The sequence below is a fragment of the Chiloscyllium punctatum genome, chromosome 46, assembly GCF_047496795.1.
Source record: "Chiloscyllium punctatum isolate Juve2018m chromosome 46, sChiPun1.3, whole genome shotgun sequence".
NCBI classification, from domain to species: Eukaryota; Metazoa; Chordata; class Chondrichthyes; order Orectolobiformes; family Hemiscylliidae; genus Chiloscyllium; species Chiloscyllium punctatum.
Window position 1 is genome coordinate 47,919,406 of NC_092784.1, and position 218,851 is coordinate 48,138,256.

Here is a 218,851-nt window from a genome sequence, read left to right on the forward strand (position 1 = left end):
TGTGCAAACTCCACACAAACAGTCGCCTGAGGCGGGAATTGAACCCGGGTCTGTGGCGCTGTGATATTAATTGCTATTGGATATTCTATTCGTGTATTTTGTTATTCTTTCTATTCTTGGCTAATCTTAGATAATATTAAATGTTCTTACAGATGCTTAGAAATACATCAAAGTTGATTTCATAAGATTTGATGTTACCTCTGTTGATGTATTTTGGCACAATATACTTATCCACTTAAAGGTGGTTATTTCATACATTTTGTTTATAAAATTAGTAAATCATCTCAATTAAGTTTTCTGTTACAACTGAAACAAATCCTAAATGCCATATGGTCCTTAAGCTAGAAAGGAAATATTCAGAAAAAAGAAATCACAGATCCTCAAAATATCTGAGATGTGTAGATCATAGCTAAGACTTAGTAAAATAAGCAGGCAATTTGGAAAAAGTTAACAAACTCAGGCAGCTTCCTCCATGTGGATGATTATGTGAATCCAATAGACCCCAAAATAAATGTTTTCAGGATTGACTGGCTCAAGCTCATCAGAGAAATAGTCATGATTTATCTTAGCTTTAAATAAGACCTAAGAGTTATAAATCCCTCCAACATACTTTTGAAGCAAAGCCCCAGATAGTGAAAAAAAACCAAATAATCAATATATATTACACAGCCAGACAATCGCAACATGAAGAAGTCTTCCTTACCTCTAACCTAATTCCTTCATACAAGACAGCTCAGCAAAGCAAATAACATAAATGCACAACCTTCCTAAGCTCATGGCCACAAGCTGATATGCCTTCACCATCTCTTTGAAAACTTTCAGCACAAGGAATAGAGGGAGAATCAGCTATTTGAATACAGAACTGGCTCAAAGATAGGTGGTGCTGGAGGGTTGCCTTTCAGACTGGAGGCCTGTGACCAGTGGTGTGCCATGAGGATTGGTGCTGAGTCCACTACTTTTCTCATTTATAAAAATGATTTGGATATGAATGTAGGAGATATGGTTAGTAAGATTGCAGAAGACACCAAAATTGGAGGCATAGTGGACAGTGAAAAAGGTTACTTCAGAGTAGAATGGGATCTTGATCAGATGCGCCAATGGGATGAGGAATGGGAAATGGAGTTTAAGTAGATAAATGTGAGGTGCTGCTTTTGGAAAGGCAAATCAGGGCCAGACTTCTAAACTTAACGGTAACGTCCAAGGGAGTGTTGCAGAACAAAGAGACCTTGGAGTGCAGGTTCATAGTTCCTTGAAAGTGGAGTTGCAGCTAGATAAGGTAGTGAAGAAGGTGTTTGGTATGCTTTCCTATATTGGTCAGAGCATTGAGTATAGGAGTTGGGAGATCATGTTGCGGCTGAATAGAACATTGGTTAGGCCACTTTTGGAATAGTGCACACAATTGTGGTCTCCCTGCTATAGGAAGGATTTTGTTAAACTTGAAAGGGTTCAGAAAAGATTGACAAGGATGTTGCCAGAGATGGAGGGTTTGAGCTTGAGGGAGAGACTAAATAGACTGGGGCTATTTTCCCTGGAGCGTTGGGAGCCTGAGGGGTGATCTTATAGAGGATTACAAAATCATGAGGGACATCGATAGGGTAAATAGACAAGTCTTTTCCCGGAGATGGGAGAGTCCAAAATTAGAGGGCATTGGTTTAAAGTGAGAGGGGAAAGATATAAAAGAGACATAAGAGGCAACATTTTCACAGAGGGTGGTGAGTGTATGGAATGAACTGCGAGAAGAAGTGGTGGAGGCTGGTTCAATTAGAACATTTAAAAGGCATCTGGAAGGATATATGAATAGGAAGGGTTTGGAGGACAATGGGCCAAATGCTGGCAAAACGGAATAGATTAACTTTGGATATCTGGTCAGCACAAATGAGTTGGACTGAAGGGTCTGTTTCTGTGCGGTATATCTCTATGACTTTAAGGAGAAAATTAGCTGTCAAGTGAAAGGAAGATCAATGCTTAAAATCCTGTGTTGTCTTTTAATCTTTCTCCACAAGGATTACATTTTTACAGAAAGAACTTAGTGCTCATGGATTAAACAAGTTGGCATTTTCAATGTGTGTGGTTTTCATTCTTTTCCAACTTTTAAAAAATATTGCTAAATAGATTTCTTTTAAATCACGGAGGAGACTTTCTTTTAAACTTTACTAAAGAGATTTTTTAAGTTACAGAGGTGAGTTTTTCTAAAATTACACGCACAGAAGAGAATTCTTTAACATCGCTAAAGACTTTTTTAAAATCTCGGAGCAGAGCTTTTTTAAATGGAGTCATGTTTACGGACTTTTAGACAGGCCCACACGTAAATGGCTCTGGAATGAGTTTTTTTTAATATCAGAAGATTGAAAGCTGTCTGCTGGACCACTTTAGGAGGAGTCTTTTTTAAAATTTAATTGTTCAACTAAGTGGTTGATTTTATTTAAGATTTATATGTTTGTTTTTTTTGTATGTTTAATATTAATTCTTTTGGGTAAGGAAAGGCATTTTATTTTATATTAGATTAGATTAGATTAGATTACCTACAGTGTGGAAACAGGCCCTTCGGCCCAACAAGTCCACACCGCCCCGCCGAAGCGTAACCCACCCATACCCCTACATCTACATCTACCCCTTACCTAACACTACGGGCAATTTTTAGCATGGCCAATTCACCTGACCTGCACATCTTTGGACTGTGGGAGGAAACCGGAGCACCCGGAGGAAACCCACGCAGACACGGGGAGAACGTGCAAACTCCACACAGTCAGTCGCCTGAGGCAGGAATTGAACCCGGGTCTCCGGCGCTGTGAGGCAGCAGTGCTAACCACTGTGCCACCGTGCCGCCCACCTTGCCACCGTGCCGCCCACCTGCCACCGTGCCGCCCACCGTTTTTAGGCTTAAATATATTGCCGTTTTTAGGCTTAAAGTCATTGAGATATACAATTCTGAAAGATTTATAAGCATTTGAAGAGGCAAGGAATGATTAGGGATAGTCAGCATGGTTTTGTGTGAGGGAAATCATGTGTCACAAGCTTTATTGAGTTTTTTGAGGAAATCGCCAAGAAGATCAATAAGGGCAGAACAGTAGACATTATTTACTTGGACTTTAAGAAAGCCTTTGACAAGGTTCCGTGTGATAATCAGTTCTTAAAGTTAGATCATATGGGATTCAGAGTGAGTTTGCCAATTGGATACAAAAATTGGTTGAATGGCTGGAGACAAAGAGTGACAATGAGGGGTAGTTTTTTGGACTGGAGGCCTGTAACCAGTGGCGTTCCACAGGGATTGGTGCTGGATTTGCTTTTGTTTGTCAAATAGACAAATAATTGGTGGTATAGTGGACAATGAAGAAGGTTATCTAAGAATACAGAGAGATCTTGATCAATTCGGTCAATGGAAAGGAGAATGGCAGATGGAGTTTAATTTAGATAAATGCAAGGCATTTTGGTGAAACAAACAAGGCCAGGACTTACACAATTAAAAGGTGGGCCTTGGGCAGTGTTGTAGAACAGAGAAACCTAAGTGTTCAGGTACATAATTATTTGAAATTTGCTTTACATATACATAGGGTGGTTAAGAAGGCATTTAGCACATTTGCCTTCATTGTTCAGATGTTTGAATAAAGGAGTTGGGACGTTGTGTTGAGGTAGTACAAAATGTTGGTGAGGCCTCATTCGGTATACTGCGTCCAGTTCTGATCACTCTACATGAATAAGAAATGCTTGGAGGGATATGGTCCAAGTGCAGGCAATTTAATTTAGGATTTTGTTTGGCATGGACTGTTTGGACAGAAGGATCTATTTCTGTGCTGTGTGACTCTATAACTGCAAGTTGGATTGGGATTGGGGATGGTGGTGGGCTGATTGAAGATACCAGCTTGACTTCAGTCATAGCCATTTTTTTGTTTAGTATATTTGAATTTATGTCATATTAATCAAATCATTATAAAAGTAAGGAAAGCTGTAATGGAAAGTGCAATGCTTTGAAAGTGAATTTTCAGTCCAAAATGGACATTTTCTGCTCATTTTCCTTTCAATTTATAATTGGAATGCTTTTTTTTATTTGTACACACTGTGTCCAAATGCAATGTTGTAATATTTTGTTATTGAACAAATGATTGTAGATGGACCAGGTTTTACTGGCCTGATTATGCCTTTTCTTTCCATTCACGTACTTTTGAGTCAGAACCCATGCTTTCCAAGTCCCACTCTACTGACTGAGTCTTAACGATACCAGTGTCCAAGTATAAAGACCAGAGAAGCCGAATTTGTTCTCCTTAGATGTGGACCAATAGATGTAGAATTTTATAATTATTAAGGGTATAACTCTGGTAAATAAAGATACAATATTTCCAGCGACTAAATGGTTGATAATGATAAGATATCAATTTAATGTGATTGGCAGAAGAACTAGAATTAATGAGAACATAGATATTTTCATATAGTGAGTGGTTAGGAGTTAGAACACATGGACTGATGGAAGATTTTGGATATATATACAATAATAGCCTTCAGAAAGAATTGTATACACACTTGAAAGTAAAGGAGGTATATTGGAAACAGTAGGGCAGTGGAACTAACTGGATTGTTCTTCAAAACAAGGTGCCAAGTGGCCTCCTCATATGTTTTATTATGCTAAAGCCTCCTGTGAAGCATCTTGGGCATCTGTATTTCAGATGAAATATTAAGCTGAATCCCTTTCTACTGTTGTAGATGGATATAAATGAGACGATGGCACTCTTGTAAAGAATAGGGTGTTACCTCATTCCTGATAGAACATAGAAGAGTAGAGCACAGAACAGGCCCTTTGGTCCATGATGTTGTGCCGACGTTTAATCTTAATGTAAAATATAATAACTTAACCTCTCAACTCACTGCTATCAACGTGTATGTCCAGCAGTCGCTTAAATGTCCCCAATGACTCTGCTTCCACTACTACAGCTGGCAACGCATTCCATGCATTCATAACTCTCTGCATAAACAACCTACCTTTATACCTTCCTCCTTATATCTTCAAACTATGACTCCTCGTACCAGTCAATCCTGCCCTGGGGAAAAGTCTCTGGCTATTGATTCTATCTATTCCACTCATTATCTTGTATACCTCGATCAGGTCTGCTCTCTTCCTCCTTCCCTCCAGAGAAAAAAGTCCTAGCTTATTCAACCTTTCCTCATAAGGCAAGCCCTCCAGTCAAGGCAGCATCCTGGTAAACCTTCTTTGCACCTTCTCCAAAGCCCCTGTATCCTTCCTATAGTAGGGCGACCAGAACTGGACACAATATTCCAAGTGTGGTCTCACCAGGGACTTGTAGAGCTGTAGCAAAACCTTGCAGCTCTTAAATGCAATCCCCCGTTAATGAAAGCCAAAACACCATATGCTTTCTTAATAACCCTATTCACTTGGGTGGCAACTTTGAGGGATCTATGTACTTGCACACCCAGATCCCTCTGTTCCTCCACACTGCCAAGAATCCTGTCTTTAATCCTATATTCAGCATTCGAGTTCCAAAATGCATCACTTCGCATTTATCCAGGTTGAACTCCATCTGCCATTTCTCATCCCAGCTCTGCATCCTGTCTATGTTGTGGTGCAGCCTGCAGTAGCCCTCTGTACTATCAACGACACCTCCAACCTTTGTGTCATCTGAAAATTTACTGGCCCACTCCTCAACCTCTTCATCCAAGTCATTTATAAAAACTACAAAGAGCAGAGGCCCAAGAACAGAGCCCTGCGGGACCCCACTCAACACTGACCTCCAGGCAGAATGCTTTCCATCTACAACCACTCTGCCTTCTGTCAGCCAGCCAATTCTGAATCTAGATAGCCAAATCTCCCTGTATCCCATACTTCTTGACTTTATGAATGAACCTACCATGGGAAATCTTATCAAATGTCTTGCTGAATTCCATATACACCACACCCACTGCTCAACCTTCGTCTACCTGTCTTGACACCTCCTCGAAGAACTCAGTAAGATTTGTGAGGCATAACCTGCCCCTCACAAGGCCATGCTGACTGCCTTTAATCACACTATGCTTTGCCAAATAGTCATAAATCCTATCCCTCAGAATTATTTCCAAAACTTTGCTGACCACAGACGTAAGGCTGACTGGTCTGTAATTGCCAGGGATTTCCCTATTACCCTTCTTGAAAAGAGGAACAACATTCGCCTCCTTCCAATCCTCCGGTATGACTCCCGTGGAGAGTGAGAAGGCAAATATCATTGCCAGCAGCTTAGCAACCCCCTTTCTCGCTTTCCGAAGCAGCCATGGATAAATCTGGTCTGGCCCTGGGGCTTATCAATCTTAATGTTTTCCAAAATTTCCAGCACATCAACTTCATCAATCTTGATCTGGTTAAGACTGTATCCCAGCTCCTCAAAGTTTTCATTCACAACAAGTTCCCTTTCCTTGATGAAAACTGAAGCAAAAGACTCATTTAGGGCTTCCCCTATCTACTCAGACTCCATGCACAAGTTTCCTCCGCTATCTCTGATCATTCCTACCTTCTCCCTGATTATTCTCATATTCCTCACATATGAGTAAAATGTCTTTGGGCTTTTGCCTGAAACGTCGATTCTCCTGCTCTTCGATGCTGCCTGACCTGCTGTGCTTTTCCAGCACCCCACACCCGAATCTAATCTCCAATATCTGCAGTCCTCACTTTCGCCTGTTAGTTCAAATATCCGAACAAATACTTCTCCCTGAATCAGTACTACTATGAAACAGTCTATTTGCCATTATCACATGAACAAATTAATATGGAATTTTATTCATGACAACAGTAGCTATAATTTAAAAGTACATAATTGATGGTTGATACGTGCTCGAAAATGGGTTCCAAGACTGCTACAAATATCCAATATTGTCAAATTGCTACATGCACTTGTCAGAAAATAGCTATTGAAATCTGCTACAAAGTGACTGGGTGTAAGAATTTAAAAAGTCATATATCTGTCCAAATTGGTACCGTAATCTTTGCTGATTGCCTTTCACTTGATTGCATTTAATTGCTGTGAACTTTGATGCAAAAGCAAATAACGGGGACGTTAGAAATCTAAAATAAGTATAGAAATTGCTGGATAAACTCAGGAAGCCTTGCAGGAGACAGACAAATAGAATTATCAATAATCTATCTTCAGAAGTCGAAAACATAGCAAGGAACAAGTTTGGGAGTGGGGAAAGGGGTCACATGAAAGCAAAGAAGGATTCAGAATGACTTTGGAATCTAAGAGCTGTTGAAGGTCACGATCCTTGACACTTGACAGGAAAGAAGAACTTTTTTTTAAAATCCCAGATGGCGAACATATAAGATGAAACTGTAGACTAGTACAAATCTTAAATGAATTGTTTCTTCTGAAGAAGGTGCTTGAGAATGCGTATATGGACAGGGAGATGAACTCAAAAGTATCAAGATCATTCGTTTGTAGAATGCTAAATATCACAGAAATAACTGCAATCATGGTGTTCTGAATTATGCAGGGTCTTCTTGTTCTAACAAAATCAGCAGAATGTCTGATGGTTCTCATAGTTTTGGATGTGCAATACTTGCTTATTCCTATAAGACCATACGAGCAGAAATTAGACCATCTGGCCCATCGTGTTTTCTCCACCATTTGATAATGGCTGATAGATTTTTCAACCCCATTTTCCTGCTTTCTCCCCATAACTTTTGATCCCCTTGATAATCAAGAACTTATCTATCTCTACCTTAAATATACTCAATGACTTGACACCCACAGCCCTCTGTGGCAATAAATTCCACAGATTCACCACTCTCTAGCTATAGAAGTTTCTTCTTATCTCCTTTCTAACGGGTCTTCTCTTTAGTCTAAGGCTGTGCCCTTGGGTCCTCATCTCTCCTGCCAATGGAAACATCCTCCCAATGTTCATGCTGTCCAGGTTGTTCAGTATTCTGTAAGTTGCAATCAGATTCCTGCTTATTGTTCTGAATACCATCGAGTATAGTGAGATTTTCTATCATGATCTGCTTAGAATCAGCTGATATTGAGTTTCTGCAGCTCCAACCAATGTGATCACTTTTATGGATATAGTCTATGCCAATGTTGTGTTTAGGAAGTAAGCAAGTAGTAATCAGACATCAGTTCTACTGCTAACATGGTCTACTAATGAAGAGCCTTTCACCAGCTATTTCCTAGTGAGTTGAGAACATAAGGAAGGAATAAGCCATCAAGCTGTGAGAAACAGAACTCACTCACAAATCAATCAGCCTGAGACAAAGCCTTGGAAACAAGAACAATTTATTACAGCCTTGCAAGTACTGGACACTTCTGCAATCAAGCAGAAATGCGCACGAAAACAGAGCCTGTTAGCATTCTTATTCAGTTTACAAGTTGCGGAATCACCTCTCCCTTTTCCCATCCTATCATAAGCCAATTACCTCACTTGTTTTTTCTCTAGTTATTTTCTTATCTGGCTATCCTGCTGTCCTTGTCTGCATTCTTTGTTCCTTGTTTGTTACAGCTTGTTCTTTTATCCAGTTTCTCTTATCATACTATAAGCTTTATTGTGAAATGCCCCTGCTGCTTCTTTTTGTGGTCAACTACAACACCTGAAAGTTATTTCCTAGCTTAAAACTATTTTCTTTAAAAGACCCTCTATATTCATTAAACTCTTAACCTTAAGTATGCTACATGCTACAAGAATTCTGTGACTGTTTGTATAATGTTCCCCTTCCCTTCCCCCACTACACCCCCTCCCCCACCTGCAAAAACAACATTTCTAATCTCCCACAAAGCCAGTTCCATTCATCCTGTAATTCCTGTGCTTGTTGACTTACATTGACTTCTCATTAAGCAATGCTTCAATTTTAAAATTCTTATGTTGGTTTTCATATTGCTCCATGGCTTTGCAACTCTTTTGTCACTATAATCTCTTCCATCCTTACAACTTCACTTTGGTAAGAGTAACAAAAAGATGGGGTACTGGGCTAATGGTCGGATACTTGGTAGTGTGGAAGAGCAGAGGGATCTTGGTGTCCATGTACACAGATCTCTGAAAGTTGCCACCCAGGTAAATAGTGCAGTGAAGAAGGCATATGGCGTACTGGCTTTTATTGGTAGAGGAATTGAGTTCCGGAGTCCTGAGGTCATGCTGCAGTTGTATAAGACTCTGGTGCGGCCGCATCTGGAATATTGTGTGCAGTTTTGGTCGCCATACTATAGGAAGGATGTGGAGGCACTGGAATGGGTGCAGAGGAGGTTTACCAGGATGTTGCCTGGTTTGGTAGGAAGATCCTATGAGGAAAGGCTGAGGCACTTGGGGTTGTTTTCATTGGAGAAAAGAAGGTTTAGGGGTGACTTGATAGAGGTGTACAAGATGATTAGGGGGTTAGATAGGGTTGACAGTGAGAACCTTTTTCCACGTATGGAGTCAGCTATTACAAGGGGGCATAGCTTTAAATTAAGGGGGGGTAGATATAGGACTGATGTTAGGGGTAGGTTCTTCACTCAGCGAGTCGTAAGTTCATGGAATGCCCTGCCAGTAGCAGTGGTGGACTCTCCCTCTTTATGGGTATTTAAGCGGGCATTGGATAGGTATATGGAGGATAGTGGGTTAGCGTAGGTTAGGTGGGCTTTGATCGGCGCAACATCGAGGGCCGAAGGGCCTGTACTGCGCTGTATTCTTCTATGTTCTATGTTTTATATTTGCATCCATCCAAATCTGACGTCATGTGCTACATCAATTTTAATTGCTTCACCATAAGCAGCCATGACTTCAATTACGAGTGCTCTAAAGTCTGACTTTTCATCCTTTACTCACTTATTATAACTTTTCTGTTATATCCTGTTTGGTCATCTGCCCTAACATTTCCTTATGTGGTGTGGTGTCAAATTTTGTTTGATAATGGTCCATAGGATGTTTTACAATGTTAAAGTTATTTCATAAATATATTGTTGTTGTAAAGGAGGAGAAATGGATAGTTTAGATTGAGGTGGCTCCAACTCGAAAAGTCTGTTGAATGAAGTATGGAACCAGAAGGAGAATTTCCAAACAAAAACTAAGGCATACAAAGTGGATCCTACAGCTGAGGGCTACAAGTCTAAAAGGGATACTGATTATAAAAGTAAATCAGAATCAAATACAAGAATAAACAATAAGTGCTTCTGCTGGTATTTAAAAAGAGTACCTAATACCACCCTTGGAGGATGTATCATGATGTTGTGGCTTTAAGAAGTGTATTTTGTCCTTTTCAAAAAAAAAGACAGGTTTTAAGGCAGAGGTGGCGAGCAATCTCTGAAAAGATAAATAACTGGTGAAGCCTTGGGTGTTTTTTTTAAAGCTGGAACAATAGCAGCAGCCTGAATGGGTGTGGTCAATCTCTCACCCACAGGACCAGGAGTTTTAGGGTTTTTTTAGGCTTTTATTAGCAGAGCTGCTGGGTTGTGAAAAGCTGCCACATCTCTCTTTGCTACACCTGAAAGCTGGAGTTCTCACTCTCTCAGAATTGTCTTTTGATGTTCTTTCCTCTTAGATTGGAGACTGCATATAAGACAATCTGTGTTTCAAATTTGCCTTTGGCATGGGTGTGTTTATGGGATATTGCTATATTGGAACAGTTAACTAGTAATAGTTAATGTACCTATTGTTCTGGTAAGTTTTCCAATAGAATTAAGTTATTCCAATTCCTTCTCTCTTTTGCTGTATTTTACAGCAGTGGGGTTGCTCATCCACAATGTTCAGTACCATTGGGAACTCCTCAAGTACTGGAGCAGTCCATGTTCAAATGCAACAAGGTCTGGTCACTATCCAGGCTTGGGCTGACAATCAGCAAATAACATTCATGCCACACAAATGCTGGCAGTCACCCTTTCTAATAAGACAATCTAACCACCACCCCTTGACATTCAATGGTGTTAGTGGAGAAAGTGAGGACTGCAGATGCTGGAGATCAGAGCTGAAAATGTGTTGCTGGAAAAGCGCAACAGGTCAGGCAGCATCCAAGGAACAGGAGAATCGACGTTTCGGGCATAAGCCCTTCTTCAGGAAGCCTGAAGAAGGGCTTATGCCCGAAATGTCAATTCTCCTGTTCCTTGGATGCTGCCTGACCTGCTGCGCTTTTCCAGCAACACATTTTCAGCTCATTCAATGGTGTTACTATTGCTGAGTCCACCACTATCAACATTCCTGGAGTTACCATTGCCAGAAACTCACAGGACTCACTATATAAACACAGTGGCCCCAAGAGCACTTAAGAGGCTGCAGTGTATGAAGAACAAGTCAGGACTGTGATGGATCACTTCCATTTGCCTGGATGGGTGCAACTCCAACAAAACACAGGAAGCTTGACACCATCCAGGATAAAGTAACCCACTTGATTGTGATCACATCTACAAATACCCACTCCCTCCATCACTGACACTCCGTAGCAGCAGTGTGCACTGTCTACAAGATGCGCTGCAGAAATGCAACAAACCCACAACCACTTCAATTTAGAAGGATAAGGGCAGCAGCTACATGGGAGCACCACTACTTGCAAGTTCCCCTCCAAGTCACTCACCATCCTGACTTGGAGATATATTGTCTTTCCTTCAGTGTCACTGAGTCAAAATTCTGAATTCCCTCCCTAAGTGTATTGTTAGTCAACCTACAGCATGTGCACTGCAGCAGTTCTAGAAGGCAGCCACCTCCACCTTCTCAAGGGCAACTAGGAAAGGACAATAAATGCTTGCCCAACCAGCATTGCCCAAATCCCCTTAGTGAATTAAAAAAAGGGACTGCTGGCAGACAATCCACCAAGACATGATGGTCTACATCCAAGGTTTTTAAAGCAAGTGGCTGCAGAGATAGTGGAGGTATTAATCAAACTATTTCACAACTCACTAGATTGCAGGAGGGTTTCAGTGAATTAGAAAAACAGAAAATATGAGGCCACTTTTCAAGAAGAGAGGAAAACTGAAAGCAGGAAACAATAGGCCAGTTAGCCTAACATTTGTCATTGGAAGTGCTAGAGTCCATTTTTAAGGAAGAAATAGCTGACCATCGAGAAAGGTTTAAGACGATCAAGCAGTCAAATGGTTTTATGAAAGAAAAATCATTTTTGGCAAATTTGCTAAGTTCTTTGAGGCTATTAACAAGCAGATTTGATAAAAGACAGCCAGTTGATGTAGTGTACAGTATTTGGACTTCCAGACGCCATTTGATAAGGTGCCACATTAAAAGTTATTGCACAAGATAGGAGCTCACGGTTTTGTGGGTAATATATTAGCATGGATCAAGGATTGATTAACACAGAATATAGTGATTGTAATGAGGTCAGCCAGGTGGACCTCATTGAATATGAGTTCTGTGATTGGGGGCTGTTAATCTGACCCAATCAGGGAGCCCTGGCTGACAGATAAAAGGCATGTCTGACATTCTAACAGCTGGCTCTAAGGGAACTGGACTGATGTCAAGGACTTTCCATGTGTTAATAGAGGGTGACCTGCTGACAGGATACTAGCCTCTGTGATGTTATTTTCACAGAGGCGATGGCAAGTCAAGATTAATAGGTCTTGTTCGGGTTGGAAAGACCAAAAGTAATAGAATGCCAGAAAGATCAGTCCTTTGGCCTCAATTATTGACTTTGGGGAGTGGGTAAAATGCAGTATATCCATATCTGCTGATGGTACAAAAATAGGTGAGAAGGCATGTTGTGATGATGGAATAAGAAGTTGAAAGAGCATATAGATAGATTCAGTGAGTGGTCAATACTTAGCAGATGAGGTTTAATGTAAGAAATGTGAGGCTATGCACTTTGGTCAAAAGGCAGACTATTTTTAAAAGAAGTTGCCAAAGAAGTGCAGCAGAGGGGTCTGGGTATTTGTGTTCATGAAACACAAAACTTTAGCATGCAGATGCAACAAGTAATTAAGAAGGCAAATGTAATTTGGGCTTTTATTGTTGGGGTTGGAGTTTAAATTTAGTTAAGTCTTGTGAAAAGCATAAAAAATAGCAACAGCTGGTCCCAAAGTTGCTGAATATTTTGTCTGATTCTAAGAGAAAGTGAGGACTGTAGATGCTGGAGATCAGAATTGAGAGTCTGGTGCTGGAAAAGCACAGCAGGTCAGGCAGCATCCAAGGAGCGGGAGAATTGACATTTCGGGGATTCCAGCACCACACTCTTGACATCTTGCCTGATTCTATCATTTCTTGCCATGCCCTGCATCACTCAGATCCATATCTTCCCAAATATAATTTCCAAACGTGTCCCCTTATTGTGCTTGATAAAAAAGCTCGTGTTTGTAAAAATGTCATCAAAGCTCCTGAACTTGGGAAAGAAAACATTTTCAGCCAACGTCTCTAATCCTGAATGCTTTTCCTTGACCCTGCTGGGACTGCTTATTGTACAAATGCCAGAATTTAGGACCCTTATAAATTTGAAGTGCTTGCCAGTGATCCTTGTTTAGATCACGTGATGCATAGCCACTTAGATGAGGCAACGGAAGCAGCAGGTGGATGTGGAGCTGTGGCATGTTGGGTCTTTTGGGAGACAGCAAATACAGCTTATAAAATGTAAGGTCCATAAGGAGGCTACTTGGCCCACTGTGATAGTGACAACAATGAAAAAGCTAGCATTTGGTCCACATCCCTGCAGATTATGGCACTTCAAGTGTATATCCATGTATTTTCAAAATACATAGGGCATCTGGTGCCCTAGTCATTGTTAGCATTTGTTAAAATATTTTCCTTAATACTCTGCCTCAGAAAAAAAGCCTCTGTTTATGAAATGCTTTTCTCACACCACTTCTGAGCTGAACTTAAACCCTTCACCCAATTCATTGTCAAAGTCTGCTTAGTTGCTTTACATGTTTATATTTGCTCTGTCCCAATCACAAAAATTGAAACAATAATCCTGTTTTTGTCACTTATTTCTGTAATGCATCCAGACTTCATGACCTGCATTTCACCCTGCACTAAGATCCTGCTCACCAGTTGCCTTTCCCTTACCAAATTACACTGATTTCTATTTTCTCCAAGGCATGAATTTCAAAATCTTCTTGTACTTCATGAGGTTAGCAGAACAGCTGCACTGGAAAATTAATGCTATTTCGAGGACTATATGCTAGAAATGATCTCAGACATTTAATATTTCCATGTCATTGATTATTAACAATAACTGAGTATTGACTTAATTCTCTTACCCTATTTATTTCTTCTGAAACAGCTCACTGCTAAGATTAACTTGGAGGAAAAATATTAAATAATGGAAAATAAAAAAGGAATCAAGCAAAGGGATTAACAAAAAACATTTATTTGTTTACTCTAACTGTTTAATATATTTTTAAAAAGTGATACCGGTTGGGAAACTGAAAAAGAAGTAATGATAGAACACCTGATCACCATGGTTTCAATAATTACAATTCTGCATTTAGCTTCAGAAGCTTCCGTAACCGTGGTTTCAGTAATTGTTTACATTAGCAATAAACAGGAACTTTGAAAGTGAGAACCAATGTAACTCAAATAAAATATTGGCATTGCTTCAGGCAAGAAAGAAGAATTTAATCTGTGAATAGTGTAACGCATGAACAGAATATGTGTTGCAAAAGAAAATTTCTGCACATTCACAAGAATAGTGAACAAGTGAAATGAATTGCTACGAAGAGCAATAAGCATACATAAGAGGAAAATGGAGTGGGTTCCTGAATGAAGAGAGAGTAGAGGGGACAGTCATGAATATTAGTAAATATGACGAGAGAAATGACTGTTTGGAACAGAAGTCAAGAATTTACACATATTAACTGGGTGGGCTGAATAGCCTTTCATTTCTCTTGCTTGTACGTCAGCTTCTTTAAAGATTCTTTTACTTTATAGAGGTAGGTGTCTGCATTGAATCCATTAAAATATTCACTTGAAATATTTATTCATCATCATGGAGGTTCTTCCATTCATTTTTTTTTGCCTTCCGTATTTGAAGATTCCACCTCTTTTCATACATTCTTTTTTACATCGCTGTTGAGTAGCTTTACCTCACTGCATTAATATTGAGTGTGTTGGAAAGCCATTTGAGTTCTTTAATTTACACAAGTACTGAGGTTTACTGAATACAATGCAAAAAGTGAACCTTTTATCTGATCATTGTCCCTATACCTAGGAGTGGGGAGATGAACAAAGCATTTTCAAAACTTCTACTTGAATTCATTTCAGAGATTGAACTAAATTTTACCCTTCTAAATGACTCAGATCGCGCTTGATATGCTTTTGCTACCACACAAAAGTTGTTCAAAGTTGTCAAGGATGGTGTCTCAGCCTGTTTGGCCACATTTAAAATGGCACTTGAATGAATAATCCATAAATGGAGCATGTAATGTCTAGGCTTTTAAAAAATATTTATGGGAACCTGGAAAACAAAAAAAATTGCAGGCTTTTGAGGATCAGCAGTACGTAGTCCAATTTGATAATAATTTTAAAGAGCCCTCAAAGGGATGATGGGCCACACGACTTCTCCCTGTGAATGGTGAGCACCATACAACATCATCTCGGCTTGATGTAGATGCAGTTTTAACTAGAGTATTATTACAGTCAGGGTATCCTGCAGTAGGCTTCTTCAAGAATGATTAGAGGTTTCTCAATCACTGACCCTGCAGAGCAAATATTGATGTCGAATGCAGAATTTGAGAGAGAAAAGCACTTAACTCAAAAGCTTAAATGCCAGATTTGATATTTTAGCACTGATCTCCATATGTTTTCCCCAAATACAAAATCTGAACTATCATACATTCTATCCTCATATCTGTGCTACCATATTTTTCATAGTCAGAAATTGCAAATTAATAATAAGTCCCAAGATTCATTTTTGTTCATCACTTGTCATTCCATGTCCTCGTATATTCTTGTTAAATTAATTTAAGGCATATCTCAGCAGCAAAGACCAAAAAGTACTGAAAAGTCCAAATTTTCAGATCTATGGAATTCGAAATGGTTTAAATATTTTCATGAATTCATGATACAGAAATACAGTACTCAAGCAGAAAAGAATGCAATAGAAGAAAAAAGTATGAGCCTTGAATGAGTGGGTGCATTCCTAGTCAGGAGATTGTGAGTTCAAGTCCCATTACAGAGAGCCAACCACCAAAAATCTAGGCCCACATTCAGTGCAGTACAAAGGGAGTGCTGAGTTGTTCTTTAAGACAGATATAAAATATCACTCGATACTTTTCAAAGTAGAGTTTCATCTTCTCAGTTTCCTGGCCTTCATTTATCATCAAAAACATTTTTTTGGTTATTGCTGTGTTACCACATAGCGCCAGCGATTCGGGTTCGATTCCAGCATTGGGTGACTGTACACATTCTTCCAGTATCTGTGTGGGTTTTCTCTGGGTGCTCTGGTTTCCTCCAACAGTTCAAAGGTGTGCAGGTTAGGTGAATCTGCTATGCTAAATTGTCCATAGTGTTCAGGAATGTGTAGGTTAGGTGCATTAGTTGGGATGAAAGTCGGGTAGGGGAATGGGTCTGGGTGGGTTACTCTTCGACTTGTTGGGCCGAACAGGCTATTTCCACATTGTAGGGATTCTAATTGGCTGGTGGATGTCCTACAGGAGCTGTTATACTTCATTAGAGTTGAGTTTCAGTTGCAAGAGGGGTTAGCGAAATGGAAGGCCCTACTTTTAAGCAAAAAAAAATCAAGCAAAAAAACAGAAATTGGAGTGGAGAATTCAGTTCTGATTTGAAGGATCGTTGGATCCGAAGCATTAACTCTGCTTTCTCTCCACATATGCTGTCAGACCTGCTGAGTTTATCCAGCAATTTCTGCTTTTGTTGGAGGTTATACTTTACCTGGTCTTCAACAGTTAATGGGCCCATCAAGGGTCAAGAGGGGGCGGGTCCCATCGGTTTTCATTGACAGCTGGTACGCACGGTGCGTCTGACGTCACGCAGAGGCCGAAAAGGTTGTGTGGAACCGGGACGCCGCGCGCGCACACAAACACAGGTAAAAAAAATTACACAAACAAACAAACAAGAACTGAGAAAGCGATCAAAATCGAAAGCTGGGTCTTTAGCAGAGCACTACGCAGTTGGGGTTTTCTCACGGTGGGAGGTGGAAGGAGGTGAAGCCAAAACAGGGTCAAACCTTGGCGAAAAGGCGCAAGTGGAGAGAGGGAAAAAATACACAAGAGTTGTGGAGCGGCCTATTGAGGCCTGTGTGTTCGGAGAAAGGCGCGGCGACCTTCGCTGTTGGGGCCGACCGTTGTTCAGTAATCGGACAATCGGGGATGGTAGGCCGAATTCCGGCCTGGTGTGGATTTCGAAAGTGGCTTGCTGGGAGGGCGGAAAAAATTTGGGGCGGGGGGAGGGGAAGGGGGGGGCTTGAAAATTTGCGGCGGTCGAAGGCTCTATCGTCACGTGCTGTGTGCCAACCAGTGACGGCGCGAGGGCTATGTCACGTGATACGGACTCTGCCAATCCCACTCCGTCATGGCGGAGGGAGGAGGAGGAGGAGGAGGCGGCGACGGCGACGAGTTGCCCCGTTACCCATTTTCTGTTGCCTCCCGCCTCTTTCCTTTTTTCGTCCCTCCTCCTTTCCCCGACCGCGAAGCACCTTTTAGAAAATTTCCCACCGTTGCGAGCTTCCCTTCCGTGGGGTCTGCTCTTCGACGCCACAGTTTTTTTCAAAAAAAAAGACATCCTATGACTCGCACACTCAGGTGGCGGACCAATGGCGGGTCAGATTTGAAATCACGTGGCAGGCACAGTCCAATGGAATGGTGCGGCGGGATGTCACGTGCCCCTCTCGGCGAATGGGACCGGTCAAGATGGCGGGCGCTATATAAGGTGTTGTCGAGGGGGTGGGGGTTCTGCCATCTGGGGAACGGAGACTTCGGTTCAAGGGGAGTCGCTTCGTATTGGATTTAAAGCGCCGGCTGTGGGTGGGGGGAGGATTCAAGGGGTCGTTAAGGGCTAAGCGGCGTTTTGGAGAGAGAAAAACCGACCGGGAGCGAGAGGCAAAGTTTCGACGGGGAGGGGGTGCTGTGTGTGAGAAGGTAGGAGAAGTGGAAAGCTACTCACACACTCACCCTCCCTCCTCCCCTCGCATCCTCAAAAGGGCGCCGGTTGCTACTTCCAGGAGATTAGGGTGGATTTTTAAACGGCAAGATGGAGCGCGAGAGCGGTGCCTCGGCAGGCTCGGCTACACGGTGAGTGTCGTGGCTGGGCCAAGGCTACTCAGCTGTAGTGGTCCAGGTGGGGTTGGGAAGAGTATGATAAGAAAGGAGAGTCAGAATTCAAGGGGGAAGCTTAGAGGTGAGGTGGGACAAATGGAAAAAGCAGGAGGGAGAGGCCCGATTGTGGGGAAGGTAGTGGGTGCGAATCAGCTTTTATTGTTGTCAGCGCAGAGCGGGAAACTGCTTCCTGACGCCATTTTGTGTGAGAGAGGCCCAGAACCGGGGCGCACTCGGAGCTCGGCGCCACTTTCACATCTGTTTGTGTGTGTATATAGTGTGTGTGTGTGTAGCGGAAGAGCAACGTCTGCTCTCCCAAGGACCCACATTGCCATTGTGGCCAAACATCATTTTCAAGCAGTGTGGCCCGTTTTCAATCCACCCACAAGGAATGCGGTGTCTGCCTGTTAGAGAGGTACTCTATCTCTTAGTTCCCCCCGCCCCCCAGCTTTGCATTTGCCTCCATCCGCTTCCTGTGCCCAGTTGTAATGGTTACAGGACTGAAGTGCCGTTAGATTCGCAGAAAGCAAATGTATTTCTGAAAGTCGCTGTTTTAAAACGTGCGGTTCGGATAGAAACGTCGCTCGGACCGCGTAAGCGGTGGCGTCGGAATTAAATATGCTTAAGATATTTTGATATCTTCCCCTTCATAAGAGTCAATTTTAAGTTGTCCATCCGTGTGAGGTAGTTGCTACTATTTGTTTACTTAGAATATAGCTTCATATGCCGATCAGTTCCTGATGCATAAATGAATGTGTATAGAGTTGTGATTCCTTTTAAGTTGTATATATGCAGCGGCGTTAGGAACCTTGTTTTCTTTGGTCGTTGTGTAGTTGCAGGTTTTGGCGTTATGGAATACGTAGTTGCTCCATTTCCACTGATTGGAGCGATGCTAATATTACAATTACAGGAACCAGAGGAGATCATTCATACACTGTAGCCTGTGCATGGCTGCATCAGAATTTTGTTCGGCACAAATAAATCTCCAGGTCTGGTTGGGACAAGCAGATTTTTTGTTTTGTGCAGTGTCTTTTTGATTACATTTCATAGATTATAAAATCTGTTTTGAAACTGATGCATCTAATTCTTTTGTCACTAAACATCTTGCACTCACTAGGAATTTGCTCGTCTGATCCAAAGTGGGTGACTTCGGACTTTCCCTGTGCTTTTGCTCACTTGTACAGTTATTTTTGTCTGATTTCTTATATTCTGCTCATATCTGCAAGTTGGTATGTCAAAGTTGTTCATCTAATTCTAGCGCATATAAGCAAAGGTGAGGTGCTTGTCCATATCTTGGGGTAAATCTCTAGTCATATTTAGCCAGTCAGAAAACTCTTTATCCTTTGTCTTGGTCTTATACCTCCATCTAATTAACAACTCTTGTCTCTGTTAACTTCATTTTTCTATGATATTTTATTTACAAATCTCTTGTAGAATCCTAACCGATTGCTTTCTGGAATTCCACAGCAACAGATTCTTTGACCCTCCCTTATTAATGTTCAAGGAATTTTGAACTTGGGTGATTACCCCTCACCTTAACTTCTGGGTGGATAAATGATTTACCAATATAAACCTGGTTAATATAAAGTTATCTTATTGATCTTGAGTACGTAAACCAAAAGCACTTTTTGGGGGTAATGCATTTTGTTTGAAGAATGCTTGTTATGATAACCTCAGTATTGCTGTTCTTCAATCTTACATTTGCTGTGCCAGTGATTAGCTTGGTCAAGGGTTATTTTTATGTAACCGGATGCCAATATGAAAAACGCTGTTTTGTGATTTAATATTGATCTTATTTGAATTAATTATGCTATATCTAGTGTACATTATCATTAGAAATGTGGTTGTTTTGTGGCTTAATATTTTCCAGTGAATTTAATATAATTTATAGCTAAACGCAAGACCTTAATGTGCATAAATGGATAATTAGATTACGTTGTTTATTTTATGCCAGCTTATAAATTGCCATAATGTTGAACTTTGTCTGCGTTAATGTAAAGTTTTAGCTTTGTTTCTAAGTGTCTGCTATTTGCTTTTAGCAAATGGACCATTTTGATGCATTTGGAAGTTATGCAATAAGGGAACTGTGGTCCTCTGAAAAACCTAGTTGTGGTCTTGGAGGCCAATTTATAATGAATCTATAAAAATTATGTCCTGTTGCTATTGTTTTGTGAAGTACATTCTTGACCTGTTAAATCCGTATCTGCGGAAAACGTCACTGCTTTGTGTGCTTATGGATTCAAGTTGCAGTTCTCTTGCTTTTTTAAAGCCAATTTGAGGTGCTTTTACCATGCAAAATAAGAAAATAGTATGCACTTGCAAAATAATCAGTGTGGTAGATAAGATGAACTTTATATTTCATCTATGTAAATTTGATTTGCTCGTCACAGTAACTTAGTGTCCTGATTGCCCCAGGGATGATGTTTTCCTTGTTTGCTTCATTATAATTCAGTGATGAGAAGCTAAAAGCATGCGGGAGAACTTCGCTGCCATTGGGACTAATTTATTGACCAGTACAAATTTTGCTATATCAAGTATTTGGATTGTGACCTTTTCAAAATAAGTCAGTCAAAGCATGAGGTGATGAGGAACTGCTTTCTGAAAACCGATGCAGTCAATTTGAAGGTTACTTCACTGTATGCTTTTGATAATTCCTGCAAAGGAAGCATTAACTTTTAAGATGGCAGATTTCAAACAGGAATTCCTAGGGAAGTATTTTTTTAAATGGAAGTTGAACAGCTTGTGGGATTTGGTGAAAGTGTCTCTTCATAATCTGTGGGAAACCTGCCAATATTGGTTTCTTTGAATACCATGAATAGATTGCACCGATTTAAATTCTGTCTTCCTCCTTCCCCTGTTTCCCCCCCCCCCCCCCCCCCTCTTCCATGGACATGACTTTTTTAATAGGATGTTATTTCCTTGTATGCTGCTGCATTTCTACTTTTGGAGAATGTGAAATCCATGTGAATATTACCACAAACTCCTTCCCTCCCTTTAGTAGCTGTACGAGGTCGAATCATATTATTTGCAAACTTGCTTCTGTGTTTGACCTGGAGATGAGTTTCCAAACCCAACCATGTCAACAATGTGGCTGCCCTGCAAAATGCGTCCTGTCTTAGTGCAACTTCTAAGACACTTATCCATGCCCTTGTCTTCTTTAGGTTCCACTACTCCAATTCAGTCCTGATGGCCTTCTGCTTTCTTGCCTCCAAATCATTAAGTTCATTCCAAATCTGCTTTGTTATTTCAGTCTAAAGTTCAGTTCACATTTCACTGCTGTGCTCCCTGATCAATGCTGGCTCCTGATTAAGAACCTCAATAAGAATGGTAATTTAAGTGTTATATACTTTCTGAAAATAAGGAATATCTTGGAATAGTGTGATTTTGAATGTACTGCATGGATTCAAGGCAACATCATGCAATGTTCTGTGCAAATAGTTACATGTAGTTTGAAATGGGCGTCTAGATTGTGAAAATAATACGATGCAGAGAACGCAAACTGAAGTAGAGAAATTTTAGCTTTGCAACCTAACAACTTCACTGAACAATATGGTAAACTGCAGATAAAAGTCACTAAAAAGAAAGTGAATTTGCTGACCTTGTCGACTTGAGAGCTGGTGGGGTGGCTTAATGAGCATATGGTGTCATTAAAACTTATTGGTGGTGATTTAGTTGTACCTTCTGCACTTCTAATGTGTTTATTAGTTTGTGTTGATCTAATGAATTTAGTCTTTGAATTATTTGGTCTAGACAGTTAACAATTTGTCATTATCACCATGCTAAATTGAATGGCCTTCAGACTGAGTTGTGGTGTTGAAACTGAGCATCCATAATTCATCAGAATTATTTACAATTACAATCTGTAACTTCATGGACTGACATTCCTTTGTTCTACCATTGCAAACAAGCTGAGAAATAATTCCAGTTTCAATGAAGAAAGCGGGGGAGCGTGCCAGGGGAAGCAATAGGCATGCCAGAAAAAACTTTCTTCGGGTGAAACTAACTGCAAAAATGTGGAAGCAAAATGCAGTCGGCAGGGCTAAATGATCTCCACCAGATCAGTCTTTTCTCATCTAGTCATGACTGGCGTGGACAATTCAGTATCTTGGAGGAGTAATCTCCAGAGATCCCCAGGGTTGAGAATATGGAAGTCCAATACATCAGTGCAATAGCCAGCATTGATGTATATGTATTCAGTGGCTGATCCATCTCAACTGCCTGTTGTCCAGAGTGACATGCCGGTTTTCAACGAATTTGGCTCATTTCTTCATAACCTGAAATAGTTGAAAATATTGGATATTGTAATGGCTGAGATTTAGCAATATTTTGGCAATGACATTAACTGATGCCAAGTACCAACACTGGCATCTACCTAAAAATCTTGGAAACCTGTCGAAGTCTGTCCTCTGCACAAATGACAAATCCAACACTTAAATTACTGACTGATCAGTCAAATCATCAGCTAATTGATCAAAAGAGCTATCCAGTTTTGTCGAACAGTACTTGAAAAGGAGTATCCTGCTCTCTAATATTCAGGTTCAGTTCTGTCAGTGCTCCTGACCTCCTTACAGCCTTAGTCACATGGACAAAAGAACTAAATTCTAGAGATGAGGTAGGAGTGAGTTCAAATGGCACCTTGATGTCAAGATCAGAATACGCTATGAAGGAACTCTAACAAATCTGGACTTCATAAACATTTGGGCAAAGCTCTTCACTCATTGGAGTTGTACTAGTGCAAAAAAAGTGAGTTGTGGTTGTCTGAGGTCATTCATCTCAGTCCAAGGGCATCATTGCAGGCGTTCTTCAGTTTAGTCTCCTAGCTGCAACGATCTAAAACTACTTCATCAGCTTCTCTTTGTGAGGTCAGAAGTGAGAATGTGTTTGCTGATTGAGATGCTGAAGCAGTCAGTGTGCACAAATTCAGGACAGCATTCAAGTGAGGGCTGCTGAGTGAGTAACGTTGTCTGGTACTTATCGTTAGGTTCATTTTCTTGAGATTCTTACACACTTGATGCAACTGCAATATGCCAACTTCTGTGAACAGCTAAAATTTATTAAAACATGTACAAGGTTTGGAGGAACCCTTAACTCGGTGTCGTGATGGTAATAAAGCCGTGACGTGATCTCTGAACAAAGGGGCCAGTTTTTCCTTTATACAAAATTTTTTTCATCAGTTAGTAATGCCCAAAAGACAACCCTCAACCACTCCCCCATAGTCATGTGCCACTCAGAACAATGCAGTGACATGACTATTTCCAGAAAGAATGTAATTCAGATCATTCCTTAAAGGCAAGATCTGATGTAAATCACTTATTTTTAAATGGTGGGCCATAATCAGAATTTTAATTTCAATGTTCTTAGTCATCTGCTATTCAGAATCAATACGTAAATTTTTTTACTTAGTACCTGCAAATCAGAGAAACTTACTACCCTACCCACAGGGCATCCAATTTCTTACAGGTCAGCAGAGCAAATTAACCCCTTAACATTCTCACTTGAGGTGGGAATACCCATATTGAATGAGCCGTTAAACTCTGTATCAACTGTGTGATTTCCAGATATTCTTCCCCCCCCCCCCCCCCCCCCCAACCAACCAACCAACCGAAAAAAAACGTGCAGCATTCCATGCAATGACTGTACGAAAGACTATAGGGCATACAGGCAGACAACTAGCAATCTGCATCCATGAACACCAGCTAGCCATTAAACTCCACAGCCAGCTGTCCCTAGTAGCTGTACACAGATGACAAGGACCACAGATTCAGCTGGGACAACACTGCGATAATTGGACAAGCTAAACAGGACAGCCAGAGAATTTCTACAAGCATGGCACTCAGCCATAGAATGCATCAGCAAGACTGAGACCCAATATACTGGCTACTACGACAAACAACCAGAAACAGCAAAATGGAACCAAATAAATTTTAGAAGGCACAGTACAGCAGTGCTTCACAGGAGGCTCCAAAGCACTGAAGATATCGTCCAGACAGGGGAAGAAATATCTGCAAATCAATATCCCAGCTCGGTGAGCAGACGCACAACCATGACAACCGGCACCCGAGCTACAAATCTTTATACAAACCTCGAAGAATACAATGAAGATAAGAGAATGGGTAGATGTCTTGCCTGTTTAATGTTCGGGAGAAAGGAATGGTGCAGGTCTCTGAAGGATTGGGTACGTTCCGCTTTGCTGATTTTTACATATGAAGGCTTCAGTGTTAATCCTTGTATATGTCTCGTTAAATGTTATACAAATTATTTGGTTATTTTGCAGCTTGAGAATCTTTGGTGTTTTTTTTAAATCAGCTGGCATTTTTGCACACCATATCCTGTACTGTGCAAAAAGGAAGAGTGTACTGTGCAGGCTCTTTCCTCTGTAGATTTTCTAGATGGAATTTTGATGCAATGCAAAGCTTATGAATGAGTCTGTGGGGAATGTAGGTGGATGTGCAGTTGATAAATGCAACAGTTTAATGACAAGTGGAGAAGCGCAAAGTAGCGACAGTGATTTTGAGGTGGATAGATCTAGGTTTTTGTGAATATTCTTTTCTTTTTTATTTTGATGTTGAAAGTGAGTATTTTTTCTGTTTACTGATTCCATGTATTGTTAATTTATGTGGTTGTGGCAAAGTCTGTGCTGCATAGGGCATTGTTAATTGTTGACTGACTGGGGTTGAATGCTGCCATAATTGAAAAGTCTATATTGTTTGACGTCTGGATTGTCACTTTAGAGCCAAGAGTTGTATCTCTGGAGATGTCAGTCTGTGGCTGTGAAGGGCTTTAATGAATTTACTTTGAATGCTTGACAATCCCTCTGAATGCCTAAAATGAAGCTGATAGGACAACTCTCTTTTTATCGGAAAATAAATTTTTCCGGGTTCCTTCACAACTTAATTTTAGTGGTAATGAGACACTAAAGAGTTAATTTGCTTTACTGACCTGCAAAAAATTGAATGCCCTGGGGGTAACGTGGTGTGTATTTTCCCTATAGGTGGAATGTGGGAGGTTTACATGGCCATTTCCTTGCCATTCAGGGATAACTTTGATTTTTCATCCCCTATTCAGAAATCAGTAGTAACATTATAGTTGGAATTTGACTACTCCCCTAAACAAAGGAACCTTGATTATCCAAATGTTCTTTATCAGGACAAGACATCAAGGTCCTGATACTTGGCTAAATTGTGTTATCCAGCATTCAGTTATCTGAACAAAATATTCCCTGCCTGTGTCATTTGGATAATTGAGGTTCCTCTGTAGTTGCAAATCCGTGTGTTTTTTTTAGTAACAGGTTTGACCATTTAAGGGATGATTTGTATTGTATCTTGAGTGGCTTATTACTGTGAGGGAGTGACTGGGGGTTTTCTTGTGGGCATTATAACTGTGATTTAAAGATTTTCTATAAAAGAAGGACTGTTTTCTTCAATAAGCTTTTGTCACCGCCCCATTACCCCTGCGATGTTTGTTAAAAGTTTCTCCAAAGCTTGTACTGGACTGTGCTTAATAAATTTAGTTGCTTGTTCACAGAACTTGGTGTGTTGCAATTGCATCAAGTGTGTAAAAACCTCAAAAATAACTTAACATTCTGGTTTTGATACTTTGCAGATCCTTGATCCAATTTGTATTGCATGTTGAACCATTCTTGGTAGAATTTTATGGCTGATGTCTAGGTTATTTGTTCACTATCTCTTAACTAGTAACCTCTACAACAAAGATATGTGTTAGATGTCAGTTGAAGATAACATATTAGATTCTTGAAGCAGGGTGTACATAACGTCAAGAGAATTATACCATTCCCCACTGTTTGGTTTTCACTTTTATTTAAGACCACATTCAGTAAAGTCTGAGGTTTGCAGGATTTGCAAGTGTTCATTTTGTAATGGTTTATTAAACCAGCCTATCTTGAGCAATATGATTCATATGTTACGATGGAATTGATCATGGTCTTAAATAAACTTTTACAGGCCAAATTTGCAATGCTGTTCTTTATTAAAAAGTGTAATATAACAATTTTTTTTTTGCTAAGACAATGCATTTTATGTACATAGATTTTAGTAAGGCATTTGATAAGGTTCCCCATAGTAGGCTTATGTGGAAAGTCAGGAGGCATGGGATAGAGGGAGATTTGGCCAGTTGGATAGAAAACTGGCTAACTGGTCGCAGTCAGATTGGTGGTAGATGGTAAATATTCAGCCTGGAGCCTAGTTACAAGTGGAGTTCCGCAGGGACCCTGAACTGATCCTCTGCTGTTTGTAATTTTTATTAATGACTTGGAAGAGGGAGTCGAAGGGTGGGTCAGTAAATTTGCTGACGATACGAAGATTGGTGGAGTTGTGGATAGTGAGGAGGGCTGTTGTCGGCTGCAAAGGGACTTAGATATGATGCAAAGCTGGGCTGAGGAGTGGCAGATGGAGCTCAACCCTGTCAAGTGTGAGGTTGTCCATTTTGGAAGGACAAATAAGAATGCGGAATACAGGGTTAACAATAGGGTTCTTAGTAAGGTGGAGGAGCAGAGGGATCTTGGGGTCTATGTTCATAACTCTTTGAAAGTTGCCACTCAGGTGGATAGAGCTTGTAAGAAGGCTTATGGTGTATTAGTGTCCATTAGCAGAGGGATTGAATTCAAGAGTCGTGAGGTGATGTTGCAGCTGTACAGGACCTTGGTTAGGCTACATTTGGAGTACTGTGTGCAGTTCTGGTCGCCTCACTTTAGGAAAGATGTGAAAGCTTTAGAGAGGGTGCAGAGAAGATTTACCAGGAAGTTGCCTGGAATGGAGAATAGGTCGTACGAGGATAGGTTGAGAGTGCTAGGCCTTTTCTCATTGGAACGGCGAAGGATGAGGGGTGACTTGATAGAGGTTTATAAGATGATCAGAGGAATAGATAGAGTAGACAGTCAGAAACTTTTTCCCTGGGTACAACAGAGTGTTACAAGGGGACATAAATTTAAGATGAAGGGTGGAAGATATAGGGGGGATGTTAGATGTTCTTTGCCACACCCACAGGCAACGCATTCCATGTCCCCACCACACTCCTGGGTAGAGTCAGAATCATTGGTGACCTTTAAGCGGCAATTGGGTAGGTACATGGATGAGTGCTTAAGCTAGGACAAATGTTCGGCACAACATCGTGGGCCGAAGGGCCTGTTCTGTGCTGTATTGTTCTACGTTCTATTTGACATGAATCCCTGCACAAAAGTGTCAATGTAAATGTTTGTAAATAAAATGAGGGGAAACATTGCAAGGTGTTTTCTTGCGCAGCATTGAAAAATGTTTCATGTTCTTTCAGTGAATTTTGTAGCTCCATGTTGTTCCATTCCCCACTTTTTTGACAAAAACAGCAGTATCTTCCCTTTCTTAATTTTTGCTGCTAATTTTAAATACTATTGTCTTTCCAGTGATGTTATGTTCCAGGCAGCACTCTTTTTGATTCTGAACTGTTTCTGATCCCATGTTTTCCATTGCAAGGACTGCCACCTCTGAAACGTCAGTTCAGTGTTCAAAATACTTAGCTGTATTTTGTCCTTGAAACCCTTCACTATGCAAAATGTCAAAGTTAGGTGACAATATTCAGTTTTGTATTAAGTTACATTCTCCTTGAGTTTGCTGTCTGAAAGTGGGTCCTTGAGGTTGTTTGCCAAGCTATGAAGAAGTAGCAGATTTTATTTACTTACAGGGCAGGGATGCATGTTTGACTTTTCGGGAATAGGGATCAGACTCCTGCATTTGATGTCAACAGAGCTAATCAGATCCCCTTTAACTTAAATTCTTCAGCCATTATGTGTGGTTGGGGCAGAACCTGAGTAATTGCTCTTTCAATCACAGATTCTGTCTGTTCTACTTTTTGATTTCTTAAGGTACAAAATCTGCCATTAGAAGTACTAAGGGAGGGATGGGACATAGTTTGGAGTTTGAGGACTAGTTATCGTGAAAGATAAGGCAGTCCTGGGACCAGGAAACAAGGAGCAGAAAAAAATGTGAGATGGCCAGAAACTCTGTAATGAGGTCACATTAGCCAGTTGTATTGAGAATCTCTTCAATGGTAGCAAATGAGTGAGATGAGGTTCATCCTATTGTTAATTTCCCTGTAATCCTGTGGTAATGGTTGGGGAGCCTGTTGAATATTTTTGGAAATTGAGAACAGTATTTGGTGATGAGGGACACGGCTTTTTTTTTTGTGTAGCTGTTAAGATGCATTTAATCTGCAGGTAGAAATTTGACCGATTACTTGTCGGCCGGTTTCACTCCTCAATCAAAGCAAAGCACTTGGAGACAGTAGTTTTACCTCCTTGATCTCTTCTGGGCTCTCGAGGGATAGAGAGCAGTCGCCAATGAACACAGAGACACAGCAGTTCCACAATGACCTATATAGTCATTTTACAAGGAGGAGCATCCAGATAAGGCAACATTCATATGGATGTGGTGACCATTACAATCAGTGAGTGTCAATAATACAGATTAAGTAATTTGCTGTTACACAATGAATAACTGGCTTCACATAATGAATAATTTTCACCTTGTTAAACTGACCTTGCGTACTGAATGCTTCCAATATTGTTAAATGGCTGTGGATAATGAATGCTTTTCTACCTTGTTAACCCATTACCCCTTGCCTCTAGCACCCCATTGTTAACTGTAAGTTCTTATCTGATCTGAATCTTGCTCAGCTGAACCTCTTGTTTTATTAAACTCAAACTTAACTGTTGCCCTGCCTGCTCATACCCTATACACATTCTCAGTAGCCCTGGTGTCTTGACTTAAGGTTTCCAGACATTTTGATCTGCTTTACAAACTATGAAAAGCACTTGATGTGAGCTGAGTCCAGGGATTGTGATGAAGTTTGATTGTTAACATGTGAAAGATGAAATACATTAACTTCTTTGGCCTTTGAAATAGTGATTAAGAAAAACCAGAAATAAATCATTTTTTTTTTGGTCCTACAGTGAGTGAAAGAGTAGCCCCATAAAATCAAGTAACCCATGACCAAATTATTATATTTCAAAAAAAGCCTGTGGTGGTGAGCTTACTTTGCTATTTGAATGTCTTGTAATTTGTATACTAATTTAGAGTTTTGTTCACTCATGACTCATCTTCTCTGACATTTACTCCCGTAATATATAGTAACAGAAGAGAGCCATTCAGCCTATCATGTCTGCTGTGCCATTCAGTGAGACCAAGGCTGATCTGATGATCTTCGACTCCTGCTCTCTCTCGATTTATCCTTTACTGATTTGCCAATCTCTGCCTAGTCCTGATTGCAACTTGATTTTACTTTTTGTGTATGTAAGAGCTTCCTAGCTTGATTTAATTTACTTCGCCTTTGATCTGTAAACTCGCACCTCCTCCTCCACCCATGCATGAATTGTTCTAATTTATCTCTGCTGTTCCCTAATTTTCATATTCCATAGTTAGGTTTCTTCTGTAAATCTTTGTCCTCTTGAAATTCCCCTGAAAGATTATCTTAATGACCATTATTTTGTGTACACGGTCTAAAATTCATCACTAATTTTAACTACTTTGTTGGGAAGCAGCATTGGTTTTTGCTGAAGAGAATTTCAGGCTTTTTTAATTGGGACTTCTACACTGATTTAATTATTTTATACTTACCTGTGCAGTTGTGTATGGGCACCAATTTAAAATGGTTTTGTCAATAGTTTGCCCAAATGCTCATTGAAATGAGGGAGATGAGTTGTCCAAGATATCATATTGGCCTGCTTCATATGCATTTTTGCAATCTGTTGGTGAGAGACACAAGCAGAGGCACTGGTGACTGAATATGTTACTTTGTTCATAATTCTGGGACTTTTAATTGGTTTTATACTCTCCATTTATAATTGTGTATTTGTTCTACTGAGAATAAACTTCAGTTGTGTTCTTTGTTGCCAATAGGTTTCTGCTCGTTTGGAGCGCTTATTTTGCATTTAAATCTTTCACGGTTCTGTCTATGTGGGCTCGTTGCTCACCTGTGGAGCAATCTGTGGATAAACCTGTTTTCCTTTTTGATTGACCCATTGCGGGTAGACATTGTTCTGGTATAATGAGAGTTTTGTCACTGCAAATTGGTTATAACGTGATTGACACATTGTGGATGCTGTTTGGATATTACAAACTTTCTACTGAATGGATATAGTGATGTTATTATAGTGCAAGGTTGCAAAGGAACACATACTAGAATACCCTGTACATTCAATTCAAATACTTCAACATCAAAAAGCCCTACAAATGTATGGCTGGAAAAGCCTTTGTTTCGATTGGCTGTATCCACTATTGCTCTGGAACTCATCTCAAATGTGGACAGTCACATATATATGTAGTCTTATCAATATACTTCAGTTTCTTCCTTTATTTGTACTTTCTGTCAAAGTGAATAGTGTGGTATTAGTTGCTCTTAGAATCATTTGATCTTGGTTAGTTGAGAAGGGGTTAAATTCAATCATTAATTGATCTTGCACCTTTTGAGACTCTTTTACTGTACTCTAAGCAGTGAATACTCTTAATTTTTTGTGACCTCAATATTTAAAATGGATGAAACTCTTGCTTTTATTTTGTATCATGTTTTACTTATGAAATGTTATCAGACTAGTTTCCAGATGCTAAGACTCAAATCCCACCAAGGCATCTGGTAGAAATATGACTATAATGAAGAATGTGGAATTGAATGCTAGTCTTGCACAGTGGCCATGAAACCGTTGCTTATAAAAGCCATCTAGTTCACTAAAACCTCCTTTTTGAAGGAAAGGGCACCTGCCATCACCTTGGTCTTGTCTCAGAATTGTGAATGACTCTTAACTACTCTGAGTTGGTCTACAAGCTGTTCACTTACTATAAAGAAGAATTCCATTGGCACTTCAGCCGGTACTTTCTAAACTGACAATAGCAGATAAATGGGAACACGACCTGCAGGTTCCACTCCAAGGTATGCACCACCCTTACTTGTAACTAACTCGCAATTCCTTCAGTAGTGGTGGGTAAACATTTGTCAAGACAATAGGTATAGGAGCAGAATTTAATTTGCTCCGCAATTTGGTGATAGTTGATATATTTCTTAACTCCATTCTCTTGTCACCTTCCTGTAAGCCTTTGCCCCTTGCCAGTCAAGAACTTGTCTATCTCTTTCTTAATGACTTGGCCTCCAGCTCCCTCTGGAAAGACATTTCTCATCTTGGTTCGAAATGTTTGCCCCTTTACTGTGAGGCTGTGCTCTTGGGTCCTAATCTGTCCTGTTAGTGGCAACATCTGTGTCCACCCCGTCCAGGCCCTCCCCATATTCTGTGTTTCAGTCAGATATCTCCCCCAATTCTAAACTCCCATCAAGCATAGATAGAGAATGCTCAAATGACCCGCCCTCCTTCACCTTCTCAAGGACAATGAGAGCTAAATGCTGGCTCAACCAGGAATGTCTGCATTCAAAGTTTTTGTTCGAGATTTCATGCTTTTCCAGTGTACTGTTATTATATTGGTATTTATTCGTTGGATTTGTGCGTCATTGCAAGGTTAGCATTTTGCCCATTCCTAATTGGTCTGGAGAAGATAGTGAGTTACCGCATTCCCTGGGGTGTGGGAATATCCAAAGGCCTGCTAGGGTGGAGAGTTACAAGGCTTTGACTTTGACACAACAGTGAGGGATCAGTGATTGTAGATTCAAGACTGGTTAGTGAGCGTTGGGAAAATTTCAAGGTGATGTTCCCATGCTTCTACCCTCGTCCTCCCTGGTAGTGCAGATCATGTCTTTGAGTCGCTGAGCTATACAGACCTTTGGGCCCAACTCATCTATGCTGACTAGTTTTTCCAAACTTAATCCCATATCCCCACATCCCCATATCCCTCTAAACTCTTCCTATTCATATGCCTATCCAGATGCCTGTTTAATGTTGTAATAGCACTAGCCTCTGTTAGGTTATTTTTGGAGATTCTTATGCACTTGATGCAACTGTAATATGCCAACTTCTGTGAACAGCCAAAATTTATTAAGTACAAACTTTCTGGAGGATCACTGAACACACTTGGCAGTGCTTGCGGAGCATGTCAAGCAAGGCTCTCTGAACAAGGGAACAGTCCTCCTTTTTGATACAGAATTTTACATCACCACCAGTAATGCCCAGAAAACAACCCCTCCATAGTCACATGCCACTTCAAAGCAATGTAGTGATTTGATGATTTTTCAGAAATAGTAGTTATTTCTTCAAGCAGTGTGGGCTAGGTTGTCACATTCTGTCTGGAAAACAAACCCCCCTACCCGAAGACATCTAATTTCTTAGACGTCAGCAGAACAAATTAACCCTTTAACATCTGACTTCCATTGCTTCCTCTCGCAGTTCATTCCATTCTCCCACCACCCTCTATGAAAAAGTTGCCCCTTAGATCCCTTTTAAATCTTTCCCCTCTCACCTTTAAACCTATGCCCTCTTGTTTTGGACAACTCCTCTCCTCTTCTCCCTCCCCCCCTCCCCCCCCCAAAAAAAACCATGCCCCTCCGATTTTATAAATCTCTATAAGGTCATCCTTCAGTCTTGACACTCCAGGGAAAACAGCCCCACTCTGTTCAGTTTTTCCCTATAATGCCAATCTGGCAACATCCTTGTAAATCCTCTCTCAACCCTTTACAAGGTTCACAACATCCAAAGGGACTAGAATTACACACACTATTCCACAAGTGGCCGAGCCAATAAACTGTACAGCCACGACATGACCTCACAACTTCCTGCTCCTCGGATGCTGCCTGAACTGCTGTGCTCTTCTAGTACCACTCTAATCTAGAATCTGGTTTCCAGCATCTGCAGCCCTTGTTTTTACCATACTCAATGCACTGATCAATAAAGGCAAGCATGACAAACACGTTCTTTTCACTCTCCTAGAAACCTGTGAATCCACTCTCAAAAAACTATGAACCTGCACTCCAAGGTCACTTCAGCAGTACTCCCCAGGACCTTAGCATTGAGTGTATACTCCTGCCCTCTTGTATAAGGAGGTATGGTGTGCACACTGATCTTGTCAGTCTCTGTTCATCAGGTGCTAATCAAGTTGGCTGCTTTGATATCAATAGTGTTGAGATTCGTCTGAAAATAACTAAAATCTAAACTTTACCTTTTTAGAAAGAAATATAGAAATTAAGCATTCCTTGCACAAAGTAAGGTAGTATGAAGAGTGTTATCGTGGAATTTTAAATTGTATGTTGAATTTGTTGAAGTGCTGTCCATCAGAAGACGTTTGAGGCAAAGTCATTGTCTATTTAAAACAGGTATGTAGGCTCTTGATAAGGGCTTCAAGGGTCGTGGGAAAAGAATGGTTGAATAGTAGAGATGAGGTGCTGAATGGTCTTAATTCTCCTATGCCTTTGAAAAGATGGCGCAATATACATAGTGAAATGCCAATTGCAATAGGTAGAGAGTGCTTTTAAAAACCAAGCTGTGCAGTCCAGTGTAATATTTCTAAGACTCATTGTGATAAAATGAAATTGTGCAATGTTGAATTCATCAGCAATTTTGTTCAGAAATCTTTGTAATACTCTTTTAAACAGTGTGAAATTAATTTGCTGTAAGTAGAACAGTGGCTTCAAATGTTGTGTGTTTGGTTAGAAATGACAAAGTATTAATCAATCTATACCAGAACTATAAACTTGACGTTGCTCTAGCCTTAATTTCTCACCCTTTTTTTACTTGATAAATGTCTGTGCATGTGGCCTTGACCAGGCTGATGCTTCTCCTACTCTGATGTCTGCTGCATGGAGATTGAACCTGGGACCACCATAACTCCTTTCTTATTATTTGTTACTACATGTTGCGTCTTTGCAGGATAATTTGGAAAATGTTTTGATTCAGTTGTGTTCACACTCGGTGAAATAGATGTTGATCACTCCAGGGTATCAGCACGTGACTTGTGCACGTACTGTATTTACTCGTGTGATAGTCAATCTAGTGTAAAGGTCGACCACCTATTTTCACCAAAAAAATCTGGAATTTTCCATTTATCTCATGTAAATGTCGACCCTAGTTCTTCACAGATAATGGGAGTCAGTGTGCCGGTCAAGGTTTCCAATCTGCTGGTCATCATGCTCTGTTCTGGGTCTTCCAGGCTGCCGACTGTTGCTCTGTGTGACTATAATTCATTGTTTTTTTTTATTTGCTTAGAGACCAGTAGTCAAAAAAATTCGACTATTACACTCGTATATACGATAATTCTGAAGGAATGTTGTCGTGCTCCCAGCAGTGTTCTAGATCACAATAAGCAGAAGTCTCTCTGCCAACATGTCATTCAGGTGGATGGAAAAAAATGTATACGCTGTAGAGCAGGGAGTTTTCACTTGCCATTTAATCAACACTTGTTCCTCCAACGCCAAAACAAATTAACTGGCTACTTATTTAGTCACTTTAATTATAGGACCTTGTTCTGGAAGCATTTGTTCTTTTCAGTAAAGAAGTTGTGATCCTATAAAATCTATTATGAAATGTTTGGGATGCCCTGAGGGAATGGCCGTTTGTTGTTATTTCTCGACTAATTTTAAACAGGAAGAGCTGTCGAGGCTGGTATACTGGCATGTTTATTTTTGGTAGACTTCATTTTAAGTGGTACAGACCAAGATTTATGCTGATACTGTGCAATGTTGGTAATGTGGAATGTGTTAATCTGGTTGCATTCCTGCATTTAAGTAATCTACATTTGAAAGTTTTTTTTTTGTTAATGTAAAATGTAGGTAGGCTGTTGGCAGATCAAAAATGACTTCCACAACATCGAAAGTGAATTAAACGTGCTAATGATGAGTGCAAGAATATGAATTGCTGCTACAGTCAGACTCATCTGTTCTTTGTTCCCATCACCCAATATCTGGATTTGTCCTTCGACAAAAGTCCTGTTTGCTGAGAAGTTAACTCTGAAAGTCAGTGTTCAATGCATTGGTGGTGGTAGTTTTTGTAAATCACCTGAGTATAACTAAAATATTCCCCGCCATTTTATGTCATCACATGATTGTGAATATGGCATTTGAAATGTGCTGGCTTTGAAAATCCATAGTTAACAATAGAAAATTGTATGTTATGGTAATATGTATGGTTGATTTTTCTAGTGTTGCATCTAGCATGTTCTAATGCAATTTTAATGTCGACATTAACATTTGTGTAGCTTGCAACCTTTGTTCTATATTTTGCTCCAGCATTATTTCTTTATTTCTGTACATTGAGAAACAAGATGTATCACATGAAAATGTCTGAAATACTTTTAATAGGTGAAGACTTCATTTTCTAATGGCATAAATTCAAGTTCAGAACAGTACAATTTGGAAAATAAGTGTACAAGTTGCATGGTTGAAATGTGGTGTTGTTCTGTAGATACTAGCATGTTCTGGACTGGATTGTGTCCCTGACAGACTTTATTACACGTTCATGACTATAGCTGCACATTAGTGTTCATTTTGTATACGTGGAGTCAAGTCTCTGGTGCTTTCATACCCGACTGCTGATCAGGATAAATTCTTTAAAAGAAAAGACAGGTGGTTGTTTTCAAACTGATTAAATATTCTTTTAATATTTATTCTGGAAGTTAGCTTTGGGGAGAGGGAACGCCAGTAAACTGTTAATGCTAAACAGCGGAATGCATAATTTTTTTGAAATTAGGTGAGAGCATTTAATGTGTTTTTCAGAATGTAAATTTGAAACTACTTGATATTGTGGATGTTAGAAGCTATAAATAGTTAAGACTCTAATATACTTCTAGATATTCAATCATAAACAGGTAATTTGACTTGGTATCCTGTAAGTAAAAAGCCTGAAGACTCTGTTTATAAATTCCTTTATCATTTTCAGTCATACATCCCATCTAATCATTCAATGAAAGCTATACACTCAACTGTTGAATTGGAAGTGAATTCTGCACTCTTGACTCTGGAGCTTCCTCTCCGTCTAAAATGTTCTTTCCGGTGCCTTTATCCTATAGTTAGTATATTCTAAACATTGCTGCAATTTCTCCTGAGTTATCTATAATTGTACTATGACACTAGCCACAAATTCCCTCCCCTTCGCTGCTCCATTGTCAGCATAAATGGCTACGCTGCTTGTTACTAGTCAGCAAGAGAAAATAATACTTGGTTAAATGTGTGGTAAGTGGGTTAGGTGTTTTGGCTCAATCCTTGTTGGTGAAGTATGCTATTGCAATAATGAGTATTTTTGGGTATCTCTTTGTACAATGCCAAATTTTTCTGACAGATTTTAAATACACACTTCTGTTTTGATGGTATATTATATATTTGACTTGAATTCTGTTCGCTTTCCATTTAAAGTCCTTTCAATCTTGCAACTTCAATGTTATTTTTGTCTGGATCTTGGAGCATGGAACAATATTTTAACAAAATTGAATGTAATCTGTAGATGTAAGTATTACGTTTGGGATTAGAATGAGTTGCTGCTAATGAAATAACTATATCTTAACGTTGCAAAATTAAACTGTGGCTCTCAGAAAAAAACCAAGCTTGTTCCTGCATAGATAACTCTTTTCTGAATTAATGGGCATCTGATATTGTTAGGTTCTTTTTTCCTTGAGGTTCTTTTACACAATTGATGCAACTGGAACATGTCAACTTCTGTGAACCAGCAAAGAGATCCATAACACACTTCACAATGCCTGTGAAGCCAGGTCACGGAATCTCTCAGAACAAAGTAACAGTCCTTCCTTTATATAAAATCTTTACATCACAGTCAGTAATGCCTACAGGAGAAATCCCAGCCATCCCCCCCCACAGTCACGTGCCACTCGAGGCAGAATGCAGTGACCTGACCATCTCCAGAAACGATATAATGTATCCCTTTTAATGGTCAGATCTGTTGTGAATCATTTTTTAAAATTATGGGGAGTAGTCAAAATTCCAACTGCAATGTTCTTATTGATTGTGATTAGGAGGGTGGTGCAGTTCTTTTATTCTGAATAACTAGGAATTGCCTCTGAATGCCAAGAGTTGGGAATATAAATTCCTTACAACTACCTGTAAGTTAGAGGCATCCCATCCTCACCTTAGGACATCCAATCTCCGGCAGGTCAGCAGAGCAAATTAACCCTTTAATATCTCACTGTGATTGTTAGGTTGTACACTTACACACTTGGTGCAACAGTAATATGTCAACTTCTGTGAACAGCCAAAATTTATTAAGCAAGTACAAGCTTTTAGAGGATCACTTAACATTCTTTGCAGTGCTTGCGAAGTGTGTCAGGAAAAGCTCTCTGAACAAAGGGACCAGTTTTTCCTTTATACAAGATGTTACATCACCATCAGTAATGCCCAGAAGACAACCCCCACCCACTTCCCCCATTGTCACATGCCAATGAAGACACAATGTAGTGGTTTGATTATTTCCATAAACAGTGCGATTAAATCGCATCTAAATAACAGGAGATGGCTAGTAGGTTTTTTACCTTCTCCCTGCAAGACCCTGTCCCTGGGACATCAAATTTCTTGTAGGTCAGCAGAACAAATTAACCCTTTAACACCTTGCCATTACAGCATTTAAGAAGCACCTGGATGGGTGTATGAATAGGAGGGGTTTGTCCACATTTTGTACCCTTGCCATCCTGGCCCCACATCCTCATAAAGAGGATTTTGTGGGGTTGACAGGGCTCTTTCTGCCATTCTTTCCCTTTTTGAGGTCAATGCCAGGTGTGCTGTGTTTTAAATCAGCTGTTAATCTAGTTCACATTATTTACTGATGTAAAGTACTTCCTCCAACTATTGTTCATCGTGGAGTTCTGATGTATCAACCGAGGGAGGATGGTACTTGGTTCCATACCTGAAGCCACAAGACTTTGTGGGGTCCAGAGTAAGCGTCGAAGACTCCAAGGGCAACTTTTTCCCGACTGCCACTGCGCTGCCACCTCTATTGGATTTGTCCTGCCTGTGGGACAGGGCATATCCAGAGGTGGTGATGGTGGCATCTGGGACATTGTTAGGTATGATTCCGTGAGTATGACTGACAGTCAATATGTTGCTTGACTAGTCTGAGAGACAGCTCTCCCTATTTTGGCACTGGCCCTGTGTGGAAGATTTTATGGGGTTGGCGGGTCTGTTCTGCCATTGTCTTTCCTGTTGGGTAGATCAATGTCAGTAAGCCTGTGTGTTGTAAATCAGCTGTCATTGTAGTTCAAATTACTTACTGTTATGAAATACTTTGAAATGGTTTTCAAATATTGTGAGATGGGTCTTTGTTACAAATTACATTACTGCATGTCACACATTCAGGAAGTTGGTGGTTTTGTCATTTCAGTACAGTCTCTCAGCTTCTACTTTCACCTTTTTTCTTTTGTTTTTCATGAGCATAACATGATTTTAAAAGTCTGGCAGTTTTCCAAACTGTTAGAAAACCAAGCAGTCATTTTGGCATGATGAGCTACAACTCAAGTAGTTACATGGAACTGTGCAACTACTTGAATGTAGTGAGTTAAATTATTTTGTTAATCTGGTAGTATTGTAGTTTCTGAAACTAGCAGCTCCAGAGCTTAGTCTAAATGCTGTGTACTAATTTGGCCTCAACCGGTTTTCCCAACGTTTCTTTTTGGTGAATTAGTTATAAATCTTTCAGGAAGTGGGAACAATAATATCTTGGTCTCATTATCAGCTTCAGTTCTGTTTGCAGTTAAGTGTGAATCTCTTTGTGTGTGTTTATCTTTAATGGAGCTCCAAGAATATTAAAAAAAAACACCTCCTGCCTAACTCTGATATTAGAGTTAATTTCCTAGTTATTCAAAAGTCAATTTACATTGTCATCTCCTACTATTTACATTTTCATCTCCTATTCAGAAATCAGTAAGAACATTACAATTGGAATTTTGAATACTCCTTTTAGTTAATAAAAACTATTCACAACAGATTTGACCATTATTAAGGGATGATTTACATTTTATTGTTTCTGGAACTGTGGTCATTACGTTGTCTTGAGAGGCATGTCTCTGTGGGGGAATGGCCGAGGGTTGTCTTGTGGATGTTACTGACTATGGTGTAACTCTTGTACCATATAAAGGAAGGACTGTTTCCTTTGTTCAGGAAGATCTTTTGACACTATTCCACAAGCCCTGCAAAGTGTTAAGTTTCTCCAAAGCTTGTACTGTACTGTGCCTTTATTAATTTTGGTTGTGAACAGAAGTTGGCATGTTGCAGTTGCAATAAGTATGTAAGAATCATAAGAAAAAGAACATAACTGACGAGGTAACTGAGGTAGTGATGATATATATGCTCACTATTTAGTAGTGAGCTTGACTTTATCAATGTTCACCTGCCAAACTTTAAAATAATGTGTAGTTTTCGGTTTCATTTGGTTGGTAAACCTTTCAGTGGACTTGATGGAACTGCAGCAAGTGAACCTCTGAACAAAGTTTTATTAAGCAAGCACAAGCTTTCTGGAGGAACCCTTAAAATGCTTCACAGGGCTTGCGGAGCAGTGTCAAAGATCTCTTTGAACAAAGGGACAGTTCTTCCTTTGTACAGTACAAGAGTTCCACATTAGTCAGTAACGCCCACAAGACAACCCCTTGACATTCCCTCACAGTCACATGCCACTCAGGACACAATGTAGTGATCACATCATTTCCAGAAACCGTGTAATGTAAATCATCCTTTAATGGCCAGATCTGCTGTGAATCTTTTTAACTGCAGGGAGTAGTCAGAATTTTAATTACAATGTTCTTAATGGTTTCTGAATAAGGGAAGGATATGATTCTTTTACTCTGGATAACTAGGAAATGGCCTTGTGAATGGCTCGAGATGGGAATGTAAATTCCTTACGTTCTATCTGTAAGACAGAAACATACCACCCTACCCTCTGGATATTTAATTTCCTGCAGGTCAGTAGACCGAATTAACCCTTTAATATCTCATTCCTTTATCCTACCATGATAACCATTTGAGATGGTGGATGAGAAAGGCGATACCAGCTTATTCAAAGAATCTTCGAACCAGTGCTTAAGCAAGTAATAGACACACAACGTACAATGATAACAACAAAGGGTACTAGCTTAGAATCCCCAGAATGCTCCAACCTGGGCAAAAAGTGCTCATCAGTAAAGTTCTTAAATCCACAGTCCTTCGTGACCATTCCACCCCCTCCCAAGTTGAGGGGGTGGAGTGGAGTTATCAGAATTACCTAAAATATCCTTCACTAAAGTCCAACCTGAAAACAAAATCCAGTCTGTCTTTGCTTACCACTCCATTGAGAAATCTGAATTCTTGGATATATGTTTAACAAAACTGGCGAGCCTTCGATCCTTGTGGAGGTGCTTCAGATGGAGGATATCAACGCATCTGAGTGTGAAGTGCTGCAGCAGCAGGGTAGGTGAACATAGCATTCTTTGCTTCTGATCTGCTGTTAAATGTAATAAAGCCAACTGGCTGTTGTGAAGTTAGCTTGATCAGCAAGCCTTCATATCCCTTAAAAGATCAAAAGACAAGGTAAGGCTCAACTGGTTGAATGCCCTTGCAATATGAAGGGGGCCAATGAAATCTTAAAAAGAATTGACCCCTAAACGTTAAGTTCTAAAATTCTCTAAAATCCTAACTAAATATCAAAATTATAATGCACTCTTTTTGTAAACACTCTGCATTTTTAAAAAAAAGCAAAGAACTTATGATTCTGACAGCCAACCCGTGCAAATGCGTAAGATACCTCTGATTCCGTAACCGCAGAGTCCTAGGGGATTGAGGGGTTGATTGAGTGAGTGGTAGGTTAAGGAGAGAGGTAAAGGCAAATGCGGTGGCTCAGTGGCTGGTACTGTTACCTCACAGACCAGGTTCTCGGGTTCGATTCCAGTCTTGTGCGACTGTCTGTGGAGTTTGCACGTTCTCCCTGTGTCTGAGTGGGTTTCCTCTGGGTGCTCTTGGTTTCGTCCCACAGTCCAAAGATGTGCAGGTTAGGTGAATGGACCATGCTAAGTTGCCCATAGTGGTAGGTGCATTAATCAGAGAGAAATTGGTCTGGGTGGGTTAATCTTTGGAGGATTGGTGTGGAACTTGGTGGGCCAACTTCTGTGAAGAACCAAAGTTTTATTAAGCGAATAAAAGCTTTCTGGAGGAACTCTTAATACACTTCTCAGGGCTTGCAGAGCTGTGTCATAGATCTCTGAACAAAAGCACTTCTTCCTTCATACAGTACCAGAGTGTCTCATTACAGTCGGCAACACCCACAAGACAACCCCCTGCCATTCCCACGCAGTTACATGCCACTCAAGACACAATGTAGTAATCTCTCAATTTCCAGAAACAATGTGGTGTAAACCATCCCTTAATGGCCAGATCTCTTGTGAATCGTTTTTTTTACTGCAAGGAGTATCTGAATTTTAATTGCACTGTTCTTAGTGATTTCTGAATTGGGGAATGATTATAATTCTTTTCCTCTAACTAGGAAATGGCCATACAGATGAATCTGGCAAGGGATGGAAATGTAAATTCCTTACATTTGACCTGTAAGACAGACGTCCCACCCTAGCCTTGGGACATCCAATTACCTGCAGGTCAGCAGAGCAAATTAACCCTTTAATATCTCACCGATCTGTCTTTGTTGACCATGCCTGATGCTGAGTTCTGTACAGTTCAGCCAGTGAAGAGTTTTACCCCCATTCCAATTGTTAAGTAGTCTTGGCAAACTGAGCAATACTGAGCCAGGGTTGTAGTCAGTCTGAAATACCTTGGTTTGACATGTACATCTGTACATTGAGATGTAGCTAGTAGTGAGGAAGGTTATCTTGCACTGGACGCGTGGCATGTTCAGGATCCTTATCCTTTCAATTTAGTGTACTTGCATATTGTAATATGTGGAGTGAATCAAATTGTCTGAAGACTGACACCTTTTTGGAAACTTTGTACCTTGACAGTTCTCTGAGAGGATGGTCACAAATACTTGTGCGCTCCATGTGTTCTAATCGACTTGTTCACAGATGTAATCATATAGCAGGTTTGCACTTTAACGTGAGGTAGGGACACTGCGTTGGCTGCTCTTGTATTTTTACACTTATGTCAACATTGAGGATGATTATGTTCATGGAGCAGCTACTGCCTCCTGTTATTTAATTGTCCACCACCATTCAGGACTGGATGTGGCTGGACTGCCAAGCTGAGTTGATAGTTGATTGTGGGATGGCTTATATTCTAAACTGCTTAAATTATGTAATGTGCTGCCTTCATTTCATAATTATGTTGTCACCTCTTCTCTCATGTGTTTGATGTCACTGAGTACAGTCCATTCGTACTGATTGAGCTTGCGTTTTGATGCCAGGCCCTATGTTGTGGTGGAATATGATTTTGCTGTTCTGAATCTGTTGTATTTTGGTAGTACAACTCAATAATGAAAAATATCAGTGTGAAGATGCATCTTGATTCTCACCCCACTGATATAAATCATCTACAGCACTGTGCATGCACATAGTTTCTCTTGTACAAGTTCAAGCCATTTAAAATACAAGTATCACTTGAATAAGTCATTGTTTTAGTCATTAAGATGTGGCTCCTACTGGCCAGTTTTATGTTGTCCATCCCAAATTGCCATTAAAGGTGCTGATGAGATGCTGCCTTGAATTGCTGTGGATCTTTGGGACAACTTTGTACAACTGCATAAGTTGCCAGGCCATTTCAGGAGCGGAGAATCATCCACATTGCTATTGCTCTAGTGTGAAGAGATGCTTGCTTGTCCTGAATGTTTCGTGAGGCAAATAGGTTTGACTCATGCTCCAGGAGCTTAATTATCAGACTACTTCAGATTTACCAAACCTATTTAATTAATTGAATTCAGTTTGACAGTTGTAGCTGTGAGATTGAACTTATTTCCGAATTATTAATTAAGGCATCTGGATTACTTGCCCTATAGCATAACTAAAGATGGTTGACACTTTGATTCAATCTGTACATTGTTGCCTAAGCTGAGTATTTCAAGTATTGTCTGTTTTTGCATCATGTTCCTAATATAGCATCTATCTTGTCAAACTTAATCTGCCCCAATATGGATAGCGTCACTGACTTTGAGTCCTTCATATTTGAGGGTGCATGTCGAATTTACTTTCTCTTTAACAGCCAGAAATGTGAGATACAAATATTGAACAGCAGAAAATGCATTTCAGTTGACGAAATGATTTTGATTTTGTAGCAAGTTGGTGATTTTTGTACCTCCAATGTCTTGTGGATCTGCCTGCGAGTGAACAATGCTAATGTACTTTGCCCTGAAGGGATTTACTGTTACACTGCACGTAGAAACAAATTAAGTCATGTTAAAAGTCATCTATCTTGACTGACTTGTGTGCATGTATATCCAGCTCCCTCTGCTCCTACACACGTTTGTATGTGTTCTTTCTGCCAGTCATACAAATGTTCGTCATCTCCCATTTATTTGCCCATTCCATTTTGCCTGTATCCTTTTATGAAGTTTCACCCCCCTCTTGCTCTGAATTTATACTTGGAAATTGTCCCCAACATGCTAAGATCTAGATCATGAAGGGAAGGCCCTCCTTGGAAAACCCAATTACAAACCTTCCTCCAGTCTTAAAAAGTATCCTTTTGACTGTTTCATATCCTTCAGCCAATTTTGTAACCATATCAATACTATTCCTCCTTATTTCCAAGCTAAACGTTCCTCAAGTCGTTTTGTGTCACTGTATTAAATGCCTTTTTGAAATCTGTTTGCTACATCATTTGTATAATACCCTTATCAAGCATCTTACCTCTTGGAGAAATATCCAAGTTAATTGAACCAGCATTTCTCTTAATGCTGGTCTTTCGTAATCAATTCACATTTTTCCATCTGAATATTAATTTGAATGATTTTCTGAAAGCTTCCCACCACCAAAATTAAACTGACTGGTCTGCAGTTGTTGGGCTTTATCCTGAAAAAGGATATAATGTTTTTCACACTACTTGAGCCACCACTTTTGTCAAAGGAAGACAGATTATGGCTGGTGCCCTGGAAATATCTTACATGCAGCTCATCTGTCAAATACCAGTAATAGCCTATCTGTTACTGCTATTGTCAAACCTAAACCCTGCTCGTGAGTTTTCTCCTCTATTACAATGGCTTAAGTAGCATCCACTTTGGTAACACTAGATCGCTTGTCTCATCCTTTTATTGGCCCTACTTTCTTTACCACCTCTTTTACTATTTGTGGCAGATCCTTGTCAAGTATTGGCAAAATAAATGCAAGTGTGCAAACAATTTAAAACTCAAAATAAGCATTGATTGCCAATAAGTACTTGTCAATGCACAAGAAAGATAACTGAATAAATGCCATGAATATACAAAGTTTAGTATTAATGAAATTGCATCCAAGTTTCAATAATGTATTGTACTTGTTTAGTCTGAAGATCACTGATTATCTTTACGAGGTACTTAGTCCGAGGGCAAAGGAGAACCTGAATTGTTGGCCAAGAGAATTACTGTCCGCAGTGGTGCTGAGCTGTCCCACAACAGTTATTTCAATAAAGACCAATACATTTGAAACCAAATCTTGCACCCAAAAAAAGAATCTTGAAGGAAAAAAATCCTCTTTGCATTTCACACGGACCTCGCCTTGCTTCCGGATGGCAGCTGAAGTATGTTTTTGAGCAATGCTGACAAAAGCTTTGCTCTTCTCATGTAGACTTTTAAGCTGTTTTAGCGCACTGAAATTGTACCTATTTGTTATTACTAAAATTAGTTCTAAAACACTTGATGCTAACACAGAACACTGAGGCACGAATTCCTAAGTTGGCAAAAGCACTCCAGTGCTACTAGTCAGTGGTTTGAGGGTATGTAGTATGCTTTTGAGTATTGGTAGGCCAGGAAAACCCTGGTGTACGAGAGCTGCAAAATTATATTCACTTTTAGGCTCTTCTGGAAGAAACAGTCTTAAATAACAGTGAAGTGAATCAACTTATGTATTTCATCCATTGATTTTCAAACTTTTAGTATGTTTATGATGCATAATATGTTATAGGAAATGCACTACTTTTATTGGTGCATGTCATCTCATGCTGTAAGAGTTTACAGTGCTGAAGATGGACATCGAACTTTGGAGCAGGAGTAGGTCATTTGTCCCTTCAAGCCTACTACACCATTCAATAAGGTCATGGTTGACATGATTTTGGTCTTGCTTCACTTTTCTGTCTGAACCCAGATGTTTTGTTGATGTCTGAAAATTCGGGAATTACAAACTGATGGGAGTTTTAATGTTAATCTTATTGTTTACACTGCTTCATTGCAGTTGAAATCAGGTGAGAGATGGTGTCAGCGCAAATTGAGAAAACTGAAAGCAGCAGGTTGTTAGGTTCGCAATTTGCAAACAGTTAAAGTTTATTAAAGCTTGTACAGGCTAGGTGACCCCCTTTGACTCTATTCGCAGGTGCGCGAAGTCGAGTCAGTTTGAAGCACTGAACAAAGAACACGTCCCCGTTAGACCGGTCAGTTGGCCATGCTTTCAGATATTCTGGCTGCTCCCCCACAGTCACATGCCATTCAAGACAGCCCCCAGTTACTCAGTCATAAGTTACTCCAATTCTGGATTAGTGGTGCTGGAAGGGCACAGCAGTTCAGGCAGCATCCAAGGAGCTTTGAAATCGCCGTTTCGGGCAAAAGCCCTTAATTTATTCCTCATGAAGGGCTTTTGCCCGAAACGTCGATTTTGAAGCTCCTTGGATGCTGCCAGAATCTGGTTTCCAGCATCAGCAGTCATTGTTTTTACCCCTTTATAAGTTACCCCAAGTCCAATGGCAGGATGAGATCGTCCTCAGTGATTTATTCAAGTGTTCATGCCCTAATCCTGGGTAATCGTTATGCAGGTGACTTCCTGACTCAAGTGATTTCCCCAAGACCATGCAGGTACTGCATAATGAGCTTCAGGGGATGGCCAGAAAGCATTTCTGGATGGCAGAGATTGAATTATAGCTTATCTTGACAACAGCCGGGAAGTAATAGCAAATGACTATCTAAATGAAGTGTAAATTACAATGGATGGTCATCCACTTTCTTTCTTTCATGATTGTTTGACCCTGTCCAAAGTGCAATTTTCCCCTTTTAATATTACATTAAATGGGAATATCTCTCTAGTAATGTTAAAAGATTAATGCCCAAAATGACAGTGGAAAACAATTGCCAGTTAGTTTATCACCATGACCTTTTCTACTTCAGCTTATTCTTCAGTGCTGCAGTTGAGAGATTTTGGCTTTCATGTTTTGAGTCTGTTAGCACAAATGTGCTTTCCTGAAACCTTACTCATGTCATGGCTCAATGCTTTACTCTATGATCCACTGTTTTGAGGGCTTTGAATTGCACATTTTAAGAAAACTAATTTATTAAACTGCTTTACCCTTCCATTTTCTTTTCTCTTCTGAAGCTGAAATGTTTTTACAGATGTTGGCTACCTCTGGCATTCTGTTGGCAGACATTTCCTCTATTGACCTCATACACACACCTGCTTTCTATCAAGAACTGTTGGATAAGCAGCTGGGAGTTGGTAACTCTGGCTGTGTATTTATTTTTGTACCGTAACCCATGGATGTTAAAAGTCAAAGCACTTCCGGTTGTCTGTTTTAGAACAGTGAACTCAGTGTAGACCTGTGATCATCCTAGCAGATACAGTACTGAATGAAAGTAGACATCAGCATAAATACCACCCTTCCCTGGCTGTTTTCAGTTCCGAAGGGTCACTGGCCTCCACGTTAGCTCCTGTTTCCCTCTGCACATGCTGAGTTGCTCCAATTTGTTTTTGTTTCTATTCAGATCTTTGTTTTATAGTTTATTTTCTTTTCGTGGTGAATTAACTGCTGCATCTATTCAACGTATGCCCAACTTGAAGTTCCCCTTTCTCTAGAAGTATTTCTGTTCTATTCTATCTTTGTTGTTATCATTACTTTTATTCTCCCTCCTAGTATTTTAATAAGGTATTTGCAAAAACTTGCTTACGTCACAGCGTCTCATTCCTTTGGCTCAGACTTAGCCACATGGATTCCAACTGGATTCTCCTCTTTTTGTTTCAAATCATTCAATCACAGGAAGGTCCGTGATGTGCACTGCTTTTCAGATGGCTGTTCTTGCCACATTCTGAGATCCACACTCCGTATCATTTGTCATATATGTCGGTTCCATTTTATTCTTTTGCTCATTTTTCTTTTGAAAAGGAACTGTCTGCCTTTCAGACTTGAGGAATGCAGGCTTCAGCTGCTCAGAGGTACCGGAATCCTGTGGAACCTTCCCCTTCCTTTTTCTTAATTCCATCCCTTCTCCTAATCTATCTCTTTGTCAGCTATTTATGATACTGCTCTCTGCCAAATATGCTGTGCTCAACAAAGGACATGGTGTTCTAATTTTTGTGCAAGGCATGACATTGTATTCTTTCATTTCCTTCATCTCTATGCCCTTTTAATTGGACAAGAGTCCTCTCCTTGTCCCATACACTGCTTCACCTGTCTGAATGCTCTCCCTGACCCTGGACCTCACTGTCTAGCCTCTTGGCTGCACTTGACCTGCTCATTTAGACAGTTGAAGTGCTCACAGTTGCCTCAATCTTTCTGCACACCATGCCTGTTGTTAACTCCCTATGAACTGACTGCATGCTATGCCCTCCTGATCAAACATGCCAAAATGGATGATGCTGTTACTTGGCATCATGACCTTGTTGAGGTTGAGTGCCAGGTCTCTAGTGGCACCTTTTGCTTCCCCAGTCTGTAACCATTGGAGCAGGTTTAAGCCATTCAGCCCATTGATTCTTGATGCCCCACCACTAGATCATGGTTGATATGTCAAGCGGATTCTCTTGCCTTCTCTCTGCAACCTTCGATCCAGTTGCTAATCAAGAAACTACCCATTTCTCTCTCGGAATGCAAGTGCTCCACAAAAATGCATTTATCCATAAAAGTGACCCCCAAGCTTCCAGTTGTTTGCTGCTTCACGCCGACATATTTGTTGCAGGCCTACTGCAGTGCTTTGGTGAGGTTTGACACACAAGCTGGAGCAATGACAACCATTACTTGTCTACCTTTTATGGCCTTCAAGTCTCCATGCGGAGCATGAACACCGCCTTTAGAATGCTTCCTGAACCCAAAGCCTGAACTGTTTTCTCCATACTTGCTGCTAGACCTGCTGGGTTATCTCAAGTTTACTATTGTTTGTTTTAGATTTCCAATAGCTGTAGTTCGTTCTTTTATATTTTCAGTGCATAGTGCCTTACCAGCTAAGCCTATAACAAGCTTCAAGTGAACATGGTCTAATTATAGAGTCATGGAGGTGTACAGCATGGAAACTGACCCTTCGGTCCAACGTGTCCATGCTGAGCAGATATCCCAACTTAATCTAGTAATACCTGCCAGCATCTGGCCCATGTCCCTCCAAACCCTTCCTATTCATATACCCATCCATATGCCTTTTAAATGTCGCAATTGTACTATCCTCCACCACTACTTCTGGCAGTTCATTCCATACACTTGCCACCCTCTGTGGAAAAAGTTGCCCCTTGGGTCACTTTTATAGCTTTCCCCTCTCACCCTAAGCCTTATACCCTCTAGTTCTGGACTCTTTTCCCACCCCAGGGAAAAGACTTTGTCTATTTATCCTATCCATGCCCCTCATGATTTTCTAAACCTGATTCTTCAAGTTGTCTTCCCACAATTCTCACTGTTCACTTTGAAATTGTGTTGTTCACAAAAACTGACAAATATGCATTTTAAAGTGTATGTTCTAGGCAACCAATGTTTAGAAATCCATGTTGCTGGACTTAAAACTGAAGTGGGGATGGTTTTTAATCCTGTGGCTTAAATATATGCTAAATAAACTTGATTGCAGTGAGTGGGTTTGTGGTTTACTTCTAATATTGTCTAGTATTCTTAGAGAAATGGAAGAATAACTACTTTATTATAGTTGAGTATGTCTTGGAAATGGAGAAAGTGAGGAGAGCTGATTCTGGAGATCAGAGTTGACCAGTGTGGTGCTGGAAAAGCCCAATAGATTAGGCAGCATCTGAGGAGCAGGAGAGTTGATGTTTCGGACATACTTTCTCATGAAGGGCTTATGTCCGAAACGTCGAAATGTCTTGGAAATTAATTTGTTTGCTTAAATGATATCTTTTAAAAGAATTAGTTACTTTACTTTCTGCTTATTAGAGGGTGATGTGTACTTAGTTTTATGTATGCAGGGGACCACCGAATATGAATCAGTGGTGAAACTGTAATCAGACACAGTTGATCTTAATCTTCCCATATGTTCGACTGCACATAACTTGAGCTTTAGTGTCACAAATGTCCATGTCCCTAGTTCTGACTCATTCCTTAAGTCTTGCATTTTAATTTTTTGATTTTCAGTTTCCTTCCATTTTCTCTTGAAGGTATTGACTGTCAAGAGTGCACAGTTCACTTAACAGTAGATTTCCAACCAGCCATTCTGTTGAGTCGAAGCATCAGTAGAGGTCAATGCAAGAAAATTGAACCACAGAATCCAAGAGTTGGTACCATGAAAAGGAAGCTATTTTGGCTATTTGCCTGCTCTGGCTGTTTAAGCATTTTGACTTGGTGCCTGTAACTGTTCACATTGAGAGATGTGTAAAGGAACAGAGGGTAGATACAGGTAAAATATTTCACTTGGTTGTTGAATCTTGAACCCTAGGGACGTCATTTAAGAGATGAAAGAGGGTGGTAAATCTGGGGGTATAAAGGGTGGGTGGGTAAAGGCAGTTGAGAGTTTGATCCACCGTGATTGTATTGAATGGCAGAGCAAGCTTAATGGCCTATTCCTATGAAAATAATCATCCAGCACCCTGTTGAGTGCCACAATTAAACCTGCATCCAGCACACTTCAAGATAAGTACATTTTGATTTGGAAGCTTTCTCAATTTGCATTTACCTTTGCAAAGCACTCTTAATGTGTATTTTTGTTCCCAATCCTACCTACCATTCTCATAAAGCTGTTCCCCTCAACTCCTGGGTGTAGCAGGCTTCCCCTAGGTAGTTAGAAGATATCTCTAGCAGATTTAGTTGTTTTGAGAGAAAGTTACCAGATGTACGTTCAGTTATATAAATATTTTCTTTTCTGAAATAAGAATAGAAAATGTCATATACTCCTGTCAGGCAGTATCTGCAGAGAGAAAGAAAGGATGATTACTGTAGGTTAATTTTTGTTTGAACTTGAAATATTAGCCATGTTACAGTTTTACAGCAAGTGTAGAGATAAGAACATGTGGGATGGATCAAAAAGCATAGGGAATCATAAAGCTGGATGCTACTGTAAGGATCCCAAGGTGCCTTATGTTGAGGAAAGTGGCTTGAGCCCTGAGTAGAATAAAAACAAACCCCTGATTATTGTGGTGTTCCTCAGTTTGGTGCAAGGGCAAGAAGAGAAACTTTGAATAATGTCAAGAAAAGGAATCTCTTACATAGAAATAAAAGTGAGTGAGTTTTGGCAAGATGTTTAGGTTTAAAATGTATTTATAGAGTAGTGGTGGTTGTGCTTTAAATAATTATACAGTTGAGATGTTTTGTTTCAAATCTCTTGTGATTTCATGACTTAGTTATTTTTCTTGTTTCTTGTTGGGAGCTTGAATTGAGTTAAAGATGTTAAGGGGGGGATTGATAAAAGTAGATTAATGAAATATATTTCCTTGTGGGTCAATCTAGAGTGAGTGATCATTAGTTTTAGGATAAGTGGTAGCACACCTAAAGCAGATGAAACATTCCTGCTCAAAGGACTGTGAATCTGGAATTCTGTGAAAACGCCAGAATTCAACAGATGTTAAACGTTCAGTTAATTGAAGGAAAGTGATTTTTACTTAATCGGTTAAACGGCTATTGTTAGTTTCTTTTTCTTGAAATTCTTAGACACTTTATGCAACTGCAATACGCCAACTTCTGCGAACATGCAAAGTTTATGAAGCAAGCTTTGGGGGGACTTTTTTTGTTAATATATTTATTAACAAGAAATATCAAGTTCTTGGAAATAAAACCAGTATAATAAAGTGCAAATTACAATAAATTGTCTACTAACTATCAACCTACTCTTATGATTAAAAAACAAAATCTAACACTGCAAACAACACCTATAAATAAATGGCTAATAAAACAAAAAAACACGCAAAAAATAAAATAGCAATGATCGGCGCAAACTCCCAAATAAAAGAATGGGTGCATTGTGTGTGTATATATACCAGTATTAAGTCAGAAGTCCCCCTCCAGCGCTCAGCAAACCGAACCATCCTGGTTAAACAAATGCCCTAGCTAAAATAGCAGACAAATCTGTATCCAAATAACTCAAAAAATAAACACCTGCCATATCTTAGAAAAAAATGTCTGTTGTGTGGTCTACCATGTTTGGGAAAAAAAAATCCAAGGGAATGTGCTCCATAATTAATTTCTGCCATACTAGCAAACCCAGCGGGTTCTCAGACTGTTCTTCAGTGCACAGTAAGTAAGGATATTAAATTGTCTCTTCCATTGCCTGTCTAAAGATAAATTTGGGAGACCTCCGAGGAGAGTTATTGGGTCTACCTTGACTTGGGTCCTTAATACCCTCCCTATCTCTCCCGCCACAGTGCTCGAATAAACACTGAGCATGTGCCATGTCCAGAAATGATGGGTAAGAGTACTTACACACACATTTTACATTTGGGGCACATTGAAGATGCCCTTTTTAAAACTTCTCCAGCTAGTCTGGTGCCAGCTGAACCCTGTGCAGAACTTTAAACTGCATAGCATGTCCTATTAATAGATTAAGATCTTTTGCACATTCTCCCGTATGTCCTTCCATGTTTCAGAAGAGATCTCCACTCTGAGCTCTTGCTCCCAGACCTCACATAACTGGTTAATATCCTACCAGTCTCTGTCACCCAGCAGGCAGTAGAGGGCACTAACAGAGGGTGCTTGTGGAACATTGGAACAACCTCTGTATCAGGCTTATAGGGCTTAGTGAGAAGCGTAGTTTTCTTCTGGATGAAATCCCTAACCTGAAGGAAAGGAAAAGATCTCTAGGCAGCCCGTGTTTGTGACACAGTTGATCAAAATACATCATAACCTCTCCTCCTCCAAACAACATCCCAAACTGGAAACCCCTCTTGCTGCACACAGTTTGAACCCTGAGTCCCTCATTCCTGGTTGGGACCCCAGCATACCAACTATGGGTGTAAGTGGCGAATAAGCACCTGTCACTCTGACGCATCACCCTCCATGCCTTAACCGTACTAATAGCAATGGTGTTCCGGCAGTGGTGCATAACTGTCCTCATCTTATCTATGAACAACAGGTTAATGAGATGGCACCTTTCCTGGGAGGCTTTGATATCTAGCCATATTGAGTCCTGATTGTTACCTGTCTAGTCGTGCACACAGGACAGCAGGGAACTAAATTGATACCTCCTGATGTCTGGGAAATCAACACCTCCCCATCCTTGAGCCAACCACAATTTAGTAAGTTTGTGGGGTGGCCCACAATGCATGCCAAACTAACTAAACCAACCCACAAATTTCTGCAGCATTAACCTGGGAAACATTCCTTGAGGTTCCCAAAGGATTAGCCTTGGATTATTCAAAGTTGAATTTATATCCTGAAATAGCCCAAAATGAATTGATACATTGTATCAGTTGTGGTACGGAGGTCATCGGGTCCAATTTAAAAAAAACTGAAGGACATAATCTTGTGTAACATCAATCCCACTTCAGGACCAGTTGTGTGGATGTTCTGATGAATGACCACTGACAGTGGCTCCATCACCACTACCCCAATCAATCCTAAAGTTCCCAGACTTTACCCCGTTGGTGATGACCGTAGCTCGAGGGTGGCGAGACAAATCATCCTCCCGTTTTTTTCCCCCCCCCCCCCTTTCCCCTTTCCTCCTTCCCTCCCCCCAATACATATAGGAGTGATTGTACACCTCCAACATTGGCCCTGACAGAATCCCTATGAACTCCTTATAAAACTTTACCCCCTCTGAAGTTGTCTAGCTGCCTCCTGTATTTCCTGGGCATTAAGGAGAGAGGTCAGTTCCAAGGTTACCCCTGGGAAGTTTAGATTCTTTAAAAAACAAGGCTTCCATTTTAATCCACTTGTCCTCCTAACCTTCATACTGATACAATTCAGAATAAAAACTCCAAAAAGCCTCATTAATCCTTTTGGCATCCTTGTAAGGACCTCTACACTGTCTCTAATTGTAGTAATGGATTGGGGAGCACGCTTTTTCCTAGCCAGATGAGCTAAACACTTCCCTGGCCTATCCCCATACTCAAACAGCCTTTGTCTAGTAAAAGCAAGTTCGTTCTTTGCGATTTGTGTAAATATTTTATTCAAGGCAGCCCAGAGGGCTGTGATCCGCTGAAGCTTAGTCACCTAAGCTCTGCAAAATGTGCCGCCTCGGCAGTTTTCACCCGCATTTCCAGTAGGTACTTTCCCCCTTCTGTCATTTCTGGCTCATTGAATAGGAAATAGCAAATCCCCTAGCAAAACCCTTAGCAGTCTGCCATAGCATAGACTGACTACTAGCCGTGCCTGAGTTGATGGTCAAGAATTCCTGAGACTCCTTCAAGAAGTACTCGACAAATTTGGAAAACTTAGAGAAAGGGATCCAGACGTCTATACCGCAAACCTCGATCCTCACTCTTGGTCTTCACTTCCAGATGTACTGCCACGTGATCAGTTAGCTGTGTTCCCAATTTTACAACCCATATTCTAGCCGAGAATGATTGAGGGAGCCCAATCTGTGTGAGACATTTTGAGTTTGAAAAAAAAGTGAGGTAGGGTGAAGACTCCTCCAAATATCCACCTGCCCCAACTCTCTGCATAAGTCAGTCATCTACTTGGCCTGCAAAGAAATAGTTGGAGGCCCACTAGGCATCTTGCCCACTGTTGGATCCAAAAGGCAATTGAAATCCCCCCCAAATAATAATGTGTTGTGTTCCAAAGGCACTCCACTTAGAAAAGGTACCAACCAAAAATTTGAGGGGATGTGCCGGAGGACAGTAGACATTTAAAATGCCATACTACTCCCCATGTATCACAAACCAAACCAGCCTTAGGAATCACAAACCATCCTTGCACATCTTTCACCTGCTCTAATAACGTGAGTAGAAGATTTTTCTGGTTAAGTACTGTCACTCCCCTAGTTTTAGTGGTAAAGGATGAAAAGAATACCTGGTCATAACCCCCCCCCCCTGTTGTAGGTTTCAGGTGTTCTCCATTATCAAAATGGACTTCCTGTAACAGAGCGATATCAACCCTTTCCCTCTTCAAGCTGGAAAGCACCTTTTTCCTTTTAACAGGCGAATGACTTCCCTTGATGTTAAAAGGTGCACCATTTAACAAGATACTTAGCCATAGCCCTTTTCAGAGATCCTTGAACCCCTGGGAGGCAGAACCCTGTTTACAATGCGCCGGCACAAGTGAGTCGCAAAAACTACTCTAAAATAATTACAAACAACTACTGCACCAAAGAACTACAAGGAAAACCAGCTATAAAACCTTGAACAGGAGACCCCCGTCCATATGGGGTATTCACCCTACCCATCCCCTCCACATTAATTCCTGAGAGTCTGTCTGGTCCCCAGACTTTCAAGAGGATCTGCTGCTGTGGACTCTGGTGTACCTGCTGCTGAAGGGGAGGATCTTCGTGGCTGTCTGCTTGTTCCTTTTCCCACTCCCAAATATTAACGAATGTGTTCTGTAAGGTTTTGAACTCCTCCAAATAAGTTGGCCAGGGATGGCAAAAAAACACCAATATGCCTTGGCTGTTGGGCAGAGCCGTCCACAGCAGTTCTACAGAATTGCCGCCATCTTGCTGAGTCCCTTGGAGGACCCTTAACACCTGAGACATGGTACATTGGGGAAACTGAGCAAAGGCTGTGGCAGCGGATGAATAGGCACCGCACAATAATCAATGGACAGGAGTGTTCCCTCCCAGTTGGGGAACACTTCAGTGGTCCAGGACATTTGACCTCGGACCTTTTGGGTGACCATCCCCCAAGGTGGACTTTGGGACAGGCAGCAGCGAAAAGTGGCCGAGCAGAGGCTGATAGCTAAGTTCCATACCATAGGGAAGGCCTCAACTGGGACCTGGGTTCATGTCACGCTACAGGTGACCACCATTGCACTATATATGCGCACAGACACACCTGCACACGCGCGCACATGCACACCCCCTTACGGACGCGCACACTGTCATGCATCCTCTGAGAGTTAGACCACTCTACATTCACGTGTGCATTCAACCACCCCCCCCCCCCACTCCAGATAAACACACTCACATGCACCCCCTCACAGACGTAAGACACTGTATATACACATGCACACTCAACCACCCAACCCAGACAGGCGCGCACAGACCCACATGCGTGCACCCACACAGACACATACGTTTGTGGGGTGAATTTGTACTTGCAGAGTTAGATTGTACTTTGATTCATGCAGTTTTTGAGCAATCTAAACATCATGGCAGATTCAGAGAACACGGGGCTAACACCTTCAACATATTGTCTAGCTAACACCAATTGTTACAGTTAACCTGAGAATGCAACTTTTATTTTAAAAAAAATTTGTGATTTACATATGGAAGAAGTGAAACTATCATGGTGTTCGAACAGATGCAAGACTCACCAGAAGGTATTTTTCAATGTATAATTTCAGTTACATCACGCTGTAAACTTTTGCTATAAATTCTGTGCCTTACAATTGTGTCCTCCACAACCACCTGATGAAAGAGTGGCACTCCGAAAGCTAGTGTGCTTCCAATTCACCCTGTTGGACTATAACTTGGAGTTGTGATTTTTAACTGTTTCTAGTTTTGTTTGAATATTGGGAATTGGTCTTTTTTTTAAGACTGCTTGTTGAGAAAAATTGCAGTGTCCTTAACTTTTTAAGACCTGCCAGTTGCTCTTTCTGAATGTGATTTTTCAGCATATTTGTAGGACTTTCATCTTGGATTGCTTTTAATTTTGGTAACATTGACATGGTTATTTATTGGAAATGTATTATAGACACGTCCTTTTGGGCTTTTTTATTGAGTCATGAATGTTAGTTTGCTTAGATACCTTTTCAATAATGTATTCAGTGCTTTCAAAGCCTTTAATTTGTACTAAATGTGACCCAGTACTGTTTTAGGTGGAAATGCCAATATTGCAGTGTAAGAGATTTGTGTAATTTGGATGCAGTGCAAGAATGCTTGCCTTCATGCACAACTTTTGTTGTCTTTAAGTTATTGCAGAAATATAACTACACTCAGTTGAGTGTAACTAAGAAGATAGGCATGTAATTTTTTTGAGTGGGTGATCTTTTGGGTTATAGAAGTTACTGAATTTTCGGTTTGTGGTTCATTGATTTTGTTGTTGAATCTGCAACTCACTTTAAACTTGACTGTTAACTTGGACATACTGCATCGGGATTGTTAGCTCTATATGATTGGCTGCTTGTGATTGAGATTCATTTTTATCTTTTTCATTAGTGTATCTTAGAGATTTATCCCATGTATGTTACACAAATTGTATTATGCTTGCAGAGGATACTCAATGAATAAATGCTTTACTTATGTAGCGCCAGTCATTGTGTTGATTTATGTTATGCTTTTCCTCTGCCACCGTAATAAATACCATATTCTGAGATTCTGTTTTAAGCACTCTTCACAATGGAGGAGTAACTTGAGCCATAATTTGTGAAAATGCTCGACTATAATGGAGCTGGTGAAGTTTTATTTATTGTCACTTTGGAATCTTGTTCATTTTAAGTTTGTTTTCAATTATATATGGTTGCTGTTAATCAGAAGTTTTAATATGTACTCTGATCTGGTAGGAAAGTTTTTTTTGTTTGAAAGGCAGAGGTGAATTAGTTCATTTAGGAGACTCCAGTGGAACAGACAAATTGTTATTGTAACAGAACTAGGCACAGAGTTTAACTAGATTAACTGACTAGATATTACATATTTATAGGGATACCTTTATTGTTCCAAGGTATATTTTGGTTGCAGGGGAGAAGGTGAAGAGGAGTGGACGACAGCTATTTGGGGTTTCCTCTTCCTTAACTTGCTTAAACAAAAGCATTCACTTAACTGTAGAAATAGACATCCCCTTCATCTGCTGTAAAAATGTGAATAGTTTGAAATTTGGAATGTAAACTGAAAGTTATGCTACAGCTCAAAATGGGCAAATGCAATTCTAGTTAGTCCCCATTCACTGTAATGAAAGGAAATAATGTGCAATTTGTCGCAGATGTGAGATCAGGATGCGTATGTTAGAAGTGGTGTAGTGGTGATGTCCCTACCCCTGGACTGGGAGCACCAGGTTCAAACCCCACCTTTCTAGAAGTGTAATAACATCTCTGAGCAGGTTTATGAGAAAAGTGGTCAACTTTAGAAAAAGAACCTTAAACTTATCTTAATATTGAAGGCAAAGAAGTTCTAAGACAAGGTGAGTTGGTAATATTATTTTAAATCATAGAACCGTTGCGATCCAGAGGAAACTTTTCAATTAGAGATGGGAGGATGTGGCTAAGGTATAAATGAATATTTTGCATTTGCCTTCACAAACAGTTGATAGATCACATTTTTTAAAAAGTGGGAAGAGGAATAATAGCAGATGTAGATAGCAAATCAACTTGTTGCCCTGTTTTCCTCCCTCAGTCGAGGCAAAACGCTCAGACCAGTTCATCTTTATTCTGGGCCCTGGAGGAAGAGAGAATGATAGCCTTTGTGCACAGAGATCTGAGTTCTCTGTCTTCTCTGGAACAACAGTTTCTCAATGAACTATTTCACAGGGAGGACCATCCAGAGAAGGCAACGTACATATTAATCTATTGCAATAGCAGAGACCAATACCTTTACTGTTATACAATGAATGTTCTTAACCTTGTTTTTTTTATTTCAAAAATATACTTTATTCATAAATGATTTGATGGTCTGTACATTGGATCATGCCATACATATGTCCATATTTACAAACACAGATTCGACTTTATTCTTGTCCTTTACAATCCTGTGCATTTTTTCAATCTTGTATATATACATATATTTGGCTGAGGCATCAGCAGAGCCCAAAAAAAACGTCTGTATGGGCCCCCTGTTCTTCTTTCGGCAGGCCGATCTTACACGGTGGTCTTTCCCCACCGTGCCTTGGCGACAGCTGCCCCAAGCTTCAGCGCGTCCCTCAACACGTAGTCTTGGACCTTGGAATGTGCCAGTCTGCAACACTTGGTCGGGGTCAACTCCTTCAGCTGGAAGATCAACAGGTTTCGGACCGCCCAGAGAGCGTCCTTCACCGAGTTGATGATCCTCCAGGCGCAGTTAATGTTCGTCTCGGTGTGAGTCCCAGGGAACAGGCCGTAGAGCACGGAGTCCCGCGTCACGGCGCTGCTCGGGACGAACCTCGACAAGCACCACTGCATTCCTCTCCAGACTTCCTCTGCATAGGCACATTCCAGAAGGAGGTGTGTGACAGTCTCGTCCCCCCCGCAGCCACTTCGAGGGCAGCGTGCGGTGCGGCAGAGAGTCCGGGCGTGCATAAAGGATCTCACAGGCAGAGCCCTTCTCACCACCAGCCAAGCCACGTCTTGGTGCTTGTTGGAAAGTTCTGGCGATGAGGCATTCTGCCAAATGGCTTTGACAGTCTGCTCAGGGAACCGCTCGATAGGATCCGCCCTCTCCTTTTCCCGAAGGGTCTCAAGGACGCTACGTGCTGACCACTTCCTGATGGACTTGTGGTCAAAGGTGTTTTTCCTCATAAATTTCTCCACGAAGGACAGGTGATACGGAACGGTCCAACTACTCGGAGCGTTCCGCGGCAGCGAGGCCAGGCCCATCCTTCGCAACACCGGGGACAGGTAGAACCTCAGTACGTAGTGACACTTGGTGTTTGCGTACCGGGGATCCACGCACAGCTTGATGCAGCCACACACAAAGGTGGCTATCAGGGAGGTCCTAGATGACGGAACACGAGAGAGGCTGGACCAGCCGCTATCTCTGGATGAACTGACCAAGGCCCTCGAGTCCTTCGAAAAGAATAAAACTCCCGGAAGTGACGGCTTACCGGTCGAGGTTTATTCCGCTCTTTGGGACTTGATCGGCCAGGACCTGCTGGAGGTGTATGTCAGTATGCTCCGGGCAGGTACCATGAGTGACTCCATGAGGAAAGGCATCATCACCCTCGTCTACAAGCGGAAGGGGGAGAGGGAGGAAATTAGAAATTGGAGACCGATCTCACTGTTAAATGCAGACTACAAAATCCTGTCGAAGGTCATCGCCAACCGGGTCAGGTCTGCTCTGGGATCGGTGATCCACCCGGACCAAACCTGTGCTGTACCGGGCAGGAAGATCTCTGAGAGTCTCGCACTCCTCAGGGATACGATCGCCTACGTGCAGGACAGGGGGGTGGACACCTGCCTCATCAGCCTGGACCAGGAGAAAGCCTTTGACAGGATATCGCATACATATATGAGGGATGTCCTCTCCAAAATGGGCTTTGGGGAGGGAATCGGAAATTGGATCAGACTGCTCTACACCAACATTGTCAGTGCAGTCTCAATCAATGGGTGGGAATCAGATAGCTTCCCTGTAAGATCTGGAGTCAGGCAGGGATGCCCCCTCTCACCCGCCTTGTTTGTGTGTTGCATAGAGCCATTTGCCGAATCCATCAGGAAGGATGCGAGCCTGAGAGGGGTGACTATTCCTGGCAGCGGGGGCCTGCAGGTTAAGGCCTCCCTGTACATGGATGACGTCGCTGTTTTCTGCTCGGATCCGCTGTCCGTGCACAGACTCGTGTGCATCTGCGACCAGTTCGAACGGGCCTCGGGGGCCAAGGTAAACCGAGGCAAGAGCGAGGCTATGCTCTTCGGGAACTGGGCCGACCAATCCTCTATCCCCTTCACCGTCAGGACTGACCACCTGAAGGTGCTGGGTATTTGGTTCGGGGGGGCTGGGGCGTGCGCCAAGACCTGGGAGGAGCGGATCAGGAAGATGAGACAGAAACTAGGCAGATGGGGGCAACGGTCGCTCTCCATCGCGGGAAAAAACCTGGTCATCAGGTGTGAGGTACTCTCAGTATTGCTATATGTGGCACAGGTCTGGCCTATCCCCAGGACCTGTGCCGCCGCAGTCACCCGGGCCATCTTCCAATTCATTTGGAGATCAAAGATGGACCGGGTCCGAAGAGACTCTATGTACAAAGACCGGTGCAATGGGGGAAAAAACACGCCCAATGCCACCCTCACCATGAATGTTCTTAACCTTGTTAACTTAACTCTTTCCCTGCCTGCTTATACTCTATATACATCGCCTAAAAAGAGCGCAAAGTTTGACAGTCTCCTTGCCTGGATGAGTGCAGTTTTAGTTGCTGAAAGAAGTAAACTAGAAATTAAGTCTTTCAGTGTTGCTGTTAAGTTCTTTTTCTTGAGACTTTACACACTGATTGGCTGTTCAAAGTTGATTGCAACCTATGTAAATCCAATGTATAATGTAAATCCTCCCATAATGGTCAAATCTGTTGTGAATCACTTTTTTTTAAACTATAAGGGGTAGTTAAAATTCCAACTGCAATATTATTGATTTTGAACAGAATGATGATGCAAATTGCTCTAAGTGGCAAGGGGTGATAATCTAAATTCACTGTGACTAGGAATGGCAAGAAATGAGAATGTAAATTCCTTACAATCTACCTGTAAGAGAGAGAGACATCCCACCCCAGCCTCTGCACATCCAATTTCCTGCAGGTCAGCAGAATAAATTAACCCTTTAATATCTCATTGCAACCCATCACAAATTGTCACCCTCAATATATTATAAATAATGTTATACCGTTAGCCCACGGTCCTCCATGGATAAACTAGGAAGGTACATGGCCAGTCATTCTAACATAATTTGTGGGTGTTGGAACCATTTGTTGTTTAACGTCATTGTGGAGCAGGCGAAGGGTGGTGACAAACTCTTTGGACCTCTGTCAAGCAGGGCTGTCGTCATCTCAATACTTTTAAATCTACTCCCTTCAATCATTCACCTCACCGCTGATGCGCTCCCCTGTTTTGAGTGGAAATAACTTAAAGAACCAGTGGAAAAGTATTGAACCTCCACTGCTTTCAAGTTTGAAACTCCAGTTACTCCAACCAGTGTCAATGAACTGCAGTATGTGGATGATGCTTGCGTATGTGCAGTCTCGGAGGATGTAGCCCAGACCATTGTCACCCCCTTTACAAAGGCATATGAGGTCTCACCCTGAACATCTGGAAGATGAAGGTCTCCAGCCTGGCCTGGCATTGTAGAGCTGAGTGCTGAATGTCAATGTCCATGGGAATGCCTCAGAATGTTGACCACTTCCAATATTTGGAGTGGTATGTCAGCCAAAGGACCTACTGATGGAGATCCAGCATCAGGTCCTGTGTGTTAGTGCAGCTTTCGACCACCTGAGGAGAGTGTTTGAGGACAACATTAGATCCAATTAGATCCAATCCAAGCTCATGGTTTACAGAACTGTGCTGAATCTCTTCTCCTAATAATCTCTTGAGACAGTAGACACCTCAAGGCGCTGAAACAGCACCACAAATTGTTTGTTTGAGATCATGCAGATCCATGAGGACATCCACCTGACATCCCCAGCTACAATGGGCTAGGCACATTGTGCGCATGACAGTTTTAGGTTCTTTTTTTCCTGGAGTTCTTAAACACTTGATGTAACTGCAATACACCAGCTTCTGTGAACAAGCAACACAATGTATTAAACGCAGAACAGTATGGGCTTTCTGGAGGAACCTTTAACACACCTCAGAGCTTATGGGCTCGTGGCAAAAAGCACTCTTTGAACAAAGGAAACATTCTGCGCCAACTGGTTTTCAAACTAGAATTCTCTTTTTAAAGAGCTAGATGTGAGAATGTGTGTAACATATGAGCAGTTAGGAAAAGAGTAAAGTTTTTGGTTTGCGTGACAAAGGCTCAGCTGGCATGTATTTGACCAGATAAGAATTTGTAGTAAACAGTTGAGGGGTTGGAGGCAAGGGTAGGGTGGTTTAACGAGGTGAAGAACATCTATTGTGTAATGCCAGTTGGCTTAATCTTTACAGTACTGGATTAGTGGTGCTGGAAGAGCACAGCAGTTCAGGCAGCATCCAACGAGCTGCTCGTAAGTGACTATATAATTAAACATCTGTTTGAGAGAAGACCTTGTACATGGGAATAAAAATGGAGGTAGAGCTATGCTGTATCCGAGTGTTTGCTTCGACTGATGTAGAAACTGGATGACAATTGTAGACGAGAGGCCTTCTGAGCTGCTTGTTTTTAAATTCTGTACTGTACTTAAGCTGACTTCCTGGTTTGGTTTCAGCTTCCTAATAAGAGGGGGGACTGTTTTGGCCTTTAGTGTGGTTTACCCAAGTATTAGGGAGAACAAAAGCTGTTTGAAGTTTGAACTTGGTCTCATTTTTTTGTGAATGCAGGTTTTTAGATATTTCTGTCCCCATTTCATTGTCTTTTGGGTTGAAGTCTCAGGATTCCATCACTTAGTGATTTTTTGAATAGTGCACTGGAGTTTGAAACTTTAAATGTTGATAGCTGGGACTTCATTATGCAGGCACTGGAATAGGAGCCAGGTTCTTCAACTCTGTCAACACTGTTGATTGAAAAAATCTGTGTGTCAGTCAGTATGAAAAATCTACAGATCATTCAGGGGGTTCATAGCAGATACATGGTGGGTGACCCTACTCTCTATCAGGGTGTCTCTTCAGTTATTTGCTATGTAAAATTTTAATATTTGCAAGATAAAGTCCCAATAATCATTAACTGTGGGTTTTTACTTGAAACCTCCATTTGCTCAGGAGTTAGAATCTGTAACTGAACTATTCCTTATTTCTGAAAAAGCGGCATTTGTTCTGATGCCTCTGTATTTGTGGATACTGTTCTGTGCAGTACAGAGGAACGTCGGTCATCCAAAGGACACAGGAGGGTAGTATTTTGCTCATTTAATTGAATTCTGGATAACATAGTTAAGCCAAACATCAGGATCTTGCTGGATAATTCTATATTTGGATAATCGAATGCTGGATAATTGAGGTTCTTCTGTAGAGAAGTAAAGTGTTTTTTTTAAGAAACCTGGCATGTGAGGCTTCAGTTGAGTACCTGATTTCTTAAGCTGTATATTTAACAAACATACAGGATAATGGCTTATCCCTCCTTAAATGAAGGAAGAACTATATGAAAGTTGGCTCCGATATGTGGATTTGGTTTCTGTATGCTGTGCTGACTTGTAATAAAACCAATTGTGTTGTTGGTTGTATCGATTATTTGTCTTTTATTGTTGCAATGTGGATCTGAACCACCGCATTGGTGAAACACACACTTAATGGGGCGAAAAAATAAGCCTAAACTGGGCTGAATGGCCTGTTTGTTACTTAAAATGCTGTCTATGCTGATTTGTTTTTAATTTGGGAATCGTCTAATTGGTTTGGAAAGGTTCTGGCTATCTGTAAGAAGTTGGCCAAGAATGAGAACCAACTTTGTATAGCTTCAGTAATTAAGCTTTCCTTTTAGTATACTCCAATTGCTGGTGTAACATGAGCCATGTATCTGGTATGGAATCTGTTGACCACTTGCACTATTTGAAGAGGAGGGAGGTATCCCAGTTCCCTTTTTCTCAAACAATGTGAAATGACCAACAGGCCTTTCAATCTAGCTTTTTGTTCAGTAATCTGGAAACTTTGAGACCTGCAGTAGTATACAAATCCAAGTTTCTTCCTTTTGTGAAATATGCTAAAAAATAAGTGACATTCTTGCTACTGAATGCAAGTTCATAGTTCCTTGAAAGTGGAGTCATAGGGTAGTGAAGGCATTTGGTATGCTTTCTTTTATCGGTCAGAGCATTAAGTATAGAAATTGGGAGGTGATGTTGAGGCTGTACAGGCCATTGGTTAGGCCACTTTGGGAATATTGTGTCTCATTCTGGTTTCTCTCCTATCTGAAGGTTGTTGTGAAACTTGATGTACAGCAAAGATGTACAAGGATGTTACCAGGGTGGGAGGGTTTGAACAATAAGGAGAGGCTGAATTAGTTAGAGCTGTTTTTCCTGGACTGTCAGATTCTAGTTGAGAATGTGTACAGGGTATAAGCAGGTAGGGAAAGAGTTGATTTCTGAGTTTAGTGAAATGAGGCTCAGCTGAGCAAGACTCAACAGATAAGAACTTGCAGTTAACAATGGGGAGCTGGAGGCCAGGGTAATAGGTTAATACGGTGGAAAAGCATTCATTATGTAGAGCCATTTAACAATATTGGAAGTATTCAATATATAAGGTCAGCTTAACAAGGTGAAAAGCGTTCATTATGTGAAGCCAGTTAAGGTAAAGAACATTCATTGTGTAACAGCAGATGGCTTAATCTTTGCTATTGACACTCATTGATTGTAATGGTCACCCAATCAGTAAGTATGTTGCTTTATCTGGATGGTTCTCCCTGTGAAATGAATAAATAATTCATTAAGAAACTGCTGTTCTAAAGAAGGCATTGAACTCCTGTTTCTGCACATGGGTAATCATTCCCTCTCCCTCTAGAACCCTGAATAAAGATGGAGATTAAAATTATACTGTCTGAGTGTTTTGCTTTGACTGAGGGATGGGGTAGAGAAGAAAGGGATGATTGGGTGACCTTTATAGACATTTCATAAAATCATGAGGGGCATTGTTAGGATAAATAGACAAGGTCTTTTCCATGGGCTGGGAGAGTCCAGAGCTAGAGGGCAAACTTCTAGGGTGAGGCAGAGAAAGATATAAAGGGACAGAAGGGACAACTTTTTTCATGCAAAGGGAAGTGCATGTATGGAATGAGCTGCCAAAGGAAATGGAGGAGGCTGGTACATTTGCAACATTAATGTGGCATCTGGATGGGTATATGAATGGAAGGGTTTAGAGGGATATTGCCCAAGTGCTGACAAATGGGGCTAGATTAGGTGAGGATATCTGTTGGTATGGACCAGTTGCACTGAAGGGTCTCTTTCTGTACTGTACATCTCTATGACTCTACTGAAGATGTAAAGGAAGCTGAAGCTAATATCTCTTTAGTTTGGAAAGGAGCAAGCTGTAAATCATAAGGATGGCTGAGAGTGACTGCTTCTAAAGTTAAAGTTTGTGTCTTATTCAACAGCAGAGGGTACAAGTACTTTTGTGACGGAGTCAAGAACACCTGAAGAGAATAAAACAAATTTTGTTTTGCTTCCTGTGGAACTGAACCTCTACAGTTTTCTAGACTAGTGTTCCATATTTACCAAAACAGCTATGTACATATTCATCTTAAGTCTCAGTTGCATTCAGTAACTGTAGCATCAAGCCAAAAAAAGCTCTGAACTGATTACAGGCAAGTGCATGATTTGATAAGTTTTTGACTATTTCCCTTTTTTATGTTGTGAGCAAGGAGGAATATGCTATCTTGCCTCACTTAGCATGACAGCAGTGTTGAGGCAGAGAACTCTGCATGGTTAGAGTGTGCCCTGATTCAGGTACTCAAGCTGAGCACTAATGTTTTCCCACAAACGTTCTCGGTCTCTCCAATGTATGGTAAATTTCTTTAAACATTCTTACTGTGAGATAAGTGGTCTATCTATTTTAAGTAATGTGAATTGTTTGCAGAATGCAAATTAACCTGGGCATTCAAACTTATTGAGAAACACTATGTTTTTAACCTCTCCACGTGTCAGAGTACAGAAATTAAACTATGCAATAATTAGTCCAAATAATTTTAAGCAATGTTATCTTTTGCATCACTCTCCATATTAGATTGCTTTCTTCAAAGAATAATGCTCAGAATCGGCTTTGTTGCGTTGGACCTTTGCCAGGCAATTAATTGAGACGGCTGTTATGAGCAGCTTTCACCCCGAGTAGCAGCTGTTGAATTGAGTACATTGGGAATGGAGATTGAGGAAACAAATATCCTGTTCACCAATTGCCCTACTGACATATATAATGTGATCTGTGCCAACAAATGCTCTTATTGAGATTGGTGAGGGTGAGGTTGGGGGGATGGGTGGGAGAAAGAAGAATCTCTTTACCTTCGGTGAAGATTTTATTTGCAGTCTTGAAAATGTAACTAGGATTGTAAATGTGGGATTATTGTATGCACGCGCATGTTGCATATTTAGTGTTATAGTCCTGAAATGGGAAATGCTGTTAAGCGCATGAACTATAAAGCATTTAAAATACAGGCCATTTGGCACAATAGATATAACCTGTAATTTATGCTTTTACACCTTTTTTCCCTTGTGCTACATCTCTGCTACAACACACATGGGAGAGAGAAAAGAATCCTCCATATGCCATAATAAGAAGTGGGCTCTTTTTAGTGTATCTTGTAACAGCCTACAAGAGGAATGGCTTAAAGGCAAAATGTTCCCTCAAGCAACTGTCCTCACATTCTTCGTTAACCCTTATTCTCTCCCTTCCTGCCGTCAGGTTCATACACCACTGAAGAAGTCTGAGAAAATGATTTGTACTACTTTTCTAACACTTTAGGTTTAAGTATTTTTAAACCTTATGTTCCTCACCTGCGTTCCTCTTTCAATAGTATGTCGCACAATAGAAAACTTTTGACCAAGTGTCTGGCTCTGTTTTGAGAGCTATTGCATTAAGCTTTTTATTTTTAGTCCAGTGCACCAAAAACATGCTAATCCCTCCCTCCCTCCCTTAGTTTTATTTTGAATGTAGTGCAAGTGTACACCTGATTGCATTTTTACATTCAATGGAATTGTTCTTTTTAATTTTCCCATAACCTTCCTTGATTAGTAGATGAGAAGGATGAAACTGATGACCAACCATGTTGTCTGACATTATTTGTAACAATTTACACAATACATCATCACAAAACTTAAGATCTCCTGGGATCTCTACAGTGCAGAAAAGAGCCATTTGCTCCATCTGGTCTACACTGACCCTCCGAAGACCATTCGCCCAGGTTCTACACTATCTCCATACTTGGCTAATCTACCTACCTACCTACACGTCTCTAAACATTACGGATAATTTTAGAATGGCCAGTCCAACTACCCTGTATGTGTTTGAACTATGGGAGGAAAGCAGAGCACAAACTCACTCAAACACGGTGAGGACTTGTAAACTCCACTGGTCGTCTCCCTATCAGAAGAATGTTGTGAAATTTGAAAGGGCTCAGAAGATGTACAAGGACGTTGCCAGGTTTGGAGGACTTGAGCTATAGGGAGAGGCTGAAGAGGCTGGGGCAGTTTTCCCTGGAGCATCGGAACCTTTTATAGAAGTTTATAAAATCATGAGGGGCACGGATTGGGTAAATAGGCAAGGTATTTTCTCTAGGGTAGGGGAATCCAGAATGAGAGGACATAGGTTTATCGTGAGAAGGGAAAGATATGAAAGAGACCTAAGGGGCAACATTTTCACGCAGAGGGTGGTAAATGTATGGAATGAGCTGCTAGAGGAAGTGGTGGAGGCTGGTACAATTACATCATACAAAATAGATTGTAATAGGTATATGAATTAGGAACAATGTTTTTAACACTAAAAAACTTTTTTTAATATGCAAGAGATTTTGACAGTTACTTTTGTGGGTGGTTGAAACAACAAAGCAGGATGGAACTAATGTGGTGAATTTGCTTCAGCCCATGTGTTGTCTTTTGTTTCGAGTAAAGACCTTCCCACCCACAGCTGCTCTCCCCCTCCATGCAAGCACCTTGTCAGCCTAATTAGGGTAGGTCCTCTGTGATTAAGCCACAGCTGGAATGTGATTAATATTCAGATTTAACCAAACTACATCCCTCTTTTGAGTAGCATGTTTTAATGAGCCGGATGTTTTATGTAGATAAAGCTCCCTTTTTTTTGACTGCCTATTTGTCAATCAACCTGTGTAAACAAAGCAAGATATTCACATGACTAAGTCAGTAGTGTAATTGGTGCACTTGTTACTGTTGTATAATCCTTTTAACTTCTTTTACCAAGTCTATTAGATTATTGGTTTTACTGTATAAATGATTGTGGTCAGTTGTAACTGAAAACCGTTAACTAGAGAGTTTTTAAATGAATGATTTGTGCTGGTATTTCAATGAGCACTTGTTTAAAATTGCAATTGTTATATTTAATCAGTTCTGTTTGAATGCAAAAACTGTTTTAATGTTACAATCCAAAAGCAGATAAGAGTAACTGAGTTGATGAATATTGAAACATAATATGTTACAGTATGAACAATACTCATGATACCAGGTTAGTAATCCAGTGGCAGTGACAAATTAATCCAGCGAAAATGAATTCACATCCCACCATGGCAATTTAAGTATTCTTAAATAATGAGGTCTTGAAATAAAAAGCTAGATTGATTTAACTACAGCCATAACTTTCAGACTGTTGTAGTCAATTATTTTATGAAGAAAACTTGCTGAACTAGCTTGGCTTGCATGTACCAATAGGCCCAGACCAAAATGGTTGTTGAAAACATCCCTTAATTATCTTTAGTGACATTCCAAAGAAGAGAATGCATTGAAAACTATCCCAAATCTAAAAGTGCATGGTGTTCCTTTGGGACATCTGTTTGAATCATGTTTGAGTTACCGAAGCTTTGATTTGTCATTGTGCTGAGCTTTAAAGAAATTGAATCGTGTGGGGAAAAAAGTATGCAACACTTCAATTTGTGTAAGTGGATCTCCTATCATGTTGTCCCATTTGACCTCAATTGATGACGTGCACTTCTGAGTCAGTGGATTTGAGTCCTACTTAAGGAGAACAGGTAATTGAGACTCACTTGTTAGAGATAATTGTTGAAAAACAGTTATGGCGCAACACAGGCCTACAATGTGGTATGATTTGTCAATGGGGACAGGGATCCTGAGTGAAAATGAACTTGACAGTTCCTTGCTGTCTATTTTCTTGTTCTGCAGCATCATCTTGCCCTCCCTGGTTACCCTTTGACTTTAACTGCATAGTGCTTTAATAGCTTCAGCCGTCCCATTTCCGTTGGACACAGTACCATGCAAGCTTCTCCTTAATTTCTGACCCCTTACTCCATCACCATTTTTCTACTCTGCCTCTTCACACTATACTTCACCATTATGACCTGCAAGAAATGAGATGTCCCAAGGCTAGGGTGGGATGCCTCTGACTTGCAGGTAGATTTTAAAGGAGTTTACATTATCGTCTCCCATTATTCAGGCTTTCTCCAGCATTCTGCATGCTATTTCATTGTGTTGTCACGGGCCAGTTATGTAAATATTCTGGCTGTAAGAGATGGTCAGAAGCTGGGGATTCTGCAGTGAGTAAGTTTTTACTTTTGACTCCCTTAGTCTGCCATCCAGAATGCACAGCTGTGCTCCGATGCAGTGCATTTGTTTGGATGGAAGTCTGATCATATTGAATAAGCTTGATACTATCCAGGATTCAGCAGTATACTTGCTTAGTATCTGTTAGTTCATTTTTCAGAGATTCTTGTACACTTGATGCAACTGCAATGCGCCAGCTTCTGTGAGCAGCCACTGCATTTTATTAAGCAAATACAGTACAAACTTTGGAGAAACTCTTAACACTCTCTCTTTGCCATGCTTGCGAAGTGTGTCAAGAGGTCTCCCTGAACAAAAGAATTGGTTCTTCCTTTAAATAAAATCTTTACAGCACAGCAGTAATACACACAAGACAATCCCACAGCCAGTCCCTCACAGTCACATGCCACTCAAGGCACCATGCAGTGGCCTCATCATTTCCAGAAACAATGTTATGTAAATCATTCCTTAATGGTCAAATCTGTTGCAAATCTTTTTTTATGTAAATATAGGATGCGGTCAAAACTTTAATTGCAGTGTTCTAACTGATTGTGATTAGGTGATGATGCAAATGGCTCTGAATGGCAAGGAAATGGCCATGTAAATGGCTCTGAATAATGGGAGATGATAATGTAAACTCCTTTAAAATCTATCTGCAAGTCCGAGGCATCCCACCCTAGCCTTGGGACATCTGAATTCTTGCAGGTCAGCAGAACAAGTTAACTTTTTAATATCACAGGTCCCATCCACCACCTTCAACATTCAGTTGTCCCCACAACTCCATGATGAACTGCAGCAACTGAGGTCCTCCAGCATTTTCAGCAGCTGACGGCACTGACATATGTACATGTGTCTATCCCAGCCCCTCACCATCATGACCAGTATCACTGCCAATTCATTCCCCCTGCTACCTGGACCGCTAGGATTTGTGCACAGCAGAAATTTCCACATACAAGTTCATGCATCACTTGTCGATCAATCCGAACACAACTGCAAGGCAGACCTGCCGCTTCATGGGAGCGTTGATGTTGATTTAGTACCACAGCAAACTTTGCCAGTTTATCAAGAATAGCAGTCAAAAAGAAAAATACCTCAAATGACAGATTTATCGTATATTTGGGATTTACCGTGACCTGTATAAGTGTTGTAGATCAGAGACCAAGGCTTCAAGTACATATTCTTTGAAATTTGCATTATGTGTAGACAGGGTAGATTAGGTGGTGTTTAGCATGTTTGCAGTCACCGCTTCTCTTTTGAAGATAGGTGTTGGGAAGTCATGTTGAGGCTGTGAAGGATATTGGTCAAGCCTCTTATGGTGTAATATACTGTTCTGATTGCCCTCCTAGGAAAGAGAGGAAATCAGAGGGTTAAGACAGATTTACCAAGATGTTGCGGGGAATGGTGTTTGGAGTTACAAAAATCTGCTAAATCGTAATGTTAAAAGATTTAAATGGGAATATCTCTCAAGACATTAAAGGGTTCAACTGCACTCTTTGGGGATGACAATCCTACAAGAATGCAGGTGACTCATTTTGTTTAATAGTCATATTCTACTACTCTCCTGTTATTGGCAAGTTAAACTATCATTCAATCACTTTCATTCAGAAATACTTTCTGGCCAGAGGTATGTTGCACCTGCATTGTCGTGGGGCATCACTGAGTCAGGAAATTGTCTGCATAACTATTCCCCCAGGATTAGGGCATTAGCATTTGCATTATCTCCACGGATGATCTCATCCTGCCATTGTATCTGAGGTAACTTGTGACTGAGTAACAGAGGGTTGTCTTGAATGGCATGTGACTGGGGGTGTGTGGATAGAAGTATCTGTGAGCATGACCAAATGACCTGTATAAAGGGGATGTGTTTTCTTTGTTCAGGGCCTTACTTTGACTCGATCTCTCACACCGAGGGGGTCAAAAGGGGTCACCTAGCTTGTACAAGCTTTTATAAAGATTAACTGTTTGCAGAAGTTGATTTGTGTGAATTGTCTTGTGTGCAAAACCTCAGGAAAAGAACCTGATAAGATAACCTGGGACTTTTTTTCACTAGAGCAAAGGAAGTTGAAGGATGACCTTTGAGGTTTATAAAATCATGAGGGACAGAGTTAAGGTGAATGTTAAGGGTGTTTTTCCTAAGGTGATGGAGTTCAAAACTACGGGGCATAGTTTTAAGATGAGATGAATAAGATTTTTAAAAAGACATGCGTGGTAATGTCTTTACGCATTGGTTTACATTTGAAATGATCTGCCAAAGGAAGTGGTGGATGCAGGTACAGCTAGAACATTTTAAAAGACATTTGGGGAAGTGCATGAATAGGAAGGTTTGGAGGGATATGGGCCAAACACAGGCAGGTGGGACTAGTTCAGTTTGAGTGTGGTCATTTTGGACCTGTTGGATTGAAGGGTCTGTTTCCCTGTTGGGAACTTTTTTCTTCTTTTCTTGAGATTCTTACACACTTGATGTAACTGCAATACATGAATGTCTGTGAACAAGAACCAACTTTTATTTAGCAAATACAGTACAAACTGTGGAGAAACTCTGAATGCTCTTTGACATGTGTGCGATGCGTGTCAAGGTCTCCCTGCACAGTAGAAGAGTTGCACCTTAGTCAGTAAAGCCCACAAGACCACTCCCAGTCATTCCTGCGCAGTCACATGCCACTCAAGTGGTTACATCATTTTCAGAAACCGTACAATGTAAATCATCCCTTAATGGTCAGATCTGTTGTGAATTGTTTTTATAAACTTTGGGGAGTATTCAAAACTCCCAGTTGTAATGTTCTTATTGATATTTGAATGGGGGATGAAAATGTAAATAGTAGGAGATGACAATGCAAATTTGCTTTTGAATAATGCAGAAATGGCCTTGCAAATGGCTTTGAATGCCAATAGATGGGAATGTACACTCCTTACATTCTACCTGTAGAAAAGAGACATCCCACCCTGGCCTGGGGGCATCTAATTTCCTGCGGGTCAGCAGAGCAAATTAACTCCTTTAATATCTCAGAATGACTCTGAATCTCTGTGTCTGAGTAGTTGTTTGAGGGTGAGAGAGAGAAGGCTGTCTGCCCGTAAGTCTTATTTAAGGCAGTGTTGCATTGTTATTTGTGATGTAAGTGTTATGTATGCCACTGCATTACATTGCTGTGACTTAATGTGTCTTTAAACATTGATCATGTGGACCTCTTCATAACTGTAATATTTGGATCATATGGTACACTCCTGGTCCTATAGGTACTGTTCCTTCATAGTCTCTGGGTCAAAATTCTGGAACCGGCTTCCTGAAAGTGCTGTGGTGCCTTGCTACCATGGACTGCAAATGGGTGACCCACCACCACTTTAAGGGTAATATGGTTAGTTGGTGTTTCCCTAATCGGTACATTCCATGTCTTTTAAACAAATAAAAATGTGTAAAGTCCAGTTAGAAGTCTCCAATCATTCCTCTGATTATCTAACCTGTCGGAGCCTCTAGCTTCATTCTTATCGGTCAGTTTGGTACTTGGTACATTGAGGTCATTCACAACGTCTTTGAAAGCAGAAATCATGTGTGCAGAAACTGACCTCTTCAGACTTCATTTATTGGTCTCCCCCAAAAAAAGCTGAATTAAAGAGTCTGTCAAAGCAGTATTTTAAGATTTGGTTTGATTTTTCAAAGTCTGAGGTTCTAGTTAATTGTCAATATGGTTAACCATTAGTGTTATAATGTATAAAATGTCTGATTTGGTTTATTGTTGTTACATAAAGCCAAGTACAATGAAACGTTATATGTGAGCAGTACAGATAGATCATAGGGTGCTTAGAACCAGGCATAAATGTTATGGCTGTACAGGAAGTGCACAAAGCAAGGTTAATGTTATTTGAAATTGGGTCCAACCAACAGTCTTAACAGCAGGGACGAAGTTGTTGTTCAATCTCTTGGTTTGTGTTCAAGCTTCTGTATCATCTGTCTGACAAGGTTGCGAGAGGGCATTACTTGAGGTAGGAGAGGTCTGTGGAACCTTTCCATAGCAATGAGAAGTGTAAATTAAGCCCCATGAATGGGAGGTTAGCTTCCATGATGGTCTGGGCTGTGCGCACAACTTTGTGTAGTTTGCTATGGTCCTGGACATTGCAGTTGTCATACCATGATGTTATGCACCTGAATAGGATGCTTTCTGTGGTGCATCTGCAAAAGTATCTGTGAAATCAGTATCGTGAATGTAATGTTTTAAATGCATCAGTGGGAAAAGCTATTGCTTCATCATTGAATAACTATTTTCCCTCAAAGGAAATAGTCTTAACTTTACTTAGCAAGTTGTGTGGGATGGTTTGGAAGATGATGGCAACTCTAAATCAGATGTTGCTGGGTTTGAAGGTACAGATTCTTGACGCTTTTGAACTTGCAGTCCCCCAAGTAGTGGGAGAGTTGCTATTGATCGCAATACCTTCACATTTTAGGGGTGGGGACCTCTGATGTTATTCCAGATCCAGTTGAGGCAGCTCCAAGCGTCCTCCGATTGTTTTCAGAGGTTTGACGGGGTGGCAGATGTATTGCTAATAGTCTTCAATTGAGGAAGCTGTGTTGGATGAGACAGTTACTACATCATGTTCTTGTCTGCTTTTCTAGGCACTCTAATTAGATATTTGAGCTTTGGATGTTAAATATTGCTTTCTCCACGAGATTTGTTTGTCCATCTTGTTTTCCCCCACCATGTTTCCTGTTTAAGCTTGTTTGGTCACTATACCGAGGTACTTCACATCAATCTATTTCATCGGTAAATTGAGATTCAGCAACTGTATCGTTAAAGCTTGCAAAAGGAAATTGCATTTCATTCACAGCAATATTTCTGTTGTGCATATGCTAGGTTCTTTTTCCTGAGATTCTTAACACACTTATTGCAACTGCAATATGCCAACTTCTGTTAACAACAACCAAATTTTAAGTACAGTACAGTACAAGCTGTGGAGAAACTCTTAGCATTCTTTGTCAGGCTTGTGAAGTGTGTTAAGAGGTCTCTGAACAAAGGAACAGCCCTTTTATACAAAATCTTTAGCATTAAAGTCAGTAATGCCCACAAGACAACCCCTAGTCACTGACCCCACCCACCCCCCAAACACTCACATGCCAGTCATGACAATGCAATGACCATATCGTCTCCAGGAACGATATAATGTAAATTATCCTTTTAATGGTCAAATCTGTTGCAAATTGTTTTTAACTACAGGGAGTAGACAAAATTCCAACTGTAATGTTCTTCATTTTGAGCAGAATGATGATGCAAATGTAAATTATCTGAGTAATAGGAGATGGCCAGGTAAATGGCTCTGAATGGTAGGGAATGGGAATGTAAATTCCTTACAATCTACCTTTAAGTCAGAGGCATTCTATCCTAGCCTTAGGGTATCCAATTTCCTGCAGGTCAGCAGGGCACTAACTCTTGAATATTCCACACAACCCTGACTCAAACTGTAACTATTTTTGTTTTGTAGCCCTGGTATTATGAATCCTAAGTTTACTTGGCAGTCAATTCACGACTGTCTTGACTTCAAGGATTGGAGACCGAAAAATGGCATTTTTAACATTCCCATTTTGCTGTTAACTCAGGTTATTCCATGGTGACAAAGGGCAGAGAATCTCAGCTATTTCTGATTCCAATCTCAGACTAGACCTCAGTATATCTTTGAGATTATACTGACAGGTGTCCAGAAGACTTTAAAGGAGTCATGCTGGCCATACTGTTGTGCTTTCTAATTATTTTGGATGGTAACCTCCTTTTGAGGCTGGGAAATTTCATCTAAGAATTGAAAAAATGGGGCGAATTACAATAGAGGTGAAACATATAACTCAGTCAAAATACCTGCCTCAGCTCATGACCCCGAACTTTCAGCTTGTAAACCCCACTTGGGCTCCCACACTTTGGCAAGCACTGCCATTCTGTATAAAATGTGTTTTGTATAGTTGTATAATTATTTAAACCTAATTTATTTTCGATAAACTTAAGTTATCTTTTGTCTTACATCCTCTTTTGTCAATAAACAATAGTATGTTATGAATTCTCAGGAATTATGTATTTATATTGTATTTCTCTCAAGCAGGGGAAAGAAGGTAATTGAGGATGAAAAATTATAGGATTTTCATGTGGTGTTCAGAGAAATTGACCTAGTTAGAGTTTAGTGCATCATTTGAAGTTTAAAGTGGAGTTCATGAAACTGAAGGTTTAATGCTGCCAAGCAAGATTTAAGCATCAGATCAAGGCCAAAATATGATCATGTACTTGTGTCATGATCCCTTGCATCCCAAGCCAGGACAAGACCAAACAAAAAATGTCAAATGATGTACAATCTAGAAATCTTTAAGTCTGTAAATTTATCAGAGAGAGGCTATGTAATCTGGATGAGAAAATCCACCAAATGAGCAATGATTAAATTTAGTACTTCAGTGATTGAGAAATTGAAAGATGCAATGCAAGTAGAAATTCTAGTTTGGATAAACTAATACGGTTAACTTTCTTCTGCACTGAGCGCTTTATTTATCTGTTTGTAATATATCTCTCCCCAATCACGCTGTGTGTAAATGAGCCATAGCATACGAGGGACTGTTGATACCTCTGACTTCACTTTAGCACTCCTGTCTTGATTTAATCCGTCATCAATTTTCAGACAATCATGCTTGGAAAATTCACTCCTTTTTCCAGCCTGACCTTTCCTGTTTTTTTCCTGCTGTTGTGCCTTCTCTTATTTGTAAAACATGCAGATATAGCTTCTAGGTTGAGGTATAATTGCTAAAATTTAAAGTTATAGAGACATCTCGTTTGAAAGATGAGTAAGCAGTCTTATTTCAAGCTAGACCTATGTTTTATGCCAGTTAAGTGAGCAAACACTGAAACATGGGTAACCCCTATCTGTGTCCTGATAGGAATGATGTAACAACAGCTAACTTAATGGGGATAACTTTTTCAAGGAATATTCCCAGTCAAAGCAGTGTTTTGAAGGCGAAGGATGAACAAAAGAAGAACTTTAACCATTTTAGGTTAAATGAGAGGTAATTAATTAGTGTTCAGGGACATGCTAAGTGTGACATGTTGCTGTAGAGATAGCTTGTCTGCAACATGTTTCACCTAGCTTGTGTGTTTGTTTCTCTGATACAGGCAGCAAGAGAACTTCCAGCAGGGTCAGCTTGGAAGGCGCTGGGAAGGCAGTAGTGTAACTGGCACTAGTCAAAGCAAAGATGTGGAGGCTGTTGGGAACTAGCTGTGTTCCTAAGTTGCAGTCATGAAGGGGGAGTGGTATTTAGGACTCATGCTTGGAACTCTAGTCTTGTGCAAAAATAATTTAAATTAGTTCTGTTTGGCAAAGGAAGTGGAAGGGTTCAGAATTGGAACGTGAAATCATTGGAGAAGAAACAACTCTAAGTTCAACGCAGAAAATGGGGGAGATACTAAATGAGTTATTTTGCATCAGAATTTACTGTGGATAGGGATATGGTAGATATACACTGTAGGGAAATAGATGGTGACATCTTGCAAAATGTCCAGATTACAGAGAAGGAAGTGCTTGATGTCTTGAAACGGTTAAGGGTGGATAAATCCCCAGGACCAGATCAAGTGTACCTTAGAACTCTGGCAAGCTAGAGAAGTGATTGCTGGACCTCTTGCTGAGATATATGTATCATCGATAGTCACAGGTGAGGTGCTGGAAGACTGGAGGTTGGCTAACGTGGTGACACTGTTTAAGAAGGGTGGCAAGGACAAGCCAGGGAACTATAGACCAGTGAGCCTGACCTCGGTGGTGGGCAAGTTGTTGGGGGGATTCCTGAGGGACAGGATGTACATGTATTTGGAAAGGCAAGGACTGATTAGGGATAGTCAACATGGCTTTGTGCATGGGAACTCATGTCTCTTAAACTTGATTGACTGTTTTGAAGAAGGAACAGAGGATTAATGAGGGCAGAGCTGTAGATGTATATGGACTTCAGTAAGGCGTTCGACAAGGTTCCCCATGGGAGACTGGTTAGCAAGGTTAGATCTCATGGAGTACAGGGAGAACTAGCCATTTGGATACAGAACTGGCTCAAAGGTAGAAGACAGAGGGTGGTGGTGGAGGGTTGTTTTTCAGACTGAGACCTGTGACCAGTGGAGTGCCACCAGGATCGGTGCTGGGCCCTCCTACTTTTTGTCATTTACATAAATGATTTGGATGTGAGCTTAAGAAGTACAGTTAGTAAGTTTGCAGATGACACCAAAATTGGAGATGTAGCGGATAGCGAAGAGGGTTACCTCAGATTACAATCCGATGGGCCAGTGGGCTGAGAAGTGACAGATGAAGTTTAATTCTGATGAATGCAAGGTGTTGCATTTTGGGAAAGTAAATCTTAGCAGGACATATACACTTAATGGTAAGGTCCGAGGGAGTGTTACTGAACAAAGAGACCTTGGAGTGCAGGTTCATAGCTCCTTGAAAGTGGAGTCACAGGTAGATAGGATAGTGAAGAAGGTATTTGGTATGCTTTCCTTTATTGGTCAGGGTATTGAGTACAGGAGTTGGGAGGTCATGTTGCGGCTGTACAGGACATTGATTAGGCCACTGTTGGAATTCTGGTCTCCTTCCTATCGGAAAGATGTTGTAAAACTTGAAAGGATTCAGAAATGGTTTACAAGGATGTTGCCAGGGTTGGAGGATTTGAGCTATAGGGAGAGGCTGAACAGGTTGGGGCTGTTTTCCCTGGAGCATTGGAGGCTGAGGGGTGACCTGGTAGAGGTTTACAAAATTGAGGAGCATGGATAGGGTCTCTTCCTTGGGGTGGGGCAGTCCAGAACTAGAGGGCATAGGTTTAGGGTGAGAGGTGAAAGATATGAGACACCAACAGGGCAACTTCTTATCTCACATGGTGATACGTGTATTGAATGAGCTGCCAGAGGAAGTGGTGGAGGCTGGTACCATTGCAACATTTTAAGAGGCATTTGGATGGGTATATGAATAGGAAGGGTTTGGAGGGATATGGGCCGGTTTCTGGCAGGTGGGACTAGATTGGGTTGGGATATCTGGTCGGCATGGATGGGTTGGACCGAAGGGTCTGTTTCCGTGCTGTACATCTCTCTTACACTCAGTGCCAGACAGGTTCTACTCAGTTTCCAAAGTGAATTCTTTACACTGTGGCAGCCCTTTTGATTGAACTGTGAAGGAAGTCTCAAAATTGTTTAATGTACTGTAGAAGTCATTGCTGGAAATAAGTGCAGTATTAAGTGTTTTGATTTAATAGGGTTGATTAGTGTCAATGAAATGTAATTTCAGTTTAGAAATTTAATTATACAGTAGAAATTTTTCAATGTGTAATCTTGTGCATTTTTTGCTGTTGAGTTTGACTTTCCTTTTTAAAGTCTCCCTTGAGCGGAAGTATGCTTCAAAGACTTTTCTAGAAAACTATTAAATCTGTGTGAAAATGCAGATTTCTCAAATACTTGATGAAATGTAATACTGTCAGAACAAGGTTTGCTTCACTGCTGGAGGTGGGGGATCAGGAAATGTCAAGATCTACCACCTCTGCTGTTTTAAGGCTTGGTGGTTTTGGTATACTGTAATTTGATACCTTAATATGCTTAAGGTTAACATACATGGTAAGGTCACATAGGATTCAGGTAATTTATTACCTTGGATAGAGGATTGGCTAACAAAGCAGGTTGGTAAATGTGAGTGAATGAGGTGCTGTAGGATTTCGTTCTCTGGTTCTGACTTTTTACAACCTATATTAATTTATGTCAGGAATAGAAAGTAGCCAAATTTGCATATGGCACGAAAGTAGCTGGGAAAGTCTGTTGCAACGAAGGAATATTATTCCAAATGGGTCAGGGTAGCTGAATGGACCAAAATTTGGCAAATAGGTTTAAAGTTGATGTGAGGTTATCCATTTTCGGTTGAAGTGTAGGCAACTTATCTAGAGAAGACTTGTAGTGCTTTGGTGTGGCGGTGTCCTTACTATTTTCCTCTGTTAAGAGTGTATGTGGAAAATAAGGCAAATGGATTTTGGCACTTATTGCTAAAGTATAAAAGTGAGGAAGTGTTGCTGCAACTGGTACAAAGTATTTGTGAGACTGCACATGGAGTATTGTATGCAGGTTTTGCCTCCTTCATTGAGGGATATTGATGCATTGGAGTTCGTACAGAGGAGATTCATTAGATTGACTTGAAAAGTAAGGGTTTGTATTTTGGAGAGAACAGTTTCGACTGAAACGCTGTGGAGTTGAGGAGAACGAGAGAAGATCTAATCGAGGGATATAAGGTTCTAAAGGTGATCAACAAAGTAGACATAATTTTCCTGGTGGGGAAAACTAGAATGAAAGGTCATAGTTTAAGGATAATGAATAGTGGATTTAAAATAGCTCAGACATTACTTCTGAGTGGCATGAATCTATGGAATTTGCAACCCCAGAGTGCAATGGAACAATGGAGTAAATTTGAGTAGGCAGCGTGATTGAGGACTCTGGGTCTGTACTTGGATATCAGTAGGATGAGGGGAGGACCTGATAGAAACTTATTATCAAGGGAGGCCTTGATTTACAATTGCCAATGAGATGATCATTCCACTGATAAGAGAGATGAATACCCGAGGGCACAGTATCAGAGAGAAAGGACAATCCTTTAGGACTGAGCTAGATGGTGAATCTGTGGAACTCATTGCTGAAGAGAGCTGTAGAGACCAAGTAATTGACTGTATTTAAGACTGGGCCTTGATTAGTAGGGCGAGCAAGGGTTATGGAGTGAAGGCAGAAGAATAAGGTTGACAAACGCATTAGCCAAGATCTATTGATAGAATAGACATAGTGGCTGAATGGACTAATTGTGTTACTATATCCTATGATCGTAACTTACAATGTTAGGAGTGAGGCATTTTTTTATTAGTACTGGTTTGAAGGGTTATGGAGAGCTGGCAGGAAAGTGGAGTTGAGACAGAGTTCAGGTCCACCATGATCTCAAATTGAGCAGGTTGAGGGGGTTGAATATTGTACTTCTGCTAATTAAATTCTTTTGTTCTTAACTGTCTGAGAAGATACGTATAATTTGAAATCTGCTTTTTGTAAGAGAGAGTTTATTCTTGTGTTTTTCCACTGTTTGTTGTTTTCACCTCAAACCTGTCTGTCTTGATATTAATTATGGTATAATCTATAATATTTGCTATTTCATTTCCCTTATGAGCAGTTCCTTGAACTGAGAATTTGATTCTCCTTCAAAGGAGAAAATATTCTTCTTTCTGAATCAAACTCCTAATTTTCTGAATGTAGGGACCTTGAACTTTGTTCTGAAATCAAAACTATACCAATGGCTGGAAAGGCACAGCTGGTCAGACAGCATCAGAGCAGCAGGAAAGTTGACATTTTTAGTTTGGGACCCTTTGGGACAGTTGTGCCTTCCCAGTTGCATGTTTTATTGACTCTGACTTCCAGCACCTGCAGCCCTTACTACAGGTTGTTCTGTAACATGGTGTGTTCTTGTGCAATCCCTGTTGTTGAAGAATTGCGCTTCAGAAGCAGTATCTGGATTAGTGGTGCTGGAAGAGCACAGCAGTTCAGGCAACATCCAACGAGCAGCGAAATCGACGTTTCGGGCAAAAGCCCTTCAGGAATAAAGGCAGTGAGCCTGAAGCGTGGAGAGAGAAGCTAGAGGAGGGTGGGGGTGGGGAGAGAGTAGCATAGAGTACAATGGGTGAGTGGGGGAGGGGATGAAGGCGATAGGTCAAGGATGAGAGGGTGGAGTGGATAGGTGGAAAAGAAGATAGGCAGGTCGGACAAGTCAAGGAGACAGTTACTGAGCTGGAAGTTTGAAACTAGGATGAGGTGGGGGAAGGGGAAATGAGGAAGCTGTTGAAGTCCACATTGCCCTGGGGTTGAAGTGTTCCGAGGCGGAAGATGAGGCGTTCTTCCTCCCAGGCATCTGGTGGTGAGGGAGCGGCGGTGAAGGAGGCCCAGGACCTCCATGTCCTCGGCAGAGTGGGAGGGGGAGTTGAAATGTTGGGCCACGGGGCGGTTTGGTTGATTGGTGCGGGTGTCTCGGAGATGTTCCCTAAAGCGCTCTGCTCGGAGGCGCCCAGTCTCCCCAATGTAGAGGAGACCACATCGGGAGCAACGGATACAATAAATGATATTAGTGGATGTGCAGGTGAAACTTTGGATGTGGAAGGCTCCTTTAGGGCCTTGGATAGAGGTGAGGGAGGAGGTGTGGGCGCAGGTTTTACAGTTCCTGCGGTGGCATGGGAAAGTGCCAGAATGGGAGGGTGGGTCATAGGGGGGTGTGGACCTGACCAGGTAGTCACGGAGGGAACGGTCTTTGCGGAAGGCGGAAAGGGGTGGGGAGGAAAATATATCCCTGGTGGTGGGGTCTTTTTGGAGGTGGGGTGCTCACCTTCCACCCTACAAACCTTCGCATCAACCAAATCATCCACCGACATTTCCGAAACAGCAGGCTTCAGAAGCAGTGTTTAGTGTTGGCGATGCAATCGTTTTACAGCCAACGCACGTTTTAAAAGTTCGCACTTTAGAAAGTGTGTCTAATTCATCAATTGTGTTAAAATGAATTAAAGTTTTGGAACATGTTATAGCAATGACCTGTATCTCTAAACTAATGGCTAATTTCTGAACTGATGGTTATAAACTTGACAAAAACATTCCTACCTATTTACATCATTAGGAGTCCGGTGAAGCACTTAATGTGTTTTGTTGGAATTGATAAAATAATGGGTCATTTCTAAGGGAATTTCTGCCTTGATATTTTTTAAAAATAAATCTTTATAAGCATTTCTGTTAGACTGAGTGTAGACTGAAGGATTAGCGCTTAGCAAAGCTATTCTGGGCAGGAGTGAAAGGAACAAGGTGGTCATTATGGGGGACTTTAACTTGCCCAACATTGATTGGAAATGCTTAATTCTAGTATGTCGGATGGATCAGTTTTTGTCTCTTGTGTGCAGGAGAATTTCCTGACACAGTATGTTGAAGGGCTCACAAGGGGTGAGGCCACATTGGATCTGGTAGTTGGTAATGAACCAAGGCCAGGTGTTTGATTTAGTGGTAGGTGAGCACTTTGGAGAGTGACCATAAATCAGTTGCATTTAATTAAGCAATGGAAAGGGATAGGTACACACCGCAGGGCAAGAGATATAGATGGATGGGGGAAGGGCAATTTATAATGCGATTTAGGCAAGACTTTGGAGGCATAGTATGGGGTAACAAAATGCAGGGGATGGGGACAATTGAAACATGGAGCTGGTTTAAGGAACAGATATTGCTATCCTTATAGGTATGCCCCTATCAGGGAGGAAGTGATAAAGTAAGGCAACTGTGGTTTACTAAAGAAATTGTATCGCTTGTTAAAAGGAAAAGGGAGGCTTATGTGACATTGAAATGCGATGGTTCAGATGAGGCATTGGAGAGTTAGATTAGCAAGGAAGAATTTAAAAAGAGAGTTAAGAGGAGCAAGGATGGGACGTGAGCAGTCTTCAGGCAGAGTAAAGGAGAATCTTTAAGCTTTCTATAGGTAGGTGAGGAATAAAAGGATGATTAGGGTAGGAATAGGGCCAGTCAAAGAGAGAAGCAGAAAATTGTGTGTGGACTCTGTGGAGATCAGAGAGGTGCTGAATGAAAATTTCTCACTCAAAAAAAATATTGTTGAGGAGAAGACTGAGATACAGGTTATTGGACTTGAAAAGATTGAGGTTGGTAAGGAGGAGGTATTACCAATTCTAGAATATGTGAAAGTAGATAAATCCCATCCAGCCTAGTGGACTTATGAAGATTTTCTGGGAAGCTAGGGAGGAGATGGTGGAGCCTTTGGCCTTGATCTTTGCGTGTCATCCTCTACAAGTTTAGTACCAGAGGATTTGAGGATTGCAAATGTGCTCTTGTTCAAGAAGGGCAACAGAGATGAACCAGGTAATTACAGACCAGTGAGCCTTGCGTCTATTGCAGGAAAAGGTTTGGAAAGGATTATAAATGGGAGGATTTATTATCATCTCGCAAGCAACAATTTGATTTCAGATAGTCAACATGGTTTTGTCAAGAGCAGGTCATGTCTCTGAAACCTCCAGGTTTTTTAAGAAAGTGACCAAGCATGTAGATGAGGGTAGGGCATTTGATGTGGTGTACATGGACTTCAGTCAAGCCTTGGAGGTTCCACCTGATGGGCTGTTGTAGAAAATGCGGAGGCATGGGATTGAGGGTGATTAGGCAATTTGGATTGGAAACTGTAAGAAGGCAGTGAATGGTGGTTGATGGGAAAATATTCAACCTGGAGTCCAGTTACTAGTGGTGAACCACAGGATCTGTTTTGGGACCACTTGTTTGTCATTTTTATAAATGACTTGGGTGCAGGCATAGGTGGAAGGGTAAGTAAGTTTGCAGATGACATTTAAAGTCGGTGGACTGATGAACAGTGTGGAAGAATGTTGCAGGGGGACTTGGATAAACTGCAGAATTGGGCTGAGAGGTGGAAAATGGAAATCAATGCAGGTAAATGTGAGGTGATTCACTTAGGAAAGAATAACAGGTAGGCAGAATACTGGGTCAATGGAAAGATTCTTCGTAATGTGGATGTGCAGAGGGATCTTCGTGTCCATGTACATAGATCCCTGAAAGTTGCCATCCAGGTTGATAGTGCTGTTAAGAAGGCATACGATATGTTAGGCTTTATTGGAGGGATTGAGTTCGGGAGCAGTGATGTTATGCTGCAACTGTATAAAACTCTGGTGCGGCCGCTCTTGGAACATTGTGTACAGTTCCAGTTGCCCCATGAGTGAAAGGATCTGGAAGCTTTGGAAAAGGTGCAGAGGAGGTCTACCAGGATGTTGCCTGGTCTGGAAGGAAGGTCTTATGAGGAAAGGCTGAGGGACTTGCGTCTGTTCTCGTTGGAGAGAAGAAGGCATAGAGGGGATTTAATAGACACATACAAGATGATCAGAGGATTAGATAGGGTGGACAAGGAGGGTCTTTTTCCGAGGATCATGACCTCCGCTTGTACAAGGGGCATAGCTGCAAATGGAGGGGTGATGGATTTTAAGACCGATGTCAGAGGCAGGTTCTTTACTCAGGGGTAAGAGTGTGGAATGCCCTGCTTGCCAATCATGTTGACTCAGCCACATTAGGGGCATTTAAACAGCCCTTCGATAAGCATTTGGATGATTGATGGGATAGTGTAAGGCTTAGATTAGTTCATAGGTCAGTACAACATCAACAGCTGAAGGCCTTTTCTGCATTGTTTTGTTCTATGAAGTGGTGAGACAACCAATGAGAGGGTAAAGCATATTTGATCTCATCCTCACCAATCTGCCTGATGCAGTTGGTATCTGTCCATGGCCTTAGCAATAGGGTCACTTTGTGGAAAAGAAATCCTGCCGTCACAATATATTCTCAGAACTTTGCGTTGTTATTGCTATCACTGTTAAATGGGGCAGACTTCAAACAGATCCAGCAAATTCATATTGAGCATGCATGACGTACTGTGGGCCTTGAGCCAAGTTGTACTCCAATACAATCTGCGACCTCATGATCTGGCATGTCTCCCATTTGACCATTTTCATCAAGCCAAGGGATCAATCCTAGCTCAATAGTGAGAGAGGGTATACGAGGAGCAGCACAAGACATACCTAAAAATGAGGTATTAACCTGATGAAGCTACACAGCAGGACTATTTGCATGCCAAACAGCCAAATCAGCAAATGATAGACCTAACTGATCCCACATCCAACAGATCAGAACTTAAGATCTGCAGCCTTAACGCATCCAGTTGTGGCGAGTGAACAATTAAACAACTTGGTGGAGGAGGGCCCTCAGCAAATATATCCATCCTCTATAATGGAGGAGACCAACACATCATTGTAAATATAGCAACCTTACCTTTTGTAACAATATTCAGCCAGATGTGCTGAGTATATGGTCCATTTTTGTCTTGTCCCCAGCATAACAATTTGATTTGCTCAGTGATATTTTAAAAAAAAACTGGAAGACACTGGAGTACAGTTCTGCTATAATGCGCTGCTTTAATGCGGATTGGCTTTAATGTGATTCAAGATTTTAGACTTTATTTGTAGACCGCGAACTTTCCTTTCCTATATTGGCTATACTGCAATTCCGGCCTCATTAAATAGCCTTGAGAGATTTTCTTGATACGAGATCACACTGTTAGGTTGTTTTTGTTGATATTCTTACACACTTGATGCAATTGCAATATGGCATGTGAACAGCCAAAATTTATTAATGAAGTACAAGCTTTTTGGAGGGATCCTTAATACACTTCGTAGGGATCATGGAGCCGTGTCAAGAGTTCTCTGAACAACAGGACCATTTTTTCCTTTGTACAAGATGTTATATCATCATCAGTAATGTCTACAGGACAATACCCAGCCACACTCCCATTGTCACATGCGACTCAACGCAATGTAGTGACTTGATTTCCAGAAACAGTGTGATGTAGATCATTCCTTAATGGCAAGATCTGGTGTATATCATTTTTTTAAAACTGCAGGGTGTAGACAGAATTTTAACTGCAACATTCTTCGTCGTTTTGAATAGGAGATGTCACCCTACCCCCCCAGGACATCCAATTTCTTGAAGGTCAGCAGAGCATATTAATCCTTTAACATCTCAGCACGAGAACAGAACTTCTGTTATATCAGAACTGACTGTGTTGTAAAGGCTATGGGTCCAGATATTATTCTGGTCATTATACTGAAGATTTGTGCTCCAGAGCTTGTCATAACCTTGAGGCTGTGCAGAGCAGCTCTCAACACTGACAACTAACCGACCATGTGGAAAGTTGGCTACATTTATCTTGTTTTGTTTGTACAAGATGTATCCAACCTAGCTGACTACCACCCTATGTTCTTGATTATCAGTAAGGTCATGGTGTCATCAAGAACTCCTGTCCAGCAATAACCTGTTCGCTGACGCCAGGCTTTGGTTCCACTCGTTCGAGACCTCATTTCATCCTTAGTTCAAATATTCCATAAGTGAGGAGTGATTGCCTTTGACCTGAAAGCTGCATTTATTGAATCATGTCATGCAGCACAGAAACAGGCCTTTGGTCCAAATTGTTCTTGGTGACCAATTTTCCCAAATTAAACTAGTTCCATTTGCCTGAATTTGTCCCATATCCTTGTAAGCCTTTCTTATTCATGTGCCTGTTCAACTGTGTTCTAAATGTTGTAAATGTATCTGCGTTTACTGCTTCCTCTGGCAGTTAATCCACAAATGAACCACTCTGTGTGGAAAAGGTTGCGCCTCTGGTCCCTTTTTTAACTTTTTTTTCCCCCCTCACCTTTAATATATCCTCTAGTTTTGAACTCATCTGAGGGAAAAGACCATTGATATTCACCATATCTCAGCCCCTCATGTTTCTAATAGACCTCTACAAAGTCACCCTCAACCATCTCAGCTCTAGTGAAAAGATGCCAGCCTATCTAGCCTTTCCCTGGACTACAATCCTCCAGTCCCAGTAACATCCTTGTAAATATTTTCTACACCCTCTCCAAGTTGTTAATAATCTTCCTAAAGCAAGGTGACCAGAACTTTACACAGCGGTTAGGGGCATTCAGCCGCTGATCGTCTGGTGACTATCTTCCAAGGCAGACTTCGGGACACTCATCAATGCAGAGTAGGCAAGCAGAAGGCTGATAGCCAAGTTAGGAACACACGAGGATGGCCTCAACTAGGACCTTGGGTTCATGTCACACAGTAGGTGACCCCACTACACCATACACGCGCGCACACCATCTCCTGCACATGGTGTCACGCCCACTCTCACCCATGTGCGTGCAGCAGGAGAATTGCGTTTCGGGCAGCATCCTGAAGAAGGGCTCATGCCCGAAACGTTGATTGTCCTGCTTTTGGATGCTGCCTGACCTGCTGCACTTTTCAAGCAACACATTTTCAGCACTGATCTTTTGTTATAAATTCTGTCTTATGATTCTCTTCCAAAACTACCTGATGAAGGAGCAGTGCTCCGAAAGCTGGTGCCTCTAAATAAACCTGTTGGACTATAACCTGATGTGATTTTTAACTCCTATCGATGAGCCCAGTGTACTTGTGCATTTAAGTGTGCAGCCACACAGGAGTGTGGCATACTATTCTATAATAAATAATCCCTGTGCATCAGAGAAATTAACACGTAGCAATGGTTACTGGCTTTTGGGCACAGCTAGTTGCAACCTTAGTCGAGAAACAGTTTTTGATGTAGCCAGTGTCTGCAGATGTTTTTATTGAATCTTTGCTAAAGTTCAGTCTTGTAATAGCACTCCCAATAGCATTTCAGGTGTTGAGATGAAATTTGGGCAATTTTGGGAAAGCAGGGTCATGAAGTCATTTTTGACAGACGCTGTACAAAGCGTGAAGAGTTAAGTTGGAAGAAGTGAGGTGATTACTTCAGTTGTAGCTTAAGTTAACATTCAAATGGTGAAGGTGGTTTATTTATTTTGAATCTCACTTCAGTAATGATGCAGACTCATTTGAAAGTTTACCCCTGAGTATTAAATCTGAGTTGCTAGATGGGGTATTAAGTATAAGTACTGCTGCATGGGGTTTCAAGAGGCTCTAATTCCACCCTCTCTCATTCCAGGTTACCAGGCGAGGTCTACAATGGGATCAATGGTATGTCAAGTGAAAGTGGTCCAGGGAAGAGATTAAGAAAATTATCAGCGATGGGGGATGGCCTAGAAAGTACACAAATGTCTTCAACACAGTCACAAGCTCAACCCCAACAACCAAGTAATGTTATCGGCAATCCACCCCCTCCTGAAACTTCCAACCCTAACCGATCCAAACGGTTGACGAACCAACTGCAGTTTCTCTCAAAAGTGCTCTTGAAGACAATATGGAAACATCAGTTTGCATGGCCTTTCCAACAGCCTGTGGATGCTGTGAAACTAAATCTGCCAGTAAGTTGTTTGTTTTTCCTTTGAATAAACAGTTTTGCTTTTATTGCTTTGTAGGCCTACCTTGTCCTGTCTTCATGGGAAAACCATGTTGTTCAGTTACTAACATGTCTGCAGGTATTGGAAACCCTGCTATATTATTGCCTGTTAATTAGGGATTTCTGGGAGTAACTTCATTTGTTCCTGCTGTTGGGATTGAGGGCAATCAGACTAGAATTAAACATACTATATTAAGTGTCAGTCTAACTTAGAAATATTTGCCTTTAAAGCAAAAGGCAAGGGTTCACGTTTCACTCCAGAAACTTGTAATATTTGAAGAACTGTTTTCTCAGTGTCCTTTTGATTGGTGTATTCTGTTGATTTGCTATTTGTGGGACCTTGTTGTGATAGTATGCTGAATTTGTCTCCAGAACAAAAATTGTGCAATACACAATTAATTTAATAGGAGGAAGTGAGAACTGCTGGAGATCATGCCTGAAACATTGACTCTTCTGTTCCTCGAATGCTACCTGACTTGTGCTTTTCCAGCCCCACAGTTTTTGACTCTAATAGAATTTAATAGTCTGAGTGATATACAAAGGCAGTTTCTTCATATTTTATGGAGCTCATTCAACCACATGATAACTCATTTTGGGACCCTGCTTTTAACAAAAAGGTGAAATTTTTCTGTAATTTACATTTTGAAGTCTAAATTACTTGTTGAGGTACGCAGTGATTACCTCCGATAGATGTCATATGTTGCATTGCGTTCATGCCTGTGTTCAAGTTCAGTGTGATCTACCAGGTACTAAGCTCCCAAGTTCAAAATACTGACAGTGCAAATAGTGAAATTCAAAAACGAGTGTCAGCTGAATTATTTTGTGGCATATCTGGTTGTATATGGAAACTCCATAGTGGAGAAGCTCTGAACAGTTTGTTGCACATTTGTGGCGGGGTTAGCTGCAAAATAGGCATTTACAAGAACATAATCGGAGATTGATTTCCAGCTGCTGAGAATCCACTTTTTACTAAAGGTGGTGTGGAGGTCTTGGTGTGAATGTTTCGTGCACTGTCATTGGTCCTTTGTCTCCAGGTGTCTTTTTAAACTAATTGGTTGAATTTAAACTGTTGTGAACTACCTGATCGGATTCCAAACTAGTTGTTTGTATGGGAACAGAATTAGATAATTGACCCCGTAGATTGTCTCATCAACACATATTCAATATAGTCAGTCAAGGTAAATAGCTTGCATATCTGTCTGGCCTGATCTAATTTGGTTAAGAATTCTGCAAGTTGCTATTTAAATTTCATTCTCAGCATGCTATTCAGTTGCCAATTTTGCTTTGTCCCAAAAGAGCTGGTATTTTGAGACATTTGACTGAGTGAATGGCAGCACGGTAACTCAGTGGTTAGCACTACTGCCTCACAGCACCAGGGACCCTGGGTTTGGTTTCAGCCACAAGTGATTGTCCTTGTGGAGTTTGCTTATTCTCCAGTGTCTGTGTGGATTTCCTCCACAATCCAGATATGTGCAGGTCAGGTGAATTGGCCATGCTAAATTGTCCATAGTGTTCAGGATGTGTAGGCTGGGTGCATTCGTCAGGGGAATGTAATAGGGTAGGGCAATGAATCTGGGTGGGATACACTTCGAAGTTTTGGTGTGGACTTGTTGGGCCAAATGGCCTGCTTCCACACTGTAGGGATTCTATCTGTTCTATGAACAGCCTTTTTATTGCCTCTAATGCCAGCATATCCTTCTTTAGATAAGGTGGCTAAAACTATTGACAGTATTTCATCTATGGTCTGATGAGTGCCTTGTATTGTTTTAGCAAGTCCTTCCTACATTGTTTCTTTTCAAATAAAGACCAAGATTCCATTTGCATTCTTTATTGTTACAAAACGGAGGTTGACCCTTGTCTGATAATTAAAACTGAAGCACCCAGAGAGGCGCATCTTGCTTTTGTAATCTGATAAGTGTGGCAAGTGGGAGAACTTGCCTCACTCCCCTGCAATCTGTCGTAAAGGAAATGAAATGCTTACACTCACTCTACAATTAACAAGTAACAATTTATTTACCTAACTCCAACAGTGAGCAAATTAACAGAATTCCTAACGAACTGAACAATTACTCCCTAACTATTCCCTAACTAAATTAAATTCTGTTGGTATGGTGTTTCAGTAGCAGGTTCCACATAGATCCAGTTAATAAGAACAGTGAATTTAAATGTAGTCTGTCAAAGGTCACAGTGGATCCTCCTGAACTTTGTATCATCTTCTGTCATCTTCCTGTCTAAAATGCAGCCTTAGTTATTTTCTGGTGTCAAAAATATTCGCTGATTATGCCATGTACCTTTGCAGGTAGATGCTGCTTTTTTTTCCTTAGTGCTGGAAAGTTCTTCATCTTGAATTGGCAGTTGACTGTTCCTTCTCTGTCCAATTGCTCCTTTGTTATATACCCCCATGAGACATCAAATTCTTATGATTGGTTTCAAGTTGTCAACACCAGATTTGAATTTCATTGGTCCTTTGTCTCCAGGTGTCTTTTTAAACCAATTGGTTGGATTTAAACTTGTCTGGGTAAAAATGCTGTGAACTGAATGGCTTTTTGGTACAGTGTGTCAATTGGAGCACTTGCAACTGCTGCCCACAGGCATTCATTTTCAAAACTTTAAGCATAAAAAGCACTTAAAGGAATGATGCAGTGCTTTCTTTCTTTCATTTTACAATTTTGCCCTTTTTAACACAGCAATTCATGACACCTATTATCTACAAAACTTTATGCTAGCTTCTTGTGACTCATACATGAGAGCTCCCAAATTTGTTCCTCAGCTGTCTGCACTCTTCCCTTAAAAAGGGAGGGAATTTTTTTGTTCTTACATTTTCTTATGTTATCCATGCTAAAAACTACCTCCAAAACCCCTTAAGTAGCTTAATGTATGGTACCTTTTGAAAATCGAAATATGATTCATCTGTTGCTTCCTGTATATTCTGCTTGTTGCTTTCTCAAAGTATTCTATTGAATCTGTCAGGCATGTTTCTCCTTCACAAAGCTGTGCTGACTTATCTTGCAGTTGTACAGCTAGGTGAGGCTGCACTTGGAGTAATGTGTTCAGTTTTGATCACCTTGCTATCTGAAGGATGTTATTCAACTGGAAGGAGTGCAGAAGAAATTTACAAGGATGTTGGCTGGACTCTAGGTCTGAGTTATAGGGAGAGGTTGGACAAGCTAGGACTTTTCTCTTTCGAGTGTAGTAGACTGAAGGGGGTCCTTTTGAGTGTAAGATCATGAAACACATGGATAGGGTGAATACACTCTATCTTCTTCCCAGGGTTGGGAAATCCAGGACGAGAGCATTAGTTTGAGCTTAGGGAAAGAATAAAAGACCTGAGAGGTAACTTTTTTGAGGGTGGTATGCATATGGAAAGAGCTGGCAATGGAAGTGCCACTTGATTATTTAGTAATTTTGTCACCCTATTAGAGTCTTCTGCTATGAAAACTGATGCAAAGTATTTAACTCATTCACTATTTCCTGGTTTTCCAGTGTTATTTCCTCAACCTCATTCTCTAAGGGGCCTGTGTTCATTTTGACTTCTCTATTCCTGATATTACTTAAAACCTCAAAAATAAATCCCAATTGTCTGGTTTACTGCCAATCTTTGCCACACTATGTATTTTTTCTTTCAATTTAATATCTTTAACGTCCCTGGTTAACCATGATTGTCTCATCCCCTTCCCAGAATCATCCTCCCTTTCTGCAATATGACTTTGATTGTAACAATTAGAAGATCATACCTGTTAACCTGTATGTATACCATTAATTAACATGTAAGGCCATTTTCTTTGTACGCCGTTTGAAGAATTTAGGATGAACAAATTTTTAAAATTCCACTCAGAAGATACTAATGTTGAGTTTATAATTAAATTCAATTTCTCACTTGAGTTTGGTGCTGTTTAGGGACCAGAGTTTAACAAAAAGGTTTAATCTGAAATTTCCAGACCAGGATAGTTTAGAAAACTTCTGACTTATAAAAACTGAAAACACAGGTATTTAGATGTTTGAAGGCTGTATCGGCAGGTTTGCTAAAGATCTAGTGAACTATCTTCACAGACCAAATAAGCTGTCAGAGTGCTAAAGAATTGAGATACTAGGCTAATTTCCTGGATTTGGATATCTATGGCAGAGAGTATTTTTTTAATGAGCTGGTGTGGGCATCACTGGCTGGCCAGCATTTGTTGCCCATCCCTAGTTGGCTTAGAACCGGTGGTGGTGAGCTGCCTCCTTGAACTGCTAGAGTCTATGTGCTGTAGGTTGATCCACAATGCCTTTGGGGAGGGAACTTCCATAATTTTTAACAATGATTTATGTCCAAGTCAGGATGGTGAGTGGCTTGGAGGAGAACTTGAAGGTGTTGGTATTCCCATGTATTTGCTGCAGGTGTCCTTCGAGATGGAAGTGGTCATGGATTTGGGAGGTGCTGTCTGAAAATCTTTTCAGTTCCTACAGTGCACCTTGCAGATAGTACACATTGGTGTTACTGAGCGTCAGTGTTGAAGGCAGTGGATGTGGTACCAGTGAAGCAGGCTACTTTGTCCTGGATAGTGTCAAGCTTAGAGTGTTGTTGGATTTGCACTCATGTAGACAAGTGGGGAGCATTCCATCACACTCTTGATTTCTGCCTTGTCGATGGACAGGCTTTGGGCAGTCAGGAAGTGAGTTACTCATCACAGTATTCTATGTCTCTGTCCTATTCGTGGTGTTGTCCTTGTCACCTGTATGGCTGTTCAGGACAACTGGTCGTGGGTGTGGATTGCTAGTTATCTGTATGTTCTCTATTGTGTTTTGTGCCGTCTTTGCATGAAATCTTGTAAATTACATTATTCTTGCACATGATCCACATCCATGAACAAACTAGCTACAACCACTGTCCTGAGTAGCCATACATACAGATGAGAAGGACCACAAATTTGACTGGGACAACACTATGATCATAGGACAAGATAAACAGAAAACTGCAGAGAATTTCTAGAAGCATGGCCCTCATCCATGGACTCCCATCAACAAACACACAGACTCTGCCTAGTGTACTGGCCACTACAGCGAACAATTGTAAGCAGCAGGAATTGAATCAAGTAAGCTTTCAGAAGAGACAATGCAACAGTGCTTCACAGGAGGCTGCAAAGCACTGAAGATGTCACTGAGACAGGGGAAGAAACATCTGCAAATCAACTTTCCAGCTCAGTGACCATATCCACAACTATGGCAATTGGCACCGGAACGACAAATGTGTATGTAAACCTTGAGTAAGTCTTTGGTACTGTTGCCAGAATGTTGTCAGAACCCGTAGCCTTTGCAGTACCCATTGTATCCAACTATTTCTTGATACTACAAGGGATGAATCGAATTGGCTGAAGACTAGTATCTATAATGCTGGGGACTATTGGAGGAGGCTGAAATGAATAATCCAAATGGTACTTCTAGCTGAATATTGCTCATGCTTCAGCTTTATACTTTGTTTGGATGTGTTGGGCAGTTCCATCTCTGAGGATATTTGTGGAGCTGCCTCCTGCAGTGAGTTGTTTAATTGTCCACTATTTGGATGTGGCAGGACTGCAGGATTTAGATCTGATCTGGTTGTTGTGGGATTGCTTAGTTCTGTCTGTCACTTGCTGCATATGCTGTTTGGCATACAAGTAGTCCTGTTTGACTTTACCAGGCTGGCACCTCATTTTTAGCTACGACTGGTGCTGCTCCTGGCAAGTCTTTCTGCGCACTCCATTGAACCAGGGTTCACCTCCTTGCTTAATGGTAATGGTTGAGTGGGGGATATGCCAGGCTATGAGATTACAGATTGTGCTGGGCTACAATTCTGCTATCGATGTCCCACAGCACCCCGTGAATGCCCGATCATGAGTTGCTAGATCGGTTTGAAGTCTGTCCCATTCAGAACAGTGATAGTGCCATGCAACGTGCTGCAGGTTACTCCCAATGTGAAGATGAGGTTTTGTCTCCACAAGGGTTGTGTGCTGGTCACTCTTAACTAATACTACAATGGACAAATGCATCTGCAGCTGACAGGTTGGTAAGGATGAGGTCAAGTATGTTTTTCCACTTGTGGTGAGGGAAAAAACCTACAGGTCCAGTTCTAGCAGTTATATAGGACCAGTAGTAGTGTTGCTGAGCCACTCTTGGTGGACATTAAAGTCCCTCACCCAAGTTTAAGGGGTAGGCCATTTAGGACAGAGATGAAGAGAAACTTCTTTACCCAGAAAGTGGTAGGTGTGTGGAATGCGGTGCCCCAGAAGGCAGCCGAGGCCCAGTCTCTGGATTTGTTTAAGAAAAAGTTGGGTAGAGCTCTCAAGGATAGTGGAATCAAGGGTTATGGAAATAAGGCAGGAACAGGATACTGATTGAGGATGATCAGCCATGATTATAATGAATGGTGGTGCAGGCTTGAAGGGCAGTATGGCCTACTCCTGCACCTATTGTCTATTTACATTCTGTGCCTTTGCCATCCTCCGTGCTTCTAAATGTTCAACATGGAGTACCGATTCACCAGCTGAAGAAGGACAATATATGGTAATCGGGAGGTTTCCTTGCCCACATTTAACCTGAAGGCATGAGACTTCGTGGAGTCCAGAGTCAATGTTGAGGACTCCCAGGGCAACTCCATTCTGACTATGTGCCACTGTACTACTACCTCTGCTGTGTGTCTCCTGCCAGTGGGACAGGACATATCCAGTGATGGTGGTGTCTGGGACATTGTCTGTAAGGTTTAATTCCATAACCATAACTATGTTGCTTGAATTGTCTGAGACGACTCTTCCAATTTTGGCAGTAGCCCCTCGGTGTTAGTAAGGAAGACTTTGAAGGTTTGACAGGGCTGTTTTTGCTGTTGTCTTTTTCTAGTACCTAGGTCGGTGTCAGGTGATCTGTCCAGTTTCATTTTTTTTAGACTTTGTAGCGATTTGTACATCTGAATGGCTTGTCAGGCCATTTCAGAGAGCAAGTCAAAGTCAACCACATTGCTGTGGGTCTGCAGTCACATGTAGGCCAGACCAGGTGAGGACAGCAGATTTCCATCCCTGAAGGACGTTTTTCCAACAATCAGCCATGATTTCATGGTCATCGGTTGATTCTTAATTCCAGGTTTCTTCATTGAATTCGCAATCTGCTATCTCCCATGGAAGGATTCGAACTGCGGTCAAAGAACAAAGAAAATTCCAGCACAGATATGGGCCCATTGGCCCTCCATGCTTACGCCCATCCAGATCCCCTCTTACCCTGTCGCCTATTTTGAGGATCTGTATCTGTCTGCTCCCTGCCCATTCATGTATCTGTCAAGATGCATCTTAAATGCCTGTGTCTACCACCACCGCTGGCAACGTGTTCCAGGCACCCACCACCCTTTGCATAAAGAACTTTCCATGCATATCTCCCCTAAACTCCTCTTCTCTTCCCCCCCCCCCCCCCCCACTTTGAAGTCGTGATTGAGTCCCCCACTCTGCGATAAAGCTGCTTTCTATCCACCTTGTTTATGCTCCTCATGATTTTGCACACCTCGATCAGGTCCCCCCTCAACCTCAGTCTTTCTAATGAAAATAATCTTAATCTACTCAACCTCTCTTCGTAGCTAGCATCCTCCATACCAGGCAACATCCTGGTGAACCTCCACTTCACCTTCTCCAAACGGTGGCTCAATGGACAGCACTGCTGCCTCACAGCGCCAGAGATCCAGGTTCAATTCCCCCTTTGGGCAAGTGTTTGTGTGGAGTTTGCACGTTCTCCCCATGTCTGTGTGGGTTTCCTCCTTTTGGTAACGTGACAATCAGAATTGTACCGAGTATTCCAAATGTGACTGAACTGAAGTCTTATATAAGTGTAAGATGACCTGCCAAATCTTATACTGAATACCCCCTCTGATCATGGAAAATGTACTCCTTGACCACACTATCGACCTGCGTTGCCACCTTCAGGGTACAATGGATCTGAAACCCAGATCTCTCTCTACATCCGTTTTCCTCAGGGCTTTTCCATTTACTGTATAGTTCATTCTTGAATTGGATCTTGCAAAATGCATCACTTCACCTTTGCCCGGATTGAACTCCATCTGCAATTTCTCTGCCCAACTTCCCAGTCTATTTATATTCTGCTGTATTCTGACAGTCCTCTTCACTATCTGCTACTCCACCAATTTTAGTGTCATCTGCAAACTCACTAATCAGACCACCTATTATCTTCCTCCAAATCATTTATATCAAACAACAGTGGTCCCAGTATGGATCCTTGTGGAACACCACTGGTCATAGTTCTCCTTTTTGAGGAAGTCCCTTCCATTACTAATGTCTTCTGTTGCTGAGCCAGTTTTCTATCTATTTAGCTAGTACACCCTGGACCCCATGCGACTTCACCTCCATCAACCTACCATGGGGAACCTTATCAAGGGCCTTACTGAACTTTAGTTTATGGCTTAATAGTCTAGCGATTAATACCATAAGGCCATCACCTTCCCTTTGGTGGCTGAGAATAATCAACCCAGTGGTGAAAGATGGCGCCTAAAGATTGGTGACTTCATTGGTTGGGGCAGATGTAGGTGTTGGAGGACAGATGATGAGCTGGTTGAAGACTGATGGATTATCTTTAAGCTGAACCTTTCTGTATTTAAAACTGTTCAAAATTGTACTGGATTATGGAGACAGTGGAAAATGTTTTCACTATACTTTACGGTTTTTCTTATTGAAATGCACATGGCAATAAAACTAATCATTCGTTTGTATTGGAGGCAGTCATTGCCTGACACTTGTGTAGTATGAATGTTTACTTACCATTTACCAGCCCAAGCCTGAATGTTGTCTAGATCTTGTTACATTTGAACATTGACTGCTTTAGTATCTGAAATGTTGTGAATGGTGTTGATCTCAGCACGTTTGGCGGTATTTGTGAAGCAAAAGCAGAGTTGATGTTTCTCATCCAGTGACCCTTTTTTCGAACTAAACATCAAGCCTTTCCTGTCGCAATGTCACCCCTCTACTCTGAACTTTCAGACACAGTAGCTCAATAAAGGTTTTGAGGTTGCACTATATATCTGTTTAGTTGAGGGAAGTGTACCAACTGGCGAAGTGATGGACAAACTAGTTTTGTCCTTAATGAATGTGAGGCTGGAAAGGCTAGATTTGCTAGATTTTCTAAGAAGGCTATTGACTATCGTTGAACTGCTGCAGATGTAGAGTTAATGGTCTTTGCATAATGGTATTTAGTAAGGAATTAAAGTTGGTTCAAAGATGTGGAAGGACTGATGTTTATGGTCAACTAGATTTTCATGCTCTTGATCCTTGAAATAACCTTGATTATAAGCACTGGTGTAGGTGATAATGTACTCGTATGGATGAAGGCTTAGTTATTGCCAGGAAACACAGCATAGAGAACAGTGATCACTTTCATGTTGTTAGGCTATGGTGATGACCACCACAGGGATCAATGTAATCTCTACTATCTTCCATAACTTTGAATACATTGTGGCTCCATTTGCACATGGCACCCATAGGAAAAGTAATTTGAGGCAGTAACGTGTCTGTAAAGGAATATAGATGAATTAAGTAGTGAGTGGTGTTTGACGTGTATGTTTCTGTAGTACATCACAGATCCTACTTGCATACAAATTAGGCATAGAGGTAGACCAAGGTGTTTGAGCCTGCCCCACTTGCTAAGATGTTGGATTGGTGTGTGACATTGTGTGTATAGGGTATAAATCTTCGAGGAGAAAGAGAGAACTGGAGATCAGAGCTGAAAATGGTGTTGCTGGCAAAGCTCAGCATGTCAGGCAGCATCCAAGGAGCAGGAAAATCGACTTTTCGGGCATGAGCCCTTCTTCAGGAATGCCATTCCTGAAGAAGGGCTCATGCCCGAAACGTCGATTCTCCTGCTCCTTGGATGCTGCCTGACCTGTGCTTTTCCAGCAACACATTTTCAGCTCTGTATAGGGTATAAGCAGGCAAGGAAATAATTAAGTTCTGAATTTAGTGAAACAAGGTTCAGCTGAGCAAGATGCAGATCAGATAAGAACTTGCACTTAACAGTGGGGTGCTAGAGGCAAGGGTAATGGGTAAACAAGGTAGAAAAGCATTTGGTATGTAGAGCCATTTAGCAATATTGGAAGAATTCAGTATGTAAAGTCAATTTAATAAAGTCAAAAGTGTTCATTATCAAAATCTTTTCTCCCAAGTGCTCCACACTCCCACCTCCCTGAGAATCTGTATTAGGTATGAGCAGGTAGGGTAAGGGTTAAGTTTTGGTTTTTGTGTAGAGCTATTTAACAATATTGAAAGCATTCAGTATGTAAGGTCAGTTCAACAGGGTGAAAAGTATTCATTATGTGAAGCCAGTTAAGGTAAATAACTTTCATTGTGTAACAGCAGATGGCTTAATCTTTGCTATTGACACTCGTTAATTGTAACGGTCACCCAATAAATATGTATGTTGCCGTATCTGGATGCTCCTCCCTGTAAAATTAGTATATAATTAATTAAGCAACTGGTGTTCCAGAAAAGGCTGTGAACCTCTCTGGCACGGGGGTGGGTTTGGGATGAGATCTGGACCTTGAGTGGATCGCGGAAATCAAATTGTAGGGTCTAACTTTGTTTTCTCCTCTGGATGTGGGTGTTGCTAGTATATCCACCATTGGTCTCTGCGGATACTTTCTATTTTAGCTCAAAAAACACAATTTGTAGGCAGTCGATCCATATAACATTTTATAAATTCCTACTTGAGAAATAAAGCCAGTCTCACTCAGGATTGCGATTCAGACGACTAACCTCGCATCTTTAATACGTTGTCTGAGCTCATGTCACCTTTTGTTACAAAATGCAAGTTATCTCCCAAATGTGACTTAGAAGTTCAGGGATTTACATTTTGATCCATCAAAACCCACAACCCATTCCAAAAGATGAAAGACTTATCAGCAGTCTGGGCTTGTTCAATATGTTGTTTTAATTGCATGATGCTGTGATCTTCTGTCTTGTAATCCTGCCCCCTAGTTATTTGATGAAGGGCTACCACTCTGAAAGCTAGTACTTCCAAATAAACCTATCTGACTACAACCTGATGTTGTCCGTTTTTTAAAATCCATTTGCTAAGGTCGTTCCTGTTCTGGTCGTGACTTTAACTCCTTTTTGTTGTCTACACCCTGTACTCTTAGATTTGTGACTGGCAGTGGTGTCAAACCTGGCTTTAAAAATAGTCCAGTGACCCTGCCTTCATTGCTTTCTGGCTTCAGAGAAAAATTGGGTATCTCTTTTCATTATTTGGAGATGTCGGTGTTGGGCTGGGGTGTACAAAGTTAAAAATCACACAGCACCAGGTTATAGTCCAACAAGTTTAATTGGAAGCACACTAGCTTTCGGAGCATTGCTCCTTCATCAGGTGGTGGAGGGCTCAATCCTAACAAAGAATTTATCGCAAACATTTAGTGTGATGTAACTGAAATTAAACATTGAAAAATTGATTGTCTGTTAAGCCTTTCATCTGTTAGAATACCATGATAGTTTCACAAAACCTTTTTAAAAAAAGTTGTATTCTCAGGTTAGCTGTTAACAATGGTGATAGCTAGACAATATGTTGAAGGTGTTAGCCCCATGTTCTCTGTCTATGCCATGATGTTTAGATTGATTCTAATCTAAAAAGTGAGATAACTGAGTTTTACATGAATGCATGTAGTTTTTGAGCAAAATACAATGTAACCCTGCAAGTACAAATTCACCCCACAAAATGTGTGCATGTGGGTCGTTGTCTGTCTGTCTGGGTTGGGGGTTGAGTGTGAGAAAGTGTGTGTGTGTGTGTGTAGAGTGAGTGCAGAGTGTCTTAAGTCTGAGGGAGAGTGTGTGTGTGTGTGTCGGTAACTGTGTGGGTGTCCATACAACCCTGTCACGGTAGGCGCTGCAAGATGTGTCAAAGTGTGGACATAGATACCACCATTACACGTGGGGACACCTCCCACCTTGTACATGGCAGGTACTCATGTGACTCAGACAACGTTGTCTATCTTGTACATTGCAAGCAAGGATGCCCGGAGGCATGTTACTCTGGGGAAACCGAGCAAAGGCTACGACAACGGATGAGTGGGCACTGCACAAGAATCAACAGACAGGAGTGTCCCCTCCCAGTTGGGGACACTTCAGTGGTTCAGGACATTTGAACTCTGACCTTCGGGACAGGCAGCAGCGAAAAGTAGCCGAGCAGAGGCTGATAGCTAAGTTCGGTACCCATAGGGAGGGCCTCAACCAGACCCTTGGGTTCATGTCTCATTACAGGTGACCACCATTTTGCATGCACGCACACACTCAATGCACCCCCTCACAGACTTAAGACACTGTGCACTCACTACACACACACGCTTTCTCACACTCAACCCCCAACCCAGACAGACAACGACCCACATGCACACACATTTTGTGGGCTGAATTTGTACTTGCAGGGTTATGTTGTACTTTGCTCAAAAACTGCATGAATTCATGTAAAACTCCGTTATCTCACTTTTTAGATTAGAATCAAACTAAACATCATGGCAGAGACCGAGAACGCAGGGGGCTAACACCTTCAACATATCGTCTAGCTATCAACATTGTTAACAGCTAACCCAAGAATGTAACTTTAAAAAAAAGGTTTTGTGATTTATACATGAAAGAAGTGAAACTATCATGGTATTCTAACAGGTGAAAGGCTTAACAGACAATCAGTTTTTCGTGTATAATTTCAGTTACATCACACTAAATCTTTGCTATAAATTCTGTTAGGATTGAGCCCTCCACTACCACTTGATGAAGGAGTGACACTCTGAAAGCTAGTGTACTTCCAATTAAACATGTTGGACTATAACCTGGTGTTGTCTGATTTTTTACTGAGTTTTCATTGGAAGCTTGTTTGTTTTAACCTACATGGTGTAATTGTAGCCTCTGGAAAAGAGGAACATGCTTTCAACTTCCCTGCTGTCATATTGAGCTGAATGCTACTTGCTTCCTTGCGACTAAATTGTAAACCCAGTTTTTGATCAGGGTTGGGATGAGATCTGAACCTTGAGTGGTTCTCAGAACGCAAATTGTCTAATAGGGTCTAATTTTTTTTCTCTCTCTATGTGGGTGTTGTTGGTAGATCCACCATTGGTCTCTGACTGTTCAGCTATTGCTAGTTCACAATCATTCCTTGATGCATTTAACTCTTTCTAGTGTTGGTATTCTTGATCAGTAGGTATTGATTACTGATATGTGAAGAGGGGGGCTTGAATTTAACTGGTAGATTTAAGGAAGGAAATGGAGGTGGACGTAAGATCATAATTCAGTGTCTGTCACTCGGAAGCAAAATTGTGGTTACTAAAAGTGGGTAGAAGAGATTTTGGATAACGCAAAAAGCTAGTTTAGAGCAAAACAATCTGTGGTGGATGGTTATGTAACATAGTCAAAGTATCTTGGCGAGAGCACTGGCAATCTTTTGTGCACGTTATTGCTGGTGATTATAATCTGCAATATTGTGTACCACCTTATTTTACTTCATAGAATTGACTGGACTTAAGTGTGTATCCCCGTATAGCAGCTTATTAAGCTGATACTTCATTCTGAGGTGATCTTCTGCACCCTTCTACATTTTGCATTCAATCAAACTTTTGCATATTTTATAATCAATTTGTTCATAGATATTAAGTACCTCTCTGGAGCAGGTAGCACTTTGGCCCCACTGAGTTAGGTTAAAAGGAGTAGGTGATGTGACTGTTCATGAGTTTATCATAGTTCATGGATTTTGCCATTTATGCCCATACAATCTTTTTGTATGTCTCTGCTTTCATGGTGGCATGTGGACTGTCTTCATTGTGAAGAATATACTTGGTCTCCACAAGTACCGATGAAAACTGTTTCTTGTACATAGCATTAACCGTGGCTGTGAGAATGAGGTCAAAAGCAGTAGATTTTACTTGGACTTCCATCAAGTCTGTGACTATTTGGAGGCAGATAAAGCTGAAACCAGAGACCTGAAATGGAAGGGATGTAGCAGAAATTGGTTTGGTATAGAGAAAGTGCTGCTTTTGGTCGTTAATGGCAATTGTCTTTGCCCCAGGATGGGTGATTTCAAGATTAGGAGGTGCATTTTTAAGGTGAGAGGACAAAAATTTTAAAAAGATGGGCAAATTTTTTGCACAGGGTGGGCTCGAGTGAGGAATGGACTTCCTGAGGAAGTGGTGGACGTGGGTACAATTATCAAGTGTTTATAAGACATTTGGATAGATACATACATGCACAGGGAAGGTTTGGAGGGATATGGGCAATGAGCAGACAGATGGGATGAGTTTACTTTGGGTTGATGTTCAGCCTGGGGTTGGACTGAAAGATCTGTTTCTGTGCTGCATGAGTCCATGATTCTAAGTAAGCCGCTTGCATATTTGCTCAACATCGGCTGTGTTCTGTCTGGAAGCTATGCGCTTGAGACTTTGACAGTGCAGTAGTTGGTATCATGACCAAGCTCCACCTGTATATTGGAATGTTCAACCAAACATACAGAAGGTTATTGTGCCATTGCTCCTTTTGGAGTCTTCCAGTGGTTTGATAGTTGCAAAGAAAAGCTGGGTGAAATTTCAGAAAGCGCTATTGAAATCTTGTGGATCTGGCTGCAGCTAAAGAGAAACAAAATTTCGAGTTCAATGACTCTTTTTTTTTCAGAACCAGTCCCTTGACTTGAAGTTGACTTTGCCACCTTCCATTTTGGAAGTTGCTGATCACAACTGAGTGGTTTCTTCTTCCACTTATTCCTCAGATATTTTAATCAATAGTTTTTGTTTTCATGGCACTGGAGGCTTCCTGGTTGTTTTTCTGATTTATCATATCAAATGCATATTACTGAATTTACTTGTTTAATACATTGATCAACAAGCAGAGGCTTTTGCTGATGAGGCCATTATTTATTATCGATCTTTCAACCCTTAACGGAGTAGTTTCCAAGATCGCTTTGAGGCAGATTTAAAATCAAAGTTCACCATGTTGCTATCAATTTGACCAGTACGTAGACCAAGTATTTAAAAGATATCAACTAACTAGATTGACCATTGCTTATTGTAACATTCTATGTTACAGATTCTCACTTTTCATTTCAATACTGACTGGCTTACCCACTGAGCTGTGGTTTTCAGAATTGAACTTTTTGTTATGCATTTGTAAGATTTGGGCATGGCTGGGAAAATGATGCTTGAGAAAGTGCTGGTGAGTTGTCGGCTTGAACTGTTGCAGTCCATGTGGTGTTGGTAGACCCTCAATGCCTTTTAGAGAGGGACTATGACCCAGTTGTACTCGAGTGTTCTGCGACTTTGGATTATTGAACTTGTGCCCTGAGTTACAGGTCCAATGAAATATACCACTCTGCCAATATCTCCCGTGTTTTAGCACAAATCCACAGAGCTTTATTTAGTTATAAACAGAATAGAATTAGAGACATGGGTGAACTACCGAAGGGGACACTCTCTGAAAGATGGACTGTACCTCCATGGAATTTGTCTCGATTTTACTAAAACTACATTTCTTTTTCATTTGGCTTTTGGAAGAAATGGCTAAAACTACTTTTAACAATTTGCAGCTCTGAAAATATGTTGACCGCAGGGTCCTGGTGCCCATTGAGCTGAAGAGCTGTGATACTAATTGTGTTGTGCCTTGGGTGTGAAGCCACTTTGGGAGCAGATAACCAAGCAGTTAAGCATCCTATAACCTTAAGCTCCACTGTTGTCTTCAAAACTCTGTCCATATCTCAAAGCATCTTTTTTTTAATCTTAACTCTTTTTTTTGGAAGCCAAATTTTAATTTTGTTTTCCCCTGCATTCTGCTTCCCTCCCAGGTTGTGTTGAGAACATCCTTGGTTGGGAACGGCATAAAATTGGACTTGTTTTGTGATCGATCGCATTTTTTCCCTTCAATTTTGGGATTGGAATGCATGGGGGTGATGTATGTTTGTTTTTATGTTGGGCTTCGTGCAGTGTCTGCAGAATTCTTTATTCTACGTATGGTAGGTTCTTGAGCATAATGTGCTATGCGTTAATGTTCTTTAACAACATAATGCTACGTTTCCTTTTTGAACTTAAAAATCATTTCTGAGTGAAGGAAGGCTCAGGAATATCGTGCTGAGTTTGTGGTAATAGTGGGATCTCCAGTTGACCATTGCTTTCAGATGCAGATTCTTTCATCATTAACTATATATTTGGCAATTTTGTCTCAATTTTAAAAATTACTAAAGATGACAAGGTTTTCATTTAATGTTCTAGTTGGGTTTCTTATGGAAGCAGTAATTTATGTAGATAGTGCCTAACTAATCATTTATTTCACCTGATTGTATTAACTGTTGACTTTGGAATTGCCTCTGTAAACTGAATGTGAAGGTTCTGCATGAAGTTGCCTGTATCAATGCGTTTGCTCTCACCTGGCACGTAAATGGTGCTTATGGAGTCAATTTCTGGATTAGTGGTGCTGGAAGAGCACAGCAGTTCAGGCAGCATCCAAGGAACTTCAAAATCGACGTTTCGGGCAAAAGCCCTTAAGTCAATGGTTGCATTAACTCTCAGTAGAGAACATGTAGACTATTGATGAAGTTTGAATGAAATTTTGTCCAGTGTGTGGTATAAGGATTACCTTTCCACCTGAAGGCTGTAATTTTAAGTTAACAGGTGATTATACTGATCTAATTAATCTCTTTTCAGGATTATTATAAAATCATCAAGAATCCTATGGATATGGGAACAATTAAAAAGCGCTTAGAAAACAATTACTACTTGAACGCCCAAGAATGTATTCAGGATTTCAATACCATGTTTACCAACTGTTACATTTATAATAAGGTAAGATCTTGACATATTTAAGGTAAATAACATGGGGAGCAGCACATAATACTGTATATGTACAGCACCTCCATGTACCAGGAAAAAGCTCATAATTAAACTTCCTCCTTTTCTGAACTTTGCGTGAACGTAACCGAATCATATCATTCAGCTGTTACCTCACCCAAGCTACCAGTTTTCTATTGTAAACCTAGTTAGATAGGAACCCCTTAAGATGGAGTTCTCTTTGATGTCGAACAGTATCCAAAAGATCTGCTCCTGGATAGGCTCTCCTCCGCTCAATACAATGTTATTCAGCATCAATTAGGTGCCAGTTGGAAAGTGTATGCAAGTTATTTTGTTACTGAAGTGCATGTTTGGTACTGGGTATGAGGGGGTGTTTTGTGATACTAGTTGTTGGATCATTCCATTTTGTGGGGTGTCAGATGATGCATTTTATTATGTCCCCTGCAAAACAACAATATTTTGATTTAACTTTAGGTGAAGACACAGGTATTGAACATTAAATGCTTGGTGTAGTGTTGCATCACGTTTGTGCTTTTAATTTTGTATGAAGGGATGTGATAGTATTTTGGAAAATAAAATGCTGGGTAACTCTGAAATGAGTGGTCTTAGTGAATACTTAAAGCAACGTTAATCACCTCATTTATCAGCTATTGTGTTGAAATCAAACTTCAGGGGTATAAATCTCTCTTTGGTAAGTTGAACAGAATCTGAATCACCGTTCACTGCGATGTGTTGCAAGACAGTAGCTGGCTGCAGAAAAACAATTGCAGCTACGTTTGCGAACATGTGGTGGTGTCATTAAAGATTGATGCTAAATGATTACATTGTTGCTTGGATGATGTGCAGTTTACTCATTAGTAGTACTCAGTATTTGATCTCAAATTGTGTCTAATTCAGAAATGAGCCGGGAATTGCTTACTTTAGGAGCAAATTATTGCTGATGCTGGAATCTACTGAAAACAACAAATGCTGGAAAATGGGAAGCCTTCAGAAATGAGATACTGAGTGTCCAGTGGCAGCATATTTCTGTTAGGGTGAAAGCAAAGGCTGGTAGGTGTAGGGATAACGAAAGAACTGGAGGGTTTGGTTTTAAAAAAAAAAGAAGCATATGTCAAGTATAGAGAAGATCCTTCGAGTATAAAGGCAGTGGGAGTATACTTAAGAGGGAAATCAGGAGGGCAAAAAGGGAACATTGCTTTGGCAAATAGGGTTAAGGAGAATCCAAAGGGTATTTACAAATACATTAAGGACAAAAGGGTAACTAGAGAGAGAATAGGCCCCTGAAAGATTGCATATTGGCCTTTGTGTGGAGTTGCAAGAGATGGGAGAGATATTTAAACGAGTATTTTACATTGGTGTTTACTGTGTAAAAGGACATGGAAGATATAGAATGCAGGGAAATAGATGTTAACATCTTGAAAAAATGTCTGTATTACAGAAGAGGAAGTGCTGGATGCCTTGCAATGCATAAAGGTGGATAAATCCCCACAACCTGATTTAGGTGCACCGTAGAATTCTGTGGGAAGCTAGGAAAGTGATTATTGAGCCCCTTTGAGATATATGTAACATCGATAGTCACAGTTGAGGTGCCGGAAGACTGGAGGTTGGCTAAGGTGGTAAGGACAAGGCAGGGAACTATAGACCGCTGAGCCTGATATCAGTGGTGGGCAAGTTGTTGGACTGAATTCTGAGGGACAGGATGCACATGTATTTGGAAAGGCAAGAACTGGTTATGGATAGTCAACTTGGGTTTGTGTGAGGGAAATCATGTCTCAGATAGTGAAGAAGGCATTTGGTATGCTTTTCTTTATTGGTCAGAGTATTGAGTACAGGAGTTGGGAGGTCATGTTGTGGCTGTATAGGACATTGTTTAGGCCACGTTTGGAATATTGCATGCAATTCTAATCTTCCTATCAGAAGGGTATTGTCAAGTTTGAATAGGTTCAGAAGAAATTTAACATTGTCAGGGTTGGAGGATTTGAGCTATAGAGAGAGGCTGAATAGGCTGGGGGTGTTTTCCCTGGAGTGTTGGAGGCTGAGGGATGACTAAGATCTTGAGTGGCATAGGTAAGATAGACCAAGTCTTTTCCTTGGGGTGGAGGTTAGGGGTCCAGAGCTAGAGGGCATAGGTTGAGGGTGAAGGGGGAAAGATATAAAAGAGACCTAAGGGGCAATTTTATGCAGCAGGTGGTATATGAATGGAATGAGCTGCCAGAGGAAATGGTGGAGGCTAGTGCAGTTGCATCATTTTAAAAGGCATTTGGATGGGTGTATGAATAGGAAGGGTTTGGAGGGATATGGGCTGGCTGGCAGCTAGAATTAGGTTGGGTTAGGATATCTGGGTGGCATGGACAAGTTGGACCGAAGGGTCTGTTTCTGTGCTGTACATCTGTATGACTCTGACTCTATCACAGCAAGTCAGGCAGTGTCCATGGAGTGAGTAACCGAACGTTTTGAGTCGAGATGACTCCTAGTCAGAACTGACATGAAGTGTCGGGGAACAGCATTTCTGCAGTAGTGAGAGGATCGTCCCGTTTCCTCCCTCAATCCAAGCAAAACACTCAAAGACACCATATAGTTTTACCTCCTTCATCCTTATTCTGGACCTTGGAGGGAGAGAGAACGACCGCCCATTTGCACAGGGACATGATTTCTCTGTCTTCTCTGGAACAGCAGTTTCTTAATTATATAATCATTTTACAGGGAGGAGCTTTCAGATAAGGCAGCATACATATTTATTGGATGACCATTACAATCAGCGAGTGTCTATAGCAAAAAAGAAGCCATCTGCTTTTGCACAATGAATGTTCTTAACTTTAACTGGCTTCACCTAATGAACACTTTTCACCTTGTTAAACTGACCTTACATACTGAATGCTTTCAATATTGTTAAATGGTTCTACATAATGAATGCTTTTCCACCTTGTTAACTCATTACCCTTGCCTCCAGCACCCCATTGTTAACTTTATGTTCTTATCTGATCTGAGTCATGCTCAGCGGAACGTCTTATTTCACAAAACTCCGAACTTCACTCTTTCCCTACCTGCTTATACCCGGCACATAACTGAAGTTTATTTTGTTAAGATGTTATGTTCTATGTCATTAGTTTCGTTACCATTTCTCAAAGTTGCTCAATGTAAATGGGCTGCAATATTTCCTCTGTGCAATCTGTTTCCATTCACAGTTTCTTTCTTTTTAACTGTTAGATTAAGAACTAAGTATCTTCTTTGCTTATTGCTATCATTAAATTGTTGCTACTGATTGATATTATTTAATTAACAGCAAGGAGATGACATAGTCTTAATGGCAGAAGCTTTGGAAAAGATCTTCCTTCAGAAAATTTCAGAAATGCCACAAGAAGAGATTGAAATACCCATACAGCCTACCAAAGGATCACGGGGTAGGGGCAGAAAGGAAACAACAGGTAAATGTTTTTTGTCTTGTATTCCTTAATTAGGGGCTGATTCGTTCAGGCTATCTCATGCCTGTCCTAGCACTGACTGCTTCGCTTGTGCATTTCGCTGTGATTTAAAAAGGTTGCATATTTTCATTTCGAGCATGCTATGTTATTGTTTCACTTAGCAAAGAACCCACTATTAAATTTGAAGATAGTTTTGTTGCCTGGGCTGTTGTAGGCTATGAATGAAGAAATTTCATCTTAGTTTGATTACATGTGATATCGTGGTTTGTTGAACCACTGATATTTGCATTATATGGCCTTCTGTATTTGCTGTTCCTCCTACTTGTAAATAAATTTCTCTACATTGTGAACTGTCTGATCCAAGTTCTCTTCTAGTGTAGCTCTAAAACTTTGCTTCACCATATTTTTATCCGGTATTTAACTTGTATGTTTAACTTTTTGAATATATCACCAAATGTTATCTTTTGGAACTAAAGGGATAGCATTGTAACATTCTTTTTGAATTAGTTTGTGTAAAGTGTTCTACCTGGTTATACTCTTGACAAAAGATTTTGGAAGGACAAGTAGTTTGACCAAACTGATCTTTAAGTTTTGTATCTACCTTATTAAAAAATTGTGCTTGTCGAATGTATCTAGTTATGAGGACATTAAAGGATGCAATAAAAGGTAAAACAAAAGAAGGGATTGTGACCACTAACTCCTGAGTAGTGCTGTTGAATGTTACTGTAGATGTTCTTAGCAAGTAATTCTACTTCGTTCCCTTGAGCAGCAGTGCAAACATGTATCACACCTTTCCAGGAGAATGCTTATTTTCGACCTGTGTTTAAAATGTGATGGTCTAACTTTGTCTTCACCCTCTTAATATGCACAAATTAAATAAGGATTGCTGCTAATAGCATTTTCCTTTGTTTGAGTTGCAAAATAGCTGCTGAGGAAGTGTTTTAGCAATAAACCATTAACTGGTGCCCTGAAACTGAGAATATCCTGATAACATAATTTGCATATTGACCACAGTTGCGCGGTGTAGATGGAATAGTACAGTTGATTAATATGCATATAAAGTAGGAGAAAGCGAGGTCTGCAGATGCTGGAGATAAGAATTGAAAAGAGTGACCCTGGAAAAGCACAGTAGGTTCAGCAGTATCCAAGAAGCAGGAGAATTGGTGTTTTGGGCGTAAGCCTACATATAAAATAGACAATAAAAAATAGCAAGACCTATATTAAGTTGTGATTTTTTTGTTGTTTTAGGTATGCATTTTGCCATTTTTTTTCAATGTTGTCTCAAGGGTATCTTTACACAGGTACTTGGTTCCTTGTAGAGAATATTCTTTTGCCTGCATTAGCTTCAAGGAATTGATTTTTTTGGTTGTGGATAAATAACAAATTAATAGCATTAATCTGTAACTAATTCCTTTGGTAATGCCATGCTGGAAGGCTGACTGATGGTTTGGGTTATTTTTATTACTGAGATTGGTAACATTGCAAACCAAGACCCTATTGACTTTGTCAAGTCCAGAATGAATCCCAAGTAGGGAATAGTTCGTATTTGTTTTTCTAGAGGCTTTGGTTACACACTGGAATATTGTTAGTGCTTAACTACTATCAACCTATTGCTTAAATCTGGAATTCATTTCCAAACTCCACTCACCCGCCTCTGTACTAATACTCCATAAAGGGCATTGCTTCGATCCAGCTTTTGGCCTTCTCTACTCATCATCTTAACTGGCATGCTGTCATAGTTTGCTGGATGCTGCTGTGGAACATGGGCAGTTCTGTTATGTTCAAACTGCTGTATAAATATAAGTTGTTACTGCTCTGGACTTAGATTGTGTGCTTACAGGGAATTACAGGCAACAGAAAACAATCCATTTCTGATCTAGGTTGATAATGTAACATGGTGATTTTCTTTTGGACTAGGCAGATACTTAGCTGAGAAAACAAAAAAAACTCTGCTTTTCAGTTCTTGAATTGGTAAGCAGCTAAGTTGATTGACTGCAGTAGTATAACCTCTGCTGCCTTCCCAAATCTCTTCCACTTGTAAGACTTGAAAGAAAGATGATGCAGGAAGACTATTAATTAATTCATTTTAATTTACTTGAGTCAGTCAAATTCTACACTTCAACAAGCCAGTGTTTTATGTGAGGGCAATCCATTCTTGCCTTAAATAGAATATTATAGATTTGCCCTATGAGTAAAGGGTGTCATTTATCAAATAAGAGCAGGTAGCTCCTTTTGTGAATTGTGTGCTCATAGTGCTTCATTTGTGGCAATCTTAGACTATTTAAATTCTATATTTTGGTTTTCTGTAAATAAACTGACAGTGGATTAAAATTCCTAAAGTAATTTACTGGCTAGATCACTTAAGAATTTGCGGATCTATTCTCTTGAGTGACTAGGCCTCTTCAGTTAACTGAATTTAGTGGCTTTAGTGCCAGACCCCCACTCACTGATAGCGATGTTGTGGGATCATTGTTACTGCTATAGCTAACCAACCACTACTGATGTAACTGTCAGCAGAAAGAATTGTTATAGTGCTATAGAATTTCCAAGCATCAAGATGATTAATGTCCTTGTATATTGACTGTTAAACTTAAGCAGCTTTTCTGAGGGATTATGGGAAAAAGTATCAATTATGAGTAGGTTTCCAAGTTAAAGTTGGCAGTAATGGCAAGAGTTTCTAATACATTAACTGCTTTAACTTTCCATTTTAGTATTTGGCATTTACATAAATCAGTAAGAAGTCACCTAAATGGGTTGGAGCCTTATTGATTAGTCTGTGTATTTTGTCTTCACGTGATTTTTTTTTCTTCCTTCCTGGAAGATTCCAAATATTTCATTTCAGCAAATGCTCACAGCATGCGAGACATACAGTTGTAGAATGTTTCCCAAGCCAGTGTTCTCCCAGGAAGTCAAAAGCAATCAAACGACCGCTATCATATTTAAAGACAATATTTTATTTGTGAGCATACCAGTTTTGACATCTTCCGATATTGAGATATATTGGGAATCATTAAAATGCCAGCAAATAATTATCCTTAACTGTATGAAAAAGCAGCAGCGGTTTTGTGCATAGCAAGGCACCATGTCAAACACAGTTGCTAATTAATCTACACTGTTTGAGAGCTAACTGTTAACTTAAGTTCTTAGAGCATAATTTACTCTACACAACTTTTCCATAACTTGTACTTTTATGGAATGCAACCACTTAATGATGTGGGACATCTGTGTTGAATCATTTTCTTCCTTTAGCATCCTATCAGGTGAATTTTAGTTTTTTGCAAAGTGTTGTTGATTCTTCTTACTATTGTATCTCCCCTAATTGAGATTGGCTTGTATGGTGGGAGAAGTATTGAGGTGCCTCATTTCTTAAAAAGGAAACCTTTTAAAAGAATTGTCCATTGTTTTCTGCTAAATCCTGATTACTATAGAGTAAGTGGTGTATAATAGTTAATGGTTGATCTTTGTGTGGGGACCAATTTCAAGATCTCTGTTGTTGGGGTTGAGATTTAATCTGGTTAAATATTTAATATAGATTATCATTTTGTTTTTTGTTTAGTTCAGTCTAAACCCAACATGTCAACTGTACAGACTGTCTCACAGACGACAATGCCAGCACTGGCACCAACACAGCCACAGCAGCAACCACCCCAGCGGGCACCTCAGGCATCTCAACCACCACCACCACAGCCGCAACTTCCTTCTGTATCAGTGCCAGCACCCACACCCCAGTCATTTCCTCCAGCGACTCCTGATTTGATAGTACAGCCACCAACAACGACTGTGTCGCCACATACGTCAGCTCCTCCAATGCCAACCCTCACGCCAACAACAGTAATGACAACAGCTTCACAACCTTCAAAGGTCAGTAATCTTTCAGTAGCTTTTCCACTGGTTTTGTCCTCTATACTTTCATCTTTTAGACTTGAGTCATCTAAATTCCAACAGAGAATTTGAATCAGCGAAGTCCTGAATGTTTTATCAAGTATACTTGTGTATTTTTTGAGTGGATAAACTGCTTACTCTGAACTTTGCAAAGATTTTATTTAGTTGTATTTCGTATAACCCCTATTTGAATTAATTAGTCGTAACTCATTCATTCTCCAGACTGGGCACTGGGAGAACAGATGACTGAGAAGGTCCAACAAAATTGCAGCTGAAGTGTTTGATATCTATGTTTATTGTAAACTCTAAACAACTTTCCCAAAGCGAGGAATTGTCCAAAGACACACTCCTTCCTTTTGCTGCATCTGTCCAAGCAGTGCAACATTTAATGCAGTTGAAGACACTGTCAACTTTTAAGACCGACATCGTCTGAAGATGCATGCCACCAGCTGTGCTGTTGTTTTCATTCATGGCTGTGTTGTGCTTTAAGTGTGAATAAAAATTAACTCCCTTTCTAAGAAGCAGTCAGACTTGGGAACTTTAATTTGTGTGACAGTGGAAGAACATTTTGAAATAGAATTTTAATTAGTTGAAGCATAATTCTTATGCGCATCGCTTATCTCCTACCTCCAGAGTATTGTTCGGATGATACTGTCTTTAGAATTGCAAGAATAGAGCCTCAATTGCACATTTTTCTTTGCAGCATAAAAAGGGAGTGAAAAGGAAAGCTGATACAACAACTCCAACAACCAATGTTGCTGTGAAGAGTAGAGAGTCTTCTCCTTTAGTCACCGAGCCCAAACCCGCAAAGATTCCATCTAGAAGCGGCAGACCTCCAAAACCTGTCAAAAAAGAAATGCCAGACTCTCAGCAACAACACCTAGAAAAAGCTGGTGGTGGTGGTGGGGTGGTTGTTGGCAGTGGAAAGGTTTCAGAACAGTTGAAGTACTGCACTGGCATTCTAAAAGAAATGTTTGCCAAGAAGCATGCAGCCTATGCCTGGCCCTTCTACAAACCTGTGGACGTGGAAGCCCTGGGACTGCATGATTATCATGACATTATTAAGCACCCCATGGATCTCAGTACTATTAAAGTAAGTTAATACCTACAATCTTGGTTGCTGAAATTTTAGAGCTTGAATTATGTAGCAGCATTGAATCTAGTGTGTTGGTTTTTTTGTATGTGAGGAATAACCTAAAAAAAACATTTTTTATTATCCACATTGTACAGGTGCAATCCCAAACACAGGCAGTTGAAGTCATTTAAAGTTGAGTGGGATGCTACCTTAATGTACCATAATATACTGGTCATAGAGTGCATGCATGTAGTCTGTAGAAAGACCAATTTGGACCCAGAAATGTTTGAACTTGTTACACTTTGGAGTTGACCACTGCTAAGCTATTGTTCCCATTATTAAAAGAATGCTGAGAATGACTTTTCTTGGTGTTTTATATTGGTCGACAAAAGTTTGAATACAAAGATTTTTATTTGAATAATCATACTCTGATCTAGCACAATAATTAAGACTTTAAACAATGTTTATTCAGCATAATCTTTTTGAGAAAAATGTTCTGTAGCTGAAATAGAATAAAAATTGTTTGGAGCTGCTCATGTTTATTAAATTTAAAAACACGACAATATAAAACTGCAGAACTGCAACCTATCTAAGATTTAAGAGCTTCATTGTTTAATGGAAAAAATAATCAAGATAGCCCTATTTACCTGTGCTTGTGATAATTAAGGTAGCTGATCAGGCCTTAGCTATATTTCATTAAACTTTCAGTAAATTCTTTACCCTGTATAAAATGCCTTATACACTCTCCAGCCTTGTTGATTGTGAACGTTATCCAAAGCTCAACTCAATGAATGTTAAATTTGTATTTCAAATTTGTCCATAAAACAAATTGGAAGAAAGTTTGTGAGAAGATTTTAGCTTGGGTGCTCGTTGTTGTGGTTCTGTTCGCCGAGCTGGGAATGTGCGTTGCAGACGTTTCGTCCCCTTTTCTAGGTAACATTCTCAGTGCTTGGGAGTCTCCTGTGAAGCGCTTCTGTGATGTTTCCTCCGGCATTTAGTGATTTGTATCTGCCGCTTCCGGTTATCAGTTCCAGTTGTCCGCAGTAGTGGCCGGTATATTGGGTCCAGGTAGATGTGCTTATTGTTTAAATCTGTGGACGAATGCCATGCCTCTAGGAATTCCCTGGCTGTTCTCTTTTTGGCTTGTCTGATAATACTAGTGTTGTCCCAGTTGAACTCATGTTGATTGTCATCTGAGTGTGTGGCTACTAAGGATAGCTGGTCGTGTCGTTTCGTGGCTAGTTGGTGTTCATGGATGCGGGCCGTTAGCTGTCTTCCTGTTTGTCCTATGTAGTGTTTTGTGCAGTCCTTGCATGGGATTTTATACACTACATTGGTTTTGCTCATGCTGGGTATCGGGTCCTTCGTCCTGGTGAGTTGTTGTCTGAGAGTGGCTGTTGGTTTGTGTGCTGTTACGAGTCTTAGTGGTCGCAGTAGTCTGGCTGTCAGTTCAGAAATGCTCTTGATGTATGGTAGTGTGGCTAGTCCTTTGGGTTGCGGCATGTCCTCATTCCGTTGTCTTTCCCTTCGGCATTTGTTGATGAAATTGCGCGGGTATCCGTTTTTGGCAAATACGTTGTATAGGTGTTCTTCTTCCTCTTTTTTTGCAGTTCTGGTGTACTGCAGTGTTGTAGCCCTTTTGTACAGTGTCTTGATGCAACTTCTTTTGTGTGTGTTGGGGTGGTTGCTTTCGTAGTTCAGGACTTGGTCTGTGTATGTGGCTTTCCTGTATACCTTTGTGGTGAATTCTCCGTTCGGTGTTCTCTGTACCATCACGTCTAGGAATGGGAGTTGGTTGTCCTTTTCTTCCTCTCTAGTGAATAGGATTCCTGTGAGTGTGGCGTTGATGATCCGGTGTGTGTTCTCTATTTCTGTATTTTTAATGATTACAAAGGTGTCATCCACTGAAACACCTGATCAGCAGATCCAGACACTCTATACAGTCAACACAGGAATTCTTGGACATCAGAAATATACAAACAGACAAGGAAGAAACCATGGTCTCATTTGATGTAACGGCACTGATTCACCTCTATCGACAAAACCCTAGCCAGAGAAACAATAGCCAACCTGCTGGACATACAGAACAGACGACAAGACGGTGAACCTATCAACAAAGACTGCATATTTAAACTATTGGACCTGTGCCTCACAACACACTTGACATTCAACAACCAAATGTACGAACAAATCAACGGCACACCCGTGGGCTCACCCATCTCTGGACTCATAGCAGAAGCGGTAATGCAAAGATTAGAACAAACGGTCTTACCGCAAATTCAACCCAAACTCTGGGTCAGATATGTAGATGATACCTTTGTAATTATTAAAAACACAGAAATAGAGAACACACACCGGATAGTCAACGCCACACTCACAGGAATCCAATTCACGAGAGAGGAAGAAAAGGACAACCAACTCCCATTCCTAGACGTGATGGTACAGAGAACACCGAACGGAGAATTCACCACAAAGGTATACAGGAAAGCCACACACACAGACCAAGTCCTAAACTATGAAAGCAACCACCCCAACACACACACAAGAAGTTGCATCAAGACACTGTTCAAAAGGGCCACAACACACTGCAGTACACCAGAACTGCAAAAAGAGGAAGAAGAACACCTATACAATGTATTCGCCAAAAAAGGATACCCGTGCAATTTCATCAACAGATGCCTAAAGGAAAGACAATGGAACGAGGACATGCCGCAACCCAAAGGACTAGCCACACTACCATACATCAGGAGCATTTCTGAACTGACAGCCAGACTACTGCGACCACTAGGACTCATAACAGCACACAAACCAACAGCCACTCTCGGACAACAACTCACCAGGACGAAGGACCTGATACCCAGCATGAGCAAAACCAATGTAGTGTACAAAATCCCATGCAAGGACTGCACAAAACACTACATAGGACAAACAGGAAGACAGCTAACGGTCCGCTTCCATGAACACCAACTAGCCACGAAACGACACGACCAGCTATCCTTAGTAGCCACACACGTAGATGACAAGCCCATGAATTCGACTGGGTCGACACTACTATTATCGGACAAGCCAAACAGAGAACAGCCAGGGAATTCCTAGAAGGATGGCATTCAACCACAGATTCAATCAATAAGCACATCGACCTGGACCCAATATAGCAGCCTCTGCAGCGGATAGCTGGAACTGACAACTGGAAGCAGCAGATACAAATCACTATAAATGCCGGAGGAAACATTACAGAAGCGCTTCACAGGAGGCTCCCAAGCACTGAGGATGTCACCTAGACGGGACAAAACGTCTGCAACGCAAATTCCCAGCTCGGCGAACAGAACCACAACAAATTGGAAGAAAGTGAGGTTTGCAGATGCTGGAGAATTGACATTTCGGGCATAAGTCCTTCACCAGGAATGGTGAAGGGCTTATGCTTGAAACGTCAATTCTCCTGCTCCTTAGATGCTGTCTGACCGGCTGTGCTTTTCCAGCACCAAACTCTTGACATAAAACAAGTTGCTCAATTGTAAAAAGATTAGCTTTTGTCTTCCCCTCCTAATTAATTTCATAAAGGAAACAAGGATATTTTTCCCTTCACTACGTCAGTGCTTACACAGCTAATTATTTTGAATGATGTGGTTAGTTATGACTCTTCATTTCGCTGTCAGCCTGATTGTGAAGCAGCAAATTAATATAAATTTTTATTTAACCCATTTCTCTAATAAACCTGTTCAGAAATATTATTACATGCCTCTGGTGAGACTTCAACCTGGCCCTGCTGGTCCAGGGGTGAGACCAGTGCCACTGTCCTACAGAGCCTCTAAGCAGTAAATTGCACCGCATGAAATTGATATGCTGCATCTGACATCTGTATCTTGTGCGCTTGATGACCATGCTAGAATTATAACTAGAATCTAGCTTCAGACCTGATAGCAAATCTGTGTTGGTTTCTTGATGTGCTCCCCCTGTTGCAGTAACTTATTCTTCCTTTTGAAAAATGGCAAGCTGCAAATGTGTGTAAAGTCACCCAAGAGTTTAATGTTACAAAGTGAGTTTTGTTAAACCATCCCTTTAGGAATTCCAAGAAATACGACTATATAGGTCATCCAAGTGCAACTCCAGGTTTGTTTGGCAACTTCCCACTTGTGTAAACTTGTAGCCAGAGGATGTTATTTACAGTTTTAATAAATGTATTGTTGCACTTCCTCTTGATCAAAAAGCTTAGACATTGTTTTACACAGCTTGTTTGAGGTTGAGGTATCGCATTGCTAGCAGGTTGGTATCTAAACCTAACAGCTTTCCACCACTTGAGTCTTTTTATGTGCAAATACAGGTGTTATTTGGACAAGCTGGGTAAGTGGGCAAATGCTTGGCAGATGCAGTATAATGTGGGTAAATTAGATCACTTTGGGAGCAAAAACGTGAAAGCAGATTATTGTCTGGCTATGAAATGAGGGGTAGGGGTGGGAAGTGTGTATTGAGGCTTGGGTGTCTTACACCATTCACTGAAGGTTCAACCAGTTGTCAAGGCAAATACAAAAGAACCTCGATTATCTGAAGGACATGGGCGGGGAGTATTTAGTGCGGGGAGTATTTAGTTTGGTTAATCGAATGCCAGATCACATTGATTAGCCAAGAATTGGGACCTGGGGATCTTGCTGGATAATCTGATATTCGGATAATCGAGGTTCCTCTGTAATGTGTTGGTCTTTAAAGTTTGAGTCCGGAGCAGGGATATCTTGCTGTAAGTACATAGGATCTTAGACCACACCTGGAATATTGTGTGTAGTTTTGGCCTCCTTATGAGGAAGGATGCTCTGCAGGACTTATTCATTTAATGGTGAGGTCCTGGGCAGTGTTGCTGAACAAAGAGACCATGGAGTGCAGGTTCATAGCTCCTTGAAAGTGGAGTCGCAGGTAGATAGGATAGTGAAGAAGGCATTTGGTATGCTTTCCTTTATTGGTCAGAGTATCGAGTACAGGAGTTGGGAGGTCATGTTGCGGCTGTACAGGGCTTTGATTAGGCCACTGTTGGAATATTGTGTGCAATTCTGGTCTCCTTCCTATCAGAAAGATGTGAAACTTGAAAGGATTCAGAAATGGTTTAGAAGGATGTTGCCAGGGTTGGAGGATTTGAGCTATAGGGAGAGGCTGTACAGGCTCGGGCTGTTTTCCCTATACGCTCGGAGGCTGAGCGGTGACCTGGTAGAGGTTTGTAAAATCACAAGGGGCATGGATAGAATAAATAGACAAGGTCTTCTCCTTTGGGTGGGGGAATCCAGAACTAGAGGGCATAGGTTTAGGGTGAGAGGGGAAAGATGAGACCTCGGGAACTGGAAATGAATTAAAATCCAGGGATATGAACCAAATAAAGAAAAGCCTAAAAATTGCATTTAATTTCAGTGACTTGTAAGGTGCTTAGCAGAAGCAAAAAATTTAATTGTGTTTAGTTTCATTTATGGTTCTGTGTTAAAACATGTATATTACCTTCACAAAAATGGATGCTGCTCATATCACTGTAAAAAAGAAAGTAATAGTCAAATTGTCTAAAGCAGAAATAGATAACTAGGAGGCACTTAAATGGTTGGCAGTGCTAAGCTTTTAAAATACATAGCTGTGAGATTTCTCTTCAAGTTAACTGATCAGTGGTGAAACTTGGGCTGCAGTTTTCCAATCATAAGGAATGAGGGTTCCCAAAGAATTAGTTGAAACTTTTTCAAAAGGCATGAAACAAAATCAATAACCTGCTAACCAAGCAACCCGACTTCATTGTAACAGTGTCTAGAGGTTATTGAAAATAACATTTATTAATATTTAATGTTGACAGCCAATAAGAATTTGTTGCTGGCAAATCTTATTTGACTACTTTGATATTTTTAAATTATTGGGAGAGTGGATAAGAGCAATTTTTAAAAATGTACTTCAGAGGAGTTTGATAAAGTGCCAAATAACACAGCAAAATAAATGCCTATGATATTAAGGGGCAATAGCAGCAATGGTACAGGATTCAACAGGAGCACCTGAATAAAGTTGCATGGGATAATGCCTTGATGCATCATCACATACATAGAATGCATGCACGTAGTCTATAGAAACACCAATTTGGACTTTAAAATGTTTAAAAATTGTTGCATTTTGGAGTTGAACCCTGCCTAAGCTCTTGTTCACATTATTAAAAGAATGCTGAGAATTATTTTTCTTGGTCTTTTATATTGGTCAATAAAAGTTTAAATACAAATCGATTTTTTTATTTGAATGATCATGTGATCTAGCAAAATAATTAAGATTTTAACACAAAAATGTTTATTCAGCAGAATCTTTTGAGTGGTTGTTTCAAATACAATGTTAGTATTATATAGGGGTGTTTCCTGTGAACAGAATTAGAAATACTGTTCTTTGAGATATGACCTCGACTTGAGTACTCATGGCACAATTTATAAATGACCCAGTATTAAAAATCAAGATTTGGGAGGGTATAGACTTGTGAAATAATTCATGGTGGAGAAAATTCAAGTGTGGGCTGATGCATTTTGGAAGGAAGGACAGGCAGTGTATACTGAATTACAACTAAATTTAGTGGAAGAATAGAAAAGCATTGGGTTTACTTGCAGGAACTTCTGAAGATGACCAAATTAAGATTTTTAAAAAAAAAATGCATATAAAATTCATGACTTTGTAAATGGCATGTGGAAACAAGGAAATTGTGCTATACTTTTTAGGTCATTGAATATGCCTCATCTGTTGTGTTTTCCAGTCCTGGAAAACTCGCTTTAGGATAGATGCAAGCTCTTGGAGGTTACAATGGAAATTTACTGGCATAAGGGAATTTATGTAGTGAGATAAGAGAATTCGGGGTTATTCTTGAAAGTCCAGTGGTTCCAGAATGTTTTAATAGAGATTCAAGATGTTGAATGGTTTTGATTGTCATTTTCTTATTTAAACCCAGGATTGTGAAATGAAGCCAATTGGATAGTTTCTTCAAGCATTTAGGAGTAGAGTGGATTCCAATCGCCACCATTCGCCTCACAGCTACCTGTGATCATAAATTGTTGGTTATGTTCCTTTAAATTTTAATTGCAGTAATTAATTGCATAAATCTTTCAAATCCGAGCACTTTAATTCCTTCCATAAAATCAAAGTACCACAGCTGACTAAAGTCCATGTCCACTTGGTGCAGGATAGATTCATTCATCCCATTGTTTTCCTCCTCAAGGAAACAGTGTGTTAATTCATTTTTGAGATGTTTTAATGGCCATGGAAGTGGTAGAGATAATATCATGAGGCATGAATTCATGGGGGAATATGCATTTTAAGCCTACTGACTGCTGGGGAAATAAAGTAAGATTGAGGGCAATTAGAATAACTGGAAAAGATTGACTTTAGATGAATTTTACTCATTTTTGCGGGCTGTACTCTGTTATAATTCCATATGCTTATAATCAAAGACCGCTTAGTCTGTTGACTTGACTACACCACAGTTTTTGATGTGAAACTTCTTTAATATGTCTTGGAGCAATTTCATAGTTGTAACTGCAAATAAAATGCTATCTTGGTATGCAGTATAGAGCTTAGAGCAAATATCCGTTGTATCACATGGTTGTGAAGCAAGTCAAATTTTTTAGGCTTTTCTGCTTGTGTTGGTAGCTTTTCAAGTTGTAAATGTTCAGTAGTTGGCTCAGTCCTCCAGAGATTGGGTAGGTTTGGAGTCGGTTGTTCACTTCTTCCCTTTATTCCCAATTATGCGATCCCTGCCATAGGCACAGTGATCCTTGGATCTTTAAATTGCTGATGTGTATTAACCTATTAATTACCTGTTGAATATTTGAGGCCTTGAAGAAATTATTTTAAGAAAATCTCTCAAGATTATTTGCTTAGATTGTAGTAACTGGATAAATGCCATATTTCATTATCACGGTGAACTATTTATTGAGCAAAACAAAAAGATTGCATTATCACAAACAACCACCGAAGCAACAACTAAATGTTTTCAATATTTAATGTGGCAATGATGGATTACTGTATTTCTAAAAAAATCTGATTTCCTTGATCTCTCTCGCTAGTATTTGTCTAGCATTCTTGTCAAATGTTGAACAGTGCAGGCCAAATGATTGTTAATTGCTATTCATTGTTACTAAGCTACAGGATTTAAATGTGAAAGAAATGTCATTGAGAATGTTCTGAATTCTCGTGAACATGTTAAAGATAACATTAGACACAGAACAACCATATGTCATAACTGACTACAAAGCAATGTCAAACAGAATCTGAGGCAATAGACAGGCTCAATGCATTCTATGCTTGCATTGAAGAGAAGGTCAGTGAGATGATGTCACCTATTCAGACAGCCTCTGATGCACCTGTACCCATGGTCACTGCCGCAGAATTTAGATTGGCCTACTTGAGACTGAAGCCACAGAAAACGACTGACCAGGATGGAGACACTGATCTTGCATTTGGATCCTGTGTGGACCACCTGGTGAATTATTCATAGACATCTTTAACCACCTTTAACATGATCTGAAGTCCCCACCTGCTTCAAGAAGACAGCCATTATCCAAGTGCTGAAACAGGTTCATGCAGCGTGCCTCAATAATTACCATCCGGTGGCTCTGACCTCCATAATTATGAAATGCTTTGAGATGGTAGTGAAAGCTCATGATCCTCTGCAATCTCCCTACACATGCAACAGGTACACAGCAGATGCCGTCTCCCTGCCCCAACCCTCATCCCTGGAACATTTAGATAACAAGGATACCGACGTCACGCTCCACCGGCAACACAATCACAAACAAATTCCTCTCTGAACTCTGAGACCTAGGTCTTGGCTATCCCCTCTAATTGGATCCACAACTTTCCTGCCCATAAACCGCAATCTGTAAGTATAGGCGGCAGCACCTCTTTGACCACAATCCTTATTGGTGTCTTCAAGAGTGTGTACTAAGCCCCTTACTATACTCCTTACACATTTCGCACCGTGACCAAATTCCACTCCAACTCCAACAAGCTTGCTGATGACGCTATTATTAGATTAGATTACTTAGTGTGGAAAAAGGCCCTTCGGCCCAAGTCCACACCGACCTGCCGAAGCGCAACCCATCCAGACCTATTCCCCTACATTTACCCCTTCACCTGACACTATGGGCAACTTAGCGTGGCCAATCCACCTAACCTGGACATTTTTGGATTGTGGGAGGAAACCGGAGCACCCAGAGGAAACCCCCACATCTCTATTTCCTCAGGCGGCTTAGGAAATTCAGCATGTCTAGAAGGACTCTTAATAGATGCACCATAGTAAGCATCCTATCTGGATGCATCACTGCGTGGTATGGCAACTACTTTTCTCAAGACCTCAGGAAACTCGTAAGTCTGAGCACTGTCCATCACGCAAGCTAGCCTTCCATCCATTGCCTCTGTCTATACTTGCTGCAACCAACATAGTGAAAGCCAATTCCTGCACTGGTGTACTTACTTTCATCCTCTTTTGGTCAGGCAGATGATACATGTACAGACTTTAGAACAACTGCTTCTCTGCTATTATCAGAGTTTTGTGTGTATCAGTCCTTTTCTTTTGAGTGGATCTCTCAAATGTTAATTCTGATCTCTCTCTGCTGCTATAACACTGTATTGTGCATTCTGCTGTCCCATTCTGATGCACTTTTTATATGGTACAATCTGCATGTATATCATGCAAGACAATGCTCTTCACTGTATCTCGGTAAATGTGCAACAATTAGTCAGTCAATTGTTGAGATTGTTGAAAACAGATCTTGTAGACATAAACCACCTCATCACTTATGAATAATTTAGTTGTGCCTTCATAATATTATCTATGCATTTGCTGTTGTTTAAAGCAGGAGGCAAGTGCTGCAGCAGCTCCACTGCCAACTGTAGTAAAAGGAATGCCTCCATTGTTCTTGGCTGTCTGCTAAGTTGAGCATGACAAATCTTCAAGTTCAATATCAGGTTGCAAGTCTTCTACTTCTGTGTTTATGAATGTGGATTTGTCACACCCATCGCAGTCTTTTGAATTCTTGGACTTTAAAATTCTTTGTGTGCTTTTCATTTAAAAAGGTAATGTAGATTTTGTAATATGTTTTTATTTTTGGTCTTCCCTTCCATGTTGGCACTTATCATCCAGATTGCCTTATTCTCTCATAAGGCCTACCTGCTGTGGTGAAACTGTTCCATTTAATTCTTGTATGGGATCAAGGAGAACTGAAGAGTTGGAAGGAGAAGATATCAAAGTCCTGAAAAATGAAACTGAATTGATGATCCTTTCATATTTTTAACTTGTTTCATTTGTGTGTTCCTCAATGCAATATAAAAAGCAAAAAGGGGTTTATTCTCAAACTTATAAATTTCAGTTGCATTTACATGGTCTTTGGAGAAGTCTGGGAAATGTTCTACAGTCACACAAGGATCACTCAGCTTACTTCTGTGCATCCACTTTGTAAGGCAAGTTAATCTGTTTGTTTTGGGGCATTGAGGACCTCGAAATACATTAGGAACTTGGACGAGATGTGAGGTTAGATCAAGGAATTGGACAGAAATCAAGTAAAATTTGGGAGGAGGTTTTAAATACATTACTAACTGCCAAGCCTCAGGATGTGTAAGATCTAATAAGAACCAAGGAAAGTTATGATTTGGGGATTTTTAAAGACCAAAGAGTGTGGTGGGGGAGAGCTTGGAGAATGTGAGATTTTCCCCACTGCAGTAGATGTGGCAATAAAAGACTACTTGGTGACTTCTGCTGCCGTTGGACCTGTTAATAATTATGTTAGAGATGAACCAGTTTTTTTTAGTATTGTGGTATCATATTAGAAGCTAAGGTCATGTCATGTGTTTGAAACCTCTAGTTATTATCAATAGATTATGACTATAAATGTGAATTGGATTGATAGAATATTGCTCACTATGCGGTTGCATAGTGACTCAGTGGTTAGCATTGCTGCCACACAGCAATGAGTTTCGATTCCAGCCTTGGGCGACTGTCTGTGTGGAGTTTGCACATTCTCTCCGTGTCTGCGTGGGTTTCCTCCGGGTGCTCCGGTTTCCTGCCACAGTCCAAAGATGTGCTCATCAGGTGAATTGACCATGCTAAATTGCCCTTTGTCTTAAGTGCATTAGTCAGAGGGAAATGGGTCTCGATGGGTTACTCTTCGGAGGGTCGATGTGGACCTGTTTGGCTGAAGGGCCTATTTCCACACTGTAGGAAACCTAATAGAAAATTGATTTGTTTACATGCTTATTTTTTTGTAAGGTCCTAAGTTGCAGACTCTCTCTCATTAGCTCAACTTAGAAACAAGTGATCCATTCCTAAAATGTTTAATTTCTTAATTGAATATCTTATTTATGTGGTACATATATTGTTTTGAGCAATCTCGCTGACTCATAATGATGTAATTGTCTGTTATATTGTTCAGTCTCATTGTTTTATCATTGGTCAATCATGATGTCACCTTCTGTAGATCCTGTTGCCTAATTATGGTTACCACAATTAATGTGTACCTCCATGGGTTTAATCAGTTGGTTTGGCATTAATAACCATGTACCTGCTTACTCAACAACTAAGCTAGATTGTTCAAGCCTATTTAAATTTTTGGTCTCTAATGGAATAATTATTTTTCTAATGAGCTTACCTTGCATTTGATGGGAATTTCTGCTATGGGGGGGGGGGGAGGGAGGTGGGATGGTGGGTACGGGGGAGACTGTCGTTGAATCGTTTTGTATTTTGTGTGCAAATTGACTGCTACATTTCCTATATTACAACAATGACTATACTTCTAAAGTACTTAAAGTCAAGTACTTTGGCCTGAGGCCTGGAATGGTAATATGAAACAGGACAAGTGTTTATTCAATGGGCTTACTTTCCATTTGTGATTAATGGTGCAGCTCATGCTGCCTCTTATGGAGTCCAAGGCAAATCAGTGTCAGGGGTTGGGAGCCAAGAAACAGACATTCAAGTTGAGCACGTCGAGAATAAATAAGTGTTTACAATTTGAGAGTCTGGGATCTGAATAGCAATGGAAGGTGACTGAACAACACTGTTAATATATCTGACTTGTTTCTGATTGACATGTTCTGTGCAACACAAAGTATATATTTCAGATTATTTCTGCAAGATACTACAGAAGGCCAATTAATTTGTATTTTAGGATACACATAGGTACTGTTGATGTTGTGCTTCAGTTATGATGGAGGCATGTGTAGGTGGCAGTTTCTGTTGTGCAAAATGCTGTTGAGGGATTATGAAGAGCATGGGAGCATAAAAGCGGAATCATTGAACTGAAAGTTTTATGTAAGTGGTAAGGATGTACTTAATATGAACCTTGGGGAGAATAAGGAATTGATGAATAACATCTTTGAATATTTTCATGTGACCTGCATAGAGGGATATTGGGATATTACACTGCACTTTGTGCAATTTTTTTTCCTGCTTTATATAAATCTGGTTACTATGAACAGTAGAGGATAAAATTTTCCCTTTATCAAAAAAGGCATTTTTTGAAAAAAAGTTCATGTCAGAGTAAATTGTTCTCCACTTCCTTGCTCCTTCTGGAAGGATTCACTCGTCTCGCAGACTTTTTTATACTTGTAACGTTGCACTGGAATTGTAGTTCCTTGTGAGGTGCACTGATTTTGATACAATTAGGTTTGGCTGTATAGCCCAGAAAGCAGTATGCAAGTCTATTCAACATTCCACCCAAAATCTTTAGAAATTGTAGTATTTTTGTTTTGATTGAAGTTCTGTAGTTCCAGCAGCATAGTGGTTCCTAACTGATTACAAACATGTTTGTGAATCTCACATGTTTTGACTTAATTTCATGTTGTTCTTCTAGTCAAAAATGGACAACAAACAGTATGGTGATGCTCAAGAATTTGCTGCAGATGTTCGGTTGATGTTCTCTAATTGTTACAAGTATAATCCTCCTGACCATGAGGTGGTGGCCATGGCAAGAAAACTGCAGGTTGGTATTGGTACTTAACAGGGATATGCTGTATTGAGTTTTTCTTGTTGGTCTGTAAAGTTTTCTGTTTTAATCATGCCTGATGAATTGCTTCAGGATAAAGAACTCTGGTGTAATCGTTATTTGCTCCAATTTGTATTTTGGAGTGAGTTCACATTCTTGGGGGGGGGGGGGGGGGGGGGGGGTTGGTGGAGGAGGAGAGAGATACTGACCATTAATTTTGGTCACTGAGGTTTCAATCCAGAGTCTATCATTCTCTTGCCTCTGACTGTGAATGTTTAGGATATGCTTGCACATAATCCAGATTGATACTGGTGTCATATTAATAGTAAATTCCATTATGAGAGGTGCTGCTTCAGTTGATGTACTTGGGTCTCACCAGTCTTCCCAGTTGGCGTTTAACTGTTTTTTACTTGCATTGTCTTGCTAATTACACTTTGTGCTTTGGGAGGTCCTGAGGCTCTGAACAGTGACTTACTAACAAATGTGAAAATACTTACTTTTATCACCTGTCATTTGTCCGGTAATAATTGGAAATTGCTGTTTGGTTCGAGTTACTCTATTTTGAGAACAATGGAAAGGGAACGGTGATGAATTGGCGAAAGAATTGGGCATGTTGAAAGTTATGAAGAAAGACTCCAAATTGTATTTTACTTGAAGCACAAGGTTGAGGAACGTCCTGATATTCTAAAATTGGAAGTATTTATTCATCAGTTTGGTTTAAAAATTAGGCAATGTAGTTATGGAGACTGAAAAAGAAATGAGAATATTTTTAATCTGAATTATTATAACATGGAATCAAGTGGATTTGGAAAGTATCCAAGCATGGATGCTTGGAAACCATGCCTCCAGCTAAAGAATGACTACTGATTAAGCGCAATGCAATGTATGGCTTCCTTTTACTAAGTTTATGATAGATTGTGCAGCAATTAATCATAAAGGAAGATGTAGCTGAGTGTGAGCCAGTACTGAAGCCAACGTTCACTGGTATTAAATTTGCATCCTTTTAGACCTTTTACAGTCTTCCAAGTTTTCAAACGAAGCAAACTTCGATGATAAACTTTCAAAACGATACCACTGTCCCCACTTTTTGGTATCCTAATTTTTGTAAATGAGTTAAAAGGGATGGTTCTCATGGGTACTCTCATGTCAACCTTAATTTCATCCATTTACTGTTGCACTATCTCTTATTTGAAGTGGGAGAAGAGGAATTGCTTAATTCCTGATATGTTTTGTGACACAGTTGATTTTGATAACATTATACATTTTTGTGCTCACCAGTAAAATACAAGAAGTCGTCTTTTAAGAATTTTTTTCTGTTGTTTTTCAAGTAAGATTTTATTAGCAGAGAACCCATTCCCAACCAAAGAAAGCTGGAACTGGCTCTGCTAGTGCTTAGAGCACTGTTGAACATAGAACATAGAAAAATACAGCGCAGTACAGGCCCTTCGGCCCTCGATGTTGCGCCGACCGAAGCCTACCTAACCTACACTAGCCCAATAACCTCCATATGCTTGTCCAATGCCCGCTTAAATGACCATAAAGAGGGAGAGTCCACCACTGCTACTGGCAGGACATTCCATGAACTCTCAACCTGCTGAGTAAAAAATCTACCCCTAACATCTGTCCTATACCTACCACCCCTTAATTTAAAGCTGTGTCCCCTAGTAACAGCTGACTTCATTAGCGGAAGAAGGTTCTCACTGTCAACCCTGTCTAAACCCCTAATCATCTTGTACACCTCAATCAAATCTCCCCTAAACCTTCTTTTCTCCAATGAGAAAAGCCCCAAGTGCCTCAGCCTTTCCTCATACGATCTTCCTACCATGCCAGGCAACATCCTGGTAAACCTCCTCTGCACTCGTTCCAATGCCTCCACATCCTTCCTATAGTATGGCGACCAAAACTGCACACAATGCTCCAGATGCGGCCGCACCAGAGTCTTATACAACTGCAACATGACCTCAGGACTCCGGAACTCAATTCCTCGACCAATAAAGCCCAGTACACCATATGCCTTCATCACAGCACTATTTACCTGGGTGGCAACTTTCAAAGATCTGTGTACATGGACACCAAGATCCCTCTGCTCATCCACACTACCAAGTAGTCTACCATTAGCCCAGTAATCCATCTTCTTGTTACTCCTACCAAAGTGAATGACTTCACACTTAGCTACATTGAATTCCATTTGCCACCTTACTGCCCAGCTCTGCAACTTATCTATATCCCGCTGTAACCTGCCACATCCTTCTTCGCTGTCCACAACTCCACCGACTTTCGTGTCATCCGCAAACTTGCTCACCCAGCCTTCAAGCCCCTCCTCCAGGTCATTTATAAAAATGACAAACAGCAATGGTCCTAAAACAGATCCTTGTGGAATACTGCTAGTAACTGCGCTCCAAGATAAACCTATACCATCAACTACTACCCTCTGTCTCCTTCCAGCCAGCCAATTCCTAATCCAAACCTCTAATGCACCCTCAATGCCATACCTCCGTAGTTTTTGCATTAGCCTGCCATGGGGTACCTTTATCGAACGCCTTGCTAAAATCCATATGCACCACATCTACTGCTTTACCCTCGTCCACTTCCTTGGTCACCTTCTCAAAGAATTCATTAAGGTTTGTGAGGCACGACCTGCCCTTCACATAACCATGCTAACTATCCTTGATCACATTATTCCTATCCAGATGTTCATAAATCCTATCCCTTACAATTCTCTCTAAGACTTTGCCCACAACAGAAGTGAGACTCACTGGCCTATATTTACTCGGGCTATCCCTGCTCCCCTTCTTGAACAAGGGGATCACATTCGCTATCCTCCAGTCTTCTGGCACTATTCCCGTAGACAACGACGACATAAAAATCAAGGCCAATGGCTCCGCTATCTCCACCCTAGCTTCCCAGAGGATCCTAGGATAAATGCCATCAGGCCCAGGGGACTTATCTATTTTTATCCTTTCCGGAATTTCCAATACCTCTTCCCTGCATACTTCAAAGCCGTCCATTCTAATTAATTGTGACTCAGTATTCACATCGGCAACAATGTCCTGTTCCTGAGTGAATACTGACGAAAAGTATTGATTTAGTGTCTCACCAATCTCCTCCGTCTCCACACGCAACTTCCCACTACTATCCTTGACTGGACCGATGCCTACCCTAGTCATCCTTTTCTTCCTGACATACCTATAGAAAGCCTTTGGGTTTTCCCTAATCCTACCAACTAAGGACTTTTCATGTCCCCTTCTCGCTGCTCTTAGCTCTCTCTTTAGATCCTTCCTGGCTACCTTATAACTCTCAATCGCCCCAACTGAACCTTCACGCCTCATCTTTACATAGGCCGCCCTCTTCCCTTTCACAAGGGATTCCAATTCCTTGTTAAACCACGGCTCCCTCACACGACCCTTACTCCCTGCCTGACTGGTGCATACTTATCAAGGACACCCATTAGCTGTTCCTTGAACAACCTCCACATATCATTTGTGTTCTTCCCTTGAAGCCTATTTTTCCAGTCCACGCATCCCAAGTCATGCCTCACCGCATCATAATTTCCCTGCCCCCAGCTATAACTGTTGCCCTGCAGTGCACACTTATCCCTCTCCATCACTAGAGTAAAAGTCACCGAGTTGTGGTCACTGTCCCCGAAGTGCTCACCTACCTCCAAGTCTAACACCTGGCCTGGTTCATTACCTAGAACCAAATCCAGTATAGCCTCACCTCTTGTTGGCCTGTCTACATATTGTCAGGAAACCCTCCTGCACACATTGGATAAACACCGACCCATCTAACGAACTCGAGCTATAGCTTTCCCAGTCAATATCTGGGAAGTTAAAGTCCCCCATAATAACCACCCTGCTACTTTCACTCTTCTCCTGAATCATCCTCGCAATACTTTTCTCTATGTCTCTCGGACTATTAGGAGGCCTGTACAAAACTCCTAACAGGGTGACCTCACCTTTCCTATTTCTAACCTCCGCCCAAACTACCTCAGATGGCAAGTGTTCCTCCATCACCCTTTCTACTGCTGTAATACTATCCTTGACAAGCAATGCCACACCTCCCCCTCTTTTACCCCTATCTCTGACCCTACTCAAACATTTAAACCCTGGAACCTGCAACAGCCATTCCTGGCCCTGTTCTACCCACGTCTCTGTAATGGCCACAACATCGAAGTCCCAGGTACCAACCCATGCTGCAAGCTCACCTACCTTATTTTTTATACTTCTGGCATTGAAGTATACACACTTCAAGCCACCTTCCTGTTTATCGGCACCCTCCTTCGAGATCGATGCCACGTTCCTAACCTCCCTACACTCAAGGTCCTGTACCCTAAAGCTACACTCCAGGTTCCCATGCCCCTGCAGAGTTAGTGTAAACCCTCCCAAAGAGTACTAGCAAACCTCCCCCCAAGGATACTGGTGCCCCTCAGGTTCAGGTGTAGACCATCCTGTTTATAGAGGTCCCACCTTCCCCAGAAAGAACCCCAGTTATCCAAACACCGGAATCCCTCCCTCCTGCACCATCCCTATAGCCACGCATTTAACTCTTCTCTCTCCCTATTCCTCAACTCTCTATCACGTGGCACGGGTAACAAACCAGAGACAACAACTCTGTTTGTTCTCGCTCTGAGCTTCCAACCTAGCTCCCTGAAAGCCTGTCTAACATCCTCACCCCTCTTCCTACCTATGTCGTTGGTGCCAACCTAGGAGGGCACTTAGCAAACTTGTTGGTTTGTCACCTTGTGGCTAGGCTGAACTTTCCAGTTCATCTCTACTGGTTTATGTGAGAAGATGCTTGAACTTTGACTTAGCATAGTTAGTCATGAGGTGCTAGTGGAAAATAATAGGCTTGAAATGATGCTGTACATTTTGAGTAATATTATGCTGAATAACATTTCTTTTTAAAGCACAAGGTTAATGGTATTTATTCCTGAAGTAATTGAGATAAAAGTAGGGAAATATTGCTGCAATATACAAGGCATTGGTAAGACTGGAGAATTGCATGCAATTTTGCTCCCTTTAATTGAGAGATGTAGAAGAATGAGGGGGGGGGTGGAATCTGATTGAGATATACAAGATGCTCAAGGGGATTGACAAAGTGGATGCGGAGAGGAGTTTCCCCTTATAGGGCAATCTAGTACAAGAGGTCACAGTTTTAGGAAAAGGGGTAGCAGTTTTAAAACTGAAAAGTTACTTCTGTCAAAGGTTCTTGAATCTATGGAATTCATTACCCCAGAGTGTAGTGGTAGCTGGGAAATGGAGTAAGTTTAAGAACTTGATAGAGTTTTAATTTGTATTGGAGTGAAATGTTATTGGGAATGGGCAGGGAAGTGTGGTTGAGGCAGAATTTGGCCATGGTAGTATTGAACGGAGGCACACTGAGTATTGCGTGTGCAGTATTGAACGGAGGTGAACTGCCTACTCCTGATTCTTGTCTGTGCACTTATCCTAGTACTCAAAACAGGTCAATGATTAAAAACTGGCATTCTTCATTTTGGTGTTTTTGTCTTTGTCAGGATGTGTTTGAGATGCGTTTTGCAAAAATACCAGATGAACCTGTTGAGCCAGTTGTTCCATCTCCTCCTCCTTTGCCACCTCCGACAAATCAAGTGTCATCCTCTTCCTCGAGTGACAGTAGCAGTGACAGTTCTTCTGACAGTGACAGTAGCACAGATGATTCAGAGGAGGAGCGGGCACAGAGGCTGGCTGAGCTTCAAGAACAGGTACTGTCTCTCAGGTGACTGTACAGATTTATTCTGGATAATTTCAGTTTGCACTTTATTTTACAATCTGTGATAAGCAGGTGAAATAAACAATCCAGAGATTATATTTTGTAGCTTTAAAAATTTGTGGCTTCTTAACTACAGGAAATCTTTCATTAGGAATTACAATAGTCAGTATATCGACTGCAAATTTGAAATACAAAGGAATCTCAATTATCCGAAAGACACAGGTGGGGAGCATTTCATTCAGTTATTCAAATTCTGGGTAATTGAATACCGGATAACATAGTTTAGCCAGGATCTTGCTATCTTGCTGGATAATCAAATGCCAGATAATTGAGGTTCCTCTGTATATGGCTTGTGATTGTAGGGTTTATGCATCAATGGGTGTGATCTAATCATGGGTAGTATTGGGCAAAAGGCTGAAATATTCTACTTTCCTTCCAAAATTGAGTGTTTTGAGACTAACAAGTGAGATTGAGATTGTTGTCCTCTTTGAGATCGAGATATAGTTGGTGTCACTTGAACTTGACTGTTTGGTGCGCAGTGACTTTGTTTGATTAATTTGATTAGTTCATGAATGAGATTATGTGGCCTGATCCAGCCCAGGTTTCTGTAATGTTCACATTGAAATGTTGTCTTCATCTGCAGTTACCCATATTATTTATATTTCTATGCATCCTGCACGTTTGTATAATTTAATTCAGTCTTTTTGGATTGCAGAGCGTTGCAAGGACATTGCAACAGCTAATAACTCATGCAGCATAACTAATAAAGCATTTTTCTTTATCAGAATGATATCCCCAGCCACTGCTCCCCTTTTTCATTTGTATCCTTTACATATCCTTTTTGTGTCTCCATGTTGCTGTCACTTCCCCTTAAATTGCATATTCAGTCAGTTCTTAGTCCAAACCTATCTATGGCTTCATTGTTTCTGTATGCATCTTTTGGATTCTTAGCCTAGTTCTTATGAATTATTTTTCACAAACATGATTTTTAAGTTTTAGTATGTTTAACGTATTGTGCCTAATGACCTGAAGGTGCTATTATGAGTAGGGCACTGGATTAGAACTCTGGAAAAGTACCGAAGATCAAATATTAAAACAGGGCATAATACAGTTATTACTCTACTGATCCCTGTTCATGTAATTGATAACTTGATATGTTGGGCTGGAAGTATAGTTTCATTGCAGTTGTACATTTTAAACAATTGGCTATATTCAAAACAAATTTTTAAAAAAATTACGTATAGTCGAATCGCAAGTTGCTGTCTGGGCTTGAATGTTAAGAGCTTTATACACAAAACTATTGAAACGTTATTTCTAATACATTTGTGATCTTTGTGTCTAGCAAAGCCAGCATGTATTCCCTTGCTCTAATTGTCCTTCAATTTGGTGCCATTTGTTTACTACAGTTCATGCGGTGTACACATTCCCATAGTGCCATTCAGAAGGAAGTTCTGGATTATAGCACAAAATGAAGGAACAGCAAAATAGTTCCACATCAGGCTGGTATATGGCTTGTAGGGGAACCTGCAGGTGGTTGTGTTTTCATGCATCTTTTGCTTTTGTTTTTCTGGATGGTAAATATCAAGAATTGGGCTAGGGGTTTGTAGACCATTTGTAAATTGTTAGTGTAAATGACAGGTTCAGTATTTCTTTTCCTGATCAGTGGTTACCCCCAGAATATTGGTGGGGGTCAGCAATGATAACGCTTCAAGGGTGTTTGGTTTAAATTTTTTTGCTGGAAGTGGTCTCTGCCCAGCACTCGAGGCATGAATTTTGTCCAAGTTTGAATGTTTTTCAGGTGTTGCTGCATGCAGACAAAGAGGGCTTCACCATTTGAGTGAATGGTAGTAAATACTGCACTTAGTAGTGAACACCCCCATGGGGTTAGTGTTGATAATACAACGTCAAATCAGAAGTGAGTTTGCCTTCAATTGCATGTTATTTCTAGCTTCAGTATTACTATTATGTAGATTGCATTCTTTGGGGTCTAGTTTGAGTTCAGAATTCAGACAAAATCTTAATTGCACCTGCTTTCCACTGGTGAATAAATTTACAAATGACCTTCAACTTTGAATCAGTTAAATAGTTACTGAATCAGCTGCCTGATATTTTAGACTAAAAGTGCTTGGCATTGATTTAGCCCATAGTTCAGACATTAATGAAATGATTGTACAGCATTTAATGAAAGCTCAAATTTGTTGTTTGTTCATAAGTCTACATTTCTCCTTATGAAGAATTTCATCTGGAAGCATTGCAATTTTTCTGTGTGGATGGTGACATTTTGCTGTCTTCCCACTTGTTGAGGCATTTAATTATAGTCTATTTCTTACAGTTCCAGTGGTTAAATGCGTTAATCTTGAATATACTTGAGTTGGTCACACTCCTGCCCATACCTGGGGAATATTTAATTAGATGCTTTATCTCACCTTTATCCTGCTAGGCAGATAAAATTAAGTTATGGCAGCCAGGGAAAGTCAGTCACAAGGTGAAGAAAGTGGTCCTTTTGATAAGCTAAAAGAAAAATGATGCTTGGCAAAAGCTGACATTTCTAACATGGATGCAGTCATACGATAACAATAACTTGATTGTATTCATTCTGAGGAGCAACAGAAATGCCAATTGTATGCTTGGAAACGTTTGAAAATTAGATTGAAGTCATGATATCAGAGTTGTCTGAAAGATACCAAATTAAATAGTAAGTGCAATGCTTGAAGATGAAATCCTTTTATATGGAGAAATGTAGACTTAAGAACAAGCAACAAATTTGGTCCTTCATAAAATGTTGTATAATCAGTTCATTACTTTGATTTCCGAACTATGGGCTAAGACATCCCTGATAACATTGCCACCAAGTGCTTCATTGGTCAAAGTATTGAGTATGGGAGTTGGGAGGTCATGTTGCAACTGTACTTGATTAGGCCACGTTTGACACATTGTGTGCAATTCTGGTCGTCTTCCTATCGGAAGGATGTCATGAAATTTGAAAGGGTTCAGAAAAGATTTACAAGGATGTTGCCAGGGTTGGACGATTTGAGCTATAGGGAAAGGCTGAATAGGCTAGGGCTATTTTCCCTGGAGCGTCGGAGGCTGAGGGGTGACCGTATAGAGATTTATAAAATCGAAGGGCATGGATAGGATAAATAGTCAAGGTCTTTTCCCTGGGGTGGGGGAATCCACAACTAGAGGACATATGTTTAGGGTGAGGCGGGAAGATCTATAAGAGGGGGAAAGATTTAAAAGGGACTATAGGGCAACTTTTTCACGCAGAGGCTTGTGTGTGTATGGAATGAACTGCCAGAGGAAGTAGTGGAGGCTGGCACAATTGCAGTATTTCCGAGGCATTTGGACGAGTAAATGGATAGAAAACATTTAGAAATATGTCAGCCAAGTGCTGGCAAATGGGACTAGATTAGGTTAGGATATCTGGTTAGCGTGGACAAGTTTGGACCAAAGGATCTGTTTCCATGCTATGTGTCTCTGTCTGACTCTAAGTGATTGGGATTTTTCAGCAGATGCTTTAATGCAGGAGGCAAGTACTGGGAGGTTGCAGCGTTGTTGCTTTATCATTAATATTGATACCAAGAGGAAACTGCCTTCTGTATGTCTTGATTGTGAGAACATTGAATGTAAACCACTGCTGTAATGTTCAGTTGTGAACATTTTAGTGTTGTCTGAAATACTGTGTTACATCTAATGTCATTCCTGACCTTTGAAGTAATTGACCGTGTCAAATTACAAATTATTATTAAAGAAAGGAATGTTTTCCCATATCCCCGTTCTTCCACACCTACACCAGACCTTGATCTTTATGTGGATGTGAACCCATGAACTTGAGTGAGTAAATGTTAAGCAACAGCTGTGTGTTCTGACTTGCATGCAAACTGTTCATATGGGTTCATCAGTTTGTGGAGTGAACTGCAATTAAGTCTGACGAGTATTATTTTGTCACAGTTGAAAGCGGTGCATGAGCAGCTGGCTGCCCTTTCCCAACCACAACTGTCAAAACCAAAGAAAAAGGAAAAAGACAAGAAAGAAGAGAAAAAGAAAGAAAAGGAAAAAGACAAGAAAGAAGAAAAGAAAAAGAAGGAGGATGTGGACGAAAAGAAGAGGAGCAAAGCTAAGGAGCAACAGCCAAAAAAATCAAAGAAGAACAACGCAAATACCAGGTAATTCTGTTCATTGAGTTATATTTAGGACCAGTTTCTAAGATTAATGAATATTAGTGAGTTTGGATAAGGTTCGTAGCTTAGATTGAGATTCAAGATGTAAGCTTGCTCGCCAAGCTGTAAGGTTAGTTTTCAGACGTTTCACCACCATACTAGGTCAGCCTCTGGTGAAGCAATGGTGTTATGTCCTGCTTTCTATTCGTGTTTAGGTTTTCTTGGGTTAGTGATGGCATTTCCTGTGGTAATGTCATTTCCTATTCTTTTTCTTGGGGTAGTTGATGTGATCCAAATCTGTTTGTTGGAGAATAGCAATCTCTTGTGAATAATGACTTTAGCAAAGATAAGTGGAGGCAAGGCAAGAGTAAGTTGCACTTACACAAAAAGTGCACATTGGTGTTTAATTTGTTGATCTTGACGCTCCCTGGAAATATCAGATTTCCTAAACATGGTAGGCCAATCAAGGACTGCATTGCTAGCCTCTAGCTCTCCTTAAATGCCTTGTGGATGTTTTTTTTTGTCCACGATAAGATCCTGTCAGTGTCATAAATGGATGGAATATTGGCCTCTTCCATACAGATGGAAACTGTTTAACCTATCAGGGATTGCTCAAGGTTTTGCAATTTTAGACCAAATAAATATGGTATTAATCCTACCTCTAATAAGAAGCTCCAAATATTTAGATCCTTGCGTTGTATGGTATGTTGTGGATGTTACAGTTCAGGTGTGGAGCGGTGACTCAGTGGTTAGCACGACTGCTTCACAGCACCAGGGACCCAATTCCTGCCTTGGGTGACTGTGAAGTTTGCACATTCACCCTGTGTCTGCGTGGGTTTCCTCTGGGTGGTCTGGTTTCCTCCCACAATCCAAAGATGTGCAGGTCAGGTGAATTGGTCATGCTAAATTGTCCATAATGTTAGGTGCATTAGTCAGGGGTAAATATGCAGTAGATCAATAGGTCTGGGTGGGTTACTCCACAGAAGTTCGGTGTGGACTTGTTGGGCCAAGTGGCCCGTTTTCCATACTGTAGGGAATCTACTCTAATAAAACTTCTGTTGGACTTGTATATAGCAGCCTTTTACAGTCAGATGTTTCAAGGTGGTGTGCAGCCATTTAAATACTTGAAATATAGTCACATGTTTAATAGGAAATCTGTTTGAATATTTTAAATTTTTATAACCCATTATGGATGTCTCTAAACTTAAGGTACTCGACATAGCCTACATTAAAAGAATGTTGAACAAAGATTATCTAGTGGTGTGCTTTGTCCAAAAATAAGGCGTAATACTATTGTGATATCAGGGAATATGAGCGCACAGACTGGGTGACTCAACAATGATCCTGGCTATAGCTCTGGATATGTTTGCTCTCAAACTCATTTTTTCCTTACGTAAACAACAGGCATCTTCCCAACAATGTGGAAAATTGAGTGGTGTCCTATCGCAAAAAACTAGACATTCAAAGCGTTCAATTATCTTTCTCATTGAGTTCATAGCATTTATTCAGGATGATTTCATAAAGTGCTTATTTTAGAGCCAACTAGGGAGCCTGTTGTTCTAGGCATGGCAGTGGGGACAGGGGTGGTAAAAGTCTGTTGGCTAGAGACACCAACATAGAGTTTCAATTGTAGGTGTCAGATTCTTTTTTTTAAAACCTGAATAAAAGTAGTGAATGAAGCCAAATCAAACTTGAGGTATGAGAGTAGAGACGCAATGGTATTTAGAATCTAAAAAGTGGACCCAAACAGACCTGAAGACATGCTGAGTTCAGGTTCTGTTGTTTTGAGGGGGGTGGGATATATGCTACATAGTCTGAACAAAATGACCTGAACTCAGTATGTCCTCAAGTCTTGTCTGGTCCAATTCAGAGACTTGGGGGAGGGGGGGCAATATTGCCTTAGGTCTGCTTCATTTAAGCAGTATTTCCTTTCCCCAGAGGGCCCCAATGGACCTAGAGTATCTTGATAAATGCCAGTCTTTTGATTTGTTTGTGCCTGATTCTTCTCTGCAAAATTACTTAGACACCGATGCACACAGTATGATCAGTTATAGTTGGGTGCAACCATTACAGGAGGTAATAACTATTCTGAATTATTTAAGTGATTCATTCAGCGAGGTGACAAAGATTTCCCAACACAGTTGCAGAACCTGACCTGTCCCAGAAATTTGAATAGACATATTGTGACCTTGGTTTTGACTGTACTTTGGAACAGTAGATTAAAACTATGCAAGTCTATATACTGTCTTCTAATTGAATTCTAAATATATATTATGTCCACCAAAAAGATCCAAGGTCTTTGGATAAAGGATATCTGACCTGTCTCTGCCAATTCAAAAACAAATCCTGATGTGTGAGAGAGAGGCTCTCCGAGCATGATGCATCATTTATGGCTGAATAAGAAAGTAAAGAGTATTGCCAAATTCAAAAGAAAAACTTAAAACTTGAAAAGATTAATGGTAGTTCAGTATATTGGCCTGGTATGAAGAACCAGCAAAGAATAATTTAGAGGGAGAACGTAGCTTTCTTGCATTCTAGCTACTCATCTTGAAAACAAAGATTCTGCGTGTATTTTTAAGAAAAGAATAAAGCTAATGTTTCTTTCTAGAGAGTCTGGGGAAATTGATGGAAAACAAGGAAATGGCAGAAGCGTTAACAGGTATTTTTGTATCTTTCTTCACTGTAGAAGGCTGAGAAAATTTCTCATACACTTGAAGATCAAAAGATGAAAGGGAAACACTTAAAACAATCAGCATCACCAAGAAAAAGATGCAGGGAGGACTGACAAGTGAAGAGTGTGGTGCTGGAAAAGCACAGCTGGTCAGGCACCGTACAATGAGCAGGAGAATTGGCGTTTCGGGCATGAGCGCTTCATCAGGAATGGAGCAGTCATCAGTCCTGACAGGCCTATGCCTGAAACGTCAATTCTCCTCCTCCGATGCTGTCTGACCTGCTGTGCACATCCAGCATCTGTAATCCTTGCTTCTCCTCCCTGATAGAAGTAAAGGCTGACAAGTCCCGAGGGGCAAATGGTCTCCGGGTTCAAGTTCTGAAAGAAATGGCTGCTGAGATGCCTTAGTTACAACCTTGCAGAATTCCTTACATTCTGGAAACCCATTTGGAGTAGATAATGGCTTGTACTTCAAAGATTAGAAACAGAAATTGGGAAACTATAGGCCAATTTGCACAACACTTCACAGGAATGGTGGTTTGAATATTGTTATCAAGGATGTTATAATGTGATATTTAAAATGTCTTTATGGGATCTGGCAATGTTCAGCTTGGTTTTGTGAAAAAATTTATTGGGAGTAGATAACGGGGAGCATATTTTGTGGCAGATGATATCAACTTGGATGAAAATTTTGGTTAGCAGAGAGGCTAACTTTTTTTCGGGTGGTCAAGCTGTGGAGTCCTACCTCATTGATTCATGTAGGGACAGTATATATCGTAGATATCAATGACGCCAAGGTTAGTAGGAAAATAGTTTAGAAGGAGAGAGCCTACAAAGGATATGACAGCAGCACTACGAGACATAGTTGAAAAATAATAGGCGTCCCATTTAAGGGATGAGTGAGGAGAAATGATTTCTCTGAGGATAGTTAGTCTATGGACTTCTCTTTCCCAGACAACAACGGAAGGTAGATGATTGAATTCGGAGGCTGAATTAGATAGATTTTGATAGACTAGAGTTGAGACAGACTAGAGTGTGGAATTGAGACCACAGTCAGATTAGTTACTCGTGCTCCCAGGTCTAGTGTTTCTGTGTCAGTCTTGTTTCCAATCTTCCAACAAAATAACAATGAAGTGTTACTACTTGGCACTTACTCCTTAATAACTTGATCACCATTACTTAGTTTGAGTTCCATCAGGTCAGGTTCAGAATATGAAGAGAAGATCTGAATTCTCGAGGTAAGGTCAGAGTGACTGTCCTTGACGTCAAAACAGTATTTGACTTGTATGAAGCAAGCCTTGGAAATCAAAGTCACTGGGATCAAGGCAAGTATGTCCACTGGCTGCAGGGGTTGAGTTAAATGTGTTGGATGGTGTGCTCGTGAGTTGGCATTTGTACTACAATTGTTGCAATGGCAGCCAATTGAAAAATATTCTATTGAACTCCTGATTTGTAATTCTCAGATAAATTGAGATCAGTTGCTTCAGAATAGTGAGCTTCTTGTAACCAAAGTACTTTTCAGTGAATGAAATGGGTAGTGGCGACAAGTGGGATCTGAAGAGAAAGCATTCTGTGTTGTTGCAATTCTAAATGTTACATGTTTGTCAGTATCTGAGAATTGCTCCCTCTTTTAGTCATGTTTCTATTAGAATAGCAAGGGAAAACTGACTTCAAAATGGAAGGGATAGTGTAGTGCAAACTTCTTACACCTGGTCATAGTACAGGTAATATGCTATAACTTGCTGTTAACCTTGGCATCTTTTTAAATAAATAGTATTAACTACTTTGTCTCCGTATTGTTTGGATGGTTGGTGACTATAATGCCATGTATTTGAGAGAATGGGTTACCGAGCCCCACCAGGAACTTAATTTGTTTGTTTTGAAGCAGTCAAGTCCATGGTACCTTTACAGATAGGTTTGTCTTCAAACTGGCAAAGTATTCAAATCATCCTTTCAATATGCTTCATTTTACTGTTAGCATTAGAAAACTAATGCTAAGAGTAAAATGAAGCATATTGAAAAATATTGATTTTTCAGTTTCTTGATTGTCAAATAGGCTGTAGTAGTCTTAATAGGCTTAGATCTGCTCTTTGTAATACGGTTTATCATTTGAAATGTTCAATTTATTTCTGTGCATGAATGGACAGTGTCGGTTCAAATGTCTGCAAAGCATTTATATGTATTGTTGCTATAAGCCTGCAATTGCCACGTTTGTTTGAATTCTACTTGCTTTTCCTCCAGAAATCTGAAGAGCATCAAACCTGGTCCTGCGTATGACTCTGAGGAGGAGGATAAGTGCAAACCGATGACATATGAGGAAAAGAGACAACTGAGCCTGGACATAAACAAACTTCCTGGTGATAAATTGGGGCGAGTAGTTCACATCATTCAGTCCCGTGAGCCCTCACTGAGGAACTCAAACCCTGATGAGATTGAAATAGACTTTGAAACGTTAAAACCCTCTACGTTGCGAGAGCTAGAACGATACGTTACATCATGTTTACGGAAAAAAGCGAGGAAACCTCAAGGTGAGAGTTAGCCCTCGCGGATTTAAAAAAAGTTGTCACTTCACTATATAAACTCGATCTAAAACTTTGGTTGTGCGCATGAATCAGTCTAATCAAGCCATTCTTAATGCATCAGCCATTCCCTCTAAAACTGTTCTCCACTTACCATGCCATTTGCTTTTTTTCTGACTGCAAGGTGTGTTGGGAGCTTCTCCTCTCTTCTCCGAACGCGACCCCGCTCCATTTCTCCCTGGACAGGCTTTTTCAAGTATTACCTCTGAAAGCCGGCTGTTAGGTAGTGACTAAGATGGGCATGGGATTTGGGCAGGGTATGGGTGAGCAACGTTTTGTGTTCTTTCTTGGGCCCTAAACTATGCTATTACCATTCTGTGGATTATCATGACACTGTATTTGTGTCACAATGTTTTGTTGAAACAGTGGCCAACGATTAGCTTAAAATGGTAAATGCTGAAATCTGAAATAAAAACAGTATATTCAAGATGCATCTGAAAGAGAAAATGTTTTGTCTTCTCACTGACTAATAGGATCAATATAAAAATGGACAAATTGAGTATCGTCATTGATATTAATGCTACAACTGCTTTTTGGAATAGCTTTCTGTACAAAATTTCAATCTTGTATATTACGAGCTAGACAAACCTGCTTGATTTTGAATTTGATCCCATTGGGCACAGTCTTAGCTTTGTGGAACATCAGCAGCATTATTGCAACTCTCAAGTTACTGCTAAATTTGAGTCATAGCCATTTGCTGCGCCCAAGAAGGCAAACTTGATTCCTTTTGTTCTGTCTTTTGCAGCTGTTCCACATGCTGTCAGAATGAATTTTTTTTATGCACGCGGCAGCCAGTAATTAGTTATTATTTGTTCAACATTCAAGGTGTAGCATCAAAATTATTCCCTTTTCCAACCTAGGGCCGCCACTTCTTTTTCAGTTGAAGGTTTTGATGTTGGAAATAAATACAGGGTGAATTTTTTTGTCAGCCAAAATGTCAGCTTGGCATATTGGGGTAGAAGGCTGGCATTTCCCCCCCAGAACAAAGATTTCTGTATTTGGACAGCATGTCTTGGCAAATAAATTAAAATTTAGAAGAGCTGGCAGATAAGTCAGTTGCCAATATTTTCATTGTGAAGCTTTAGCATTCCATGACTGGGTGATATTTCTTGTTCTAATCTAGTCAGTTTCTGCCCACAAAAAGAAACAAAGAGCCAGAGTGAGGATTTAAAACGTGGAAAAGAATTTGGGACACTTTATTCTTCCCTGTTCAACTATGAAAACAACCTTAGGAATAAAAGCTATGTTCTAAATTTAAAATTGGAGGTATAGTGGACAGCAAAGGTTACCTCCGATTACAACGGGATCTTGATCTGATGGGCCAATGGGCTGAGGAGTGGAAGATGGAGTTTAATTTAGATAAATGTGAGGTGCTGCAAGTCTTATCAGGACTTGTACACTTAATGGTAAGGTCGTAGGGAGTGTTGCTGAACAAAGAGACCTTGGAGTGCAGGTTCATAGCTCCTTGAAAGTGGAGTCGCATGTAGATAGGATAGTGAAGAAGGCGTTTGGTATGCTTTCCTTTATTGGTCAGAGTATTGAGTACAGGAATTGGGACATCAAGGTGCGGCTGTACAGGACATTGGTTAGGCCAGTATTGGAATATTGCATGCAGTTCTGGTCTCCTTCCGATCGGAAGGATGTTGTGAAACTTGAAAGGGTTCAGAAAAGATTTACAAGCATGTTGCCAGGGTTGGCGGGTTTGAGCTATAAGGAGAGGCTGAATAAGCTGGGGCTGTTTTCCCTGGAGTGTCGGAGGCTGAGGGGTGACCTCAGGTTTGTAAAATGTCGAGGAGCATGGATAGAATAAATAGACAGTCTTTTCCTCATGGTGAGGGAGTCCAGAACTAGAGGGCACAGGTTTAGGGTGAGAGGGGAAAGATATAAAAGAGACCTAAGGGACAACTTTTTCATGCAGAGGGAGTTGCCAGAGGAAGTGGTGGAGGCTAGTACAATTGCAAATTTTTGGATTTGATTAGATTAGATTACTTAGTGTGGAAACAGGCTCTTCGACCCAAAAAGTCCACACGAACCTGCCGAAGCGCAACCCATTCAGACCCATTCCCCTACATTTACCCCTTCACCTAACACTACGGGCAATTTAGCATGGCCGAGTCACCCAACCTGCACATCTTTGGATTGTGGGAGGAAACTGGAGCACCAGGAGGAAACCCACGCAGACCCTGGGACAATGTGCGAACTCCACACACCGTCTCGCCTGAGACGGGAATTGAACCTGGGTCTCTGGCGCTGTGAGGCAGCAGTGCTAACCACGGTGCTACCGTGCAAAGGCTTTTGGGTAGGTATATGAATAGGAAGGGTTTAGAGGTATATGGGCCAAGTGCTGCCGAATGGGATGAGATGAGGTTGGGATATTTGGTTGGCGTGGACAAGTTGGACCGAAGGGTCTGTTTTTGTGCTGTACGTCCCTATGACTTTATTCTACTTAAAGTAACTGATGTGTGGCAATGGGGAAAAGAATGTAAGTTAAAGTGAATAGTTAAGTAGAAGAACTGAGGCATAACAAATCAAATTATATCCATTTGTTAATCACTTGGTATTTATAAACAAATTAGTTCTTACTATAAATAATTTTATAGTAATCATACCAAGTAGATAGCTCAGCCAGTGTTGCAGCAGTAGAATATGGGCAGTGAAATTGCTGTACATGACGGCTTATACGAAACATGTAAATAATCTGTTGAGTAAGAGGTGGGAAGACTTAACAGGAGGAGAAGAATATCTGGTTTATCCTGGATCATTGGCACCACACACAGGCATATGAAGAGGGGTATGAGACCTAGTCATTAGGGTTAGCGGAGTGTTATAGAATTAGATAAAATAAAGAAGGCCTGCACAACGTACATTAAGAATGAAGGACTGAGCAAATGAGTGAATTAGGAAAGTCTGGAATAAACTAAAAAGAAAATATTAAAATGATGTCTAATGTAAGCAAGTAAGTGACAGAAGAGTAATTAAATTTACTAGGGCATCCAAGGTAAATCTGTATCGGGTAATGGTGAAATTGGAGGGATACTCACTAATTACTTGTTACAGTTTTCACTAAGGCTGATGAAAATAAAGAAAATGACTCCAGTGTTAGTTGTCTGAAGGGGTATGAAGGAAAGAGTTTCAGAAATTTGAGTTAAAATAGATTGCACTTGCAGATACAGTGGAAGATAACTCAGACTGGTACGTATCTATACAATGAAACACTATTAAAAAAATTTGAGGACTTTTTGGAAACAAATGCAATCCTACTTTCAAAACTGGAGCTATATCAAATTCTACAAGCAATAAGCAAGTGTACTTACTATGCTGATCAGAGTTATTGGAATCCTATCTATCTTACACAAGAATTACTAACTTTCTGAAAGTGAAATGCTATTAAATTTTGCATTTGCATAAAGAAACAAATGAAGTTGATCCTGTTTGGCATTGCCTACTGCACCTAGGATAAGAGGCTGGCAGGATGATGTTGCCACACTTGTGCCATCAATGATTTCTTTCAGGTAACTCCCTCAGAAGGCTATGGGAAAGAGTGAGAAGAAATCTACTTGCAGAATGGTTACAGCATGAAGTAAGAGGCCACTTTGTCTGTTTTTGTCTGTGCAAGCCCTCTGAAAGGTCAATTTACCTAAACCAACTTCCTGTAGCCTTGCAAGTGTTTTCTTTTAAAATAATGAATAATAATGGTCCCTTTTCAAAACACCAATTGACACTGTCTACTGCATTCATTATGTTTTCAATTCTAACCACTTGCCTCCACAAAAACAAGTTATTTCTACCACCATTGTTTTATTTATCAATTATCTTAAAAATTGAATCTAGATACTTGGACCAGTCGAGGCATTTTCTCTCTCTGTACTTGTGCAGATCCACCATGATGTTACATGTGTCTGTCAAACCTTCTCTTAATTTTTCTCTATTCAAAGGAAAACCGTTCCAAAGTGTGGTTCCTAGAAGTGGAAGCAGTACTCCAGTTCAGAGATTTTTCAGGCTTAAAGTTTTAACTACAAAGCCAAAATGCTGTGCAGGCTGGAAATCTGAAAACAAACCTGAAATGCTGGCAAAACCTCCGGTCAGATAGCATCAATAGAGCAAAGTAGTGTTAAATGTGTCAGGTAGATGACCTTTCACTGTTCTGATGAAATGTCATTGACCTGCCATCAATGCTTCATGGCTGTGTAGATTATCCAGCTTTTTCTGTTTGTATTTAAGGTGACTTAACCTTGCTTTTGTACTTTCCTGTTAGTACCCAAGATGTTGTGTGCTTTTTCATTCCTTGACTCACGCATGTGCATCCAAAGTTCCTCTGCTTCTGCATCCCCTTGAAAATTGTGTCCTTTGTTTTATACCTTTCTTTGTCTTTGTACCTTTCCTGCCAAAAAGAATTAGTTGGTCTACACTTGCTCTACAGAGAAATCTGCTCCCTGGCTTTTTGCCTTGGGGAATTGCAACAGCATCTGCTAAATATTCCAGCTTGGGGGCAGGGGGTCTGTATTTGAAAGTTCAGCATCAAATATCAGCAATAGAAATAAAGATGGCTGTCTCCAAGATGGAGTAAGTGTTGGTATCAAAAAAACTACAAACTAATTTCTGTAGACTTCATTGTGGCCAGTTTTTACTTCTGGAGTAGTGGTGCACTTAGTTTTTGCTATTACATATTCTTTGCAGTACACTTCAAAGCATTTGGTATCTTGAAATTTCTATCATGTTTTAAACAGTGAAATCCACACAGTGGATCAGTGGTTAGCATTGGTTCGATTCCAACCTCTCTCAACTGTCTGTGTGGAGTTTGCACATTCTCCCCGTATCTACATGGGTTTCCTCTGGGTGTTCCAGTTTCTTCCCACAATCCAAAGATGTGCAGGTTAGGTGAATTGGCCATGCAAAATTGCCCGTAGTGTTCAGGGTTGTATAGGTTAGGTGCATTAGTCAGGGGAAATGTAGAGTAATAAGGGTGGGTTACTCTTATTAGGGTTGGTGTAGAGTTGTTGGAACGAAGGATCTGTTTCCACACTGTAGGGATTCTATGAATTGGAAACTTGCTTTGTGGCCCAGCACTTGGCTCTGCAGGAATTCAAATCATGGTAATGTTCAGGGTCGAATGCAGCTGCCATCAGTCACTGTCATTTAAGTATTGAAGCTCCAATTGTGGAATTATTGGTGCGATTTGATTACATGTTATCAGCCCAAAATTCTTGAGGTAATATGACTTCAGATCCTGGGGTTAAGGAAAATCAGTGAAATAAATTCTTTAAAATGCCTTCTGGATAAATGTGAACTTAAGCTAATTTTGGATCTTTCTGTAGCTAAATTCAAATCCCATTCCTGGTGGTGTTTACCAAAGCCTTTTACATATTGGGAAATGAATCTTCAATTTGTTGACAAGTTTAATGTAAGTCGAAGACCGAAATTTGTGTTTTCTGTGCTCATGTTAAAGGATGTTAATGTACAGCAATAGGTCCCATTTGGTTTTGAAATTTAAGGTCAACATTCGCTGTTCCTAATTGATGTGAAGTCCTCCTGGATGCAGAGTAAAGCTCTATCCAAATGTGTTCAATTAGTTTAACATCAGAGAAAAATCCTATGAAGTGTCAGGATCCTCTTTCTCATTTATTTGAGGATCATTCTTCTGTCAGAGGAGGCTACAACACAGAAAATGGTCCTCCAGCCCATCAAGTCTGTACCGCTCAAAAACAAGTGCCTCACTATCCCTTTTGCTAGCACTTGGCCTGTGGCCTTGAGTACCTTGGCATCGCTAGTGTGCATCTAAATGCTGAAATGTTTTTTTTTGTCTCTACCACCCTTTTATAGACAGTGAGATCTGAATCTCACTGTTTAGACTGCAGGACAATAAACTGTGTCCTATAGAGGGCGAGCAGCCAACTGAATCAAACCAGGATCTGATGTATTTTGTTTATCTTGGATGTCCGAAGCTGGTGATGAATTTTGCTCTGTCCCACTCTGCGTACACTTGGGGTCAATCAGTAAATGTGTTTATTAAATAAACAACAATGTTTGTAAAACCTTTCAAGTTATTTCTTTTGGTCGGTCTCTGAGAATCAGATTTAATATCCAAGTAGTCACTGACCAGCTTTGTCATGTTTGCTGAACATGTGTCACCACAGACTGTTCGATTCAGGAATTTTGAGAAAGGGCTGATTTCCATCCATTGAAGTTATGACATTACATTTCTCTTGTACTCTTTGCTGTAAACTTAATTTCAAGAATTTTTGTAATAAGTTTATTCTATCCTGTTAGAAAGTCTTAAATGTTGCTGCGTTAATTTATTGGAAAATAGTCTTTCACTTGACTCCCTGTTAAATTGGGTCTATATTTACTTCAGCTGCTTGACAATTCATGGGGAAATTTCAGGAGCTTCTCTCCAAACAGATCCACTGATCCAACAAGCGGATTATTGGAAATTCCCAAGTGGACTGTTCCTGGTTTACAGCTCCCGGTTTACATAAAGCTGTGTGATTTGAGATGTCCATTTTATACGAAAATTTGTTTGTTTGGGCCAGGGTCCTAAGTGTTTAAAAACCAATTTTTAATTTGAGCCAAAATGAGAGGTTTTAATTGCATGTGTTTAGGATAAATGAAATTTAAATTCCTGAAATCATGGACTTAATTCCATGTAGCTCCTAATCTTTCTCTTAACCTATTGTTTCATGATTAACAAACAAGATCAAAAAATAAGAGCAGGTTTGGCCATCCTGTCATTTGAGTATTCTCTTCCATTTAGTAAAATCATGATTGAGGTCTACTGTTTTCCCAGCCCTATTCCCATATCTCTTGATGCCGGTGTCCAAAATAGCTATCAATCTAAGTCCTGATCACGAGTCCTTTTGTTCCAGTAATTGAGTTGGGCACTCTTGTGGCATGATTCATTTTTTTTCTCCTTCCCTTGTCTACTTGGGTTGTATCAGATGTTATGTCTGGTGTGGGTGGAGCTGCAAACTCTCTTCCCCACATGACCACTATAATTTGTCACTATGCAGCTCGGTTGAATGTATGATTCCTATTTGGTATGGTTAGTTGTAAGTGCATAGAATATGTGTATAACTAAATATAATTGAGGGGAAAGCATCTGCTTTCACTCGCCCCTTTACCCAAATCCATTGTCATTAAATTGGCTTCTGTTGCTTGCCAACCAGATCTATAAGGTGACACTTGAGCAAGTCAAATATTTTGTCATACAGGAATGTATGTCAATCTTTGTTATGTACATGGCATTTGGTTAGTGTTAATCATGTAAACAGTTGAGGGCCTGAGATTACTGTTAGTACACAACAATGGCTGCTTTTAAAATTAGCTCATTCTTTAGAATTTCATTGTGGTATCAGACTTGATTTTCGTAGTTTTTGGACTAAAATAAACTGAACACCATTGCTCAACCTTTTTCCTTCGCTTTTCTCCTCCCTGTTCTCTTTGAATCTGTCATGCCATATTGCATCTTTACCAATGTACAATGCAAAGTCACTATTTGAGTAATCTCATTTAAATATGTAGTTTCTTCATTTATGTGAAATGAGAAGTAAGTAAGAAATGGGAAACCTCTTGTGGATCGGCCTTGGACAACTCATTATGGCTCTGATTTTTGGCTGTTTTTCGTGTTTCCAAATGAAATGTACTTTCCACGTGGCAAGTGCTTAAATTCCTTATAGAAGCAAAAATGGAGCAACTCTAACCAACTGATTGTTAATTTGTCGTCTTCCATGCCAATAATTTGACAGAGGCTGCGAGACTGGACTCTGAATTCACATGCTCAATGCCACTGAACACCATTGAACATCCAAGTCTTATCTGTGGTTTGGGTTTCTTCCCAGACCACACATCCTCCCTTGGAGACAACTTATAAACACTCAATATTAAGATTCAACACAAAATTTGGTTCTTGTGATTCCAGGATATAACCATGTTCTTTTTTAGGCAATTGGGATATCCACATTGGGAGAAGGATTTGTTTTTCGCCATTCAGTACTTGAGGAAATGTTGCATCGTGCTTAAAAGAAAAATATGTTCTTGATAATTTGAGATTTTTTGAGTACTTAGAAATGGTTTTCGGGCAGTGTACATGTTTGCTGACACAAAACTGCCTCATTACTCAATGGGTTCTGTTTTAATGGCATAATTTGGGTGATCTCGTCTTCTGTAATTTATTCTTCACTGTGTTATATGTGATTCGCTTAGCTTGTTAGGAAATTATATGAAATTTTCAGTCCGTTTAGGAAAAAAACCAAAATTCTTACTTTGGGCGTGTGATGATTTAAGATCATCGATAAATGATCGGCTCCATTATGTCATTGTTTAACCTGTGTATGGGCACATGTGGGTGGAGTGGTGATGTCACTGGGGCTTCTTAGAGTAAGAGTCCAAGCAACAGCTGGTTTTCAGAGGTACATTGTTTCCTTTTTAATCTTGAACTTGATCTATCTTTACCTGTGAAACTGATTTTATTATTGTAACTTTGCAAAATTTGCTAATTGCAGCATAGTGATATCATTAAATATTAAACTTGTGTTTGTGCAAAAACTATCTGTGTGAAGATATGTGATTGTTTTCCCCTTTTTAGGCAATGCCCAACAAAGCATCAAGTGGTGTACTGAATCAGACATTCTGTCATGCCACTTGGTGGAGGGGCTTGTATAACTCATCCTGTTGAATCAATGAGACTGACCATGTCGCTCTGGTGAAATAGTGAATATTTCCTTGGAGAGCATGGAAATCAATTGCCCTTGTGGCAGCTTGTGTATGGTGGCTATGGAGGCTTTAGTACAGCTTGTCACATGTTATGGGAGAAGAGACAATAAATTGAAATTATTTACTTGATAAAAGGCTTTTTATTTTTTAAAAAAAGTGGGAAAGACAGAATTAATTTCCTTTCCCCAGAATCCCTGAGAAATTCCTGTGCTGGCTATAAGCTACCTTTTGAGGTGGTTGCCCTTAACCTACTTGGCAGTGGCAACCCAAGATTACACTAGCCTCTAGTCTGGCCTTCCCTACACAGCTCATTAAAGCAGCACAACGAAGGTCAATGCCATGATGAATTAAACCTTATGCTTTGTTACCCAACCCCCCGTCATTTTTTGTGATTTTACTCTGCCTTTAAAATGGGCCATGACCCCTCTATTGCAGAATCCTTATTCTTCCCAATAATTGCTGAAGTCAATTCAGATTAATGGCCTTCAAGAGCAGTCACAAATTGTGAATGTTTTTTTTTGTTTTCCTACAGCTGCTTTCTTTTCTTTTTGAATTTGCAGAAACCTTGCATCTGATCCCACGTGCCAAACTAGAGTAATTTTATTCACTGTGTTGTACCTGTGTACCGGTACCAAAGTGTTTGGTCCAAATCTTGTTGTGTGATGCTGTTTGCAGTGAAAAAAGTCCCAGGGAAATCGAACGATGACCTCCAGCTAGACTCGAAGAGTGAGCTGGATACCAGGTTACATGACGTTAGCGGCCAGCTGAGCTCTGGGAAGAAACCAGGCAGAAAAGGTTGGTGTAGTGCAACCTTGTGAAGTAGATCCTTAGGTGAATTAGGCTGGGGCCAAGGATCAAGTCAGTTTATATGTTAATGTAATAGTCTTGATTTACCTTTTATAGTGCACATACCTCTCAAACTGCAACGTATTTATGTTGGAATTCAGGCTTATATTTGGGGAAGCACTGACTTTCTGTAGAGTCAGCAAGTTTGTTGATTTTACTTGGTTGCACTCTGCTACTTTCCTCAGTGGTGCAGTTTTATGTTGGGAAGCAGTGATTTTAAAACAAAACAGTTGAGAGGTATGATGGTAAATCTAATCAACTTTATTTACTGGGCCGAAGCGATTATAAATAAATGTTTAATTTGGGTTATGCACCACAGCTCATAACAATTTTTTCATTCATTAGTTTATAGGCAAGAGTTAAGATATTTTCATTTCCTGAAATTAAGCTATTAAAGGAGTTGTCTAAATGACCCCGTGTCTCCTCTTAATGTATAATACAGCATGAAATTGGGAAAATATGCTTTTCTGACAAACAAAATCATTCCTTTGAGTTAAAATGTAGGTCCTGAAACAAACCATTAATTGAAATGGCAGACTCTGCTATTTGCCAATACTTACTTATAAATATTTCACATTAAAGTGGAATATTAATTCACTAATTCAGTGCATTGTCGTTCTAACAAAGTTGGTTTCTGAACAAGATGGGGATTAAAGTTGCCTTTTTACTGATTGCAAGATATTTGAGAAGTCTGCAAATGATAGAATTTCTTAATAAAAGATGTGTATCCCAGTCTCGACAATCTGACAAATAAAATTTTGAAATAAAAATCTATCCCTCCTCACTCTCTTTCCCACCACCGAGATGGGAGAGAGAGAATTGAACCCAGTGTTGACAGTGCACTATTTGTCCTCACTGTATTTTGAACTTGAGAAGCATTTCCATTGATCAAGTGCTGGTTGTGTATGACCTCTTAGATGTTTTGGAGAGTTAATAAAATATTGTTTTATGTGCACCCCTTCTGAGGCCATAATCATTTATTTTTGCCAATGACTGAACTTCTCATTGTGAGACTTTAAACTAGTCTTTGTGATATAACCTCTGCTCCAGTTCTCATTGCCAAAATATTTACAAACATTTATGAGCTAGATATTGCTTCAAATTCTGATGTGAAATTTAAGTGAGCTGTGGTGCATTTTATCTTGTCCTGTTTTCATCCTCCACTCTTAAATTTACTCCCTGCAGGTGGCTCGTCATAAACTGATGGAACTTCTTGACTGTTTTCATTGTTCCCAGTTATCATTACATTGCAGTTATTCCCAGTTATCATTACATTACAGAGTCACTCACTCACTAACTTGGGAGTCATTTAGAAGGTTGAGGTTTATCTCGACTGGAGATAGGTCTGTCCGGTTAAAGCCAGTTTGAGTCATTCCATGTACCTTCATATGCCATGTGTTGCAGGATCTCTTGTGTAGAACTGGGTGAGATCACACAACTGGTTTCCTTGGTAATGGCAGCTTATCTAGTAGCCTTCTATGTTGCAAAATTACAAGTAATTTTGTGGCATTTTTGGAAATCAAATTAGGAGCATGGGATGTTGTGTAATATGAGTTTCACAAGCATGGAGGTTGATTCCCATTTATCTTGAAGTCACTGGCAGGCTCAGGCGTTATTCCTACTTCTAAATGATTAGACTGTCATGATACTAAAGTTTGACTTTGCTCTCTTTATGTTCCATGCTGGTAAAAAGTGAACAGTGCTGAGCTGAGACCTGAGCCGACTTGTTCACTTTATTGTCCTCCTTTGTATTCCATTGAAGTTCATTAGCATTGAGCTGATTGTCATGCACTGACAGTTGATCTACCTGCTTTTGGGTCTCCGGTACCTTTTTTATTATTTTAGACGTATCTATCTGATTATCGAGGTGTCTTATATTTGTTATTTCTATAACATTTCCCAATCTTGTGCATGTTTCAACTCATCTGCCTACTCTATGGACTTGACTTTCTATGCACCCCAGCTCTTTCTAGCATAAACCTGAAGTCAGTCAAAACTGTTGACTGTTACTTGAAACAGGTTCTGCTCACCAATCAGTCCTTTGTTCACTGACCTGTGTTAGCTTCTCTTGAACAACACGTTCTTAATCTCCATTATTGGCTGAGGTAACTAGATTCCAAGTTTTGGATTCATTCCTGATGAAGGGTTTTTGCCCAAAACGTCTGTTTTCCTGCTCCTCTGCTGCCTGAGCTGCCGTGTTTATCTCGCACCACACACTCGACTCTAATTTCCAGCATCTACAGTCCTCACTTTTTCAAAGTTTGGATTGTCCTCTCTACCTTGCTTTACTATGTTTTGGGCACTCCTGCAAAGGCACTCCCTTTTTTTTAAAAAAAACCTACTTTTTGATTCAGCTTGAGTCATTTGACTTAGTATCGCCTTACGTAGCTTGATTTTAAAATTGCTTATAATGTTTCTTTGAAGTAATTGCAATAAAGATAGTCTGTAAAGATGGATTATCTCAAGTTACATCCTTTTGTGAAGGTTGAATGAGTTATTGATAGCAGTCTTTGATTTGGAATGTACATGTTTTAGTTGTTAACTTGGTTAGTATCTCTAAGATGCTGGTATGAAATAGTAACCAAAGTATAGGAGCTGCTCAGAAACTAACAGGTCAGTTATCTGCAAGTGCTTCTGAGCTTCAGGGCTACCAGTCAGTGACATTCAAATAATTTTGACAACCGCTTAAGATACATAAAGGCAACTCTGCCAATATCTTCTATTCCATTACAACAAGGCAATAAAGCCATCTCGTAACTCATATGCCCTTAGCAGCAAGCTTGTTCCTAAGTCATGAGCTAACTGTTGGAATGATGACTTTGTGATGGGAAACATTTGCTATTTGGTTGGAGAAGAACCACTTGGATAAGTTTGCTCATTGCCTAAGGATGCATCAAAACAAAATGTTGATTTCTTCATTGTTCTGGGGAAAGCAATTCCACATCAAGAGCCTGTGAAGAGCTGTATGACTCTTTTTCAAGAAATGTCATGATGGGTTTGACAATAGCAAACAACGGCCGTGAAATGTTAAGCCCACAGACTGGAAACTTCACGGCTCAGAAAATAGTCCCATTGTTATTGCAAGGCAACGGTATTATATAAAACATGAAAGAACAAAGCGATTAGAAAAGACGTGGAAGGTAGGAAACATCTAATGTGTCTTGGTTTCAGTCTCAGGATGATCTGTAGCACAAGCAATTAAGTGACCACCCTGCTGAGAATCAAACATTGAAGGGAATAGGGAAGCAGTCCATGTTTGCTGGAGAGCACGCTTTAAAGAAGTACTCAACCACAACTACCTTTGACTTGAACATCCTCAATTCCACTCCACCTAGCTTAGCCTTGGCTTTGCCCTGATGTGCAGGGAGGTCCAGAAAGCTTTCTGCCAGTTGAAAACAACAGAGCCTCTGAAGCAGATAGAAACCGTGGTACCATTCTACCTTTTTACTTGTTGGGCTGAAGGGCCTGTTTCCACACTTTTTAAAAAAAATTCTGAAATACAGCAGGATTTACTTCTCATGATTACATAATCTCTTTCCTTATCTAGAAAGAGGATATGTTCCAGGAAAATTTCAGGGATGCTGTGATCGAGAGTCTAATTGCAGAAGGAAAATAAGTTGCAGTAACTACAGAGGAGTTGGCCTGCTGTTTGTCATGAAGATTATGAGCCACATGCTTCTATTGTCTTCTCCTAGTGCCTGAAGAGCTCCTTGAAGTTGCGGTGTGCTTTTCACCCTTCAAGATATACATGATCTCCCATTGCATGGCAAGCCCAAGAAAATTTCAAAGAACAGCAGGGAGCCTTTTGATTTCACCAAGTCTATTACTTTTATGAAGGCTAGTTTGTATCCTCTGAAATTTATCGCCATCGTCTGCCTACATCACAATGATGTGCAAGCAATGATCATAACTATGATCCCAACCCACTTATCCTACGCCAGGGAAGGCCTAGGTCAAACAAGACCAGGACACTGCAACAATCTCCTTTTGCTTTCTTCCATGATGAAGTACTACAGTTCAAGCTTGTGGGTAATTTGCAGGAGATAGAGATACACTACAGAGCAGGTGGCAAACAATATCTTTAAATTCAAAACCAAAATCACTCCAGCTTTTGTCTTTGAGCTTCTGTGTGCTCTATTTGACATTTGTATGCATATTAGCGCAAACGCAGCACCAGGTCATCCCTGACTCCTTGGAAACAAAGAAAATGCCTCTCTCTAGATACTTAGAAAATGCTTCCAACTGACTTTCATGGCACAGCCTTCCATGCTATCAATTTGAGATCCCCGAAAAATTGTGGACCATTTTTGACATTTAGGGAACTTCCTCTAGACAAAGATGATAAAATTGTTTGCCTCCAATGTGTCTGCTCAGCCATTGGCTTATTAAGAATATTTAAGGATCGGCATCTCAAAACCATGATTTATAGTTTACTGAGCAGCAGTGATCTAATTGCTTCTTATACTTAGGTACGTAGGTTGTCCAACTCAGAGTGCTGGTGCGTACCATCAAAAGCCTCTCAAATCCAGAGGTAAGATGGTCCAAAGGTGCTGTCTTAAGTCCAAATGCTCAACATTTAGGTTCAGTTCACTCAACCAGCTCTGCTGGACCACATGTATCATTCTTATTTTTGTTACTGAAGCAACTATTACACTCAGAACTTGGTTGCAAGGCAGCTGAAATTCCTTCGGGATATCCTTTAAGATGCTTGAAGACAGAAAATATCTACAACTCCTAGAGTCTCAAGCAGTTGACAGACAAATGAAGGTTTTAGTCAAGGTGACATCAAGAGCATTGAGAGAATGCACAGTAAAGGAGTTGAGGCAGAGAAGATTGTGATCAGTCAAATATCTAGCCAAATCATTTACAGGACACTTCCAAGTACTACCTAGCTCATGTTTGCAGTCTGCAGATTATGCATTGCACTTGCTTCCACTCAGATGGGTTCAGAGATAGATGTAAGACATCCTTGTTCAGGCAGAATTGTCTGTTAGAACGGGTTTCAATGAGAAAGCTGATCTTTGGCAGTTATCATTTGAAAATAAACCAAGAAGAGAACATGAGCTGTACGGTAGTTAATTGAAATGTAATGTTCTGAGACCTTGCATTGACCTACATTAACCATTGTTAGGAAGCCAGGGATGAATGAACTCAGTCTGAGTGGGGTTGGACCTGATGAAAAAACATGGCTGAACTTTCATTCCATACTCAGTGAAACATTGTCCTTCAACTCAAGATTAGCAAACTTGTAACTCCCATATGCAGCCTACGCTCATTAATCTAATTTATTGTTGTATCAGTGACAATGGTAATGTCTGGTAACTTTAATACCTGAATTTGCACACCACTGTATTGGTCATTTGTGTTTCCTGTGCACCATTTTGATGAGAAGAAATCCTATATGGCCGCTTCCTGTTGGTAACTTAATTAAGTTTGATCAAAGCTGGAGAAAATGGTCCTTGTATGCTATTATTCCATTAATGCTGATTCCGTATTATTAATGGTATAGTTTCAGATTGGCTCCAATAATGACTCAAGTCCTGGGTAACTCATCCAATAGTTCAGTTTGGCTCTTACCACAGCTGTACTGAAATTGAGATCAGTAAATCTGCTAATTTGACTTTAATTGGAGATTTTTGAATTGGAAATTTGCTGCAAATTTGGGGAAAATGCAGTTTGATATAAAAATGTCCATCACACAGTGACCCATCCCTATCTGCTTCATGATTTAAGTTCTGTTTTATAATCTTGACTTTGTTCTCTGAAATTTGGAAGTCGTTGGGCAGCCCAGTAAGTTGGGACACAGTTTTCCATCATAAATATTTTTGTCTTCCATTGTTCAATATTGGTCATATATCTAAACTGGGAAGTTTTCAGTGCACCAGTTAACATTAACCCATATTTTTTCATTTCAGTAAGATTAGAACAATAAGGTACTACACAAGAATAGTAAGATGAGGTTGCTGTTGATATTCTACAGAGTTGAATTGTTATGTCAGGTTGGCCATCTTATTTTGTTCGAAGGCCTCTGACCGAGATCTCTGCTTTTATTGCAGTTTGCTTATTCTCTCCAACTAATGTTATTCTTTTGAACTTTTCTTGAAGCTATTGTTTCCTTGTGGGTATCCCTTAGTAACTGCCCAAGTGACTTGTTTTCTTTTGAGAGCTCTGGTATATACTGATTTTTTTTTTCCCCCTCCCCACAGGGTCAGCAACTGAGCCTATTCCCATACTTATATGAACTGCCTTCTAGTCAGGGTTGCTAGATCATTGAATGCTCACTTGAAACACATGTCTCAGTTTTAACACCTGATTATCTGGTTAACAGTAAACCTGCGTAAGAACTTTCTTCTCTTGTTTACTTTTGTTTTCAGCACAGTCTAGATGACAGTGGTGAGAGTGATCACTTATTTGCTTAAACTGCAAATTTTTTTCTGGCTTGTAAATAGTCATGTTATATTTTACTATTAATTGCAAATAGCGTATTGAGGTGCCTGCTGACCCCATTAATGTTATCTTTCTAGCGTGCATTGGTCCAAAAGTGACTCGTTCTAGCCTGGTTATCAGGTGACACAGAGGTTCAAAAACTGTTGAAATAGACAATAATGACAAACTCAAAGTTGCAAGGTAGATTTTATTTGTTTTGGTAATAAGATATCTTCAAAATAAGTATACAACAATTAGGAAAAGGAGTATGATCATCTTGTGCCATTGAATAATGTCAACGATCTTCTCCAAACTGCTTTGTTGCTCTGTCCCATACTCCTTGACCATACTTTTGGTGTTGTGTGTACTCAATGACTGAACATGCACAATCCTCTGACAAACACTAAAGTCTCACTACTCCCTTGAAGGAATGTCCAAAATGGATGATTCCCAGTTTGATTCCATTCAAGGAACACCGTCTTGTCAATATCTACTGTAGAGCTTCTCAAAATTTTGTGTTTCAGTGACATCATTTTTTTTAATTCTTAACTGCAGTCAGTGTAGGCCTACCCACCCCTATCTTGCCTCACAGAATAATTTCCTTGTTCCAGAAATTAAGCGGAATGAACCTTTATTACAAAAGCATTGGAAAAAGAGATGAGACTATACACAGTTCTCCAAGTATGGTTTCACCAAAGCCCTAAATAATTACAGCAGAACCTCCTGACTCTTAACCCCCTCTCAGTCGGGACCTCAATTTTACTCATTGCTGCTACCTTCACATTAACTTTCTGCGATCTGACTGCAAGAGCACTTGAATTTTCTGTGATACGAAAGTAAACTGCCAGTTATACTGAATAATGATCATGTGTGAGAGACATGGTGATCAGCTACCCCTGATATACACGTGACATTGTGGGATTGACAGTGATTCTGCATTGGCGATAAAGCTTCTAAATTGTTAACTCTTGCATGGGTGATCGATGCAAGCTTTAGTCCATAAATATGAGCAAAGTATCAAGAATATTGATATAAGACCATAAGATATGCAACTAGCAATTCATTCAGCTAATTGGGTCAGCTCTGCTATTCAATCGTGACTGATAAGTTTCTCAACCCTATTCTCCCACTTTCTCCTCATCACCCTTGATCCCCTTGACAGTCAAGAACCTATCCACCTCCGTTTTAAATATACTAAGAGTAAGACATTTGCCTCTGATTTTATTGTGGCTTGCATTTATTGCCATCTAGATGGTTAAAAAATTATCAATTAAATATCTAAATGATTTAACAAATGTCTACCATTTATTGCATCAACCTTAGTGGCATTTTGTATATTTTTATTATACCAGGTTAAATTCGATTACTTACTGTTTCAGTCTTTGATATTAAATTAAGATTCATTACTATGAATCAGCATCCAAAATGAAGAGTACTCATTAATGCTCACTTGGCTCCAAAACCTTTGTTCTAATTCATGGCAGACATAATTGAACACGTTTGGGAGCCACCACCCAATTGAAACTTGATACCATTGTTGTTGATGCTTGAAGTATATTTGAAACTTGACTTTTTTATCTCTCATCAAAGAAATGAGCTACTTAACCCAACCACTGCAGCCTCCTTCCATTCTGTACCATCCAACCTGAACACAAGCATGCTTCCTAATAATTTTCTTTGCTCTTTAAGAGCTGGCATCTTATTTCCCTTTTCTAAATAATTTTGAAGAACAAAATACTGCCATTTCTTAGCAAATCCCACTAGGTAACAACTGTTATTTGAGTTATCACTTTATGATTTTAAACTAAGTTTGCTTATGGCCTTTTAGGTAGCCTTTGAAGTATCAGCCATGGCCTCCAAACCAGTTTGATTCTAGTTCCACTTGAGCTCAAAATTTAAGGCTGATGCTGAAATACAATACAATGGGAGTGCTAAGTTATTGGAAATGTCAGATGAGAAGTTAAACTGAGGGCCTGTTTTGATCCCTCTGGATATGAAAGATTCCATGACATCAAAGATGAGTAGAGCAATTCTTCCCAGTGTACTAGCCAATATTTGTCCTTGTATCTGCATTATCAAAAGGGATTATCTGATTAAATGAGAACCTTATTCACCTATATCTGTTTGCCACAAAATCTGCATTTGCAGTAACTGGTAACAGACAGTACTTAATAGAGTATCAAGTGCTTTTGAACACCATTGTCATTTAAAGGCTTTTTGTCCATAAGATTTTTGAGAGGATGCAATCCTTAACTCCTCTTCTTGTACAAATGTGTAATCAAAATTTTAGCCAAGCAAAGGAAAACAATCAGCAAAGCATTTTACAATTTGACCTTTAGGTTATTCGCACACCTTGCAATTAATAGTCAACAAGATATTTTGTTATACTTGTGAATGTTATTTATTGTTACATCACTCTTAGAGTCCTTATTGTGTTTTTCCAATCTGTTTTAAGCTTGAGGAAATGAATATTAATTGAGACAAGCATTCTTCTAGAATTTTTTAGTTTCATCGCGACTGAGGAAATGAATCTTTTCACGGAAATGGACTATATGATAAAGGTTACTTGAGCTGCATAATGATATGGTGTAATGCAGGCTTCAGATGCCAAGCACTTGCTTATGACCACATTTCTAAGCTTCTAATGTGAGCTAGTTTAAAAAAAATTAAGCAAGTGAACTTATGGATGTAGCTTTTCTGAATTATTTAATGGGTTGTGAAAGTTACTAAAGTTTCCAGAGTTAAGAACTTAGTAACCTACCTATTTTAAGAACTATAGCCCTTACAGGTTCTATGCCTCATTTTAGTGTTTGAGCTACAATATGAAGGAATTGCCCCAAGAATGAGTAATAAAATGTTGAGAAATATCAACAAAGATCTAAGTTGATATTTGCAATTAAGAGCTATGTGAAGCAAGTTTAGTTAAATATCAATTTAGGATTGAATAGATTACGCTGTATATGTATTTATTTATTGATTCTTTTTATGCAGCGGAGAAGCATGACGTAGGCATGGATGTGGGAGGTCCTTCAAGGATGCGAAGCAGCAGCAGCTCTTCTGAGTCAGACAGTAGCAGTGACTCCAGCTCTTCTGAGAGCAACGACTCTGAAACAGGTTAGCGTCAATTCTTTCAGTAATTGAGCCTGTTGCTAGCCTGGTGCTGGCAGTGTCCATTTTCCCTCTGCCCCCACCTATACTCCATTCACCACCCGCGATAGTTTCCAAGCAACAAGTGACTTCTAAATACAACTGCAATACATACAGTTTGCCAGATTAATGGAGTTGGAGCCCTTTGCCAATAGTTTGTTAAAAGATCGACATGTCTGGAAGAAATTCTAATAATCTGTTAAAGCTGCATAGAAAAATACGTGCAATAATGCTGACATTAATGACAATGGGAAGCCATAAAGAGCTTGAGTTGCACTTAACTTTATAAAGCAGCTTCAACAGAGATTTTTTAAAAAAAAATTCTTCTTGGAAAAAGCAGGATTGTTTTTTTTTCTACCTCTCATCTCACGAAAGATCAACGTTTGACTACCGGCAAATGAAATTTGCTACTACACCTATCTTTAAAAAAAATTTATGAAGGATTTCTGGTCAGAACATATAACATGTGGAATGCAGTTTACAAAACATGGTGTACACGTGTGCGCAGTTCGTGTAGTGTTTCACATGGTTGGTGCTAACACAATGCATTCTATGGTCACTGGGGCAGGTTCAAGATATTCCCCAACTCCGAGTGCACTGTGGACTTTTGCGCAGTAGGACAAATGTGCTTAAGTATAGCTTCTAAAACGTTAGAAACACATCAGAAGGAGGAAACAAAAGCTCTTGGGCTGCAGATCTTGTGGTATCCTTTTCAACTGCCACAGTTAACAGATGATCTAGGTCCTATGTTCTACCACTTCATCTTCATGATCATTGACTCAGCGAAGCTACCTTAAGAATAGCAAGTAAGCTGTATTTTTTTGTAAAACTGTTCTTGATTTGTAAAAAAAGATAACAAAATGTTTGCAAGTTAGCTAGTTGCATTGCTGGAACTCGGTTTTCATTTGGGGATCAAATATTTCCAACTTGGGTTGTGTGATTTGATAGTGATATTCTACAAAATTGATTGTGTTTTTCCCTGCTGAGATGTACACCTAATCATTAGAAAATCAGTCGTGCATCTGTGACATTGTCTAGTGTTTCTAGATAAGTCTTATCCAAAAAAAGAGCCATTATACAGCTTTTGGATAAAGAGCCATTTTGTTAGATTCAGTGATCGTCTCTCCACTTTAGATCCTTTAAATATGTTTTACTGCAACAACTATTTTTCAGTCTGGGTTCTTGATTTAAGAACTGTACTCTTATTCTTGTACCCTTTACTGAATTCTAGGCTTCATAAGTCTTCCCTATCCTGTGTTCTGTACAAACACTGAACCATAGGACATTAGTTCACAGAGAACTGCTTGAAACCCAGGATTTTTAACTGGGGTACCTTAAAGAAGGTTCTTGCGGTCAAATTTCCTTCATACTTTGCAGCTTTGTTTGGGGCAGTTCAAATTTAAGTACATTGCAACTTGGATTTAGGGAATCTTTGCCTTCAAGTACCCTCTTAAGAGAATTTCATTCCACTGAAATTATCTGTCATTAATGAATTATTTATATAATGTTGGTTAGAAAAGAATGACCAATGGATTTCTAAGCAACAAATAAACTGGAGCTTCAGTTTGCAGTTGGCAAAATTCGTTACACACTAGTTGGTCATCAAAGATTTGTCAATAGAATTGTTAAGGGGCTCTTGCTGTGTATGTATTTAATACATCCAAGATGGTAACTGTAATTTTATTTTTGTATTATGCAGTCCATTATCACAAATGTGTTATGATATGTATGGCCTTTGGATGCTGTGATTTCTTACCCTAATGCTGTCTTTCAAATGAGTGAACTTTTTTAGTTATACGCTGTACTTTTCTATAGATTGACTTGTGTAATAGCCACAGAGTGCAGAGTTTGCAACTGAGAGGTCAGCCAGCTAAATGTATTTTGATTCTCGTTGTGGTGAAATAAAAATAACTGAGGCAACCTTGTACACAAGGACTGGACCACAGTCATGTTTGGAGATTGTGGTTATATAAAATAGACCTAACTTCTGAATGTAGAACATGCTTTTGGAAATAATAAACTTCATCGGTTCATGAGGATCACCTGGATAACTTCTTGGCTTTAGTAATAAAGTACCAAGTGAAAATCATTCAAGTATTGAGAATTTTTTTTTTGCAAGTGGAATAAGCATTACAGAAAATAGTGTGCCACCCAGCTGTGTGAGATCTCCAGTAGCCCGTTTGTTTAAACCAACATTTGGATCAGATCGGCAGTCTTTGGTTTTAATGTAACAAGGTCAAGTTGGTGAGGAATTTCTGACAGCCACCTGAAACTTAGTGAACTAATTACAAATTATGGTAGCCATATGCAAAACTCTAAGCATTGTACATTCAGTCATGCAGAATAGTTTTGTTTTGGTAGGGTATTCTTAAAAAGTTCCTGTTTTATTGAATTGAACTAGCTGGCAGTAATATATTAGACAGTCTGATTAAAAGTTGACTAATTCAGATTTTACCCATAATGTTTTCACTTTCTTACATTGTGTGTTATCCAGCATAGATTGGATATACTGTGTCCCAGTTGAATTTAGTCGTTTTCGTATACCTTTTATAAAATAGGCAAGTCTCAACTAGCCCCACTAACTCCAATGGCATACAACTCCTTGCTGCCAGTCTATCACCTTAACCAGCAAATTTTTGTGATTCTAGAAATGAGTTTGTGACTGAGGGTCAGCCTAATGCTATTGCTAAAAATGCCCCACAAGCTCATAATATTCAGACAGCTATCACTGATGTTCCAGCTGAAATCCTACAGTTTTCTCTCCTCACCAGCATTCCATGGTAGCATTCCAACTGTTGTCCTGCTTCAAATTAACTACATGGATCAAATATCAATCTGATGACGTATCACATTGCAGCATAAGGCAATGCCTTTATGTGCAAGGCCATTAGGGTCACAGTTCAGTATTCTAATGTCCATTGGCCAGATCCGGCATGCATGCAAAAAGGGTAATAATGTATTATATGAAATGCCACGATCTAAATGGCTGACTCTAGCTGTCTGGTTACCCAACTAGGAAGTATTGTATTCCTGGTAAGTGTTGTGTAGGAGACATCAAATGGTTCCTAGACCATGAGTGTAGTTTAGATTACATTCTTTTATAGCTGGATGGTAATGAACATGACACTGTAGCAGAAAAGGCAAAATAAGGAATTTAGAAGTTAAAACTTGAAGTTGATCAGAGTATGCAATTACTTGTACTTGTACCTAATTTTTGGTATAACACATTGGGTTGTTGATTTCTAATTGAGGCTTGAGAATGTATGCCAGGCACAGTACCATGCTTAGAATTTATCCTTGAAATATCCCACAGAGGTCTGAAACAAAAGTCCTAATTAAAAAGTTAAGTTCAGTTTAGCTGAGTTAGAATGGCAAATACTTGGTTTTTGATCTTGAGATTAATCCCAGTTAGTGATGCGATAAATAAATTTGATTGAAAATGTCATACTCTTAACTATCTTTCCCAGTTTCTTGTGCATTTATTAGTTATACTCACTTTTGCTTCCTGAAAAGTGGATGTGGTGTTTGAGCACAAGCTATCAAAATAATGAACGTTATATAGCTTGAAAGCTGCAGGGATAAGTGATTTAGTTTTGTACTTTATGCGACAGGTGCATTGTCTTGTGTTTAATGCAACTACTGCTGCAACTAGTTACAAACCTGTAAAATATAAGTAGTTTATCCTTGTTAAGGAATTTAAAACACTCTGTGTACTCAATCTGGCATTACGGTTCATCAATTTGAATGAGGAATAGGCTGTGTTTGTAAAGGAGCAATGTATTTTTTGTCTTCTGCTTTTTGAAGTTCTAGATGACACTTGATGGGAATTTTATACAAACTGTTTCATACTCTACTACCCGGCCTTGTCTGAAATGGCAGGAAGTGCTATTTCTCCAAGATCCCAACATTATTTTTGCTTTTCAATGAACTTGATTGGGAAGTCTGCAGCATTTAGTTAATGCTTAGGTATCAACATACTTCATAATAAGAAGAAAATACTTCATAAGATGTTACAAAACGATATACTTCCACTGAGCCTAATTGATATTTAGACTGAGGGCATTTCCATGATACATGCCAGGCTGCATCTCCTGGGAAAGTGACTGATGTGCCGGAGTTTCAAGTCTGTTTGTCCTTGTTTCTCTGGGTTTTGATCATAGTTTATCTTCCATGGTTTGTTGCAATAGGACTCACCTACTCACTAGCAGTAGGTATCCTGCATCTGATTGCTAAAACTATTACTAAATTCCCATGATTGATGTCATTTTGACAATGTTGGGTGTAAATTTAACACAATGGTTACTGGCGCATAAACCTTTGAATTTAGGTATGCGTGAGCATTTCTCAAGTGCTACAATTTGAACAATATTTCAATGACCTGTATGATTTGGTATAACTTTGAAACTGGCATTTCAATCGGAGACCTCTAAGGAAAGGATTGCACATAAATTTTAATTATTTAAGATTCAATTGCTCGAATTTTATTCGCTTTTTGTTGGGGCAAAAGTAATTTTTAATGGTCAGTTTACTTGCTGTTCTACTTACACTAATGCTTTTGACTGTGGGGCTAGATCCTTGTATGGGGATGCCTCGTAAGGAAAAGAGAAGTTCAACAATAGACTTGGACCTGAGCAATTAGTTTTAGTTTGTGACTGGCATATCTTTGAAAGTAAATGCTTAAATCTTTGGTTTAGTAGCATTCAGATTGTTGTAGATTTGTATTGTGCACCACAATCTTTCAGGACCTAAATTGGTATGGATTTGTGTTCATAGAATTGTATGCTTTGGATTTATGAGTGAGGAAATGGTGCATCTGTCCTGTTTTTCGAGCAGTTTTTTTTTTTGGAGAATACTTTGCTTAGTGTTTATTTGAACCACTTTTCAGAATTCATTTCAGCCCTTAGTTTTGGAATTGAGGCATTGTATTTAGTCAGAAGTAATTTTTGGCAGATGAGGCAAACTGAAGTAACAGACTTTAAACAGTGCTTTTTAAATTTAGCAGAGCAGGAGCTTTTACTTCTGTTTTGGGAATGGCATAGCTGGCCCCTCAGTCAAAACTTTAGCACTCGTTGGCTACTTTGTTTGAACTTTTTTTTTAAAAGCTAAAAGATGAAATTTGTGAACTTTTTGGAAAAGAAACTGGAGTATGTATGCCAATTTTATTGTGATGAAACAATTCAGTGTTCCACAACTGTTTTTTTGTATGCAACTGTATATCTTTATTTATTTTGACTTTGCATGTTTTGTAATTGTGGGGAAAGTTTTTTTTGCTTTTTAAACCTTTTGTATTTTTCTTTTGACTTTGGGGTCACAAGGATTGATTGGAGTAGCTGTTTTTTTAAATATGCATTGCATGCAAGAGAAACCTTAGTTAAAATCTACATGTAGTGTTTGGCAGTTATTAAAATGAGACTGAAAGCTGTATTTCTGGTAAAACAGCTGTTTTAACAACTGGAGCTTAGAAGATTGTATCCTGTTTATCATGAAATTTTGCAGACTTTTTTGAGTTTAGTCAGTCTGTGGTCAGCTCTACCTGCAGCTTAATTGAGGTGCTTGTTTTTTTCTTCTTGTTAGAGATATTAGAGTGAGATATCATTAAACTGGGAAGCTTTTTTTTTGACACTGCATTGTGTCAATATTTTGTGCTCCATGCCTGAGAACTCCAGGTAGCCATAAGGCAAAGTTCTTCAGCATGACTGCCACTTGGCTACTTTTTTTTTTGCACGTTCCAATCAGTTTATGAAATTACTGTCAGTTGACCCACGGCCATTTCTTTTTGATATGGCTATAATCTTGAAAAAGAAACTAATCAAAATCTCGTGGGATTAGTTTTCCATTGATTTGCCATTTTGCAATCAAAATTGGTGCGCTTGCCACCTGTTCATTTGAAGGGGGGGTTTAAGCATATTTGATAAAGAACACTCTTGGATGTTGTCCTACTAATATGGTAATGAGTGGTCAGTTGCAAATCTGTCTCATTAGTTTTGCCATTTTAACTTGCATAGTTGAAATTGGTACACTGCATTTAAACAGTATTCCTTGCGTCTCTTGTAACTTGAACTCAAATCTTCCTAATTGAAAGATAGATGAAAGTAGCTTCTTTGTTAGCTTTAGAATTCTCTCTAATTTTCAAAAATCTCTACCCTGTTCTCCAAAGGAAGTAAATTCACAGTACAAACCCACTAATGTCTATCAACTTGTTCTCTTCCCTCAGAGAGTGATAAATGTGACTGAACAATTGCACCAGCACGGAGAGAGATACTTTGGTTAGGCTGGACCATAATCGACTTGGCTATATTTCATCCAGTCTATGCTGCACCCTGGTTTTTGAATGTTAATTCAGTTAGGCGTCAAATGTTAGACCATATTTTTCCTTTTAATCAGTACCTTTTTAGATTTAGTAATGTCTAGCAATGGCTGAAATGTTGTGGGGGGAGCTACATTAGTTTGGTGTGCTTGACCCATAACGTCTATTGTAGCCAACCATTGTGGTCAGACCTAACTCTTTGCGCTTTCTCGCGTGGCATGATCTGGTCACACCATGCTCTGGTATAGTGTGGTCCAACTTGGGAAACAAATGTAAGAGCATGCTCACACTCATTGGTACAGTCTTATTTTATTTTTCCAAAATACTCTTTCAAGTTGCTAAGGTTGTTTGTTTGTAGATATTCAAATGACAGTAACACGATCTTAATACTTACCATGATCCTGCAGTGGAGCTGGGGACAACGATTGATGAGCAGAAAACACATGAACATTTGCATCTTGGAACACGCAACATTGTAGGAAGTCCTGAGTATTTTTAATTGATCTTATATAAATACTTTCTAGCCACTTAGGTCAATTTTAATAAGTGTTTAGTATAGTACTCACGTTCAGCTGTAAAAATGATCCCATTTGTTGAATGGCATTTGGGATTCTTTCAGATGATCTTTCGAGATATTTGGCAATTTCCCATCTATGTTCAAAATTTGGTCCAATTTGATTTTGCAGACAGATTTTATTTCATAACCGATCTTTCAAAGACTGGATTTGTGATTGTTCTGCAGTGTTTGAATATATATTTAGCTTGTAATAAAACTTAATTTCATTGAGCATCAGAACAATATACTTAGGTTGTCTCCAAAAATTCAATCCAAAGTGCAGCTTTTGGTTATAGTCACTCAGTTATTTCAAATAATCTTTAAACGTGATTGTCATTGTGGGGAATTGTGAAGCTCTGTGAAATTTTAAGCTGATCATTTAGCTTGTCATTATTCATATGCCATTTTCACTGTTATCAATGTCCCTCTCAAATGAACAATTAACTGGATATAGTTACCAGAAATGCAGCTTTTGTATATATAAAAATATATTTTTTACTCTTTCTACTTTTCTAGTTGAATATGTATCTGATGCATGTTGACTTTATATTTGGGGTTAAATTATATATGTTTTTTTTTACTTTGTATAGTTTTCTACCTTTCATCAGTTCTCAAATAAAACAAGTTTACAAACCAGAATGTGCTTGCTTGGTGGGTTGAGTTGTGTACTGTATGGTACCATTTAGATCCCTAACTCATTGCAAATCTATAAGCAATATGACGTACCTCCATTGGGTAGGAGATTACCTCAACCGGTAAGTTGACAATACATCCAAAATGTAGGAAATTTGAAGCTGATCCCTTACCAGACACAATGTGGAGAAACTCCACAGTCGTAGATGTAATCTCTGTCCATTACATTTTATTCTAAAGTTTGAACAGAAGTACACAGCAGATCCTATTGGATCTATAAACAGAGATCATAATACAAAAATGAACAATGTGAGTATAGATCCTGCAGTTATGCAGACCTGTTTCTGTGACCTCATTTCCATGTCCATCTGTTTGCATGAGATTAATATCTCTATCCCTACCATGCAGCCAATACCAAGTGATAATTGTTGGAATTAATTTCAATCTTGCTTCAAATTACTGAAATTCATTATTGGTTTTGTTCTGATGTGACCATTCAATTTTGGATTTCAAGCAGCGTGTCCATCTAACACCAATCCAAATGTGATTCGATAAAAACTCTTTTTTACAAAGAACCCATAATATTGGGGAGGTGATGTTGGGGTGAGGGTAATTAATATTGCTAGAAACAAAGATGAACACACACACATCTCGATTTTAGAATTGTCAAATGTCTTTGAGTTTCCTCATTTTTGGAATGTCAGAACAACTTTACACATCTGTGGGGTATTGTAAGCAGCAAATGCTTATGCATCTTGAATGCTACCATTATTTTTGGAATTCCTATTTAGTGTAAAAATATTCATGAAAATGGTGAAGCATCACGTTTTGGGTACTTCTGAAGAGAATGATGATTTTTGCCTCTTATCAAATTATATGTAACTTTGGAGGATCGGGCACTTTTCACTTCGAGGTGGAGTCTAAAACACACTTGGGTCTGTTTGTTCCTTACGAATTGCCATGATTTTTGACTCTGCCATCCCTATCCCCAAGAAAATAGTAGTCCAAAAGCAATATGGTGATTTATTTCTGGAACCATTAGTTCCCATGTTACACAGGGGCTGACTTAGCCTCTATTGTTTCTCAGATGGTTCACAAAAATGAATTGGTTTACTGTGAAAGCAAACACGGCAGCAGGTTTATATAAGCTGGGTGTCACATGTAGGCAAATGAGTGACCAATTAAATATTCTAGTATTGGTGATCCCTCAATCAATGTTAATTAAGACCACAAGAACTCTTCTTTGAAAAGAAACATGGAATCCGTAATCCCATAAAGAAGGCTTTCCTTTATTGGAACATCTAAAGGCTGGCATCTTTATGCAGCTCTCTTTCCTTCTCTCCCTCCCCCCCAACTTGTATGCAGAATTCCTGGAGTTTGGTTTTCATGTTAAACATCTGAAGTGCTCATACAATCAATGGACTAAGTCAATGACCTTAAGCCAATTTTTATATTTATTTTGGGGGAAAAAAAAGGTCTTTAATAAACTGGAGTAAGGGCATCTTAAGCTGCCATGTTTAACTAGCTCCATGTCAAACTCTTTTAAATAGTCTTGAAAATAAGATGGAATGGCTAAATTTGGTGTAAATTATGAGGAAAACATTCCTATCAGCAATGAATTAAGTTGCACACTCATCTGTGTCAGAATATTTGGTTCAGGTCCCACTCGAGCTTTAAGCTTAAATCTAAGATGACACACCTAAAAGATGCTATATTGTCAAGCCAAAATCAGTCTGCACTCTTCAGACGCATGTAAGAATCCCATGATCAATATTTTTGCTTCAGTTGTAAGCAATAAAAACAGATTATCTGGTTATTATCAAATGCAAATTGACTGTCATTTTGATCTTCCAAGTGACTACACTGAAAAACCTTGGCTTTCAAGCCTTAATCAGACTGGGTAAAGTCATTCTATAGAAAATTCAAATTACATTCATTTGATGATTGAGACTTGACATTATGAACATGAGGTGACGACACTTTGAGCTTCAGAACGGATGTTTGAACTATCTTAATTGTCTCAGTCAGGCTCCGAAAGGCTGTCTTTTTTTCTTGGGGATGCCACGTGGCCATGCTGAATTAGCCATTTCTTTAAACGCTATTGGAAAAGTGCTCACTCTGAGGGATGCCTTCCTCCTCTAATCAACCTGTTCAGATGTTGTTACCCTATCTCGAGCAGATGGGATTTTGTCTCCAGGCTCGGAGGTAGGGACGCCGCAATTGTACCACCACCCCTTGGATGCCTCGTCCTCTCCTTGGAATGCAGAGAATAGATTCTGATTATGGAAGTTGATTGACAGTCACAATTGTAACAGTTACAGAACTCTGTACTGGATATAGAGGTAACCTATATAATATTCAGGCCAGTTATTTTCTTGGGATCTTCGCTCTTCCTTGTTCTCCTTCGCCTGCATCTTGCTCATCTCTCATATGCCCTTCTCTCCACTCCACCATATACATTGCTCCCTTCCTCTCCAACTCTGCTTACATCTCCACATCCCACTGTCTTCCCTTTGCGCCTCCTTCGTTTGGTTTCCCCATCCCCTCACTCCTTTACTTCCCCCTCATGCTTCTTTGTCCCCTCTCCCCTCCATTGACTCCTTCCCCTCGTCATTCCACTTCGCCCCCTCACTCCCACCCCTATCTGCACCCCTGCTTTTCTCTTCCATGCCCCCCCCCCCAATCCACCACTCACTTCTCTCTTTCTCCAACCCCCACGGATTCTCTCTCTTTCTCCCCTCTCCCCAATGCCAACCAACGCTGTCCTCTTCCTTCTTCCCCCCCCCCCCCCCCCCCAAACCACTGCTCCTCCACCACTGCATCCCAGCTTCTCTCTTCTACCCCACTTCTGACTTCCACCCTGCTGCTCCTCTCCCTTCCTTCCAGCTTCTGTCTTCTCCCTATCTCTGCAGCTCCTCTTTCTATTCTCTCTCCCCCCAACCTTCCAGCTTCGCTTTCCCCCTCCTGTTCCAGCTTTTCTCTCTTGCCACCCCACCATTTAGCTTCCCCCTCACCGCTGCCACCCCAGCTTCTCCCCTCCACCACACTTACTTCCAGCTTTTCACTTCTCCCTGCCCTTCAGCTTTCTCCTACCTTCCAGCTTTTCTCTCCGTGCTGTCCAGATTTTCCTGTTTCCCTCATCTGCAGTTTTTCTTCATTTTCCCCCCTCCCCACCTTACAGGTTTTCTCCCACCCACCCCAACTCAGCTTCTCCCTCCACAGCTTCTCTTCCACCACCCAGCTTCTCTCTCTGCCCCTCCCCCAGCTTATCTCTCTTCCCCCTAAACGCCCCAGCTTCTCTTCCCCGCCACTTGCTTCATGCTTTTATCCTGCCCCCTTCCCATTTCTCTCCTCAGACCCTGCCCTCCCCTTGGGCACACAGTCCCTTTCCTGTCCCTCTCCTGTCTTTCTCTATCCCCTGATCCCAAAGTTTTTGGTGCCATTTTACTACGTCAGGTAATCCCTGCTTTCATTTGAAATCTTCCTCGCCCTAATTTGAAAAGATTGCCATTGGGTTGCAGTGACCCAAGTCAGGGGGTTGCCCGGACATGATGTGTCTGTGCTTTTGGAGAGGAAAGATGTAATGATACAAGAATGTTAGGTAATTTGACCATGTTTATTTGTTAATTGTGCTTGCCGAAAATACCAGTGTGTTTGTGGCCGAGGCAAAGTGTACCTACGTGATGCAGGCTTTCTTAAAAGATGAGATCGCCTTATGTCAAGTTCTCAACAGCTATTTAAAGTATAGAATATTTTAGAACAATTCACATCTGAACCAAATTAGCTGCTGCTCAATATTTCTTCTTACCTGCAAAGAAACCCAAAGTGCTATTGCACAGATCACTGCTTACATCTCTCTCGTTCTGTTTGAATAATCAACAGGAGTTTTGGTTCATTTTAGCACCTTGGAAGTGAATTATGGCCCCTTTGCTTACAGTGAGCGCTCAAGTGTGATCGTGTGCACAGAAAACTAGAAATGTGCAAGTATTTCTGTTGTAACCTGAAATGGTAAATGATTGATAGATTCTGCAATTTTTTCTTAGTGTGAGTAAGTGTGTATTTTGATAGTAATATTAACATCTTAATTTTTATTTCATAATGTGCGCTCTTCCCCAAAACTTTGTCCTTATTTGTAAATTTAGTTTTGATTTTTCAGTTTTATCTCCTGAAGATGTTCAAGCATGCTTCCCTCTGGCTTCTTTGTCCCACATCTTCCAATGTTGCTGAGAGTTTGAGTGTTTTTTGCGAGATAATGGTGTTCACTTCAGTCTTCAATAACTACTAATAAGAATTATAAACATGCATTAACAGTAGCTGCTCATCTGGGAATAGTTTGTTAAATGGGGAGAAAAATTACTTCTTTTCACCAACATTCATCTGAACCTCTGCGATTATACATCAGCTGTTAAGGTACTGGGAGCAGGAACTCTGGAACTTAAGTGTAGTAATCCGTGTCATACAGCTGTTGGTCAGAAAATGCAATGTCTGGTCCTTCCCTGCACACTTATAACTTGCCTACGATTTGTCAAGTTAATTGAAAGAGACAATCTGTAAAAGAAGGAGCAGGTAAAAGGATAATTATTTACACACACATTTGGAAAGTCGAGGAAAGACAGTTCAGTTTTTGAAATGATTAACAACATGGAATCTTCAGGTCTACGTGAAATGATCAGACACGTCAAGCAAGAACCTCAGGATTAGTTTTTGAAGTAGTCGTGTTTAATTCTGCTTAAGTTACTAAATAAATCCTCTTGAATTCTTGCTGTTGTACATGGAACCCCATCAGTGGTTTACAAAGGATGCTAGCTGGGGAATTGCGAAATGCAATTTATACATTTATACATTTACATTCTAGTCCTGAAATATCAGAGTGTACTATTGACTGTTTGCTTTTCTGTGACTTCAGTTATTTTAAAAGGCAAATAGAAGGCTTAACCTGCTGAATTTCAATATGAGCATGTGTTTCTTGGGAGATCTTTAATGAATTGAATAACTCCTGTTGAGCTTTTCTAGCTGCTTTAATATTGGGATATCTGCTATTATCACTTCTGCGCAGTTTTTTTTGTGTAGATATAAGCAACATCAAAATAGTTTTTTGGTGTTCTGAATGGTTTTCTTGGTCAGATAATTGAGGCATCCCAGGTTTAGAATAGAAATTAACATGTCCAACTGCTGTGCATTACAGTAGCTAACAGCAAAAAAAATTTGTAATTTTTGGCAGTAGTCCAATTAACATTTCAAATGTTCTTTCATATTTAAAATGGATGGCACGGTGGCTCTGTGGTTAGCACTGCTGCCTCACAGCACCAGGGACTTTGGTTCGATTCCAGCCTCTGGAGGCTGTGCAAACTCCACACAGACCTTCTCTCCATGTCTGCGTGGGTTTCTTCCAGGTGCTGCAGTTTCCTCCCACAGTCCAAAGATGTTCAGGTTAGGTTAATTGGCCATTCCAAAATGTCCACAGTGTTCAGGGATGTATAGGTTAGGTGGATGAGTCATGGGTAAATGCCAGGAAGTGGGTTTGGGTGGGATACTCTTCGGAGGGTTGGTATGGACTTATTGGGCTGAAGGGCCTGTTTCCACACTAGGGATTTTCATTCTAAATTGAGGATAATGAAGCATCTGGAGGAAACCCAAGCAGACGTGTATGACTTTACCGAAGCAGGCGGTGGAGAAACTATTGATTCAGTTTACTGTCTCCAACCTTGAAGAAAATTGGAGGCTCCATGTCACTATCTTGATTAAGAAGGCACACGAATCCCAAGATGCTGCTCATCAGTTTGGCAAAGCGCATTGTATTGTATTAGAGTAGATGGCAAGCATATGTTATTACCAGTAGTCATGTAACATTCCAGAAAATGATTAGTTATTGCGAGAGTTATTGTACATGCAACCATAATGCAAATTACAGTATATTGCAGGTTTATAGGATGCTGGATGAGGCTTTATTGCTTTGCAGTTCATTAAATTTGAAGTTTGGGGTAATGTGCAGTGTTTGAGACTATACTAAAGAGGCAAAATCTGAGCAAGCTTGCTTGATAAATGACCCATTAAGGCAAAACAGAGAAAACAGTGTACCTTATAGGTACCAGTCAGGTTTATATTTATGTAACCTTTTCTAAAAAAGTCTATAGCCTGTTGAAACCTTTTCACATTCAGTAAAGCCATTTTGCAGTGAATTTTATTTTTATTCATTTTTCTAGCACGTTCCAGCTTTATGTCTGAACAATGTGCCAAATTATTTTTAATCTGTTTATACTAGTTTAATCAAAAATTCAACTTTAGTATGCTATTTCATGCAGAGTTCTCTCCAACGAATTGGTTTGTTTTGTGAAAAGTCTAAAATATCTCATGTTCTGTTTTAAGTGAGAATTTGCTTGAAAAGCACTCATTCTTAACCCATTCAACACTCTTCCCTCAGATTCTTCCTTGAAAGCAAACTTTGACCAAATTAGGATCATGTCTGATCTTTCCCCACTTTGGTACTAAATGTGTTCTGTGTACCTTGGCATGTTTTAAATGCAAGTTAGAGTAGATTTGAGTCGTTTATATATATGATGGTGTGTTCCATTTGGGAAGCTATCTTTTTGGTTGTCTAAAGATATGAATTTCATTCTCTTAAATCTGAGGTCCAGATTGTTGCTATGATATTTGTTTCTTGCCCTATACCAAATATTGTAATGAGTGGCACTTTTCTGAAAATGGTTTAGATAAGTTGTTAAAATGGTTTAGATAAGCTGTTAGAGAAAAGTTGGACCTAGGAGGGAGGCGATAACTAAAAATGTTTTTGTAACTGAACTATTCATTTGGGACCAGTGAATTATTTGAGAAAATCCATGTTATTTCCTTATTGTTTTCTATGCTAATATAAATCAGTTTTGTGTCTTAAGCACAAGTAATTTTGATAGCAATCAAATGTTAGCCATGGTGAAAAGATGTCATCATGATCCTATTAAAGTTACTGCATGATTAACAGCACCTTTTGTTGAAATGTGCTGTAAACTGGTTTGGAGGATGTCTTTGGAATCATTTAACTAGCTCCTTGCTGCAAGATAATACAATGAAACAATCCACTTAAATGTGTAATCAATGTGCTCTGAGGAACAATACAAAAAGACAAAACTGCATTAATCCATAATACTATTTGTGCACAGAGTTGTAAGCTTTTGAGTGGTACTTGAACCCCTGTGGACCTGACTGTTGTTTATATAATTTGTTGAACTGGAGTTTGAAAATCACCTAATTTGTGCCAAAAACAATCCTTCATAGATTTGATTTTAATTCTATTAATCTCCAAGACAAAATAGCATGTATCCTATTAATAAGACGCTAATTAAATTGAACTTTTCAACAGCTTCTGTCTCTGGTAGTATTAAATGAGGAGAAACTGATGCTGTGATTTGTTCATCCTTGGATCAGCAGTTGGAAGGGTAATGGAAAACTAATCTCATACAAACCCAATTAATTAGATACTGTGGCGCTCAAAGTTTGTTTTTCATGAGCAGACAAAATATTGTTTGCTCACTTAAGTTGATGTCTGCTATTGAATTTGAAAGACTCATTTTAAACCAGTTTAGAGGAATTTAGAATGGTCAGGTGATGAAACTGAGTTATTGATATAGAAAAGAAAACTGGCTAATTGGCCTACAGAATTGTAGGAAATGATAATTGCTTATCACAGCTGTCTCATGGTAGGGAGTCATTGAAGAAAGGGAGCCTATTGATTGACATGCTGCCTCTGCGAGAGAAAATGAGACCTAAGCCCTATTGTCGGTATTCATGCAGCAAAAAACAGGAGTACTTAGAAACAGGTTGCTAATGTTGTTTTGTAATGGCGGAAAAAAGCAATGTTGTAGGAGCAGAGGACAGCAATTGAAGCACAATAGTAAACTCCTGAAGTGGGAATCTGAACTGTCACGTTACATTTAATTCTTAAGCTTTGAGGGGATAGGTTAATGTGCAGCCAGTACATATCTTAATACAATATAATTAGTTGTTAGACTTTAATTACATGGTTGAGTCTTCTATTCATATTTCTATAAGATACCAAATGATTTACCATGAAAAGTAGAACTAAACATTGTACTGATGGAGAATTGGGATGTTCATTCATTTATAGAGGCATAATTCCAATCCCCAAGGGAAGGACAGACAATCCAGAAGGGTAACTTGGAACCAGGCAAATCATGCTGGTTGATGACACATGCATACCTTGTGGCTACAGGTGGATGCAATCAGGCAAAAATGCAAAGAAATTGGGGAAAATTTGTAATTTCTAGCCCTTTTTTAAAAAGAGAGATTCCTCCTATACAAAGGCTGCTATACATTTTTCTTGGGATGTAAACAACTCTTGCTGTAATCTGCTGTAAGCAGGTCCTCTGTTGGAGCTGTTTAAAGGAAAAAAAAAGTCAGCTGGAGCTCTTTTGTATACAGTATGGATTAGATGCGGTTGTCCGTCAGCCAGCACGTCTCAATTTCAACTCTCTTCTGCAGAGATGCCACCTAAAGCCAAACATGGCAGCCACAAGAATCGCTCTGGACGGGAGCAGAAGAAGGTAGGAATAAACGATGGGCTGAGACTGTGTGCTCTTTTTACTTTCGGGATGGGTTGGGGTTTTTAGCGTCTCTTCACTTGCTACTTTGCAAATTTACTTATTTTATGCAGATTTCCAAGATACTGTGCTGTTTCACTTGATTTTCTGTTTCTTCCCCCTCCATACCCCACCTTTTTAATGTTTCTATCACTGCTAGCCAAGACAACAGGCAGGAAGTCAGCTTTCCTGATATGTTTGCAAACAGGCCCATTTGTAATTCAAGTAATTTTTGACAAGTCGAGGAGGAGAGAGGAAAATATGGCCTAATGTCTCGGATGTTGCTTAGTCTTAAAATATTGCACATCGTGAAGGTGTAGGGGTTTAGTCTCCTCCATCACCTTTGCTCCTGGCCACAGGCTAATCTTGGTAGCACTGAACTCTGCTAATTTCACATCAGGGAAATCTGTTATCTGCTATGCTGGGCTTGAGTGACACCATCAAAGGACTTGTTTCAGTTTACTGCAGCCGTGGTCTGGTGCTGCAAAAGGACTGTTGAGGGATGGAATAAAGAAGAAAGCTGGAATATGTCATTTGAGAACTGTAATGTATTAATGTTTAAAAAAAGCCTTTTTTATCGTAGTCCTCCTAGAGGAATTCCCAAATTTAAAAGCTTACAAAAATGCTGCAGCAATGCTTTTCTTTGCCTTATGTTAAATTTGTTTGAAGAATGTAGAAAGTTGCGAAGTGTTTTGATTTAATAATTGTGACATGCTTGAAGATAATACTTCAGTGTCAACTTCTCTGATAAATGAATAAGTTTGAGATTTGCCAACACCTTTCTCCCCTAATATTTGTTTGCTCTGGTAACTAAACATCACCAAAAATCTGTAACTTGGAATGATGTACACTTTGGAGCACATGAGTAGGTCACTTATCCCTGAAGCCTGCTCTAATGTTCATTTAGATTATGGTTAACCTGTACCTCAACTCCTGTTTTCCTTAATTTCTTGCTTCCAAAAATCTATCGACTTCAGCCTCAATTTGCATTGGATCTGTTTCACAATATTTTAGGAGAAAAAGTTCCAGATTTGTACTATCCTTGTGGGAGAAGGAATCCTTGAATTCCCTTTTTAAATGGTTTAGCTCATTTGTTCATTCCTCAGGGAGAGGAAATAGGTTTTTATCTACCCAGTTAAATCTTTTGAACATTTCTAAACTGAGTGATCAGATCAATTCTAAATTTTCTACAGGGAGTATAATGTAAATTAGTGAATCACTTCAGTAGATGTTGTGCAGAACGCTGGTGAAATCCATTTACGCTATCGAGCTATATTAGCTTAAAGTTTACTGTAAAGCTTCAATCTTGCAAGCTTTTTTCATCAGATTCATTTATAAACTGTTTTAAACTATGCTTGATTGCCTGCTGGTAATGTTTTTCTTTTGTTATTGTGTGATACTGTGGACTTTAAAGGTAGGGGTCTATATAACCAACTAAGCCACCAAAGGGAATTTTGGCAAACCTGGATATTGGTAGCTGCAGGACGTCCTATGTCTGAGATTGCATTACTGTTGTTGGTTATGTAAAACTCTTGCTTTTAGAATGGCAATTGTGTAGAAGTTGGAGTGTTTGTCAAATTCCTGCAGAGTAAAACAGACTATACAGTATGTCATATGGGAATCAGTGATGTGCATGTTGGAATGGCATTTAACCTCTTGACTGCAGAGTCAACAATTCCAACTCTCTCTTCCCTGAAGGATGTCGATTTAGAAGCATCAATCTTGCTGATCCCAATCTTCCCCTGTCCTCACAATGCCTGATGCTGGGTAAGGCTGTTGTTGTAGCTCCTGCAGTTGCTTCATAAAGATAAAATTCAAGATGAGCTTTGCCATTTCCAGCATAATACCTCCAAGCATGGTGCACACTATTTTGAAGTTGCCGATCTTGTTCTTTTGGAGTACGTTTGTGTGATGCCATTTGTTAACACCAAAGAAACTGGGAGATGCAGTTTTAATATTACAATCCCTGTTTGTTGTTGATCCCCACTCACTGTACGCATCTGCAAGTTGAGGACCAAATGACAGGAATTTGGGATGGAGTGTTGTCTCATCTGGGTCACATGAGTATACCAGCAGTTTGTTATATTTAATGTATTAAACTTGGGAGCAAATATGTGGTGCTTAGCTATTGAGTGAGGTGACTGGCAGAGCTGAGGAGAAAATACTTGATATTTAATCAAATAATGAATAAGCCAATTCCAGAAAAATACACAAGGTATCTTAAAGATGAATAAAATATAAAATGCCTGATTAAGACCTAAAATTAAACCAATAGTATAATATTGATTACAGCATTTATTACTCAGCATTGTATAATGAAAACCTTTCTTCCCTCTTTTTCTGCAGCAGCATCACCACCACCACCAGCAGCCACAGTCGATGAAGCAGTCACCTCAGTTTATACCTACTTCTCTTCCGATCATGGAGCCACAGATATTGACCAATGCCTATGATGCCATGCCACACTTTGGGCCACCCATGATGCACCTTCCACACCAGAGTGAGCTGCAAACGCATTTGCCACCCGCTGCTGAGCAGCACTCTCCCCCTCATCTCTCTCAGCATTCGGTGGTGTCTCCTCCAGGTTCGTTCACATGATTGGTTTAATTTTTCACCTTTTCAGGAAGGTCCAGCATCACTCTTGAGAGGTTTTGTGAAGCTGCACTATTTCATGGCTTTTCTCCCTATGAACTTCCATGCTGGAATAAATGTGTACTGTGTCCACTTGAATTTTGACAAAATAGTCAATAGTCTGGTGACTTAGTGTGCTTTTTATTATTTGTTGCAAAACTGTTTGCTGAATAAATTATACTTATGGGTACATACTTACAAGTTGCATTAATTTTGTGTACATGGACCTTGCTTTCTCTACACACTGGAATCTGAATATTACAGCATGGGAAGAGTTTTTTTCAATCTGTAGTGTCCACATTGATCGTTAAGTGACTTTACTGTAATGCCATTTCCCAACATTTGACCTATACCCTTGTATGTTATGACATTTCAAATGTTATCTAAATGCTACTTCAATGTTGTACTGGTTCCAGCCTTTTCCACTCTTTAGACAGAGTTCTCGATAACCATTATCCTCTGTGTGTAAACAGTTCTCCTTCATTCCACTCTAAAGCTTTGACCCTTGTCTTAAATCTCCATGGTTGGTTATTGACTCCTCTACCAAGAGAAAAAGTTTCTTCCCGTCACCCCTAGCTATGCATGCCACTTTATAATTTTTCAAATCTCAGTCAGACGTCTCCCTTGGCTTTCTCTGCTCGAAAGAAAACAGCCCAAGTCTATCTAGTCTGTCTTTGTAGATGAAACACTCCAGTCCAGCCAACGTCCTGGTGAATCTCCCCTGCACCCCCTCCAATGCAATCTCAACCTTCCTATAATGTGACCAGAACTGCACAGAGAAGTCCAGTTTTGGCCTAACCAATGTTATGTACAGCTCCACCATAACCTCCCTGCTCTTAAGGTTCAATGTTTCAACAAATAAAGGCAAGTATCCCATGTGCTATTCCCAGTACCACTTAACCATGCTGGGTAGAGTGCCTGTGGGTTCCATTCTTCTTTGAAGAGATTGGGATTGAGAGACAGACCTTGGAAGCAGTAGAGAGGGATTTCCTGATAATTAACGACTGTGAAAAAAGCCTAGTAAGTGGAATTCTGTTTGTAATCATGTAGTGGTATATTGAAATGGACAAAATAAAGATTCGAACAAATTTCAAGAGCTGCTTCAGGAGATGTGGGTTCAAGCTAGTTTTATATAGGGTACTTTTCATGTTTTGAAATTTTTTCAAAACTGGGAGTGATCAACATAGGCTGGAATTCCAGTGACAGTAATGGGAAATAAAACTCATGTTAATTTAAGAAACAGTTGGATGCTGCAGAAGTGAGCCGACATGTAAAGAATATGGACACCTAAAACTATTTATGAAAGTTCTCCTGCTTATTCAACCTCTTTTTTGAAAAGGGCATTTTAATAACCATTTCTCTTTTTGATATTTTTCCTTTTGTAGCTTTGCACAGTAGTCTGCCTCAACAGCCATCCAGACCCAGCGGGAAAGCCGCACCACTACCTCCAAAACAGCCACGGCCCCTTGCACAGTCCCCACCCATGGTTTCACAGCCTATATTACAGCCACCGCAGATGACGCAACCACCAGCATTGCTGGAAGAAGAGGAACCACCACCTCGTCTCTCAATTCCCCTTCAACCTAGTCAGATGCATCTGTATTTGCAACAGCTGCAAAAGGCACAGAATCAAACCCCACTTCTCTCAACAGTCCAGACCTCCTCCCAATCCCAATCCCAACCCCAACCCCAACCCCAGCCAGTCCACAGTCAGCCCCAACCCCCTCATACTCAGCCCCAGCCGCTGCCTCACACTCAGCCTCCGGCACATCCCCAGCCCCAGCCTCTACCCCAGCAGCAGGTGCCGCAGCAACATCAACCGAGGCCACTTCACATGCAGTCTATGCAGTTTCCATCCCACATTCAGCAACCACAGCACCAACCTCCCCAACAGGCGAAACCCCAGCAAGTCATCCAGCACCACCACTCACCGCGACAGCCGAAGCCTGACCCTTACTCTACAGGTAAGGAATCTTGTAGCAATTTATCTGAGAATACTTCTGGTGGGGACATGGTGGGGCATTGTCAACCTGGAGTACAGGCACCTCTCATGTTCTAATTGCATATGAATTTATCAAGAGGAAATTGTATTTGAAAGGGAAAACTAAAATCAGGATTGGATAGATTACTTGGAAAGAGCAGGAGAATGGTACTAAACTGATAGTTCTTTCAAAGTGTCACCCACTTTGTCTGAACCATAATTTTAAGCATTTCTTTCAGTTCATGGGATGTGGGTGTCACTAGCAAGACCAACGTGAGTTCCCTCTCTGAAATTGCCTGTGAACTGAGTGGCTTACTACACCATTTCAGAGGGGTGTTTTAAGGATCATCCTGAGGGTTTGACATCATTTGTAGGCCAGATCTGGTGAAGATGACACTTTCCTCCCTTGAAGGACATTCCTGACCCAATTCATTTGTTTGTCATTCTATAATTTTGTCACCATTACTAAAGTTAGCTTTTGGTTCCAAATTTATTTGAATTCAGTTTTTAATCTGCTTCTGTCTCTGGATCACTAGTCCAGTGATAATATCATTCTGCAATTGTATGTGTCCATCTGTGTGTGTCTCTCTCCAGAGAGCCTAGGAGGTTTGTTGTAGAGGAGTATGAATACGTGTACATAAAAATCAGATGGCTTCTGCTGAAAAATATCTAGTGTAAGGTGTCCATCTTCAATTTGCTTTCTTGAATCCATGTACTACACAAACTTGGAATTCAGAAATTTGGGTGACAAAAAAGTTACAAACTGCTTTGATGGGAAATTATTTGCGTCTTTTGATTTTTGGTATTCTTGTCTCAGCTCATTTGGCAGACGTGTCCTCACCGCTATTGATGCATTCCCCACCGCTGCCACAGTTTCCATCCCTTGTCCAGTCACCACCGAGAACTACCCAGAATAAGAAGCAGGTAAGCAACACTGGTATGAAGTCACTTTTTAGTGCATTGAATATGAAGCTTCATGAAGTCTATTCCACTCTTGACTGGTAAGTGTGTTAGATAATTTGAAAAGCATTTTTGTCAACTTTCCTAGCCAGCATCCTGACAGATGTGGATGTAAGGAATGGGTGTGAGGCACTGGGGTGGTGAAACATGATTCAAATAAGGTGTACCTACACAAGTCAGCATTACTAGACCTTATAACAACAGGAAACATCATAGTGAATCCAATATCATATGCTAACCCTGTGGATCTACATTTTCAGGGAGGATTAGCTGGATTTCAATTAAAGCTGAAAGTTATCTTTTGTGGTGTTCCCCTGTTTTCCTTCTCTGGGATCAGTTCAGATTCGGGATCCATCCTAGGACCTTTTATGGTTGGTATAGTTCATCTACATATTGCCCTAACCGACTGAAACATTGGACGATTCATTATATAAAACAAAGCAATGATGAATTATGAATATGGGGTGAGGTGTTGTTACTTGTGATGGCAACAATATACATACTCCAAAAGCAACGACTTTGCCGAAATATTCCCAGTGCACGTGCTACTCCAGGATGGCAGCAGTGAAAAGACACTGTCAATCCTGCACCTCACTCTTTCTATCCATCCTCCACACAGAATAACATAACTGAAATGTGCCATTTGGGATCCAGTTCCCCTTTGGGCTGTTGCTATGGATATTGACTGCATTTTCCCTGAAGCTGTTCTACTAATGAAGTCTTTTGCAGCAGAATGGAACAGCTTAAGGGATATACTGAGAGCAAACACTAGGTACAGTTGATTCCTATTCATTTGCTGTACTCAACTGATTAGGGTTTTGCATTGAATGTTTTGTTGTGTACTTTTAATTATTCTGTAAACCTCTGGGAATGAGACAAAATTTTATTATTTCTCTGAAGCAAATTAGGATTTTACTTGGGAGTAACCATGACCTCACTTCTAAACCTGTAATTAAATTGTAACTGATTAACAATCAGCCTGGTGCCTACAGTTCTCATACCACAGTTTCAGGATGTTAGGCCTAAGTATAGTATGTGGGCAGAAACTAAACCCAATCAAGAGGAATTTGCAGTTCTTTATTATAACTGGAGTTACTGCAATGATTAAGTATCAACGTGATAGAAGTTCAGAAGTCTTTACTACCCATACACACGCATTGTTGCGTTTCTTCACCCAAGTTATGTCCGTGCTGACTTGATGGGCCAAAAGGCCTATTCTGCACTGGCGGTCTGCGAATTAACCTGTAATTCCGTCCTCTCCACTTCTATTTTGCTGAATAACAATTTCTCAATAAACTACTGTTTTCCACATTGATCTCAGCTCTGTGAGAGACGGCCTTATGTGATTTACTGTGTGATTATTTTTCTCTTCTTTTCTCCCAAGCAAAAATGGTCAGATGTTTGGTTACACAGACCTTGGCATAAAGCATAGTGTTGTCTGAGAAGCCCCTGCCCTGCCTTGTGGTCATTAGAAAGGCATTTTGTCATTTTTCAGAAAATTGCTGCAAGCTTTTCTTGTGGTTTTTTTGAGTTTTGGTTTGATTCGATGCTAATTTATGGAAATGAATTAAGGGAAATGGAGAATGGAACACTTCAGCATCATAACTAGTCCTGTGGTCTGTCAGGTGCAAACTGGTAGGATACAGAGCAGTGTTTGTACTATGGTTACTTTTTAAAATCAATATTCTGATTGGAAAGTACCTCCTAATTTCTAATACAAGCCATTTTCTTTTCTGTTGATACTGAGAATTAGTGGAATTTGGAGCAGGCATTGTGCTGTTGAGGAACATATTGAGACCGTGCTATTTCACTTCAGTCTTTTGGTCTAGTAGTGTGGAGACTGATCACATGAGGCCTGAGTTGGATTGGTATTTTTCTCATGATTTATTATCTTACAGGAGCCAAGAACTCCCTCAATAGTGCAATCTCAGCCGATGGTGAGTGTGAAAGAAGAAAAGAGTCACTCTTCACCGGCAATCCGAAATGAGGCATTTAGCCCTTCGGTGCGCCAAGAATCATCAAAGCAGAGGGAGGGAGGGAAACCACCTCCACACCTTGGACACAGTAAGTAAACTCATGGTGCTCACATAAAATTCCTAAGAGAAGCAAGAAATTTGTTACATGCTTTACATAGAAACTTTCCTCGGAACTGGGGCATATAACCTTAGAGCTAGGCTGATCAGGAGTCCTGTTAAAGGTACTGTTTCACATATTGTAATGGAAATCTGAATCATTTTCTTCAAAGGCTGTTGGGGCTGTACATCAAAATTGAAATTCTAAAACCTATGCTTGTATGATTTTGCGCAATGAGCGATGGGAGACTAGTGCAAGTGAATTCCTTTTAAGATGCAAATGAGATGATCCATTTGAATTGAGAACAGGTGCAAAAGGTGAATAGCCTTTTCTTGCTGTGCTACCTCAGTGCCTTAACTCATGTATATCCCTCAAATGTCACTGCTTGGTCATTCCTTTTGATGTTTATGGAACATTGCTTTGTGAAATAAAAGTGAAGTAGTGTGGATGCTGGAAATCTGAGCTAAAAGTGGAAAATACTGAAGAAACTCAGTACATCTGGTGGCATCTATGGAGAGAAACAAAGGTAATGTTTCGAAATCAGTGACTTGTTGGAACTGAGTATGCTTGGAAATGGTTTTTGCACTGTTGCCAAAAGGTGAGGCAGAGCATGTGGACAGATAGTGAGGCTGCATAGAGCAAAAGAGAATCCTAATAGTAGTAGAGGATAATAGACATAAAGTAGATGTGAATATAGAGAATAGGTCACCTTTGTTGAGAGCTAATGAATGGAAGCAAGCAAATGGTGGGGTATTGGGAACCATGATGAAAATGGATGGTGTTCGTGCTCTGAAGGTGAATCCTGAAGACTGAATTGTTTAAGTAGAAAATAAGGTGCTTTTTGTCCAGCTTGTGCAGGACTTTGCTGGAGCATTACAACAGACATGATGAATTTGTTTGCCAACTAAGCACCTCTACTTTCAAACAATTCATAACATTAAAAGGCTTGGTTGTGATATGGCACTATGCTAAATACTGGGTTTCTCCTGACATTCTCCCTGGTCCTGGATGATAGATATTTATTCAAATAATCTAATTTGAAGTTTATGGATGTATTCTGTGAACAGATTGGTTGCTGCACTGCATTGGTGACTACTACTTGGATGACAATAATAAAACAGCTGCTTGAGATCTGAAACAAGCACAACTAGTTGGAGAAATTCAGCAGGTCTAATGGCATCAGTTGGGGAGAAAACTGTTAACATTTCAAGTCTGGTGACTCTTCATCAGAACTGGATGATGTGTTCTAATGAGTCACTGAGCTCGAAACGGTTACCGTTTTCTCCCTGTAGATGCTACCAAACTTGTTGGGTTTCTCAATCAGTTTCTGTTTTTGATTTGATTATAAAGTCATTTTGGGATATTGAAGTCATGAAAGGTGTTAGTGTTGTAAACCTCTTTCTAATACCAAAGAAAACAAAGTTTTTGTTAGATTTGAACTGAACTGAAATTTAGTGAAGAAAGTTTAAATTTCTCTCAAGTTTTAATCGTAGTCAATGTCATATTTTCCTCCAGTTGCCCGCCCAACCCATGATCATGGTAATAGTTTAAGTGTACTGAAATTTGGGTATGTTCATATATTCACAATCTCAATTCCGGAATGATTATAGCATAAAAAGTCTATTTGGCTTTCTGTCTGCACCAGTTCCCTGAGTAATAACTCATGTGCCTTTCCTCCACTTTATTTCCACCATCCTGCATATTTCTCCTTTGCACAAAATTAAAATCCTTCTACAGTGCCTTGCTTGACTCTGCCGTCCCCACTTCTAGGCAGTTTATTTCAGGTCTTAACCATTTGCTCTGAAAAGGTTTCTATTCATGTCTCACTTGCTGTGTTTGCCTTTACTATAAATCCATGTTGTCTTGTTCTTGATGTTCCCATCAGTGGGAACCTGTTTCTCCACCTAGTCTGTCAAGACAATCTTGTCTTAATTATTTCTTAGAATCATAGAATCCCTGCAGTGCAGATGGAGGCCATTTGGCCATCGATTCTGTAGAGCATCCCACCCTATCCCCATAGACCCTCATTTATTATAGTTAACCCACTTAGCCTGCACATGCCTGCATGCTATGGGGCAATTGAGCATGGCCAGTCGCAACTAAACTGCAGATCTTTTGACAATTCAGACACTGGGAGAAAGTGTAAACTCCACACAGTCATCCAAGGCTGGAATCACTGAAAAGTTAACCACTCTGCTACCTGAGGAAAGCAATCTTCCCCAAGGAAAGCAGTCCCAACTTCTCCAGTTTATCTACATAACTGAACTTCCTCAGCCTGGGAGCCATTGTATATTGTTTCTGAACTTCCTCTAATACTTTTCCTTCCTGAAAGTTTGGTGCCCAGGACTGGACACAGTTCCAGTTGAGCTCTTTGATGTGGCTTTTATCTTACCCCTAAATGGAGTCTAGGTTTGCCATATTCACACCAGCTTTACAAAATGACTCCTACATTGGGTTATTTTTGAAAGTGGGTTAATGAGTTCCAGATTTTCACATCAGTAAATTCTGAGATGTCCATTTGACTTGCTGTCATGGGGATAAACATCTCAGAAGAAGAGGATAAATAGGAAGCTAATCGTGGTGGTGTGGGGTCAGCCTGTTAACTTGTTAAATTAACAGGACTAAGAATTCATGCAAAGAAAAATAAACGTGACTTTCTCCAAATAGAAATTTTCTGTTTGGCTGTCATCAAACATCCTGATGTTGATGCAGGTCTCTGAGAGTAGAGCAGAGACTGTGTTACTTTGTGTTATACAGTGGGAAAGGACTGAACACTGAAGGTGGGAAGAATGAGCGATTTGTGGATTGGACAATACCCAGTGCTGCTATTGAAGTGTTCCAGTGCTCAACGGACCATTTAGAAGAGTCTGAGGAGAGAGTCTTTTGGGATACTGTACAATGTGAACATTTGTGACCAGAGTGAAGGAATGTTTATGGATGTACTTCATCGATGATTATCGTATCTGGGACCTTCACGTGCAAGGCTGCTGTGGTCAAGTGTGACTCGAACTGGAGCAGTTGAATGGAAAGCGAGAAAGTTTACAAAATTTAAACCGAGTCGGAAAGACATGATGCCACAGTTATGTGGGAAGTAATGCGAGTGCTTGAAACCAAGTGAGGCGTATGTTTGATTTGATTATTTAATATCTTTCACTTGTGAATAAATGTTTGAGCTATGTTGATTCTTAGTTCTTGTTTCAGTAGTAATTTTAAATTAAAACCTGTCTAACGGTTGTTTTTATTGGCATCATAGGGATTCCTTAAGTTGTTGGACTCCATGGGGATTGTATTGAAGGCTAGCAGGTGTGTCCCGTAACTATGAAAATAGGAAAGAAAATAATAATTAGCACAATTTGGAAGAGAAGCACAATTTGTTCTCCCAGAGGCTGATGGTTTGATTTTTAATTAATTGTTTTATGTATAATTTCTAGCTTTAAAAGTGCAATACTTTTTTCCCCACTCACTGCCATGCTCAATCACCTATAATCCAGAAATCAGAACTCCTATTTTGGAGTGTCACAAACCAAGTTTTCCTCCTACAGCACTATCCTAGCAGTGCCCGTTTTAGCAATGGAATCGAAAGAAGAACAGGGTTAAAATAATTTGTTACTGCGAGCAGAAGAACTATACAGGATTCTGCACAATGTAGATGGAGGAAGTTGCAGCTTAGCTGAATTAGTTACTGGTTTATGATTAACACGTGTCACTTGACATGCTAACCTACCTAGTCTTTTCAGTTGGTTGTGTATTGAAGGGCATAAGAAATTTCAAGGAGAGACTATCAAAAGCCCTGCGAGCATAAGAAATTGCAGGGATAGCTATTTGGTCTTAACTCTGCTTCACTAGCCAATAAAATCATGGCTGATCTGATTGTGGCCTTAACTCCACTTTGTTCTTCGCGAATCATAGACCAAGATCTAATTTAGTTTTGAATATATTCAGTGACTAGGCATTCCTCTACTGTCGGGTTTTTGATGACTTCAAGGATTAATGACGCTGACAGGAAAATAAATTCACCTCACTTTTATATTAAATGGATGACTCCTGACTCTGAATTACTGCATCTTAGTTATGGATTCCTCTTGATGGGAAACATCCTCTCACATCTACCATGGCACTATCCCTCAAAATCTTCTGTTTCAGCTCCTCATGCTACTAAACTACCATAAGTGTAGGTCCAATCTCCTCCTAAGACAACCTCTTTACCCCTAGTTGATCATCTCTAAACTACCTGCAATGTAATTATTCCTCAAATAGGGAGACCAAAACTGTACTTGGTCTTCATGGTGTCTCACCAATCCCATATAGTTGTAGTAAGCCTTCCTATTTTTTGTATTCCATTCCCTTGCAATGAATATTGATATTGCATTTGCATTGCTACTTAATCTGTTTAAATTTAAAACCAGTATTAATGGCTGCATTCTCCATGGTAACACAGTTACTAATTTGTTTGCTATGTTTGCTGACCAATCAGCATTCTCCTCTCATGCAATGTAAATTCCTCCTCACTTTAATTGGTATTCTTGTTAATTGTCCTGATGTATACAAGGTAGAAAAATTTCAGCTTTATCTTTCAGAGAAGTTCTCATCTACCAAATAGTTGTTAAATTATTATTCTTAGTTCTACAAACTCTTGTGTTCTACCCTTTACATGTCGCATTATCAAACACCTCATTTCCACATTGTTATAAATTTACACTACTTGCTGTTTTCAGTCTTAGCAGATTTGCATTGATGGAGCACTGAAGGTAGTGAGCACACAGGTCTACTGTCACTTTACCATTTATTGTACCAAATTGGATAAGTTCTGGATCCCAGGGTACTGGTTATCTGTATTTATTGTGGGTGCAATGGCCAACTATCTCTTTCTACTCTTTCAAGAACAACATAGTAATTAGTTGTGACATTATTCAATGAGTAACAATGGTTTGGATTTCTCCAAAGCTGTGTAGATATCGTTTAAGAATACTATAAACCACTGGGGAGTGAAAGCAACTAAAATGGCTTGTGTCTCTGAATCCCTGGTCAGAAATATCTGTTGTGTGGTAACACAATTAATTTTTAGCGCGAAGGTATCATTCTTGTAGATAGTGAATTTCCACCCTAAGGAAGTTAGAAATGGAGTCAAAATGTAACAGTGGATGAAGTATGACAAATATATGCATGCACAAGATTTGTGACTGGATGCATAGAGGTTTGCTATTGAAGCTTTTCCTCTTGCACTGATCAGGTCAGATGCAAGAATTGCTCATTCTGAAAATGTGACCTAGTTTGTATTGCATGAGAAAACAGTGCTAATTGATCAGCGTGTTGCCTCTGATTCAAGGTTTAGCCATTTCTCTGTGATGCGTAGTTGGTCTTTTTAAAATTAGGCATTCTTGCATTTGTGATCAGTGCAAGGCAAAAAGCTTCAGGATTTTTCCTTTTTCGAAGCAATATTCAAGTTTTATACATGCTTACTCACATCTGTATTTTCCCAGTTATTGTGGGGCGTGGGGCTTGGGGCAGAGCCATGATTCAGACTTTGTTTAAAATCCCAACATTGCAGAGCTAACCTTTTGTATTCATTTTTAAGCTTTCCAGATGGTGTAACTATTTGACTTAACAGGTTTCAGCTGTTTTTTTTTTCCCCCCAAATTGGATTTAGGGCCGTTTTGTATTTGATACTGTTTGGATTCCTCCAACATAAACCACTGTTCTGCCACCAAATTGAGCTAGGATTCTAGTGTAGTGCTTAGATATGTTCTCCTTCACTCGCTTCCCAAAGCCAGTAGTGCTGGCTGGGACTGCTCAAACGGTCAAATGTTGGTAGCTGCTCTGCAGGTACACAAAATATTTGAACAATCTCTGCACTACCTTCTACAGGACCAGAGATGAAACAAATGGAAGTTGCTGGGCCAGTGATTCGACCTCCAGAACATGGCACACAGCCTTCTCCTCAGGACAAAGACAAACAGAAACAACAAAAACCCAAAACTCCTGTTGCTCCCAAAAAAGTGAGTTTGTTCATACATTTGCTGCTGTGCTACTGGTGGCCTTTTCTCTCTCTGCGTCCCTCACTACTACTTTGTCTGGCTTCCTCTCCCCACACGATCAAAACGTTGTGAAACAAGTGATAGCTCCTTGATTATTCTTCACGTGCTTGAAGCCAAAACTTCTCAGCAAGATGCCCTCAATAGCAAATAGAATCTTTTGTTTTTCTATTTCCTTTCCTTGCCCAGGAGCTAAGAGTCTGATCACATTCTCCGGAAATGCTTGCATCACAGACTAAAATATGCGATTTTCTAATTTGAAACAAGCATTCTACTAGAGTACTTTTATATCTCCAAGGTTATTTTGGTATTTTTATTATTTGCTGACATGTAGTTAATTTCCTTGTTTTTCTTTCTTCATTTTAGCAGCTGCTGCTGTGCTCCAAGTTGTTGTTCAAATCTCTGAACTTGTGAATGAAATGCTTAGTTATTTTTTATTCTTCATTTGGGGCTGAGGGTGTTTCTGTCTGGACCAGCCTTTATTGCCCTCCCAAATTGCCCAGAGGTCAGTCAAGAGTCAAGCACATCGCTGTGGGTCTGGAGTTACATGTAGGTCAGATCAGCTCAGGGCAGATTTCCTACCCTAAAGAACATTAGTGAACTAGATGGGTTTTTCCTGGCAATCACCAATGGATTCATGCTCATCATTAGACTCTTCATTCCAGATATGTATTATATTCATTCAATAAGTAGATCATTCAGTCCATTGCGACAGTTCGGCTATCCAGTGAGATCACAGCTGATTTGATAATCCTCAACCCATTTCCTGCCTTTTCCCCCATAACCCTTGATTCCCTTACAATGAACAAATGTTTGTCTTGATCTTGAGTATTCTTAATGACTCATTCTTGACAGCAATCTGCAGTAAAGAATTCCATAGATTCTCTGACCTCTGAGAAGAAGCTCTGTCTCATCTGCGTTAAATGGATTTCTCTTGCCCTGAGACTGCTGTCTGCTCTTAGATTCTCCTAGAACAGCAAACAGTCTGCCATGTCAGATCTCTAAGAATGTTGTACATTTCAATAAAGTTGTGTTTCATTCTAAATTCCCTTAATATGCAAAAACCCAATCTATTAAACCTCTCTTCGTACCCAGGATCTAACTATTAAACCTTCTCTGGACTGCCTCCAAACTCTTCTATCATACCTTTGGATAAGGGAAAATAAAGTGTTCAGTATCCTAGTTATGGTCTGGCTAGTGCCTTGAACAGTTTTAGCAAGACTTACTGCAATCTTTAATAGTGCACAATTCCCTTTTGAAATAAAGGCTAATTGTCTACTTACCTTCCCAATCCATGCAGCTGGACCCTGAAGTTCCTCTTTGTAGCTTTCTACAGTCCGTCTCTTTTTCAAGCTTATGCTTTATCAGTTCTTTTTTCTTCCCCTCAAACTGCATAACTTCACATATTGCCCACATTCCATTTACAAAGTTTTTTCCTACTCTCTTAACCTTTACCTCCCTCTGTAGCTGTTTGGTTATCCTCCTCACTTGCCCACCCATCTATTTTTATCATTTGAAAACTTGAAAATAGGTTCACCTCAGTCATTTTAGTACATACTGTCAATGATTGTGACCCCAGCATTAATAGTTACGGCACTGCACTAAGTACAGGTTTCCCTCCCGAGAATGGCTCCTTTACTTAAATCTTCTGTCTTGGAAGATTATTACCGATGCACCTATTATCTAAGTATCTAATTTGTCCTTTAACATCCTTGGATGTAACCCATGAGGTCTGGACAACTTGCTGGTCTTTGGACCCATTAATTTTCCTAGTACATTTTCTCCAATTAGTGTTTATTGTTGTCTCTCTCCCCCAACCCCTCAATTTTACTCTTTGATTTAAGCATGATATTAATGTCCTCCATGATGAAGATTGATGCGTATTTAATTCCTCTGCCATTTCCTGGTTCCCCATTATTTGATGAAGGATTTCCCGAGCCTCATTCTTTAAGGGGATAATGATCATATTGGTACTCTCTAACTTATTAGGTAGTTAAACAAGCTCTTACTCTCCATTTTCTTTGTTAGCTGTTATTTTCTTTTTTTTGGCCATCATCTGCCTTTGAAACTTTTCAAACTTTGGCTTGCAGTGTGGCAAAGATTAGATTCATGTTTTTTTTTTCAGTTTGATACTGTCCTTATCTTTCCTTGGTTAACTGTGACTTGTGTATCCCCTTGCTAGAAACTACCTTCTTCATTGCAATCTTTATTGTTGAGAGTCAGAGTGTCATAGCGATGTACTCGGAAACAGACCCTTCGGCCCAACCCGTCCATGCCGAACAGATATCATGAACTATTTTCTTAAATGTCTGCCATTGTTCATCAACTGTTGTTTCTGCTGAACTCTTTTCCCTGTCCACACTCGTCCACTGTACTGTCATCTCTTATGCTGTGCAGTAGCTATGTGCTAATGCTCATTGACCTGTCTATATATGTGAGCATTTCCCAATTATTGTTTTAAAAACTCTGCAAAGATTTCATGTTGCATTTTATGACGTTTCTTCCCTTTTAGTGCCTGTAAAATTATTTTTTGAAATCTAAATATTGCTAGTTTTTTATTATTGTTCGGTGCCTTTGAGTTATCCACACCTTGAAAACTTGTTTACAGTTCTGTATTCTTTGTGGACACGTGCTTTAGGATCTTAAGATCAAGAACATGGGCTCTTGGGCAAGTCTGGTAACAAAGGCTCCTTCTAATCCTTCATCCACGGCAAAATCTTCGAGTGACAGCTTTGAGCAATTTCGCCGAGCAGCACGGGAGAAGGAGGAGAGAGAAAAGGCACTGAAAGCACAAGAAGAATTCCGTAAAATGCAGCAGGAGGCAGCGGAGAAAGAGCGACTCCGAATGGAACAGGAGAGACAAAGGCAAGCCTAACTCTTCAGTTTAATAGAATTATCAAACTTGTGTTAATGCCTTGGTTACATTGTCAAATATGAACAAAGTTCACATGCAATTGGCTGCAAATGCTTACTTCCAATGTTCTCATCCATGTTTGAACCGGTCACCAATAATTTTATTTCCCCTGAACCTGCTAACACACTAATGGACTGGTGAATCTTGAGCACACTCTGCTCTCAGGAAGACTTGTAGTGCAGAGGGAGAAACCTTCTTTGTGCTGAGGACCGTCAAGAGGAGGGAAGATTTCTGGCTCATCAGCTTTCTTCCCTGCCTTGTGGTGTTAAGTGCACAGTGATGCATCTTCAGGCTCATTACTGACTTGCATTCCATATCAAAGGTTGCAGCCAGAGATTTGGAGCATGCTGTCTCCGCTTTTCCTTTAATAATGTACGGGTGAGGCTAATGTGCATGATGTAGAGCAGTTTAGATGGGATGTTAGATATTTGGTTAAACTTATTTGAAGACTCACTTCTCAGATGTGTGACTCTGCTGTTAGATTCATGCAAGCAGCATTGGGTTGTCTGCATACCTTAAAGGGTTTGGAATTTTACCATTTTATATGGTAGCTGTGAAGGTGTCTTTCTGTTTCAGTCTGGGAGCATTTTAAATAGTGATTTGTTAAATAGCGCAAATCAATTTGCTTGGTTGTTGTGTATAAACATCTGTGTGGATAGACATTCCTTCAGATTTAGTTGGATGATTATTTAAAAAAGTAACTTTCTTTGCTCATTTCTGTCTTTCCCGTTATTTCTGTCTTTCCCGTTATTTCTGTCTTTCCCGTTATTTCTGTCTTTCCCGTTATTTCTGTCTTTCCTGTTATTTCTGTCCTTCATATTCTGAAAAGAAAATAGACTTTACTATTGATTGCTCTTTGCCATTAATTTCACTTCTATCTGGCTGCTTAAGGAGCTCTCTTAGGCCATCCATAAGGCTTAAAGTGGGGATTTTTGCTTATGATTGTACAAATGTTCATTGTCCCTTACAACTACTTTGTTTCTGAAACAGTTTTTGACCACATACAGCAAGATCTAAATAACATCCAGGCTTGGACTGATCAGTGGCAAGCAGCTTTGCCACCACTGATGTGCCAAGTAATAATCATCTCTAGCAAGAGAGAAATGCCATTTAAAATGCCATTTTTAAATGGCATTACCATTTCTGAACTCCTGAAGTATCAATAATTTAGGGTTGCTATTGAACTAGACCAGCTATGTAGCACAGTGGCTAGAACAGATCAGAGGATAGGAATATTTGCAGTATGACTCAGCCCTTGACTCCCTAGTGCCTGTCCAGTATCGACAAAGCTCAAGTCAAGAGTGTGATGAAATACTCTTTGCTAGTCTGTCCACACCAATCCAACACTGGCACCTCCACACCCTCTTGACTTGGAACTATAATGCTATTCCATTAGTCATGGGTCAAAATCCTGACATTCTCTGCCTAATGTCACTGGGTATACCTACAATGCATCAAAAAAGCAGCTTAGCAAATGTCTGATGTTCCTGGAAAGATTGAGTTGGGTGTCCACCTTTCTTACTGGCATTGAGCTTGCATTCCCAGTTCCTTGCACTTCTAATTAATGGCGAGTGCTGTTAGATTCCCTACAACAGCAAATCTTCGGTTATTGTTTATGCTATTGGTTGGGTATATTATTAACCTGATGCCCACAACTGTTGTGACTAAAGAGAGTGCGATTTCAACAGCCCTGCCTCTTTTGGCTGGTTTTGACAGTGTCTTGTTTCTAACTGCAGAGGCCGAGATGAAGAGGATGCTTTAGAGTGTGCTCGGAGAGCTCATGAGGAGGCGAGAAGACAGCAGCAGCATCAGCAGCAACAACAACAACAGCAGCAGCAACAGCAACAGCAGCAACAGCAACAGCAGCAGCAGCAGCAACAACAGAGCTCTCAGCCAACTTCACAATCTATGCTGGATCAGCAGCGAGAGCTCGCAAGGAAGCGAGAGCAGGAAAGAAGGCGGAAGGAAGCGGTACGTTTTTGTTGTATTTCGTAAAGATCAGTCTTGACTCCAAGTTGGAATCTAATTTTCTTTTGTTGTTAGTTTGTATTTACTTGGTGGTTACTGTTGCTGCAGTTGAGATTGGATATACCTGAGCTAGAATTTTGGATTAAAAACTAGCCTGACTTTTCTGCTCCTGATTGTAATCTACTAACCCCTCCTCTGAAGTATACATGTGCAAATCAGAGTATTCAACTTTGCCATTTATTCCAGTACCAAGTAGTTCTCTTAGTAGCCACTGAACATGTCCCAAAAACAGCTGAGTAGTGGTGATAGGCCTCCAGCTTCCTGAAATAATAATCTTGCGAGTGTCAGAAATTAATTCTACAAAGGTTTATTTTTAAATTGGCTGCTGCTCTTTCATGAAATGTATTAACATCTGAATTTTGACTTGACCATGCTGCGCTGATGATATTTGAGTTTTAAAATGAAGTGTTAGTTCTTAAAAAAAAAAAGCAGATGTAATCAAGCTTGGAAGATTTTGACAATGTAGCTGGGAAAGGTGTGAAGTGATCCATCAAAATTGGGCTAAGTGTGAATTTCTTTGCATTGGATTTAATCACAGTTTATTCCATTTTCACACTACTTTTCCTTGCAGTGAGTTCAAATTTGTATTTTCCTCAGATTTTAAGATGTAGCTACAGTGTGTACACAATTTTTCATTGTGTGGAATAAATTACTGCAACTTGATTGAATTGAAACAAACCTTTCAGGATTCTTTTAACATGTTCTTGTTTTTATAGCCCATGGGTTTGTCAGGATATTCCAAAGCGCAGATTACCTAACTGCTTCATAGAAGCAGGGCATTCGGCTCATTGAATCCACACCAACCCTCCAAAGAGCCATCCTCCCCTTACAACCCTGCTTTTTTTCATGGCTAATCAACCTTACCTAGACATCCCTGTACACTATGAGCAATTTAATATGATCAATCCACCTAGTTTGCACATCTTTGGACTGTGGGAGGAAACCACTGTATCCAGAGGATGCTCACACAGACACTGGGACAATGTGCAAACTGCACACAGGCAGTCATGTGAGAGTGGAATTGAATCTGGGTCCTTGGTGCTGTGAGGCAGCGATGCTAATTGCTGAGGTCCTACATTTGGGGGAGACACAATTAAGGCTAATTCATGCTGATTTTCTTTTCACTTTGTGCACGATTTTAAAACTTGGCCTGAGTAAGAGGCTAGGTATGATACCACAGTAGGGGGATTGATATAAGTTCCAAGGGGAATGTGGGAGATCTATTTTTCCTATATGGATAGGCAGTATTTCTATTTCAATCAGATGATACTTGGCTTGCCAGGGTTTGTGTTTCCTGTATACACCGAAAAGGCTGGAAATGCTTTTCTTTGGAATGTTATTCTCTGAAACAGTGAGGTGTTTTAGTAATTTGGCAGCTAGTTAGGTCAGTTAATCTTTCGCACTGAAGTTCTGTATAAGGCACAGGGCAGTAGAGACTCTTTAACAGGTAAATGATACTTGAATTTCATCATTAGTGAAAGGAGTTAATCTGAGAAAAGGGCTGTCGCTCTGGTTTCTGTTACAAAGACCTTTTGGTGTTTTGTTGTGAAATGATTCCCCTCTGAGTCCTAATGCACCCTACACTGTTCTCTGCAGGCTTTTTCCATTGTGTTTTTGAATTTAGAAAAGCAGTCTACAATAATCTGGACCCTGCTGCAGGTCTATACTACATTAGAAGTTCTGAGCAAATCCTGAAATGTTGATGTTGGGTGATCCCAGTTAGCCTTTCGAGCCTGTCCCATGCCATTCATTGCAATCATGGTTGAACTCTGATCTGAACAATCTGAAGTTAGTGATGGAACAATGTCCAAATCCCATGATAGTAAAAGAAAGCTGTATATATCTGACTTTAACCATATCCTTTAATACCTCCTATTGACTTGTATTGACTTTGGCGTACCAATACAATGTGTCATTGTATGTAATTTAACCCTGCTTTAAATGGCTAAGAATATAATTAAACTATGCAAGCTAAAATGTTGCATTTTTTTTGTGATTTAGATGGCAGCTACAATTGACATGAATTTTCAGAGCGACTTAATGGCAATATTTGAAGAGAATCTCTTCTAAGGGCCTCCTGATGCTGGATATCCTGACTCTTGAAAGTACTACGAAACTGTTTTCCATGATTTACGTGGCACCGTAGTGTTTCAGCCAGGTTCTTGGTGCACGGTCTTTCTGCATGTGTGACCCAGTGAGTGAGCGAATCATTCAGTCAATGCCTTGAATGGATGGACGGACATGGATGGACAGAAGTCTGCCTTACATTTAACCCACAATATAGGAATGAACAAATAGACAAAACAAAACTTATCGATGTTGTGTAGAAAACACGTGCACAACTGTGCATCCAGCTTTCCGAATGATACTACTGTAAAGGGGGGAGGGGGGGTTGTACCCGTTAGCTGCAAGGCTGTCCTCGCCAAGCTCCTTCACTATGTAAGAAAAGACACAGTAACATTCTGATGTATCCAATCAAACAGGGTTTCACTGTTGCCGTGTGAGGGCCCTGTTTGCAAAACGGTTTCTCTGCGTTGGTTCTGTAAATCTAGTGAGTCTCCTTCACTGCTAATAAGAGGAGAAGAGGGCGAAGGCACGATATATTTAAAAAACACAGATTGGGTGAATACCTTTGTAATTGGGAAAACCGGGCCCTTCACTAAGTCACAACAGTATAATCTGGATAGACTATTTAAGCAGTGCGACTTTGTGTTCATTACTTTTTTTTTACAGTGCATAGTGCTGTCTGCGGATTTTGTTTATCTACAGAGTTTCCAGTTACTAGGCTCAGTGTGTTCTGACAAGCCATGTGATGGTTATGACAATACAAAAAAGGGAAAAAAAATAATCGTATGTCAGAGGTTATGAGTTAAAACAGCAGTCCCATCAAAACCTTTGTTGTTTTTCTTGTTTTAATTTCTTTTCTGCAGTGTTTGGGATCAAAGCTGGACTACCAACCAAAGTAGGTGAAATTGTTTGTCTCGTTACCTCAGGAGATACGAATGTTGAATGGCACTGCTGAAACTGTTTTGTACTGTTGTCCCTCTGAATAGTAGAGATACAAGAGCTGACTTTTCTGCAAATAACCAGAGGTTTAAGCCGCCCTTGAATAGTGTTCGACCGATGCTGTATAGTGGGTATAGTTGGTGTGATGCTTAAAACTTGTTAAATGTTTTCTGTAATTAAACACTTACTTTATTCATGTAGCAGACTTTCAATACTCTTTGGAGGCCCAGGTGCGTGAGTTTTATCTTTAACTAACTGGTCGATTCTGGGCTTTCTTTCCTTCTCCTTCAGAGGGGTGTACAAAATATACAAGCTGTTTCTGTGCAAGTGTCTCATTCGTATTTGCTAAAAGCATCAAGTGAAGTGCTGGCTCTCCTAGTTAAGCTCTGCAGCAAGAATTAGACGAGTGATTGTTTTATTATTATATGGCAAGATTTAAATTAATGTACCATTCCTCGTCTTTGCCTTTAAATATAATTTTATTTTTTCAGCTGTTTTTAACCTTTTTTTCCTTTTTTTTAAAATGAACATTTTAATGTGCCAAAATACCCACTATACAGTACCAGCAGATCCAGTGTTGGCAAGTACCTCTGTTTAGAATCAGTTTTACTGAAAGGCAGAAAAATTGCATTTGGTCTGTATCGATTATTGAATAAACACACCTTTTATACAATATGCTGGCGTCTTATTTTTTAAACCAGAGATGGTTTCCAACGGTGTTCTTTTAATTGTCACTGTTTTGGAGTGTGTGCTAATGGTTGCTCATCATAACGATGGATGCATCTTTAAGGCAAGAATACATTATTTTCCATTACCCAAAATTGAGCCTGTACGCAATGCCTGTAAATAGTCAATATTTCTGCTCTGGCTCCACATCTTTAAAGCTTGTAGATAGTTACTTGGAGTAGCTTGATGGGATGGATAAAAATGCTTGTTTGGATGATGCGATACCTGGAAAACCTGAAGATTTAGCTGTTGGGTCCAGCATTACTTTCAAATGTGGTCTTTTTGTTTTATATATGGCATTTCTCTGTCTTCCAATATAAAATGTAAGTGCAACTGTATAAAACTACACATTTTTCTATTGGAGCCTTCCTCTGAGAATTCCTGTAAAGATAAAGATGCATATATTTTAAATGGCCTGCTTCAGATAAAACTGACTATTGTATTCAGACACAAGATTACGAAATGTATGCAAATGAATGTTTATTGGAGAATTGGCTTTTGATTAGCGAGGAGTTAGTCAGTCACAATGGGCTGAGTGGTCTTTTCCTCCTTTGAACTGTGGTTCAGTGGATTCTAGACCAATTAATGAAGACATAACATTGAGTGAAATGGAAGCTTGCCTCGTATATTTAATTTTGGGGTGGGGGGGAGAGGAGGGGAACACCTGTGAATATTCACAGAAGCTCAACTGTTGTATGTTATCCAGTTGGAGAAAGTGGTTAACTGTTGAAGGAACTTAAAACCCCCCAAAATATGCTGATAAATTACAATTGCTACAATCTGTTTGATCTCCAAAGCATCAATTTGATGATTTATTCTCCATTAATATATCATGGAGTAGTTTTGAGCAAAAGAAGGGGATATGCTCAAAAATTAGTTTTAAGTATGTCTGTTTTGGGTAGTTGAATTTAAAATCGAGAACTGATTCTCAAAAGGTGTGCATTTTGTTGCTCCTGCAAACAAGGCACCTATATAAATTGCTACTTGTTCAAGTATTTCAGATGGTTTTGGTCATGGGCAGCACAGCAATAAAAAAAGTATTTCCTTATTTTGTCTCCAACAAAATTAATGTGCTTAAAAAACGTTTAGATTTACTTTTAAATTTTAGCTTAAACTTAATATATCAGTTCTACAACATGTATATTTGGGAAGCTTTGAGCGAAGGTTTCTTATTTGGAAGTTTGGTATGAAATCATGATGCACCCTTTATATGTAAAAAAAAATGCTGCATATGCCTTGTGCAAATTATCTTCAATCTGTCCCATAGTTATAACCCTTTAGTATTTATTTAAAAGGCTTCCTTAAATGTCCTAAATTTCCCCTTGACCTCTGCTCTCAGGGAAAAAAAAAGTCCCATTTTCTCTCCGTACCTGTATTGTTTGTCTTTTTTTTTTCAGCATTGGAATTTTAGAAAAATCAGATGTGTTAGTTGTGCATAATGTGAATGTTTTTGTTTGAGGTGGAGGGGTTGCAGTGTCCTTGTCCCAAGCAACAACACAGCTATGATTACACAATTGGTTGCTACTTTAAGAATTTAGAAAATGCTTTTCACACTTGAGTTTATGTATACTTATCAATGCTGAGGTTCTTTTTGAGCAGTAAAAGGTGACTTTGTGCTTTTAAACACTTTTAGTGGTTGATCAAATAGGTGTTGCTGCTAGTGTTTTCCAAATGTTGTGTCTGGATCTTTCCTTAAAATATGAATACTGTACACTTGTATTAGCAACATATGCAGTTTGGATTTTAACTTAGGATGGAACAAAATTGAGTAAATCAGAGTATTTCCTCTGTTTTTGAGACAGAGTATCCAATATTTAATTCAGGTCCTCCTTTTTTTTTCAAAACAACAATTCCTTATTAAGCTACTATTCTCAACCACCACACTTTTTTGCTTCTGGAAAACTGTGGACTTATGCTTATCAGTACTTCAAATGAAAGTTGACAAAATGTGTTCTATTTGTGTGAAATAGGATTCCTGTTGATACTTAACTGCTTAGCCAACATACAAAAATGCAATTAGTCCAAAGCAACCAAGCCAGATACTGACACTACTCAATTATTGAAGATACTTGAGTCTAATTGTTGACCATCTGAGAGATTTCTGTACAGATTTGCTGAAGTTTGACTTCATAGTGTTCATAACTTGGAAAATGCCATTTCTGAATTTTTACTCTTTGGTCTTAAACCATTTGTTTTTCTCATTGGTGACTTAATATTTTCCAACAGCTTTGAATCATTATGCTTACTTAAAAGTAGACTTGCAATCAAAAGTGCTTATTAAGCATTTGTTGAATGGAGATTTGTACTGGACTTTTGATTGCTTTACCTAATTAGTTGCTCAGCGTTAAAATGGAGCGAAGTCCTTTGAAATTTGCATCTGGAGATTCATGTAAATGAATGAAATGTTTAATTATAAGTTGTAAGTGGTCTGCCAGGCACTTTAAACAAGCAATGAAGATCAGGGACTGAAGCATTGCTGCATTGGAAGGTGCCCCTAAAGTTCTGTCTGATCACTGATTAGGATTCCAGTTGGTTTATACAGTTCTAATATTTTGTCAAACGTATCAGTTCTACCGTACTGTTAAGAATTCCATCCTACGCTGTGCTTGCAGAGCACTCATCTGTTGCACCTTTTTGATCACCTATTGGTTAGCACTTCAGTGGAGATTGAGGGCTTGCATGTTGCACTTACTTTTGAGCAGCAATTGCGAAAATAGTCAGAAGTCAGTTGTATTTCAGAATACAGGCAATAAGCGAGCAGCTAGTTTATTGTATTTTGAAGTGGCTTCAGTCCTTACCAAAGCTACCTGAATCCTGTCTTAGGTATTCTAGGAGCTTAGGTTTGAAAAAAAATCCAAAGAATTGCTCTTTGTTTCACCAATTATTGCCAAACTGCAGATGCAACTGGTTTTTGTTTTGAAGCTGGATATTACTGATTCTATAAGCCTGTTTTGCTTTATCAAAAACGTAATGATAAAATGGATAGTAATTGCAATGGCTAATAATTGCAAAATGTTTTACTGTGTAGCCAAGAGTGACTAGCTTATTCATCCAATACATAGTAGAAAAACTGCATTTCACCAGTCTGGGTTGCCAGAAAATAAATATTCTTTGAATCTCTGGCTTAACTGTTGTGTATTAAAGGCACTAAACCCCCAAAACCTCTGCATATTCTAAAGGGGAATGTACATTCATTGTCCGTTCTCCTCCAGTATGTATAATTTAAAGCTAATTGCTAAGGAAGGAATTAATTTTGAGTATAATATTCAAAAGTGTCATTGCATTTTGTAATGGAATGTAACAACATCAAAGTCTGGAAATTGCTTCCAGTTACATTGCCACTACATTTCACAACATCCTCAAGACAACTTTGGACAGAAGAAAACTATCTGATTTTTGGGGTGCCTCTGAGAGTTAGTTGCAAATATTGGCTTAAGTCACCAATGACAATTGAGAATTCTGGGGAAATCAATAAGCTAGCACTCTCATCTACAGGAGATGTTCACCCAAGCTCTGTGCAGTAAGTACTTTGAACACATTGGTATTGACAAAAGTATGTTTTTGAACTGATTAGCTCTGCAACATACACAGGATTGCAATTGTTTGAAACAAATGGACACATTTGGGTTGTGGAAAAAATGATACTATGTACATTAATGTATGCAGAGAACAAAATATTTGGTAAAACAGCAATGGTTGATTTTGCATTGGTTTTAGACTGTCTTCTAACTTTGCTAAATATTACTCATTGTTTATTGACATTTTGATCAGAGTAGGTGATGTACTCATTCTATTCTAAAACACAACTTGCTGTACACAAATGTCTATAGTTTGTATTCCAGTCATCTTTTTCCGTAATTTTTTTGTTTTTGGTTCCTCAGTTCTTGTGTGAATTCTGCCCCCCCCAACCACACACTTGAAAGAGAGAAAATTAATTGTTCAATGATATGCAATAGTGTTGCTTTTTGAATACCTGCCAGAGGCATTTACAGTCCTTTTCTCGAGTTTGTATGCTCAACACACACATTTTTACATTATTTAATGTTTGTTTTGTGATAATTTAGACTTGCAAGGATTGAAAGCATCATAATGTGATGTAAACTAGTAATTAGTACAGTCAGCCTTTTTTTAATGTAAAGCAAATGCCAATGTCACTTATGTACTCAAATTCCCAAGTTCTCTAATTATGTTGAATATGAAAATGCTTGTATTAAACTCTTCAGATTTGTAGAAAGAAATTGCTAGATTTTTCCACTTGAATTACTACTTTTTTTTGTGCAGCTATTGTTGAAATAAACGTTTTTACTGAACATAGAATAAATGTAATACCAGTTTGGAATAATGTGATTGAATTGTACAGCTGTTGCAGAAATCAAGTAGAGCCATGGCAGAGGCTAAGATTTGGGATTGTGGCAACCACTTTATGCAAATACATGCCTGCTTTCAAAATATTAACCTGGAAAGCAGAAATTTATTGATTACTACTTTGTAATCGTTAGCTTTTTTGAAGTTCGGGGGGGGAGAAGAGGAGAGGAGGAGGTAAGGTATACAGTTTGGCATTGTGTACACCCTAGAATGAACAAAGTTAGAAAATCTACGAATACATTTATTTATAGCAGTTACCATATTTTATACAAAATCATTGACAAAAGTTTAACTTCTATTTCCTGTCCAGTGTTGAACAATATGTCGATGTAAAAGAATCCATGATTTTCCAAAAGGAGTATTGCTAACATCTATCTTGGTATGAATGAATAAAAATGTTAATGCAACAGAATTCTTCTGATGTACTTACCCATTTAAAAAAAAATTGAAGTTAAACACAACGTGATCCATTTATTATTAAATAATTTGGGGGGAAGGTGGGACAAATGAGAGGTCAAATTCCATTGGATGCAAAGATTATTGCTAAGAATTTAAGCCGATTGCTAAGTCGGAATACTGGATAAGTTCCTCTGCTGCTTTTGTTTTCTACTCTGGTCATCTCTAATGCACCAGAATTGGCCACATTCTTTAGAGCGATTTATCTGGAAAATTTGACAAGCAATGTAATATGGGATATGGGGAACTACTAACAGTTCAGTCAAGTCCTGCTTGGCTCTGATAATCTATACAGTTTGCTGTCTGACAAACTGCAAAGATGGGAAACATTACTTTCTTATGCAAAGACAGCCAGAACTGGAATTGATGTGACCGATCTCAAAACTCCGAGAATTAAATGGCATCGTTGCAAAAAGCGGGATGAAGTTTACGTCGCAGTGGGAGTTGGTAGGTTCATAATGAATGTTAATAGATAGCCTGTCCCTGGAAATGGAGACAAAGGAGGGAAGTGAGAAATTGAACCAGGCAGTTAGAAGGGTGGAAACTGGAAGCAAAATTGACTAATTTCTGTAATTTAAACAAGAATTTGAAATGGCACCAATAATTATTAATGCACCAGAAAAAGATGTGTGGGGACTCAAAGGAAGATTGAAACAAGGAATATTCCCCAAGAAAATGGGAATAACTAAATCTGTTTCTCTTTAAAATTAGAAATTTGAGACTGCAAGAATTATAATACAGAACACGGGCTGTTTTTGATACTACTTGTACAGACTGTAATACATATAACCTTGGCTGCAAGTTGTGAACAAATATTGTTTTTGTTTTGAATGCTCTTGATAAGAATGACTCTGTCAGAGTGCCTGTGCCTGTGTCTGTGAATTTCAACTTCGTGATCTTTAAGACTGCTTGTGTTCATTAAGATGATCAGACCGAGCAAACAAGAAACGCAAGGTCATTTCCTTCACCCACATGTCATAAGTAGCAGTTAAGAGATGAGGATTTTTTTAAAAAAAGGGCCAGAAGTCCTGAGTTGCACACTGAATTCTAGGATACGGTTCAACACTTGGGACCAATTGTTCCTAAGAGAATGTCCTGATTGACAAAAAAAGAATAGGTTACATTTCTTCTGTTTGTTCCTCCTTCCCTGCAACTATCTTCACCTTGATGGTAATTCAATGTGCACCCATAGTTGTCTTGCTCCTTGTCCAGTAAACACTCACTAAACTCTGTGGTGTACTGTTCAGATGTGAACAGCATCATGACTGAGCCAGACCTAGTGCTTGTAGATTTCTATTAATTACTGCTGGTATTACAGGGGCTGATTGTATTTAATCCTTTCCCTAGGATATTTATGCTAGTTGTACAGCTGTAGATGAAATGATTGGTTAACCTTCGGTCAAAGCTCACTCAGTGTGTCTGTGTCAGTGATCTCTACTTTTTCAATTTCCATCACAATTGTCTCCTCTTGTAAGAAACCACTGGTAACTTGTCCAAGATGCAAGCTAAATGGCAGGTTGAAGACCGAGGCACCATAGCCTAACTGCTCAAAAGCATAACTTCAATTGAGGGTTATTTCACATTATTTTAGGAAACTAATTGGCTACCTACAAATGCCCAAACCCACCAACTTCCATGATGATTTTCATGAACTTTCCTTCCTGTTCTGTTACCCAGCTGTGGTGCATTTGATTCGATCTTCCATCATTTCTGATAAACATTAACCTGATATGCTAACTACATGTTTCTGTCTCCAGTTGCCAAACAGGCATTTCCAATTTTTATTTCATAAAGCCAAGCTATATTGTTTGCCCTGCTTGGCTCTTAAAATTGAGATCATTGTACTGCGCTTACTTTATTTGCTAAGAACCACAAATCAAATGTAGGCAGCTTCTTTTTCAAAGGTTTCATCTGTTTAGTTCTTAAATCTTGCAGCACATTTTTGTGATTGTTACTTTGCCCTGTGTTTTCACAAAAGGCTAGATATAATTTTAGAATTAAGCAACACCCTAATGCTCCTAATATTTCCTGTCTGTATATTGTACCAAATGTTTTGATGAATTATCAAAATTCCAATTTGTTTCCAATTGTGAAACACAGCACATTTCCATTTAGGATGTGATATCGTGTGTTACATCTATTAAATCTGTTTGTTTGTAATGTACTGCCTCTGCCATTTCTCTAATCAAAACCACTACTTTGCAACATTTTGATGTAAAATGCAGAATTCGTACTGTGGCCAATCTCATGTTTTCATTGCTTTATTTTCATCTTGATGAAGGGTTTATTCATTAGGAAGACCTAAGTTTTCCTGCTAGTGTCTAAAATATCTTTTTTTTTCCCCACTTAGATTACTTTTAAAAATCTCTTTAATGTTCCTTTCCTGAGCTTTTTTAAAACCAAAATAATTGCTTTTGCTTTATTGACATGCATAATTTGATAATTAATGTTTTACCCATTGTTTGAGGTAAATTGAGCTTGCAACTTTTTAAAAGTATTTTAAAACGTAATCACAATTTCTCTCCATGTTTTTAAAAATATAACACTTTTATATATAGCATTTCTTAATGGTTCCTAACTAGGGAATCGCTATTGCAGAAGACTTTAGAATCTTATGCAACAATTTCACCTTTGTTTAAAACAAAAACACGTGTGGGATATGGGTGTTGCTGGATGGGTCAGCATTTATTGCCTGTCCCCAGTTGCTCTAAACACAGTGGTGGTGAGCTGTTGCCTTGAAGCCTTGTAGTCTGTGTGCTGGAGGAAACCCTGCATTGTCATTAGGAAGAGAGTTCCAGGATTTTGATCCAGCAATAGTGAAGGAACAGTGATTATATTTTGAAGTCAGGACAGAGTGTGGCTTGGAAGGGGAACTTGCAGACGGTGGTGGTGGTTGTTCCCATGTATCTACTACCCTTGTTTTCTCAAGTTTGTAAGGTGCTGTCTGAAGATTTATCTTGGTGAATTTCTGCAGAGCATCTTGTAAATAGTACACACTGCCGTTACTGATCATTGGTGGTGGAGGGAGTGGATGTGGTGCAGCAAAGTTGGCTGCTTTACCCTGAAAAGTCAACTTTGAATGTTGTTGGAGCTACACCTATCCAGACAGGTAGGGAATGTACCTGCATACTTTTTACTTGAGAGGTGGCCAGAGTTTGGGGAGTCAGGAAGTGAGTTACTTGCAGGATTTCTCACCTCAAACTTGCTTATTGCCACAGTGCTGCAAAATGAATTGAGTACTTTGTCAATTTTCACAAATATGATGAACTATGATAATCAGATGATATGATGGATAAGTATCAGACAGGACATTGTGAAATTCACTGTTCAAAATATTGTGAATGGGATCTTCAATGTCCACTTGAGGGAGCACCACTTCACTTCAAAAATGTATCTTTTGGGTTTAAGCAGCTCATGACTACATCGTGTGTGATTAACAACACAGCTCACGTGAAATTATGTAAACAGTGAAAATCTCATTGTGAGCAGGCAGAATCATTACCTAGCTAACTTAGAATTCATTCTATCCTGTTCCCATGATGTATTATCTTGTTCTGTGGTTTAGTGTTACCTTTCACACTAATTTATATTGAAAAAGAAAATGACCATCTCCCTATCAATGCTGGCCTGTAGTACTTCAGTCCTGTTCACTCCATGTCCCTATTTAGAACCAATTCCCCTCTTTCCCACAACTCTCCTCTCAAACTAAAGCCCCTCTCCGTACTGTCCACCTCAACAATATTTACCTCCAAGACCTCTTTACTGCTGTATGATTTGTCACATTTCTTCATTAAGCAGAACCTCTTGCCTTGCTGGGTGCCTCAGTACCACTAATGTTCCCCAATGCAAAAGCTCTTTGTGCCCCTCTACCAAGTCAGGGAAGAGGGTTGCTCACCTAATTATTTCTCAGCACTATCTCCTCTGTACCAAGTCTTCCAATCGAAAAGCCCTTGGAAGTCTAAGTCCCAATTACTCATTAACTAAAAGCCATGGGGCTTTCATCGTAATAAGGGCTTGGATTAGGAGGAATTTGTGTGTAAAAGAAAACTTTCTTATTTAATACGTGAATATACCAATTAGAGAAGGAGCAACACTTGACCTATTGGTAAACCAGGCAGGACAACTGACTGAGGTGTCAGTGGGAGGAGCACTTTAGGGCAAGTGATCATAATTCTCACTTTAAAATAGTTATAGAAAGTGCAGAACCGATCAAAAAGTTAAAGTTCGAAATTGGAATAAAGGCCAATTTTGACTGTCTTAGATAGGAACTTTTTTTTAAAAAAATTGATTCGGGGAGGCTATTTCCAGGTAGAGATAGTTGGGAAGTCTTTAAAAATGAGAAGACAGTTCGGAGCCAGTACTTTGTTGGTTTGGAGGGCAAGGCTGATTGGTGCATGGAATGCTGGATAACTAGACAAATTAAGGGTCTGCTCAAGGAAAAGCAGGAGACTTCTATTAGATATAGACAGCAGGAAAGGAGCTGGAGGAATATAAGGGCAGTAGGAGCATATGTGAGGAAAACCAGAAAGGCAAAAAGGGGACATGTGATAGCATTAGCAAATAGAGTTAAGGAGGATCTGAAGACATCCTCTATGTACGTTAATGGCAAAACACTAACGAGAGTGAGAATAGGGCCCTTTAAAGTCAACTGTGTGTGGAACCACAGGAGATTTGGTGAGATACTAAACACATTTTACATCAATATTTTCTGTGGAGAAGAACAAAAAACCTGGGCAACTTGGGGAAATAAACTCTGATGTCTTGAAAAGAGTTAATCTTATGGAAGAGTTGCTGGAGGTCTGAAAACCTATAAATAAATAGATAAATCCCTGGGATCTGATCAGCTGTTTCCCTGAACTTTGTGGGAAGTTAGAGAAGAGATTTTTATATTTCTCATTCAAGAGTAGAGGGATGCTTTTTTAGACTGGTGGCCTGTGAGCAGCACTGTGCCATAAGTATCGATGCTGGGTCCACTTTGTCATTTATATAAATGATTTGGATGTAAATATAGGAGACATGGTTAGTAAGTTTGCAGATGACATTAAAATAGGTGGTGTATTCAACAGTGAAAAAGACTTCTCAGAGTGGCAGCTTGTGTTTGTAAGGTGTTGCATTTTGGAAAGGCCAACCAAGACAGGACTTTTGTCTCGTTAATGGTAGGCCCCTGGTACATGTTGCTGAATAGAGACCTAGAGACTTTATTGGTCAGTGCGTTGAGTATAGGAAGCTAAAAATCTCTCCACACCAGGTTATAGTCCAACAGATTTATTTGGAAGCACTAGTTCTAGGAGCGCTGCTCCTGTATCAGGTGGTTGTGGAGAATAACATCGTAAGGCACAGCTTTCAGAGCAAAATTTATAGTGTGTAACTGAAATTATATACTGAAAAAGACCTGGGTTGTTTTAAGCGTCTCCTCTTTTAGAATGACTGTTGGATTCAGTCCTTTCGTATGTAAATCGCAAAACGGTTTTTAAAAAAAATTACATTCTCGAGTGAACTTTCACAATTGTTAGTTGTGTCGTCCCAGAACTGAAACTGATGAGCGACTTAACAAACAATCCAGGTCTCTTTCAATATATAATTTGTTATACTGTAATTTTATGCTATCAATTGTGTCTTACAATCTTATCCTGCACAATCACCTGATGAAGGCGTAGCATTCCAAGTAATGCTTCCTGATAATTTTTTTTTGGATTATAACCTGGCGTTGTGATCTTTGTACTCTCCTGTCCAACACTGGTGCCTCTAACCCTTCAGTATAGGAGTTGCAATGTCCCATTGTGTCTGTGCAGGACATCAGTAAGGCCACTTTAGGATACTGTGTACACTTTTGGTCTCCCTTCTGCAGGAAAAAATGTTAAACGTGAGAGGATGCAGTAAAGATTGGCAATGATGTTGTTTCCTTATGCTGGCTGGTTTGCTGTGCCTTTCAGCCTCTTGAGGAGAAAGTGAGGACTGCAGATGCTGGAGATCAGAGCTGAAAGTGTGTTGCTGGAAAAGCGCAGCAGGTCAGGCAGCATCCAAGGAGCAGGAGAATCGAAGTTTCGGGCACTAGCCTTTCAGCCTCTTGCCTCCTCTCCTGCTGAAGGAGTAAAACCCAGTGCTTTAAAATTAACCTGTTAGACTATAACCTCGTGCCCTTGGACTTTTTTTTGACCTCCTGACGAAATGCTCGAGCACGCGCTCCAGTACCTGCACGGCACGCACCCAGCGCTGATTGGCTGTCGTACGTGTCGATCAGCACAGACAACATCACGTGCGGGCGCAGGGGCGGCCAAGTGGCCGCCAGCACGGCCAAGATGGCGAAGCTGGTGTCACGTTGTCTGGTGCTGCCCAGCCGTGTGGCGCTAGCTGCCGCCGCCGCCGCCTACTGGATCGCAGTCTACACGCTAACGACGCTGGCCGGCGGCTTATTCCTTCTGCGTATGGCCTGGGTGGTCATCAGGAGGCGAGGCCGGGCCTTCGAATGGCGGCGCCGGGAGCGTCCGCCGGCCTGCCTCAGCGATCCGTCTCTGGGCATTCACTGCTTCGTCCGAGTGAAGGTATCGTCCGCGGCCGCGGCGGCAGTTGGTTCACGTGCCGCATTTGAAACCCGTTTCAGTTACAGCACCGGCCCATTTTTGGATGTGCGCGTGCATATGATCCGCGTGGCCTTCTGGGACTTGTAGTGCACCCGAATCTCTCACATGCGCACTCACCCCGGGCTGCCATTTTCCGCTGACCGAGCAAATGGATGGAGGCCATTCTATCCATCGAGGCTGCTTCTGCCCTTCAGACGATGGTAGCTGATCGCCCGTTTGTCTGTACCATCTTCCTATTCCAAGTCATCCACATATTATTTTGATCACTTGCTTTCCTGTGCTCAGTTATTTGAGTTGCCCATACCCCTCCCCCCATGAAGGTCCAGACAGGTCCACGATCCGTAGGGGAAGGAAGGGGTTACTCGGGAAGGCCGACTGTGACATACAGCCGCGATCCTATCGAATGATTGTGCAGACTTGAGGGGCTGAAAGGCCTGCACCTCTTTCTGTGTTTTTTATGGTCTGTGCCTCGACTCTCCCCGACACCACTTACCAGACCCAGACCCGAGTTGTCCAAAGCAGGAGCCGGCAACCTGAGACAGCGGTGACTGCTATCCCCTTGTCAACTCCACCCTTGCTGTCTTACAGGTGCACTGAGGCACTGTGGCCTTATCAAGCTTCATAGGCCATCGTAACGTTTATGACACAGAAAGAAGCCATTCAAACTGAGTACAACTGTGCCTAAGTCCCAAGGAATTCTAATCAGACCTTCCAGCATCTGGACCATGGCCTTGCATATTATAACACTCGAGATGCACATCCAGCTACCTATTAAACTAGTTCAAAGTTACACCTCTATCATCAAACTGGGTAGTGAACTTCAGTCAGACAATCTAGGTTAGAAACGTTTTTCCTCATATGCCCTGTCATCCTACACTCAACCATTTGTTTACATGCATTTGGAAAAGCAAGGACTGATTGGGGATAGTCAACATGGGATTCAGGGGAAATAGCCAATTGAGTACAAAATTGGCTTGAAGGTAGGATGCAGAGGGAGGCGGTGGAGGGTTGTTTACTTTACTTTAGGCTGGAGGTGTGTGACCAGTGGTGTGCCACAAAGCCCACTGCTTTTTGTCATTTGTATAAATGATTTGGATGCGAACATAGGAGGTATGGTTAGTAAGTTTGAGATGACAGCAGAATAGGCTGTGTAGTGGAGAATGAAGAAGATTATCTCAGTACAATGGGACCTTAATCAGATGAGCCAATGGGCTGAGGAGTGGCAGATGAAGTTTAACTAAGATAAATGTGAGATGTTTCATTTTGGAAAGGCAAACCAGGACATTACTTATACAGTTAATGGTAGATCCCCAGGACGTATTGCCAAACAATGAGACCTAGGGATACAGTTACACTGTTCTTTGAAAGCAGAGACAGATGGACAGGCTGGTGTAGAAGGTGTTTAATATGCTTGCTTTCATTGATCCGAACATTGTGTAGGAGCTGGGCTGTAATGTTGTGACTGTGGGATGTTGGTGAGGCCACTTTTGTGTTCAGTTCTGATCACCTTTTTGTGGAAAGGATGTTGTAAATCTTTTCTGCACCGTCTCAAGTTTAACAAGGATGTTGCCAGGACTGAAGGGTTTGAGCTACAGGGAAAGGCTGTATCTTTTTTTCCTGGAGCATCGGAGACTGAGGGGTGACCTTATAGAAGTTTATAAAATCATAAGGGGCATGGATAGGGTGAATAGCCAAGGTCGTTTTCCTAGGGTGAGGGAGTCCAAACCCACAGAATGGATGTTTAAGATGAGAGGAGAAAGATTTAAAGAGGACCTGAGGGGTAACATTTTCACACAGAACATAGTGCTTGTATGGAATGAGCTGCCCGAGGAAGTGATGGAGGCAGATACAGTTACCCATTGTGATGCCTTTTAAATGTTGTATGTGAATGGGGGATTTTAGAAGGACATGTGCCAAATGCTGACAAATGGACTAGGTCAGATTGGATTATCTGGTTGATGTGGATGAGTTGGACTGAAGGGTCTGTTTCCATGCTGACTGATTCTATGACTCTATAATCGCCTGCATACCACCATTTTCTTAAGGACAGCTAGGGATGGGCACAAACTGCTGGCCCAGCCAGTGACAGACATCTCCCAGGAACGAATAAAATTATACTGAAAAATAAACTCAATTCTTTAACGTTCTGCTTCAAAGATTTATCTTGTACACAATCCATGATTTTAAGCCACAAAGCATTAACTCTAATTAGTATTATCTGGTATATATGTAAATTGAAGAAACCCATTATTGCAATAATAACTGAGTACATTATTTATATAATATCCAGCATTACCACAGTTTGGTGGCATATAAGCAACTTCCACCAATATTTTCCTGGAGTGTTGGAGGCTGAGGGATGGCCTTATAACATTTTTAACATAAGGAGAAGCATAGATAGGATGAATAGCTAAGGTCTTTTTCCCAGCGTAGTGGAGTCCAAAACTAGAGGGCATGCGTTTTAGGTGAAAGGAGAAAGATTTAAAAGGGACCTAAGGGGCAAGTGTTTCATGTAGATGGTGGTGAGTGTATAGAATGAGCTGCCAGAGGAAGTGGTGGAGGCTGGTACAATTTCAACATTTAAAAGGCATCTGGATGGGTACATGAATAGTTTCATTGAAATTGATTCTTCACCTCGACCCACTGATCTAAGATCCTCACTCATGAATGTACTTATCAGTCCCATATTAATAACACTAACCCACCTCATTATCCCTTTCACCTATCCCTCTTAAATGATGAATCTCCCTGAATGTTTAGTTCCTAGGCCTAGTCATCCTTTAACCATGTCTTTGCAATGGCAATTAAATCATGTTCATTTACTGTTATTTTACCTAAAATCTTCTATCTTTTTGTGACTGCTCTGTGCATTTATATAGAGTGCCTTTAACGTTATCTTCATAACATTATTCTGCATTCTGATCCTATTAACTGTTTGCCTTGTTTTGTCTGTCTTCCAATTTCACTTACAACTTCTCTAAGACTTGCTACGAAGTTTTGTTTCCCTCCAATTTGAACTCGCTCTTCGATTCCCATCCACCTGCTAATTTAGTTTACATCTTCCTAACACCCAGTAAATCTCCCTGTAAAGATGACAGTCCCAGTTTTGTCCATCTTGTACAGTTCTCATTGCCTCAAATATGTCCCAATGTCTTATAATTCTGATTTGCTCCCTTCTGTATCAATTCTTCAGCCATGTGTTCAATTGGTCAATCTTCCCATTCTTATTTTCAGTAGTGTATGGTACTGGGAGTAATCTTGTGATTCTACTTGACGGTTTGTTTCCCAAGTCCATTAAATCTGCTTTCAGAACTTCATCTGTCTTCTTACCTATATCATTGGCTCTTTTGTGGACCACAATCTTTTGGCTATTCATCCTCCACAAAAAAAGAATCATCATAGAATCTTGAGTGTGGAAGCAGACCATTCAGCCCATCAGGGCCACACTTAAGAGAATCCCACTCAGACCCATCCCACTACCCTACCCCTGTAACCCTGCATTTGTGTGGTGATCACCTGTGCCCCTTTTGCCTTTCCACTCCTAATATGTGGTATGGATACTTATTGAAGCACACTATTCATTAAATTCTCTGCCTTACATTAGCACTAGAGTGATTCTAACAGCCCCTTGAATTCCAAAACCCGGAGCTGAAGTTTCTTTCAGTGAGTGATACTTCCCACACATGTATTAGTTAAGAATAATGTTGCTATTTTCAGGACTTCACACTTATCTGAGGTGACATTCGAGCAAGCTGCTTGCCATGTATTAACCTTACAAACTATAGAGAATATCTTACCAGTTCCTCACCAATCAGCTTCTTCCCCATATCGAAGTACAACCCAAATGCTGGAAACTGAGAAAGAAAAGCTACCTGCCTCTAACACTGTCACGAAACTTACAACTTCAGGTTGTTCAGCTGCACTCTTTGCAAGTTGCAATCAGACTCTTGTCTTAATTATTTTAACTTAATCTGGTCAGACATTTATGACGCAGGTTTGCATAGGTGAGACTTGAACCCAGATCTCTTGACCTAGACTACTGCTATACCAGAAGAGCTCTCGGACCCTGTACTATACTCACTGCAGCAGTCAGCTCTGATGCAACTATGTAAACCAGATTAATTTAGTCACATACTTAACTAATATTAACTTCTTTTCAAAAGAGAGCTTGTTTATCCTAGCCTGAAGAAACTTAAACTTAACTTGAATAATAATTTTTAGTTCACGGATTATAAGAATTGATTTTTCAAAAAATTTATTCTTAAGGTTTCTTCATTCACCAGATTCCCTGCTTCACTCTGTTTTTTGCACTCCACAATTAATGGTGAGTGATTAATAGACTATGTGATTAAAGATGCATGTACGTCTTTTCTGTGAATGGCATTTTTTTAACAATAGTTCAAAAATATGTTTGGTTTAGTGACCTATGATTACAGTTATGTTCCTGGGAGGAAATATGTACTCTAACTAGAGTCATAGAGCCATACAGCATGGAAACAGACCCTTTGGTCTAACCTGTCCATGTCGAACATAATCCCAAACTAACTATTCCCAGCTGCCTGCTCTTGTCCCATATCCCTCTAAACCTTTCCTCTTCATTTATCCATCCAAATGTCTTTTAAATGTTGTAATTGTACACATCCACCACTTCCTCAGGAAGTTCATTCCACATGCGAACCACCTTCTCAGTTAAAAAAAAGTCTTTTTTAAATCTCTCTCTTCTCACCTTAAAAATGTGTCCCCTAGTCTTAAATTTTCCCATCTTATAGAAAAGACAACTAACATCAACTCTTTCTATATCTCTCATTACTGTGTAAATTTCTATCACATCATCTCTCAACCTCATGGCCTCCAGTGAAAAATGACCCAGCTTAGAGTCATAGAGGTGTACAGCATGGAAACAGATCCTTCAGTTCAACCCGTCCATGCCGACCAGATATCCCATCCCAATCTAGTCCCACCTGCCAGCACCCGGCCCATATCCCTCCAAACCCTTCCTATTCATATACCCATCCAAATGCCTCTTAAATGTTGCAATTGTACCAGCCTCCATCACATCCTCTGGCAGCTTATTCCATACACCTATCACCCTCTGCATGCAAAAGGTTGCCCCTTAGGTCTCTTTTATATCTTTCCCCTCTCACCTTAAACCTATGCCCTCTAGTTCTGGACTCCCTGACCCCAGGGAACAGATTTTGTCTATTTACCCTAACATTGCTAATCAGTCTCCCATGGGGAACCTTGTCGAATGCCTTACTGAAGTCCATATAGATCACATCTACTGCTCTGCCCTCATCAATCTTCTTTGTTACTTCTTCAACAAACTCAATCAAGTTTGTGAGACATGACTTCCCACACACAAAGCCATGTTGACTATCCCGAATCAGTATTTGCCTTTCCAAATACATGTACATCTGTCCCTCCACTGAGGTCAGGCTCACTGGTCTATAGTTCCCTGGCTGGTCTTTACCGCCCTTCTTAAACAGTGGCACCACGTTTGCTAACCTTCAGTCTTCTGGCACCTCACCTGTGACTATCGATAATGCAAGCATCTCAGTAAGAGGCCCAGCAATCACTTCTCTAGCTTCCCACAGAGTTCTCGGGTACACCTGATCAGGTCCTGGGAATTTATCCACCTTTAACCGTTCCAAGACATCCAGCACTCCCTCCTCTGTAATCTGGGCATTTGCAAGATGTCACCATCTATTTGCCTACAGTCTATATCTTCCATATCCTTTTCCACAGTAAATACTGATGCAAAGTATTCATCTAGTATCTCCCCTATTCAGCCTTTCTTTATAACTCAAACCTTTCACACCTGGCAACATCCTGGTAAATATTTTCTGAATCCTCTCCAGCTTGATAATATCCTCCCTATTACTGGGTGACCAGAACCTCACCAATGGATAAAGTGGTTATATTGCTGAGTTTATGGCTGACATTACAAACAGACCAGAAAGCCATTGAATTTAGTTTTGACTTCAGAATGGATGATTCAAGATTTAAGTTCAGAAGAACAGAGTTCAGTTCAGAAAGCTGTGCAGTTTCTCATCGTATTGGAATCAAGTCAGTTCAGGGGAACCATTTGTGCAATCTGAAGTGTTTATTGCGGAGTCACCAACCTGGATAACTTGTATAGAAGTCTTCGAGTTATGAGGACTGAGAAAATTTATACAATTAAACTTGGAAAGGAATTGAAAAAATGAACTGATTTAGCAGTCCAACAGAAAGGAACTGGAAAGCATCTGTTCAGTGAAGATTTGAAATCTGAGATAGAAGTGATATTTCTCTGACACTGAATGTCTGTAACAGATAGTATTGGGAAATAGGTTTCATATCCAACTGCAAAAATGCATATGGTTGATCAAGTCAGGTTTCATTCTGGGATCTCACTTGCAAATGGTAGGGGTTATGACATATGATCAGGGGAAGCTAGGTAATCCATGCTGCCTCTTTTAAAGAGCAATCTGGTTTTCCCCATTCTGTTGTCTCTACTCTTTCCCCATAGATATAATTTATAATTCACTTTTGAATTGTATATCTAATTCTGTTGTGAATTATTTTTATTTTTTAATTTGGTTACATGAAATGGGTAACAAAGCCATCATTTAGGTACACATTCTTAATTGCCTTTGATTAGTTGGCAATGAGCCATCTTCTTGATTCGCTGCAGCTGCTGTAATACGGTGATGCAATGCTAACATAGTGCAGTCAGGAGGAAAGCAATGGGGGATGATTCCTTGGAGTTACTGCTGAATAAAACAGGCAATAGTATTTAGTCAGTCGTGCATTTAATAATTTCTTACAGTAAAAGTGTTAAAATGTAAAATCTTACAGTATCATTCATCTAGTAACTGCAAGTTAGCATCTTTTTATTAAAAATTAAAGGTCTCTACGAAGATCATAACTTTTAAGTTCTAGAGTTCCACAATGCATCTCTCCACGCCCCATGCCCTCTCTCCCATCCTTTAAAACACTCCTCAAAGTCTACATCTTTGATCAAGCTATATTCGTCATTTGCTTGAATATCTTTTTATGAAGCTTGGAGTCAAGCTTGGGTTGTTAATACTCCAGTGGAGCCCCCTGGGACATTTTACTATGCTAAAGTTGCTATGTGAATGCATATTATTGATGTTCAAATGTAAAAAGAAGCAGTTAAGTTTTTTTTGGATTTCCTCATACAGGCAGCGTCCTAATGGATTAAAAATAGAAAATGCTGGAATTATTTAACAGGGTATACACATCATTTGTGGAGAGAGAAAAATAGGGTTTCAGGTTGTGACCTGTGATGCTAGTGGATCTGCTGCACTGAGCCCTCTTTAAAGCACACCATATTTCCTGCAGTGTGGTATGCAACACTACACAGAACTCAAATCATATTAGAGATTCAAATCATATGAGAGAGAGAGAGAGAATGAGAGAGAGTTCAATGTTACCTAGTTGTCTTCATATTCTGAGCCTCTTGAGGGGGAGGCACAGTGGCACTGTTAGTAATGCTGTCTAACAGCGCTACAGACTCTGGTTTGATTTAAACCTTGTGTCACTGTCTGTGTGGAGTTTGCATGTTCTCTCTGTCTGCATGGACTTCAGTCGGGTACTCTGGTTTCCTCCCACAGTCCAAAGGTGTGCAGGTGAAGTGCACTGGCCATGCTAAATTGTCGCGTGGTGTCCAGGGATGTGTAAATTAGGTGGATTACTAATGGTAAACGCAGGATTACAGGGATAAGGGCGTTTTGGAGGATGCTGTTCAGAGGGTCAGTTCTTCTCGCTGCTGTCTGCATCGTAGGGATTATATGATTCCAGAAAGTCTTGAAGCTTATTATTAATTTTACAAATGTGGGCTTGTACTGCTTCAGTTGGCTAAAGTGTGGAGCAGAATAGCATCAGCAGTGTAAATTCACTGGAGTGATGTCCCTCAAGTAAATAAATTCTCATTCTTTCTTTCCTTGTTTCTTTCTTTCTCCCTTTCTTTCTCTCCCCCTCATTTTCTCTCCCCCTCATTTTCTCTCCCCCTCATTTTCTCTCCCCCTCATTTTCTCTCCCCCTCATTTTCTCTCCCTCGCTCTCTCCCTCGCTCTCTCCCATTCTGCCTCTCTCTGCCTCTGCCTCTGTCTCGCTCTCGTTCGTTCTCGCTCTCGTTCGTTCTCGCTCTCGTTCGTTCTCGCTCTCGTTCGTTCTCGCTCTCGTTCGTTCTCGCTCTCGTTCGTTCTCGCTCTCGTTCGTTCTCTCGCTCTCGCTCTCTCTCGTGCTCTCTCTCGTGCTCTCTCTCTCTTTTGTTCTCTCTCTCTTTTGTTCTCTCTCTCTTTTTTGTTCTCTCTCGCTCGTTCGTTCTCTCTCGCTCGTTCGTTCTCTCGCTCGTTCGTTCTCTCGCTCGTTTTCTCTTGTTCT

General features: G+C 40.1%; 2 protein-coding genes across 10 annotated transcripts in view; both read left to right on the forward strand.

Annotated features, from left to right (window-relative positions):
- Positions 1-16,836: 16,836 nt before the first annotated feature.
- On the forward strand, positions 16,837-199,008 carry brd4 (bromodomain containing 4). Of its 9 annotated transcripts, none has more exons than XM_072564153.1 (22): positions 16,837-16,912; positions 87,863-88,181; positions 104,874-105,011; positions 108,301-108,442; positions 111,996-112,300; positions 113,025-113,414; positions 126,224-126,352; positions 131,871-132,077; positions 136,037-136,251; positions 138,854-138,904; positions 141,158-141,444; positions 150,880-150,999; positions 160,468-160,590; positions 176,613-176,674; positions 179,057-179,294; positions 180,727-181,305; positions 182,140-182,246; positions 184,181-184,346; positions 190,221-190,351; positions 193,026-193,252; positions 195,038-195,272; positions 197,331-199,008. In XM_072564153.1, exons 2-22 carry the CDS (start codon positions 87,897-87,899, stop codon positions 197,397-197,399), a joined length of 4,206 nt encoding a protein of 1,401 aa, XP_072420254.1. In that variant the 5' UTR covers positions 16,837-16,912; positions 87,863-87,896; the 3' UTR covers positions 197,400-199,008. The 9 variants fall into 9 exon arrangements, with proteins under 9 accessions (XP_072420254.1, XP_072420255.1, XP_072420257.1 ...); XM_072564154.1 differs by lacking the exon at positions 16,837-16,912 and adding an exon at positions 17,418-17,754; XM_072564149.1 differs by lacking the exon at positions 16,837-16,912 and adding an exon at positions 17,784-18,116.
- Positions 199,009-210,135: 11,127 nt separating this feature from the next.
- LOC140468012 (epoxide hydrolase 4-like) overlaps positions 210,136-218,851 on the forward strand; it is a 64,109-nt gene continuing 55,393 nt past the window's right edge. The window contains exon 1 of the mRNA XM_072564158.1: positions 210,136-210,424. Coding sequence (XP_072420259.1) covers positions 210,182-210,424 — 243 coding nt within the window. The 5' untranslated portion in view covers positions 210,136-210,181. The remainder of the gene's footprint in view (positions 210,425-218,851) is intronic.

What these genes read in the sequence shown, in the direction of transcription:
- brd4 (XM_072564149.1), top strand. Translation starts at nt 18,076, where the DNA reads ATGGAGCGCGAGAGCGGTGCCTCGGCAGGCTCGGCTACACG. An exon ending in CTACCCAGAATAAGAAGCAG is followed by an intron (nt 182,247 to 184,180) that starts GTAAGCAACACT and finishes ATTATCTTACAG; the next exon opens with GAGCCAAGAACTCCCTCAAT. An exon ending in ACCTCCACACCTTGGACACA is followed by an intron (nt 184,347 to 190,220) that starts GTAAGTAAACTC and finishes TACCTTCTACAG; the next exon opens with GACCAGAGATGAAACAAATG.